The following is a 274,475-nucleotide window of genomic DNA, read 5'->3' on the forward strand; positions in this document are numbered from 1 at the left end:
CTGAGTGAACCTGCATGTATAAAAACCAGGGTGAGGGGGCTGTAGTAAATTGGGGGAGAGAAATGGGCAAGATTGAGTGAAGAAAAACTAGCTGGATCCAACCGATTATTATTCCATATAGACAGAGGCCTCTCATGCCCCTTAACTCCTATGTTTACCAAGATCATAAAGGTCAGCTGACACATGGAAGGGAAGAGGGGTAAGGATGTGACAGTTCTTTGTCTTTGTCATGTTTCACCAGGGAGAATGTGACTAAGATTAGATTTTTAGGATGGATTTTGCAATCTACTCTTGATACTCCCTCAGCATATTCTTTGGATTGAAATGTTATCTATAGGAGACTAGATGAGCAGTCCAAGAAGGGTTAGTTGGTTTTATTTTTCTTTAATGTACACACAGATTGCAAACACGAGGAGGAAAAGTTCTTTAAGTAGGTGCATGTACCAGTATCAGACCAGATCAATGAAAGCACACTCAGGTGTGGATAAAAAAGATAATGCAGTGATAGTTGCCCATCCTCCTCCCTTTTTAACTTCTCTTGTTCTGTCCCTTGTCACGGCAGTCCAACAACCCACATGATTATTACTCAACATAGGTCCCATTCTAAGGGGTTTTTTTTACAGAAAAGGGATTAGTTTTGAAGTACTTTCTATTATTGGCTTTATCCCCATGTACCAGTATAGAAGAGTGCAATTGTGCTTGGCTGCTGTTGATGCAAGAGAGAGAAATCCTTCAAAATTTGTGTACTGAAAGTTTAGCCCAAACATGTTGTTTGTCACCATAAGGGCACTTCTACCAGATGGACTAGAGTTTTGCTGATCTTCCCTTCCCATCAGTTCACTAAGCTCCTGGGGGATAAGGAGGCATTAAAGAACGGAAGGGGTGATGAAGAGGGAAGGAGGACTTGACAAAAAAATCCTCCCTTCATGGAACATTACTGCTGGATATAGTCACCTTTCGTTTCTTCATTTTTTAAAAAAAGATCTAGTTTTGAAAGGGCTTTTGGTAGTTTGCTTTTATATAGTGACACGTGGGTGTACTTTTCCTAGAATGTCTGTTTGTCAGAATTGTGTAAGTATGTTCCCGTAAGACTTAAATCTCCCCTTCCCTCCACTGTCAGCCAAGAATTAGAGGAGCATTCTGTGGAGAAACGCCATTCTGTTGGTGAATTTAACTTTCTAGGTGCTACAGGAGGGAGGGGCCAGTTCTGGAATGGAATTTGATTGGAGGGAGAGCGAGTCAGTTGGTGGAGGGGAGTTGAAAAGTTGGCGGCTGAGGGGAGAGGGATGGCTCTGAGGGGAGTGATAGGGTTGAGTTAAAACCCCAGTAACAAAGTATCATGCCTGCCCTATACAACATCCAGCTAGGGCATGAGTATAGAGAACGGACCTTTGGACACTTACCGTGAAGGGTCCTTCTTCTCTGAGGACAGGAGGACATCTTGGGTGTTTCCCACCGTCCAATCGGGGAAGCAGGAAGTTGAACCTTTCTTCCTCTTCCTCTCGTAGGTGGGACCACCCTCTCACTCCTCAGTTCGGGTGAATCCCCTCAGCAGTTCCAGAGCCTACACCTGAAACTAGTCTATACTTAAAAAACTCAAACCTCCTAAGAGAAAGGACAAAACAGCATGCAAGAAAAAACATGGTATTAACAGACACGTGTAATAGAACGTGTTAGGCAAATATACAGTAAATACAAGAAGAATGTAATCGGAAAAGATTGAAGGAGAGAGAGAGAGACGAAGATCATGGGAGGGCAAGATGTCCTCCTGTCCTCAGAGGAGAAGGACCCTTCACGGTAAGTGTCCAAAGGTCCGTTCTCCCTCTGAGGCGGAGGACATCTTGGGTGCTCCCAAAGCAGTCCTCTATTGTCTGGGTGGGATTGCATCTTCGTCTCCTACAACATGTTGCAGCACTCTCCTTCCGAAGGCCGCATCCGCTGAAGCATATGTATGCAAGCGATAGTGTTTGATAAAAGTGGATGTGGAGGACCAAGTGGCTGCCTTGCATATATCCTCAATTGACGTGTTCCTTCTGAGAGCTGCATTAGTAGCTGCACTCCTCGCCAAGTGCGCTGTGATTCCTGATGGCACTTCTAGCTTGAGAATCTTATATGCCTCTCGAATGCATGACTTGATGCTGTAGGCAATAGCTGACGAGGACATGCGGTGGCCCCTCTTAGGTTGAGAGATGTTGATGAAGAGAGAGTCTGTTTGACGCAACGTCTCTGTCCGGATTAAGTACGTCTTGAGTGTTCTTCTCATGTCCAGACTGTGCCATTCGCGTTCCTTAGGATGCTTGGGCTCTGTACAGAAGGATGGAAGGTTGATCTCTTGAGATCGATGAAAAGTGGAATATGCCTTAGGCAAGAATGTAGGGTCCGTTCTCAATACCACCTTGTCTCTGTGAAAAATGCACAGGTCGGGTCGAATCGACAAGGCGCTCAGTTCCGAAATTCTACGTGCTGATGTTATTGCCATGAGAAATATTGTCTTAAGCTTCAGCCATCTAAGAGAGATGGTCTTAATCAGTTCGAAAGATGGTTTTGTTAGTGCTGAAAGCACCACATTCAATCACCACGTCGGAAAACGATGTAGGTGGATTGAGCAAGGTAGCCCCTCTGAGAAACCTCCGCACATGTGGATGAGACGCGAGACCGGTGCCTTCCACCTCGGGCATAACTGAACTAATTGCCGCAACCTGTTTCTTCAAGGTCGCCGGCTTCAGTCCTCTGTCTAGGCCCTCTTGCAAAAAATCTAGGATGGAATTTAGGGATGGTTCAAAGGAAGTCACTCTCTTGCACCTGCACCATCTATGAAAGGCCTTCCAGGCACAGTTATAGATCCTAATGGTAGTTTTCTTTCTGGAAGCCTGCAGGGTATTTATGATGTCCGGAGGGTAGCCCTTGCGTTGGAGATGGCTCCGCTCAATGTCCACCCTGTCAGAGACCACCATTCCGGACGAGGATGCCATATGGGGCCCTGTTGTAAGAGGTCTGGCTGCACCAGCAGTTGAAGGGGAAGTGCCACTGACAGTAGCTGAAGAGTAGAAAACCATGGCCTCCTTGGCCACCACAGTGCGATCAGTATTATGTTCGCTCTCTGCTCCCTGACCCTTCTCAGCAGCTTGGGGATCACTGGTAATGGAGGGAAGGCGTATAAGAGAACGTTCGGCCACGAAGAAGTGAGCGCGTCCGTGCCCTCGGCTCGTGGATAGAAGAACCTGGAGAAGAAGCTTGGAACTTGATTGTTTTGATGAGATGCGAAGAGGTCCACCTCCGGCGTCCCAAAGTGCGCCATCACCAGCAGAAACGTTTCTCTCTTGATGGACTTTTCCCCTGGGTGAAGGGACTCCCCCTGCTTAGCCAATCGGCGTCGATATTGTGAATCCCTCTGATGTGCTCCGCCTGAATTGATGTGAGGTTGCTTTCTGCCCAGAGTATGATTTTGTTGGCTTCTCTCTGCAGTCAAGATGACCTAGATCCCCCTTGCTTGTTTATGTACGTTTCGGCTGTGATGTTGTCCGTACGAATCAGAATATGGCTGTGTACAGTCAGTCTGCTGAAGTGCTTTAGGGCTAGGAGAACAGCTCGCATCTCCAGAACGTTGATAGGGAGATCCCTCTCTCCAACTATTCCCCCTGGGCGGGAATGCCCTCCAGAGTCGCTCCCCAGCCCTTCAGGCTAGCGTCTGTAAATATCTGAGTGAAGTGAGGGGGAAGGAAACTCTTGCCTTGACGTCAGTTGGAGTCGACTGTCCACCATCTCAAACTCTCCTTGACTGGACGAGGAACTTGAACTTTGATGTTCAGCTTCTGAGCGATTTGCCATTGAACAGGTCGCAGGAGAGACTGCAGAGGTCTGGTGTGAAATCTTCCCCAGTAAATGGCCTCTGAGTCGGCTACCAGAAGGCCCATCAGCTTTGAGAGGTCCATTAGGAGGGATGACTGTTGTTTGGTTATCTTGGTTACTAGAGCTTTGGTCTTGGTCCTTTTTTCCTCGGGAAGGAAGAAGCAGCCCTCCCTGGTGTCTATCGTCAGGCCCAGATATTCCAGCCTCTGAGACAGATGTAAGGAGCATTTTGACCGGTTTATCAGGAATCCATGTTTCTCTAAGAACTGGATTGTGAAGGCCGTCTCCCTGACTGAGGTGTCTTTGGACGCAGATCTTAAGGTATCATCCAAGTAAGGGTGTATGTGAATACCCCTTTCTCTCAGCTTGACTATCGGGACCACCAGCAGCTTGGTAAAAACTCTCGGAGCCATCGCAAGTCCAAAAGGCAGTGCCCTGAACTGAAGATGAATGTCCCTTACGCAAAATTTGAGGAATCTCCGACGTGCGGGAGCAATGGGTACGTACAGATACGCTTCCGCTAAATCTATTGAAGTCAGGAACTCTCCCTGCTGCAGGGCCTCCGCAATGGAGCGAAGCGTTTCCATTCGGAAATGTTTCAGTCTTATGTGTCTGTTTACGTATTTTAAGTCCACTATGGAGCGCCAGTCTCCGTTCCTCTTGGGAACTGTAAAAAATATTGAATAAACGCCCTGACCCCTTTCTGCGGTAGGGACAGGTTCGACAGCCTTTATTTCTATCAGATGTTGAATGGCTTGGATAGTTATAGCTCTTCTGTGAGGATCTTTCTTGAGGGGGGAAATCAGAAAGCGCTCCAGTGGAAAGGAGGCGAACTCTGTTGAGTAGCCATTGGATACTACTTCTGTTGACCAGGCATCCGCTTTGGAGTCTGTCCATATGTGATGAAATAGGCACAGTCTTCCCCCCACCGGAGCGTCTTGCAAGTCAGGGCTTCTGCCCTTTGTCCTCCGCATCTAGCCTGTTGCCTTGGTGTCCCTGCAGTCTGTTAAATTTAGAATGGAAATTTCCTCATCTTGGCTGTGATCTGGAAGGGTTCCAGCTACGTTTGTGATCTTGTCTGTTTCTGGCCAACATGTGCTGAGACCTGAAGGGTTGGTACCCGTATGATCGTCTTTGTGGGTTCTTCAGGGATCTTGGAAGGGCTTTCTTCTTATCCCTTGTTTCTACCAGGATCTTTTCTAGGTGGTCACCAAACAATTTTCCCCCTTGAAATGGGTAAGACGTCAGGATTAGCTTGGCTTGAAGGTCAGCTGGCCAGGCCCTGAGCCAGAGTAAGCGTCTAGCAGCTGCAGTGGATGCCATGGCTCTTGAGGTAAGGGAAAGCACGTCCAGGGTAGCATCAGCCGTAAAGGTGCAGGCCTTAAGCACCCTGTTAGCTCCCTCTAGTAGTCGCTTGTTGTTTTTGGGGAGCAGCTGAAGAAGTCTCCTCACCCACACCACTGAGGCTCTTGATACCATGGATGCAATAGCAGAGGCCTTGATGGAGACTGCCAATGCCTCGTGGGCTCTCTTCAGGATGGCTTCTCCATTCTTATCCAGTCCATCTCTGATGGTGCCCTGTCCATCCTCTGAAAGGAGACCCTGGGACTGTAGTGCCGCTACAGGAGCATCGATGATGGGTACCTGTAATAGCTCATTAGCAAAATTAGGCAACACATACAGTTTTCTAAGGTAATTGGGCACTTGTTTGGAGGCCGCTGGCATAGACCACTCTGCCTTGAGCTGGCGCTCAAAATATTCAGGGAACGGGAACACTCTGGCCCTATTCTCTGATTTGGGGAAGAATTCCCTGTTTCCCTTGGGCCTAGTCTTAGGACCCTCAGGCTTGGTCTCTTCCTCCTCCTCCCCATTTTCAGTGTCTTTCAATTCCAAAGCTGAGTCTTTGACAATAAATACTGGAAGTCCTCTATTTGGAAGAGTCTATTGTTCAGGGATGCTGGAGTCTAGATCCTGGTCATCCTCTGATAGAAACTCTCCCTCTTCCGATTCATCACTGGGTGACTGTTCCTCATCTAGCCATCTGGGTGGCTTGTTAGGAACTGTGTTCTGGGGCTGTTTTCTGGCTGCCTTGGTGGGCCAGGCACCCCTTTGATGACAGCTCCTGTTAGGGTTTTCAGTTGATGGAGTAACTGTGGGAGAGGAAGGCCCCGGTACCTTAGATTGACTTAAGGACCATAATTCCTCCCTTAGGGATTTCCTAATTCCCACCAATATCTCCGGGGATAAGGTGGATGGAGCATCAATTACTTGGGACTTCTGGAGTACCTGCGCTGGGGCCCTGTGCCGTGGTAGTTGTTTTTTGCCCAAACTCTCCCGCTGGGAGGTTGGCAAGCACATCATTGCGATTTGGTGGGAAATCGCCGTCTGCGGCTTTCCCCTCCGAAAATGGGCCCCGTGTAGATGCGCTGCTTCCCTTCAGCTTGGAACGGCGTGTGGCTCTCTCTGGCTCCTTTGAAGGCAGATGGGGCCGTTTTTTGGCGGGCTGTTTTTCTTCCCTTGGCACTCCTTTGCCGGGGAACCGAACAAGCCTGCGCGGCAAGTCGGAGCCAGCTGGGCATGCTCCCACCGCCGGAAGGACGGCTCCTGGGAGGCAGCCCTCAGCCCTTTCCATAAATGATTCTTCGGATTCCGATGACTCCCTTGTGGCCATCCTATCTCCCTTCCAGGGAGAGGGTGTTCCTCTCCAAAGTTTAGGACAAGAGGGGAAGAAGGGAGCAGGAGAAGGCACAGTAGGGTAGAATAGAGATCAGAGGAAAGAAAGGATTTGAAAGCTTAGTAGATATAAAGGCAAAGGTAGCAGAGCTAACCTAAAGACTACTGCTCTCCCCTGAGGCAAGAAAAGAACTGAAGAGTGAGAGGGTGGTCCCACCTACCAGAGGAAGAGGAAGAAAGGTTCAACTTCCTGCCTCCCCGATTGGACAGTGGGAAACACCCAAGATGTCCTCCGCCTCAGTGGGAGAAGGAGGAAGAAATATTAGGGGGTTTGGTTTTTTCCCCTTATGTTATATATTGTCTTCCGTTCACTGCATACCTGTCTGGGTGGAGTTACGATCTTAAATAAATTTTGTTGATTAATGAAGGAATGAAGTCCCTCCACGTAGATCCCCAACTGCTTGGGTCCGCTAGGAGGAGAGAGGTCGGTCACAGAATACAAAGGGACGTAGCTAGAGGGGGGTTAGGAGGCTGTCCCGCCTAACCGGAAACCCATACAGGGACAGTGGTGGCAGCAACTACCCAGAGACAGGAAAGTGAGACAGCCCCTTCAGGTGCCTGGCTAGGCAAAAAGGGATGAGTAGGCAGAGCGGGTTCTACCAGTGGGAGGAAAGGCCCAGATTTGCCACACTCTTCAATCACTGGGCTTCACTACTCAGTTCTATGAAATTCAGTGGAAGATCAGAGTGCAAATCACAGATTAAAGATGTAACTAATCCTGATTGGGTTGAAGCTGGAGGAATCTACTTGGCTAAAATACACAAATCGTTGGGTATCTGTAGGACGGTCAGCTATGCTAGGAATTAGACAGAGTCCCAGATTGCTTGCCCTTAGCCTAAACTGAGTTTTCTGCTTTCACTTCAGTTACAACAGAAAACAGCAGGTCTAGCCTGTAATTAAAATTTATTTTTATCATGTTTTTTTAAAAAAACAATACTGTTATGATTAAGACTTTTTATACAGCAGAAGTTAGAAAAACACATTGAGATTAAATTACAGTTTTCTACTTAATCATAATTTTAGCTGAAAAAATTCACAAGTTGTGACATGTGTATCTTAAGTACTACAATCATTAAGAAAACAAAAACATTACCCTATACAGCTATCTTTTTACATTTATTAGCCACACAATTTCAGTCACTGGCAGCAACAACTGTACCATATCTTATGTAAATTTACATAGTATTTTGAAGATTGCAAATTTACATATTTTTCCTTTAAAGGCATAGTTTCTTGTATATTAAAGTAAAAAAAAATACGTTGTTACAGTACTATATAATCCCCTGATATTTTTGTTCTGCAATGTGCTTTGCAAGAAGTTCATTAGCTAGAACTTGGTCTCTTTAATTCAGAAGGTAGAAAGACTCTCTGTTCATCCATTCGCTTTCCCTGGGATCTCAAAATAAGGCTGAAGAAATCTTCATCAGGTACAGTTGGTCCTTTTGTAACAGTTGGTGGTGGTGCACATCTCTGATCATCCAGTCTAGAACCCTAAAAAATTGTAAAGCTTAGTTCACTGCTGTATTATTCAATAGTTCAATCTATACACTCTTCCCAACACCTACATTAATCAGATAACTGAATTGTTTACATTCATGGAAATCCATGGGCTCATTCAACTCTTGAATGTATTCAGCCTATGGGTTCTATTCCACACAATAAATTCAAGAAAGGGATTTTTGTTGCCTCTTTTTCCTGCAGTTCTGGCTGCACAGAATTTCAGTCTAAACCACAATTCCAAACACAGGATTATACATGCCTGGATCTCCAATATTTTGCTTTCATGAACACTATATAGCTGTCTAGTACATATATTTAAGATATAACGAAAGACAAGCATTACCTCTTTGTAATGGTAGCCAATTAGGAATTTTTTATAAGTTAACTAACATAAGGTTTGATCATCTGTACATGGCAGGCAGTTTTCTGAAATGTTACATAGTGTTTAACCAATTTTCAATTGCTACCTGGAAATCCTATACATACATTAGGGTACCAGGCAGATATTCTCCTCACCCCAGTATTTAATGTGAGGCATACAGATCAGATAGGAGTAAGAATGCACAAATGAGGTTGTGAACTCTTAATCAGTTTATGTAAGAAGACAAATTATCTCCCAAAGAATTCAACAATTCCAGAAAATACCCTGCGGTTTCTTTGAGTAGTCTGTTTCTTTAAGTTTCAATAGACAAAAGGAGTATCATACCTCAAAAAACTGATTAGGGATGTGTGCTTTGATATTCTGGTTTGAAAATATAACTGAAAAATACCTTATCAATATTTTCAGGGTTTATTCAGAAATCTGGATTGCTATTTTAGATCTCCTAGATTCTCCAATATTCTGATCCTGATTATTCTAGGAAATATCCAGGAAGAACAATGGCTAGCATTTTAAGGGTTGAAGCAGCTTGTTTTTCTTGCTTTTGCAGGTTTCCCAGGGAAAAAAAAGAGAAGGGAGGCAAATCTTGCATGTGAATAGCACTGCACGTTAGGGGGAGCTCAACTGTCTGTCCAATCACAACTATTCTCTCTCATAGTCCACCGAAAAGCTGGCCTCCTGGCTGCAGCTTCAGGGCAAGATTTTTTGAAGTGCATGATTTTGGCTGCTCTGGTCTGTCTGTACTTCTGTTGCTAGATTGGTTCTTCTGAGATTCTCTGGGTTTGCACTGGATCTGTCAGTTCTTTTTTGCATTGAGAGGCCTTTGGTCGGTGGTTGCTCTTGTGTGTTTGGCTAAAGCTTCTTTACCTTGCAAACAGCATTGGATTTTTCCCCATAGAAAACAATGGTAAGTAGCTGGGGGAACTTTGTTCAGGGGCCCACAGAATTGGACCCCTTGACCCAATCTACTTGACCTTGGGGGGAATAGTGGACAGGCAGCAGCCTCTGCAGCCCAAAAGATTCCCCCATATCAAAGCAGTATGGGAGGACCTAAATGTAGAATATCGATATTTATGGCCTTCTCAATTCTTGGATCTGAATATCTTTTTTTAGTGCATAACCCTGTAACTGATACTGCTAAAATACAGATTATAAATATTAGAGTTCAGTTTGCACAGCTCCACATTAAAAAACACTCAGACATAAGTTTAATTAACACTCTCCCCAGTAGTTGGTGTAATCATAATCTATATTAAAAAATAATCTGCTTGATGCTCAATCCAGCATGTGAAAGTTATTAAAAACATTTCTAATACTACAGAAGTAATGTGTACAAGGACCATAGCATCGTTTTCAGGAAAAAGCATGTACTGCCTACATTTTTTAAATTTTAAAACTCGATTGAACAGACTGAATAACAAAGTTTCAAATTGCATTTTCTGCCAGTGCTCTTGTATCCTATTGCCATGCCATGAGGTAACTCCTTTTAACAGGTATCTTCTCAGTTTTCCTCTCTACTGTAGAATAAGATGTAACTTATTTTCCACTCTCCCCTTTTCTGGCATTCAGCTTATTGAAAGTGATTTAACAAAGCACGCATATCATTCAGACTGTACTAACACACAAAAGTTAAATGATTTCTGCCGTTTCAGAGATTTAAACATCTTACTAAATTAACCACAACAACTCGGTGTGCATTACAAAAACACTGTTGAACTTCAATTGCTCACATATGATATGCAGTTTCATTTTCCATTATATTTTATAACATCCCTGTTCCAAAAATATGGCACAAGAATATATGTGGCAGAAAAACTCTTTAGTTTTAAGTACTTGAAATATAAATTCAGAAAGTTGTCCTGGCTATTTTTTAAATGTCTTCTCCCTGCTCTAGTTTTATCATAGGAATTTTGGGCTTGGGATTAATAATGTTGCCTAAGCCATGGAAAGATTCTTTAGCTTCCCTTGCATTTTGTCCTTGGAGAATCCAAGTTCTTTATTTAGATAAAGCCTGATTTACACCAACAGCACTATGAGCAGCCTATAATCCGCAAGGCCCTCCAATCCACCTTCACTACTACATTTATAAACTTGTTAGAAAACATGCACTATTTTCTGCAAAAAAAACAACCCTATGTACTTCTTAGATAATTAACTATACCAATTCTTAATAAACAAACATCCTTCCCTACAGTCAAATCTCTTTGTATGTTTTTTTTCTTCAAACTGGTAAGAACTACCGTGTATGGAAAAATATATAAATATGTATATTGTATTATATGATGAGTAGAAAGTAGCTGATTTTATGATGTCAACAAGTAAAAGTGAGCAGCTATGTCAATAAAATGAATCCATAACATCTATGGTTCAGAAATCCAGAATAATAAAATATAATCTAGGAGCAAAGAGGTGTGGAAATTTGTCCCTTAGCAAAAATATAAGGGGCCAGAGTGTCATAGTTTCTGGTAACTTCCCAGTCAGCCAGCATCATCTCAATGTTTCCAGTTCTTTACCATTACCTTTAATGGTCTTAGAAGAGCATAATTCTGTTTAGGATGGCACTGAGAGCCTCTGCTGCTTATTTATCAGCCGTTCCTTAGACAGAACTCTTAGTCCTAAATAGTATGTCAGTTGCCCTCAGTTTTTAAGGGGCTACCCTTCTGAAGCCAGATACCACAGTGTACCACCATACATCTATTTTCTTGCGCTCCCTTCTTCAGGCAGAGCTACCTTCTTCAGGTGTCTCAAGAAAGGAGCTCTGACTGTCGAAAGCTTACACTCTGAAAATCTTGTTGGTCTCTAAGGTGCCACTGGATTCAAATCCTGCTGTTCTGCAGACCAAAGCGGCTACCTGCCTAAAACTACTCTTAACAAGCAGTATCCCACAGAAAAAAAACCTACCTGACATTTTATTAAGATGTCAAAGAAGTCATCATCTGGCTCGCTGTTACCACTGGCCATCAAGTGGCCAAGGACTGACTGACTATTATGCTGATTAAGACGAAGTCCTGGTAAATTGCTGGCACTGGCTCGCTGATCATCTAGACGTCTGCTCTGAGAGCTAGCAAGTAAATCTAGAAATTCATCTGTGTGGGGTGAGACCATGGAAGCAGAAAAGGCTGCAGAGTGACAAGAAAAAAATATTGTTTAAATGCATTTAGACAAATGGATTGTACTTTCAATGGTTTCATACTTCATTCTAATCATCCAGAACATAGTTTACTTACATTTTTTCATTGTTCTTGATGGAGTAGAAGATGCTGTAGCTGTCAGTCTATTTCTGTCCTGGAAACAGTACCGCTGATCATCCATTCTATTGCTTTGAAATCTGCTTAGCAAATCAAAGAACCCTTCATCTCCAGGCATGTCAGTGTTTTTCTAAAAAGTCAAAATAGTCAAGACAGATGTTCTTACACTGGCCATTTATTTACAAAATACAAAGCTCATTTGGGCAAAATAAACAGCATTACAGGAGCAAGTAGAGAAGAGCCATACAGACAGACAAACACACAGAAAATGTGTGATGGGAATTTCCTTCTGATCAGTATGCTTAGAAGCTAGCTAGCTGTAGATAGTCTTCCCATTAATCATTATGTTATTGACTTTTTAAAATAAATTCTGGCTTGTGCAATTTGGTCAAATCAGTAAAACCAAAAAGATGTAGACAAAACAATATGCTAAAAAATTCAAATCTCTAACATGAACCAATACTTCTCTACAAATACCTTCTGAGAATTCAGAAGCCGATGGTCAATAGAATTACTAGCATCCTGGAGAACTTTGGAAGAAGTGATGTTTTTATATTTTTTGCCTTTTAATCTATTTACAAAGTGTAGTTTTGCTGAAGGCTTGGGAAGTAGCGGTTTTTGTTTGGCCAGAATTTCACTGTTCCAGTCCTGAACCTAGGAAGCAAGGAACAATACACATCAAGATATCCAAAGACATTTTTCTTTTCTGCAGAACTTCATAGTTTATATTTTGTACTACAAATTGACTACATTTATCCAGATCAGTTTCTTCACATCGTTGAGGAAAGTTATGGTAATGAAGTCTCCTGTACCGAGATCAGCAATATAGCAGAAAGCTTGCCAGGGGAACAAATCCTAACCTAGACCAACATGGCTACTGTTTTAGAAATCCTAAACTGTCTTCAAAGTTAGGGCATCACATCCAATGCAACCATATTCCACACAGAACTCTCTCACTTTTGACATGCCTTAAATTATCTGTACTGCCACAGAATGTCTAAGTTATAGTGACAACATTTGTGAAATTAATTTCTAGCAAAGCTACTTCTCAGAGATTCTGTGAGTGATACAAGAAGGGCAGCTCAATGCTACACTACAAACAAGACATTCATCATTCCAACTTGCTTTGGATACACTTCATAAATAGCCTTCATTTCCAGGAGTAATTACATACCTAGATTTCAATGGTAGGGCCCAACTCTGCCCTTATTAGATTCAGATTCATTTTCTTGTATATGGCCATTGGCCTTCACAATATCAGAACACATTATCAAAATAATCAGGTAATCAAACACTTCAAAACCACCTAAAATGCCCTACTAAAAAACTTTAAAATTAATAAAACCATCTAAAAGCAATCACAACAAATCAATGGCTCGTTCCTTTACTCTGCCCTTACTACACTTTTCTTTCTCTGCAGAGTTAATTTTGGTATTACAATATACCATCCAGCAGCTACAGGAAAAAGGGGCAATTAGTAAACCATGCAATTGCCCCATTTTTGAAGATGCTCTGTTAACACAGGAGTGGGGGAGGGGAATTTCTATAGTTCCTTCCTGTCTGCAGCCACCTGTGCTACCTGTCATACTGTTCCAGAGGGTATCACAACTCTCAGCAGCTCAGGAAGCTGAAGAAGGGGAAAGAAGATGGTAAAAGTCACTTCGCAAACTTGCTCCATGTGTAGAATCATTTGATCCTACCCAGAGACACAAAAGAAAAATATGCTAGCACCACTCAGGTAGAAAGAACAAAATCACTATCGGAGTAACTAGCATAAAATATTCTAAAATCACAGCAGTTACTGCTGGAACAATGTAGGTACTATGACTGCCATTTGAGGTGGCCATGACATATTTGATTCAAGAGATGAAAGCTCAAGACTGAAGGCAGTATAAAAGAGAGAAGTCTTAACTCTTTAGTAGTTAGCTTGCAAAAAGTTTCTTGTGCGGTTCAGACTTTTCCTACTAATGCAGTTTTGAATGATTTCTTCATCTTCGTATCAGAACACAGAATTATTGCCACATTCTTATAGCTGATTTGTGTTCCCATTGACTAAATGAAGATTTATTTATGCCCCTTTGTCTTCAAGAGCTAACCAAACATACTAATTCGTAAGGCAGTGGTCTACTGTTCAAATGACTTTTAGAAAGTGGCTAATGTATTATTAATATGCCACTTTAGATTAGATTTACGATTCACCAACCTTTTCTGGGGTTAGTTTCATAAGTTCCATGTTTTCCATACTATGGCGACGTCCAACCCGAGGTCTAGGGCCTTTGGAAACAAATCATGTCACTAGTTAATCTGGTGGAGGATATCACTACCAGAAGTGTTTTAATTCCAAAACATACAAGTATATCGAAGGCAGTTAACAGGCTTATTAAAACCTTGTATCATCAAAGTTCACCCTGCACTGAGACTAATCCTTAAACGACAACATAAACTATTGACAAAATTACATTTTTCTTTTCTATCAAAATCTCGTTTTAATATTTTCAGCTCTGAGTACCTGTTATGACATTGTGCATCCAAGGCAAATAGCTTCAAAATGCAGACCAATCAGTTTCCCATGTTTTGATTTCAATTAATAGATGAAGTACTCCTACAAATCTGTCCCAATATCATAAAATGGGGGGTATTATGCTCAGAATCTAGGAGCTGCTTCTCATCAAGAACAGAATGCTAAACTTTTTATTCACAGTAATATTCCACTGAATTCAAGAGTACTTACTTTCCCATGCTATAATTTAATCAAAGGAATGGCTTATGGGAGTGGCTCTGAGAGAGCCAGTTTTCTGAAGGAAGTAACAGAGAAAGCAATCCCAGAGATGAAGTACAGAGTAGGGGTAGTGCATACATAATCATTACCACCTGGATAATCATTGTCCTGAATCTGTATGACTGACAGTGCAACCCTGACTGACAGAGTTTGGGCCTAAACAGTTTGGGCTTAGGATATTTGAAGGACTGCCTACTCCTTTATGAGCTTGCCAGTCAGGTAAAATGGGCTTCTGAAGCCTGCTATGTACCCTCGCCTGCCAAAGCAAAGTGGGTGAACAGCAGAAGAGAGGCCTTTTTGGTTGTGGCTCCACAAATGTGGAACTTCTTCCCCACACTGATTTGTCTGGTATCAAGTTTGTTAAAGCCAGACACTAGGCAAAAACATTCGTGTTTCCGAGCATTTTGATGATTTTTCCTGGCCTTTATCACTGACCCATTTTAAAATTTTGAACTGTTGTCGTCATCCTAATTCAAAATTGCCTGCATGTTTTAATTATTTATGCTTGGTCTTAATGATATTTATTATATTTTCATTGTTCTTATGTTACGTTGATGGAAGCTGCCTTGAAAATTATTGTTTTTAGGGTAAGGAATACAAATGTCTTTTAAAAACAAACAGGACATGAGAGTTTACTAATGTTGAGGTTCTATTTCAAAACACACACATCTTGCCTCCACGGGCTTTTTTTCTCCCAGTGCATGTTACTGTCTGAATCAAAAATTAAAATTTTCAGCTATAAAGGTGAATATTCCCTCACAAAACACTGATCCACCAATACCAGAAAACTTACTTCTACTAAAGGAACAAATCCACTGTTCAAAATCATCATAGAAGCATTCCATACCATTTAAGCTGTTATCCAAGATGTGATTTTCAGCCATCATTGAGCTGTTTGTGCTGTAACTTAAACCGAGCACCATCTGAAGATCTGAGAGATTAAGTTGAGCTGTTAGTTCTCCAGTTTTGTCTCCCACCTGCAACCAAAAACATTTGTTAATTTCATAGGCGTAGGCAATTATCTGATGGCTGAATAATTCACACATCCACTATCCATAAACATCCAAGTCTCAGCCCAGAGAGAGAAGTTACAGAAACAAATAGTATGTTCAGCATTTTTTAGTGTCTAAAACCATAACATGACCATAAGTCCAACTGATCCTGAAGAAAATGGAAAGTAAAACAATCTCTACAATAATTGCTTGCTTTCAGTTTCTTACTGCTGGATCTGATAAGCTTGTAATGCTGTTCCATCAGTCTGTGAATCAATAGCAGATATCAGTCACATCTAGAAGACTGCTTTCAATTTAGATTTGTTTTTGTACTATGTGCAAATACAGATCACAGTCTATTACATGCTTCTCGCTGAAATGAGAATATATCAGGAAACCCTTGTGTTCTTGTCCATTTCTAATTCAGCTGCAATTATATTAAAACCTTTTAAACATTATTTATGGCCAACATTTCAAAGACATACATACATTCTTTTCCAATGAAAGGTCCTACAGAAAAAGTCAGTAATTCAGAATATGTTCACATACTTCTCTTGAAATGTCCAAATGTTTTTCTGCGTAATGCATTGCTTGGTCATGGTTTCCCAGTGCTGTAAATGCATTCCCTAAACTCCAGCATGCTCTTCCTTCACCAATTCTGAAACAGTTCAAGAGTGTAACATTTACTAATATGTTCCACAGGTTGGCTTTCTAACTTTGCATAAACAGGAAGCATGGGAGATTATGTTATATGTCTGTTTCTCATGCCACACTAGTAATCAGGCAACCACAAGGTCACTTGAGAGGGTTCAGTGACATGGCTACTTTATGACAGCTGTACCCCAGCTCCTAGAAAGGGCAGCCTTGCAAGCAACCTCAAGGCTCCTAAGTTACCAGAGCCTCGTGGGAAGCAGCCCTGCTACAGTGACTCCCCTGTCACTGAAGTGATGCAGAAATGAGTCTTTTATGGTAAAAAATGCTCATTTGCAGCATTAGATGTAGAAGTTAAAATGTAGAGGATAAAACAGTTTAGTAAGACCAACTCCACAGACAAGATCTGCAAGTTTAACTCCAAATGTTATTTTTAAATTGTGGGAAAGCAGATTTACAAGCTGTATAATTAAAGTAACATGAACTGGCTCTCATTAACAGTGCAATCCTATGCAAAATTACTCCAGTCTAAGCCGACTGAAATCAATGGGCTTAAGCTTGAATAACTCTACATAGGATTGCACTGTACAGGAAGTAATTGGTGTTTTTTGGAAGATAAGATTGTATTCCACTTAAATATATACAAAAATCATTCATTTAAAATTCAAAATAAAACTTAAATCCTAGCACCAACAAATTTGGCTATCATAATACAATCTTGCAGAATTTTTAGCTTGTATTCAAAGAGCTGCACAAATAGTTAAGCTCAGAGCCCATGTGGTCATCCATGTCTTTTTCACACAGCAAGCCCAAGATCACATGCCAAGCCATTTCTGAAACTTAAGGGACTTTCAAAACTGTTCAAAGAAAAAAAATCGATTCTATATAAGTTTCTATTACTAGATCTCAATTTTATCTACAAAAAAGGTAGTCATCTTATTTTAATACACAGTGATGTACGTTAAAAAGTGTTACCTGTCATTAAGTTCTTCAGCAATTGCCAGGTGTTTCAGGTGATAATCTATAGCCTTTTCATAATCCTGAAGTAAGGTATATGTATTTCCAAGGCTGTAACAAGCTTGTGCTTCTACAGCCCTGTCTGTAAGCTGCCGAGCAAGCTGTAATGTCTTCCTAAGAGAAAAATAAAATAGCTATAATCTCCACTCAAACCATATAGTCATCAATATATCTGTACTCTGATGATCCTAAAAGATTATTTTCTCCATTTCCAATATTCTCAAGTTCTTTTTTGTTTTGATGTTTATAATATTGGGCTAGTCCTCTTATGGTTTAAAAAGCAACATGAGAATGGGAATGGAGAGTTCTCACAATGGAAGAAGTAAGCAATTGGTTCCCACAAGGACTGATATTTATTCATAACTCATTTGAAATTGGGGGAAGCAGTATAGCGGCCAACTTTGCAGGTGGCACCAAGTTATTCAGGATGGTGAAAACCAAAGTGAATTGTGAAGAGTTCCAAGAGGAGCCCTCCAAATTGGGTGAGTGAGCAACAAGATGTCAAAAAAGTTCAATATAAGTGCAAGGTGCTGCACACTGGAGTAAAATATTTTAACATTAAATACGTGCTGATGGGGTCTGACCTGGCAGTTACAGACAGGGAAATAATATCTTGGTAGCTCAATTAAAATATTGATTCAGTGTGTGGAATCAATGAAAAAGGCATTGTGTAGGGGAGTAGCAGGAAACCAAAATGATTGCATGGATGAAGCATTTTTCCTATGAAAAAAAACTAAATGATCTAGAGTTTTTCAATTTAGAAAAATCACAACTAAGAAGGGACAAGATAGAGGTTTATAAAAAGTGTGCACGATGTAGACAAGAAGACAGAGAAAACTTTTTCTCCCTCTCCCCCAATACTATAACTCAAGGGAACCCATTGAAGTTCATGGGCAATAGATTTAGGATGGACAAAAGGCAGTAGGTTATCACTCCATGAGTAATTAAACTGTGGCATTTATTGCCAGTGGATGTACTGATACATCGACTGGCAGTAAATTCCACAGTTTAATCAAACTGATTCATAGAGGGTAGGTCTCTGATTACCAGTGCTAGGAGGCAACAATGAGGCCTTGACCTCTATACCTTGTTTGTTGGCTTTTGAGGGTAACTGGCTGTCCAATGTGTGAAACAGGATGACGGGACTATATGGACTATCGGTCTGATCCAGCAGGATAGCTCTTATGTTCTCATGGCCTCTAAATTTTGCATATATATGGAAAACCCCAGAGTATGTCTTTAAACAACCTTTATGAAAAGATGAAACAGCTGCGGTCTATGTTTATCTAGAGAATTCTGTGTTGATAGATCTGTTTATTACATGATAACATTAATGGCTTAACAAATGCATCAGGAGCCTTGTGTTATACGCAGGAATAATAAAGCCTAACATCTCAACTGTAATCTTACACCCCTCTGCACCTTGTTTCTTTTGAACACACTGAAGGAACGACTCAACAAGAAGTTACTGGGTGCTGAAGTGTTTCACTAGCGTAGCTCTCTTCTTATACCATGTGCCTCTATACATCAGAAAGAGAGATTTCCCCTGGTCACACTAGATGTTTATTGCCTTGCTTCAAGTATGAGCCATGGAAACAAGGCTTACCATCACACTGTATCTTACAAAATATTCTTCTTTATCCTACAAATGAGCATCAATGCAACTATCACCTGCATTCTCTCATAAATGCATTTTGGTATTTAACAGGATATTCAGGATTTTATTTTCTGTAACACAGTTGCTTTCAAGGTGTCACAAGCAAACCACCATTTGTTTATGATATGAACAACTTCAAATCCTCCACTCACATACTGAGCTTCAAAAGTCCAAACTGATGCAACAGCTAAATCTGGACACCTTTACAAGCCATCTAATATTTAGCAAACCCTAATTTGTTAAGGCAAAGCAGTTTGGTTAGATTTCTAGCCAAACTGTATTGAGCAATATGATGACTAACTTGTAGTATTCAGCAGCAGTTTCAAACTCTCCAAGGAAAATATAAGCATTTCCTAGATTGCTGTACGCTCTTCTTTCTGCAGCTCTATCACCAAATTCTTTTGCAATTAAGAGACGCTGAAAGAAAGAAAGTCCTATGATTAAACCATTGATTTCTTTTTAAACAACTAAAGTTATCAATCTGTAGGCCCGCTACTATGTCCAGAAAGAGGGAATATAGCCTCCCATGATGGCTCCTGCACCATGATGTCATGCTAACTTCTTACCAGGCAAGTTTCCAGCCCCTTATATAGCAAACACTAGCTGTATTCTTTTCTTTTTTTAAACCATGGAATATTTTATTCCAGTCTAAGCCCACAGACTTCCATGGACTTGGACTGAAACAATTCTGCTTATGACTGAACTGTAAGCATCCCAGGTTTCTGATTTTTTTTCCAAAAAATGTAACTCAGAATTCAACACAGTGAAGAATGGTGGTATTTATGCAGGCCAAAAACACCCAGCTGTATTTGCACCCAGCTGTATTATGGCTTGGCATTTTAAATAACAGGCACACAATGCAGCATACTGAAGACTCTGAAATGTGTATATCCATCCATCCCATTATCCTGCTTTCTAAGGAGCTCAGGGTAGTTTACAGAAAGACTCTGTCTCAATCCCCACAACAACCCTGTAATGGAGAGATTATCTGCCCTGATGTCACCAGTAAACTTCAGAGCTGAACAAGGATTCTCATTCTAATATGGCACTCTAACCACTATACAACACTGGCTCTCTTGTACCTGTTCATGGGCCATAACAGCACTCCTGAAGTTGCCCAGAAGATAATGAGTATTGCCCAGGTTTCCATAGGCACGGCCCTGGGCTGCTCTGTCACTCAACTCTGTCACAATAGTCAAGTTCTTCCTATTTAACACAAACAAACAAAAGATTCAGAAACATGAAGTTAATGCTGAGAATTGCCTACCTAACAATAAAGAAAATCTCTGGCCCTTCTTTTGTTAGAAGGAAATCTTGTGTATTTATTTGCTTCTTTTAAACCCTGCCTATCTCCTATGAAGACCCAAAGCAGCTTTCATCATTCTCCTCCCCTTATCATCACAAAATCCCTTTGAAGTAGCCTAGACTGATATATAACTGTTCAAAGAATGGAGTACCCTGAAAAGATAAAGAAATTGTGCTTAAATATATTGTTATAAAATGTTTTATGTTCACATCATGGCCTAATTCATCATGAACTGATGACAGAGCTAACATTTGCTTCAATTTTGGCTTTGTGAAATAGTACAGGGTTTTCTTTCCCCTTGCCCTTCATAAATACCGTGGTGAATGGAAATGGAATGCAATTGACTAGGTTATCAAACCAATGAAATTATTTGGAAATACGAAAGAATTCTGATAATTGATGGGGTTCAAGAATCTCACTTGTAATCTTAGATTTATGGCTGAACCTAGAATACGGATATCCGCTATGATCATAAGCATTTTTCCATCAGCTCCATCTGAGGAAAAGGCCCTTTCAACCAAGGTTAGAGGTGGTGGCAGCGCCTTTCTAACCTAAAAGCTAGTCTCCAACAATTAATACACTGGATTTTAACTTTTGTGCTCTATTTTTGGAATTAATTTTTATGTTCTGGTTTTAACTAAATCATACCCATCTGAGCTTTTCAGACAGAGGAGAGAAAAATCTATGGATTTTTTAAAAATTCTCAAATAAGGCTGCTTTCTCATGCAGATAATTTTTTGTAAAATTCTTGGTGTGCAATAAAACACATGGATCTCAATAGGTGAAATTTCTCCCACCCTACCAGGCTTTTAAAATAAACTATAATAGCTATAATAGTGTACGCATTCCCATTTTCATTTTTTAAAAGCAAGTCCATAGTCCTTTTCATCACAGATTTATAAGGGGGAAATACTGGTTTTGGATCTGACCAGCAGTGTGCAAGCAGAAACATCAACGGACTCCATACAGTTCTGCTTGTGCAAAGATCTTGTGCAACACCTAGTTCTTTCCTCCCCTATATACTATGGTGCCCAGAAACTGGTTGCCCAAGACTACAAGATGCTCATCATGTGGATGCTCTCAAAAACAGAGTGGCAGTAAGGAAGCCAAGGCAGAGTAAAACATCAGCATCGAGACAACTTGTTTCCAAAGGGATACTAGAAATTAAACTGTATTAGTTGTTTAGAAATATTATTTCATTTTAAAAATTGGTACTTACTCATAATAATCTGCAGCTTTCCTCAATGCAGCTTTAACATCATCTGGAAATTCTCCTGGATCATGGGTGCCTGCACAGGCTACACTTTTACCCTTAGAGTGATACACATTTCCAAGATTATAAAGTGCTCTTGCTTCACCAACCTACAACACAAACAGAAACACTTTGGAATTTAATATAAATGAATATAAAACTACTGCCATATTAACATTTCCCAGCTATTCAAAGAAAGGTGTCAATACATTTAAACAATCATTCTGGTACTGTATTTCTGATGTATCTTTGTATTTCTGATGCATCTTTTAACTAGAGTATTGCACAAAGAGAATCATTCTATTTTAAAAAAAATTTACAGTAATAATCGTAATAGATATTTTAAATTTTGGCAGAAGTAGCAGGGTAGCTAATACTATTACCGATTTAAGGAGGAGTCTTCCAACTTGGAATAACTGATTGACAAAACTGAAGGGATTGACACTTGTGCTAAATGAAGAACCATCCCCTATTGATTTCTAGAACCTCACTCAGAACTCATTTAGTTCTGTGCAAACAGACCAAATACATGCCACCTGTGGTTGCAGAACTAGCCATGTGTGCACAAGATTAACCTCTTAAGCCTTCAAAATTAGAATTCTTAGGAACTTGCAAATATCATATAAGAAGCCATACTCTGATGGTCCAGAACTGAGATACTATTTTGTCCTCTGCACAGTATACACAAAGTACTGGACATAAGCCAAGAAATGTCAATTGAAGTACAGGACCTCAGCATACTGTCAGTTGCATTTTTAGCTAAAGCTGCTTTCTTCCGTATCTTCAATTATACTTGCTATCTAAAGATAGACATGGAAGTTTGGGTGTGTTAAGAGGGCTGATGTCAGTGCCAAAGTGCTGCCGCATTTTCCACCTCAACTTTTGCTCAGGAATTCCCATGAGTTTGTAAATTAGTGGGACTATTTGAACCTCTCTGTCCTGGCAAATATCAAACTACTACCCACAAATATAACACAGCTAGAGTGGTACAGTGGATAGAATGTTAGGCTGACTCAGTGGATTCAAGTCTTCACTGAGTACATCGCCCTCCCCACACAAAAAAGAACCAAGAGAAAATATGTACATGTGTTACCAATAATGAATGCAATAATATGGAATCTAGGGAATAAATATCATGTACACAAAACATTGATATATTAAACAATACTGATTTGAACAACACTGGACTATTTATACAAATCCAAGACAGATTTGAAATGCATGTATTATCCAGAATGTCATCATGAGAGACTGAACTGAAGACCTACTCCTCTTTTTCTCTGTTCAAATCTTCATTCAGCCACGAAGCTCACTGGGTGACTCATTCTAACCTACCTCACAAGGTCATTGCAGGGAGAATCATACATGCATCCCTAAGCTTCTTGAAGGAATGGCAGAATAAAATGTAACAAATAAGTAACTGGGTATAGGATAGTTTCTATCAGGCTCAGTGAATGTCACTGCAACTAAGTGTCTGTCAACCCCCCACCTTTACAGATTGACAAAGACAGTCTAGATGAAAGCTTTTCACTTTCTTAACAGAAAGCTTTCTGAATAGGAGAAAGTTCATTGCAGAAGGATATTATGAAGCCAAGAAACTCTTCAAAGCATAAAATCTGATAGTGTAGTGGTTAAGTGGTTGGGCTGTGAGTCAACACTCTGCTGATTTAACCCCCACTGCTGCCATGAGCTCAGCAAGTGGCCTTGGGTAAACCACTCCTTTTTGCCCCAGCTCCCCAGCTATATTGTGGGAACAATGATAACACTAAGTTTGTTCACCACTCTAAGTGGGGCACTAATCTGTTTAGGAGAGAAGTAGATAGCACACTGTTGTTGTTATTTTCAAAATGTCACGTTTAATAAAAATTGCAGATACTCTGTCTACACAAATGCTGAGAAACAGAACATGCTGGCAGAAAACAGTTTGCACTTAAGCAGACAAGCATCAGAAGCAGGGACTGGGACTGCTCTGCAACCTAAGCAGCCTACTGCTCCTCCCTCTGTTCCCTAAATTCTGTTTCCTTAGTGACCCTCAAGTCCAAGTTTCCTCTTCAACACCCATCCTTTGCCAAAAAGTCTACACTTATTTTTTAAAACCCTCTTTTAAAATATTTATATCTTGCGTTCTCAGTTGGGTTAGTTACCAAGAAAACAATATGTAACTGAAAGGAACTATTTACATCCACATATGCTAGGGAATCTAATGATCTGTTGGCTGTCCGCAGTTCTCCCTCTGAGGCGGAAGACATCTTGGGTGATTCCCACCATCCAATCAGCGAGGCAGGAACTAATTTTCTTCCTCTTCCTGTCTGTCATGTGGGACACTCTCTTCAGTTCTGTTCCTGCCTCCAGGGAGAGCAATTCTTCAGCCAACTAGCTCTGCTACTTTCTTATTAAGACTTCAGTTTCACTTTCACTTTCCCATTCCTACTCCTTTGCTCTTCCTTTAATCTTTCCTTTGTCTTTCAAACTCTGTTGACTTAAAGCTTTCATAGTTCCTCCCTATCTTTTTGCTGTCCTCTCCTGTCTCTTACTACTCTCCCTGGCTGACTGAGAGGATCACGGCAGCCATTTGGGGCAGCTGCCTACAAAATGGACGCCAGGGATAATGAGGACAGCTTCCTACACAACAGAGAGGAATGCTCCACAGTATTTGCATCGAACACGGTGGGGATTGATGAATCTGGGGTCGACATGCCTCCCAGCTTGTACGTGCTCCCAGCAACGAGTCGGCACCGACATGCCTCTGCGGCTTCTGCGGTCTCCCGGCTACAAGTCAGCCTTAGAGCTGCAGAAGAGTTTCAAAGGGCTCATCCCACTGATCAGAAGATGGATGCAACTGTGCGCTCCTGCTCTGCTGGAGTTAGCATGTTAGCTCAGGCTTTTGGCAGGACAAGACACCAGGAATCTCCTCAGCTCTGGCGCCACAGTGAATGTGCCCATGCCCTTCCTTTACAACAGGACTCCTCCCGTCAGATGGGTAACGTATGAAGGGCACAAACTTGCCTGCGTCTTTGAACCTTTTAACTTCCTAAGACTAACCATGAGGGAAGAAATATATAATCTTTGCTGGGCTGAAACCTCTGTTAATAGTGGTGTGGTGTCTACCTCCTCCTCTTCCTTCCTCCATGGGCGAGGCTGAGGCTCAGTGAAAGAACTTCTGCTTTGCCTGCAGAAGGATCCAGGTTTGTTCCCCATTAACTCCAGTTAAAAAGATCAGGTAGATGATGGAAAAAACTTCTTCCTGAGACCCTGGAGACCAGCTGCCAGTCTGAGTAGACAACACTGACCTTGATGGACTGATGGTCTGAGTCAGAATAAGGCAGCTTGTAATATTTAATAGACAGGGATCCCCACTGAGTAGGGGGATCAGCCTCAGAGAGCATCTATAATGGCAAGGAGAAGGAAGAATTCCTTCAGATGTGGAGGAGGAAATATCCCTGCCAGAACAGTCAGCCCAGCTGTCTGAATCTGAGGTCTACCAGTATTTACTACCTAGACATTCTCAGCCTTAGGGCTGCAGAAATTACCCTCGGAGGAGGAGGACACTTACAGGGAATACTAATCCTGACCCCAGGAAAACAAGAGTCTCTTCCTAGGGAAGGTTCCCCAGAAAAGGTCCTCCCATTTTCAGAATATTTTAGGAGACAGCTCAAGGCTGAGTGGTCTAAACCATCAGCCAATAAGCAATTCCCTAATGTGGTAAAAAAAACCCCAAACTGTACTCACTAACTTTCTTTGCTATGAGATGTTGCAGGTACCTGCGATCGACACTCCAGTGGCTACACTTCAGTCATCTGGGCTCTTGTCAGAGGATGAGCAAGGATCAGTCAGAGACATCTTAGACAAGGAGAGAGAGATCATGCTGAGGAGAGCTCACGAGGCTATGGCTATGACTATAAAGGCTACTGCCATTGCCTCCATTGCCTCCAGAGCATCAGGAGTATGGATCAGAAAACTGATCCTACTTCTCCCATTCAACAATAGATGCCCCCCTTGAAGGGGCAAACAGAATTTTAAAGGCCAGTACCTTCAAGGCAGACACCATCCTGGATGCAGTTACCTTTTGTTCCAGGACTATGGTCTCAGCAGCAGTAACAAGTAGGCACGCTTGACTAAGAGCTTGGCCAGCAGTTTTACACTCTAAAAATATCATCCTGGCTTACCACTTTCAGAGAGACAAGTTATTTGGGGATGCCCTAGAAAAGATCTGGGTTGAGACCCAGGACAAAAGAAAGTGTTGCCAAAAAACAAACAATCTGAGAGGTGATCCCTTGGCCCTCAGCTATTTTATTCACAACACACTCTACTAAGGTCCAGACAGGATTCCAAGCAACCATCCTGTAGTTAATCTAGATATCCCTTTAATAAGGGGGGGGGGTTCCTTTCAAGAACCCACTTGTAGTATAGTGGTTAAGTAACTGAACTGTGTTACAGTACTCTGCTGGTTCAAATTTCACTACTGCCATGAACTTACCACATGGCCTTGGGTAAACCATTCCTCCTCAGGCCCAGCTCCCCAGCTGTATTGTGAGGATAATGCTTACTTTGTCCCAAGATCAGACAGTCCTTCACATGTGGAAAGAGATCCGACCTTGATACCAAGCTCTCTAAGACAGGACTCACAAGCCATCCCTGTGAGAGGCCAAGTACTCCTTACCATCAAGCCTGAGTCGACACGCAGGCAGACAGCTGGACCTTAGAAATCGTCTCAAAAAGCTATTCCATACCCATTCGAAAGCTACCCACCAGAATGTTTTGTCATCTCTCCCCTATGCAAAATCTTAACTCAAACTGTAATCCAACACCTGGGCATTGAAGCTGTGGAGCATATTCCCCACAACAAAAGAGGACAGGGGAGTCTACTCAACCTTCTTCATAGTCCCTAAAAAGAATGGGGACTGGAGGGCATTGTTAGACCTCAACTTTTTGAACAAGTTTATCAAGTTGCATCACTTCTGAATGGAAACTCTGCGCTCAGTCACAGAGGCCATTCAACCAGAAGAATACATGACATCTACAGATCTCACAGAAGCATACCTCCATGTACCGATTCTGACAGTCCATCAACAATACCTAGGATTTTGCACAGGAAAAAAAAAACCAATTGGCAGTTCTGAGCCATCCCTTTCAGCCTATCCACTGTGCCAATAGTGTTCACAAAGCTCCTGATCAACCCCATCATATGTCTCAGAGAGAGTGGTATTCATGTTCATTTGCACCTAGACGATCTCCTGATCAGATCACATTCAAAAGAAAAATCTCACCGCGACACTCAGTTCATCATTCAGTTCCCACAAGCTGGAACACCTGGATATGATCATCAAGAGTGTTGTCTATCCCTCACCAAAGAGGTCAGAAAGACCAAACAGCTGGCCGAGACTGTCATCAGAGTGAAAATCACTTCTCACCACACTACCCAAACTGATGGGTTTGCTAGTGGCCAGCAACAAGGTGATACCTTGAGGTCGTCTACATGCAAGACTGCTTCAGACCATTCTCAGATCTTATTAACAACAGATCATGGAGAAGACAGATCTTCCCATTCAGGTACCACTTCAGATCAAAAGATCCATGACCCCTTGAGAACAACAAATACAGATGCAAGCATCACAGGTTAGGCACATCTTCCTATTAGTGTCTTGGAAATGGGAGCAATTTGTCTGGCCTTGTTCCAGTTCAGAGATCAGATAGTGAACTCACACAGCCTGATCTGTATGGACAAGGTCGCAGACAAGACATATGTAAACAAGCAGGGGGGATACAAGACCTTGAGGAGGCACAAGGAGGCGACAAGGATACTTACCTGGGAGGAAGGTCACCTAGTCTCGATCAAAGGCTTATCCAATGGCCAGGCAGACTGGCTGAGCAGGTAGACCATTCAGCAAGTGGAACAGTCCCTTAAGAAAGATCTCATCTAATGGATAACATCGCACTTTGCAACACCTTTCACGGACCTGTTTGCATCCCAATACAACCATCAACTACCAAGGTACATGACAAAGTTTGTTCCACGCACAAGTAGATGCCCTGACATCATAGTGGCCATTAGGCCTCCTCTACACATTATCATCCTTACCAGTAATACCCAAACTCCTGAGAAGGATCAAGTAACAGGGTGCGAAGTGCTAGTGATCGCCTCTTGGTTGCCCCGGAGACTGTGCTTTTCCACACTCCAACAGATGGTGATATCTCCACCCCGCATCTCACCAACCTCTCCGGTCACATTACAGCAGGGAATGATTTGGCACTCTCATTTAGACCCGCTCTGCTTAATTGTGTGGAAATAGAAAGGAAAATCTTCCTAAGATAGGGATATTCCGGAGAGGTGGCCAACACTCTCCTAGCATCCAGAAAACAGTTCACGGTCAGAATTTTCAGTTCCTCTTGGAAAGCCCTCACTCAGTGGGGCAGGAGGAAAGCACTGGACATTTTACACTGCCCTGACCAAACATCCATTTGGAGTGGTCAAAGATGTTCCCTTGAGAAGGCTGAGAATGAAGACCATCTTCCTTATTGTGGTCACATCTGCCAGAAGAATCTCAGACCTAAGAGCACTGTCAGTCAGACCTGAACTCTGTATCTTTCACAACAATAAGGTGATACTTCATATTGTCCCCACCTTTCTTCCAAAAGTCTATTCCAAATTCCGTAAGTTGCAAGAGATAAGGCTACCATATTTCTACCTGTACCCTAAATGTATTAGGGAGAGGCTCTGACACAACCTAGACGTCAGGAGGAAGCTCAAGGCCTATCTGCCCCAAACAGTACAAATCAGAAAGTTGGACTTCCTGTTCATCAGTATATCTCCCCTCAATTTGGGGAAGAAAATGCCTTCAGCAGCCGTAGGTGCCAATAACAAAACATACACTATCAAAGCTCATATCATAGAGGTTCCTAATGGAATAACAGCTCACTCTGTGAGGAGTGCTGCTACCAATGCAACACTACAAAGGAACACTTCTGTAAAAGAAGTCTGCAAGGCAGCAAGATAGTCATCGATCTTGACCTTGGTGAGACGCTAGAAATTAAATCTATATTATTCTGCGTACACCACATGCAGTAGAAAATTACTGCAGTGTATGATCTCGGACAAAGACCACATCCCACCCAAAAAGTAGAAACTGCTTTGGAAGCACCCAAGATGTCCTCCGCCTCAGAGGGAGAACTGACCTTTGGACACTTACCGTGAAGGGTCCTTCTCCTCGGAGGAAAGGAGGACATCTTGCCCTCCCTGGGTCTTTGTCCTCCTCTACCCTGCTGCCTCATTCTTCTACCTCCTCCGGGTTATGCTTTATTTACAGTACATGTTAACACAACAGGTGTTTTTTCTCAGTATTAACAGTTGCTGAATGATAAATTCAATGTTACTATTTTGTGGAGTCACCTAAACTGAAGAGAGAGAGTGTCCCACATGCCAGACAGGAAGAGGAAGAAAGTTAGTTCCTGCCTTCCTGATTGGATGGTGAGAATCACCCAAGATGTCCTCCTTTCCTCAGAGGAGAAGGACCCTTCATAGTAAGTGCCCAAAAGTCTGTTTTCAACATGAAATTCTGGTTCAGTTTGATTTAGCAAATAAAGCAGCTCCATTTTTTCTTCTATGGGATCAGGCCTTTTTATGACCAAATCCTAGCCCTTATCACATCCATGACCGCAAATGTCTTGAGTTTGGCAGATGCCTGGAACAATTCTTCAGATCATATTGTGTTTCTAGAATGAACTTTATGGATTCTGAGGACTCACTTGATCTGCTGAGGATCAAGGGCTCAAGGACTTTCCACCCCAGACAGATGCTTGTTGGGCCCAACAATGCTACTGCAATCTGCAAGTTGGTGCAAAAAGAACGGACCTTTGAACACTTACTGTGAAGGGTCCTTCTCCTCTGAGGAAAGGAGGACATCTTGGGTGTTTCCCTTTGCCCAATCAGGGAAGTAGGAAGTTAATTTTTCTTCCTATTCCTGCTGGTACTTGGCATACCCCTTCTTCTAGTTAGAATGACTCCAAATCTCTCTTGCATTGGTATAACCTATGTTGTACGTGCCACAGATCAGTCTGAAAAACAGGTAAGTAAGACTAGGAGCTGAAGGAGTTAGTAGTGGGAGAAAGAACAACATGGTATAAGAAGAAAGGAGAAGAGAATGGAGGACGAGGGACCTGGGAGGGCAAGATGTCCTCCTTTCCTCAGAGGAGAAGGTTCTTTCAAGTTAAGTGTCCAAAGGTCTGTTCTCCCTCTGAGGCAGAGGACATCTTGGGTGCTCCTAAAGCAGTTACTCCTTTTCAGGTGGATTGTATTCCTCATCCTGGAACACGTGTTGCAACACTCTCCTTCCAAAGGCGGTGTCAGGCAAGTCATACAGGTTCAGCTTGTATTGTCTAACTAAGGTGGAGACAGAGGACCGTGTAGCAGCTTTGCAGATTTCCTCCACTGACATATTCTTTATAAAGGCCACATTTGGTGCTGCACTTCTGATGGAATGTGCTATAATTCCTGCAGGAACGTCTCTGTTGTTTGCCTTGTATGCTTCTGCGATACAGGCTTTAATGTTGTTGCCGATTGTTGCTGCCGACAGCTTCTTTTCCTTATTCGGGGGTGACGTGCTGATGAAGAGAGTCTGACCTAATCGCTTCTGTTCTTTTCAGGTATGCCTGAAGATTGGCTGGCCAAGCCCTTAGCCACAGTAGCCTCCTGGTGACCGTCGCTGATGCCATGGCCCTGGAGCATCTAGTGTGGTGTCTGCCGCAAAGGTGCTGGCTTTGAGGATCCTGTTGGCCCCTTTTAGGAGGCGTCTGTGATTGCCTGGAAGCAGCTGGATGAGCTTGTGAGCCCACACTTCTGAGGTTCTGGACGCAATAGAAGCAGTGGTGCCCTGATGGCCATGGCCAAGGCTTCGTGGGCCCTCCTGAGTGCTACTTCTGCCTTTCTGTCCAGATTGTCCTTCACGGATCCTTGCCCGTCCGTTGCTGGTAGGCCTGTGGTCTGTACAGCTGCCACTACAGTATCAACCTTGGGCACCTGCAATTGCTTATTAACAAAGGTAGGTAAGGCATACAATTTTTTGACATAGCTTGGACACTTTTTATTTGCCGTGGAAGTGGCCCATTTGGCCTTGTCACCTCTTGAAATATTCAGGGAATGGAAAGACACTCTCATGGGTGTCTGCCCTGGGGAACAACTCACTGCAGCCTTTTGAGTCTGGAGGAGGCTTTTCTCGCCTTAGGGTCCTCCTCCTTCCCTTTTGGGCCTTCCTGAAGGCCTAAGGCTGCTAAGGCTTTGGCCAACAAGTATTGATAGTCTTCTGCCTTGACAGTCAGATTGTACAGGTATGGTAACCTCCTCTTCCTCTTTCTCCGGGAGGAACTCGCCCTCTTCTATGTCTTTGCTATCAGAAGACATCTCTCCCTCCCAGCGGGGCCTCATGCCCTTATTTCTACTTAGAGCAGACTTCTGGGTGGCCTTGGTGGACCACTGGCCTTCAGCCCAGTGTTGTTTGTCCCCGGCATGGAGTGGGGGAGGGAGGATTGGAGGTCTCTTCACTAGTGGCCCTGGATCGGGCTGGCAGAACTTGAAGATCTCTTCTTTCATCGTTTGTCTTAAGAGAAAGTAGCCTTGGAAAGAGGCACTGAGGTCACCTGATACAATACCTGCCCTTGAAAGTTCAGTCTCTGAGGCTTGCAGATTCTGATGCGTGGAGAGGAAGGGCCTGTTGAACTGTCTCCCGGTGAGAGGTTGGCTAGCACTTCTTTTGAAGTGCTTGATGTGAGAGCCGCTGCTGATTCCCGCCTTTTCTGTGGCCCGTGCAAAAGCTCTGTACTCATGTGGTGGTGTGCAGCGTATCTCAGCTCCTTCTACTGGTGTCATGGTCTTTTAGTGGGCATACACAGCTCAGCGGCCAGAAAAGTGCCGGGAGCCCATTCCAGTCTCAGAGGGAGGATGGCACCAGGTGGATTGGTGTTCCCTGCTGTGGCTGTGGCCATTGAAGGGGCTTCCTCCTCTTCATCCATGAAGCTCCTGTCGGAGTCCCTAGACTCCATGGTGCTGATGGGCTCTCCGTGAAGGGAGAGCAGAGTCCAGAGGCAAAAAGGGAGGGAGCCAGGAAGATCAAGCAGAAGAGGAAAGAAGAGAGAGAGAAGAAAATGAGATTAAGAGTAAATGAGAAAAGGGAAAATGAGATAAGAGAGCACTCTAGGAGAAAAAGAGTGATCAGGATTCCTCAGAAGTGGCAGAGAACTATGCCGCTATGCATGCTCTCCCTGGAGGCAGGAAAGAACTGAAAGAAGGGGTGCTCCAAGCACCAACAGGAGGAGGAAGAAAAATTAACTTCCTGCCTCCCTGATTGAGCAAAGGGAAACACCCAAGATGTCCTCTGCCTCAGAGGGAGAAAGTACATCTCCTCTCCAGTCTGCTTTATTTAGGGAGACACCATCAATAGAAACATATGAAGAGTTGCTGGATGAATTGTTTAGGGTAAGCTATCCTTGAGGAGTAGACCAAAATTGTGGGGGGTTTTTTCACTAGCTTTACAAGATTCACTGTTAAACTGTAATATTGTTTACACTTTTACAACCTATTATTTATTTCTGAGTGTTCACTTACCTTGTCTTCAAGCTCTCTGGAAATGTCAAGATGCCTCTGACAGCAGACAATTGCCTCTTCATAATTCCCAAGAACCTTTAAGGTGTTCCCCAAGTTGCCACTTGCTTTAGCTTCCCCTAGCTTATCTCCAATGGTTCTAAAAGTGTCAAAAGGGGGTTGGAGAGAAAAGGAGAACGGTAAACCACTTTTCCAGCAATCTTTATAAAATATGCATGCTCAGTCTACCATAAACAGGTTTCTATTAAAGATCATACAATTTAGCAATATATCTTAGTTTCCAGTGCATATGTATCTCACTTTTCAGCAACTTTATTCTGAAGCATTATTTCTTTCTAGTTAATCTGTGTAAATACATTGATTTTATTGAATAGCTTAATAAACACTGTCTAGAGGCCTTTAATATTGTATGAACTGCTATATATTTATGCAGTGTATTCTAGGAGTCAACTGGTCAGATAGTAATTTTTTATCATATAACTTTACAGTGCAGTCTGAGGGGAATTTACTGACTAGGAATTACACCAGCATATCCTGGATTTATGCTGGTGTAACCCCCCTATACTGGCGCAGCAGCCCAGAGCCACTCCACCCGGAACCTCTGCTGTTGCCCAGACACAGCACCCAAGTATGGGGCGGAAGGCCATTAGTCCCATGGGGACTGCTGCCGTATACGGCCATAAAGGAGGAGCTCCGCACCCCGGGGTGTATGTGTGTCTAATCTTCACCAAAGAAAGTGGGAGTCCAGACAGGTGACTGCCAGTCCTTTCCTCATTCCAACCGGGACTGTTAGTCCAGGAAGTACTGAAGGAAAGAAACTGACGGCCTTCCCAGATTGGTGCTTCCATGTGGAATGCCAGTCCGGGGTGGAGGAAGCACTCATGTGGTGCTGCAGGCATGCACCAACTCTGTAGTGGTACTCTCAGAGTTAACAGTCCCAATTGGACTGGACCAGGAAGTATGAAGGCCATCCGAGCTGGATGAGCCCCCTGATCATGACCTCCCCACCCACCATCTCTGGGGTGGGGGGTTCTCCTGGGTTGTAGAAGTGGCCCATTCGCCCCAGTGCAGGGACGCTGGCCAGAAGCTGTGGGGGATCCCAAGATGGCCACGGCAGCCACCAGAGCATGTTTCCTTTGGTCACCTCCCTGGCGGGGCATAACTGAGATCAGTTCTTACTAGGATGGCCATTTCATCTGTGGCAGAAGGCAGACCATCCCCCTTGCACCCATGTGAGCATCGCCAGGCAGAGATGGCCAGGCCTATCTAGTGGGCCGCATGTTGCCAGCACAGGAGTGTGTCACCAGACTGCAGGCACCATGGCCGGGTTGGGATGGAGGTGTTGACAGGCAGCAAGGATTGCAGCTCATGCATTGGCTGTGTCTTTGCTTGCCACTCGCGCACCTGACATGGGGGAGGCGCAGCCATTGGGGAATGCAGGCAGGGTTGTTGGGATTGGCGGGCTGGGCGCTCCCGGCAGTAGCCTTGCCATGCCTTGCCAGGTACAGCCACCGGCATAGCTCTCCCACTAAAGTCCTCAGGGAGTGGACAACCAATGCTGCAGGCACGCCTGTGCACAGGTGCCGGTGGGCGTCAGGATTGCGCTGTTTGTGTGGGTATGTACTTTCCATATCAGATCATTTGTATCAAAGTCTACATAAGAAAGCTTGCACAGATTTTGGGGTGAGAGTGAAGAGATGAGAGTTAAACACCACTAAAACAAATTAAGACACACCCTATCATACTGAGGAGAAATGGGCAGCTAATTCCCCCCTTATACAGCCTACCTAGCTGCTGCCAGCCTCATGGCTGCTCTCAACATCTACATCCTCCTAAATAGGGTGAATTTTATGGAGATACCCCGGTAGCAGCATCTGTACACATTTTTTATTTTATCAGAGCCACCCGTTAATCACTTCATTATCATTTTTTTCAAGCTGTGGTCAAACAGATTAGGTCAATAAAAAAAGACAAAAGTTTCTTCATCTTGAGAAGAAGAAAAATGAATATTTGGGTGATCCAAAAAGAACTGCGTGAACTAAAATTACCTTGCAAGGGTTAAATCATGGTGGTGATATTCCAAAGCTTTTGCATATTCATGCAAGTAGAAATAAGCATTGCCCAGCTGACTGTAAATTGCACTGAGTGTTTTCAAATCTTCTGTTCCAACCTGAACTGCTGCTTCAAAGAAAGACACACCAGCTTGACAGTCTCCTGCTTTACACAACCGCTCCCCTTCCAAGGCAAGCTCAAGACAAGAAGCTTCCATTCTGCAGGCACAGAATTCAAAAGAAGTCACTAGTTTCATTATCCATCTATTCTCCATGACATTAATTGAAAAACAAATTGCTGCTACACTTTTCTTATGTTAGACTGCTTCTGAGCACACACCAAAGTACTGGAGCTGTGTCTCCATTACAAGCTCAGTGTTCAGCTCTAGTTCATTATGTTACATCCGCCAAGGCAAATATATACATTAAGACATACATCAGAAGCATGATGTCTCACTGTTTATTACTTCGGTCGTGAAAACAGTAATTAAGAAGACACCAGAAGAATGAGGTTGTGGTAGCAAACCTAAGCGCTTAATAGCTTAAAACAGTATCCTGCAGCCAGCCTACCGATGTATTTTATGACACAGATTACCTTTCAATATACAAGATATTCCTTCTCATAGAAATTCTCAGCACCTGCAGCCAGTGACCTGTCTGTTTTGATGTTTGTTAGTTAAGGAAAGTAACACAATCTACTCCATACAAGGGGAGCAGCGATGGCGCCACCCTAAAAAAAACCAATTTTAAGCTGAATTTCAGACCAATTAACAGGACTGTTAGCTACAGATCTCTGTGCCCATACTATGTAGGAGGTAGTACTTATTTCAAGAAACCAACAGATTTTCCCAAGATATAACAGGCTTTAGGGAGTGCAAGGAAAAACGTCATTAGAACACAAAGTTATATCTTCCCTAGCCTCCATTCTATACAGCTCAGATACTTGGAACGTCATTGGTATTGATATACCCACTGAATATGCCTAATTGCGGAGGAAATAGTTACACAGAATCCAAAGATATAGTACAATGTCTCTTCTCTTACTAGAGTTTCCAGCAGTTTCACTGGAATGCTGCACTGTATGCTTTATCCACACTTATACTTACTGTTATGTCAGTAATTCACACCAAAAACAAGAACAGAGAAGGGACCCTGAATCTTCTAGCTGCCAAACCCAGTGTACACATGTGATTAAGAAGCCTTGTGGCACCTTAGAAACTAACAGATTTATTGTAGCTGAAGCTTTTATGGACAAGTGCCCACTTTGTCAGAAGCATGATTAAGAAGAAATGTATTGCACCAAAAGGATACCATCTGTTTAGTTAATTCCTGTTGCCTGAGTATGCTATTGTTCTTTCACACATTTACGCTAATTTTATCTTGTCATGTATATAAGCCATTATAACTAGGCACAGTCTTGTATTGATATGCCAAGGCATGAGAGAATGACCAGCAAAATCTGCATAACCAGAAGAGCAAGGGTAATTTGAAGCCAATTCTGCAACATTAACTTCAGAGCCTAGATCACGGCCTTGGTGTCCAGAAAATACTTGTCAGACAAACCGTTACTGTGAGCCAAGAATCTAGCAACAAACCATTTATTTTTTCACAAAATATATACAATTTAATAAAATAAACAACAAAAGGCCCCTTAGAATTTAGCAGTCTTGTATTTAGGCTAGCTAAAGGCCACTTTTAAATGTCAGGGATCCAAGGGACTTCAACCAGCTTCCCATCTCTCCACCCTAAATACCTGGTCTTAATCCTAGCTTCAGCACTGATGTGGGGGCAGAGACAAAGGAATGTGGTCCCTACCAGCTAAACTGACATTCTCTTGGGCACAGTTCCACCAACAGGAATAGTTTCCCTGTTTCCTGCCTGAACTGTTTATGAGGAAAACTCTTCAAATGGGATCTTGGACAGATGAGGGATAGAAAATCACAGCGCAAAACAGACTTTATTTCAAGCTACGCTAAAGGAAATATATGTGATCTTTAAGAAACAGGTATATTAATAATTTCAGTAAGAGGATGTCACATTAAGTAAGGGGGCACATAACCATCTTGGAAAATATTCTCAATAAACAAACTGCCTAGTATTGTCTCATACTAATTACATTATGTTTAAGGTTCCAACTCCGGATGAGCTTCTATATCTAAAAGGATATTTCAGAAAACAGCTATTCATTCTCAGCATTAGTTTTCTCCTTAATATCTTTTTATACTTGGTCCATATTTATTTACTTATGAAATTTTTTTCAATCTAAGTACCACAATGACAAAAATCTGTTATCTTTTTGAAACTATTTCATCTATTGTATAATGTGGTAGATTGAGAAATTAAATTTAGAGCTAAAGAGATTACCAGAAGAACTGAGAAAATCATCTAATGGCTTTTTATCTTCAGAGAACTAAAAAAGGCACATAAAACATTTAGTTCAAAGTATCTTATAACAGAACATTTAAAATTTCCTGGCAAAAAAACACTGTAAGAGAATTAGCTTAGAATGCAAAACAAAACTTAAAGTATACTATACCTGTTAGCTTTTGACATTCCACAACCTAAACACAAGGACATGATAGACATTCTTAGGTTTTGTAATAAAAACCTGTGCACACCTAGTAGCCAGGAACCATGTAGAATAAAAACAAAATTTCATACATGGAGTTCTGCCAAAGCTTTGTGTCGCAGGTTGGTCAGCCATACCACATATGGGGTAAGTTGTCCGGGATATCTTAAAGGGGCTATTGGTTAAAAACAGCCACCTCTTTCATTTTATTACAATATAAGTGTGCACCATGACTTGGAGAAAAACAAAACTGACCGCTATGGTATTTTATACCATTAACAACAGTAGATTTAACACACTCTATTGGGTAATCTTAACTAATCTTATCCCCTCCAATGAGGTTCTCTCCGGGCACCTCATGTTAAGTGTCACATTTAATTATCCTGATGTTTAGAAATTATGGCATTCATTACCATGGGTGTTTTCACATATTTCAACTTGATTTATAGTGATTGTTTTCCAAACTTGAAGTTTTTTTAAAGAAATGAATATACAGGAATTTAAAATCAAATTAGACATTTTTAGAAGATTTTAAGTGCACTGAACCAACTAAGGCGCAACTATACAGACAGATGAAGCAGGGAACTGAGCAACATGGAGGCAATACCTCATTTTTAAAATTAGGGCATATTTTACTGGTATACAGAGATGCAACAGTTTACACTAGTTGTAAATGGGAAACTGCATCTCCAGCCAAACGTCTGGAGGCAACATTTTCATATGCTGTATTTGACAGTATGATCAAAGCGGCTTTGAGAAGACAAGCTGTTTAAAGATCTCACTGGATCTAAAAGCTGAGCCTTAAAAGCAAATTACATATAACCTTAGTTAATTACAGGAACAGCATTAGGAACTGTGCAGGGTGCTACACAAATGTGTCATACCTATTTTAAAACCCTTTTAAAAGTTCTTTCAACACATCCAAAGCAAAGATAAATAGCAAGTGGGAGACAACGTCAACATACAACATTTTTAGGAATTCATTAAATAGTCTCAGGGAAAGAACTCTTCCACTGGCTGACCTGAATTAATCCATTATTCACTAACCAAGTACCCAACAAAGAATACATTGACTGAAGAAAGAACAAGCGTCATTCATTTGCGTACTCCAAGACAAGTAATGTCCTGGCTTACTATGAAACTGCTTTTTTAGACTGTGTGTAAATATTTCTACAACAGTGATGCCTAATTTTTTGGGTTCTACATGTAGTTAACTGACTCATTCCTCTGTTAACAGGATGATTCTCTGATATAATCTAGAGTTTCCCAGTGCCTGTTTTATCTTTCTTAACACTGACAACTTCTTCAAATCTCAAATCTAGTAAAGCTAATTTAGTTTTGACTGCTGGCCTCCTTACCTTTAAATAAAAAAGCCAGTAATAAAAATACAAAAAATACAAAAATACAAGTAACAATTTCTGATGCTACTGAAAAACCTGAATCAGATATCAGAATATTAAAAAGGAAAAGGAACTTGTGTCACTGAATAGCAATAGTGAAAGATCCTGGTTTCCCCTAAGTTCTTTGGAGGAAGGGAAGGATACAAGCATCATTAATAATAAATGCATCTATTTTCTTCTCTTGCATATTAAGCTACTTACAACCTGAACTATGTCAGGCCCTAAAACAGCTTCTGATGGGATAAGAATACAGAGACAACAGGCTATGAAAGTGCTTTGTACTTCCCATCTTGGTAGTTCTCCATTATGTCCAAAACAGAGCTTTTGGGCTCTGTTGTAAATAGGGATGCAAATAGGATTCTCCATGGGAAGAGCATAAGTTCCTGATCTGATGACAGCTCACAGAAACTCAAGATAAGGAAATAAGTCCAAAGTTATTTTTTGGAGAACAAAAATAATCAGTGTATGACCCTTGCTCTGTTACTCCCACATATAATGTAATGCTCTTCCAAGGGTCAAATTCACTCCCTCAATAACTCTATCTAAGCTGTTTTCTCCATGTCCTTCAAAAGTCCCTCAAAAGGGGGGGATTAATTATTCTCCAAACAATTTTAGAGGAAACTTTGGTCTGTCTTCTCTCTTCTTCTTTATGTCCCTCCTCTGGTATTGTACATACTTTAAATTCAACTATTTGAATCTCACTGTTTTATGTAAAACCCTTTAAGAAGGTGTGAAATGTATGCAAGGACACACTACTGAAGACTCAGCTAAGCTTTATCTACAGTACTATTATTGCATGAATGAAAGAAAAAGGTTTGGTGGCAATCAAAGGTTTGGTGGCAAAACAAATCTGACACTATTTTCCAGGTTGTTTCCAACTCACAAAGGTAGGTCTTGTGACTGATCACTAGTGCCATTTGGTAAGAAAAGGGGAAGGAAGGGAAATTGTAGGGGTAAAACTATTTATCAGCAGCACATGGTAAGAAATATCTGTATCCTGCTCCATTTTCAAGGTCCAGAAACAAGCTTCCAGAGTGAAGTATGCTTGGGTAGTCAAAGCCACTCTTGAGCTGGTACTAAACATCTGTTTTCACAATCAAATTTCAGGTGAGAAACCATACTGGACTGCAGTAGAATAGAAAGATTCAAGTCCAGTAGCACCTTGAAGACCAACAGGATTTCCAAGGTATAAGCTTTCAAGAGTCTAGTATATGACAAAGGGAGCTTGGTTATTGAAAGCGTATACCATGGAAATCTTGTTGGTCTTTAAGGTACGATTGGACTCAGATCTTGCTGTTTCACAATCAAGATTCAGATATTTTTATTCTAAGCATTGTTATACTAAAGTAATCAAGAAATCCTACATTGATTTGGACATAACCATGCAATATTACCTGAGGAAGGCAATGGCAAACCACCCCATAATAAAAGTCTGCCAAAACATTGTGATGCGACGTCCCCCCATGGGTCAGTAATGACTCAGTACTTGCACACTTTACCTTTATGCAATGTTACATTATATAAATGAACATTAAATTATTCAGTGTTATGGTTTACCCACTCAACTACATAAATCTTAAATATTTTTTAATCCAAGGGGTTATGTTTAACACATGCCCTCAGACATGAATATCATACTTTGTAACAGCAACCATGGCACAGACCTACTAAGGTATAAAAATCTGTGTAGCCTAACTTTCTACCCTTCATCCCAGTCCACTTTTTAAAAATCAATAGGTTCAGGAACTTACAAGAAGTCCTTTCCACTGTACCACCTGGCATTTCATCAGGCAACCCGAATGCCCTATTAAATCCTATCATAGAAAGAATCACTGGGTGACAGTGCATCCAGAAAGAGAATATAAAAGAAGTATTCAGGGTTGGAGAGCAGAACCCCCTCCTCTTTCTCACTGGGAGGAAGTGTTCTGAACACACACACACCACCTATGAAACACCTGCTGTGTCCAAAGCAGGGACAGAGCAGCAGATTATAAGTGCTAGAACCATGGACTTCAGTCATACCCCTTACAGACTGCATGTTGTACACCACAGCTCTAGAACAATGTAGTTCATTCTTAGCAGAGAGGACCCAGTGAACAATAAAGGGCAGTGACTTCTCTGCCCAGCGTCTGCAGCTTCATAGCTATTTCTCAGCCTTGTCTTCACCTTGAGTTTGAGGAGGTAAGGTGATACAGAAATGTTAAAATAAGTAAATTTAGATAATTTTTAGCACTAATAACGGGCAACCTCAGCACTATGGCAGAAGCCCACAGCAACCCAGTGTTATGGTGCCTTTTTTACTCTTTTTTTAGCCAGAAGAGGGCAAGTTCATGCACGCAACAGCACCACTAGCAGCAGATATCAGATAGCAAGACAAGGAGCAAGCAATTATAGCATGTGGTGTCTACAAGTATTAGGAAGAGAAGTCAGCTGGGTTGGGATTTCAAACATGAATCAAGTGAGTGCCCATGCAGAAAAAACAAAATCAACCAACTAGAGAGAACAGGACTATGGGTTGGATTCCAGTTGAACCATCCTGCTAACCACGGTACTTTCCTCCAGTACAAGGAGCCTTCTTCTCACAAAACAGGCTCATCCGCCAGCGGGGGAGCTGCTTGCATCTGGAGAAGGCTTTAGCACCTTTCTAACAGAAGAGATCTATGGGATTCAACCCTATGATTTTTAGAAATTGTCTGTTATTAAACTGTTAGTAACACAAAAACATTAAGAATGCAACTCTCTGAAATCCCTTTAAAATGTGAATGCTTAACCTTGTTTTATATTTGAAAGCCTTTTTGTACTCATCTTTTCAAAGCATGTATCAAAAATAAGTTTTTTAAAAAGGAACTACACGGGCTTACCTGTAACGAACATGAAATGAACGACCTTCACACATGTTTAATAAGATATTTTCTTCCATTGAGGTGCATTATGAATAAGAAAAAATTAGTAGATTTTTGCATGCAGCAGAAGGATATGAAGTTCGTTTTTTAGAACTGCGTCCCAGTTAGTGTATTAACAACTTGAAGTTAATAAATTTTAAGTTCCTGTGGCAGTACTCTTTTTTATTAGCACCTCTTTAATGTTCAGAAATAGGTTCAAAGTCTGTATCTGTGACTTATTCAGTTGCGTTTCTGCAAAGAGAACACAAGGGAAGTATTTAAATATAGACTGATTTAACATGAAATCTGAACATTTTAAATAAATAACACTTTAAATAAAACACATTAAATCTAAAACCAAATCAACAAGTCTCTGTACCATACAGCACAACAAAGAAATGGAGATCTGTATGTAGAAAGAGTCTACTCTGCACACAGCTGAGAGTCTGCTCTGCACATCCACAGCTTTGGCTCTGAATGAATCACCACAACAAAAACAACTCTCAGGTTATAACACAGTTGAATAGCAGACTGTTATAATAAGGAAATGCAGAACACCTTGTTTTACACACAACAGACACTGACCCTCTTTCCTGGAAATAAGGCAATAAACTCTTTGGATTTCAGGCTGACAGCAGATGGTTTCCCTTTACGGAGACAAACCAACAGGATGGAGATGACCATTTGCTCACCTGTCAGGAAGAAGCAAGACAGATACTTGTTTTGATATCCTGATTTACAGCCATAAAAGTTGAGGACATGACTGTTGTTATGACTGAGTAAAGGTGCAGGGCAGCACACATGGGAACTCAAATCCAGTCTCAGCAGGGGTCATTTCGTAGAAAAAGAGCCGGAGGAACTCATTAGCATAACTCATTAGCATATGCCACGCCTCTCGCCATCACCAGAAATGTGTCATTGGTATAGCTGATTTGCATAAGCCACACCCCCAGACATCATCTATTCTGGCTGTTTTGGACCCAATCTTGGCCATTCAGGGCCAAAATTGGGCCCAAAATGGCAAAAAGGGGCTGAAAATGGGCCCAAAATGGTCAGGATCGGGCCGCTGCTGAGTGGGAGAGTGATCCACCACCTATCAGAGGCCCGATCCAGGCTGTTTCGGCCCCAATCCAGGCTGAAAAGAGCCCAAAATGGACAAGAGTCAGGTGGGTGGGGCCACATGACATGTGACCTCTTTGGGGAACTGCCGGAACTGCATTCCTGTGCGTTCCCCCTCAAACTGAGCCCTGAGTTTCAGAAAGAAAAATCCTCCCAACATTCACTCTGTGTAAGGCGCACAAGCCAAGAATGTGAAACGGAGAAATGGTGTGAATTCTACATTCAACATTCCAGCTTGACTTGTGTCTGTCCCTTGGAAAGGAATGTAAACGCAGTGACTTATACTTAGTTAGCCCTTACTTTTGCCTTTTATATTCTATAACATTCCTGCAAATGTTCTGATATTAGATAAGACTCTATTCCCTCTCTTGTCCAAAATGGAACTCTTTAATATTACTTTCTCCCCCAAGCAATACGCCCAAAACAATGTTTACTGGATGCAGCCAAAGGCCATCACAATTAAGCAAATAAAACGTGTAAGTAAATCATAAATAGAAGGCAGTAGGAAACGATGACCTAAAACAAGATGGCTTGACTCAAAGGAAGCCACTTCCACCAGTTTGCAAGATCTGATCAAGTCCACTAATAGTAAGATTTTTGGAGGTCTCTCATTCATAGGGTCGTCATAGGTCAGAGGCGACTTTATGGCACATAACGCACACACAAACCATGAACAATAAACAATAAAACTATAACGTTAAAACCCACAAAATTACATTAAAACACACTAGCACCTTCACTATACACAAATGAAGGAGTCTCAACCATTAAGCACAGCTCGAGCCCAGATATTCTTAGCTGCCAGGGTAAACTGTGCTACTCAAACAAAATATAGCATGGAAGGTCTTCAGGGACCGAAGCTCCACAAATACAGGAATGGGCATCAATTGGTATTTGTGTATAATGACCATCTAGAATGGCTGAGGTCATGGTTTGAAATCTCAGAGAAATTAAAGTCCAAGCAATATGCATCATGAAATGCAGACGTTTCAAACTGCAGACGGTAGTTTAGAACTCATTAACCAAACCATTTTGCTATTAGTAGTATGAACATATAATCTATGGCACTGTGACAGATGAAACATCACTTGTTTAATACAGTCATACACTATAGCACAAAAACAGAATTATAGAAGAATCTGTGTTTAGTTCTCAAAAGACTGGGACAGAAATCCAAACAGGTTCAAGAGAGTTGTACTAGCTTTCTGGAACTTTCTTCCTTTGAACAGATGATTCCCTTGCTATATTACAACCTGTTTTTAGTGTTGGAAATTGCAATGTCTGGTATACAGCAGCAGCAAGGAAGTAAGAAGGGAAGAAGAGCCTTCTACACAGGAGGCAGCAAGGATAACTTAGTTAGGACAGTAAGACAGCATCTCTCTTGTTTCCTGGGGGGTCATTTCCTTGACGTGTCTCCTACTGGGCTAAACAGGGCAATATCCTGCTTCTTCTCTCTTCTGATCCTCTCTAAGATATAGTCAGATAGTGAGCACCTATTTCTATCTCTCTCCTTTACTCTCAAGTATGTAGTTCCTAAATAAACTTTTTAACCTCTCTAATCAGCACAGCGTGACTTCACTGCACTTTATTTACCTACTCTGCCAACATTTAGAACTCCACTCAGTTTCAAAAGTGCTTTGCCACGCTGCACCGGAACCCCTGTTCCAGAAAACAAGTCTAAAGCTCCCTTAATATGACATATCTAGTTCCATGGTTCTCTGAAACATTACATAAATCCTTACCTAAATGTTCTTGTAGGTGTGCATTTCTTAATGAACAAGCTAGTGCAGGCAACTGGGTGTGTAGCTAAAAGCAACTTCAACATATAAATTATAATAATTATATTCAAAGCACCTAACTATGGTAGCCTCCTTACCACAAAATACAAACAAGAAGTGTCAGGACTAAGATACCAATTTATGTACCCAGTAATAATCTCACGTTACTTCTAAAATATCCTTATATATTACATTGTCAGAACACTGGGAACAAATTCCAAATAAACTCACAGTATTTCTTATTTTTATTTTAACAACAGAAGTATTAAAATAGTGAAGGATGAAAAGTAATGCCTACTTAGAAGTTCCAACTCTCAAACCACTTAAATCTTTTTTTCCATTTAGCCAAAACAGATTACCAAATGTATTTCAAAAATCAGAACCCAATATATTATATACAACTTCACAAAAACATCCTTTGGGATGTCAGAATTGCAGCTTATATTCAGGCAGATGAGACTGAATGAATTGTTTTACATTTGTTGAGGAGAAAGAAAAGTTTATATATGTTTTTAAATAAAATATATTCAAATGAATTAAATTATTCATATAAAATCATGACGGGAGGCAAGCATTTTATGTACTTTGTTCTCAATACAGACAAAATTAAGGATCTTAAAATCCCTTCAGGATCAAAGGGGTAGAGTTTGTATCCCTCATATTTTAATCAATGGGACTTTAAAAAGCTTTTCTTTACTATTAAAAGAGCTACTAAAATGTTGATGTTGGTAGGAAGGCAGATTAGTTTTGATGGCAGAGTATCCATACCCATATTGTGCCAAACACTGATTTTGCTAAAGCAGCCATCTCTAGACTTCAGATTTTTAGATTATCTCATCCAAAATCTGTTAATGCAATTCAACCTACTTACACCATAGGAAAGCTAATCAATGCCTTTTTAAAGAGCAGCACCTTAAACCCACTACTGTTAATCCCGCTAAAACCAATGCAAAAATATGGTATATGAAAGTACTACTGATATATTTCTCCCATTCTAAACTGCTATATTTCTCCGATATATTTCTCCCATTCTAAACAGACTGAAAATGTCTATTACATTTACTTTTCCTCAAGGAAAAAAACCCCAAATTCACACACACACAACTAACCCCCATTGATTTCAATGGGACTCCTTAAGCATATATTTTGAAACCTACTATTGGACTCGTTGAAATGTAGTCCTACAACAAAGCATTACAATGCATTCTGAAATGTCACTAACAGATGATTGTGTCTCCCCAGTATCCCCCATCATAAATTACTTACACGTACTCCCTTTCTTTAATACTGGTTGCACAATAAACCCTGAATTTTCCTATTTAGCACACAGTGTTTATAGGGTTTAAACCTTCTATACTTGCATGTACTTGTCAGTTAGCAACCTGCTAGGTAGTAGGAAGTTTTGTCATTTGACCCATCAACGTAAGATGTGGTCAACTAATCAATCAAATATTAGAGAAGTATTACAAAGTATTAATTCTAATCTGAACATCAAAGATACTTGATTTTCAACAGTTTGGGCACTTATGCTAATTATAAAATCAAATTAGTTAACTGTTGTGAAACAATAGCATTACATTTTTAAAATGTAATAAATTATTATATCTTTTAACAATGTTAGGCAAGTGTTGAATAAATGTAAATGATTCTGTGAACAGTTCTCTTTGGCATTTACCCTTGGACACCAGGGTCAATCTATTTTAAAATGTTTACAAGATGAAAGTAAAAGAGAAATAAAGGAAAATAACAACAACTATTTAAAAACAAGTCAGCCTTTAAAGGGTAGTTGTGCTATGCAGGCCGCAGGATAGCTCTTCCTGTCTGGGCAGATCTGCAGTTATTTTTATATGTATGTGTGTGTGTGCACCCATATACACAATACATACTGTAGCCAGTAGTAGAAGTTTTGCTATGCTGCTTGGTTTACCCAGCATAACTAGGAGCCAAGCAACTGTTATACCTGCCCTTACTAACAACTGACAATATAATGAGATAAAACCATTAGATGCCATACACAGTATTACTCTTGGTTCATGGAATATTTGATGATATTTGAAAACTAAATAATACACAGTCAACTCCCCCTCTGTGCTGTACAAGAGAGTTGAGGGAGAAACTGGGATCAAGTGATGCGCACTAAGGTGTTTTCCACATGCAGACAAACTGGTGTAGTTTCCCCACTGCTGCTTCCAATAAAACACAACAGCAACAGAGCTTCCACTTGGCATAATTTCCCTGCTCTAGTCCCCTGACAGTATTCACTGTTCCCTCAGGGCATTTAAAGTACTTTTTAATCAATATGATATCATTGTAACAATCTGTGTATCAAAATCAGAGAACCTGTTACACTTATTGCTATACAGGTGTATTGTATATTGTGACACTCAGAGATCTCTGTCTTTTGGTGCTACACCTCTGAAGGTGCCAGTCACAGCTGCTGGCGAAATGTCAGGAACTACAATGCCAAGACCATGGCTATACAGCCCGGAAAATCCACAACAACCAACGTTCTCCGGCTGTGAAAGCCTTTGACAATATACAGGTATATTGATATGATAAGAAATTGCCAATTAAAAATAAAAAGCCCACCAATGGTAGGGGGGAGGAATAGCTGTAACAGGGAAAGATTATGTGTGTGCGTGTGTGTATGCAGGGGTTAATTTTCCTGGTCCTAAGGCCATTTTCCCCACCCCATCCCTGAAGAAGCTATTTCATCCTGCCACAAGGAGCTTTTTTGGTTTTTTAGTGAACAATTTAATATCGCTACATTATAACAACAATCTGTGTATTAGAATTCTCTAATCTCTTCCACTGTGGAAATATAAGGGGAAAGGCATAGTTTTGCAAAGGAATGAGCTAGGGGATTATTTGTTAAATAGAAGTTGGATAGAACCTGTTACACTTATTATTACAATGGTCTATTGAGATAACAAATGTGAAACTGCTGAATTTCAAAAAATGTGAAAAAGTCCCAATGCCCCAGGAGAATGAGGCTGGCCACTGCTGGAGAACTGGGGCAGGGAAACCTGCCATGTTGAAGCCTTCTTGCCACTGCATTGTAATTGCAGCTGCACAAGGAATGAGGAAACCACACAAGACTCTTTCTGTGTGGAAACCACCCTCACTAGGCCATGGGATAGAGTATCTTTTTAAATTTACAAAATGAGCATTTTCTTGCATAATTCACCTAGGTATGGGAAAATGTCTGTGAGTGGCCCTGTCTTGCTGTGCTACTGATCAGCATGACTCTGCTCCTAGCATGGGAAATAATTTCAAACAGATTTATTTTGCCTAGATTGTGACCATAATTTGTAAATATGCCTTAGCTCAATATATTCACTTCAGGCTTACAAAGAGACTTTCTTTTCATCATTTTAAGGGTTTCCAAGATCAACAGATGTAACAGGAAGCAGTCTGCACAAGAAAAACTGTCAAGCATGCACAGCAAAACTGAGAAAGGCACCAAAATATGTTTCATAATCTTGAAATGAACAAATCTTTTTGTATCTAAAAATGTACACTAAATTTTCAGACTGAACTGCAATTTTGATAAATCTGTTTACTATATTTGTAAACTTGCCAAGTTAAGCAGAATTTTGAGCCCCCAATAATTCAATCATGAACACATTGTCACCACTGAATACAGGGAATACAACAGCAAACAAGCATGCCAAGTATGTAATCATACACACAAACACATATCTATATTATAAACAAACACAGATGTAACTGACTACTACCAGTCATGCCATTATATTAATTCATCCACTGTAACGTATCATTAATACAAAAATTTTAATTACCTGTTTGCCTATGAAAATACATCTGTACATTAAACAAACAGAGATGGGAAGGTCTTCCCATCTCCTAGTCTTACACCACCTATTTTCCATCTGAGAAAGATAAGGATCCTGATGAGGACACTCCTTTCCTATTTTATGAACCTAATTCATAGGAATTCAACATCCAGCTAACCCCACATACAGTCTTCCCCACTAATTCACTTAGAAACAGAAAACTCAAATTCAGAGTTTTTACAGGAATGTAAACATTTCTATAGCATCACAGCAAAATCCCAACAGTTGCACGCTGAGTGAAATGAACCTAGTTCAATGGAATTAATTAGCTAGTTTTTTCTTGATGATTACTCCTGAATTTGAAATGCTTCTCCCCTGGGTGTGGTATACACATACACTGCACTGTTCTATTTTAGTATTGGATGAATTCCAAGTTAACAATAGACCTCTTCAGAGTACCTCTGTACTAAGACAATGTAAACAGTACCACAGAAGGGATTGATTAACGCTGTCAGAAATTGGCAAGAAATGCATAGCTAGTGTCCTCATACCAAAGTAACATGCAAAGGAATGTAGGGTATCTTTCCGACACAGTGAATGAAGTAGACTGGAGGAAAGGGTTGAACTTATAACATTTAGAGGTGTTACAGTCATAAAGCTAGAAGAGGGTAGGCTGCTTGTTTGGCAATGAAAAGACATTAGAAATTGTCACCAGCACATATTTTAAAAATCCTTGCAATGTGAAGAACAGAGCTACATTTCCTATAACACTGGCATTCTTAGATATCAAAACAAAAATGATGGTGTACAATGTAAAGCGTGATACATAGTCATAGATCAATTCACTAGACTTTTAGTAAATTCTTAATCAACCACAATTCTAGTGGTTACCTTAATGCAAAACATTGTTTCTAAATGGCAGGTCCCAATGAACAAAATGGGAACAATGTCTCATATTATATATTAAAACCCTTGCTTTGCTCTCTAAAAGTGATTCAAAGCAGCTTGCAATATTGTTCTTCTCTCCTTTGCTTTATCCTCACAACCACCATGCTGTGAGTTAGGTTAGGCCGAGAGAGAATGACTGGCCCAAGGTCCCCCAGTGAAATTCCATGGGAGAGTGGGATTTGAACCTGATTCTGGCATTCTAACTACTACATCAGATAAGACTAAACAATACTTAAACCCCACAGGTTGGATTCATCCCTTCCATGAACACTCTGGGGGGACTCACACCACCTTGCCCTTCTCAAATGATCCCCATGAAGCTGATGATAATCTGGGGACCTTTGGGAACAGTGTGCAGATATTACTCGTGACTCTATAGCAATAAAGGGGAATTGAGAGAAAGGGGAAGTCAGAGAAATTCCCAGTGCTCATACACGCACCCAGCATAAGCTTTTGGCCCATTCATTTGCTTATTTACTTCATTTATACCCTGCCTTTCTCCCCAATGGGGACTCTGAGCAGCTGGCATCATTTCCCCCTCCTCCATTTTATCCTTACAACAACCAGTCTGTGAGGTAGGTTCGGTTCGGTTAGTAACCTTTCATGGTAGAGTTGGGATTCCAACCTGGATTTCCATATACCAGTCCAACACTCTAACCACTGCACCCAACAGATCATACAAGAAGTATATATGCATTTCTGCTGATTCCTTCTTCTAGCTGCAGACCCACGCACTGCATCCCATATAGTTCATTGACCCTCAAGAACAACTTTTCAGGGAGCAAAGGAGAGTGCACAACAAAAGCAAAACAGTGGTAACAGCCTCTTCTATGAATGCAGCATGTTTGTGGAAGGGTCCAATATATTGACTGCAATGGTCTGAAGCTTAACTGTATATGGACAAAGACTGATAAACAAGAAGAAATAGTAAAAGACCTAGATAGCCCACATGAGCCTGATCTCATCAGATCTCAGAAGCTAAGCAGGATAGGCCTTGGTTGGCCTCCAATGAAGACCAGGGTTGCAGAGGCAGGCAATGGCAAACCACCTCTGTTAGTCTCTTGTCATGAGAACCCCGCTAGGAGTCGTTATAAGTCAACTATGACTTGAGGGTACTCTCCACCACAGTAAAAGACTAGCTCCTCATAAGCAGCTGCCTAATTATTTAAACCAAAACAATCTAGGATTTGTTTTTTTATTTATTAATGCAAAACAAACAAAATCAAACAAGCAAAACCAAAAACCACTCTAGGATTCAGCTACTGAATTTGCACCACAATTTAAAAGGCATCTTATCTCTAGCAAGCAAGACAGAACTGCTCACCTCCATTCTACCTACCTCTCAACTTCCCTGTAAAATCTTGAGAAAACTTTTTAGCAGCGCAATCTGGCACCTGTACAAATAGAACATGGGGCCATAGCAAATCTTTTAGGATGCTGTGCCATGGACTGCAAAAGTGTTGTACTTGAAGTTAAATATTGTATTTTGTACAAACTGATTTTGGACTTTCCTTGATTTTATGGTATTGAATAAAACATCTTTAAACAAGTAAACATTATAATTAACAAATAGATTTTTTAAAATTCCATTCTGACAGACAGCACTTTAAAGCCAAAAGGAATTTGTTCATATTAAACTGTTGCTTCCCAAACATCACCTTTCCCATTAATTATTCCACATCATCCTTAAAGTTTGTTTAGAAGATACACACATAAAAATAAACACTGTATCTTTTAAGCACAGGCAATAAATGAAATCTGGATATACTGTGAGATAATTTATGGCAGTAATGCATACTGAAAGTGCATCCGTGGGAGGGGGAGAGAAGTACTGCAGATTTTCTTTTCCCATAGTAGCCCTTTGCTTTGCAATTAATTCAGAAGGGTCCCACAATATTCAAAATCAGCTTGTTAGAAGTAGAGTGGGGCCGTCGTCACACGGGCTTTTATTTAGCGCTAAAATGGCGCTATTTCCCGGCAAACACCCACCTTATTCCAACACTGTAGCAATTTTCTCTCTTCTGCTTTGTGCTTGATAGTCGCGCTATTTTGTGAATGCCTCACATCGATGTATTTCACCTCGCAACGTCCTATGCCCTCCCTTCAATCCCAGAATCCATTTCTTCCTGCGACTCCCCTTTTTTTATTTTATTATGTCCTTATAACGCCATAACGACATAACACAATGCAAACTTTCTGCTGAAGTAAAAATGACTCAATCGCCATGGCAGAGTCGTCAGCGATGGGGATCACGTCAGACAGGGAGTTTTCTGTGGGCAAAGGGCTATTTATATAATTTCAAAGTTGGAAAAACAAAAGGGTCGTAATGTTTTGCTCTAACGGAATGTTTATATGCTGTTATTCCATTATAGCGGAATTAAACGCCAGAATAATAAAAAAAAGGGGGAGGAGCTGCTTCTGTGCGGTTAGAGAGAACAGAACAGAGTGCTTCGGTGTGGACAGCTGGTGGCGCAAAGAGCTGTTAGGTGACCCAAAGAAACGTTACTGTGCCGATAACAGGTAGGACGCTATATGCTGTAAATTTAACGGAAGAGATGCCCATGTGACGACGGCCTGGGTTGCAATGGAAAGGGGTATGATGAGAAATGTCTAATCGCGCAAAACGATCTTTTGAATCAGAGTTAATATTTATCACATAAAGTGGTACAAATTCTCAGGAACTGAAGTCAGCATCCCTTTTTTTAGTTCTTCAACAGACAGCAAACCAGTTTAGCTTACTGAACTTCTTCCAGAAATTTTGAAATGGGGCGGGGGGGGGGAGTTCTGTTATTTTCTAGATAAGAGTTTCAGGTGAGAAGCTGTGTTGGTCTGCAATAGAACAGTGAGTCCAGTGGCACCTTAAAAACCAACAAGATTTTCAGGACATATCAAAGGGAGTTCTGACTCCTGAAAGCTTATATCCTGAAAATCGTTTTGGTCTTTTAAGATGCCACTGGGCTCAAATATAAAGACAGAATTTTTAAGGAAAAAGTGAAATGTTTATCTATATTTTAAAAGTGAAGTATATAATCTACATTTAATTTATGTTTCTACTTTCAAGCTACAAAAGATATTAATAACTGTGTTATTTAAAATTGTACCATGTGGCATATTGAAAAAATATAAAAGAAACAGACCTGCAAATTAACCAGGTTCAGAGAGTGATGCAAACTGGCACAGCCTTTGCTATCTAAACACACATATTTTTGCCATCTGAGCAGGAAAAAATAAAAAGGTCTATCATATGGACTTAATTTTTATACAGTCACATGCTTAAGGACTACAAGAAGATTTGGATATTGAGTTAAACATTTCCAATTTTTCCACTGGAAAAATTAGGAAAGTCCTTGGCAAACAACCCCTTCCCAAGTTTTCCCAATGTTTTTCTGAGCCCTGATTCTTCAACTATTCTTATATGCTGAATAACATGCCACCTCTGTGAAGTACAGTACTTTAAAATATTATTCAAATATGCTATATACAATTAAAATGACATTTAACAACTGTATAAACATACAACTGGATACTAGAAGAGAGCAGTGTCATATAACTCAGTATGGAACATTCATGTCAACTTTTGACATACTACACATCCTTCATCTGGACAGAATTAATGTACCTATTACATCACGTCACGGCAATAAAAATGAAGGATGTGGCACCTAAAAAGAGCACGCCTCCCAATTCTGTTCAGGAGCAATTTCTCTGAACCCTGAAAAAGAGCGAACTTCTATCCCATCCGTGCGAGGACGCTCTAAACAGGCAACCCCTTGAAAAGAAGGAAACAGAGGTAGCAAGCCTGCTGCAAAGGACTATTGCAAGCAGAGGCAAGATACGCCGACAAAACACAAGGGTCCTCCGAAACAGCTACTACAATGGAGGGAAGCCTATACCGCGTTTAAAAAAAAAACAAACTGCTAAGGCCTTCTTTTGTTTTCGGTGCTTAGTGCTCCCAGTTTCTTCCTCCATCAGACAATGCAAGGTGCCCCGATATGGGAAACTCTGCGTATTTGTACGTGCATTGCTTAGGAAAACAAAGCGATCGCAGCTCGGCGCTTCTGAAAAGAACCGATGGCCTAGCATCCATCGTTACGCGCCCCCATATCGATTTCCTCAAAATGGCTCCCCATTAAAAAAAATCTCTCCTCGGACCGCTTCCCATCCTGGGAAAGGGCCAGCCTATAGAGCTCCCCTTCTCCATTCCCGACCGACGCCTCCTCCCTCCTGCAGTCCGCTCCCCCACCCCCGTCAGACAACGGCCATTAGCAGACCTCTCCCCATCTTAATTTACCAGGCTCAGTGGTGGCCCCTTGGGCGGCCGTCCCCTCAGCGCCTCAGTTCAGCCACCCTGGACAGCTCGCGCTCCACTCCTCCCCCTCGCGGCACGGACCTGAAGTCCCTCAGCAACTCAACGGCTGCATCTCCTACCCAAGCCGCTGCTTTCTCACCCCGCCCTCCCCGACGAACGTTGAGCGGGCGAGACGCTCTACCTCGCTCGAGCCCTTCCCAGCCAATAGCATCGAGCTATCCGAACTCGGCAAAGGGGCACGCCCCCCTCCCGCCGTGAGTGACTAGTGCAACGGCCGTCGACAAGCTTGGGCTGGTCGGCGCAGGCGCCTTGCGTTAATGCCCTTTCCCCAACTTCTGTGGTTCCCCACGCTCCGGAGCGTTGTTTCACCTACTAGCGTTTTTCGCATAGTCCAATTAAATAAGAGAGGAGAGGTGGAGTTAATTTGTACTCCCCCTCCTTGCGGACTAGCGGGTGGGTGGTCACATGGGCATCCGCTGGGCTCAGGATTGGCTTGCGGAGGGATGGAGGGGCAGAGGGTTTTATGTCCGTCTCCTCCTTTGTTAGCCTGAGTGGAGGTTTGCGTGGGAGCTTTTGATGTGGTTGTGGTGGCAGAGAACGGGCTCGATTAGGACGTATGTAGAAGGCTGTGTAACGGGTCAGCCCATATTTTGAAAAAAGTTAGCCGTCTCTTTCAAAGTTGACTATGGACCGGGTGTGCCAGTATCTGACGAGCGGGAACTGTGAATCGTGTCGATAGTTCCAACGACAGGTGGAATAACAAGGGGTTTATTCACAGACTGCGCGATGTTGAGCAGATGTTCGTGAAACATGGCACACGAGTGGTTGTCCTGGACTAGAAGCTTGCCAGGGCTGGACCAGGCTAGTGCAAAGTTGAAATGCCTTTTTTTTATATAAATTGGATTATGTAGCAGTAGAATGCCCCAATCTATGTACACCAAGATGACTAAGAGGAACCTCCAAGTGCCGAGGCAGTAACCCTTTGCATACCAGAAGACAACATCAGGGGAAGACCTTGGTGTTTGTTGGTGCCAAAGGATAACTGGTTGGCCACCCTATGGAAGACGATGGTGGACTAGATAAGCTACTTGTCTGATCCCCCAGGGTATCTGTTACATTTTTATAATGTACTCTCCTTTACGCTCCAAGAGTGTGTTATGTGCCATCAAGTCGCTTCCAACTTATGGCGACCCTATACATGACCTCTAAAACATCCTATCAATGACAGCTTCCCTCAGGTCCTGCAAACTGAAGGCCATGGCCTTCTTTTATCAAGTCAATCCATCTTACGTGAGGTCTTCATCTTTTCCTACTGCCTTCCACCTTTCCTAGCATTATTGTCTTTTCCAGTGAGTCTTATCTTCTCAGGATGTGACCGAAGTACGATAGCTTCAGTTTAGTTGTGTTGGCTCATGAGAAGAATTCAGGCTTGATCTTATGTAGAACCCATGTATTTATCTTTTGGTGGTCTAGGGTATCTGTAAAACTCTCCTCCAACACCAAGATATGCTTCGGGATACCTGTTATCTGTGAAGTCCATATGAGTCTGTTCTGCACCCTTGCCTTTGATATGTGAGTTACCACTTTGGAGATTATTAGATCCAGCCCCCCGCCCCCGCAAGTTTTCCAAAGTGTTCTCTGCCTTTAAATCAATAAAATCCCTATGGGCAGTAAAGCAAGGGACAATTCATAATAATTATAGCTGTTTTTAAATTTATGTTTTACCTCCGGATTTGGTCCTGACCTGGATAGCCCTGGTGAGCCTGATCTCATCACATCTCAGAAACCAAGTAGAGTCAATCTTGGGTGGTGGTGGAGGTGGTGGTGGTAGTAGTAGTAGTAGTAATAAATCAATGAAAATCCAAAATGTCGACTGCCAGGAAAAAGATGAAACTGTCCCACCTTATTTGTGAATGCAGCAAAATTGCACAGACGGACTACAAAGCTAGACATGACAGGGTTGCAAAGCTGATTCATTGGTCATTGAGTAAAAAGTCTAATCTGCAAGTATCAAAGAATTCATGGAAACAGCAGGTGGAAAAGGTGTTAGAAAATGATCAAGTCAAGATCTTGTGAGATTTTAGAATACAAACTGATTGATACCTTGAACACAATACACCAGACATAACAGCTGTGGAAAATCGAAACATTTGGATAATAGACATTGCAATTCTGGGGGACGCCAGAGTCGAAGAAAAAGAACAAGAAAAAATTGTTAAATTTAGAGATCTGGTGATAGAAACCACCGGACTATGGAAGAAGAATGCAACAGTAGTCCCCATTTTCATCAGGGCACCAGCACTAGGAACTACTTCAAAAATGTTGAAACTTATATGGAAAAACTGCAGTTTCTGACATAACACCTACAGAATTGCAAAGGACGGCATTACTTGGAACAGCTTACATATTGTGCCAATACCTTGCTGCTACTTAGATCTCTAGCAGAAACTTGTATCAGCTCAGCAAGGCCAATCAATGATAATATGTGATCTTTATTTATTATTGATTGTGGTGCATGTAATTTGAATAATAATAATAACTGTGCTTATATACCGCTCTTCTAGACAGATTAGTGCCTCACCCAGAGTGGTGAACAAGTTAGTGTTATTATTATCCCCACAATACACCTGGGGAGCAGGGGCTGAGAGGAGTGGCTTACCCAGGGCCACCTACTGAGCTCATGGCAGTAGTGGAATTTGAACCAGAAGAGTGCTGATTTGCAGCTGAGCCACTTAACCACTGTGTGGGAGATCTCGAATGAAGACCAGAGTGAAGACTAGGGTTGCAGAGCCAGGCAGTGGCAAACCACCTCTGTTAGTCTCTTACTATGAAAACCCTGCTATGGGTCATCATAAGTCAGCTATGACTTGAGGGCATTCTCACCACCATTTCTGGATTTATTGATGCTGGAGAAACTGTCAACCACTTAAAATTTCAGGTTTTGCTTTGGCATACTTGGTTTAATGTAAACATTTTACAAGAGGTCAGGAATCCTGCTGCTGGCACATGAGGACTGTTATTTCAGCAGAGGAATGCTTAGGAGCACCATCAAAGAAGCTTTTGTAGGCAAGAGAACATGTGAAATGTAGGCAGTGTCTGCACCTCATTCTTAAGTCCACTATTTTGGTTCACATCTTCAAAAGCTAGTTCAGTCTTGCCCTAAATAGGAGCTGTAGAAAAGAATTCTTCGTTTTAAAGTCAAAAGGAGTGGAACAATCCAGATCTTTGCTTGCCTTACACAGGTTGCTTCAGTAAATGTTGCAAAGCAAGCTTCTGTTGGTGCCTGTGCAGCTGCACAAGAAACAATAAGATCAAGCATGTACATGTTCCTTCATTGAATGTTCCTACATTTTGTCATTGGGTAGAGCTGTGCTTTTGTATTCAACAAGGTTCCTTGCAAAAAGGATTCTAATGAAGATAAGAATTTGCAAAGAGATCATTATGAGAAATTCCTTTGGGAGGTTCTCAGTGTTGGCAGTAATGTATAATAATCTATCCTTTTGAAATTCACCCTTAACCTAAGCAACATGGAAATTACTTTTCTAGATAAATGCAAATATTTTCTCTTGATCTTAGAAAGCAATCCCAAACGGTGACCATGAATAAATAATTGACTTACATGTACTTTCTCATATAGATAATTAAAAGTTTCCACAATGTGGGCAGTATAAACATATTTATGACATTAAAGGCATCAAATGTTAAGAAACTCAAGACCCAATTATAAATACTTCTTTATGGGTACAGAATAAACAAAAGTTAAGTGAGACTAGGCTCAATTTAACATTTGCACCAGGATCTGGAAAATGTTGGTTTGTTACTTTATATTCCCTTTGTGATCTCCCTGAACAATACAGAGTGAAGGAAGAATAATAAATACCAAGGTGTAAGGTTGCAGTTAAAAAGATACTGTGCTCTGTAGGTTTGCTGTGTTCAATATAGGGTTACATCTAATGTAAGTGAATCTATCTAGGATCTTGTTTAGCATCTAAACTCTTGCGTAGAAGATGACAAAATGCCTTGTAAGAATTTTTAGTTTGGTTGCCGTAACTGTACTGGTTGCCTAGGAAATTAGCCAAAATTGCCTGTGGTGTGTAAGTATAAGGGAGCATTGTCTATTTAATTATTTCTGTTTTCTGTACATGTATTATATTAATGAAAAACAAGGACGATTTTTGTGTGAGCAAAATTATATACTGAAAGATGTGCTTCAGAAGAAAGTTGTTGAATTCAGTATTTAATTTGGGGTTGCCTGTTGTTTATGTCCAATTACTAGAAGATGTATAAGGAGTTTAAACATGTGCACAAAGCTGTCCAGACTTTATTTGTATGTATAACTAAGAAAGCATTAAATGTTTCTGATAAGTTTATATGAACTAAATATAAAATTTTCAGCTGAATTCTTAACATGGTTACAGACTTTGATGCTCTTATATATGAATAAAATATGAATAATGCTGCGTAAAGCAAATAGTATATGTGTAATTTATCTAGAAAGCATAATTTATACTAGAGAAATGTCATATTAAGATCCCTACTTGTTTTAGAGATATTAGATTGGATCAAGCCACCTTTTCCACTCAATCTTATCTAATTCTCCTGCTTCTTGTAGTTTGGTAAGCTTTATAAATATGTGAACAGTTCTTTATACAGTTCGCCTTAGCTTTGATCCTGGAGTATCAGGATCAGCCTGCAGTTTCATCTTTTAAAGCAAGTAAAAAAGAAATAAAGTAACAGCAACACTTTTTAAAAGACAGTTTAAAAGATAGTTGTGCTAAGTAGGCAGTATGCCAGTTTTTCCTATTCAGAGATGTCAGCAAGCTAGTAGAAGACATTTTAAACCATCATGTTTGCCCCTCTCTCACAGGGCTAGAAGGCAAGCAGCTCTTACTCCCTTTGATAATAAAAGCATTATAATGAATTAAAAAATGAGCTACCCTCTACCCAGTTGCATTTTTGACTTCATGGACGATATTACTGTGGTCAAATGAGAGATGGTCAACTGACCAATTCTTAAAGTTAAAAAAAATGGTAATTGAACTGGAAGATATATTCACACTCCATTTTGAATATACACACTATGTATACTTTTCTGTCAATATAAGGTCACTCTTACATTATGCAATCTGCAAACATGCCTTGAAAATAAGGGAATTTTACTATTGTACAAATGGGAAAGCATAGAATCTCTTAATAAATGTTAGCATATTTTATGACAATTATCAAGTCCATCCACTTAAAAAATATAGTTCTGTTGCAACTCCTCTGTGCTACTATAGGCATAATTTTCCTTCACTCCATCTTGGATCTTTAAGTAGTCTCATAGGCATTTATTGCATTTGGAAGCTATGAACTGAATCTCCCTGTGCATATCTCAGTATAAAACATTGGCAATGGGAAATATTAGGTTTATAGGTTTTAAGAATCTTGAAGGTACTCTTTTACATAGATACAAATATATTTAAAATGTGCATGTTCTCTCAAATCTTGCAGAATTTGAAAACTGATATTCTGGATCAGGATGTAATGAGTATGTATTGTAGACAAAAATATGACAGTGTGAAAACTAAGTGAATAAAACATTTCTTGATATGCTTGACTACTCTGAGGACAATACTGATGATGAACAAGAAGAACTGCCATATGATGATGATCTACAAAATATATATCAACATAAATGCAATTCACAAAATTTAAAGAATTTCACTTCTACAGAAAATGTCTCTCAAACTTTGTTCACCTCGACATCTCCACAAATTAGCAGCCATTCAGAAGAACAATCAAATCGTTACACACAACTGCCTCAGAGAATAAAGATACATCTAGCATCATCTGCAAGGAATAATGAAATTGAAATTGCTATGGCAACAGAGAAGGAATTACCAGCTGGAGATTTTAGCAATTCAGGAAGAAATCCACATTTTTCCAACTCAAACATTTCAGATGTCCTTTCACGTCATTTTTCCAAAGAAGAATTATCAAGTTCATGCCAATTAATTGACTGTGAGACTATTCCAGAGATATCATATACTGAAAGTTTTGATGAAACTATCCTAAATAAAATGAAGATTTCAGAAAGTACAATGATTTCTTCTTTAAAAGAAAAAAATTACCTTGAAGAGATACAAAGAAAAGAAAAATGTGGATCCATTGATAAAAATTGGGATTTGATCGAAGGAAAACCGTTTGTTGTAGATGAGAGAGTGAATTTCAGCTGTGAGAGAAAAGACTGCAAAGAGGACAATCCACAATTTGTAACTCGGAAAGAAGATACAATCGATGAAGAGTTAAGTTATTCTCCAAAGCCAGAAGAAGACCAAGAGCAAAAATGTTTTCTGGAAATGTCTTGTTCATCTCATAAATTCAGATATGGTCAACATCAGGTTCATTATCAACTTCCTGATTTCTCTAAAGTTGCTCCAAAGGTCAAAATACCCAAAGGAAATAGTAATAAATCTAAACCTATAATTCAGAGAACCAAATCTTCACCAAATTTGCTTGGTAAATCAATAGTTGTGAACGGCATTCTAGAAGCAATGAATTCTTTGGATTGTATTGCAATAAAGAATCAAGATGAGGAAATGAACGTTCCTGAATTTGACCAGCAGCTAGAGGTAGATAAGAGATGATTTTGACTTCATGTAATGTCAATAGTCATTAAAGTGCCAAGTGCAGTTCTTTTTTTCTTTTTTTAAATGTAGTTGAAGCTCAGCTAACCACTGATCTTTGTAGAGACAGGTTTCATGTCATAGACTGTAGAGGTAGTCTAATGGAAGTCATCAGAAGGTTAAATGTCAGTGGCAACTTTTGGAATAAGTGGCTGAAGAATGCCTACTGAAGGTATGATGAAAAATCTGCATAATCTTTAATATAATACTCTATGATATTAGAATAACAGGAGGATTTGTGGTGTTGTGCTAGCTTCAGGCCTCTTCACACATTTGTCATGCATGTACACATATTGGAAATAGGTATAGTAACCTCAGGAAAACTGCTACCAGCCTCAGCTTTCCACTATCAAGAAAAATAGAAACATGTATTTTCCCAGTATATCTGTGCATACATGTACAGGGAAAGCATCATGTGTGGGGTGGCCTCTACTGAAGACACTCCTCAGTAGAAAAACAGTTTTCTAGCATAGAATATAAATTCTAGCTAGGTGCTGCTATGCTCTTCTTAAGCCATATCAGAAAATTTCTTCAAAATAAATGTAATTGACTTACCAAATTCAAACATTTCTGTCGAAATTGTGTCTTAACACAAGTTTGTGGCTAAATTTCAAAGAGGTATTTAGGCACGGCCAAAAGTTTGCATTATTTTTATTTTATTTTTTATTTTGACAAGACCCTTCTGCTATATCACAATTGCCTTATGAAATTCCCCCCGCCCCCCATTTTGAACATGTTCTTGAACACAAAGAACATGTTTGTATCCTTTTCTATAAAGGTTATTTTGGAGAACCAAATTATTGGTTAAAATATTTACCCCATTATTTCAGAATTTCTATATAGAACTTCTGTCTTGGAATTCATTTTACTTGTTTTAAAGTTTGAAGTTTACTAAGTTTTAGAGTTTTGAACAAGAAGTTCTAGATTAATATTTGGATCATTTATTTGCATGCTTAGGCCTTAGCAGCATCTATTGTTTAATTCTTGAAGATTTCTTAAGTACCTATTAATATAACATATTAATTTGAATAGTATCAGGTGGGTAGCCATGTGGGCCTGCAGCACAACAGCAAGATTTGAGTCCAATGGCACTTTAAAGACCAACAAGTTTTCTAGGATATAAGCTTCCAAGAGCCAAAGTGCCCTTCATCAGATAAAAGGAGCTTTTACTCTCAAAAGCTTTGACTCCTGAAATCTTATACTCTGAAAATCTTGTAGGTCTTAAAGGTGCTGCTGGACTCTAAATCTTGCTGTTGTGCGGCAGACCAACATAGCTACCCACCTGATACTATTCAGATTAATATATTGAGCCCTCTGGAGTCGTTTGGGTTTCATTGCCCTATTTGTTTTGTGGTGCAGCCTTCAAAACTCCCTTGGCTCCCCCCATTCATGGTCTTTCTGTTTGGAAAATATTTCCTCTCATTTCTTTGGCTCTTACTAGCATCACTTTCTAGCTCTCTGCCTTTCTTCTCCTTTTGTATTAATTCTTTGGCTAGGGATCTAAAGAAATTAGTTGTATGAATCTTCAGTTGTGAGGAGGAAGGATTTTTTTTTTTTAAGAGCAGACCCTCCCCATTCCTCATAGCAAATTGCTTTTAAAACTGAGTGGGGTTTTTGAAAAGTAATCTGAGAGAAGGGAACTAGTCAGCTACTTAAAGGGAAAAATGTGATTAATACCTAATTAAAGTAGGTGATCTAGAAATTAGCGAGTAAGGGAAAACAAAATTTCCCTCTGTATTAGCCTAAGCCACTTCCATGTTCCAAAGCAGCAGTTTAGATCCCATCTTGTGTTTCTTCTATCCACCCTATCCTCATCCCCCATTCTTCTGCTTTCAACCACATTATGACTATCTTTTCCCAGATTGTTCATCCTGCCCATCATTTATCCCCCTGTGCTGCTCCTTCCAGAGGGACTAATCTTAGTCCCTCAGTAAGTTTTTTACTAGCCAGATCTTTTTTCTACAAACTTACATTTGCATATAATTCTACTAAACATATATTTCTCCTGAACAGTTAGAATAAGAATACATTCTGTGTAGTAGCTCAGCAAGTGTTTGGGGGTGTGAGGAAAATGTGGTTCAAACACTCAGTTTTTATTATTTTCTGTATATGTTGATCATTATATCTTTATTATATCAAAATAACAGTTGCTGACCAAACAAGCTGAGGCTCAGAATCATATTGATCATCTACGGTTTAATGCTAAGGTAAATCTTACAGTATATGAAATCTGATATTTTTCTTAGGATACTCCTTTTTAAAAAACACATTTTTCTTTGAAGCTGAGGTGTGAATTATATTGTGTACAGCGTTTGTAGAATTATCTGCTTGCTGAATACAGGGCTTCTTAAAGTACATGTTTTGAAACAAAGTGTTACTGGTTTCAAATTGTTGTGATATAAGTAGCTCCTTTATTCTGTGACCATCTATGAAAATTCCTAATATTTCTTAATTTGACTAAGTTTTTATTTATAACTACTGACACTGGAATAGTGAGTGGGACAGGAAGAAAAAGGCAAGTGATTGATTATTGATTTTGTACTTTCCAATGCGTATTTTAACAGATGATTCCTAGCCCAAATTCTTGTAGTCCAAAACTTGGCATTAAAGCAAGAGGTACTGGAATAACTTCTGAACTTTCTACAGTTCCACCTGTAACAGTTCCTGTGAAGCCCATGGTTGGCTTCTCTCAAACTTCTATTTCAGGTAACTCGATCTAACTATCCAAATAAAAGTATTATTGTTTTAGGTTTTTGTTCTTGCACACTGCATTATTCAAAGAGCAACGTGTGCAGATATTCCAGTTCTATTTTATCTCTTTTTTCATTCTGTTATATAGAACAGCCCTCTAAAAGAATGGTCTCACCATTACCATCAGCTGGTGCATCAGCTGTGAGTCCTCTTTTATTGCAAAAAGCAACAGAAGGAGAAAAGTTCTCTCACATGCTGAAGGAACAGACAGAAGAGCTGAAAACAAAAGTAATATGAAGTACTTTTGTATTTCATACCTATGTGCAAATCAGCATCACTTTTAATGAAGCATCTAAATCCTGCAATGAAACTCATTCCTTTTTCTTAAAGGTGGAAACATTTTCCAAATATATGGCACAAGATATGCTTCCCGTTGAAGAACGCCATCAGGTAAATGCACTTTGTGGATGTTTTATAGAAATGAATTCATTTGAATTAATTATTCAGTTGGAAGAAATTGTATTGTATTGAATAAAAAACACTTTTCATCATGTACAATGATCGCATTTTTCTGTAACTCCAACTTAACCTAAGCAATATGCCTGGAAATTACTGGTCTAGATAGTTCAAGATGTAACTGTTTCCACTTGATCTTAAAAGTACTCCTTAAACCAAAGACATGCTGCTGGTTGGAAACCTCCTTTGTACCTAATGAGATCCCTTATCCACAAGATCCACCTTGTTCACTTTAGACGTGAACAGTTCCGTTCATGGTTGTTGTGGGTTTTCCGGGCTGTATTGCCGTGATCTTGGCATTGTCGTTCCTGACGTTTCGCCAGCAGCTGTGGCTGGCATCTTCAGAGGTGTAGCACCTCTGAAGGTGCTACACCTCTGAAGATGCCAGCCACAGCTGCTGGCGAAACGTCAGGAACGACAATGCCAAGACCACGGCAATACAACCCGGAAAATCCACAACAACCATCGTTCTCCGGCTGTGAAAGCCTTCGACAGTTCCGTTCATGCTTTCCTTTGTTTCATACTTTCTCCTCTACTTAAGTGAATAGGTCAATCTGTATACAGGAATTTCGTCTGCACAGAGAAAGTGAACATGGCACTCTGGACTGGGCACTATTATATAAATGTAATGTGTTATCAAGGCAGGTAGTTCAGTTAAATATGAAATCTGTTTATCTGCTAATAACTAGAAAAAATAGAATTGACTTTACAGAATGAGTTTAGATCCATTATATGCTGAAGTAACCATTGCTTTGGCAGCATCTAACACCATGGCTCAGTTTTAACAGTTTACGGTAATCTCATTTAGTTATTAGGATTGCATTTATATTGTCTTGTTCCAATAGAAGGCACTGCTGTTACTTATGGTTAAAAAAAATTCCAGTCAGTAGCCATGCTACAGTGCAGAGTTACTTCAGTTCAAGACTATTTGAATGAGTTTTGACTGGAGTAACTACATAGGATTGTACAATTGATTTATAGCAGCTAAACAATAAAAAGTCTTGTGGCACTGTTGTGACTCCTTCATACTGCCTCCCCACACAAAACATCTCTTCACAGGTACAGGGTTACAGATAGGCGATGACAGTCACAATTTGCCACCCATCTTGTCTGTCTTTACTAGGCAGAGAGACCTGACCCTTTCACACGCATAGGATCCCCTCTCTTCTCCTCTCAAAGATGTCACCAGATGGGATAACCAGTTTCCTATACTAACCACTCCTCACCCAGCTACTGCCCAGGACTGTTGGGGTCAAGGAACTTCACACTGCTTTACTTTTCTGCTGCCACCCATTTCCACAGATCTGTATTTGTAGAGAGAATGAGGCTTTATAGGTGGGTGAGCACAAGTATGTTTTTCTTTACCCTAACACAGACTTTCAGTCAATAGGGATTGGCTATAAACAAGGAATGAAAAGTTGATTAAAAGTTTAACAACATAGAAGTGGTTCATAAAGATAGATATAACTATGATATATTTGAAGTATTGACCTTAAGAGTTATTCACACTTTCAGTTTCTTTATTAGCTGCGACAGACTCAGCTGCTGTCTCTATTTCAGGCTTTAAAACTGTCCTCTGCTCTACACACTGCTTTCCCTCAACTCTCTTAACGCCTCCCATTGGCTGTTCTTAGGGAGAGGTAGAACTGAAGCTATGTCACAGGTATCTTAATCGTTAATAAATGTATTTGTGGACTAAGCTTAGTAAATGTAGGGAGCAGTCCTGAGTAGGTCTACTTGAAGTAAATCTCTGTTATTCAGTTGGGCTTATTCCCAGAAAAGCATCCCTAGGATTGCAGATGTAAAGAGCAAACTTAAACAGGTTTATTCAGTAGTGCTTACTCCTAGGTAAGTGTTCTTAGGATTGCACTGGTAAGCACTCTAAAAAGTAATAAGAATAAGGAAAATGTATATAGGAAGTTCTTAACTGAGATATGCCAAATATATCTATGTAACTCCAGAGTATTACTATTACCACTGTTATTAGTGTTATTTATAGACTATCTCATTGAGATTCAAGGTGGATTACACAGTGTAAGGCAGATAGGCTTAGCAATTGGGATATTCAATTAACAATGCAATAGGGTTTGGATATCAGAAATTTGACAACAGGCAGAAGTCTGAAAATAGAGCTAAGAATAACATTATAACATTCAAACCAAGCATAAACATATTTAAACATGATAACATTTAACGATGCAGAAGTTACATAGGAAGAGAATACTTACAAACCAGACAGTACACAGTATAGTCTACAGGCTCTATCCCTTTACCAGAGCATCTTTCTCAACCATTTCCATTTCCTTCCTGTGCAGAAGGCCCTGTTCAGATAAGCAAAGCTGTTGTGGTAGAACATAGGGAGTCCTGCAAATATAAGGGACCAATTGAGGGTGATAACTGATGGACAGTCAGTGAAGTGACTGCAGAGTAATATGCTTGCTCCCAGTACTAACCAAACTCTGGCATTCTGCATCAACTAGAGTCGCCAAGTTGACTTTGAAGGGGGGTCCAATGCAGAGTGCATTGCAGTAGTCTAGTCTGAATGTTACTGTGGCATGAATCCAGAATCAGCCCTGTCAAGCTAGGGGGCCATCTTCTGGGCTAGACTAATTTGGTAGAAAGCCCTTTTTGCACAGCATTAACTTGTCCAACTACAGTGCTGGTTCTAGTTTAACCCCTAGGCTGCTGAGTCAGTCAGTCAGTGAATGCTCAAAACAGCACTGTGGTTTATGGCTACTATATTTATACTTATAATATAAATTATTAAGTATACATATAATAGCCATAAATCACAGTGATTATTTGTCATTGGGTTCGTACACTGTGATCTCGGTTGTTTTTCTACTCAAAACAGCAGTCATAAATGATAGTACATACAATCTTGGTAGACAATTTAAGAGCTCTGTGATTAAGGATTATAATTATCTGTAGTAATATCAATTAATAGGAAACTCATCTATGTTATTTTGTTTATAAAGCTTTTAAAGATTTTAAAAGAGCATCTTGACCAACTGGAATGGAATTATTTAGACACAAAAGAGAAATATTGTGCCTTACACCTCCAAAATTACAGGCACTCATCAACAAACATTGGAGAGTTTGATCCTGACAGGTCAGGTATTTATTTGTTTAATAATACAGTCATTAGTAAAATTAAATTTACAATATTCCAAAGTTAAGAAAATATTCTAAAACACAACAAAAAGATAAATATATTTTCAGTCATTCATCTATAAAAATACTTTCATGTGCTTTGTCCTGTGTAAATCTCTGAAGTAAAAGTGGCTTGTAGAACATAACTAAGGCTTTTTTTAGTGTTGAAACTATTATAAACATAGAAGAGCTATAGTGTACAGAGCCCTTAAAATGGAACTGCCTTGTGAGGTAATTTATGGTAGCAATGTAATTAAATATAGGTTTCCAAAATCCAGTCCTACTCCATAGCCTTAGAACAATTATCTTGTAACGCATGTTGGAGCAATACATTATGAGAAAAACATGGGGTTTCCAATGCTAATGCAGTAGTCAGGGAAGCATTTGTGCAAAACTATCAGTAGGTTAGAATGATGATTAACTCTTTTCCCCACTTACTAGTTCTTATTTGTCCTGGGGACTGGAGGATCGGTAGGAAGAAATAGATGAGTGCAGAGAGAGTTAAGTGCTTTCTCCCCATCAATTCTCCCATGAAAATGTTTACCACCACCCCACAAATAAATGTTTTGGAACATTAATTTGCTGAGGTAATATGTAGATATGGGATAAGAGAATACGTCCTCTTATGGATTAAAAATAGGTTAAATGGCAGGAAGCAGAGAGAGAAGGAGTAGACAATTCTAACAGTGGAGAAGGGAGCAGACCACTGGTCTAATCCTGCAGGCTCTACTTATGTTCTTATGTGCTCAGTATTTCTCTTACAATCATGAAAAGAACCTTGTACATGTGGCACAGAATCACTTCACACAAACTGACATTAGATGCTTGTATGGCGTGGGTACAGGAAGGGAATATCCATTAGTTCACCCACCATACACTTAGATTGATGTTATAGATGCCATATATGCCATGGGGTGAGTGGGTGTGGAATAAACAACTGATGCATGGGGATGGAGAGACAGATTTTGCATGTGTATGTGTAGGAGTTGTGACCTTTTAGTTGGAAATATAACCCTAGAAACAAGAAGAATGAGAGTCTCTGCATGGCAAGGTGAATGTATATGTATACTATGTGTGTGCCATTGTATGGAGTTGCCCCATGCACACTTTTACACATTCAGCCGTTTTGTTATTTGATCTTAATTACAGACGATTGCTTTGTTGGATAGCCTCCAGAATAATTTTCTGCTCTGTGACTACTGTTAATTTTATAATTCATCAATGCTTGATATTACACTGAAATGTAGAAAACATCATACATTATTTATAACTTGTATTTGTATTTTATAACTTTTATCTTGTATTCGCGTTTAGAAGAGTAGAGGGAGAAATATTTAAACTTGGAATGCTGCTTGAAGATATCAAAGAGAAAATAGATAAGACAGGAAGTCCAAATTCTTCAACTTTTGCAACCTATCCCTCACTTACACCATGTGAATCTCGGTGTTCCTTTTATTCTGATGGAGCTGAGGTAAATTGTTAAGCTCTATTAAGGACCAAATTATTGTCTTCAGTGAAATTGTATCATTGGCCTATTGTTGTGACATATGTTGGAGTGCCTCGCCATTTAGCTGTATTGATACGTCTCTTCCTGAATGCTTAGGGCTTTGCTTGCTTAAAAAAATAGACTTCTAACCCTTTCTCTTATGATAGAAGGGAAAACCATGCAATATGATGATGGGGCAGGTGTGTGCGCTTGGATTTGGTTCTGAGCAGTGCTCAAAATCTGGTACAAGTTGTGGCTGGTCCCTACCCTGTGAAACAGCCTGCCTGAGGAGGTCAGGAAAGCCCCCACTCTCCTGGCTTTCCGCAAACAATGCAAAACTGAATTATTCAAAAAGGCTTTTTACTCTGATAGGTGGGCTGTATTGTAGGGAGGGGGTCTCAGATGAGTCACTAATGCATTAGAGACCATAGACTTCACCACTATGTTGCCTTATGTACTTTCCATTTACTTTAAATATGTGCCCCTGTGCTTCATGTTGTCTAATGTCAGTCCCAGAATTGTTTATGTTCTGTTTCAGCATTTCTTCAACTCTGTATCAGATTCTTGCTAATGCTATGTCTTTGTAAACTTGTATTTATTTATCATATGGCATTGTTTATGGAAATGTCCTTGATATAGACTATACTAATCTCACACTGTGTAATCCGCCTTGAGTCTCGGGGAGAAAGGCGGACTATAAATGACATACATGCATACATACATACCAGCTAGGAACAGTAACATAGGACTTCAAAAGAAGAAACATTACAAAAATGAGAGGACTAGTCAGAAGGAAGTTAAAAGGGAGAATTAAGAAAGTCACATCTCTCCAAGATACCTGAGACTATATAAATCTACACAAATTGAGACCTGGATAGAATGCGTACCTCAGTTGAGGGAAAGTAGCACCAAGAATGCCTGTGTGGTTAACAGCCCCTGAAGGAAGCCTAAAAGGCAAAAATGGAAGATTTTCCCAAATAAGGTGAATCAACAGGAGCACACATTCCAGTGAAATAAATGTAATTTGACAATAAGGGGAGAAAAAAGAGAATTTGAGGAATGGCTTACTAAAAACATCAAGCATTTAGGATTTTGCGGTTTCTCATTGACTTATGATGGCTTAGGCTCCCTTTTACAAAATTACAAATCTATATATTGATATATTATTATCATCTGATTAAAGACAAAATACAAGAGGAATGCACAAGACCCTTCAGTCCAAAGAAGGAGAAGGAAGAGAATCTTGGTTTTCTGATGTTTGCTATAACATTGAAAGTTTTCAACTAAACTTTCATTTCAGTGTGGAAATTCTTTGTAAAATTATAACTTTCTCCTTAAATAAACACAAGGATCATAACAATCACACTTCACAGTAGTCCAGTTTGGCCACGCAGTCACTTTTGCAAATAAAAATGGAGACTTCATAACCTTGGCCTGTTTTATACAGTAAAAAAATGTGGCATCCTCTAGCATCATTTAACAAGTTCTAAAGTAGACCATATTCTGTATCCCCATATGATTATTTTGTACAGAGTCCAGTGATTTCAAGCATTAGTGAACCTCCATCAAAGACTGCTACTGGACTGAATATTTTAACGAATGAAAAATATGGAGAGAATAGAAACCATTCTGTAGAAGTGATTCCCCAGAGAAAATACCAGCAACCTACTCAGAGTGGCAGATGTCATCCCATTCTTCAGGAGTAAGTGTAAAAAGTTGTGACATTAAAGAGTTATAATGACTTGTTAGACATTGATTTATTAAAGAGAGGCTAATCTAGTATCCAAAACTTAAATACTTTGGCTAGGAGACAAAGAGCAATCTTAGGGACAACTAAAGGTTTGCACATACCTATTGATTTTTTTTTTTTACTGTTTTCTGAGTGGCTGATCTGGCATATCGCAAACTGTCACTGGAACTCCTCAGTTTCACAAATGATTTGTTACATGGCCTTGGAAATTGCCATTTGAGAAACACAAGCCCATCTTCCCTTGGGCTTACAGATCTGGTTGCTCTGTTCTTGGATCCCAACTTACAGAGATACAAGTACAGTTGTGTAGGATTATAGTAAACCATAATAAGCCAGCATCTGTTAAAACCCCTGACTGTTGATTCAGTATTGTAAAAATGAAGGGATGTTGGTTGGAGGAAATACACCACAGTCACACAATGTGAGTGTATTCTCTTGCTTTGTACCAGCCGTGTCTTCAGATCTGCACAATATTTATTATAAAAATACATTTTAAAAAGAATATTTTGTTTCCCCTTAGCCAGTTAGATCTACAAAAGAGAACTGTCTATGAACAAAGAATAGTGGAGCCTCTGCAGAAATCAAGACTGCCAGAAAACAAGCAATCTACCCATGCAAGTCAATTTTATGCTTCATTTAATCTTTATAAATTTGGTTTCACAGACATGAGTGGTCAAGTTCCTATCATTCAGAAAAAAGAGTGGTACTTTTTGCTATTTGAACAGGTGTTGGAAATATAAATATTATTTCCCTTTGTAAACATTGTGTTTTGTAATGCAGTATTGCTACTTTTCATCTGACAAAGAAACTGGAGCATTGCAATCCCACAGGCAGTTTCCAATGAATCAGAATGGTAACACTGACAGAGAAAACACAGATGGGTAAGTTTTCAGTGTCAGAGGTTATAAAATATATTACAGTATATATGTTTTGATGAAGGTGTAGATGTCATATTCACAACTGGCCATGGCCTACAACATTATTCTATCCTCTTATGAGCCTCACAACTACAGATGGCCACGAACCGGGAAAAAACTGAACCATGCGGTTCATGATTCATCACATTTTACAAACCACGAACCATGAACTTTCACGAACCTGCCCTGGTTCGCAAACTGGTTTGTTTGGTTCGTGAAAACATACCCAGATCAGCAAATCGTTACTTCTGGGTCAGCAGAAGGCCACTTCCGGGTCAGCAGAAGGTCTGCAGGAAGTCCATCTCCTGTTGCCTAGGAAATTGATAGATCGGCGTCAGGCTGTCTGCAGTGACGAACCAAAAAACGAACCAGCCTAAAGTTTGTGGTGGTTCGTCAGAATTGGGCTCTGACGAACCACCAGTTCGTGAAGCACGAACCAACCTGGTTCATCACGAAGTTTGGTTCATATTTCGGTTTGTGCCCATCTCTACTCACAACTACTACTCTGTGAGGTAGGTTAGGCTGGGAGTGTGTGACTAATCCAGGGTCATCCAGTGAGCTTCCATGGCAAAGTGGGGATATCATCCAAGATCTTTCAGATGCTAGTCTGATACTCTAACCACTACACCAAGAGTTGCAGTTTTTGCATTTCAGTTGAGTGCAAGCATACTTTGTTTTAGCCCAAGTTAGTACATGCATCTTATATTGAGGGGAGATGGAGAATACATTTGGTCTCCACTGGGGAGAAAGGTGAGGTATAAATGATTTTGCCTGCTTCTCCCTTTCCCATATGTGCCAGTTCAGTTGATGCAAGAGGCAGGAGGGTATTTATACCCCCTTTTCCTTCCTCGATGCAACCTTCATCACCTGTATGCATATTTAATCCACATTGGTCCTATAACAGCTTTCCACAGGTTGGAAGGGGTTCTAGGGGAGGGGTGGATAGGAAAGATCCATGTCCATCAGTCCCTTTCTCTGACAGATTGCTGGATCCAACCCAAGGTTTTGATTCTTGCATAAATTTGACACCATATTTACCCAGTATGCCAACTGGTGATCCTGATCCTGCATTTAATTAATTAATGATCAGCCAGCTGTATGTTACATTTTCTTGTAATGATCCAAACTCTCATTAAAAATACTTAATTTACCTTTGGATATTTGCTAGAGAGCATTAGTAATTGCTATTTTGCTGTCCTTTACCTAAGATCAGATGGTCTGATTGACATGCATTGTGCCTCGCTTTTTAAATTTTTCTTCCCTTTTCAGGAATTTAAGCTATTGGGAAATGAAATCTCCACCTCCTGCCAATCCCTACAGTACAATCAATCAGGAATCTAACACAACTAGTACAGCATTATTGAAAGAACAAGGTGGGTATAAGATAAAATAATCATATGTGTATGCTTTAATCAATAAATGAAATAATTGATACAAGACATTACTAATCAACTTTTTTGTATTTTGAACTTTTTCATAGAAAGCTTAACTTATCCTACAGATCACTGTTTTCTTGAGGGGCTGGAAAATTCTGCAAAGGAACTTAATATATTTATACATCCTAGACTAAAAATACAATTATCAAGTAAATCAAACAAACAAATTTCTTCCTGTTCTTCCAGTAGGTTAGTATTTATACTTTTATAATTAAATTTGAAATACAAATTAAATGAACATTCTTGCAGGGAAGTATTAGGACAAGCAAGCATTCCCGGTATACCTAATAGACTTTTATCTTGCTGTTAACATTTGAATAGACGTTTTGCTGTATTTTCCCATTTTCAACATAGAAATAAAAAGACAGAGTGCAAAAAAGCAAACAGTGTGACTACAGAGTGTGAAAAATTCTCTGTCTTCTTAGAAGGAACAACAGTGGATCCAGATGTATCAGGTATTTAAGCTTTAATAATATTGACAAGAGTCTACATTGTTTAAAATTTTGTTTACTATATGATTCTAGTAAATAGTCTGTTATCATTTCAACAAAATTTAAAAGTTTAAATTGTCCCATTGTTTGTTAACCACAGTGTTTCCAAATCCCCCAGGGGCCAAACTTGAGAAATGGGGGCATGAGGCGCAGTGTGTACTTACCCTCATACACACTCCCACGCTTCCCAGTCATGCCAGAAAATGCCAGAAAATTCCAGCACAATGTGGAAACACGGTGTCATGTGCAGGGCCAAATCGCTAAAAATCATCCCCAAACTTAGCATTTGGGGCCAATTTTTAGTGAATTTGCCTGTGACCCTTCAGTTCCACGTTTTACTGAAAAATGATGTCATTTTCTGGCGTAACAGGGAAACATGCACATTTTGGGTGCATGCCTCCCCCATGGAGGTGCCTTTTCCTCATGCTGGCCAGGTGAGTGGGGTGGGGTGTAGCAGCTGGGGTAAGGGATCTCCACTCCTGGTGGGGGGCTGGCAATCCTAGTTTACCATGCCAGGGTTCAAACCTGAAATATATGAACACAGAGCCAGAGAAGAACACATTTCCTTTATCAATGAACAATTGTGTATCCGGACTGACTTTAGTTTCCAGATTTTTGTATTAAAAAACCATAAATACTACATTTAATTGCATACTAAGCAAGCTTCATAGGTTGGGTTTTCCCCCTATAAGAAGACATATAGTCTTCTTATATAGTCTATAGTTTAACAGCCAATAGTTAGCATTTTATAATAAGTACAAACTGTATTTCCACATGTTTATTAGGTCAACCTAGGCACTTGATCATCTCAGTCAAAAGCAGCAATTTATATGCAGATTAGGAAACCACACATGCAGTGGGAGCTTGCTCTAGTTTTAAACTTCAATAACAAGTTATCCTTCCATCCATTGGAGGTAGAACAGCAAAATGTATGCTAGAATGTTACTACTGAAACAATTAATTAATATATAGCAATTAATATACTTATGTTACCATTTCCATTGTTCAATGAGACTAAAAAACTAACCTGTCAATAAACATTTTAACATTAAGGATTGTAAAAGTCATGTAAGAATTAAGAATGTATTAAGAAATCACACACTGATACATTTATCACGTCTAATATCTTTATGCGACTTTGGTGTGGCAGATTTAGATAGTGATACAGAAGATACTTCATTTGGGGAATTTAAAAACAATTCAAGAAGTGAATTATTTCTTGAATCAAAGGCTAAACATCATGGATTATGGAGAGTGGATCCAAGAGAACAAAGCAAAGGTGAATTGTTTTGTAAGACATTATTCACTGTTTCATGTGAAAAACCTTGAATATGATTAACGGTTTGTCTCAACATAAGAAACGATACAGAAGTAGGCTGTTCAGTTTATACAAATGAAGCAGAGAAGAACCAGATACATGAACAGGATTTCAGGATGAGAATGGCCAAGCGTACGTTGATTGCATATTCAGATGTACATCTGAACTCACATCCCCATCAGTGAGGCAGTTTATCCACACATTCAGAACCTGAGTAAATTAATTAGACAAGGGTAGCCTGATTTTCATCTAGCTAACGCACAGGTTAGTTTTAACTGATTGCAGAGAAGCACCTTGAAAAACTTTGATTTTCACTGTTTTTCAAAATAATATCTCATTCTCAGTTACTGCAGACATGAACAGTTTCCATGTAAGAGAGAAAATAGTTATTTAATGGCTTCTACAGGTATCTTAAGAATGCTTAAACTATGTTCAAAGTCAGAAAAAGTTTAGATTGCCATAGGACTAAATGGCTGTAACATTCTCCTTTCTGCTTTTCATTTCCACAGCTTTACCACAAAGGGATAGGAAAACCCATTTTCCCACCATAAGAAACAACTATTTTGAGAAGAACAGCGCGTGTGGTATTGTTAAATCTTTCCAAATGTTTAATAATTTACGCCATCATTGAGCAAAATATAATGTAATTTTTTCAAGTGTTCTGTTCAATCTCTACTAAGGGGATCAATGTTATCCTCTTAAAATACACTATATATCTGACACAATTTTTTTAAAAAGGAAATGTGAATGGGTCCAACTTTAATATGCAGGCAGTAGGCTACTGAGGGATTCTGCACAAGAATGTATTGCAAAAGAAAGCAAGCCATCTACAGCTCAGAACTCATAACCCTGAAGAAACAAAAAGACACAAAACTGTCCAGCCTCATACATGCTGCGGGTCCTAACAGGAACAACTCCTCCAGCAATATTGCCAACCTTTTGCTGCTCACTCTCAGCTATCAGAGGAATCTGTTCTTGCACAAGGACTATCTGGCCCACTAAATCAACACAGACAATACATTTCTATGGTGACTTGGAGGCCTTTTTTTGCTATCTGTGTCTGAAGGAGTACTTTCATCAAGCCTCAGAAGAGAACTTGGATAGACAGGCAGCATCTTCACAATGCAACAATTCACAGTCTATTGCAGACCAACTGCCATCTCTTCAACCCTTCCATGGGCAACACATTGACCACCAGCTGCCACCCACCCAATGCTACAAGAAGAAAGACTCTGTGTGGACATTCCCTGGTGTGGATTGGGAGAGGGGTTATTTCCTTTTCTCCCTCTGATCCTTAGTTCCCCAGTAGTGTGCTACCATCCCAACTGGAACAGGCTTTACCCTACACCAGCCACTGAGGAACACTGGTTAGCCTCTGAACATACACAAAATTCTGGCAGATGACTAGTGAGTGAGACATGTGAGTGAGAACTTTATCTTACAACTTTATCTTAACCAAGACAGGTTAAAAACTACAGAATATAGAGTACACAAAGTAGGGAAAATAAAGTTTGCTCCAAGGTTTTGCAGCTACCAAAAGCTAAGAAAAGAAAAAAGAAAAGAAGTTGCTGTTGTCTAACTTTCACAGTAAGAGTTACCACAGTATATTATATTCAATCTCCTTCTTGAGATGGGCGGCCAGTATCTAGGTGGGAAAGTAAGTCTGACATCCAGGACCCTTGGTCCACCATTCTAGGTTTCACCAGAGCTGCACAGCTAAATGGCTGCAGGGGCTTTTTGTACCTTTTCTTCCAAGTGGTAGTGATGGGGGAAGAAAGACCAGCCTTCTCCCTAGCTAGCCATTGCTAGATGGTTCTCTCTCGGAAAGAGAGGTGCGGACCTTATGCTCCTATCTAACTAGCCTTTGCTGCCTCTTGTAGGGTCTTCTTTTTTTTCTCTTTGTATACCAGATATTGCTTCTTCCAACACTCCTTTTCAAGAACAAGTGTACAAAGTCCAAAAGATTCATCTTTTTCTGTAGAGTTTCCAACTTTTCTTGAGAAAGTGGCTTCATGAAAACATCTGCAATCATTTCTTCTGTAGGACACACAGGTCTCTGTTTTTTATGGCAGCACCAAAAGGCTAGAACAACACACATTTATTTACTACAAGCCGTCAGTTTCTCCAAACATCTGAAGAGAGGTGTCCAGGGAAACAAATGACCAATTGCCCTCTCTCTTCCTGGCTCTCCAAGCTACAAGTGACGCCTTACACAGGTTGGACACTTGTCACAGCTTACCTCAAGTTTTGATGGGAAATGTAGGTGTCCTGGTTTTACAGCTTGGTTCTCCATTACAGCTGCAAGACCAGGATGCCTACATTTCCCATCAAAACTTGAGGGAAGCTGACAAGTGTCCAACCTGTGTCAGGCATCACTTGTAGCTTAGCTCTCAGAGCTTTATTATGAAAAAGTGAATCAGAGACTAGTTTGATAGTAAAAAGGCTCTAGGCTTGAACATAGCACCCCCAATGGTCACAGTGCCACATTAAATATCTACACAGAATGCTTTTGCGGCAAAGCCCAAACTGATGTGATCAAGAAACATCACCTCCCACAACACAACTTCCCTCATGCTCAAAGAATTACAATAAATAGCCTCAGAAACAATCCAGACATTGTAATTAAAGAAGCTGATGAAGGAGAAGCAGTCATTATCATGAACATATCTGGCTACATTCTGGAGGCCAAAAGACAACTCTGCAATAATACTGTTTATAAACAACTAACTTCAGACCCCACTCAAGAATACCAAAGAGAACTAAGGAGAATTTAAAGGAATTATCTACACACATACAGGAACAAATCTATATGGACACACCACAGAAACCTCAACTAGGAACTTTCTGTCTTCTGCCCAAAATACATAAGTCTGGAAACCCCAGTTGTCCTATTGTCTCAGGTATAGGCACCACCACTGTTGGGGTGTCTGGATAGAGGGACTCCATTCTCAGACTCTGTCATCAATGCCCCCAGTTAAGTGCAAGACCCTACAGCCTTCCTATGAAAAATAAAATCTGTCGGCAATCTTCCAGGTAACACTGTTTTGGCCACCATGGATGCTGAGTCTCTATACGCCAACATCCCCCACAAAAATGGACTACAAACCATTAGGAACACCATCACGGACAACACCACAGCTGACCTCGCTACCAAGCTCTGCCAGTTCATTCTCACCTGCAAATACTTCCAATTTGGTGAAGATTTATTCCTTCAGATCAACAGCACAGCCATGGGCACTTGGCATGGCACTATAATATGCCAACATTTTCTGTCTGACTTGGAATAGCACTTTCTTAGCTCCCACCTCCTTATACCCCTCCTGTACTTGAGATTTATTGATGACACATGAGAAAGAAGCACTGGAAGAATTTCAGTAGGCTTTCAGTAACTTCCACCCCACTATCAACCTGACCATGAATCAGTCCACACAGGAAATACATGTTCTAGATACCACTATACAATTACAGGATGGAAGCTAAAGAACCACCTTTTAAAAAAAATCAGTAAAAATTCAGGATACCGGACTTTTGATTTGGAATACCCAGAATACATGAAGCCAGTTGGGTGTAGTGGTTAAGAGTATGGGACTCTAATCTGGAGAACCAGGTTTGATTCTCCACTCCTCTGCTTGAAGCCAGCTGGGTGACCTTGGGTCAGTCACAGCTTCTAGGAGCTCTCAGCCTCGCCCGCCTCACAGGGTGTTTGTTGTGGGGATAATAATAACATACTTAGTAAACTGCTCTGAGTGGGCATTAGGTTGTCCTGAAGGACAGTATATAAATCGAATGTTATTATTTATTACCAAATCAGCCAAAATTTAGTATTTTAATCCGAATTCCGAACCAAACTGCACACCCCTATTTCCTAACACAGACTCTTGGACTAGGGGCTGCAACAAACCAAAGTTCCAACTCTGTCCCCATATTCACTCTAACAACACAATTGCTGGACCTAACAATCCCAGTTACACCATCTCAGGTTCATTCAGTTGTTCATCTTCCAGTATTATATTTGCTATCAAGTGTCAGCAAACATGTCAGCAAAGTGTCTACTTTGGACAAACAGGTCAGTTTGTACGCAAAATAATAAATGGATGTAAATCTGACATTAAGAATCACAACATCGCAAAACCAGTAGGGGAACATTTTATTCTTCCAGGAGATTCCATTACTGAAGTAAAAATGGCTGTCCTCAAACAAAGAAGCTTCAAGGGGAGATTACAACCTGGGATTGCTGAACTTGAGTTCTTTTACAAGTTTAGAACAATGGTACCTCGGGCTGGAATAGAGACATAGGAGTACATCACTACAGATGCTAATTTCTCTCTAATCAAGCTGCATTGTACCTTTGCATCTCAACTTCTTTCTTTGCCTCACCCCAGCCACCTCCTGACTGGAATATAAAGACTCAGGGATCTCCACTCCTCCCTGTACCTGAAGAAGGGAGCATTGACTCTCGAAAGCTTATACTCTGAAAATCTTGTTGGTTTCTAAGGTGCCACTAGACTCAAATCCTGCTGTTCTAGTCCAGACCCACAGCGCTACCTATCTGAAACAGCCATCTTTCTTCTCTGACATGTCTGCAACAGAAATAAGAATGGCTGGGATATGCAGTGCTTCTTCCCTCTTCTGCTCTTCCGTCTTTTGAGGACCATGTCCTCATTTCTCTATTTGATACACTGTCTAAGCCTTAGATGCAGAGGAGTTAGCCGTGTCAGTCTGTAGTAGCAAAATCAAAAAGAGTCCAGTAGCACCTTTAAGACTAACCAACTTTTTTGTAGCATAAGCTTTCGAGAATCAGTTCTCTTCGTCAGATGTCTAAGCCTTAAAAAGCCCTGACCTGGATAGCCCAAGCAAGCCCAATCTCGTCAGATCTTAGAAGCTAAGCAGAGTCAGTTTTGGTAATTGGATGGAAGATCTCCAGAAAAGACCAGGGTTGCTATGCAGAGGCAGGCAATGGCAAATCACCTCTGTTAATCTCTTACCTTGAAAACCCCAGCAGGAGTCACCATAAATCAGCTATGACATGACAGCACTCTCCACCACCAGCAAGCCTTAAAAGGGTCCTTAAAGTTGAGGCAATAAGATTTTAATTTTTAATGAACAAAATATAGAAGAATAACAGTTATGACTGCATTGTAGGTGGAAAGCATGTTAGTTGCATCTAGACTGGACTACTGCAATGTGCTCTACTTGGAGCTACCCTTGAAGAGTTCAGAAGCTGTTGTTAGTGCAGAATGTGGCCAAACTACTGGTTGGGAACAGTAACTAGGAGCATGTGACCTTTATACCACAGGAATTACACAGACTACCAATCCGCTCCTGAGCCCAGCTCAAGGTGTTGGTTTTGTTCTTTAAAGTCCCACATGACTTAAGATCAGGATATCTGAAAGACACTTTTCTTTCATATGTTCCTGCCTGGAAGTTAAAATCAAAGGGAAAGGCCCTTGTGACTGTCCCATCAACCAAAGAAACACATCTGGTGGGTATACAGGGAGAAGGCTTTTTCAGCAGCAGGCAGCCCCACAATTAAGGAACAATCTCCCCATGGAGATGGCGCCTGGCCCCCTCTCTTTCAGTCTTTAGAAGGCAACTGAAGACTTTTATTTAGAACAGTATTTAATTAGTTGTTTAATTATTTGTTCGATTATTGGTAATTTTAAATTGTGATTGTAAATGTTTTTATGCTTTTGTACCACCTCGTAAAAAGTCTGCCAAGAAAAGGTCGTGATGCGACGTCCCCCCATGGGTCAGTAATCACTCGGTGCTTGCTTACCGTTCCCTTTTATGTTTGTTATAAGCGGCCTTGTGTGCTGTTAAGGTAAAAAGGTGACTAATAAAAATATTTTAAATAACTAAATAATATAACTTGAATAAGGGGAAAAGAAAATTTTCTTCAATAAGATAAAGCAAAAATCAAGTTTATATAAAACATAAAACAGCTGAAAGGAGTTCTTTAGGGTTTCTTTCTCGTTTGCCTTTTAAATGTTGTTTTGAGCCAGAGGAGATGAAAGGAAAATATATGAACCTTCTATTGTCTAATATCAAGATGGGTAGCCATTTTAGTCTGTCTGTAGAAGTAAAGAGTCCAGTATCACCTATAAGACTAAAAAATTGTGGTAGGTCATGAGCTTTCGTGAGCCACAGCTCACTTGACTCACAAAACCTCATACCCTGCCACAAATTTTGTTATAGGTTCTACTGGACTCTTGCTCTTTTCTACTTCTATTGTCTGTTATACTTATTTTTCTCTATATCTGGCTATGTTCTTAGGGCTGTGTGCACTTTTTCAATTTCCTTTTGTTTTTGTATGCTGTCCTTGTGTCACTCATTTTTGTTAGTAGTAATTCCAAATTGTTTCTCCTGAGCCATGCAAAATGAATGGTAGTGGTAATAATTCTGTCAAGTTTTGTTCCTGTTATTGTTAAGAGAAAGCTAGAGTTCTATTCTTAATAGAGAAAACTCAAGACAGAAACAGGGATTTTTGAATTAAAACAGCATGTTCATGAAATATATAACAGATCTACATACTACCTACTTGGAAGAAGGAACAAGTTTAAGAGAATCACTCTCGTCATTTGAGCTTTTAGTACTTGTTGCAAATGGGTCTGGAATTAGCTCAGTGAATGTGATTATATGAAAGTTATATTTTGCTAATTGTGGCCTTCAAAATTTCAGCTTGTTTGCATAAGAAAAGCACTGCCCTCAACCAACAACCAGAAGAGTTTATATATAAACTTTCTGACAGGTAAATTACTTCAGCAGGCTTTATAAATAATGTGAGCCAAATCTTATTTTCATAACTAGTCATGCAGCCTCATTCTTTTCTGAAATTTCAAACCTTTGTACCCATCTGTGCTGTAATTAATCATTACCACTCCTTTGCTGCATTTGCAATCGGAATATGCGCCAGCCACACACAATGCAGAGGGCTCTGTCTTGTCGATTCTACAAGTATACAGAAAAAATACTTTGAAAGGGGAGGGAATTTCAGGTCCCTTTCCCCCACCCACTTGGAATTTTTCACAAGTGTCTCCTCTAATTTCATATTTATTAGTTGCATACCTGTAAGTAGAAAAGTAAAACAAAGCCATATGCAAAGTAGTTTTTTCTGAACTGACCATACCCAGTTTGGAAATAATAACAACATTTGATTTATATACCATCCTTCAGGACAACTTAACGCCCACTAAGAGTAGTTTACAAAGTGTATTATCATCATCTGGGCTTGGAGCAGGGGTCACTGGGACAGTCAGGAAGGATGGTAGTTGGGAATTTCCTGCATTGTGCAGGGAGTTGGACTAAATGACCCTAGAGGTACCTTCCAACCCTATGATTGTATTATTCTATCCTCAGGACAGTCACCCTGTGAGGTGGGTGGGCCTGAGACAGCTGTGACTGACCCAAGGTCACCCAGCTGACTTCAAGCGGAGGAGTGGGGAATCAAATCTGGCTCTCCAGATCAGAGTTTTGCTACTCTTAACCATGATATCAAACTGGAACACTGATAATTGAGCATCAAGAAGAAAACAAAGGAAGATGGGGAGAAACTGATATCCTGGTTACCCTGACTCTTAACTTGCCTGTTGGAATTCTAAGGTCTTAAACTTTTAAAAATGTTGTAGTAAAACTTTTGTATTGATGTTTAACATTTTAAAAGATAATATGACATAATGCAACCTTATCCTGGGCAGGAGGATTGTGTGTGCTCTTAGACTAAAAGTTAAAAATTTCAAGTGGATTCCAGTCTCCTACCCTTTGCATTGAACATGAGGAAATTTGTACTGCTCAGTATGAAATGCTTTTTTTTTGCTTTCTAGACAAAACCTACATATTCCCAAAACTCACTACTCAAGAACATATGATACTATTATCCTTTCACCTCAGTACCTTGCCAGTAGGAATCCCCATGCAAGATCAAGGAGTGATCTGAGAAACAAGCATATTGAAGACACAGAATCAAAGGTAGGGGGGGCAGTTGCCCCATCCTTAAGTATTTGTTAGTTAATTTAAACTGTTTTAATTTTGTTATTAAATTCTAAGCCTTAATATAGTGTTCTAAAATACAGAAGTGGGTGTGGTGGTGGAGAGTGCTCTCAAGTCATAGCTGACTTATGGTGACCCCCCTGGTGGGGTTTTCATGGCAAGAGACTAACAGAGGTGGTTTGCCATTGCCTGCCTCTGGTCTTCAATGGAGGTCTCCCATCCAATTACTAACCAAAGCTGACCCTGCTTAGCTTCTGAGATCTGATGAGATCAGGCTCACCTGGGCTATCCAGGTAAGGGCACAGAAGTGGGTGGTGGTGGTGGTGGTGATAATCAGATAAAAGTTATTCATTACAAACTATTTTTTTGACTTTATCAGATCTTAAACTCCACTTTGGATCATGTTATACAGACTGCAAAGAACCTAAAGAAAACCACAGAACACATGATGAAAGTAGTTTCAGAAGATTTAGCCAGGGCTCAAACTCAGACATTGCCCAGTGTTACAGCAAACCAGTACTATATCTGAACAAGTGTTACAAGAAACTGACAGCATCTAAAACAACTGGCTTCAGAAGCAAAAACTAAATACAGTATTTTCTGTTCTGTGTTAAAAAAATTAAACTATCAGTAAATAAAACAGCAGAAAATAATTGTTACCTCCTGCTGAAATTCAAGCAACATGACTTAATAAAGCAAGTTTTGCAAAATTATCCATTGTTCACATGGGCATGTTTCTTTATAGAACATTTCCCAGTGCTGGTGCGGTAAAATTCTCTATTCCTGAATAATCTGGTTAGTTCTTTGTTGACCACAAGTTTTGGTATGTTTTTGTCCAATGAGGAATGCTGTTTACTATAGAATAGAATAAAATGTGCTAATTACACTTTTTGAACATCTTCTGTCTTGAATGCTTTTTAATAATTGAGTTTTTCTCAGAACAATTGTTAAGATACTGGGTACTATAGGACAGTGGGAATCTGAGCCCAGTGGCACCTTAGAGACCAACAAGATTTTCAGGATATAAGCTTTCAAGAGCCAAAGCTCCCTTCTTCAGAATTTCAGATACAAATAGGAATAAAGCCTTTATATCCCAGCCAGAAGGTGGGGGAGGTGTTACAAAGAAAGTTACTATCTAGATTGTCTTTATTATCGAAGTCTACAGGTCATGATTTTAAATGTCTATCAAGGACAGCTGGATTGAAGCGGATCGGCGCTGCCGATATTATTAGATCTCTCAGCAGCGTTTAATACGGTCAATTATGATCTTCTGACCCACTGCCTTGCCAATGTCGGGATACAAGGGACAGCATTACAGTGGTTTGTCTCCTTTCTCCATGGTCGGGGACAGAGGGTGGCACAGGGGGAGAAGTTGTTGTCCCGCAGTCCACTGGTGCATAGAGTACCGCAGGAAGCAATACTCTTCCCCACTGCTGTTTAATACCTACATGCATCCCCTCGCCCAGCTGGTGCAAAGTTTCGGACTTGAGTGTCATCACTATGCGGATGACACCCAGTTATACCTGATGATGGATGTCTGACCTGGCTTGGCCCCAGATGTCCTGGAGCATGCTTTTAATGCCATGGCTGGATGGTTGAGACAGTCGGCTGAAATTAAATCCCACAAAGATGGAGGCCCTGTACTTGAGTCACAGGTGTGTGGATTCAGGGCTCCAGCTACCCGGCCCTCGATGGGGCACCACTTACGCCAGCTTCGAGAGTCAGGAGCCTGGGGGTGGTCCTGGATGCCTCCTTGAATATGGAGGCCCAGGTTGCAGCAGTTGCCAGGTCCTTGTTTTTCTATCTTTGGCAGACCAGACAGCTTGCCTCTTATCTTTTGACCCGCGATTTAACTACAGTGGTCCAAGCAATGGTCACCTCTAGGTTAGACTACTGTAACGCACTCTACGCAGGGCCTCCCCCGAGTCTGATCTGGCGGTTACAACTGATCCAAAATGCAGCGGCGTGTGTCATCACCAGAGTGTCTGGTGGTGCACATATAACACCGGTATTATGCCAGCTGCACTGGTTACCCGAATCAGATTCAAGGTCTTGGTACTTACCTATAAAGCCCTATGCGGACTGTGACCTGCATATCTGCGAGACCGCCTCTCCCCATATGTGCCCCAGAGGACACTCCGATCAGGAGATAAGCAACTACTAATGATCCCTGGTCCCAGGGAGGCTCGCCTGGCCTCCACCAGAGCCAGGGCCTTTTCGGTCCTGGCTCCAGCCTGGCAGAACACTCTGTCAAATGAGACCAGGGCCCGGCAGGATCTGCTATCCTTCCGCTGGGCCTGTAAGACGGAGCTGTTCCGCCAGGCATATGGTCGGGGCTGAGTCGGGCCCCCATTGGCCAAATAGAAGACATTGAGTGCCTCCCTGTATAGAACCATCCACCGCCTAATGGCAATTCTGCTGAATGTGAATTATTGATTGATAGGTAACACCGATTGATTGTTTTGGTGCTGCCTTATATAGATTTTTTAAATAATTAAATATTGTATTATTGTTTTAAGTGATTTTAACTGTATCTTATGTAAATTATTATTGTGTGTTTTAGATGTATGTGATCCGCCCTGAGCCTGCAGGCTGTGGGAAGGGCAGAATACAAACTGAATTAAATAAAATAAATAAAAGACAGTTTCAAAAATGGGATCTGGCCAAATTAGATAAACATTTCTGCTAGCACTGGGTTTATCTGGAAGGATGTACAAAAGGCTGCTGCTTATATATATATTTTTGGAGGGACCAGTGAAGAGAAGACAAGTGGAAGACAAGTCTCTTTTCCCTGCAATCCAGGGCATTTTCCAAGTCATGATCCTCTGGCAAAAATTATCTAACAAATCAAGTAATTAAGACAGCATATTCTTCAAAAGTTCTTTATTGATAAAACATTTATTACTTCCATGATTAATATCACCCAAATACCACATAGAGATCCATGCGAAGCCACACACACCAATATTTTATCTCAGACTTCTCAAGACGACAATCTTACCTTATACTTTGTACCTTACTTCAAGCTGCTTTCAGTGAATTCTGACAAGTTACATGGGGTTTTGATACATTGCACTTGTGAAATTGTAATATACATTTCTATTTACAGCTTCTCTTAATATTTTCAGTTAATGGCCCTTTTTGCTATAGTATCTTTAGAAATAGACATGTTTCTAGTGTAGAAAGTTTACATTATTACCGAAAAGTCATTAGTATATATATATACAAAAGTTTTCCAATCCCTGGCATAGCATAATGCAGTGGTGAACACACTCTACGTCAAACATTTCACAGTGAAATGCCATCTATAACTAAGTACATTAATTCTTCATTCTTATTCATGACCTTCCAACCCCCCACCCTCCAAAACAAAGCAGCAGGTTTTAAATTATAAAAAGATATCTCATTACACTGGGACCTTAGGAGCCCCAAACACAGCACTGAGAGCTAATTCATAAAATATGTACATAGGGCCCAATCCACATCAAGTTAAGCACTTCTGACTCCCACTGAAATCAAAAAGAAAATTAAGAACATGCTTAAAGTTACTTCCATTGCAATCAGTGGGAACATGATTGGATTGTGCTCATAATATCATTAAGTTAAACATAACTGATTTTTTAACATTATGAACTCCCTATTCATCCTTAAAGTAGACTGTATCCTTTGATTTTGTCACAGTAAGTGCTTTTATGTCATCCAGTAATCTTCTAGGTGTCACAATATGGGTGGAACCTGGCAAAACAAAATGTAATCTTGAGAAGACAATAACCAATATTATCTTACTGAAATGTAAAGAGACAGTGTAGATTCTCCTTTCCTTTGAAACTGCTTGAAACCGACCTTTCTACTTCTGCGTCTCCTTGTTCAAAGGAACTAACTAAATGCTCTCCCCATCTGTGAGAGGATTGTTTGTTTAGAATTTGTTCTGGAGGCCACAATGAGGAGGGGGAAGGGGGTAAAATCACCTCCTGCCCCTTCTATACTATGCTGACAGAAGAGGGAGGAGGGGCAATTTCACCCTCTTCCCCCCTCCTCAATGCAGTTCCTAGATGTACATGGCTGTTAGCGCAGATCTTCTGACTGTGGCAATCTACCTTCCCAGGATTTGATAGAACTGCTTAGTTGGAGATAGCAGGAAAGACCCCTTGTCCTTGCACAAGCAGACTGCAGGATTCACCCCACAGCAGCACAGAGGTCAAATGGTGATTAAAAAAAAAAATCAAACATTTCACTTGGACTCTAGCTAGTAATATCAACACAGGACCTCAATGGTTAGAAGCAACCTTGAAGTACCAGATGCTGAGGACACAAAAACAGAAATGCTTATCAATATATCTAATTCTTAACATGGCTAAATCTGTGGATACTTAAATCCAGAGGCTGGAGCCATGAACAGACGGAGACAGATCTTTTACAAACCTGAAAAAGCCCCAGGTTTGCAAAAAATCTGAAACAGAAAAAAAAAAAGGATGGGCATATCTAAGGGACCACTAGTCTCCCTATGCTCCTCCACGGCAGCTTTGCTCATCTGAACAGGGTCTTCTGCAGTTACTACCCTTTTAATGGGCAAAATTAACATCTGCCTGTACACATGCATTCCCTGTGATAGGCCCCACCTGATGGAATGGCCTGCCAGAAGATGTCAGAAAACACCCCACTCTTCAACTATGCAAGCTGAACTATTCAGGAGGGCTTTTTACAAAGGTAATATGGCTATGCTGTAAGAAATGTTTCTGAGAGATGCTTTGGTAAAGGAATAGGAACTGTAGATCATACTACTGCATACTGTCTGTACTGCGCCTACTGGATAGTTTGTGACATTTAATAAGTCAAATTGCTTATGCACTCTTTAGCATTGTTTCATGTCTATTCGCATTTCTGCCTGCTTTCAAATTTCTGCAATCCATACCCTATTGTATTGTTTATTGAATATAATTCGATTTATATATAAATATATGCTTATATATATATATATATTATATACATTTACTGAATATCCCAGCCACTGATCATATTGACTTGCACTATGTAATCAACCTTGAGTCTCAGCGAGAAAAGCAGACTATGCAAATAAATAATAGAAGTGCCTGTAGTTTGAGAAACAAATGCTCTCAAATGGTCATTGCTAGGCAATTATAATAGTACTGCTAGCCTTCCAGACTTAGCTTTTGTCATAAAAGGTGGGGGAAGCAGCATGACCCTTTCCAGGGATATTTGGGCGTTTGAGGGAAGAGCCACAGGGGCCAAGCCTGGCAGTAACCACCAGGGGACCACCAAGCTCAACAGCAGCCACACTACAAAAGTCAATGTGATGTATTGGTTAGAGTTTCAGACTAGTATGTGGGAGACCCAGGTTTGAATCCCCACTCTGTCACGGAAGCTCACTGGGTAACAAACCAGTCACACACCCTCAGCCTAATCTAGGGCATAGGAAAATAAAATGTAGGAGAGTATGTGAGAATAAAATGTAAGAGAGAAGAATGATGTCATCTGCTTTGGATCCCCATTGTGGAAAATGGTGGTGTATAAATGAATAAATAATGTAGGTTGGTGGGTCAGGAAAATAGGAAGCAAGGAAAGGTAATGATATCAGAACTGCCAGGAGAGGAAAAGAAGAAATAGTGTGGGAAAGGGGATACAGGAGAAAATGAGATGCTTCCCGCAGGTTCTCATAGGTTCTCTACTGCAACTGAGTCTGGCACCACACAACTGCATAACTGAGTCTGGCACCACACAACTGGGCCACAGAGTTCCCAGACAGAGGCAGCCAAGGAGAGACAAGGAGGGAAAGCTGAAGATGTAAGGGGTAAATAAAGGTACGCTGGCTGGTGAACGGGAAGGAGAGAAGGAAGCAGGAAAAGGAGAGGCTACGGGGGCTTTCAAGGAAGGGAAAGAAGAAAGTGTGGGAGGGGGAAATGAGATGCCATACCACAAGTCCTTGTGGGTCCATTTGCACTTTTATATTTCACGGGTCTGCTCTACAACATTAGCCCCTTTTAAAATCAGGAAATGAAACATCAGATGCCAGAAGCATAGACTAGTTCCCTTTGTCTATATATCATGTCTTTGTTAATGGGAATTTTGAATTAATTTGAAGCTTGAAGAAACAGAACAACAAGAAAAAATTCTCAAAATAATTGGTTCATTCTCTTCTTGGATCCCATTAACTTCACCAATTCTATATAGTTATTGTATTATTAATTCGCTTAACTACACATTACATGTAAACAGACAGAAATGAGCCACATTTTTCCTTTTTAAAGATCTTGTTCTGTTTTAAAGGAAGAGTAATCGTGAGGTTGTGGAGAAGCAGCTGGCATACCCACCATTTTTCTATTCCAAATAACATCCCTTAAAGATCCCTTTTTTTAAAAAAAACCCCAAACTGTGTTCTGTTACATGTTATTTGCATGTACAACCAAAAACTGTCTAAAAGTAGCACAGGGGATGGCTTGATTGCAAAATTTGAATGGATGTAACTGAGAAATGAGGTACAAGAGAATTCAACGATAATGCCTTGTTTACTGGAGATGGTACATTAATTTTAATTAATAATGTGGCTCAAATATATGACTGAGGTATAGCAGAACAGGGTAGACTCAGGATTCTATTCCCCGCTCAGCCATGAATCTGCCTAAGCAAGACTGGGTCAATCACCAATAAAGCAGAGAAAGGGAAAATTTTATACACTGCCCTGAGACCCGTAGAGTGGGATAAAAATGTGAAAAGACTATTATTTCAGTATCATGCTTTCTTAAATTTATGTGGATTAAATATTAAGCAATTTGAAACAGTTGCCATAAAGGTTTTCGTTCACTGACTAACAGTCTTGTCCTAAGTCCCTTGTAAGTCCATTGACTTCAATGGGCTTAACAGAGTATTACTGTGCTTGGGATCCACTGTAAGATAATAGTTTTTAAGATCCAAGAAAAAAGAACCAGGAAGACCAATCCAGAAATTAGGACTTCTGCTTACCGTAGCCCTGATAAAATAAATTAACCAAGTAGTTGTAGTGAGGACAGATGTTAAGTTGAGAAAGTGAAGTAAAGTAAAGGCAATACACCTAAGCAAGAAGAGAAACTTCAGAAAAATACAGCTTTATGCTGCAATCCTGTATGCACTTTCCCCCGTTTAAAGTCAGACTTACCAATAATAACTTCACAAGACTTGAAGGCTTGAGAAACTTCATATGCAGAGCGCATTTCCGAATATGTAATGCCTCCAATGACAAACACAATAAGCTTTGAGCCACTCTTCCGATCTTCCGAGTAATTAGTTTTGGGCTTATGTCGAGCACTGCAAAACAGACCATTTCAAACACTACTCTGCAAGTAGTTCATACTTATGTGGCAGAAATAAGCCTACTGCTAGGAATACTATCAGAAGAGAAAAAGAGACTAAGAGAACTTACCTCACTGCTCCAGTACCATTCCAGGGTGCAGGGCACTGAGAACAATAAGGCCACTCTTTTGAGTCTAGTTTATTTTCTATAGCATCCTGGAAGACAAACCAATCATTTCCATTAAAGGGACTTATGGCAGTTATTTAAGGCCCTCATATTTCCCACTAATAGCAAGCAGGCAAGAAAGCTGAATTACAGCTCCTAACATTCTTAGGATAATCACTGTATATAGTCACTATTAATTATTCCATCACCCCAAACCACTGTTTTCCTGTTGAATGAACCAAGGGGGCAATGATGGAAGTGGGCTTGTAAACAACTTAATATTAGTAAAAATAAGTCTCACTCCATCCCAAGTACTTGTTTTTCAATGAATGGATGTAATAATTTACACTTTTCCTCTAGATTCTGTGAGCCTTGTAGGAAAATTGCTACTTGAACTCCAATGAGGAGTATAAACATTTTCAAAACACAATAGAACTCTTTTTAAAAAAAATTACTGTTAATAAAAAAACTATTTTACAACTACTTTTCAAACATCTATTGGCACATGCTTTGGTCATTACATTGCCTTTTATGAATGGTGATGGGAGCAAAGGGGAAGCATGTAAGCTGCTCCCGATAGTGTATTATACTCACACACACTCCAGAAAACAAGATGTGTGGGAGTAAAATTCCTGTGATACGAAGAGGAGCTCATAATATTAATGTTTCTAAATACAGGTTATGAAGGCCTAAAATATTCTACTTAAGACTAAGAGCAAATTTCTTTAGAAATTTTACCTCCATAATGTCCTTAACAACCGGAGTCCATCTAGAAAGCTGAAATGTTTCTTCTGAAGAACGATCTTTCCTTGATGGTCGGCGCTGTTGGGATGCAGACTAAAAAAAATGTAAAAATGTGTCATTTAAAAAAGAACTAAAATCTTATTACTACAGAAAAAGAATAAATGTCTATGAAAATCTCATGTGCATACATGAGTCCATAAGCATACTGAAGGCTATTAAAAGGTATCATACACTGAAGGCCCTGTTGAGACTGTCTGGTTTGCTGAGTACAAATCTAAACCAGGTATCAGAGCCTGGAGCTTAAGAGATAAGCTCACACATGAAAAACAATGGGCGATCAGGAACCCTGAGCTTGTGTGTTACCTCCTCTTGCAATAGCTCAGAATTATTTTATGCTTTTAGGGAAAGCATACTTTTGTTTTTATGCCGAAACCACAGCCTTTGGTGTATTCTCTTCCCTCTAAACCAGGATTCCAAAATGTAGTTTAATCTTAGCTTGGAATCTTAGCTAGGGTTGTAGTTTGGATATAACTACGGTTTTTGCAAGCTGTTAATTACTGAGCCATGCGCAAGTGCAACATTTATGAGCCCACGCTTGTTCTTGTAACAGCAAACCATATTAACTATGTCAATATATTCTAAGTTTCATTTTCACATTCAACTCCTTTTGTCTATTTAAGAATTCTATTAGCAATGCAGATTCAAATTCAACTTTCTAAAAAATGCACATAGTTTTTAATGCTTGTATTGGACATATTTCATAAGATGATGATATTATTAATAATAAAAATAATAATGCCCAAAGACTTAATCGCGGGAGAAGGCTTTCTGTGGCATAAAGAACATATTTTCATTTCCACAACAAAAAGGAAGCATAAAAAAATAGTTTTATCAAGAACTTGTTATGCGCAGGGTTCATGTATTTTAACTGGCCATTTTATATGGCGTATTATGGATTCATTCTTGACATCAGCTTGGACCCACCAGTGAAGGGTAAATCCTGGGAGGAATAGCATGGGGGTGGGGGGAGAGTTTTGGACTGTGGCAAGAGAAAGGAGACTAGATAGTTGTCCTCTGCAGGCAGAAATTTTTCTCTCCACAGAAATGCTCCACAGAATACAAGCGATCTACTGAGCTTCAGATTATTTTAACAAGAATTTTACCAAGGAGGAGCAATGGACAAGTGGGAGAAAAACAAGCAGCATAATTATCCTTAAAACACAGAGCTGACAGAATAGATGCCATATTTTCTTACTGTAGTGACGATAGGGACACCAAGGTACTTCCAATTTTTTATCATGTCACTGTCATTTTCTATCTGCACATTCTGGATTAGCTTGTCCAAGTTTTCTTGCGTAGTTCCTTTTTCCACATTAAAGAAAATGATATTCTGAATGAGTAATTTACCAATACATCCAAAGAGTGAAATTCAAACAAAATGTTTACATAAGTATTGACCTATGTCAGGGTTCCCAAACTGTTTTGAGCCTGTGGAACCCTTTGGAATTCGGACACAGGGTAGTGGGTGCAACCACAGAATGGTTGTCTCAGGAACTGAAGCCATTCACAAAATATTGGGAGTGAAGCTATGGATAACTCTAACAGCACAACTTTAACATTAAACAGGCAAAAACTGTTTAAAAGGATGCCTTTTAAAATGAACACATTGTCAAACTCTGAAGATCCTTGTGCTGTACTGGCAGCTGCTGCCAAAGCAATGTTTTTAAAAATCTGCACAGGCAATCACATCGCCAATGGCCAATCAGAAGCCTCCCTGGGCAAATGCCCCATTCTCCCCTCCCCCCACTTTCTAAGAACCCTTGGAGGGCACCATGTTGGGGAAGCATGAGCTCCATCAAAGCTGTACCATTATGAGTAGTTCTGCATGACACCAAGCAAACCTTTACCTTATTCTCCCTATCCACCACAGCAGTCCAGGGCATATATATCTGTGAAATTCTAGAATCTGAGGATTTCCCACATTATATTTTGGACTGCCCCTCTATTCTAAAAGTAGATTTCTCAGAGGTATTTTTAGCCCTCTTAAACCAGAGCTCAGATTCTGAGAAAATAACTTACACAGGCCCTCATGTAATTCACATGGTTTCTTTTTATGCATTGGCAGCTAAGAAAATTCAGGCCAAAGCTGTGTCTGTTTAAGTGGTAAATTCCTCAAACTCACTGTAGTGTGTTTTATGAGAAGGAACATTATTATTATCCATTTTTACGTTTGCTTAGTTTTTGCTTTTTTAAATACTGTATGGTCCTTTAGCACCTATAAGACTAACAACATTTGTGGTAGGATATGAGCTTTCGTGAGTCACCACTTCTTTCTACTGCTACAGATAGACCAACATGGCTACCCATACTGATCTGTATTGTCCTTATATTTTTTTCTTTCAATGTCTTTTATTTATTATTAAGAGTGTGCACAATTTTTTTTGGTAAATCTGAATTTTTTTTTTTACCAAATCTGAGAAAAAATGCAGAATCCCCCATATTCTGAATTGATTCTCTAATTTGGGTATTTCTGAAAAATTTGGCCATTGTTTTCTATGGGAAAATCACTCTGGGAAATATCTGATGAGCTGGAGCAAACTTCACCAAATTTGGAGGGACCCTACTTCTGCCTGTCCTCTAAGGATCCCCCAAGTTTCATGAAGATTGGACCCTGGAGGCCAATTTTATGGGCCCCCAAAGAAGATACCCCCACCCAATCTCCATTATTCCCTATGGGGAAAAATATCTGGGTGCTATCTAGGGGGGCAGAAGGTGGCATTTTTCATGCAAACTCATGCAACTTAGCCCAAAAGTATCAGTGTCTTTCACAGCAGCCAGATGCTGGGTTCAGCCAGTGGGGAAACACCACAGAACAAAACCGAGCAGTACCCAATCACAAGCTCAAAGCATTCCCTTGCTTCAGATTGCTTATGTTGGGATAAGCTGCAAGTGTCCCTTGCTTCAGTTTGGTTTGGGGGGGGGGGTGGATATGATTCTCTGATGTGGTGTTTGTCCCCTTCCTTCACTTTGGCTCTGAGGTGATTCCATTCTTGTGCTTCAGTTTCTACATACAATGACATTTACATTTATCTAGTACAAACATTCAGTATAAACTACATAGCTAAACTATGTATTGAAGCTCCTGTGTACAGTACATATCAGATTAAAATCTTACCATTTGTGCTGAAGATATAGAGGAGAATGGCTCTTATTTTATCATAGCTATCATGATTTTTATTGAGCAATACTGGAAGGAGGACTCGCATTGAGTCTTTCACTTTCTGTCCCTCTGCGTCTGTTCCAAGAGCCAAATCCTAAATTACAAAAACAAGAGATGTTATCTCAAATCATGGCAAAACAATTATCTGAGTGTCACTCCAGTGTTGCTGCTGATCTATGCTTTGTAGGTGGCAAATTTTAGGGGCAATTCATACCGTACTTGTCTTTTCAGATGAACTATCCCCTTTACCTTCCATCTAACATTAAGATTGCTAATGTCAGGTTAACAGTCCCACAGACTACCACCCATTTAGCCATTCTCTGTTACATGGTTATTAAAGGCAGGATGTAAAAAGCTTCATTATTAGAAACGAGTGGAGAATCTCACAGATGCAACTGTTACCTATTTTGCAAAGATCTTAAAAGAATTAAGTTCACAATGTTGGAAATAAACTAAAATTCTTCTGTGTAACTACTTTCTCCCTTCTCTGCTTCTCCCCTTTTTTTTACCCCTGCTCAGTCATCTATCATGTTCCCCAAAAGAACACTGAGGCATCAACTGATCTGTTCTCTGGTGGGGGTTTTTTAGTGCCTGATAAGGCAGAAATGACAGAACAGCAATGGGACAAAGAAAGCAAAAAGACACGGACCATTTCCACATGGCTACCTACCCTGTTTGACCTTTTCTAGAGCTGGATGTCTTCCGCATGCCTGCACAGCATTTGATGTCTTTGGCACTTGGCCCAATTGTACCCCTGGCTTTGTCTAACTTTTGTGGGTGTTGTGATGCCATGACTCTCCTCCCCAATGCAATTTAATGCTGGCTTTGACTCCAGTGCACGTTTTCATTTGCCCTTTTTTTGTCCCGCCTGCCACACAATGATTGGTCTTTTTGTCCCCCGCTCCTTTACTCCTATTTTTTCTCTCTTCTTTTCCCTCCTCTATCCCCAATGTGGTGTAAGAAAAAAATATTTTCTTGAACAAAACATTTCCCCATGATTTCTCCCAGCCAATAACAAAGCGACATGCATTACTATTGCAACCCAAGACACCAGGATTTTCTTTAACAATCACATCTCCTTTTTTTTTTTTTAATTCCTCTGGCTGTCAATTCTAGACTCAGCTGGAAGAAAAGGGCGACTTGAGCAACAGCAGCAGCCACAGTGGTGTCATCTGTCTGTCAGAGGCTGCAAGAAGAGGACAGATGGCAGCGATGAGGCAGGCTGAGGAAATGGAGCAGAAAAGGCTGGCTCAGAGCGAGGTGCCATGGTGGGGCTGAGGCGGAGGTGCATAGTGCAACAAGCAATACAGGGCCAAAAAAAATAAGCTTTCAATTCCAAAAAAGTCAGGAGTAAGGCCAGAGTGCAAAAGAGGCCATGACTGCAACTAGGGCTGCTTTCACACACACTGAAGAATGTACTTTCAATTCCTCTTTGCAACTGGATTTTACTCGGCAAAATGGTAAAATCTATTCTGAAATTATTGCAAAAATGTATTGAAAGTGCCTAATTCATGTGTGTGAAAGCTGTTTTAGTCTTGAAAAGCAAGCCGTTACAGCCGAATGAGTATTCTGGAAGCAAGTGTTAATGCAGTTACACACATTACGTTTCCCTATTAGTGACAGCTTTGCACTGATATCTCTGAGCTGGAAAGACAACCACTTTTTTTTTTTAACGAAGTCCAAGAGGTGTTGCTGCTGCGTGTGTCTGCTCACCTGAGGAAAATGGCCAATTGCGTCTCTGACATAATTCCACAAATATTCACTTAGGCCAAATAACACTGTTTGCACACGTGAGTCACATACCTGTTCAACTTTGCACAGCTTCTCAATATTACTCTTGAACTTATTCATGCAATCTTCAGCTATGTTAAGATGGACCACTTGCTGAAAAACAGAAGCAAAACTATATTACTTGTAAATAGTTTGTTGTGATTAAAAGATACAAAGAGATCTTTAACTGCAACCCAGGAAATCAAATCTTAAGGAAGACGCTTTCCCAAGATGGGGGGAGCTCTCAACTAGCTAAGTAAGCAAAGATGTGCGTCTAACCATTTGCTTAATTGTCAAAGTGTGCCAGAAGTATGACTATTTGTGTAACCCATGTGAGGCAATAAAGCCAGAGGCTACATGCAACTTGCATACCCCACACCATTGGAGGGATGCTTGCCTAGAGGCCCCTGAGGGATGCAATTCCAAACTCAGGCTTGGGAGTTGAGAAATCTGCCCAAATGGAAAGAAGAGTTTAAAAAAAACTCTGAACATCCTTTGTTCTGTGTACAGTGTGTTGTGTGTGTGCGGGTGTGTGCAAGCTGTGTCCCATCGGGACATGGAGGAATCGAGGGGCGTTTTGCCTCAATTGATAATACCCTGGAGAAGATCTGCACCCATCTCAATGAAGGTGATGTGAGATAACATCTGTAACTCACAAACAACCTAACAGAATGTTTTTATATTCTTTTCCTTAGCATAACACAAAGTCTGTTGCAAAGCTATTACTTTCCCTGTGTTTCTGTACTCTGTAGTATAATAAAGATCGTTCTCTGTTTAAGAAAGCAGACTGTGTCAAAGTTCCTCACCATGTGCCTAGACATTTGTTCACACTCAGTACTCTGCACGTGCTCAGAGACTCACCCGGGAAACTGTTGGTGAACGGAAAGTCTGAAAATCAGTTTGGTGGTGGCAGAACTGAAGGACAGCTAACTGAAAGGAGGGGGAGTGTGGAGTTTGGGCTCTTAAGACACCTGCATGAACCCACAGACCTCCCATGGGCTTTAACAACCTTTATGCCATGTTTTTGAGCTTGAAGTTACAAGGCATCTGGTGTCACTATTGAGGAAAGAAGGCTGACTAGGTGTACCTGATGCATAGCATAGCTATACTTACATTCTTTGCCCCACAGAACTTGACACAGCATCTATTCAATTCAGGATGTTGCTTACCTGTGTTTTAACTCCATTCCAGTTATTCTTTGATACGGCATCTATTCAATTCAGGATGTTGCTTACCTGTGTATTAACTCTGTTCCTGTGTTTTAACTCCATTCCAGTTATTCTTTGATATATTTACATTTATATTTTACTTTGTAAGCCACCTCTGAAGGAAAGGCAACTAATAAATGCTTTAAATAAATAAATAAGCTAAATTTTGGTACACTGAAGCACCAACATATCATTCAAGTCCCGTGAAAATTTTTGCTCCACATCTTGCTTCTATTCCAGCAAAGCTATCCATAGAATCAAACTCTTAAAGATCCACATACTATAAACGGTTGATATCCCAAAATATACTGAATAGGTCCCATCTAATTTTGCTTACCTTAGTAATCTGTTTACGAAAATAGGGCATCTTTTTCATAAGCTGAGCCAGATTATTTAAAGATAGCTGGAAAATAATTTTAGAAGTTCAGTTCCAATTATTTCATTCAACATGTCTTCCAATTTTTGGTATTTTGGGAAGCTGGAAAATACTACAGCCAAGTGATTCAACAAGTCTAACAGTTCAACATCACTACACCTGTTTAATCAGAAGTTATTTGTGTGGTGTAGTGGTTAAAAGTGCTGGACTAGAACCAGGGAGATCTGGGTTCAAATCTTCACTTGCCATGAAGCTTCCTGGGCAAACTTGGGCCAGTCACTCTCTCTAAGCTTATGCAAACTCATAGGGTTGTTCTGAGGATAAAGTGGAGGAAGGGAGAGCCATGTATGTCACCTGAATCTCCTTGCAGGACGGGTGGGATAGAAATACACTGAACAGGTCCTACTATGTTCAATGGCACTTATTTTCCAGTAAGCTTGCACAGGACTGTAGCCTAATTATATACCAACTAAGCAGGACATTAGCTAACTAGGGGAAGTGATACTAAGTTGACAACTTCTTAAAAGAACATTTAACGCTCCTTAAAGTCAGTATTTAAATTGCTTACTTTCCCTTCTGTTGCCTTCCTTTTTGAAGAAACTTCTTTCATGAGTTTTGGTATTTCCCTGTAAGCAGAGAAGGAAAAGACTGAATATTTCAGAATTCAAATGAGACTAAATACCAAAGCTGTCAGTGTTGTCTACTACAAAGTAGTACTTTACTAAGTATATTGTTTTAGAAAGAGGTTTGAAGATACCACCTAGAATTCTCAAGCACACAAGGAGAATGGGCAATTTTCACTGGTTCTTCCCTCCTGCTGCACCTCAAAACATCATCCAAAATGCTGGTCGTGGGGAATAGGAGATCTCCAGGAACAGCTGGGAGAATTGGAGGTCTCCATAGGAAGGGGGAAATCAGTGAAAGGCACCCCTCCCTTGTGCCCACAGAAATTCTAGGTGGATCCTGGCCAGATAAAATCCCCCCATATATATATATCTAGCTAGCTAGAGCTCATGGACAGAAATAAAAGTTGAGCAGACTGACAAGAAAACTAAAAACACAAACAACCATTTACTCAGGGAACAAGGGCATCGCCACAAGATTGGGGTAAACAGAAGGAGGAGAGTCAGATCACGGAAACAAGAGCAACAAGAACCCTGGATTTAGGACTGCAAGTCTGTATAGAGTGTCACTGAAGAAAGGCAAATGGTTAAAGGGGGAAAAGATCACTTCATTGACTTCCCCCAAATGGATGGAGATTCTTTGTCTACAAGTATGCCACCGGCAGACAACCACTAGAGCCTATCCATGTGTGTGGTTACATGTACAGTGTTCTGGGGAGAACACAGAGAAGATAGAAATGCTTAAAACTGGAATACTAATTCAAGGGATCAGAAAGGATATGCACTGTGTTGAATTGAGAGTTAAAGACCATGGGACTTTTGACTGAAATGACTCAATGGGGGGAGCTTCAGCAAGAGGTCTAAACTAAAAAATGGAAGGTGGTAGTAAAACTAGCTGAGACAGTATGGGTAGAGGCACGGCAAGGGGAAGTATAGAGAGTTTCCCTGTGGGAGGAAGGGGAAGAGAAGCAGAGAGAAATAAACAGGAGGAGGGGAGTGGATCATACAGTGCCTAAATCTGCCCAAAGATAACTGCGTGGTGATGGGGGATGCTTTTGAGTAGAACCTAAACTGCTAATCTAAAAGCTCCTAGATTTGCGCACTTTCTGGCCATGCATTTTTTGAAAAGAGGTGCTTCCCCAGGAGGCCCTGTGATTTATGATAGGGTGGTTCTGTCTTTGCTAACTGCAACGTCTAAGTGAACCTCCTATCTTGTGTTCTGGTAAGGCAGGGAGATGTCTATGATGGTTATCCTGTTTACATAGGTATGGACTGGAGACTTATCCTGGAGTCATGCAACAAGCTTTCAGAGGGTTTACACAGTTTCTTAATTATGAGTCAGCATTCCTTTTGATTTTATTTCCTTAAAGGGCCTCACAGTGTGAGTAAAATGTAATTGTTCTGCTATACCAGCATCTTCTCGGGACTCTGCATTACAAGGTTTCAGGGTAACACTATGCTGTCCATAGAAATCTATGATGTTCTATGATTCTATTATTTTAAATATTTATAGATATTGCAACTAAGCAGTGGCAGTACAAATATTTTATTCCCATTGTACACAGGGGGAACTGAAATAGGCAATAATTTTTCCAGGCTGCAGGTCAGCAGCTTCAAAGCACACACAGATCTCCCTTTGCAAGGAACATACCTTCTAAAGAGAGCAGCTGCCAGTCAGAGTAGACAATACTGGCCTAGATGGACCAATGGTCTGACTCGGTATAAAGCAGCTTCATATGTTCAAAAGGGCGCAGGACTCCCCCATACATCTCACCAAAAGAAGACTTTATTGTCAAGTCAAATGACCATGACCAATTTTTCTCAGCTAGTACCAACCAAGAACAGGAAAAGATTTAGAGTGCACATAGCTGGCCAGACCCCTCCAAAGTCCTTGTCTGCATTTTTAGGCTACAACTGAAATACATCCAAGCAACAGTAATAAAATATGGTTGTTGTGGATTTTCCAGGCTGTATAGCTGTGGTCTTGGCATTGTAGTTCCTGACGTTTCGCCAGGAGCTGTGGCTGGCATCTTCAGAGATGTAGCACCAAAAGACAGAGATCTCTCAGTGTCACAGTGAGAGATCTCTGTGACACTGAGAGATCTCTGTCTTTTGGTGCTACACCTCTGAAGATGCCAGCCACAGCTGCTGGCGAAACGTCAGGAACTACAATGCCAAGACCATGGCTATACAGCCCGGAAAATCCACAACAACCATCGTTCTCCGGCCGTGAAAGCTTTCGACAATATATAGTAATAAAATACTCAGCAAGGAAGGGGGAATCAAAACTGGAGTGGTTCTAAGACACTTCATTGTGCTTGTAGCTGAATAAAAATTTTGATATAGATCTTCCAGACTCAATCCTTGAATTTTACCATATTTACTGGGCAGCACTGATTGTTAGTAAGGACAACAATAATGAGAATTTATTGTATATGGCCATAGCCCTTCACAATCCAAAACCTTTCATAATAAAACATGCATACAAATATAATTACAGTAAAATGCATTTTACCTAAAATATAAACAACTTTAAAATCAAATGGTTTCTAACTGACTAAAAGGCAACAATCCGTATCAGTTGTTTACTTTCCTAGCTGCCACATTCACTCTTATTTTCCTGGCAGCCAGGGCACAGAATGCCATCCTACTGGAAATAAAAGGATCTATATCCGAGAGTATGAAATTTAATTTATCAAAATCAGACAGAAGATTGAGACCAGATAAAATATTGGCAAGAAATTTTCTCCTTGGTTCCTGGTATAAGGAACAGTTTAAAACATAGTGTGATAAATCCTCAGTTGAGGTTCCACAGATACACATATGCTGATTGATGGATTTTTTTTAAAAATCGTCCAAGCAGCATCTCAGTTGGCATAGACTAGAAGCGTAATGCTGTAAATGCTACCCTGTACTTATATAAGTTATAATTTCAGTCAAATAACGTGCTCTAATGTGATCTTTTTTTGATGGTTTTGTACCATGGACATAATATGTCAAGTACTTGTTAGTACTTGACATATTTAGAAGTCTGTTTAGCAGTTATACAATATGTATTACAGGGAAAGGATATTAAGTCACACGTACTCCAAAACATCTGCAATATGCTTATGTCGGATTTTCACCCAGAGGTCATCATCTTCCTCTAGAATAGCTTCCCTTTCTTTTCCACTTGCACCATCGGTTTTATACCTGCACATTGGGGGGAAAGGAGGTTACTGTACTATATATGTAGCTGAACCTGCAGAATGCATTTCCTAGACTAATTGTGAATATGTATTATACATCTGATGTACAATATTATGCAGAAGCCACAGTTACGTTATTTGAGAAACAAAAGCTTCCATACACAATGCTAAACACATTTTTACTAGGAAACAAGTCCTTCTAAAGTCAATGAGACATACTTTCAAGTAAATATGCACAGGATATGCTAAAAGTCATTATGTTTAGTAATAGCATCATGCATGAAAACAGCATCAATTGAGGTGCAGAAGTATTTATCCTAACAATTGTCAGTTGACCATTACATTTAGTTCCTTCTCCAGTTAACAGAACCACTTTGGGATAAAAAAAACCCTAAATGACTTTGAGGTTTAACACTGGAAAACAATCAAAACACTTACTTTACATGCAATCACAGAACAGACTCTGATATAGTGATTAATTTTTTTACATATATCTATAAAGCATGCTAAGCATTATATACTTCCAATTATTAAACAGACGCCTATGAAAAAAAGAAATACTATAGAGCATCCTAGAGGCTATGTCACAAAACACTGCTGATAAGTAGAGAAACTCACATAAACTGATTCAACCAGCAAGCAGTCAAAATATGAGGGGAAAATGTAAAGTTAGTTTATTTAAAAAGTTTGCAACTACTGATTTAGGAGCTATTACGGTGAGGTGCCTTTAAACTTGCTCTTAAATATACTGGTTACTCCTCTTATCCCTAGACTACTTAGATTTCGCTGTGGATATTTCTGTGTGATTTACAGAAGTCGAAAGAAGACCCTTAGCTCTTGAAAATGGATCTTGAGGACTGCCTATATATATCTGAATGGCAAAATCATAGTTTGCATGTAAGTGGAGAAATGCAGCAATAAATGGGTAACTCCTCATTTTCAAGTATAGAAAAGAACTTTTTTCATAAACCCCAAACCAGGGGCCTTCATATTTTTATGTTAGCTTCTATAACCAAGTCTTGATTAACTGCTATTTCTATGTATGCCATAGACACAAAATCTCCAGCCAGATCTGCACCCTGTAACCATTTAAATGAAAAAAAATCCTCTACAGAGAATGGATCCATCCTAGTCCACATGCTGGGTGCTTTTTAACAGCAAAAATATGGTGGTGTTCAGAAGTTGGCCATTGTACTAGAAGCATAAGATATAAACTTTGTATTCCGACTGTTGTTAAAAACTCAAGAAAAACCACTCTGGCTGATCTCTTTATTTTAGGATATGTATATTCCAAGCTCAGTTTAAATTCTGATAGCCGGTCTGTTGTGACAAGACTGGCCCTTCAAGCATGGAATAAGGAGCACAAGATATTGTTACTTCTCTGTAGACACGAAGCCAAGTAAGAGAGGAAGAGTTATATATGCAACATATTTTAAACAGAAAAAATATGACAGGCAACTGTGGGTATTATACAAGACAGGGCCAAACCCTGTATAGTAACATTTATGGGCAGCTCTGAATTAATGATGTTGAGCTTCTAAGCATTCATAATTTATGGACATTTCCTGATCAGAAGAGAAACAACAATGGCAAGAAATGCTATTGTAACCAGCACAGAAGGTACCACAAATATGTATTCCATATATGTTTAAACCAGTTCCTTACTGTGTAAAGGTATATGTAAGGGGGTTTTCTGTACAGAGCACTTAAACAGAAGATGTTATTATGACATGCAACATGCCTGAATCCTGAAAATACTTTTGAAAGCAGAGAGAAATTTAGATTGCATTCTAAAATCATGCCCACTAGGAATTAATTTCCATTACAGTCAGTGGAAAGGTAAAGTAAAAATAAGATTATTAGATAACAAAATGTACCATTAATAGTTCACTCTGAAGTTACTGTACAATTTTACCAACTTCTGGTAAGTATAAGAAGTCTACAGAAAGTTATACTTGCTTGTATGTATCATTTTCAATTGGTAGTAGGTCATAAGCCATTGCCTGAAAAGTGAGTTCATGAAGCACAGTTGATACAGGATCAAATCCACGGTCGATTATTAACAGCTGGGAGTGGGTTTTGCCCTGAAGATCAAAAAACACGTATGTGTATATAGAACAGAAAAATGCAGTACTAAATAGCCCACTAAATATAAATTTGCTGCCAAAATATTTAGGGGGCACACTCTTTTTTAAAAAGAAAAGTACTAGGAAACTGAAACTACAAAAATTGGTGCAAGATAGAAAACATTCCAGCAGAATAATTCCAGATTATAAAAGCTCCAGTAAAAATTTCCTCAGGGCAATGGAGCCTGGCATTCCTTTCCTTCAGCAAGGAACCTTGTGGGCTCCTATAATGAAATCCCAATGAAGGAGTATCAGTCAGATGTCATTAGTACCCCCACCCCTCAGTCACAACCATATTTTACCATATTACGTTGGGCCTTTCATGATTTTGCTAGAATAGGTTTCCTATCCAGCATCAGCTTGCTTCTCTTTTTTAATGTTTTGCAATTCTATCCCTTTGTAACAACAGTGAATCAGTACTTCATTTTCAAAGAGTATATTCCAAAGTTCTTTGTAAGAACTTCTATAATGATGATATTTATCCTTCCCGATGATGTTATCCACAAAAACAGTCAAACTGTGAAACTGGGAAGTATTCCATAGGGTCCCCTCTATTCCATACGGTTCCCCCTGTCCCCCTGTGTCCCCCTGTCCCCCCCCTACACTCCTGGGAAAAAACAGAACTTTACCTTTATTTGGCTGCGTTCATCAATTTTATAGAAGTTTTCAAGCTTTTTTTCAACTAGCTGTGCTAGTTTGCTAGCATTGTCCAAAGGCTTACTGAAAAAGGAAAAATGCATATTTTGCTGAACTGTTAGACTATTTAGCAACCTCTGAAGTATGTGTTCGTGAGCTAGTATGGGTTATTTGCCCTTTGCAAACTCTAACGGTTTAATCATCTGAGGGGCAGCAAAGTTACCAGTCACCATCATTCCAGTATTTTGTGCAGTCATTTTTTAATATGGAATTGACAGGATGAACCTTTCTATTCTTCAGCCATTTTAACTAATTTTGCTCATTTTTCCCCGACCCCTCTTCTCAGACAGAGTTAAAATTTGAGACAATATTAGACTAGGATACTCTCTTGTGAATAAGACAGTCCTAGCCATGTGTTTATTTGGCGGTCAGCTCCTTTTGGAATTTGTACCAAGGTAGTTCCTTCAATACATAAGATAAGCACAAAAACTTTTCCCTACCACACACTGGCTCCTTCCACTTCTCAATGGACAACAAAGTAAATGCTTAAATGCTCAGAGCACAGAACTCTCTCTTACTAGGCAGTTACCATAACACTCATAGTGCCTGCAATAGCTTAAAATAAATGTTCTGACCTACCTTTTGTACCTTACACCTGGATTTTCCTCTAGAGTAGCACACAAGGTAACAATCTGTTCAGCTATTTGCTCCAGTACAGCATCATTTGTCTTCTCTGTGTTGGGACTGTAACAGTGATAGAACGCATTTGGGACATCAAGAGTAAACACCTAAGTCAAGCATAGTCAAGAAACAATTTCATTAGACTGCGTTTGGAACTAATATGTCAGAGTCATTTAGGCAGAACGTAACTTGATAACTATGGTTTACCAAAATACATGCAACAGGACTATCTAATCTGACATGACCCAATGCTACCTAAAAAAAACCCTCACCTCTCCCATCCTTTAAGCTTTAGAATTTGTTGATCTAATTGTATATAACATATTTAAGAGGCAAGGAAACCTCTATAAAGAATATATTATTTAGAAACATGTATGTTAGTATGACCTTTAAAAAATGCACTCACCTCTTCCCATTTACTAATGAAGAAAACTATTGACGGAAATTCACAGCTTCCTGCAGTTAAAATAACTTCCACCTCCTATCAAAACTATTCTGGCAAATTCCAAACAGGAATTTCCTTTTCAGACTGAATTTTAATAGTGCTTTATAAAAGTGAGGCTACACAAACATGCTCTTTCACAAAGGATGAGGCCTTTTGCTTTTCTTCATGAAAATGGCCTCAATGGTGGGAAAGCTATTAAAAACAGGAATGCACCACAATGGAACTAGGCAATGGGGTTACCTAGATGATCAATTCAGACCATTCGTCTAATGCATTAGGATAATCCCACATATTCAAATGTCATGTACATGTCATGTACATACATAATGAATGGGAGAGGTAGACTTAAGATGGATGTTGTGTGCACCGAAAGAGAATTCGGTATGCAAGGAAGCATTTATAGAGTTGAAAAAGGTTAAGTTTCAAGACAAGGAACAGACACACCTCTTGTGGCCAAGATGAAACAAACAAGACACAAGCCTGAAGACTTCCTCGCAAAATGAAACTGACACTTGTCAGATGTACACACAGGGTGTGGGGAAGAACAACTACCTATTCCATCTCTCTCTCTCTCACACACACACACACACACACACACACACACACACACACTTTAATAAGAACCAGGTTTAGGGTTCAAAACTTTAGGTAGAAACTCCTCAGAGAACACCTATTTCTCACTATTACCTGTGATTCATAGGGGAGAAAGTTTATGTTTATTTCTTTGCACCGTCTTATAGCCTTTGAACAAGATGACTTCATCTTATTGAAAAGTTTGTCATCACAAACTAAGAGAAAAACAAATTAAAAGGTGTTAAAATTAATGCATGAAGTAGTATATGAAGCCTTACCCATCATGTTAAAAATGCAACTAGGAAGTTCAACGAAGAAAAGGCCAGGGTTCAATCCAAACCTCATTTTCCACAGGCAGAAAAGCACTTCCAGTGGTGGAAGAGAAAGGGAGGCTATTTTTGTCAATTACTGCCTTCATGTACTGACTTCATCATTGCACCGTCCTAGATATATGATGAGTCCCCTGGGCCACAGGGACAGTGTTTCAGGACACTGGTGGGTTGCAGTAGAAAAAGGAAGATAGGAAAGTTCCTTCTATAAATGGAGTTGTGCTCATAGAACTTTGGGGCCAGTCCCTTGACTTTCCTCCCACACTTATTCTGAGTTGCATACAACACTGCCTAAAGGGGCAAGTTTTTTTCTTAAACACTGAAGCAAAACTTGGCAATCAGAATTAAAACAATTTACCAACCATTTTCAAGCTAGCGCTTCATGACTATCTCATTATAAAAAAGAACTTGACTTTGAACCCATCTGGTCAGTTTGATGGATATGAGAATCTGTGTCTTTTCAATGTTCATGCTATTGCTGCAGAATTCTCCCTAAATCAGTTAATATTTTCACTTTTAAGAAAATCATAAAAACCTTTCTATTCTAGAATGTGTCGTGGCAGCACTATAAGTAGTGTGCTGCTTTTCAGTCTGTTTTAACAGGTGAAAGGTTATGTCTATGTTGGCATGGATTTAGGGATTCTGTTTTTATCATAATTTGACCTTGATACATCTGAAGCAGTGGCCTCTAGTCCACAAAAGCTTATGCTGGAATAAAATGTTAGTCTTCAAAACGCCACAAGACTCCTATTTATTTTTGCTGCAACAGATTAGCATGGTTAGCCCTTTGGAACTACATTTTCATTACATTTATGTTGTGAGTGGTCCTGAGGTCTCTGTGCAGCCATATCGGTTCATACATTTTAAAATGAATCCAGGATGAAACAAAGCAAAGTTGAGAATAAACTGTGCATCAGCTCCCTTTGCCAATCTGTTCTTGGCTTGCTTATGATGTTCCAGTTCTTTTCAAGACGGAACCCATGTTACATCCATATCGGCCAACTCACTGAGCCAGTTTGGTATTACTTGAGCAAGTCTTGGACTCGTGCACTCCATTCCTTCTCCCCTCTCAAATGCTCCAAGTTCTTCTGCTAGCGTGATGTGCAGCAAATTCAAGTTTACTATTAAATCCAAATCTGGAGACATGGTGCAAGCCAAACATGAAAACCTCAATCAGACAGTAGCTTCCAAATCCAGATTGCAGGTAAACTCTGTTTTGTGCACACTTTTTTTGCTCAGTTCAAATATAAAAACCAACTACAACTTGGAATAATGCAGGGAGGGAGGGAACCAGAGCGTGTGAGGAGGCAGGGGAGTGCCCAAGACTTGTTCAAGTAATTTCAAGCCAGGCATAAGCATTACACTGAAGAGTGTCACAGTCAGGTGAAGTTCTAATAATCTGTTCACATTCATAAAATAGTCAATAAGCAGCTGAAAAGTTCCTTGTATCAGAATCTACCCAAGCCCATGTAAGAACACTGAATTCCCAGTGAATACCTTCCAGTATCACAAGATAGTTCAATATCCTAGCCACAAAAAAGAGAAAGAAATCAGGATTACATTTATTTGCATCAATCAATACTTACAGTCTGTGAAGTAAACATAGGCAGCTTTGTACTTGCTGGATGATTTACTTGCAAAGTCATTTATAAGCCCTTCTACAGACTGAAAATTAACACAGTATTTTGTAGTTAGTTACAAATATCAGTACCAACCGCTATTTTGCTTGTTCTTAGAACAGGCTTTACCCTTTTCAAGACACTGTGAAATCATTTAAAAATATTCACCTATTTCTAAACAATATCACTCTAGCAGCGACTAGTTGATAGATAGTCAAAATGAGTCTAAAATCTATATAAAAGGCAAGCCATATTGGCAACGATGCACTTTTAATCCTGGTGTGCCTGCGCAGGAGCACCAGGATAAAATCTGAGTCGTCGCCAATATGGCCTCCAGAGGGCACTGCCGTGGAAGGACAGCCAGGCGAGCCAGCCCGTCCCTCTGGAGGGCGCCACCGCTGCAGCAGGAAGTCCAAGAAAGCCAGCCTGTCCCTCTGCCTTGGCAGTAAGGCTAGCACTTCTGCACTCCACTTTTTAGGCCCTTTAAAAAAAAAACAGGCTCTGTTGCTAGTCTGAACATATTTACAGCACCTGAGACCTGGATTACTAATGAGGTGATCATGAGATGATAGATCTGAGATGGTTTCACCGCTTGAGAATAGAGGTAGTGGATTCCAGCCTTGAATGCTCCCTTATATTAAAAAACCCTAAACAGAAACCCAGCATATCAAGGAGATAAATTATATCCCCTCTTTGCTTCCTGTGCTGGCTTGCTATCTGGCAAGGAACTTTTAACACAATTGAGTATACTAAAGTGTGTTCCTCCACCCACAATCTGAAGCAGCAAGCCCATACTACCATTTAAGCATTCTATCACTTCACTGCCTCTTCAGTCCATTGCCCGTGTGACCCAGGTCTTAGACAACACAAAGGTGAATAAGTGGACACAGCCTTTGGCATATAGACAAATTCTTTGCACAACAAAAGGAAAAACAAAAAGCGTATTTTTAAAAAAACCAAAGACAAGGAAGAGGCCTCTTGAGTTCTGAATACATCCCTCAAAATAAGTTTGATTGCAGATTAGTTCAGTTCTCTCTTGAGCTTTTCTGCATTGCCACTTACTGCTCTGAAAGGCAGTTGAGTTGGGGAAAGTAAACAAAGCATAATGAATTGGATCTCACTATTTCCCACCTCTCTGTTCCCACTGCAGTTCTCCTGTACTTGTCAAAAATTAGCTACTGAAAGTCAGAAGATCTTCAGTATGAAATGTAGTACCTACTGATCCTTTTTTTTTGAGCAGAAGTACCCTTCTGCTTTGTGGAAGGGGTGGATCTAACCAAGTTCTGTGGGTTGGATCAATAACCCAAGCAAGAATTTACCATATGAGATGTTTATTTTTTTATTATATAAACTTCTACTCAAGAAACAAAAATACATGAAGATAAACTAGACAACCTAGAGCATTATTTACTTTAGAAAACTAACCTTTACCGTAGGTGTGATGAGATAAATAGCTTTCATGTGTGGGACTGGTTCACGATTTTTGTAAACATTCTCCACAACTATAAGATAAGAGATCAATTATGGAAAAAAGTACTCTACATATTTACAAAAGTTAAATTATAGATATTTTATAAAGTCTTGCTAAAATGCAAGCTACATTTTTCTATGCTGACTCATATTCAAAGTCCATAACACCAAACAACTGCACCTAATAATACAACTTACAGTGTTTTGTAGAGATCATGGAATCACTATGCGGTATGGTATATTTTTAAAATAGCTGACCCTACCATGAGAGCAGCAAAACCAAGCCACCCACAGACAAGGTATGGGAAGATTCCCCCAGGTCAGCAAAACCCCTACCCCAGAAACTGGTCTAGTGGGGACTGAATATATTCCAGGAGTTATGGAATATGGAGAGAAACTAGGAGCCAGTTAAAGGAAAATGGGGGCATTGAAACAAAAATTACCTTGTTCAAGCCTCCTAAATATTGGAGCGGGGGAGAGAAAAGATTTGAGTAGGATTTCCAAGTTGTCTCCCCCACCTTATCAGTCCTTGTTGTTCTCTAGACTGTAGTAATATAATGTCAGACTGGTTAGAATTCCTACCCAGGTTAGAATTCCTACACTGTCACGGAAATTCAGTGGGTAGCCTTGGGATAATCATTCATTCTCAGCCTAACCTATCTCACAAGGTTGTCATTGTGAGGATAAAATTGAGAAGGGGAGAACAATGTCGTAAGCAGCTGTGGGATCTTGGAAGAAATCAGGGCATAAATATCTAAAATATACTGTTAGCTAGAATAAGATTTCACTGATCGTAGATGTTATGATTCCCAAAGTGAGGGAATCATGTGTTTCACTGATCACAGTAATGTGTTCAATACAAACCCAGCCCACACAGACTCCAAAGAAACCAACCCCAGTAATTAACTGCTGCCACTACTTGGTGATTTTAATATTTAAAATTAGTATTTGTCAGACTGTTCCAAGGACAGCCTATAGATTCCCTACTGGATGTATGTCTGTGAAGGTGCATGTTAGAAAATATTTGGAGCCCCTCCCTGCCTTTCCCCACCCCACCAGGATTATATGGTAGAGTGCTTCACACTGACAGGCTCATGGTAAGTTCATTGAGGAATTCTCTCCAGTCTGATCTACAGATTTTATTACTGAAGACATGCAAACACAGATATTTGGGACGAATCTATAGACAGAAGACCACAGACACAGGAAAACAAGAGTAAATTAGATGCTCACTATTTATTATTTATGTCATATAAGCACCTGAGGAATGGACCACATTTATGTCCCAGCCAGGGCATCTGGTTTAAGCGAAATGAGATAAAGGCTTATTACATACTTTAGGACCGTATTTCAGGAGTTCCTCATGATTGTGGAGTTACCAATTTGGAAATATCAGAAAGTGGGGTGTTAGATTAAAAACCTCACCACTGGTTAGAGTTTCCTTAGGACTTTTGTTGATGATCCAAGGCTTTTGCACACAGTTCCAAAAATTGAGAAGTATGCCTAAAAAGCATGATGTGGGGCCACTATTACTATTGTTTCATAGGTATTCCAATGGGCTCAACAGCATACTCTATCAGATTCAGTGCAAGTTTCCCGGCAGCATTTTTAATGCTTCTTCCAGCCCTCTTTTTTTTTTTTTATAAAAATTTTTATTGGATTAGACACATATAGAATTTATTACAATCATTCCCTTAAATTTTCCAATTCTAACCCCCTCCCTTTTGTTGACTTCCAACAGTTTTCCAACCCCTTGTCTATTCTCCCTCTACTCATTTCAAACTTATTGTACTTATTATAATATACTTTCAAACTCTTCTAAGCTTATCTATAGTAACATAGTGCTATCTCTATTTTCTTCCCAAATGGGTAAAAATATGACAATCTTAACTTATCTTTTTCAATAATAATAATAATAATAATTTTGGTATTCTGTACTCTATCTTACTCTTTCTAAGTACTTCAAAATGGGGCAAACAATTTGTCCCTCTTTATGCATAACTTCAAATACTTCTATAAACATTGCATACATTTATTATAAATCAATCAATTTGACTTATACTCTATATGATACTCTTTACTTTCTTTTACATGTCTTGTCCTTTTTGATTAACTAATTTCTCCATTATAAAACTATCCAACAAACAATTCATGTACAGATTCAGCAAAAGTCTATCAATTAGACCTATATTATGTATGCTAATGTTTATTCTCCATTGTACAGTTATCTGCTGACATAAAAAAAAAATTAATTAAATTCTATCCTTATAATCCTTATGATAGTAACACTATTGATACCCAACTATTCATACTAATCAAGTAAAATAATTGCTTAGAATTTTTTCACTTTACTCTCTCCCCCCGGTATAGTCACTCCCCTCTCCTTTTGTTATATTTCAGTAATTATCAAACTGCCACAGTCCTCCCACCTCCCATTTTTTCACCAAGTATCGTTTCAGCCTCTCCCAGTCCGTGTTAAACTGTCCCGGGTCAAGGTCTCTCAATTTTCTTGTCATTTTATCCATCTCCGCCATGTACAGCAATTTGTAAATCCAGTCCTCAATAGTTGGCACTTCTTGTACTTTCCATTTCTGCGCATATAAGAGTCTAGCTGCTGCTGTCATGTAGAATAACAATGTCCTGTGTTGTGCTGGAATATCTTCCATTCCCAAGTTCAGTAGCAGGAGTTCTGGGTTCTTATTAACTTGAAATTGTAAAATCTCACTCATTACTCTTATTATTTCCCCCCAGTACTGCCTAGCTACCTCACAAGTCCACCACATGTGATACAGAGATCCCTCATGCTTTTTACATTTCCAGCATTTATTAGATGTATTCAAGTTCCCTAGCGCAATTTTCTTTGGTGTCAGATACCAACGATAAATCATTTTGTAAAGATTCTCTTTGATACTGGTGCATGTCGTAATCTTCAATGTATTTTTCCACAAATATTCCCACGCCTCCATTGTTATTTCTTTATTAAAATTTATAGCCCACTTCACCATTTGCACTTTAACTACTTCATCTTCCGTATACCATTTTAACAGTACTTTGTATATCTTAGAGATTTCCTTTTTTTCTTCTTGTAGAATTGCTTTCTCTAAATCTGAGTTCTCCATTCTTATCCCTCCCTTCACACAGTCCGAGTAATAAAGATCTCTAACTTGTCTATATTGAAACCAGTCATAATTTGGAGACAACTCTTGTTGCGTCCTTATTCTTATTTTAGAAAGTTCTATTCGCGTTATCTCCTTGTACGTTAAGCACTGTTGTTCATTATCAACCGTTCTCGGATCTATTACTTCATATGGAACCACCCAGGAGGGGATTCCTTCTTGCAGGTAGTCTTTGTACTTCTTCCAAGTTGAGAAGAGGCTTCTCCGAATGTAATGGTGCAAAAACATAGAATCTGCTTTTACTTTATCGTACCATAAGTATGCATGCCATCCAAATAATTTTTTATATCCCTCTAAGGCCAGCAGTTTGCGATTTTTCAGCTTCATCCAATCTTTCAACCATACCAAACAAATTGCATCGTAATAAAGTCTCAAATTGGGCAATTGCATTCCACCTCTTTCCTTTGCATCCTGTAATACTTTCATTTTCACTCAAGGCTTCCTGCCTGCCCACACAAACTCCGATATTTTCCTCTGCCATTTGTCAAACTGCTTAGAGTCCCTAATGATTGGTATTGTCTGTAACAGAAACATCACTCTTGGCAACACATTCATCTTAACTACTGCAATTCTTCCCAACCATGACAAGTTCAATCTATTCCATTTAATCAAATCCTGCTCTATTTGAGTCCATAATTTCTCATAATTATTCTTGAATAGATCTATATTTTTTGCAGTCAGTTCAACTCCCAGATATTTCACCTTATTTGTTACTTCACAGTCTATTAGTTCCATCAATTGCTGCTGTTTTAACTTGGTCATATTTTTGCATAATATCTTTGATTTCTTTTTGTTTACATAAAAACCTGCCAAGTCTCCAAATTCTTTAATTTTTTCTATTACCTTAGGCATGTTTTCAATTGGATCTTCCACAATTAACATTATATCATCTGCAAATGCTCTGACCTTGTAGGAAAAGTCTTTTATCTTTATTCCACGGATTGCATTGTCTTCTCGAATCTGTATCATTAAAATTTCCAAAACCAAAATAAACAACAGTGGAGACAACGGGCAACCTTGTCTAGTACCTTTGCCAATAATCAGTTTTTTAGTCAACTCGTCATTCACCGCAATTGCTGCACTCTGGTCTCTGTAAATTTCTTTCACTGCTCTTATGAATCTTTCTCCCATTTGTAGCTGTTCCATAGTGGCAAACATAAAGTCCCAGTTCAAATTGTCAAATGCTTTTTCAGCATCTACAAAGAAGAAACCAACCTCCTTATCACAACGCCTATCGTAGTATTCAATAGCATTTATAACTGTCCTTAGATTGTCTCTAATTTGTCTGTTTGGTAAAAAACCTGCTTGTTCTTCCCCAATAACTTCGGATAGCCATCCCTTTAGTCTCTCTGCCAAGACCTTCGCAAAGATCTTGTAGTCATTGTTAAGTAAGGAAATAGGTCTATAGTTTTTAACATTAGTCAAGTCCTGTCCTTCTTTAGGGATCAATGATATATTAGCTTCACTCCAGGTATCTGGAATTCTTTGATCTCTCAGAACACCATTGATCACTTCTTTTAAATAGTGATGCCAGCTCATTGACCATTACCTTGTAAAATTTAGCTGTAAGTCCGTCAGGTCCCGGCGCCTTCCCCAAATTTGTTGACTGTATTGCTTTCCTTATCTCTTCCTCTGTTACTTCACTGTTCAATTTAGCTCTCCAATCGTCCGAGATTACTGGAAGCTTAATTTTCCCCAAATATGTCGCTATTGAATCTTTATTCACTTCTTTTTTGTCATACAATTTAGCATAAAATTTATAGAAAGCTCTACTTATAGCAGTCTGTTCCAGATGCACTTTATTGTCCTCACATATTTTATTAATTGTCTTTTTCTCCTTTCTCTTCTTCAATTGCCATGCCAAGTATTTCCCAGGTTTATTTGCACCTTCAAACAACTTTTGATTCATTCTTTTAAGATTCCATTCCAATTCTTTATTATTCATTGCCGTCAACTGCTCTTGAAGGATTTTAATATCTTGATAGATTTTCTTTTTCCCTGGTCTTTTCTTTAATTGTATTTCTTTTGCTTTTATTTTTTCCATAATCTCCTGTCTCTTCTCCTCTCTTTTCTTTCGAGCTCTTCCATTTAATTCCATTAGTATGCCTCTAATTACTGCTTTATATGTATCCCATACCTTGTTGGTTGGTACTTCTCGATTCATGTTATGCTGTATGAAGAATTTAGTTTCCCTTCTCAACATCTCCATATTTTCTCCCTCTTGTAACAAGTCCTCATTTATTCTCCATCCTTTCCTCTTAATTCTTTTTCCAAACTTCCACATTACTGGGTTATGGTCTGAGCCTACCATGGGCATTATTTCTACATCCTTAGTCCAAAGCACTAAGTCGTTTGAGGCCCAGATCATATCGATTCGTGATAGGGTAGAATGCCTTGCGGAGAAAAATGTATAATGTCTACCTGTGGGATTCTGCATTCTCCACACATCTTCCAAAGTTTCCTGTTGCATTAATGCAAAAAAAGTCTTTGGTAATAGTCCTCTTTTCTTTTGTGCAGTTACTGATTTTTTATCTTGTTCTAAATTTGTAACTCCATTGAAGTCTCCTGCAAGGATTATCTGGTCATAAGAGAGTTCATCTAATTGCTTCCTTAAATCCTCAAAGAAGCTCTCTTTTGCTCCATTTGGTGCATAGATTCCAATCACCAACACTTTCTTTAAATTCCATGTACATTCCACTGCTATAAATCTGGCTTCCGCATCTCTAATCATTAGCTTTGGCTGTAGCTCCTCTCTTATGTATAGTACCACTCCCCTTTTTTTCTTTTTTGAGGCCGCTACAAACTCATTGCCCAACTTGCCCAATTTAAGATATTTTACATCCTGATTTCTAATATGGGTCTCTTGCAAGCACACAATATCACATTTTTGTTTTAATAGCCAGTGGAAAATACTTTTTCTCTTATTAGGTGAATTAAGTCCATTTACATTCCAAGATAATAGTTTACACTCCATATTCATAGCCTTGTTGTTGGTAAGTCTTTTTCATTGTCTCTCATAAACTTTTCCATCTCAAATTCCAGCCCTCTTTAGATCACCTAGCTCTGTGGTAAACCACAAGGCTAGCTTCCACCCCAAGGATGGGAAAGGTTGACAAGGAGCAATCTTGTCAATGACTTCAAGGAGCTTCACATTCCAGGCTCCCACTCCAGCCTTAACAGAGTATGTGTTTGGAATTCTAACTCCTAGAGCATTTTGGAATCTAGAAGTGTCCATGAGCCTCTGTGGGCTAACCCTTTTTCTGGGGTATCAGGATCCTATTCAATTTTGTCTTCAGAAGATAATGGCCAGATCACAGTTCAGGCCAATACTCCAGTCTTGAAATAATACCCCCCCTCAAAGGTGAGTGCAGGTCAGAATTAGGCCAGGAAGGCTGCCACATTTCTGTCACTTTGCAGAAGGTACAAAACCCAAATGTTTAAGACAGCATTTTTATAAAGAGATTAGAACTGCCGTATAATGGAACAGCTCTAGAGGTCATTTCTGTAAAGTACAGGATTATAGTGTATTGCAACGTTTATCCTATGTATCACCCTCCTTTTACTGGATTGTCTTCTACCTTTATAACCCACTTTCTGCATTATGGTTTGTCATGCCACAGACAGTTTTTTATTGCCTTAGACAGTTTTTTGGGGTTTGCATTGTTTTCCCAACTCTGTAATCCTAGTCCTACTGCATTGTTTATTGGAAGTTTTTGCTGTTCGTTTAAATTGATTTTTTTTGTAATCTGCCTTAACTCTCAGTGAGAAAGGTAGACTACAAATGAAATAAGTAAATTAAAATTAAATTTTTGTAACTCTCAAACGACACTTTCCACACTATGTCTGAATTCAGCAGGTGTCTTTTTGGCTAAAAGAAAGGAGGTGGGAGAGAACAAAGAACAGTGCTGATAACAGTAGTGGGTTTTTATGCTGTGGGCCCTATGATCCTTTGCCTTACACTAGCTTGTCCACTGCCAGCTGCAGAGAAATTTGTGAAATGCTAAGAACTACACCTGCTCTGAAGCTTTTCTACACATATTTTCCAAGTATGTGCAGAGGAGTCAGAAAGTGATTACAGACACACACACACACACACACAACTTCTTTAATGCCAGAATGGCCAAATGTAATTCTAAGAGATACAAACTGCAATGAAGGGCCTGCACATTTTGCAAAAATGTTCCTCTCTGGCTAATTAAGCAATTAAAATCTACAAGTTCATTTCATTAAAGAGGAGAAAGTGTTTCAGGGGTCATTAACCAGCTTTTGCTTGCCAAGGTTTCAGACATAAAGGTAGAGATCTGCTCAGCAGGCACTTACCAGTGATTCCCTCTGCCAGTAAGTCTGTCATTTTACCACATGACGACAGAAGCTTTGTGGTGAAGTCATCAAGAAGAATTATCTTTTTCAAAAACAAATCAAAGTGGTAATTTAGGCAACTAAATGTTATCACGGGGATGTTTATTTAAACCCACTTTTGGTACCCAAATACAGGTGAGAGCTTAATGGCTGTAAATCACAAAGTTACAATTATATATTCATTACTATCTTGCAGACACAATTGTCAGACCCCGAGTCAGTTACAACACACCATACAGATGGACTGAAATATCACTGTTTTGCTTTTTAATCTGTCTGAAGAGACTTCAGATTTTAAGAGAGACAAATTATTTCATTCATTTGGCTAGCAGAAGCCTATACACAACATAGAACAAATTTTTGGTCAGAATATATTTGAAGAAGGGGTTATAATATTTGCAGGAGGAGAAGTTACCTTTTGTTGTTTGAGAGGCTTTTAATAGTACAGACCATTATGTGGGTTTTCCAGGAAGGTATGAATTGGAAAACTTAAATAAATAATTTAAATAATGTTAACAAAATTTAAATGTAAAATATGCCATGTATAAGCACTGGGGTTTTTCCATGCTTCATATTCTGCATTTAGCCCAACCATTATGATTGATTTACTGCAAAACAGCCCTAACTACTACAGATAAAAAGACTATATTTACATGCGTGAGGTGGAAATTTTTCCACAGAAAAATGTAGCATTGGATTTTTCCCCACATTGCTGTGTGCAGACATGCCTTAAATAAATGCATGAGGAGCACATGGTCTGACTGATAGATGAGTTGCCACCTAATTTTGATACTGTCAAGTCACATATTAGTCTTACCTTCCATTCTTCTTCTTTCCAACAATCATCGAACACCGATGTCTTTAGCTCTGAAAAGGAAAACTGCCAGTTAAGAAAACACCACTAGTATTATATCACAGTATCCTAGCTCTGGAATCAAACACGCAACAGTGCAAATAAATACATTTCATTAAAAAGTTACACTTTCATTTTCTTTGTTTTTTATTTTATTTTTTCAAAACAAAAGGGGTACAGGAAAAAGAAGGGGGGATAATGGGGTCCAAGGAACAGTGGGATTTTGCACTACAAGAGTTGTTAAAATACAGAGTACACACAACATATCTTAATCAAAGTTAATCAATATTTAAATGAGGATTACATATACTATTCCAGCTTCTGTGTACCTTACTAACTAAATACATTCTTTTCTCTACAGAGTGTTCAATTTTAGATCAACTAAAGGTCAAAACAAGCAGTCTCCATGTACATTCTTACTGCTATATCTTAACATGGTCTAATGCTTCTATACAGATCAATTCTATTTATCTTAACTATTATGCCAAAGTTTCCATATCTTGCATTCTACCTCATCAATAATATTTAACCATTTTCCATCTTATCAGATCCTAACCTTATATTCAATTTATAACAATATATCAGTATACTATCTTATTCAGATTTCTGAAACTAAAACGTTTTATGCATTTTATCCTTTGTGAGTAAAATAATTCCCCCATTTCTCTTTCAATTCTCTCATTGGTCTCCTGTTTAAATAGCTTGTCAGTTTTGCCATCACTGCATATTCTGCCATCTTGTCTTTCCAGATTTCCCTAGTTGGGCATTCTTCTTCCTTCCATCTGGTTGCAAATACCACCCTTGCCGCCGTCAGTAAACATCTAAATAGTTAGTGTAATTTTCTGTCTACATTTTCTGGTAGTATTCCCAACAGCATAGTTTGTGGATTCATGGCGAACGGAAATTTTAAAATCTTTTGCATCTCAGCATGTATTTCTTTCCAGAAACTTTTGCTTTTGTGGCAAGTCCACCACATGTGATAAAAGGAACCGTCTGCTTCTTTACAAAAAGTTACACTTTCATTAATTGGTACCAGTTAACAAATGTTGGGGAGGGGGGAGAAGCAGAGCTGTAAAAAAAAAAAGACCCTGTAAACACTTTAGTTCTTTAATCCAGGTAGCCTGGTGTCAAGTCTGCCTTCTTTGAATTTCTCACTGCAGTGCAGGAGGTCATTGTTCCATCTTTCATCCCATCACCCAGCATTCAGTTTAAAATTTCAATCTACAGACTAAAGTCAGGCACCTCACCCCCAGTATAAGTCCAAACTTAAAATGCCAGGCTCCTCAAATGTGACAGCCCAGTCCCTCTTAACCACAAATCTTTAGCACATGGTCATTTGCCCAGACCCCCTCCCCTTGGCAGAGTACCTTGTACACAGCAGAGAACGCCAGGGTAAATGGATTCTTTCAACTCCCCCCCAAGTCCTTCAGAAAACTAGGGGGAAGGAAAGCCTGTCACTTGGCAAAATGAGAGACTGCTGCTCCCTCTCCCAAATTCTCTACAAGTGCCAGAAGACTCTGAAAAAAGGCAGGTCACAGATGATCCTAAATTATCTTGTTTCAAAGACCTTGTTGCCCATCATATCTCAACCACTTTCTTCCAAGTCAAGACACAGTCAAGAAGCGTCTTCATCCCACAGCTACAAACAAAAGCTCTAAGATATATCGTGAAACAATAAATCAATTTTCCAATATAAATGTCTTATTATTACACACACCCTTTGTGCTGTACCTGGCATTTCTCCTATGAACTTTATGCTTTGAATTGCTGCTGAATATGCCTTATCTTGCCTTATTAGCACTTTAATGATTGTTCATCGGACTTTGTTTATGTATGCACTAGCACTTTTTGTACAGCCATTGTGGTGGGAAGTTTGCGTGTAATAATATATATTGAAGGCAGTTTGTGTGTATAAGAAAATATTTATTACAAATAATAAGACATTTATATTGGAAAATTGATTTATTGTTTAGTTAGTACATTCTCTCTGTACTGGTAAAAACCAAAGAACTCTGGCAAAGTTCTTTCCTTCTACTGTCGTGAGTGAGTTAATACACAGCAATCAGAAGTGAGCACTGGAGCACCCTCCACCAAAGCCACTGTTGCTGCCCACTCTGGAAAACAGTACGTTAAAGGAGCCCTTCATTTACGTTTACTTTGTACGCTGCAAGCAAACATGGGTGGCCTTTCTCTCTCTCTTGCTCAATGCAAAACAGCCCTTGTTTAAAGTTAACTGCATATATAGAAATACAATGTTCTTGATCCCTCTTTGCTAGAGTCCTGATGCATATTTGTATGTTGCAACTTCTTTCCTTCGCACTCCCACTATCAATTCTAGGCTTGGCCCAGGAGTTGACCACCGATGCATCTGGGTCCAAATCCAGCCCTCTTGAGAACTGCCAATTGTTTCCCTGTTTTCAGCTACTCTCTTCCACACCTTTGTTCTTCTCAGTTTGATTCTTCAATTATCTTTTTTGAATAATAGTTCTTTCCCCACCAGCTGTTACGCATAACATCGAGGGACACTTGAAGCAGACAACGTGTTCATAACTAGCACAATACAGGATTTTAAAACTGAAATACAAAATCAAACAAAACCCAGTGCTACCAAAATAGTTGTTAATAACGTGCTTATATACCACTCTTCTAGACAGATTAGTGCCCCACTCAGAGCAGTGAACAAAAGCAGGGTTATTAATATCCCCACAATACAGCTGGGGAGCTGGGACTGAGAGCAGTGGCTTACCCAAGACCACTTATTGAACTCATGGCAATGGTCAGATTCAAACCAGCAGAGTGCTGACTTGCAGCCCAACCAATTTACCACTATGCTAAATCCACAACCTGCTCTTAAACATTTCAGCTAGACTCTCAACTAAAGCACCATGCATTTAAAATTAATAGGATCAGAAAGCATATCCACAAATGACACTACATACACTAGACAAGCTCAACAGGCATTGCATTTATACCAATACACTCTTATATGGATCTCTAGTAATTATTATATAATAATGTTTCAAGAGAACCTCTTCCTTAGACTAGGATGGACCTCTCTCAGCACCCTTCCTCCTTTACTCAAGGTACCTCCCTCTACAACAATCTGGTGAAATAGGTTAGGCTGACGTTATGCAGCTTGCATAAGGTCAAGGAGGTTTCCTTGATGGAATTCAAACTGAGTCTCCTCACTCTAGTATAATGCTGTAACTACTACACAACACTTGGCACATATTTGTATCTATGCTCAAGTCCATTCAGCTCAAAAATACATACTACTATTTTTATTGATGCAACTCTGAACTTCAAGAGAAGTTACCCAAAAAAACCCAAAGCACTTCATGAAATTCCGCCTGACTGCTTCCGTTTCTTACTTCTCCATTTCAAACAAGTTTTGTTTCACATTTTAAAAGGTATCATAGGAAAAACTGCAATATTCATAAGGAAATTTACTTTCAACTTTTCTGCCAAATGAACTTGACTTTTGCTGCACTTTGTTCACTGTAGGACTGATTCACTCCTGTGCAGGGCTTTTTTTCAGAGGGAACGTGGTGGAACAAAGTTCCGGCACCTCTTGAAAATGGTTGCATGGCCGGTGGCCCTGCCCCCTGATCTCCAGACAGAGGGGAGTTTAGATTACCCTCCACGTCACTGGAGTGGCATGGAGGGCAATCTAAACTCCCCTCTGTCTGGAGATCAGAGGGTGGGGCCACCAGCCATGTGACCATTTTCACCGAGGGCGATTTAAACTTTAAAAATCTCCCCCCTTGTTCCAGCTGACCCAAAGTGACGTCATTGTGCGGTCCTGAGTTCCACCATTGAGTTCCACCACCTCTTTTCCCAGAAAAAAAACCCTGCTCCTGTGCATTGAACTCCTCTGGCACTAGATACTTCTTGGCTCATTGAAAGAAAGGCACTGGTGTTCCATGAGCAAAAGATCCTAGAAGAATATGATCCACAAAAGAGGACTGTCACTGCAACAGAAAAGGGCACAGCTCAAACAGAAGCAAGACTCAGAATCTAAACTTCTGTGTTCACTAGGCTTCCACCTTTGCTGTCAATGAGGAAGGAAAGTTCTGTACAATGTTTCTTATGTAGTCATCTTAATATTTTATACAAAAAGGTAATTGCACTTCCTGATGTTTTCCCTATGAACAGATTTTCCTGTTTTTCACGGCCTCATAGCTGTTGCCAGAGATAATAGAGCCTGGCTTTAACAATTATACTACCTCAATATGCATGTATAACTCCTACTCTTGTTGAAAATGACAATTCCTGCTTGTAGGAATACCACTTCTTCAGGTAGTACTTTTGTTCAAGCAATTATTATAATACAGTGCTATCAGTTTATCACTGCACTTCAAGAATTAAGCAACCAAACCAAAAAAGCAGGTCCTTTTCCCTAGTCTAAGCCTACACCATACTCTTAAATAGGTTAACAATATGTAAAGGAATTTGTCTTGGCTGTAAGATACCACTATACTTATATTAAAAAAAAAAGAATTATACCATCTTTCAGGATGCATTCAAAGTAGCATAGAAACCTCTTAAAAACAAAACTTAAAAACTAAACTATCATAAGACTATAAAAGCCAGGAAATATATTAAAAAGCAGCTAATAAAGGCTAAAATTCTTAATTCTGGCATTCAACATATAGCCAGGATAAAAAGATAAAATTAACAACAACAACGTTTGATTTATATACCGCCCTTCAGGACAACTTAATGCCCACTCAGAGCGGTTTACGAAGTATGTTATTATTATTACCCCCACAACAAAACATCCTGTGAGGTGGATGGGGCTGAGAGAGCTCCAGAGAACTGTGACTAGCCCAGGTCACCCAACTGGCTTCAAGTGAAGGAGTGGGGAATCAAACCCGGCTCTCCAGATTAGAATCCCACGCTCTTAACCACCACACCAAACTACCATACCAGCAGACTGACTCTTAACATCTGCTATATGATTTCCAAATTTTTAATAGAAAAGGCAATAGGCATCCAAATTGGGAAAGGTAGCTCCAGAACCCTGGTACCATCCAAGATGGACCCATCACAAGGGCCTGCTCCTCAGACCTCTGAAAGCTGTGGGAAAAGCAACAGAGCCTTTTTAGTCAACTTAAGAGCACAAGTAGTTCAAACTGAAGGAGTCAGTCCTTGAGGCACCCTAGTACCAAGCCACTTAGGGTTAATAAAGATCAAACATAGCACTTCATCAACTAAGATGACCAAGAGAATTTCAGCACCAACACCATACTCATCCGTTTTATCTAAAAAGCATTGGAATTGAGAAGCCACAGCCTGCTTGAGCACATATCCCAAAAAGAATTTATTGGAGATGGACCTGGTAAGATTGGAAGCATCAATGAAAGGTTTTTCTGGAGCAGTGACCCCTCAGCCTCTTTAAGTGGCGCTAGACCATTTACTGTCTTCACCATCCAAATGGCCAGTCCCTCTCTTGCTTGCTTTATAATGCAATCTTCTTTGCAGAATCAACCAAGAAAGGCAATTTTGGGTCAAACACCTGGGGCTGGCCTCACATTGTCAAGAACTGTGCCCATACGCTCAGGTTCCATGAACTCAAACTGGACAAACCACAGATGAGAAGTCAACTAGCTGATCTACTGCTTCTAACGATACATCCAAATCAGACCAGAAAAAAAAAGATTTTATCTCCCAAGTGTTTTTGGAATTATGACAGTAAGCTATCAAGATCTGTCATCTCTTGGGGGTCAATATGAAGAAGACCTCTAAATATTAAAATAAAAATATGACTTGACTTTCCTAGACAGCAGTAGGCAGATACAGTGGCACAAGCATCATTGGCTAGCCACTATAATGGCCTCTATAGTCAAATTCAGATAAATTTTTTATTGCTGTCATTCTAGACATAGAGCTTGGTGTTTTAATACCCCCAGTCCAGAGAACCGTGGAGCCAAAGGATTTTACATGGCAGGACAAGGTGTTTAGAACTGCATGCCAGCCCTGCCCCTCTCAGTAGTCAGACAGAGAGGACAGTTGGGGTGCGGCTCATGAGTTCTCCTCCTCTCCCATGCAGCCTGGAGTAGCAAGCCAGACAACTCCTCACTGGCACCCTACCTTGTCTCTTTTAAAGGCAATGCTGAAGCTCATGTGTGCTACACTGCCGCTTCCAAGCTTTTGCAGGGATACTGATCCTCCTCGTGAGAGACAGGGACTGAACAGGATTGTTTGAATGGCTGGGCCTCCCACTCTCCATGAAGCTACTGCTGAACATTTTTAGTTTTGGCAGTGGCTCCATAGGGGAAACTGGGTGTGATTGGGGTCTGGTCCACTCTCCAACACTGAGATCAGTCAGAGCTTTGCTAGGGGCACCAGCCATATCCTTAGAAAATCCCACATAGCAAACCATCAGTCTTCAGGGGCCATCTTAATAAGCCCCACTGCTACCACTGAAGACTCCTGAGATCACAAGTCTAAACCTAACTGATTACTTTTACTTACGTACCACCATCTCATTTATTTGGACCTGCCTTCACTAGATCTTTTCCTATCCCATATGTTGTTGCAACAGAAAAGGATGCCTTGAAAAACAAAACTGAAAAACAAAAAGGCCAAAAGTTCTCCCATCTCACGCTCCCAAATGCAGTTTGGTGACTGGAAAATTGTATGCATGCCCAGAGAAACAAAGCAGCAGTTCTGGTACAGAAATAATGCTAGATCTCTGGTTTACTAATTGGGTCCCAAACTCCAAAGAATGTATACTCCCTCCAGCCTCCTTCTGGCCCTTTCCAGAATAGACTGTCTCCTCTCCTCATAAGTCTCAACCATGGTTTAGGTTGACGCCTAGATTATGCTAATCAGGGTTCCAATTTTAAATAGGATCTGAAACCAAGGATTGAACTGTGCTTAAAAACTCTTTTGGGGATAAATGGAAGACTAAACAAGGGTGCAGAAGTTTCTGCAAACATTTTAGGAAGATTTGACTACACCAATGACAAAACAGCTCCTACTTTTATACTGCATTCTGATCGTCTTGAGAAATACACCAAAATGATGATAATGATAACAACAATGTGTTTATATAGCACTCTTCTAGACAGATTAGTGCCCCACTCAGAGCGATGAACAAAGGCAGGGTTATTATTATCCCCACAATACAGCAGGGCTGAGAGCAGTGGCTTACCTAAGGCCACCTGCTGAGCTCATGGCAGTAGTCAGATTCAAACCAGCAGAGTGCTGACTCACAGCCCAACTGCTTAACCACTATGCTACAGCAGCAGAAACACACAACCAATCAAAGCAAAAAGCTTTTTGCCCTAGAACTCCACAAGCTCTTCCTAGAAATGTATATATGCCCAGTGAGTTGTTCCTAGTCATGCATATGCAGCAGGAAAAGGACACAAGCTATCAATCGACCCTGAGAACCAAAAGGACCTATTACTATATGGACTACCTCACCTACTCATACTGAAGCTAGTTATTTATTTATTGACTTCATTTACACCCCACCTTCCTCCCCAATGGGGATCCAAAGTGCTGTATATTATTGCCTCCATTTTATCCTCACAACAGCCCTGTGAAGTAGGTCAGGTTGAGAATGTATGACTGGCCCAATGTCACCCAGTGAGCTTCCATGTCAGAGTGGGGATTCAAACTTGGGTCACCCAGGTCCTAGCCTAACACTCCAAGCACTACACCTCACAGTCTTTCCTACAGGACCGTATGAGAGACAGTGTGGTATAGAGCTTAGAGTGGAAGCATAAGGTATCACACTGAGGAGAATGCAAGCAGCAAAAATTTCTCCCCCAAATGCATCAGCCTATATGACACTTAAAATTCTTTAGTTTTAGATTATTTTTTAAAAACTTATGTTTGATGTAGACACATACATGTCTGTTCCCTAATGGAAGCTACTGCATTCCATTCTCCAAGATTTTCCCTTCCACAACATTCACTATTAAATAATTTGACCTTGATCAGTAATAGTTATCTCCAACAGGAACCAACTGCAACTTTTTGTCATTTGCAGTTCTCCCAAGTCTTTTGTAATCAATAAGTAAGGACTTCCTTAAGATCACACTGAATGAAACATTTTAAGCAAAATGCATCAAAACAATGTCACAGCAGCAATGAAGACAGCAGTTCCCAACTCTTCGCAATTCAAAATCTACATTTTCCCTAAGACACTGAGGCAACAGCACAGGACTCAAATCATCACATTTGCCATCTGTTCCAAGGGAAGCAAGATTCTCTGTAATTTAACAAAAGGGTCTCAGTAACTGGGAGAATGGTTGACAACTGAAAAAATTGTCTCTTTACACTGAAACACCCACTCTGACCCTCAATTTCACTTTTCAAAACACAGGGGGAAAGGGGGGAGGGGGAATGAGCATGGAAGTCAGTGGTTTCTATTGCCTTACCAGCTTTATTTTGTGTCAAAAGGCAGACCGTAAATCATAATACACTGATGGTGTTTTCTGATTGGGGGAAGGGTGTAGCAGAAGTTATTTTAAACATATCTGAGGCTATGTGATTGCTAAAGAGAGATTCTTAAACACATTTTGTCAATGGCATGCAAACCACGGTAGTTGTCTTCACCACCTCCTGTTTGGGGAGCACTACAGTTTACTGCATCCCATCTGCACAGAGCTAGGAATGCTAAACCCATTTAAATCAATGGTTTTGGGATTGTAGTCTTAAGCACCAAACTAGACATGGCAACAGGAGATCCTATAGCTTTTAGCTTAAAGGAAGGGGGGGCGGGCTGCAGATTGGAGCTACACTGCTGGGAGAGGAGAAATTCGTTCCTTCTTCCCACCCACCAATCACTAATTCAGATTCCACATCTCTCAACTACCTTAGAACGTTTCTCAGATCAACCTGCAGCCCAATGTTGTTATGAAAATAAGGGCATTTTATATTTTTATCCTGCTTCAACCCAGACACCGTCCTAAGATCTTTGGAGGGAGGGCAGGATAAAAACATAACGACATAGGGTTGCCACTTTTCCGTCTCCTGTCACTAGTTCTATTCCTATGCCTTTCAAGAACAGGTGGAGCTTTTCCTGGCACAAATATAAGCCCGAGGAAGAAAAGTTTCACTTCCTTGCACTGTTTCTTTTTTCAGAGGCAACAGGAAAAATAAAAGCGCGGCGGCCACTATTCTGCTCCCAAAGCCGCCGCCGCCGCCGCACCACAAGCAAGCAGCTACCCATCCCCTCCCGCTCTGTGACAGCCAAGCGGAGGACGCCAGAGGCCTCCAGCAACCACCCCTCCTGCAAACAGAGAGAGAGAGGAGGTGGCTGCCGTGCCGGCTTTCCCAAAAGGAACCTTTTCCGAGCAGGGCAGGAACACAACACGACGAGGGCACCGACAGGCCCGGCACTCACTCTGCCACACCAGGCTCTTCAGTCCCCGTTCCCCGCTCGCAGCTACCGCCGGCGCCATCTTGCTTCAGCGCCTGCACCTCCCTTGACGTGACGGGAAAATTCCGTTCTCCCCGCGACAGCCATTCACCCCCGTCCTTGGAGACCAGGCCTCGCCCACTCCTGAGTAGGCCGCGCCCCTTGCTCTGCGGCTTCGCCGCCTTTCTTCAGACTCTGCAAAGGGCGGGGAGGGGGTTTGAGTTGTGTGAACGTCGTCGTGTTTCTCGCAGGCGGACCTCCCAATTTTGAGGAGAATTAACACGTGCTGTTACCAGACAACGCTTGACTCTAGGCAGGAGCTTATGTAGTTCTTGTATTTAAAATATTTGTATTCTGGTTTTAGACCGACTGTGTCCACCTTAGTTTACACAAGTTACGCATTTAAAATCCAAACAAGATTAAAAGGAACAATTCTCTTAAAAGAAGAACATCAGCTGCAGTTATAAAACAAGTGAGCTCGCTAAAAGAAGCAAACAAATATACTAGTCAGCAAAAGTAAAGTTTCAGAACTCAGTTTACAACTATGGGTTGCAAAAGCCGTATGAAATAGAGCATTTTTTATTTGAAGGAGAGGAGAGGAGATGGAACTCCCTGGGGAAGAAACCACAACTCAGATGCTACCACAAAAAATGCCCTGTCACAGGGGAGAATAGTGTGAGAACACAGACTAGAATCTCTGTAGATGTATTCAGATAGACATACATGGAAGAAAGTGGTCCTTGAGGCACTTTGAGTTGACATAATTTGGGGTTTTAAATCTCAAAACCAACATTTAAAAACTCAGTCCAGAAATCAAATGGAAACCAGTAAAGTTGTTTCAGCACTGGTTCAATGTATTCTATGCCACCAAAACCTATTACCAACATTGCAGCAGCATTTTGAACAAGGTGTTCTTTAATCTTTTTAGAGAGAGACTCACAAAGACCTAGACTCACCAGGGCATATACAACTGAAGCCACATCCTTCCTTTCCAGGAAAGAGTGTAGTTTGGTGTGCCAGCCTGAAATGATAAAAGGTGGGTATATGTGGGACATGCATATAGTCTGAATACAATAATTTTTTTTTAAAGTTTTTACAGAGAGGCAAGGAAACTAAGCATTGCAAGGAACAGTGGTGTGTGCACATACACGTAGTGGCTCCCAAATGAACTTTGATCAAAAGGATATTCTCCAGTCACAATGCATTATGTTTCCCTTCTTTCTCTCATAAACATATACTGTCATGTGCATAGGTTCTACTCCCCTGATGGTCAGACAATTACATAGGACATCAGTGGTCAGGCCATCTCCCCTGAATGTTTTATTTTAAACTTAAAGCACCCGTGGTGGAAAAAAGAAGGGAGGCCAGTTTGATCAGGGAAGCGGCATGACTATGTTTTGCTTGGGTATGCTTGTGAGGGATCCTGAAAATATGTTTTGGATTGAACTCCTCTATATAGCAGTGAGGTACTTATTCTGAATATATTAAAATATCTCTAATTCTGTTCCGCTTCAGACTTACTTTTTAAATTGGCTGCCTGGACATTTGTGTCCCAGCCTTTAGAATAGTCCTCTGTCTGGAACCTGTACATATACATAACTATAGCCCCTATTCTACCTTCTCACTCTGCTTCTGTGGCCTTCCCCCCCCCCCCCGCTGCCCGCCTCCCCCTTTGAGTGGAATACATTGCAACAGTCTGGCTACTATTGCTGTATGTTTCATATTGTTTTCCTTGAATTTGCTAAGTCTCCAGACCATCTCCTTTTGAATATGTAACTGAATGTATGAGATACAAAAAGGATAATTTATCAGACTGTTTAAGAATTTGTAAAACATGTTCCACTGAAAGAGGGAATAAAATATAATTTGAAAGGAGAAGGAAGAGGTCAAAGAGTAACAAGAACAGAAAGAGTAACAAAAGTAACAAGAAATATCTCCAGCTCAGAACTCAGATAACGCACCAGTCAGTATATCTATGAACAATAGAGAGAAGGAGGAATGGAAGAATGACTTCCATGTTCTGTTGGACATCATAAATACTTTCATTCATTTAGTAAAGTAAATTATCTTGGTAAACTTAACAGAACTACACTCCAGCCTTTCTAGGCAAGACTAGAGGAGGAGCTAAAGATAAGCTTAAGTTCTCAGTGCCTCAAAAACATAACTGATAACATTCATAAGAAGGTGGTTTCAGCTGATTTCTGTTGATGGTAATCTCATTACATCCATAAGTGAAGGAGAAACTAAAAGACCAGCTTGTAGAATGATAGCTGCAAGATGCAGACATTTCATACTATCTGGATTCATTCTCATCAGCTGGAAAATGGTGAGTCAAAGCAGTTTCTTTCCTCATTTCCAGGACAGGAGTAACTTGTTTGAGCAAATAGGAGTCTACAATGTGTTGTTTACTCTTGATTCCATTTTTTAAATATCCTTTTGCTGTAAAGTATGTTGGTTTTGCTGGTGAAATATGTAAAAGAAAAATGTCTTAATATATTGGTCTTAATCTAAAATATTTAACATCAGTCTTTAATCTTAAATAAAATTAAAAATAGTCCAGTAGCACCTTTAAGACTAACCTTCTTTATTGTAGCATAAATCTTAAATAGCAGTCTTAAACAGAGCTACACTCTTCTAAGTCTGTTGAAGTAAATGGGCTTAGAAGGATATAACTCTGTTTAGGATTACAGTGTAAGGCTACACTCCGAAGCACAGTTACTAGAGCGTAAGCTCCATTCAGCTCAGTAGGATTTACCTCTGAATAAACATGCTTAGGCTTGTAATGTAAGATTGTTTTATCTCTTGTAATAAGACTTATGTGCAACTCAAAACACTGATGTAATATTTTACACTAAATTGAACATGGCAGCTTATTACTATATTATTTATTTGCTCTACATTGTTTAGAGGCATTACCCTCTTATAGGAGAACACATGGGGAAAATGAATCGGTTTTGTAATTTTAGAACACGGCCATTATTCATTTAAAAGCCTTCTGGAACAAAAAATCATTGATTTCCTTCAGAAGATCTTGTACAAATACCACCAGTTCCTGAGAAAGGGAGTTCCATCACTTCAGAGCAGCCAACAAAAAGCCCTCCCAGGAATTCCTGCCAGTCTAACCTCAGATAATGCAGGTTCCCATGGAAAGGCCTGTACTAGGTGATAAATAAATAATATTGTGCCCTCAGAAATCTAATTAAAGGAGTTCATGTTTGGGCCATTAGCAGAGTGTATCGTTTAGCAGTGAAAGCATTATCATAGGTGGTTGTGAGCTGGTTCTGCTGGCTGGCGTGTGTGCAGGAAAGAAAATAACAAAGCATACACTTGTTTATATTTAGAAAGGAAATAAGAGTTCTTTATTGTAGGAATGCCATACTCTGATAGGAAAGGAGGAGAGACAGATCCTATCTACTTACCTAATCTAAGGATGCACATGGATGCTAGGACAAGTCTTGCATCCATGGTTGCAAGGTGGAGGGGGAGGAGAAGGAGAGAGATGGTGCCTGGAACAAAGCCAGAAGGAGAAGAGTGAGAAGGAGGATGTCATGAAGAGGAAGTCCTGAGTATAGCAATCTACATATCAAGGGGATAGTCAGAGCAGTAAACAGTAAACAGGATGCCCTAACTTCTCTGTCTTTCTAACTCTTTGGTTTGTCCTCCTCTGAAACCTGAGGAAAGGGACTGCACTGAGTCCTCCTCTTCCAACACTAGGGATCTTGAAGTTTGGACAGGCTGATTAAGATCCAGCTGTAGTTGTAGGCATCTGGTGACTTATGTCAATGAGTAGTTCTGTCGTGCATGCTCATTTTCCTTCACATCAGAAGACATTTATTCAGTGGGGCTCAGATGAGCGTTATGTAGGGTTGCCATCCTTAGGCTGTTTCAACTAATGTCTAGACCATAAAAATCGACTTTCTTGGCGAAAATGGCAGATTCTATAGCATCACATCTTTGCTGAGCTCCCCCCCACCCAAACTCCCCCCACAAATCTCCAGGAATTTCCCAAGACGGAGGTAGCAACCCTAGCATCATGGTAACAGATAGGAATATGCATACAGATGTTCATCTACATCAATGTGGCAATGGCTGCTTGTATATGTGGATTTCATTTTCCAGATAGGAGATATTGGAAGAAACTTCCCTTGCAAATAATGGTTCTTGTGTTCATATAATGTGTTTGGGATCAGTGTACTGGCCTGTCAGCACCTGGAAAATTTCCCTGCAGGATCAATAGTCAGATCCTGGAAGGGAAGGTGAACTTGTAATGTGATCTGCATTCCAATGCCAAAACTCATGAATGGCTTTGTAGAGGCTGTGCTATGCATGTTTAAACAAGATGTCAAAATTATGCATCATTGTGCTTGTTATTTGTACTTTCTTTTTAAAAAAAAGAGATGTCCTGGTTTGTACTAGAAACATAACATTTTAAATTACTTTGGAAAAGGATTTCTCCCAGTATTTGTTTCAGTGTTCTCAATCTTCTTTTACAGGTTATCTCAGCTAACACAGGTAAAATGGAAAAGGTATTTTCCTCTTGCAGTTATTTAAAAAAATTAACTTCAGAAAAAAAATTAAACTTTCATGTTTTTTGATCTTCATAATTTTAGAAACTTTTACATAAATATTGCTCTTAACTATATGGCAAACCCTGTAATACCAACTCACACATTTTCAAAAAATCCTTGTTACTTCAGGGGGGGCATGGACGTTATAGGATCTAAGACATTTAAAATGAAATCTAATGGGTTGAATCCAATCTATATTAGTCATTCCCACCTATTCCCTCTTCCTACTGCATGCACTCCCCATGTCAATTCTCAAGATCTGTGTCCCCTCCCCCCCCACAGCTGCATTTCATGGAGATCAGTGGGCTCCAGTGGGAGGGGGAGGGGGAAGCAGGAAACGTCCATTCTGCCAGTAGAACATGTAACAGTGCAATCCTAAGCAGTTACTCTAGTCCATTGATTTCAGAGGGCTTAGACTGGAGTAACTCTGCTTAGGATTCCATTGTTAGTCTGGATCCAGCCCAATTTTAGAAACTATTATACATTATGAATTATATAAATAATACTACTTAATATTTCTGTGCTTTTCGAAAATGCTCTATATTCATTACCTTATAGAACACAATGGGACACTATCAGCCCATTTCAGTGATTTTACGTTTGTAGGTATGCTAGCCTCCCTGGCCCCCCAACACTGTTTACACTGTAAAAGTAGACGCTGTTGACAAGGATTGGTTCACATGTCATGTTCCAATCTTCCAAATTACAGTTTGGATGAGAGTGAGCCTTGCTCTCATTAAATCCTTTCTTCCCCCCTTTACACACGCAGCGGTAATTAACACATCTACATTTCGCATACCTTATACTTTGACATTACATCTAACTTGATGAACTATAGTTTGTGCTGGCCCTGGAGGTGATGTTGGTCCTCTCTAGGAATTACTGGAAATACTATGGTTTTGCCATAGAGTTTCCAGCAATTCCTAGAGAGGCATGATGACCGTTTTTTACATTGTTCTCCTATTATCGCTCAGAAAAGTGGTGGGAAACAGGAGCTGAGAATGGGGGATCCTCCACCCCCACTGGGGGGCTGATGACCCTACCTCCAAACCACAATTGAAAATTACAGTTTGAGGTTGATTTCCAGTTTACACTGTTTTACACTAATCAGGAAGTAATTCAAGGTCTTTGAGGATATGAGAAGAGAAAGCACAGACAAGCATAACACTAGGGGTTTCCAGCCTTGTTGAGCCTGCAGGCACCTTTGAATTTTGAAAACAGCTGTCTTGTATGTCAAGTTAAAGAGACTAGATGTGAGAGTGTATCTGTTTTATAGGTTTCTCTATATCTGTTTATGATGTGACATCAAGAAGCATTTATCTCCAATGGACCAAATTTCCAGGAGCTGTTTCTTACAGAGTCATGACATCCCCTATGAACACATTGGGACACTCTCTATCAGCCCATTTCAGTGATTTCTCATTTGTAGGTGTACTAGCCTCCCTAGCCCCCAACACTGTTTATAGTGTACAAGTAGATGCTGTTGACAAGAATGGAATGAAGTTGGCTGAAGCACAGATCATGCAGTTAACAGGTCAGTATAGGACTCTTTTGTAAGTAAGTTGGTTTATTCTTCTTGTAATCCCTTTCGTATACTTTCTCCTTTGAACAGAACTGAGAAACTGTGCATAGATATCTCATTTTATGCCTCAGTTTGCCTTCTCAGATTGCCAATTTGAGACCTACATTGGATTTTGCAACCCACTAACAATCCTAGAATTTGTTTGTTTGTTTGTTTCTTCTTGTTGCTATATATTAATACATCTAGCCTTTTGGAAGTTAACAGGAAGAATCTAATCATCTAAGGCAGCAGGTTACAAACTTTTATCCAAACTGCCTTGTTTCCTTCTTGATATTCAAAGAGAGGAAATACATATGAAACTTTGAAGTGCACTCTACTCAGTGAAGCCTCCTTCCTTCTATCTGTTATAGGCTCTCACTGCCAGTCCTATTAATCTGCATTCTGCACATTTATAGGCTTGCACAAAAACTGAAGCTGTTGCATTCTCCTACCTTCCTTCCAGGTTTTCTGCACAATGTGAGAGATTCAAGTGCCCCAGTCTGAGAAACTCAGTTCTAGATAATTCAGTTACCTTTGGTATCAACAAGGGCATGTTGAGCAGTGATTCCTGTAGAGCATTCCTGCAAAACTGGAATACATGTAATTTGGAATGTAATTTTTTAGTGAAATAAAATTTTATATATTTAATCTGAATACTGATTAAATTTGCAGATTATTTTGATTGGGAAAAGCAAGGGGCAACATTTTAGTGGAAAAGAAAAGATGAGAGATCAATGTATTTTATCCACTTATTTGTGGATAACTGTGGGCAAGACTCCTTTGTTAAACAACGCTTACGAGAATGACAAATAGTGCAAATGGGGGGCATATCTGGCTTGCTGGCTAGCAGTGAATGAAATAAGTCTTGGCAGAACACAATGAGAATATTGTTCAAGAAGAGCTTGTCCTGTTTGTGGAAGTACAGCTCCTGTAATGCAGCCAAGATCTCTGAAATCCTATTTTGTTATGAAATTTTGATGAAGTTTCAATGTGAAAACTAATATAACATTTTACTTTATTTTTTTAAGTTTAGCAGAGTGTATTTTAAGCCACATATATCCATTTTGTGATTTTTTTTTCTCACTGCACCACAGTGTAACCCAAATTTGTATGTTTTTCAAGAATTAAACTGGAGAACTCTTTAGTTGCTTCACATTTATACCCAAGCAGGTTACAGTGAGTACATGAAATAACTACCTACCCATAGAGAAGTCATCTTGCTGCATTGTTCTGATGCCAACATAGAGCCCACTAAAGGTTGATTGAAGGAAGCAGCCCAGAGCAATGAAGCATTCAGAGATGCAGTAGGCAGCCTCCATGGTGGCTGAACCTTGATTGATTTCTTGCAGCAGAATAGCACTGATTTGTCTATCTTCTATTAGGTGCTTAATTTGTAGGTATTCAAGTCAAGGAATTGTAGATTGGGAATCTTTTTCTATTTGCTTTCCCCCCAAAATTCTGCCTTTACAAGTTATATCAATTAATCTTATTTTGTTTTGTTTCCACTATTTAAATGAGTGTTTGTTCTCTGCTGGTTTGAACCAGGTAAAGATGCTAGTAGATATTGTAGCACTGGTGACTCACTCCCTCTCATCTGATCAACTGCTCAACAGGCTTAATATAATTCTAGAACTACCAGTGCCCCAAAGTCTAATTCTATGTACTTTAAATGGGATTAAACCATTTAGTATGACTCTCAAAGGCGCATACCTTGGAAATCTAGTTGATCTTTAAGGTGCTATTGGACCCAGATCTTGCTCTTTGACTGCAGACCTACATGACTACCCCCTGAAACTATCTTATATCTGCTCCTGATTTACAAACACATGAAACTGCCTTATATTGAGTCTGTCAAGACCAGTATTGTTTACTCTGACTGGCAGTGGCTCACCTACTGTCTAAGCCTTTTTAACTGTTGGCGCTGAGGATAGAACTTAGTACAGTCTACATGCAAAGTAGCTACTCTACCACTGAGCCACAGCCTCTTTCATCAGGATAGGAATGATTAATACATCATTTATAGCTTTTATAGTGAGTCATATACTTCTATCATTTTTCATGCATAGCAATGCTGCTTAAAAGGAAATTCATCAATCTTTTCTGAGATCATGCATAAAATAACCATGCTTATATTTTATAATGCTTATATAATAATCAGCAATGAAAAAAATTATGTCCTTGAATGTCAGCCTTTCTGTTGATTTTGAAATGACCCTGGCTCTAGATCTTTTTTTTTTTTAAAAGCTCCTGAGATCCCTGTTATTGAACAAGCTTATTCAAAACTGAGTAACAGTATCACAGTGGAATGGGCAGCAGTTGCAGGGGCATCCAGTTACTTGCTGACAGCACAGGATGGAGAGTCATTCATTGAAACAATCATCACAAATTCTCCAGGCACTGTGACAGGGTTGAAGGCTGCTACAATGTACAAAATCTCCATCCGATCTATAAATGCTGGAGGGAGAAGTCAACCTTCACCAACAAAAAAGGCAATGACAGGTACTTTTACATCTCATTTAGAAATGAAGGCTTTATTGGTACTATTGCAAGCCAGCTGTTTTAACATTCTTCCTCAGTCCATTTCAGTCTGATCTTCTAACTTGGGTTTGGAAGGAAGATTATACTGTTAGCCTGACCCATTAAACCAGCGTTTATTGAAGCAAAAAAAGGACTTAAATGCTGGTCTGCAAACTGAATTGTGGTTTCACAAAATCATTTGTAGTTCAAATAAATCCTTCCTTTTGTTCCCTTAGAAGCTTATTGATTGACAAACCTTGAGCAGCAGAAAGTTCTTGTTCATTGTTTTTTGGACTCCTGGGATAGAAGGACTGAAATAAATGTTACTACTGCCAAAGTAATTTTAGGATCGTTATCTCTAAGCAGATAAAACAATGTTTCTGAGGTGTAGGGGGCTGAATAATCAGTAATAAGTGGTTTAATATAATAGTCTCTGGTATTCTTATATAAATGGCTTTCAAGCAGGACATGTAAAGAAGTATGAGTCCTATTAAGACTGCAAGGATAGATTCTATCTATTTTAAAAATCTTCCTTCTAAAACCATAGAAGGTATAATTTTCCATCTTGCAAATAAAAAAGCTGTACAATAGCGTGGAATAGTCAAATAATACATATAGGGAGGTAAAGATTTAAGAGGAGTAATGCCAAAGGATGGGGAGAACAGACATGATGAGCTCTATATGTTAAACTTCCACGGTTGACTTCTAGAACACACTTTTTAATCAAAGAGAGAGCTTTAGATATACCCATCTCAGAGATAAGATTAGTCATCATACCAACTAGTGGCAGCTTCTCATCCAAAGTTTTCATCCAAACTGATTTGAAAGTATCCTGTTTCAAGGCAGCCAATAGGTCATCCTCATCAAAAAACCATTTTATTCTCAATTTGATGGTGATTCAATTTGATTCTTAGAAATTGAGCAAGAGGCTGCTCAACATTTTTAGATGCGGCTTTAATCCAGATAGCTGAACCATAAGGAATCAGGGAAATCCCCTTGAAGTTAAAAGCCTGCACATCTCTGGGAATATACTTCCCCCACTTATTATAGAAGAACCTGTTTATAGAGATTGCACAGAGTTTTGCTTTGTGAAATGCCATTCTAAGTGGGGGCTTCCTAGATAAGTCTGCCAAAAACAGACTCACCAAATAAGAGAAGGTCCTAACTTGCTCAATATTAAAGCCATTGGTTGACCATTGTAATAGGGGCCATCTCCTACTTTTGGTGACGACTAGGACCTTAATTTTCTGGTAGTTAATCATGAGACTCTCACAGAGGCAATAGCTGGAAAAGATTTGTAAGGCCTTTTGCAGACCAACCCTGGTGCAAGACAAAATGGCGGCATCATGGGCATAAAGTAAGGCAGGGACACTAGTCTCAGCTAATTTAAGTGGATGGCATCACTTGTGAAAACTAGATGCTAAATAGATTAAATATAGACTAGATGCTAAATAGTTTAAATATAGATTAAACAGAAAGTAAACAGCACTGTCTTACCACTTTTTCCAGGTTAAATTAGTTTGTTAAAAGTCCTTCATACCTGCAGCAAACTTGAGCAGTTGAGCCACAATACAGTCATTTTATAAGCCCTAGAAGCCTTTTGCCAGTGGTGGTTTGGGCAAATGTACTCCACAATTTGGAGTGATTTATAGAGTCGAAGGCCCCTTTAAGATCAATAAAGCCCATATATAATTTCCCCCTTTTAAAGGATGAATATTTCTCAGCCAGATTGTAGAGGACTAGGGAGTGGTCATAAGTCAAGCCCCATTTGAAACCAATCTGCTCATGATCCAGCACAGCCTCTGATTCCATCCAATCCAAAAGTTTCCTAAGTAAGTAAGAGAAATACAGCTTTCCCAATGAAGAAAGAAGACTAATTGGCCAATAGCAGCATGGATCCAATCTGGACCCCTTTTTAAATATTGGAACTATAATCAGACCTCTCCATGAGTTGGGCATCTGGCCAGATGAATTAATTAAAATGAACACTGGGGCCAGGACCATACCCCACCATTGAGAATCAACCATAAAAAGCTCATTAGGAATTAAATTGAGGCCAGGAGCTTTTCCTAATCTTAGCCCCCTAATAAGACATATGATCTCCCTGATTAACAGCTCAGGCCAGGAAGCCATAGAGTTAAGAGAAATAATATATGAGGATGAGTTGGAAGCACCAGCATCATAGAATAACTCATTGAAATGATTTACCCATAGTAAAGGGGCAATGCAGCAAGGAATTTCAAAATATGAATTAGTGAATTCATATTCACTAAATATGAGTTAGTGAATATGAATCAGCAGAATTGGTGATAAATCAAAAGGCCTTATTATTCTTTTGTTGATAGCTGAGATGAGACATCCTCAGTTCAAATAAGCCAATGATTTCTTGTTAGGTCAGAAACAGATACAGATTATGGATTATTCTGTGATTAGCAGATTTTCTCTTAGGAATGTTCTTGATCCTGGCTTTGCCCCTAGCACTTCAGGTGATGGTTGGGATTATGAAGGAAAAGGCAGCTAAGCATCTCCTGATGCATTCTCTTTTGATTAATTTCCTTTCCTGGAAAATGGGGTTTATAGTGCATTCAGAATCTCAAGGACTTACTGATGCAATGGAACTATCTTTGAAGTGTGTTTCATAAGATTAATTTGGTACAGTATCACTATTTGCCTAGAGGAGCTAATAGACTTATTTTGCAGTAACTCCACTGTTCTCTTCTGGACACATCAAGACGTTGGTTTTGAGGTTAAAGCGCTATGCAAGTTCTACTTCTCTATAAATCTTCTCCATCATCCACTGCAATCTTCAGGGAGACAACAAATGGGAAAGAAAATGACCCTTACTTCTGTGTACTTTCAAAGATATTGTAGCATTCTATCTTTACCCTTTACAACTGAGTGCTATTTATGGTGGCTTTTTACTCAGGCATGTATATAAGTACGAAATGTAGGTGAGAGGCTGCTCTAACTTTGCCCACATAGAATGAAATTTTGTTTCTCGTGCATGCACGTACAAAATCCTATAAATTTGCCCTATGTTTGTTCATTTACAGTCTTAGCTGCACTGATCCTGATGGCAAGTTCCCCAAGCTATGACACTATAGTAGTGAGCTGGAGAGCTGTATATACGGCTGTGGGATTCTTTGTGTCCATCATGAGATCAGATGGTTTGGGCAGCATGCTGAAAGAGAACACCACCAACACCTCCCTGGTATTTTCTAGTCTAGATCCAGGAACTCTCTATACCATCAAGGCACATGCTTGGGATGCCAGTGGGATACCTGGAGATGACATCACCTACAACCAAAGAACACGTAAGCGTTAAATATCAGTCAGTAAATCTGGATTCGCCATTGGTGGAAACAATGACAGAGGAGTGAAAGTATCACCCTTTTATGTAATCACTAGCAACAGCCCGTTGTGTGGAAAAATACAACGGGCTCTAGAAAACTGATCTGGTGGGCCCCCACTGCAGGGCCTTGAGAGGGCCACACAGCTGCCTCCTTGGCTGCTGTGGGGACTTTGGAGGATTGCGCTGCCACACTGGACTGCTGCAGTGCCTTAGGAGGGCTACGTCAGCACACCAGGCCTCCCTGCCACCTTTGCAGCCCCTCAGAGGCCTGATGCAGGCAGCAAGGAGGCCCGGCGTGGCGGCATGGACCTTCCAAGGCCCTGCTGTGGCCACACTGCCATGCCAGGCCTTCCCACCGCCACTGCCATAGCCTCCTCAGGGCTTCCAAAGGGCCGCAATGCTGTGCCAGGCCTTCCTGCCACCACTGGGGCCTCTGAAGGGCCATACCATCACTCTGTGTCTTCTCGTTGTGGCCTCCTTGGGGCCTCCGAGGCAAGCTGTGTTGCCAATGATTCACTTTTTATCCTCACGGAGGGACCTGTTAGTGCGCCTGCATGGGGATAAAAAGTGAGTTGTCGCCAATACGACTTGCCTTTTACATAGTAGGATGGTTACAAAGTACAGATAGGAGAAATATAGGGATGGATCCCAATTACTTCCACTAAGTAAGGACAAATGAGTCTTGTTCCAAAGGAAAGACTAGCTCCCATGAAAGATGAACCCTCCATTAGAGCAAAGTTTTGTCCACTGGCACAAGACTTCTTATTTAGCAGAAGGGATCCATCAGACCCAACCTATGCTGTTTGAATTAAAAATGGCTATCTAGTCCTTTCTGGCAAGAGACAGTGTGGCATAGCAATTCCAGTATTGGAGAAGCAGTGCAAAGTCCTAAATTCAAACAGCTTCAAAATGCACTGATTAAACGGGTCAGTTATTCGCTCTCATCCTAACCTACCTCAAAGGTTTGCTGTGAGGACCAAATGGAGCAGGGGAGTGTTATGTATGCTGCTCTGAGTTTGTTGAAGAAAAGACAAGATGGAAATGTGATTGATAGATAGACAGGCAAGGTATGGGACTAGGGCTAGGTTCAAATTCCATTTCTGTTATGAAGAATGTTAGGTGACCTTGGACCAATCACTCTTTCTCAGCCTAACCTATCCCACAAGTCACAGGGTTATTGTAGGTGGTAGGAGAGAATGTTGTATGCTGCCTTGAGTTCCTTGGAGGAAGGACAAATAAAATGTGATAGATCCATTCAGCATAAAGGAATTATTTCTTATTAATTTTGACCTCTTACAGGGCCCCGCACACCAGCAGATGTTCAGGTGGCTTTTGACAGTGGAGATTTGAGAGCTATTATTTTTTGCACGCCAGCAGAAGGAACTTCTAGTTATTTCATGGCAGTTCACAGTGGTACTTCTGAGCTAAACTGTAGCACAACTACCAGTTCCTGCATTATACCATCACTCGAGTGTGGGTCTAAGTATTCCCTGTCTGTTGTAGCAACCAATGAGGCTGGTGCAAGCATTCCTACAGAGGATGTGACTTTCAAAACTGGTATGTGATTTAAAGGAATCCCTGTAGAGTTCTTAGTGTGCAGCAATATGTATGGTGTAGAGAAAGATAGGCTTGTCACATTTGTCGACTGATAATAGCTGTCAATGTTGTTACTTAGGAAAGAGGTGGTTATGATATTAGGAATGGTGCAGAAAGGTTAGACAGGCATTTTTCTACCACCCCACATAACATTAAAATTTGGGCTTGCTCAATTAAATTGATTGGTGTAGGCTTAGGAAGAACCCCATTCAGATTATAATAATTATGGAGTTTACCGTCTCTGGATGTGGCAGTGCCCACTAGCCATTGGTATTTTAAAAAGGATTACAAAATGTGTGGTCAATAGATCTAGCAGTGACTATTAACCATAATATCTAACTGGAATCTCTGTGTTCAGAAGCAACGAGGTGATGCTCTGCTCAGCAGCATTTGAAGCCCTCCTTCAGTGGAAGAGCCTTTCTTCAATGGAAGAGCCTCTTAATGTAAGGTTGCTTAGGCTGGAGAAAGGTTTCCAACTCTGCTGAGCAGAGTGGCTGAATTCACCTCAGCATACCTCTAAATACCAGATACATGGGGAAAATGGCACTGGGAGGGCTATTGATTAGGAGTTTTGAGAGGGATCACATCCAACTCTTGCATTCTACACATGCCCCAGGAGCTTTTGGGGTCAAGAAAATTATTCAGGGGGGATAGTCTGAAGACCTTCCTCCCAATGCCATGGACTCAATCTGAATCAGACCCCAATGGTACTTCAGAATACAATTCCACAGCAAATTCATATCTGCTGTTTGGCTTAAGTCCCAGTGGCAATTATATCTTATAGGTAATGTCTAGTTTGGGCCCCAATTAGTACTATATAACCTGCACAGCAGAACTCAGAATTTAGGTGTCAGATGCACCCTGCTTATCTGCCACGTGAGCCTATTATACTCTGTATTGTATTCTGGGCCTCTGAGAATGTGTAAAGAAATATCTGTGTAGCTGTCTAACTGTGTAGCTGTGAATCGCTTATCTTGCAGGTGGCTACTTTCACTTTCTCGACTGGCATGGGAAAGTGTCCTTGAAGTGCTGGTCGGAGCTGTATCTCCCTGAGACATGAAATGAGCTCATCCTTGTCTTCCCCTCCCCTACCCCATCCAATCTTTTAGGCCCTGCGTGCCTAAATTCTAAAGGTCCTTATCTCAGGGCAGGAACCTTGCCCTATAACTAACATTGCTTTCCCCCTTTACGTCACTTCTGCGAATGTGTTGTCTGAGTGCACTGATACTGATGGATCTCTAAAAAAGAAACTTTAACTGGACTCTTGAAGTGCCTGCAGTGAAGTAACTGGAGATCTAAGTGGCAGAGCCTGACATTAGGTATGGAAGGAAAGGCACTAGCTTCTTTTTTCACACTTCATATTTAGTGCTATAACATCAAAACTTCAGATAGTGCCAAAGTTTCTGTGCCTATGGGATAACAACTAATGACACTGATTCAAAAGATTGTATTTGCATTTTAATCATAACTTCTGTGATTGCACAAATTATGTATTTTCCAACTTTGCCTCCTAGGTAGGAATTTTATGAAATACAAATAAGTGAAATTATGCTGCATAAATTTCAAGACATTAAAAACATACACACACACAATTAAAAACAAGATCCAGGATGTAAACGTACAAGCCTGCCATCTTTCACCATTAAAAAACCATAGTTAATCATTGGCATTTTAGGTTGCTTCCAAAGCACACAGCTTTGTCTGAAGACACTCTGCTGATAACATGGCATCTGGTGTGCAAAATGTTCCATGTTGATTGATGCTACAGTCTCATTACCTCTATTGTTGGGTATGGGAACAAATGTGGACTTCGGGTTTAAGATATGCGCATCCAAGCACTGAATAATTGAAAACTAGCAGCCCATAAATTCTTCTTAGGGACTTGAGTTTTAAATTGTATTTTGGCATTACATTAAGGAACATGCTTTAACATTTTGTTGAAAATTTGATTTTGCAGTCCCTTGTGCTCCAGAAAGTGTAACAATTGAAGAAGTTGAGCCTGGCAATTTGTCAGTATCATGGTCCAATGTCAACCTAAGTGATTATTATGTAGTCTTTGTGAAAAGTGATGATGGCTTAGAGGTGCATTGTAACACCTCCCAGACCCAGTGCTACTTTCAGTCAGACTGTGGCTTTACCTATTTCATCAGTGTCTTTGCCTATAACAAGGCAGGGCAGAGCCCCTTGGGCGACATATTTAACCATACCACAGGTAAGTACCACTTTACTTTCTCATATATATTTAGCAAATCTGTAGATACTATAAACCAGTTAGGCATAATCTTTGACTGGTAGAATGGTATCTAGCATATAGGCTACATATTTATTTTTGTCTAGAAGAAATGGCATATATGGAATTTATTTCAAATCATTAGATAAAAGGTGACCATCCGAGCTTGCAGTAAAGAAGGTAGTCCATATAGGATGGGAAATCAGAGAGCAGCTTAATCAATACCTATGTATGGAGCCAGGCCCAAGCTAGATTATGGAACTAGTTGTAAAGCTACTGGATCCTGAACAGCTCAGTCCTTCTGGGTTAGTAACTGCAATACCCCCTTCTGGCCACCTGCAGTGGTAGAGCTGAAATGCAGCAGAAAACATACAGTTCCTTTGTCTATCCCTAAACTGGTTAACCCAGGATAGCCTGATCTTGTCAGATCTCAGATGTTAAGCAAGGTCAGCCCTGATTAGTATTTGGATGGGAGACCACCAAGGAACACCAGGGTTGCAATGCAGAGGCAAGCAATAGTAAACCATCTCTGAACATCTATAGCCTTGAAACCCTACAGGGTTGCTGTAAGTTGGCTGTGTCTTGATGGTACTTTCCACCACAGTTCCATTGTCTAGTAAAAAGCCATGGTAGTGCTGTGAGAAAAGTGCTAGGGCTACACTGCTAGAATCCTTACTTCCTTTACTTGAAAGGAGCATGCATGAAAAACAGGGTTTCTCACCTGTAACTGTTGATCGTCGAGTCTCTTCTGTGCAGACACACATTGGGACTGCGCAGGCGCAGGCCAGCCGCGGAAAAGATTTTTCTAGCTCTAAGAGATGTGAGGGGGACGTTCGGATCCACCGCGCATGCGCGCCGGTGTTCCCGCCAATTTTGAATGCATATATATCCGAACGTCCCCGGCATTCCCTCAGTTCACCTGAGCCGCCGGAGAAACAATGGAAGAAACCAAGCACTCACAGCGGGGCAGGCGGGAGGGAATGTGTGTCTGCACAGAAGAGACTCGACGATCAACAGTTACAGGTGAGAAACCCTGTTTATCGTCTTCGTCCTTCTGTGCAGCCCCACATTGGGAGAGTAACTAGCATCTCACCAATGGGGGCGGGTGTGAGTGTCTACTTGAACAAGGACTGCAGGACAGCTGTGCCCACAGCCGAGTCACGTCGTGCATGCACATCCACAGAATAGTGCTTGATGAAAGTGTCTGCAGTGGACCATGTCGCAGCTTGGCAGACGTCCCGGAGCGGCACTCCTCGTAGGAAGGCAGCAGAAGCAGCTTGCGCTCGAGTGGAATGAGCGGTAACCAACAAGGGACACTGGACTCCAGCATGCTGATAGCAAAGTTTAATCGTAGACACAATCCAGCGAGAGATGGACTGGGCAGAAGCAGGTGAGCCCTTGCGAGGGCCAGAGTAACACACAAACAGGGCAGGAGACTTCCTGAAACATTTGGTGCGGTGCAAATAAAACAATAAAGCACGCTTTACATCCAATGTGTGTAGTGCTCGTTCCCCTGGGGATGAAGGTGTTGGAAAAAAGGAAGGGAGGAACACCTTTTGCTGTAGGTGAAACCTTGAGACTACCTTGGGCAGAAACTCCATGCTAGTGTGGAGCATGACAGTACCAGGGAAAAACTGCAGGAAGGGAGGGTCACACCGCAGGGCAGACAGCTCCCCAACACGCCTAGAGGACGTGATTGCTACCAGGAAAGCCACCTTCTGAGTGAGCAAAGGTAGGGGACAAGAAGATAGAGGCTCAAAGGGCTGGAGCATCAGCCGGGAGAGAACCAGGGAGAGACTCCATTGCGGAATGGGATGGGCCCTAGGAGGGAAGGTCTTGAACAGGCCCTTCAGGAACTGCTTGGAAAGCCAGTGAGTAAAAACTGTCTTCCCATCAATCTGCTCATGGAAGGCAGAGATTGCAGCCATGTGGACCTTAATACTGGAAAACGCAAGGCCCTGGGAGCAGAGATCCAGGAGGTAGTCCAGGATGACAGGGAGCGGGCAACTAAAGGGAGAAACCCCCTTTGGGGCCAACCACCAGGAAAAACGTGACCACTTCCTCTGGTAGGACAACCTGGTGGACGGTTTCCGGGCATTCAAGATCACCCCAAGCACCCCAGAAGAGAGGTTCATTCCCGGTTGCCCAGAAGCCAGGCAGCCAGATTCAGTACAGCCACATCGTGATGCCACACCCCGTCCCTGGTTAAGAGGTCCGGGGCGTGAGGCAGGGGGAGGCATCGCCCCTGGGACAGGGAGAGCAAAAGGGGGAACCAATCCTGGCGAGGCCACCGAGGGGCAACGAGGATACAGCGGGTTCGGTAGGCCCTGACCCTGGAAAGAACCTTGTACAGGAGCGGAAAGGGCGGGAAGGCATAAAAGAGCCCTGGGGACCAAGGTATTTGGAAGGCATCCCCTAGGGAGTGGCGGCCAATGCCGGCCCGGGAGCAGAACAGCGGGGCCTGTTTGTTGCGGGCAGTGGCGAAGAGGTCGACCAACGGCGTGCCCCACGTGCGGAAAACCTGGTCGAGGTAAACCCTGTTTAGGGACCACTCGTGCTGAGGCAGAAACACCCTGCTCAGCGCATCCGCCGAGGTGTTGAGATCCCCGGCAATGTGCACGGCTCTGGGAAGGACGTTGTTGACCATGGCCCAATTCCATAGAGTCGTTGCCTCCTTGCAGAGCTTGAGCGAGACCGTTCCCCCCTGCTTGTTGAGGTAGTAGCAGGCCGTGGTATTGTCCGACAGGACCTGAACCCTCCTGTTCCGAATGGCATCTGCAAAAGAAGCGAGGGAGTAACGGATCGCCCTAAGCTCAAGAAGGTTGATATGCATGGATGCCTCAGATGGGGACCAGATGCCCTGAGCCGAAAGCTGTCCACAGCGCCCTCCCCATCCCAAGTTGGAGGCATCGGTATAAACCGTGACCTCGGCTAGGAAGGGGCCGAAAGGACAACCTTCAGACAGGTTTCCAGGGACAGTCCACCAGGCCAGAGAGCGCAGCACCACCCTGGGGATGGAAAACCTCTGGTGCTGACCCATGGTGAGGGGGTTGTACCTCCGGACAAACCAGTTTTGCAGAGGCCTCATACGCAGGCGCGCAAAGAAAACCACCCCTGCGGTGGAGGCCATAAGGCCCAACAGAGTCTGAACCAAAAGGGCAGTCTGATACCGGCAATGCATAAAATGCCGGGCCAAAGCGGAAAGCCTGGCCAACCGGTCAGGGGGCAGGTAGGCTCTACCCAGCAGGGAATTGAAATGGACCCCAATAAACCTAATGGCCATGCCTGGGGTCAGGATAGACTTATCCCCATTAACCACCAAGCCCAGCCTAGCCAGCACGGACAAAGTGAGGGCAATATGGGCCTGGAGAGAGCCAGGCGAGGGTCCCACCAGGAGCCAGTCATCCAGGTACGGGTAGATAAAGCAACCCTGGGACCGCAGGTATGCCACTACGGTGGCCATGCACTTTGTGAACACTCTGGGTGCAGAGGCTAGTCCGAAGGGCAACACTGTATATTCATACACAGAATTCCCATACACAAACCGCAGGTATTTCCTGTGGCCCTCAAATATAGAAATGTGGAAGTAGGCATCCTTCAGGTCTAGAATGGCCAGCCAGACGCCCACTTCCAGGAGTTCCATGACTCGCGCCAGGGTCAGCATGCGAAACTTCTCAGCCTTCAAATAACCATTGAGGCCTCGAAGGTCTAAGATGGGCCGGGAACCTCCACCCTTTTTATCCACAAGGAAGTATCTGGAGTAAAAGCCCCATGGGGAAGTAGAGACATTGACCACCCGGACAGCACCCTTGGTAACCAACTCCATAACATTATTGTGTAACACAACATCACAACATGGAGAACAACGGGGAGGGAGAGAGAGAGGGGGTGCATCCGTAAACATTAACTTGTAACCATGGGCCACAATGGACAGGACCCAAGCGTCAGAAGTAACACGTTGCCAACAGGGCAAAAAAGGTCGAAGCCTGTCCAGAAACTGGGCAGCAGAGGAAGCACCCTCGGAGGCCAACGGGGGAGCGTTCAGGCGCAGTCAGAAGACCGAGGGCTTCTGCGCCGAGGTCGAAGGCTTGGGCGAAGAGGGCTGTTGCCTGCCCTTGGACCGGCCGGAGCGCCTGGAAGGGTGACGCTGCTGGGCAGAGTAGGATCGGTGACCGTAGGACTGGCCCGAGAAGAAGCGCCCTTGACGCTGCTGGTAAGGCTGGTAAGGGGTCTGGTAGGATCGGAACCGACCATAGCGATACCTCGGACCCGACGACTGGGCTGAGGGGGCGACCCCGAGGGACTTGGCCGTCTGCTGATTCTTCTTCATCAGGGAGAGGGACTCATCCGTCTTCTCCGAGAAGAGCTGGGGCCCCTCGAACGGGAAGTCCTCCACCTTCGCCTTCTTCTCTGGAGGCAGGGCCGTGGACCGGAGCCAGGCGTGCCGACGCAGGACCACCGAAGTTGCCATCGCTCGCGCTGCAGAGTCGGCGGCGTCCTTGCCAGCCGTCATTTGCTGTTTTGACAGCTTCACGGCCTCGGCTTGGAGGGCCTTAACCAGGTGGCGGCGATCCTCCGGGAGGTCGGAGAGGTAAGAAGACAGCCTCTTCCACAGGAAGAGATTATAGGATCCCATTATGGCCTGGAAGTTGGCAATACGGAATCCCAGAGACGCGGATGAGTAGAGTTTCCTGCCCACGCCATCCAGCTTCCTGCCTTCTCGGTCCGCCGGGGCCGACGAGGAATCGGAACGGAACCGAGCCTGACCCTCCTCAGCTACGATCGACGAGGGTTTCGGGTGATTGAAGAGGTACGGGCAATCATCTTGCTTTAAACGGTAGTACCGTTCCACCTTCTTTGCCGTCGCGGACAGGGACGCCGGCGCCTGCCAGAGCGCGAGAGCGTTATCAACAAAATCCTCCACAGGGGGAAACGCCACCGACGCGGGGGACCCGGAATACAGCGCCTCCAGCAGCTTACTCTTGGGCTTGGAGGTCGTGGAGGAGACGTCTATCTCCAGCGCGGCGGCCATCCGCACCATTTGTTCGGAGAATAGCCTGTAATCGTCATTCGGGGACGATGAGCGGGGCCCACCCACGGTGTCATCCGGGGAAGGATCCGAGGCCGCGTCTGAAGAGCACTCCGACGGTGACGCCAGACCTTCATCATCCTCGGAATCCGAAAACTCCGGCGAGGTTTGCGTCGGAACCGAAGACCGGTGAGCGGTCGGGGCCGACGGATAAGTTGCAGGAACCGGCGGTCGCAGAGGTAAGCCCGGAGGTGGAGGAGCGGGTGCTGGGAGCCCGACTGGCTGAGCCGGAACGGAGACCATCGGAACCGACGGATGTTGCAGGAAGGGCAGCGACTGCTGGAACCACGCCACAAAATCCTGCCAGGAGGTCATGTTCCCAACCCCCGCGACCGGCTGGCAAGGGGGCAGAGGAGCAGGCACCGGGGCAGGCCAGCGAAGAGGCATCGGAACCGACGAGGTAGACGGCAGTGGAACGGAGGCCTCTGAAGGCGCCGGGGCGGACGGCAGGGAGCGCTCAAAAGATTGGAACGGTTCCGGGAAAGGCGGAAACGGCATAAACTCCTCGGGAACCGACGGAGGAGGCGTGCAAGGAGGCGACGGGGTGTGGAGACTCACCACATCGTCGGGTATCAGGACTGGTTCGGCCGGAGAACCAGGCAGCACAGTCGGAGCTGGGGACAATGCACGGCCCTTGGCCCTCGACTTCGCCTTGGCCTTCTTGGACGGGGGCTCCGAAACAGCCTCCCGAACCGAAGGCTTGGAGGAGGACTTCGGCTTGGGCGCGGAACGCTTCTTGGCCTTCCGGCTCGAAGGACGATCCCCGGAACCGGAATCAGGACGGGCCTCCGGAACGGGTTGCCCCGTCGGTTCCGAGGGGAGCGGCTCTGGCGACTTACGAGACGGCGCCGGTGACGGAGCGGCGGAGCGCGGCCTATCTCCCGAAGAGCCTGACGGCTTGGGGGGGAGAAGGTTGGCATCCCACAAGAAGGCACGGAGCCTGGCCTTCCGATCACTCCTTGCCTTCGGAGTGAAGGACATACAAATGGAGCAGCGCTCGACAACATGCCCCTCGCCCAGGCAGATGAGGCAGAGCTCATGGCCGTCCGAATGGGTCATCTTAGTGCCGCATTTATGACACTTTTTAAACAAAGATGTCTGCGACATAATGAACGGTATCTCCCGACAGATGTCAAGGGGAAAATACCGACCAGCAGAAGAAACGATCCAAAACTCCGAAGAGACGCTTGAAACGAACGCTAGACAATAAGAACCTTTTCGACGGCGGCGAAAAAGGAACTGAGGGAATGCCGGGGACGTTCGGATATATATGCATTCAAAATTGGCGGGAACACCGGCGCGCATGCGCGGTGGATCCGAACGTCCCCCTCACATCTCTTAGAGCTAGAAAAATCTTTTCCGCGGCTGGCCTGCGCCTGCGCAGTCCCAATGTGGGGCTGCACAGAAGGACGAAGACGATCTAGTATTTATTCTGATAAATCTTGAGCATTATACCATTAAAAACAAAAGTTGTCTTTTTTATTGTTTTAGCACCATGTTGTCCCAATGACTTTAACCCAGTGTTTGTGTCCAGTGACACAGTTCAGATTGTCTGGTCTCCTGTCCGTGGTGCTGAAATGTATGAAACCAAAGCTGTTGACTGGTCCAATGAGCTGCTATGCAATGATACTGCCACCATTTGTATCCTGTCTGCACTGCAATGTAACACCCAGTACAATATCACCGTCTATTCATTCAGTGAAATTCGAGGCCGCAATACATCATGTGCATCTAAACATGTGGCGACAGGTAGTATTCTAGCTTACACTTCTGTTAATACAAGACAGCAGCTAAGAGCAAAGAAGATACTGTGCAAGCTGAAAAAGCTAATTGCTGAAAAGGATAATATTATAATTTATAGAATGGCAGTATTAAAACCAAACTAAACTATATTCCACCCTGCAGTCAATGTAGTGAGAGGAAATATTAGATGGAGTAGCCATGTTCAAATGCTCAATGTTTCTTTCTTTTGAAAATCTTGTCCAAAAGCTGATTGACATAAGGGCTGCAATTCTGTTCAAGCTCCTTTCAACAACATAAGACTTTCTTACAAGTAGGTCTGCTTAGGGCTGCTGCTGTAACCAGCTGTCCCATGTTATGTAGCAGACTGCAGCTGGGGAAGTCAAATACTGGAATGCTGACCTACACGAAACATTTATTGCACCTATAAAACTAATATAGCTCGGAAGAAATTCTAACCAAATCTTCTTTCCACCTTGCTAGTTCTCGATATACCGCAAGGTTTTTATTTTAACTTGAAGGAACATACAGACATCCTGTTTCCCCACTGAAACTACATTACAGCAACAGATATGCATAATAAAGTTATGCTTTTATCCTTAGATTAAAATTTCCAAGAGTTTTCTTTTTTGGACAATTTATGGCCATCATCTTGTGGGGGGAGATACCTTTAAGTATGGCACCCTGTGCATACTTATTTTCAAACAGGACTTAATGGGAAAACATGCATTGTATCAGGTTGCCAATGTCAATACCAAGAGCTTGCATGGTGTAGCGATTAGAGTATTATACTAGGAACTGGAACAACTGGGTTTGAAACCCTGTTCTGCCATGGAAGATTGTAACAATCTCTCAGCCTAACCTACCTCACAAAGTTGTTGTGAGGATAAGGTGGAGGAGGGATGTAATAAGCCATTGAGTCCCAGTAAAATAGAAAAGTGGGATATAAATAATAAATAAGCAATAGTGTTCCAAATCGGTTACACTGGTGGATTGGTAATTTCCATGGATTTCCATCTGCAGAACATGACTTGCTCACTTCCCCCTTTCCTCTGTAGCTCAAACTGCCCTAAAATGCGACTCTGGGGAAAAGAGAATCTGCCCTGGAACTGCATGAGGGGCGTGTTGGAGAAAATCGCCACCCTTCTATCCATGAAATTGTCCTTTGTATCCAAACTTTGTTATTGAATGGGAGGTTTCTGAACCAAAGACCTTTCTGGTTAAACACTTGGCTCTCTGGAAAACCCATATATACTAGCATAACACTACAAACTGTTGAACTGCACCATTTTTCTAATGCTAGCCACAACCAGGGCATCAACCTCTATCAGACAGCAAAGCAGATTTGCTTATGGACACTTGTATAACACGCCTCAAAACAGAACCCCTGGTAGCCTCTCAGATGTGGCCTATGAGGCCCAATGAAATGGATTACGATTAATGTATTTTTTAAAAAGCAAGTGAACTCATGCACTCTTTCCTAAAAGATGTTTGAACTGAGGAACTCTCTGGCATAAAGCAGTTCTTAAACAAAGAGAATGCCATAAGAGATGCAATTGACAATAGTTCTAACAGCATTAAAGCCGCACATAAAAATGCAGCTCAAATTTATTCCATCTAAAATCTTTTCAGCTCCATGCAGCCCAGAAATAATTAATGTCTCAAAGGATGCACCCTCTGTAATTAGTGTGCATTGGCTTGCCAGTAATAATAAAGCAACATACACGGTCACTGCCAAAGGAGATGCAGGAATGTGGGACTGCACAAGCTCTGGAAATTCATGCACCCTCCATAACCTCCCATGTGGGTCATTGTTCTCTATCAGTGCTGTTGCAAGCACAGAAGCAGGACGCAGCTTGCCTAGTTACAGCATCCCTTTGGAGACAGGTAAGTTACCACTGACCAGAGATGTTATTTATTATTTACCATGTATGCACCACTTCCATCATATGACAGGCAAATGGAAGTAGAGAGATGAGGATGTACCTGAGGGCACCTGCTGGACTCAGCTGAAGTTTGAACTGGTCTCTTATATGTAATACTGCAGAGATGACCAGCATTATCCTACTATATAAAAGGCAAGCTGTTTCAGACAACTCACTTCCTGCCTTGGTGCGCCTTCAGAGGGCGCTGCTGCAGAAGTAAGCCCAGGCAGGGATCAGGCAGGGATCAGGAGGCAATGCCCTGCCCTCCCTTTACCCAGCTGGGATCGGAAGTTGAGCAGGTGGTCATGTTTGCCCCCCACCTTCACCCAGCTGGGATCAGGAGCGGAGCACGTAGCAATGCTCGCCCTCTGCCTTCACCCAGCTGGGATCAGGAACAGAGCAGGTGACAATGCCCACCCCCCCTTCACCCCACCAGGATCAGCCAAGGAGCAGGTGGCAATGTCTGCCCCCTCCCGCCTTCATCTGGCCGGGACCAGTCACGGAGGAGGAGGCAATACCTGCCTGCCCGCCCTCTCCTTTCTAGAGCCCCTTGTATTTTTCCCCACAATGGGCTTTGTTGCTAGTGACAACAAATAACTAGATTCTAAGGAAAGCTAACGTTTTTTTCCTTTCTTTCAAGCTCCTTGCTGCCCTGCTGATCTTACAATAACTCAAGTTACACAGTCTATAACAAACATCAGCTGGTCTACTGGGACTGGGGCAAAGACATACATAACAATTTTGGAATCACGCAAAGGACAGGCCAGATGTCACACACTCCAAAACAGTTGCCTCCTAGGATGCATTATGTGTGCAACCAACTACACTTTGTCTGTTAAAGCAATAAGTGAAACAGGCTTAAGATCAGATTGTATATACAGAGGATTTTCTTCAAGTAAGTAGGTGGTAAATGCAATTTTTAAAAATGCACAGATTATATGAATTATGTTCTGATTCAATTCAACGCACTTTAGACAAGTGATTCAACAATTATGTCTGTAAACTGTTCTTTTAAACCTGTGATTCTTTAATCTTTTACCAAGTGCTTAACATTTCAATATCTGCATTTAGCAAAGTGCCAGTCTGTCAGTACTACTGGCTGACCCAGTTGTTCCCTTCTACCAATTAGTTTGGAAGACTAATACTGTTTTTATATTGTTGTTACCTGCCTTGGTTACCTTCCACCACTACCACCACTACGATTGCACTGTAGGTTTCCAAGACAGTTGGCTCATGTTTTACAAGTGAACTTAATATGCTGTCTGAAAACTTACTGCAGCCAATAAAAATCAGTTACGTAGTTCTGTCTAAAAATTAACCACTATTCCATTTTTTTCCCCCTGAGGTGCCTGCTGCCCATCTGGAGTTAAGCTATATAGACTGAACAATAACAGTATACGAATATACTGGCAAACTTCAGAAGGGTCAATAAATTATACTACAGATCTGTATGGTTCAAAGGGAGATTTCACTTGTATACCAAGTGAAGGCCTGAATTACTGTGATGTCACTGAGATACCCTGTGGAGATGTCTATACAGTCATGGTATCACCAGTAACTGATAAAGGATCAAAACTTACATTTTGCCCTAAGAAAATATATTCAGGTAAGGTGCTTGCATTGCCATCGGGTGGAGAAAGGAGTTTTCAAATTGAATGAGTCAAATTACAAACATGGAACATTTAGCATTCTATTCTAGTATTGCTTTCCACAAAGGATGAGTTCAGGAATAACAATTGCTATATGAAACAGCTTCCACTCATTGGGTGCTCTGCGTAGCAGCTCTTGCACATAAAGTGTTACCTCATATTGAATTTCCAACCAACCACCAGCTATTCTTGCTAATGGTTGACAATAGCATATCAGCTTTCCAAACAAGACATGATCCATCATTAGTTATTGCATGGATTCAATTTCCTCATTGCAATTGTACCACAGACATGTAATATCTCTTGGCCTGGTAATGGAAATGGACGCAGATGGATCAGTACCTGGTCTGCTAACTGCAAAAAAGTTTGATGAGTTAAGGAAAGGCTGTGAAGATAGAGAAAAATTCGATAGATGCAAGGATTGTGGATCTTTCAAATGCTCTTCTCCCTTCAACAGTCCTTTCTGACCCTAAGGAGGTTTACCCTTGGGCTTGACCAATGTGGATTGACAGCTGCATAGGATGGGAGAATGTAGTGAGGAGGCAGCAAAATTGTCTTCTCCCTTTTTTGGCAGCAGAGCTCTACTGACAGAAGAGGAAGAATGGACCATTGGATACTCACCATGAAGGGTCCTTCTCCTCTGAGGAAAGGAGGACATATTGATGGGTGATTCCCAACCTCCATTCAGGAAGGCAAAAACAAGTCTTCTACTTCCTGTCTTCCTAGTGGGAGTCACTCTTTCAGTTCTGGCAACTCCAAAAGCAGTTAAAATGTCATAATTATAAATACGACATTCTAGAAGTGAATAACAAGGAGAAAGGTGAGTAACAACATATTAAGGGGAACCAACAGAACAGGAAGTGAATTTGTCAGGCAGAAGAGAGTGAAATGACAATGATTTCAGGAGGGACAAAATGTCCTCCTTTCCTGAGGAGGAGGACCCTTCACGGTATCCAGTGGTCTGTTCTCCCTCTGAGACAGAGGACATCTTGATGGGACCTCCCAGAGCAATGTCCTTATTTTCTGGCTGAGTCATTGTCATCTGGTTATCAGCTGCATCAGCTGAGTCGTAAGTGTTCAACTTACAGTGTTTAACAAAGGCAGATACAGACAACCAAATAGCTGCCTTGCAAATCTCTTAGCTGTAGCATGTCTGGCAAATGCTGTGCTGGTTGCAGCACTTCCTATTAAGTGAGCAGTAATCCTAGCTGGTATGTCTAGTTTTTGAATTTTGTGTGCTTCAATGATGCATGCCATGAGGTTAGTGCTAATGGCTGATTTAGACATCCTCATTCCTTTATTTGGTGAGGATATAAATAAGGAAGTAGTTTTCCAGATTTGCTCTGTTCTATAAATGCTTTTATAGTAAGTCTTATGTCCACAGTATGCCCCGTTTCTTCTTTGGGATGAAAAGTATTTGGCCAACTGATAGTAGAAATAATTCCAGTGATCTGTGGAAGGGCAAGATCACTTTTGGTATGAAAGTAGGATGTTGCCAGGACCACTTTGTCCTTGTATAAGATACATAGCTCTAGCTAATTAACTGGGTACCCGGTTCCGATACCCTTCTTGCAGATGTAACTGTGGTGAGGAACAAAGTCCTCAGTCACTTAAGAGGAATTTCCTTGATGGGCTCAAAGGGGTGTCTAGTAAGGGCAGAATTGTATGCAATTTCCAAGTCAGAAATTGGTGAACCTGTGACAGATCCTTCAGAGTATCACACTAGGAGCTATGTATGTGAGGTGTCTGGACAGACTCAGACCCAGGTAGCATGGCAGCACTGTTGTTGGCATCTTAAGGTTGAGGCTCTGAGACTGCATGACCAACTTGTAGGAAGGATAGAATGGATCTGATTTTGGGTTTCATGACATTAACCCCCTTATCTTCTGCATCTTCTGTGAAGGCTTTCCATGATGCATTATATATCCTATTAATGGACTGTCTCCTAGGGGCCAGTAGCATGTAGGTTACTTCTTGAGAATAGCCTAGCCGAGAGGTAGTCCCACTCACTTTCCATGTGGTAAATGTAGCCATTCCAGGTGTGGATGCTGAACCGGGCATTGCAGGAGCATATCAGGAGGTATTGGAAGAAAGAGAATAGCGAGGAGATAAAGGAGTAAACAAGAATCAGGTTCTGGAAAGAAATGAAGAAAAATAGTTGAAAGGCAAGACAGTGCTCAGACGAAACTGCTCTCCCTGTTGAAGCAGGAAGGATGGATGACTCCCACTAGGAAGACAGGAAGTAGAAAACTTGTTCCTGCCTCCCTGAATCAAGGGTGGGAATCACCCATCAAGATGTCCTCCGCCTCAGAGGGAGAAGAGCAATCCCCCCCCTTGCAGCCTTCCAATACACACGGCCCATGTGGCTTTCATTACCCTGCAAATGAACTTTCCAAGGTTGGAAAGAACTGCTGAGGGAAGGGGAACAAGGCAAAGTGCCTTCTATTCACAGACTGCAGGATGCAACCTACTAAACTGAAATTCACAAAAATGCTGTTGCAGCACTATCCATTTAGGATCTCTTTGATGCTAATAGGACACAATCTGCTTTCAACATGCTAATGTTTTCCATGTTTGTACACTGAAATCCAAACATCCAGCAGTCCAAAGCTATCCTTTTTAATTTAACCACTATGCATCTTTTATAAAGTAATTTTTACAAAATTGTTTGGAAGTATTACAAGACAATGGCGTTGTATTGATGCTTAATTTATCACACTATCAGTGTTTTCATCTTCATATATTTCTTATATTTTCTAGTGACTTGCTCTGGAAGTTCAGTAGGAATGGGTAAGTAGGAAATCCAGGTTTTGATGGATATTGAATGAGAGATTTACCTATCTTGAAATTACTTAGCTGTCAAACCCCCAATTTCACCAGTATATAATCCATCTTTTTAAAAAGAATCTTTAATTTCACATAAAATTCCATGTAAAATCTTATACATTGCATACAATGTCTGTTCTGAAGCCTTTCCGTTTCTAGCTCTCATGATATAGATTTGGGTTTGGAAGAGCCCAGGGCTTTGATCACTTGGGCTCATATATATTAGATGCTTGCACCTGGGATCGCAAATGTTTTTTCCTGTGCTGGTCTGGCACCTCAAAATCCGATTTGCTCCAAACATAAAAAAAATCAACTTACAACAAAGTAAAACTCATTCATTAGTGTCACCTCCTGTGTAGATGTAATCTTGCCAATGAATTTGGGGATTCAAGGTAGCTAACAAATATTAGTATTTTGAAGGGGCATGTGCCAGGGCTCAATCAAACCTATTTTTTCAACTCCAGGGCTATCCCTCCCACAACTTCACACTTTGGACTTCTTCCTCTTACACTTTCAGGCTGGCCATTACCACATGCTAAAGCCAGCTCCCCATATATATATAAGGTGGGGAAAGTCATGCCTTTCAAAGTGACTGTCCCAAACAATCCCAACACAGGGAAACAAGGCAGGGTAAAAATAGGCTGCACATCTATTTAACCTAATCTGCTGGATCAAAAAAAAATTTTTTTTGCAGTAATCTACAGAGGAAAGAGGAATGCAGATCACCACCAGGTTTTACATGGAACAATAAACTGAGACAACCAGGTAAGAAACCATCAGAACAAGACAATTTTGCTTGGACTGGAATATAATGATTTTATTCATTTCCTATTCTGTAGTCACGGCACCATGTTCACCTTGGCAACCTTGCCTCTTCTCTGGTGTTGTCTGCCACTCTGCTATGGTAGAAACAATTGAGCATATCCTCTTATACTGCCAGTTTTACCAGAACATCTGGAATGTATATATTACTCCATTTATCCCAGTAGATCAAATCAATTATATATTTCTTGGTGATCATTGTAATGAAGTCTTTTAAAGCAGCTAGATTTAACGCTCTGGCAGAAGAACATGGCTTGTTTTAGCAAATTAATTAAGAACTGTATTTTATGCTTAGTACATTTTATATATTAATATGTATTAAAATGACTGTTGATTTTGATTCTGATTTTTGATCTTGGATCATAACAACTAACCATCAATCACTGCTGTTGTAGTCTAAGCAGTGACATGTCAGATCAAAATGGCTCTATTCCTAGTAATCAAGGCTGAGCCTTTTATCCATTTGATACAACATCTTGTCTCCATATTGCACTCACTGCTAGAAAACCTAAAGCTGAGGTCTCCTCCATGCATTTTTAGAATTTTCTAGCAATGTAATATGTATGCCAAATCCCAGTTTTCTAGCTGCCATAAACCACACACATGATTCTGATACTTCTCCTTCCATCTAGTGAGTAAATACCAAGTGCCCTTTTCATATTATATAATGCATGAAACATATGTGTACATTGTAAAACAAAGCCTCTGGAATTAACGTGGTATGGGTATAGCAGTTAACCATGACAACATAGCCTTTTCTGCATTTCTTCCAGGTAGACAAAGTGAAGCAAAGAGATAAATGTGGCGTTTTTCATTCTGAACTTTGTTTTTAAAGCTATTAAATGATGTTATCAAATCACCCCCATTCCACTCATTTGCTAGGAAGTCTATTCTTTAAACTTAATCAATCTTCCTTTTTAAATGTGTCAGAGAAAACCAAAATGACTTTGCAGCTGGCAATGAACAATTGGGGGAAAGCCACAAATAAATTAATCCAGTCTTTATTCCAGAGAATTTATATTTCTTTTACAAGTCACTAGAACAAGTCTACCAAACAGAAATGAGCTTTTGTGATATGATTTCTTTTCAATACTGCATTTTGACATTATCTCACAAGTAATCAGTATTTAAAAATTTACCTATTTTTTCCTGTTGCTAGAGAGAAAATTCTTCAGCTCAAGCAATGTTCCCAAGTCTTTGTAAAAAAATTATGCATTAAAAAAGAACACTATGAAGAGAATTTACTTTAAATGTGTCTTTCTTTTATAAAAAAATGATTTGGAAGCCATAAACTAAAGTTTGCTGCTTGACCTTATTTCACTTTCCTGCCTCCCTCCTTCAATCTTATTTAGTTTTGTTACAATGGGTTGCTTTATATGTGATAGGGTGGTGGTGCCAATTTTGTTTTTAACAACAAAAAACTTAAGAGATATTGTACTGAATCTTTACATAAACAGTAAAAGAGAGCCAGAAAGTCTATGTAGATATGGTATAGGCTTATCAATGTCCCTATGAGGTAGCATGAACTACTACATAAAGCCTCAGCAATGCCTAAGTCCCTGCCTTAAAAACTGCTACTCTCTTGAACAGCCTACCTTAAATGCAATGCCTTTTTGAATGTCACAAATAAAAACACATTTCAAATGCTTTCCCAAGACAAGAAGCACAAATGGACACACAAGTTCTAGAACTTTAGCTTTCATGGATGTTGAATGCACATAAATATTTTAGTTATAATACATGTTCAAGACCCATCCTTAAAAGCTTCTGCCAGACTATTATGCAAAGCACAGCCATGCTAATTCAGAGAGAGAAACCGTAATTCCACATCTATAAAACAAAGTAGAATTAGTGGCACTTTTATTGCCTTATACAAATGTAACCAACATGGCAAACCATGCCAAAAGGATTAGAACAGTTTCAGGACATATGTACAGATTGTACATTTCAGAAACATTTGAATAAGTTTAAAAAATGCACAAAACAGATTTGTATCATGAATTCAAACTAAACAAATGGGCTGGAATAGTCAATGCTTTTAATGGGATTACGAAGGCACTTCCCTACTGAAAAGAGGAAATGACAATCTGTAGCCTAGAGGGAGATTGAAGAAGAGTGCTCATCAACTACTGCACAATCTCAACTTTAAGAAAAAATAAGCAAGATTTCAAACATTTACAGGATTCAATATGATCCACTTCTGAACATTCATACAGTCTCATCTTTGTTTTTAGATTGTTTTTCTTGATTTTCTCGTTCTGTACTTTGGCTCCTCTGATGATCGTGTTTGTCCGAGTGGTCCTTATCACTGGAGTCATGCTTATGAGAACGTTCTTTGCTTTTACTACGTTTCCGTGATCTCTCTTTACTGGGACTAAGCTCACGTTTCCGGGACTTTTCAGCACTATCAGTTCTTCCTCTGCTCCTACTCCTACTCCGCTTATTTGATTTCTCTTTGCTTTCACTTTTGTGTTTACTTGATTTCTCTTTGCTCCTGCTTCTACTGTGCTTGCCAGCATTCCTACTCACACTTCTACTCCTATGCTTTCGATCCCTACTTCTACTCCGACTATGTCTCCTCTCTTTCTTGGCATCTCTTTTCTCATCCCTATGCTTCCTTTCATCTTTTTCATCTTTGTGCCTTTTCTCTTCTATTTCACTCTTATTTTTTCTGTCTTTTGATTTTTCCCTAGAGCGCTCTCTCTCCCTAGAGCGCTCTCTTTCCCTTTCATTGCCTCTTTCTTTGTCATAGTCCCGTTCTTTCCTCCTACTTCGTTCATTTTCTTTCTCCCTTTCCCTTTCCCTGTCCCTTCTGTCTCCTTTTCGATCACGGCTTCGACTTCTGTGCCTCTCCCTGCTTCTACTTCGCCTCCGTTCCAAAGCCCGATCAGAACTTCGGGATCTTCGCCTCTCCCTCTCTCTCTCCTTTGCTTCACGCTCTAGTCTTTGTCGTTCTCGCTCTCTCTCCAGTTCTCTGTCAAAGCTGGATGACCCACGACCTTCCCGATGACGACTTCTGCTTCTTGATCTTCTAGGTGACCTCCGGGGACTCAAGGACCTTCTTGGAGACCTATACAAAAAGAACTGCTTAAGAAATTGAATTTTTCCAAGGAGCATTTTGGCAAAGAAGCTTTTGTACTGTCTTTTACACATTTTCCATTCAATTTTACTGTAATGTTTATACTTTCTAAATTCTTCAAATTTCTTACAGTTCTGAGTAAGTATCAATCAACATCACTACAGCTATTGTAACACGCAGCAACGTTGGACTGAAGGATAGATCTTGGTCAAACTGGCAAATTTCTGTTGGAACATCTGCCAACTATTGGGATGCAAAAAGACTGGACGTAGGTTGTGAAGCAGTGAAGTACTTCAATGGTGCACATTCAGGATTCCTCACGACTGGGTTAATAATATTTTACCTGTTTCGAGATCCTGAGTATGCATTCTTATTTTTTAAATTGAGACAATGGTTGATCATGGGGATTCTAGATTTTTTTAAATAGACTGTATAAAACTGGAGGTAGTTCTCCCTGATAGAAAAGCAGAGAGAAAGGAACTCACTTGTTTATCTATTACTTCAGCCACACGCAGACATCCTCAAATGTTGGCTGGGTATGATAACCAATAGTTATTTTCCAAACCCATAATGTTAATTTTAACAATAACAAATTCCTTGTCTAAGCAGACCTTGTATTAACTTTTCTAATAAAAGGAAAATTCTTTATGTTTAAAATATGAAATACACCAAAGTTCACTATCTTCAACCTTATCTAAAATAATGGATACATTTTCGCAATCTTTTACCTGTTTACCTTTTCAAATTTTTATGGATTTTTTGTCAGCAAATATGTAACTTTTTACAGCAAGCTCAAAGGATATTTATGTGAAGAATGTGAAGAAATTTGGGCCAATTCATAACCAATTTTCATCTGGAATTTTGTTAGTGCTGTAAAATATACATGCTATATAAAATCTGAGTTTTTTATAACATTGTCTATTTGTCGTTAAAAGGGCTTGTACAAGGTTTAGTTTTAATTACTTTCCAAAAGAATTTACTACAAAAGCAAAGACTTCTGTGGCATCTTAAAGATAACTTCTAGTGGCAAGAGTTCAAAGTAAAGTCTACCTTTCCAGATACACAGCATCTGTTTAGATGAGTCCACTTTTTAAGATACATTTTTCATAAATAAAAAGAGGGGACACAGTTTAGCCTACAGCACTTTAGCATAGATAAAAAGGATCTGCTGTTGTTCAGCTGGAATAATCTGTATTTCGGACCAGAATCCCACTGTTCTTCAGAGGAGGCTGAACTAAATGGCCCAAAGCTCTGAATCAATATAAGAGGATTTGATATACTCCAGGCTGCAAATTCTATGCATACTTACCTGGAGTAAGTCGTATTAAAACCCAAAGTGATTCACTTTTTAGTAAATACTTGCTAGGATTTTTTAAAAAAAACTTTTGTGGAATACTGGGAAGACTTAAATCTATCCCTTCACCACCATGGGAATCAAACAGATATAAACGAATTATCCAACTAGTGAATATGAATTGCTCTGTATACTCTAAAGCACAAAATAAACACCACTATCTTTTAGAAGACCATATTGTAACAAGAAACATGGCAATTATATCAATTTAAATGACAACAAAATCTGAACACAACAGTTATTGGTGAAATTAATATATAACCTTGAACGTCTACGTTCTGCATGTCTTTCCACTTCTTCTACTCCCTCCTTGCCATCTTTCTTGATTTTTCTAGGTCTGGCTTTAATTTGCTGATCAATGTTTTTCTGGACTGGTACTGGAATCCTCGGAAATAACGTAGTAAACCATTCAAGTTTAGTTAGGAAAGAGCGCAGCATCTCTCCAATGGTCATGACACAGCCACCACCTGCTTTCACATCAAGGTCCTTAAAAAACAAAACACAAAACAGAACACAGATTCTGATTGTGAGAAACCACCTAAGATTCGGTTTAAAATAAATGCAACAATGCTGACTGCCATCTTCCCTGTTTCAAATATGATGGCTTAGCACTTCAAGTCCTGTTCCTTTGTATTTGGCCAAATATGTTACAGGCTGGGATTTTGATTTAGCGCATATGCAGACAGGTATTTACCAGTCCTGCAGTCAGACAGTAAAGGGTCCATTTCTCAACAAATTGGCGTGAAATTCTTTTACACAGCTGGTCTATATGCTGTCATCTTGAATCTTTATGCCACCAAATAGAAGATAATTAGTTCTAAATTACATTTTTGAGGATAGTGATCACACTCAACACTGTGGCCTAATCAGATTTATGACTTCATTTCCTATCTAAAAATGATCAGAAAAAGCTGTAGGTACAAAATGGACCCTACCTAAATTGGAAGCAATAGCAAACCAACTGCCATGAAGCAGTGAGGTTTCTAATTTAGAGTTATGCAAAAAAATAAATAAAGGAACAAATAATTGGTAACGCATAATCCATGATGACCATTGTCTCGGAAAAGGGTCATTACCGCATGAAGGCCTTCTTGCTATGCCCTCTCACAGCTCAGGACATGTTAGTCAGCTATTGTCAGGCCCAAACCTATAGTGCAAGCACACAAGGAAAGTGAGATTTGTTATCTAAAACAGGAAGACAAAATCTAAATGTAAAACTGCTTGCACTCACACACATTTAAGTGTTCATATACAGTATTTCCAAATAAAATCGTTGCACAGAGATCTAAAGAAGAAAACAATACATTAGCTTAATGAAGTACCTGCAAGGTGCACACAAAAATAGAGTATCAACAAAGCAGCCAAAGTATTAACATTTAGGTGAGAACACGTAACAGAGATTCTACACTGACCAACTTCCACATCTTTAACAAAAGCAAACTTGGGGAAACTATAACTAATGAAAGTGATCTCTGTGCATTACTGTATTTATTACTAATATGAAAGACACAAGGCAAAAGAGATCATGACTGTGAAGGGCAGCAACAAACATCTTTCCTTATTACCAGATGAAGGGTGGACAAAAAAATTCCAATATATCATACACTACAGCAAAAACTGGAAGCATGAAAAATCTCATCTAAAAAAGGAATGTCGTATTCTACACCAAAAATGAGGCTGAATGTCATAAAGTGCTCATTTCCTTGCTAAACCCCAAATTAATCTCTTTAAAATATTGTCCATTTACTTGTACTTAAAAACAATTTCCCATGAAATATGAAACCACCAATATTTCTCCAAACACTGGGCATCATATTGAGGATGCGTTCCATTTTTTACCCTCTTCAGCAAGTGATAAACTTAATTCATTTCTGATTTATCTGGATATAATTAGCATGGCCCTAAATCCTTATCCCTAAAAAGTTTGCATAAGGTTAAAGATGAGAATGATTTTAGTGCTTGACACATGTGGTCAAAAATATAATTTCAGTTCATTTGGGCTTTCAAACATATAACAATTTTCTTAAAGTAGCTTTATCTAAGTTTTTGGAAAGAAAACAAAAGGGAAAAAAAATAAATTATTACCCTTGTTGACATACCTCCTCATCATCAAGAAAGGATTCAAACCAGTCCCATAAATCTGTTGGAGGCTGTGTGTACCTTGAAGCATAAAGAGACTGTGTAAATTTAATAATGTTTCTTGAGCATTAAATTAGCTGGCAACTATATGTGTTACAACTTACCTAATATACATGAATCCAAGGGCTCTTATATATGGGGAGTCTGTATGAGTTATTAGTCCCATCACTTGCTTACGGGTAAGCTTCAAGGTAAATAATTTGTACAGCAGGCAAAAAGCTGTGGACACTATGCCACCAGTCCCAACACCACGCACCTTGAGAGATTAGGAAGAAAATAAATGCAACTGACTGAATACCTGAAAACACAGACTCCTTTTTCGCTTTACTTCCTTCTATAAATGTCAATGCATCTTTTTCTGAACAAGGAGGCACTGAATTTTAAAAGGAAGGTCTGAACCAGCTTCATATTGCATAGCTGAGGCTGGCTAAAGTAGTATTTTGTGAAGCTGAAACCATCCATTCAAGATTTAGGTCTGGGATCACCAGGGGGGAAGGTAAGAACTAGATTTATCCTCCTTCCCAACCAACCAACCATCAATACCGCCTACCATTCAACTGGGTCTGTGCGCACAGGCAGCAAGTGACATGTGCAGCAGCAATCTGTAAATGTAGTCCTACCTGCAGCTGAGAAGGTGGACTTTCAGTGCAATCCTATGCAGAGTTACTCCACTGACTACAAAGGGCTAAGACTGGAGTGACACTGCATAGGACTGCACAGTCAGACATGTAAATGGCCTAAGTACAGGTGTTGCAAACACACAGAAGTATTGCTCAGAGAAAAACTAAATTTCTTTCTAAGACTGCCAATTGATGAACCATACTTTCTAATCAATTAAAATTTATTTGCTTCATTATAGGCTGCCTTTTTGAATTACAAAAATTACAATTTTGAAAGTCTCCCACTCGTTTGAGGAAGAAACATCGTATTTAATATTTTCCATTTTCAATTGTGATTCAATAGCAAACTGGAATCAACTTTTGAAAGTCAGTTTTAACAGGAAATCTTCCATCTCATTTCTATCTCACTGGTTAACTGACACTTTAGTAGAGTAATACAACAACTAAACTGATTAAAGCCAGCAATCCTAGATTTACCATATGTTCAGAGTTCACTTTACAAAAGACAGCTACCATATAAAAAACTACAATAATTCAGAAGGCACGTACTTCTACTTACCCCTCCGCACATCCCTGTCTGGCCTGCTGTTTTTCTGCTCCCTTTCTCCCAAGGCTCAACATGCGTGACCTGCAAACAGGAATGATCAAACTCACTATAATGTCAGGTTACCTTTTACAATCTTCTGTTTATTTTCTGGGAAGCGTAATGCTATGTGCATTTTAACTTGAACGAGATTGTGATACTAATAGAAATGAAGAATGCCAATTAGAAACACTAAATATATAAAGTTTAAATATGCACAATCATTCGGCTTACTGTAACAGCAAGCAACAACTCTGATGAGAACAGTAGACATCGCTAGGATGCTGGCTATGGATAGCTAACTATCTTGCTGAAAGATGTGCCAATGACCATTGGTTTGAATGGCCTCTTCCACATTCCTAACTGGACCTACACTACTAAAAAACTGGGTCTTTGGCTGGAATGGTCTCCTTGTACTACCAGCTCTCCCTGCCACTATTAGTACGTCTCTCAAACTAGGCTAAACACCAGAGCCCTGGAAATGGCATTTTCCCAGGATTCCTGGTGCCTTGAATGCTGCTGCAGGGGAAGCAGGCTATTGGAGGCTTTGTCACAAGGCTCTCTAGTGGTAGGTTTATTTATGCAGCTGTTTTCTATGTCTTTATATAACCGAAGCTCTTGTTGGTGAAGACATTACCAGTTGGACAGTGGGCACTACCAGAAAAAGTTAAGTCGATATATGGATTCATATAAGGAGAAGGTGACCGTATGTTTTGGGGGAAGCAGCTGGTGATGGGGTCTTGAAGTACTCAGCCTTCTGAGAATATCATCAAGAGTATAACTGGCTCAAGCTCTGGAAGTAAGCTCAGAAACACCCAGATTTTGGAAAAAGTACCAGAGTCTATTCCAAGATGAGAGGGGGGGGGGACACTTACCCATAAAACTAAGGCTGCAGCTCTATGTATCCTTAGCTGTGAATAATCCCAATTTAATACACTAGTAGGGATTTCCAAGTTAACATACGTAAGATCAGACTGTAAAGCTCCTAGTGATCCTCATCATAAATATAGCATATATTTACTATTAAGGGCTTTGCATGGGAACCCATCAATTGGCAAGTTATCACTAAGTCTGCCATCTAAGTCTAAGCACCTCTAAAATTTAGCATGAGGTCAAAGAGAAAGTCTCACTTCCTCAAATGAAAGGGGCAAGATTAGCAGATAGCACACATTTGATTGGTTTTGGAATATCCCTGGCTAACAGAAGTAGATTCATAGTTACTTGACACCTGGCAAACATACACTACTTTCTAGATGCACAGGATGAACAGTTACCAGTTAATCAATGTTCTTTTTTCATTGACTGAGTCTTTCTTGTGATCTTTGGAGCCTGGGAGATACTGAAGCATCTTCTCAAGTTAATCCAGGACTATGCTAAAGGAGCCAAAGTTGTGGACTTCTTATCACATGTCTTGCTCTAGTTTCCGGAAAGAATACATAGTGAAGAAGTCTCTGACTGTAATATCATGGATGTCATGTAAGGAGTTCATAATCTTCAGGCACATAATCTTAAAAATGAAGTTCATATTTGTTTCTCTTGTCGTTCACATTTTTTTAATCTGATTCCTGGCCTTTCTCCAAATAGTTCAAAATGCTGATCTCCAGGTGCCTCTACATTTTATCCTTGTATGCCTATAAGGTAGGTTAAACCAAGAGATCATTACTTGCCCAAGGTCCATGAGTGAGGCTATGAGCAAGGCTGTGGCAAAGATTTAAACCCAGACCTAATCAGTATTAGGAAAGGTTCAACTCCACATGGGAAGATCAAAATCTGGTGCTGCAGGGAACCACTGTTTTCCCTGGACTTGGAACTGTTCCTATAAACAGGGAACGGGGCAGAGCAATGGGGGAACTGGGGAGAAGAACTGAATATCACTCTCTGCTAAGATGGGAGAACTGGGCTACATAGGACAAGGTTCCGAAGGAACTGTGAAGTAAATGATACAATGTTGGGATTAGATCTGGAAAGTGTGGGCCCCACACCAGAGAATCTTTATCTAGTTGCTTTATCTTTATCATGGTTGCTTGACAGCCCTTTCACATCTCCAAAACATCAAACAAAACCTGAGTCACGTTGTCATTAGCAACCAGACAAGTAGTGACTGCACCCTCTTGGGAAGATTAACACCTGATGCTTCATGATTTTGCCCTGCATCATCGTTACACAGAAAAGGGGGGGGGGGTGTTACCTTTCCTGGCTTTGCCACTGATTTGCTGAAGAAAGAAAATCAGGAACTAGAACACCTTGGGCTGAGGAGATGGAGTCAATCATCACACATACCTGTGTTTCATTCATTCACTACAACAGATTTATTTTATCATATTAACATTTTTAGTTTGTTTTTGCTATAAACCACCTTAGGAGCTTTTGTAGCTGGAAAGTAATCTATAAATACTGCAAATAAATAAAAATCCAAATAGAATATTAAATGCAAAATCCATGCAGGGCTACCTAAGCAACAGTATTTGCTTACCCTCCTAGGTTGCAAAAGACTAGTTATAAATCATATTTTAATTACAAAAATCATGCCACTCTGCTTCAATTTAAAATAAAAATTACAAAAAAGTGGCAGAAAATAATCTCAAATAGTAAGGTGGTGTTCTGCTGCTGTGAAAGGAATTACAATTTGCCTGAGCAGCAGACCTGCCAGCCCAATTACATTATCTTTAAGTTGCTCAGATCAAAACCTTCATCTGCCATGAAACCAAAGACCGTAAGGCAGCTAAAGGAGGGTATGCTTAGTGATCTTCTTTGGAAATGTATTCTTAATTATTAACACATGACATGAAGACATAGTAAAAGTAATCTCAATGGAAGACAAAAATGTGTAACTGTCTTTACGTTTCAGTCCCTGAAATACAGGTATGTATCCAACCATCTGTGGAGTTTACGGATTGAGATTTTCCTACTGAGGCCCACTGAACCATGGGTAAAGACTTTTTTCTGTGGCAGAGGTGTCAGCAGACCCTCAGAACAGTATTGGGGTGGGTTTGCAGTACAAGGAGAAAATCACCACTCCTTCCACAAATGGAAATGCCATTCTGTCAGAGGAATACCTAGATTGGATAATTTATTAACATTATTTATAATCTGCCGTTCCCACCAAAACTCAAGGCGGATAACACAGTGTAAATCAATGCAATCAATAGAATGGGACATCCAATAAACAGTGTAATAGGATTAGGATGGCACAAAAACAAGCAAAAATCTAAAATAAAGCAGGAACAAAGCAAAAATATTACCATGACATGTTAAACAAGGCAGAAGTTACATAGCAGGATAATGCATACAACCACATATAATACTTTTCTATAAAGAGTAGTATAGGTCAGAGTCCTTATATTAAAGCATCTTCCTGAACCAACCTGTATAAAATGCCCTTCTGAATAATTTCTGCATGGTTTGTGGAATGCCAGGAGAGCAGGAGCCTTCACAGCCTCAGATAGACCATGCCATGAGTTGGGGTCAACAATAAGAGAATGTGTGTGTACAGGCATTAAGTACAATGCTATACCCATTTACAAGAAACCAAGTCTCAATATAGGCTTACCTCTCTCCGAGTGAATATACTTGCACTGCACATCATTTAAAAATTCAAACACAGAAGTGAAAAAAGCTAACAAAGGTCACAGTTCAGCATAGCTAAATATATTGAACGATTTCAGCCTGTGTTACCGAAAGAACCTGACAGCATATCAAATTCTGCTAAAACCATGTTTTGGTATGGAAAATAAAATACACAGACTTCAGATCTCTACTCATGTATTCACTCATTCTGGTCTCTTAAAAGGTCCAAAAACTTCAGAAGGACTCAAAGCTCATAGGTTAATTTGACACATCTAGTGTGGGACCAGCTGCAAGGTGTTTTGGTAGCTTCATACTAGGCTTCATATTTTCCAATCCAGCACAAAAGAATCAACTTTAAACTTCTAAAGTTGGAATGCGCTTTCAGAAAAATGAGTAACTCCTGATCAATTTCAAGACTGCAGAATTTCCATTTGCTTGACAAGAGGACCTGCCAAATGGACACAATAAGCATGACTGAAGGCAGGGACCACGTAAGTCAAGCTAAAGAGAGCCTACTCTCCAGAACAGAACAATACAACTCATTTTAGAATCAGAAGTATATCACTGAGAATCAGTGTGCTGTAGTGGTTACAGTGTTGGTCTAGGCTCTGGGAGACCGAGATTCGAATCCCCACGCTCCATGGAAGCTCATTGGGTGACCTTGGGCCAGTCAGACTGTCTCAGTCTAAATTACCTCACAGGGTTTTTGAGAGGATAAAATAGAGGACTTACTTACACTACCTTGCGTCCCCATTGGGGAGAAAGGTGGGGCATAAATGAAGTAAAATAAAACAAACATTCACACACCTAAATATTTAAATTGTTATCCTTAATAAAGATTGAGATAGAAAGGCAAGAGTTCCATACCAGTATGTGAGCATAATAATAAAAAAGCACTAGCTTAACAGTAGCAACAGCAAGAGTGATGAGCGATGTAGTGGTTAGAGCGTTATGACTATGACTTGGGAGGCAGATTCAAACTCCACTCTGACATGGAACCTCGCTGGCCAGTCACATACTCTCAGTCTAATCTACTTCATAAGGTTGTTCAAAGGATAAAACAGGACAGCACAATGTAAGTTGATTTGGGTCCCTACTGTGCAGAAAAATCAGGCTCAAATGATTTAAACAAACAGCAACTTTAACCTGAACTCTTCGAAAAAACTTTTAAATGCTAAATAATAGTGTTTGTTTTACTTGAAATAGTGATTTTTTAAAAAGTCCATCATGGGTCCCAGTTGTTGAGAGAAAGACAGCTTTATTTAAAGGAAATAAAACTGAAAATGGCAAGGTACAGGTTTTCTTCCTTCTTACACACACACTGGTGCTAGCAACTGGTGCTAGCTACAACTGGTGCTAGCAACACATTTCCATGTTTGATCAGCCTAAACCTCGACAGCATGGAAGAATTACACAATTTGTCACCCCCTCCATGCACAGAATATGCCGAAATATCCTCAACCAGAACAGCACTGTTTGGATGATGCCACAGAAGCTTTCAGCCATTCCTCATAAAATAAAATACGCAACTTCTTTCTACAGACACGCCAGCCCCTCTGAGATCAATGCAGCTCAGGCCTTGGTGATTAATCCGAGGATCATAAATTGATATTGTCTTACAAAAAGCTGGGAAAGGAGAATACGAAGCAGAAAGAGATTCTCGAGGAATCGTAACAGGATGGCGGAGAAGGGGAAAAGACCGAGGCAAGAGCTGCCGACCACCTGACCCCCTTCCTGGCTCGCTCACCTTGAAGTAGATCTCATCGACCACCTCGTGGTACGTCTTGAGCTCGTAGAGCTGCACCTTGAAGTAAGGCGAGGAGAGGATGTTGGTGAGGATCATGGGGTTCAGGTTCATGGTTTTCTCGTTCCCCCATAGAGGCAAGACGTTGCCTTGCTTGCCCGAGGCCGCCGGCTTAGGGCCCGCGCTCTGGAGCGGCAACGGGGGCGACAAGACGGCGCCGGCCTGCGGATGCTGCGGCTGGACCCCCTGGTGCTGCGGCGGCAGCGGGTGGCAATTCCCGGCGCCCAGCATAGGGCAGTTGTTGGCCATGACGGCACCAGAGACCGGCGAGGGGGCGGTTCCGCTGGCTGAGACCGAACGAGCGGGCGAGCAGGCCGGCAGCGAACAGACCCAGTTTGAGCCGCGTCGAGCTCCGCCAACCGCCGACAAGATGGCGGCCTCCGCGGAAATGACGCGCGGGCCTTCCGGGACTGAGGCGACCAATCCTGGAGGGAGAGCAAAGGGAGGCGGCTAGGCGCGGCTCCCTCCAATAGGCCTTAGAAGAGCGACAGAGGCGGGGCGATGGGGTGGTTTGAGGCGAGCTGAGGGGAAAGTCGGGTCAATTAGGCCTTCATCCTTTTCAGCCCTTTCGCTCACGCTGCCTGCGGGCTGGGGGGAAACAGCCGTCAGAGATGGGACTAAAGAACGACGGGTCGGCGTGGAGACTCGTATAAGCAGGACGAGTGTTGATGGAAAGAAAGCTCCTTTGGTGTAGAGAAGTTGTGTTGGAATTAAAGGATGAGGGTATTTTTTAAAAGAAATTTGAACAAGCAGGCAGCAGCTTTTGTTTACCTCTTGCAAAAAAGCTGAATGACAGAGCCTGCCTTGATGAAGACGAGAGAATATTTATTCTTGAAAGTGTAAAGCGTTGTCTTGCAAAGTCATTCGTGTTTTATAGCCCCGTGAAAGTTTATGCTACAGTAAATCTCTTACAGTATAATCCTAAACATGTATACTGCGAAGTAAATCCTGCTGACTTTAGTGGAATTAACTCCCTACTAAGTGTGTTCAGTCTTAATCTTTAAACCGTCTCAATAATCTTTGCGGTATTTGTGTTTGGCGAAGCCGGTAATGTGTTTTGTTTTCTTTCTGTCACATGCACCCCAATCCTGTATGTACTGATTTTGAAATAATTTCCACAATATTTAATGAAACTTGCACCTTGCACATATCCATACTTACTTGGAAGTAAATCCCACTTTGTTTAATTGGACTTCCTTCCAAGTAAACATAAATAGAATTGGGCTGCAAGAACCATTTCCCTTAGAAAGGTGAACTGATGCACTTAGTTGATCTATGATGAGGTCTGTACTCAATGACACATTCTTATTTATGGTGTAGTGCTCTTCAGGATAAAAATTGTTTCAACATCAGTGTACATGCATGTGAAAAACCTTCTTTAATATTTTAATAGCTTTGAACTAGTACCATTGCTGGAAAACAAGAAGAGTTAATTACTTGTCTGTTTTTTTTTTTTTTTTTTTAAATTTTTATTGGGTTAGAACATTAATATTTTTACATTACATTACATTCAATTTTCCCCTAATTTTTCGTTTCTAACCCCCTCCCTTTCCCCCCTTTTGTTGACTTCCAACAGCTTTCCCACCCTCTGTCCCTTTTCCCTTACTTCTATTAACTTCCTCTGTCTAAAACAAATATATATTCTCCATTATATTAAGCAGTACATCTTTAACTCTTTTACTTATTATACATCCAAACTATACTTCTTTAGATAAACAATTTATCCCATTTTCCAGTTTTGAATATTTCTATATATATCATAAACCATAAAAATTTCCCACATTTAAATCAAACAATTTGATTTGTTCTCTATATATTAATCATTTCTTCTTTTTATAGTATTTCTATATAACTCATCACATAGTCAGTTGTTTTAACTCTTCTATACATTCAGTTTGGTGCATATAAGTCTTATCAAGTAAAAAAAAAAAAATATTGTTAATTACTCAATCCTCATGTTTAAACCGTTAATTATTCTCTATCAATATTCTATCAATTAACCTTTACATATCTATATATATCTCAATCAATTAATTAATCTAACTGCTTATAAATTCACATTTCTCTTCCTCCCCCGGTAAAGTCACCCCTCTCTTTTATACTTTTATTGTACTTCAGTAGTTCTCAAACTGCCACAGTTTTCCTCCCACCTCCCACTTCTTCTCCAGATATTGTTTCAGCTTCTCCCAGTCTGTGTTAAACTGCCCTGAGTCCAGATCTCTCAGTTTTCTTGTCATCTTATCCATTTCAGCCATATACAGCAATTTGTAGATCCAATCTTCAATAGTTGGCACTTCTTGTACTTTCCATTTCTGCGCATACAAAAGTCTAGCTGCTGCAGTCATATAAAATATCAACGTCCTATGATGGGCTGGAATTCCCTCCATTCCCAAGTTTAGCAGCAGGAGTTCTGGGTTCTTATTTATTTGAAACTGTAAAATTTCACTCATTTCTCTTATTATTTCCCCCCAGAACTGCCTAGCTACCTCACACGACCACCACATATGATAGAGGGAGCCCTCATGCTTCCTACATTTCCAGCATTTATTAGAAGTGTTCAAGTTCCCTAGCGCAATCTTCTTTGGTGTCATGTACCAACGATAAATCATTTTGAAAATGTTCTCTTTAATATTAATACATGTCGTTGTCTTCATTGTAGTTTTCCACAAGTATTCCCATGCCTCCATTGTTATTTCTTTATTAAAGTTTATAGCCCATTTCACCATTTGTGTTTTAACTATCTCATCCTCGGTATACCATTTCAACAGTACTTGGTATACCTTGGATATTCTTTTCTTGTCTTCTTTAAGAAGGGTCTGCTCTAGTTCCGAGTTCTCTGTTCGTATGCCCCCTTTTGCAGAGTCCGAATTGTATAAGTCTCTAATCTGTCTGTACTGGAACCAATCATAGTTAGGTGATAGTTCCTCTTGCGTCTTTATTCTAAGTTTAGATGCTTCAGTTTTGGTTATTTCTTTGTACGTTAAACATTGTTGTTCATTATCAACAGCTCTCGGATCTATCACCTCGTATGGAACCACCCACCAGGGGGTTCCTTCTTGTAGGTAAATTCTGTACTTCTTCCAGATTGTATATAAACTTCTCCTTACAAAATGATGCAGGAACATCGAGTTGACCTTTACTTTGTCATGCCATAGGTATGCGTGCCATCCAAAAAATTTTTTATATCCCTCTAGGGCTAATAGTTTCTTATTCTTTAATGTCATCCACTCTTTTAACCAAACTAGGCAGATTGCATCATGATAAAGTCTCAGGTTGGGCAGTTGCATTCCGCCTCTTTCCTTTGCATCTTGTAGAACTTTTACTTTCACTCGAGGCTTCTTGCCTGCCCAAACAAAATCTGATATTTTCCTCTGCCATTTTTCAAATTGTTTAGAGTCTCTGATGATTGGTATTGTCTGTAGCAAAAACATTACTCTTGGTAACACATTCATCTTAACTGCTGCAATCCTGCCCAACCATGACAAATTCAGTCTATTCCATTTGATCAAGTCTCTCTCTATCTGAGTCCATAATTTTTCATAATTGTTCTTGAACAAATCTATATTTTTTGCAGTCAGCTCAACTCCCAAATATTTCACCTTACTAGTTACTTCACAGTCCGTTATTTCCATTAACAATTGTTGTTTCTGCTTAGTCATGTTTTTGCATAATATCTTTGACTTCTTTTTGTTAATGAAGAAACCTGCCAAGTCACCAAACTCCTTGATCTTATCTATCACTTTTGGCATGTTCTCCAATGGATCTTCTACAATTAACATTATGTCATCTGCAAATGCTCTAACCTTGTATGAATAGTCCTTTATTTTTATTCCTCGTATTTCCTCATCTTGTCGTATTTGTATCATCAGAATCTCCAATACTAAAATGAACAACAATGGAGATAACGGGCAACCTTGTCTTGTTCCTTTACTAATCGTCAATTTCTTGGTCAGTTCATCATTCACTACAATTGCTGCAGTCTGGTCTCTATAAATTTCTTTAATTGCTCTGATGAATCTTTCTCCCAGTTGTAGCTTTTCCATAGTGGCAAACAAAAAATCCCAGTTTAAATTGTCAAACGCTTTTTCAGCGTCTACAAAGAAGAAACCAACCTCTTTATCACAACGCTTGTCATAGTATTCAATAGCATTGATCACTGTCCTTAAATTGTCTCTTATTTGTCTGTCCGGCAAAAAGCCTGCTTGTTCTTCCTCTATGACTTCCGAGAGCCACCCCTTCAGTCTCTCCGCCAATATCTTCGCAAAAATTTTATAATCATTGTTAAGTAATGATATAGGCCTGTAATTTTTCACGTTAGTCAGATCTTGGCCCTCTTTTGGGATCAATGATATATTCGCTTCGCTCCAAGTGTCTGGAATTCTTTGATCCCTGAAAACTCCGTTCATCACCTCTTTTAGGAATGGTGCCAGTTCGTTGGCCATTGTCTTATAAAATTTAGCCGTAAGTCCATCTGGCCCTGGCGCCTTTCCTAGATTTGCGGATTGTATTGCCTTACTTATTTCCTCATCAGTTACTTCACTGTTCAACTTATTTCTCCAAGCTTCCGAGATCTCTGGAAGTTTGGTTTTCTCCAAATATGATGCTATTGATTCTTTGGTTACTTCTTTTTTATTATACAGCTTAGCATAGAATTTATAAAAGGCTCTACTAATGGTAGTCTGCTCCAGGTACGTTTTATTTTCTTCACAGATTTTATTTATTATTTTCTTTTCCCTTTTCTTCTTCAATTGCCATGCCAAATATTTCCCAGGTTTATTAGCACCCTCAAAAGCTTTTTGATTCAGTCTTTTAAGGTTCCACTCCAATTCTTTATTACTCATTGCTGTTAACTGTTCTTGAAGAATTTTGATTTCCTGATGTATTTTCTTTTTCCCTGGTCTCTTTTTTAACTGTGCTTCTTTGGCCTTTATTTTCTCCTCAATCTCTTGTCTTTTCTCCTCTTTCTTTTTCCTTGCTCTGCCATTTAAGTCCATTAGTATGCCCCTTACAACCGCCTTGTACGCGTCCCAAACTTTACTGGTTGGTACTTCTTTATTCACGTTGTATTGTATAAAAAACTTTGTCTCTCTTCTCAATATTTCCATATTCTCACTTTCCTGTAACAAGTCCTCATTTATTCTCCAGGCTTTCCTTTTTCTCCTTTTTCCAAATTTCCACATAATTGGATTGTGATCTGAGCCTACCATCGGCATTATTTCTACCTCCTTAGTCCATAACGCTAAGTCCTTTGAGGCCCAGATCATATCAATTCTTGATAATGTAAGATGCCTTGCAGAATAAAAAGTAAACTGTTTGGTTTTAGGATATTCTCTCCTCCATACGTCTTCGAGAGTCTCTTGTTGAATCAACTCAAATAAAAGCTTTGGCAATAGTCCTCTTTTCTTTTGTGCTGTTGTAGTCTTTTTGTCTAGTTCCAAATCTGTCACTCCATTGAAGTCTCCAGCAAGAATTATCTGGTCATATACAAGATCGTCTAAATGCTTCCTTAAATCCTCAAAGAAGCTTTCCTTTGCACCGTTAGGTGCATAAAGTCCGACTACCAACACTCTCTTTAAATTCCAATTACATTCCACTGCTACAAATCTAGCTTCAACATCTCTCATAACAAATTTTGGCTGCAGCTCCTCTTTTATGTACAACACCACTCCTCTTTTTTTCGTGTTTGAGGCCGCTACAAATTCTTTGCCCAATTTTCCAGATTTTAAATATTTTACATCCTGTTTTCTAATATGGGTCTCCTGCAAACAAACAATATCACATTTTTGTTTTAGTAGCCAATGAAAAATATTTTTCCTCTTATTCGGTGAGTTTAGTCCATTTACATTCCAAGATAATACTTTACGCTCCATATTCATGGTTTTGTTGGTAAGTCTTTTTCATTGTCCTTGATAAATCTCTCCATCTCCCGCTCAGATCTGATGCGTTTTTTTGCCCCTCCAAACTCAAAGGACACTCCTTCCGGTAACTCCCATCTGTATCTAATATTCATGTCCTTCAAAGTCTGAATTAGCACTCTATATTTTTTCCTGTCCAGTAACACTGATCTGGGCAGTTCCTTCATTATGATAATCGTCTTGCCATCAATCTCCAATGGATCTTGAAATTGTTTTGTCACAATCCTCTCTTTCATGTTTCTAGTTGTAAACTGCACAATCACATCCCTTGGCAGTTTCCTCTGGGTTGCAATTCTCGAGTTCACACGGTACGCCACATCTAGGATAGCCACAATTTCCTCCTCCTCCTTCCCCAGGTAATCAGCCAACACCTCAGTCATCTGTTCTTGCGCTGACTTCCCTTCCACCTCTGGCAGACCACGAAAACGAAGCTGCTTCTCCATGTGTTTAGTTTCTGCAACTGACATCCTCCCCTTCACCAGTCTCATCTCTGTTTGTTGCGTGTCTATTAAGTTCTCCATCGCGTCTTCTACTGTTTTAACTCTCTGCTGCGTTCCTTGTAATTCACTACTAATCGTTTCCACGCCTTTTTTCACTTCTGACAGCTCCGACTTTACTGTCTGTGTAACTTCTTTGACCTCTTTAATAAGCTCCAATTTCGTGTCCTTAAGTTCTTTCATCATGTCTATAAGTTTTTTGTCCAAATTTTCTATTGCCGATTGCCACTCTTTTTTCGACATCGTGGGGCTTGCTTTAGCTCGCTCCCACGAATCTGCTCTCTTCCTTAGCTCCGTGGCGTATATTTAAACGTTTTCCTTTTTTTCAAATGTCCCAATCTTTGCCAAAATTAATTTTTTTGTATCCAAAATGTCGGGCGTCTTTTCTCTATGGTTTCTCTATGTTATTGTAATCCAAGATGGCCTACTTCCTCTTCCGCTGAAGCCGCGACCCTTCCCCTTTCAAAAATGACGATTCCCTACTTCCTGTCCGTCGGCAAGGGCCGCTTCCCTCCAGCCACTCTATTGTTGTTACGCACTTCCTGTCTCCCGTCTTCCCACAGCAGGTCTCGCGATGGTGTCTTTTTCCCACAGCTCCAAAACCACAGGTATTCAAAACAATAGTCCGATTCTTGCAATAACTTCTTTAAATTTAGTCTCTTTTAAAATACAACTCCTGCCGAGTCTTCACCTCCTTTTCACTAGTCTGTTGCAGTTTAAAAATCTACTTTCTTTCCTCTCTGTTTTTATCAATCTGTCCCGTTTCAAGAGATAGCGATCTTTACCTTCTCTTCAACTTTCTCGGGTTGTAATCGCTGTTTCGATCTTAAATTCTCCTCTCGACTTCCCTCCCCGATCGAAGCTTGGGTATGTAGGTCTTATGCCAGCCGAATTGGCCCCAAAACTGCCGCAGAGATTATAGCCGACCCGTCGCAAGGTGGGACCTCAAGGATCGGGGGGGAGACTCCTTGAGTAGAGCCCCCCCTCGTCCGAGATCTAGCTCACCCTAGGGTCTTGAGCGTTCTTTGCCTGCTCCCCGCCTGAGAGCAGTCGGCCGCGGGTTATTTTCACCCCTCCGGCCGGTTAAAACGGCAGTCCGGTCAGCTCCGCAAATGGAGCTGCGTTAGACCTCCATGAATCCCAAACCGGAAGTCAGTTAATTACTTGTCTGTTGATGTTATGACATACTGGGAATGCAGGCTGACCATCTGTGGTGAGTAGGTGACAACAGTTGGAAAGAAGGAATTAACAGATTTATGCTTTTTCTTCTGGCTGGAGAAAAGTCTGGGTTTTCTTTATCCATTATATTGTTATCATCTAACAAGCTTAAGACAGTATACATGATTCTCACTACCTCAATTTTATCCTTGTGACAACTCATGAAGTAGGTTAGGAGAGGGAGGAAAGACTGAGGTCAAAAATCACCAAGTAAGCTTTATGGCAGAGTGGGGATTTGAACCCAGGTGTCCTCTGTCCTAGTTCAACTTATTACAGTGCAAGCTGTCTTTTGGAGGGCAGGGTGAAGCAAAAAAAGGCAATGAACGGGGAGAAGAAAATTTGAACTAGGGGGAACATCAGGTATCTAGAGAACTCTGGAAGTTCTTAAACAAAATGTAAAGATGTTTGTCTTTCCAAGTTGTTTTGCTTCCGACAATGTGTAATTTAGACTGAACACCCCAGTTCCACTTATCTATAATCGTGGTGATAGACTGATCTTTCATGAATATGTGTTCCTTTTGAAAGCCATCTGAATGAGTGGCTGTCACCATACCTGCAGCAATGGATTCAATAAGTTTAGTGCTTTGTGTATAGTAATGTGAGCAGCAGTGCTTCGTGGAGCCGTCAAGAAAGGAAGAAAACCAATTCAGAGCATTGTGTACTGTTATATTGCAGCAAGTGTTAGGTCAGAAATGATACTTTGGGGGAGAAAGAAGTTCTGTTTGGGACTGTTCGTTGGGACTCCAGACTCCATCTCTGCCTTGTACTCACTTGTAATCTTGTCTCCATCTAATCCAGCATCTGTTTGCAACAATAACCAGTTGGATACCTCTGGGAAGCTAATAAATATGAGGAGGGCTACAGCATTCCCCTGTTATGTATCTCCAGCATTTGGTATATAGAATCGATATGTCTCTGGACGTGGCGGTCCTTTTTGGTACCATGGCTAATAGAGAGGCTTCCATAGGCAGAGTTCACATACAGCAGAAAGGAAGTGTGTATGGGCCCAAGAAAATAGGCTGCTTAAACCTTTTGCTTTTTGTTTCAAAGAGCTCTTGACTCTACCATGTTAAATATGAGTTGGCATGTGTTTCATCTGATATTTTTTGACTCTGAATATCTCTGTCAGAAAAACCCATAATTAATAAGATTGTTTCTGGAATGTAAAGAAGCTTGTAATGCTGCTCTTAGCTGTGCACTGAGTGTGATTTGACTTTCTGTCCCTTCTGAAGTAGAAACAACACAATTCCCTGCCCTCAGAAGAGGTTGCCTATTTGTACTTATATGAGTGCGAGGACTCTTGAGGGTTGATAACTGTTCGTCTTACGCATTCTAAACATAAATGTTTTGGTATGCAGTTTTAATTCAGAAACAATACGCCTTTCCTATGAAAAGTTTAAGAAACAACTACAGTAATTTCAGATGGGTAGCTATGTTAGTCTGTAGTAGTAGATGAAGTACCAGGTATTTGACAAAGTGAGCTTTTACTTATGGAAACTTATACGCTGGAAAATTTTGTTGGTTTTTAAGGTTCCACTGAACTTGAATTTTTTAAATTACAGGTAGTTTAATCACTTTAGTATAATGATTATATTAGTTTTTTCGAACTGTACTCTACAGAAGGATGTACGTTTTGAAATGTATTTGGACTGACTACTGTTTAGGCTTAATAAATTTTGTAGGCAAGATTTAAACTTCCAGCCCTTCTCTTTAAAATCTGTGGTTAACAAATTCTCCAGAGTAGGACTATTTCTCTCATTTATACTTAATAATTGAAATTCATCTATCAAGTCAATTAAAGGCTCACTATTCACTCATATATATATTGTACATTTATAGGTCTCCTTTCCCACCCATAAAATAAATTAGAAATGTTTTAATATTAAGACCTCTGTCCCTTAAACGCAACTTAAGTTACTGCTCGTTGTATGCTATTCTGTTGTGTGAATTTTGCTTTTCTTTCGTCTTCTAAATAGCTTACTTGGTTGGAATTCAAGTGATATAAATATGGCAAACAAAACCAGGACTCCTCTGACAACATAAAGGCTAGCAAAATTTATCCCAGCGTAAGTTTTGCTGAGTTATTATTAAGTCCTTAAGTCCTTATTAAGTCTTTGGAGGGAGTGGTATACAGTCTTGAATAAGAATTCAGTAATTTTACATTCTATTCTATTTATTTCGTTTGCGCCTCCCAGAAGAGGAGGTGAAGAGGAAATAAACAAACACTCTGAGGAGTGATCTTTGTGGCTTTGTAAAGAGGGGAAATTGACAGAGCTTTCCGATCTGTCTTTGAAAACTCAGCTTCCCGGCTAACATTGCGGCTCCCTTCACTTGAGCATCCTTGTGTAAGAGGTCTCATGTAAAGAGACTCTTAGTCTGCTAGGGTCAGAAGAATTCCATCAAAAGTGGGGAGTACAATGTCCTTCAAGATGTTTGCCTTCCCATCCAGCATCACTTCCGTCTTGTCTGGGTTCAGTTTCAGTTTGTTTGCTTTCAGCCATTTGACCACAGCTGTCAATCAGTGACCCAAGATCTCTACTGCATCCTGCAGTGATTTGGCTAGTGCAATATAGAGCTGAGGGTCATCTGCATATTGATGGCATCCGCTTCCATAGTTACAAATGAGTTCTCTTAAAGGCTTTACATTGAGGATGAATAACTTGGGAAATAAGATTGTACCTTGTGGAACCCTGCAAGACAATTCCCGCTCTGGAGATAGCTGGTCGCCAACAGTAACCCTTTGAGTCAGTTCCATGAGAAATGATGATACTCACTTCGGCCTCCAAATGCCTCAGCTAGATGGCACGGTCTGCTGTATCAAAGGCTGCAGCTGGATCCAGGAGGAGCTACAAAGAAGCATGGCTTTTGTAAACATTCAGGCACAGAGCATCAACTAAATCCACCAAAGCCATCTTGTCCCATTGCCTGGCCTGAATCTAGACTGGAAAGGGTCCATAGTACTAGTTATCCAGGAAGACATGGAGTTGGTCAGCTACTGCTCTCTCCATCACTTTGCCCAGTAGGACAGATTGGAGACTGGGTGATAATTGGCCACATTATTTTTGTTTAGAGATGGTTTTGTAATTAGGGGATGGGCAACTGCCTGTCTGAGTGGTTGAGGCACATGCTCTGAGTTAATGACTGATTTATGATAGACCTCAAGGATTCATTTCTATGGTCCTTACATGATTTTAACAGCCAAGGTAGACAAGGATTCAGAACACAGTAGTGGCCTTCACAGATGTCAAGATCCTGTCAGCCTTCTGTCAAAGTGGTCAATATATGAGCGAGAAAGTGTATGAAACATTTCTTCCACCTCACCTATGTTATAGCTGGCATCCAGATCAGAGCGTATTTGTGCTATTTTATCGTCAATTAACTTTTTAAAGGCATCACCACTAATTGTCCTTGAGACGGTAAAGATTTAGGAGTTAGAAGGGCTGTATATCTCAGCCCCTCACATGAGTCATAGTGTGATCAAGATGGCTGTTCCTCCCTCTTCCCTTCCCCCCTGTGCATCATTGGCAGGGGTGGATGGTATGGGCTGCTATCTCAAGAACTGTATTTTATTGTAATGTACGATTGTGATGATGATGTGGTTTTATTCTGGTTTTAAATGTATTTTATACCATGTTGTAACCTGCCTTGAGCCCGCTTGCGGGGAGGGCAGGCTAAAAATTAAATAAATAAATAAGATGTCGAGATACCTTGAACGATTGAGATGGTTGTAAACTAGCTGATGCGATGTTATTTAACATTTCTTTGCTGCTCTTATTGCTGCTTCATAGGTCTTCCAATGGGCTCTGCAGCATGCTCTATATCAGTTTCAGTGCAAGTTTTCCACCAGTGTCTTTCTAGACATCTTCCAGCCCTCTTTATATCACAGGGCTGATTTTCTCCCCAAAGGCAGGAGAGAAGCAATCTTGCAATGACTTCAAGGAGCTTCACATTCCAGGCTCCCAGTGCAGCCTTAACCGACTATTTGTTTGGAATTCTAAAATCTCCCAGACATTTTTGAATTTAGAAGAGTCCATGAGCCTCTATTGGCAAGTGATTTTAATGCTCTGTGGGCAAATTATTGTAATGGAGCCTCCCTTTTGGGAGGGTGTTGGGGCCATTTTCACTTTTGCCTGCAGTAGATAATGGTCAGACCACAATTCAGGCCGAATCTGCAACCCTGTGACAAGGCCGTCAAAGATTCAACGCAAAATTTTAAGTCTAAGCTGTGGCCTCTTTCATGTATGAGGCCTGTCGCTATTTGAGAGAGGCACATGGCTGCTAGGGAAGCTATAAATTCCTGGGCTGGCCCTGATGTGGAGCACATAATATTACTAGCCATCAAACCTTGGTTTCCGTCAGTAAAAGGTGGGGGGAGGGGACAAGGGCCCTTTCAGGGCTGTTTAGGCCTTTGAGATCAGACTATTTGGGACCTGACCCACCAGCAACCACAGACTGATTTGCTACCATGGAGCCTTCAGATCTGGCTGCTTGCTACTGTTCAACAGCAGCCCTACCCTGCCCTCCGAAAAAACTAGTTTAGTGTATTGGTTAGAATGTAAGAGTAGGACCTGAGGGACTCACATTTGAATTCCCACTTTGCCATATTATTATTTACGTCTTCCTTTTTCACTGAGACTCAAGGTGGATTACACAGTGTGAGAGTAGTATAGTCAGTATCAAGGACAATTTCATAAACAATGCTGTAGGGTAAATAAATGCAAGTTTACAAAGACATATTAGCAAGAATCCAATACAGAGTTGAAAAAATGCTGAAACAGAACATAAGCAGTTCTAGGGCTGACATAGGAGCACATATTTAAAGCAGCAGATAGTACGTAAGGCAACATAGTCTATGGTCCCTAACTCATTAGTGGAGCATCTGAGACCCCTCCCTACAATACAAAAGCCCTTTTGAATAATTGGTTTTGCATTGTTTGCAGAAAGCTAGGAGTGTGGGAGCTCTCCTGACCTCCTCAGGCAGACTGTTCTACCGGGTAGGAGCCATCACAGAGAAAGCCCATGTATGGGCTGCTGTTGATTTTGCTCGTGTGTAGGGTGGCACCTGCAGGAGACCCTGTTCAGATGAGCGAAGCTGCCACAGAGGAACTTAGAGAGGGAGGCGGTCCCGTAAGTATGCTAGACCAAGACCATGAAGAGCTTTGTATGTGATAACCAATACCTTGAACTGAGCACGGTAACTGATAGGTAGCCAATAGAGTGGTTGCAGAATGGGGGTGATGTTCATGCTCCTGATGAATTTTGGCCAATCGCTCACTCTCAGTGTAATCTACCTCACAGGGTTGTTGTGCTGATTAAATGGAAGAGACAAGAATTACGAGAATGATATTTTGGGTCTCCATTGTGATGAATGGCAGAGTATAAGTGAAATAATAAATATAGGTGAAGATGGGGGGGCAGATAAAAGATAGGATGGTGGCTGGGAAGGAGGGAAAGAAGCAGAGTTGCTAGGAGGATAGAAAGAGGAAATAATGTGGGGAAGAGAAAATGCAATGTCCTTTGCAAGTGTAATGACAGCAGCCATGTAAGCGGTTGGCCTGGCCTCTGCCATTTTCATAGCCATTTTCAATATGGCTGCTTGTGATATTAAAACACCCCAAGGCCTCTGGATTTAAAATGGCAGCTGTATTGCCACTAGAGGACATCCAACAGTTGCTGAATCCCACCCGGGAGAACATGGCATTCATGGAATGCCACAAAGGAATGTGGAGTGATTAAGAGGTGATTGGATTTGCAGTACCTCCAGCCCCAAAGTAATCCAGCGCAACAAAGGCCTTGCAGAGTCATCTCCACTTAACTAATTCCTTTCTTCCGTGACGAGATCTCCCGTCCATGATTGAGGAGCTAATCAAATGACATTCATAAGTACATGTAGTTGTTCCTGGGAAAGTACAGTCCCCACCTAAAATCCATCAACTTAGCTCCACTGGAATTTACTAACAAACTATCCCTTTTGTGCCGCACTAGAACATGTTTTGCATTTGCTTTCACACAGCCCGGCAGCCACCGATCAAGGTAATCAAACCTTTTGTCAAACCCAGGAACTGACCATTGGAGCCTTTGTTCTAACGGCTGGGTGGGCTATTCCACCTCAGGGCACATTTTACCTCTAAAGGTAGAGCCCTGGCCTCATTCAAATCGTGCACGCTTCTTGAGTCCAAGCGCTTTGTTATGACCTTTACTTTTGGGGGGTAGATTTTTCTTTTAATCTTCCCCTTACACCCTCTGGGTAGTTAGCTGCCACCAGGAATATTATATTCCAATATGTTTTAATTAAGTTTTCCCTTTGGTAACATTCCTAAGCGTCAGGCTTCTTCGTGGTTCTATGTGGCCCTGAGGATAGGAATGGGATATAACAAAACAAAATAAATGTTTATTTTTCAAGAAGCGTATTGGTTTCATAAAAGTAGTTCTTAGTTCTTAATGTTACTTCATTTAAACTCATTCACACAGATCTCTTGTAAGGCTTCACACACAGCCTCTTTCTCTAGGCTCTATATTTCTCTCACAGAAAACTCCTCAGGCAGCACACAGCTAGCCTCTCTTTCTCTTATTCACAGAAATATGAAACCTGCTCAGGCAGCACACAGCTGGCCTCCCTTTCCCTGACTGAGTGTCCTTTCACAAACATGCTCAGTTCAGGTTCCACACAGGTTATATTTCTCTCATAAACACTTCAACATATTCAGGCAGCACACAGCTAGCCTGCTTTCTTCTGACTCCAAACTTTTCTCTCTGCACTGTCAGTCTAAACTGCATTCACTCTGCCCACACTCTCAGTCATCAACCAATCACATCACTCACTCTTCCCTCTCTCACCCCCACTCTTCACCTAGCTCAAACCAAGCATTTAAAGACACATGCACCCATTTCTTGAAATCATTACACGCTTCCTTAGGGTCACTTCCCTAAGCCTCTCTCTCTCATTATACATGCTTCTAGATCCACAAGCGCTGTTCCCTTGAGGTTTGCCCTAAGTCTCTTGCTCTCTTGTCTGAGGATGCTGGACATTCGAAGCTGCTCTCTTCTCCCGCGGACTAGACTACTCTTCAGGATAGGTAGATGTACTTATTCCCCCTCTTTTCCTGATTTCTGGCTAACTTTCCTAGGACTCGTGTGTTGTGTCTGTGTGTGTGTGATCATCTTGCCCCCGTAATTGCGAGTGTATGTGCATGCCATTTTGTTCTTAATAAAAGTTATTGTTTGATTTTAAGAACCAGCCTCGGTTGCTATTTTGGGAAGGGACTCCATAGAAGTTGGTGATAGATCCCAGCAGTTACCGGCCTCTTGCATAGCCATTCTCCTTGCTTGCTAATTCCCCCACAAATCATTTTATTGCAAGATCAGTTCCGGTAACAGCCAGACAGATGCTTCAGGAAGGTTCGCAAGAAATGTCAGATAGTGAAATCCTTCTTCTTAAGACTACTTAGGACTACCCTTTATAGCCATACAAAGGAAAATGGAGGCTGAATTTTTGCCTTTCATGGAGACCCTCTATAAATCTATCCTCCCTGTATTGATCTACTTCCTTTTAAAAAGTTGGCCGTAGCAGCAAGGTCATATGAAAATTAGTTCCAGATGCTTAATTTTTAATTGTAATTTTTAAAAAATTGTATCGTACACTTCTACCAAACATTGTCTTCAAGTAGCTGATGTTGTACTGTTAGAAATCTGTTTTGTTTCTCATAATTTCATTTGTCCATCAATTTCGAGAGTTGCACTTTTTTTTTGAGGGAGCAGATATACAGTCTATTTACTTAGATTGTTATGCATCTTTGCCGCTTCTGTGGTACTCTATTTCTCCCCACCCACCTTCATAAATATAATTACAATAAAGCCCTAGTGTACTGTTACCACAGAGATAATCGTCTGGGACAATGTACTGTTTTGAGATTGTTGTTCAGGAACAGGTCTGTCTGCTGTCCATCATTGGAGCCAGAGTTTGTGACAAAATAGTGTTAATGTTTCTTAATGACTGTAGAAGTTTCCTCAATGGGAACTAATTTTCAGGAGATGGATATATACAATATTAGAACTTAATTTTTGTAATATATGCTAACTCATTCTAAGGGCTAATCAAACTGAAGGGAGCTTAATACACCCACTTCGACTGGCTTGATCCCAGTTTACTTAAAAATTGCAGATGCAATTGGGACTTGAACATAGTCAAAATTAAGGTTGTCAGTTACAGGTTGGGAAATTCCAGATTTTGGAAGTGACACCTGGGAAGGATGTGGTTTAGAGGGGAGGGGCCTCACCTGGGTTAAAAGCCATAGACTTCACCTTCAAAGGCAGCCATTTCTCCAGCCACCACCTGGAGGTTGGCAATCATAGTTGGCAATAGAATAAGGCTTGGGTTACCCAGAGACGACGCTGCAAGGTACTAGACCAGAGCAACATCCAGCACCAAGCTTCACGGCTCTCATTTTTTCCTCATAACAACCCTCTGAAGTAATTAGGCGGAGAGAAAATGTGACCAGCCCAGGGTCAACACAGAGTGCTTTGTGGAAGATAAAAGGATTTGGTTAGGGAATTCTGAAACTCTAGTCCGACATCCCAACCGATATACCATATCGGAGCTCCAAAATACTCTAAAGCAACTTGAGCTAAAGCAAATCAGTCCCAGAAGTAACTGTTTTACTGACGCCACTTTCAAAGGGAAAAAGGTGGGTATCAGCAGGTGCGCACGTGTAGCTAGCACAACAAGGCGCATCTCCCCCCCCCCCCCCCCAAATCTAGGCGAATAGGCGGTTGGGAGAGTGGAAAGTGGGGAAATTGCTGCAGTTCGGGAGTGGTTCCGCTAAAGAGCGTTCTTTCTCGCGAGTGGGCTCCATAGAACTCTAGGGGTGGGTGGCGTGGTTTCCGGGTGAGCTCTCAGCAGCTCAGTTTGGTGCCTCCTTCGTACTGGTAGGAGAAAGGCGAGCCTCTTACTCCTTTGGCTTGGAGGCGACGGGCGAGCAACGCAGGTGGTGTAGCGATAGCGGCAGAATAAATTTTTGCTGCCAGGACCTTGGCGGCGGAGGAGAAGCGAACGGCCTACGGCTTCAGCGCTCAATGGTCGCGGGCAGGCGGCAGGGCGGAACTGGGGAAGACGGACAATAGCTACAGCTTTGTCGGAGGTGGAGGGACGCTCCCACCCAGCGTCAGGATATAGGTGAGAGAAAGAGAGAAATAAGCAAAGGCCCAAGGTGCGAGTGTGAGGAAGTAAAAGCTTCGGGTGGGAGGAAAGAGGTCAACAGTTAAGAGGGGTGGGGGTGGGAAAGCAAATTCCTGAGTTAGCAGGGGTTAGAAGATTAAATAATGCGGGGGGGGGGGGAGGTCTTTAAAATGTATATATATTAGGGCATCAGTACGTGATTCTATGGATTTTTAAAAATGGTTTATGCTAGTACAATGAAGCTACGCCACAACTCTTTTAAGAAGTACAACGTACGCAGTTTATTCTAACTGTTCTCATATGCTTGAAAATTGCTACAAATCAATTAGGTTAAAAATAAGTCAAATTTAAAGAGTAATTGGAAAAGCTTGTTGATGCTGTTTTAAAAAGCCTTCTGTACCTCGAAGGATATCTGACAAACTGCTTAGGGTAGTGAGGGGGCGCGTCCCTGCGGGAAAAGCACTCCTGTCCTCTGTATAGTGGCTTGGAGCTCCGGGTTGCCAGCTCCATGTTGGGAATTCCTGGAGATTGGGGGGGGGGGGTGCATCCTGGAGAGGGAGGGGAGGGACCTCAGTAGAGTAGAGTCTGCCCTCCAAAGCAGCCACTTTCTCCAAGGAAACTGATTTCTATGGCCTGGAGATCAGTTGTAGTTCTGGGAGACCTCCAGAAATCTTTTGGCAGGCCCTGCATAGTGATTTTGGATTCTATGGGTCGGGGAGCCCAGGGAGGGGGTGTCTGAAGATGAAGGAGGAAGAGTTCTAATTTTATGGCTGGGGAGAAGAAGAAGAGGGAGAGCTCTTAATGTGGTGAGCATGACATGTGGCATGAATTGGTTCACTGGTCTCTTGTACCCCCAGTGTAGATATGTATAGCATTTTCGCTGCAGCTGAGTAGGAAGCACTGTTTTTCTAAGCTTGTGCAACAAATCAAGGCCAATGCAGGGTAGTGAATAGACAGTTGATCCAGCCATGATGCACACTTGGGAGGGGTCACTTATTTCTGTCTTACTGGGTTGCTGTGATTTTAAAAGGAGGTGGAGGAGGGCAAATATGCTGCTTGAGCTTGCTGAGAAAGTAGGATTAAAATCAGAGAGGGAACAAAAAATCTTTCTGTTAATATAGAACAGAAATTGAATAAACTGAATGTAATAAATTTCTTTTTTATGTAGCTCAAAGAGATCATCTTAATGAAACAGTTTCCTTAAGCTTCTGTTATCAGTAAGCCAGTCAAAATGCTTTTGGGGGGTGGGTAATTTTATAGTTCATGCTACTTAAACCTGCCTACAGTCTTTGTAGCAGCCTGGTGGAAAGCCTCCATTCTGTTTTAAAAAGTGCTTATCTGGTGCACGTGGAGTCTATTTAGAATTAAGGGTCCTAATAAAAGATAAATTTATGTTTATATCTAACTCTTAAATGTCTATTGGTTTTAGAGTAGCTTACTTCCAAGTAAGTCTTGCCTTGGAACATGCAGGGATATACCTTTCTAATAGTATTCCTATTATGTATACAAATGTTTCAAGATTATTGTAGTAATCTTTCTTGGGTCTAAAATGTACTACTACTAATACAATACAAACAGCTTCGGTGTATATAGTCATAATAAGATGACAATATTGCATACCACTTCAGCGAAGGAGAGAGAAAAGTCAACAAAATATGCTAATAAGTACTAAATGTTAGTTTGTCCACGTGGCTGCTGTAGTTGCTTGAACTTCTCACTTGTTTCAAATCTTGCTTCTTGCAAAGTTTGCATTACAAGTAAGCGTAAGAAATGGCAATCTGAAGAGCATTTGCTGTGAGCATAGCATTTAAGAAACATTACTATTCTATATGATTTTAGCACTGACTATGGATGAAAAGCTGAAAAAGGATGAACTTGCAGGAACAGTTAAATTCACGCCATCATTGTGCAAGCAACGCTACGAGTTCATTAAACAGTTAGTGAGTAAACATAAACCTAAAAAGGTCAGTATGTGTTTCTTTGAAAAATACTTGTTTATAGTTCAACAACTTCAAGATCCTCATTCCTTAGAAGCACAGCCTTGCTGCTGTTTTTATAGGTATTGTATAATGAGGAACAACACGACAGCCTGTAAAGAACTTAAGCAGTGTGTGTGTAATTTGCTTAAACAAAAAAACAATTTTTGCACATCAGCAAGCTTGAGAGAGATTTCTGGTCACTCATCCGCTTAAAGATTGTATGTTGCTTTAAAATACCTGAGATGTGAATTAAGTACTGTTGCTGTTGAGGCCCAGTGGCTGTCTTTGGAACCATGCAAAAACCATGTTCTTTGTAGCAGTTACGCAGCTAATGAGAAATTCCAATAGCAAAAGTCATGTAATGCTTTTTATTAAGACCAACCAAAAGGTTCTGAAGTAGTGAGCAAACTTCTGGGTTCTCCAGAACTCTTAATCAGACTGTATGGTCAATACAAACAGAAGTGGAGGGGGGAATTCTTTTAGGCCCTAGTGGGAAGGGGAACCAAGTCTCCAACTTATCTTAAAATAGAGTGGAGATGTTTTGTGCACTTAGTGTGCTTTGCACACTTAATTGGATTTGATGGTGCTGGATATTCAGTTTGCGCTAAAGGCATTTCTTTTGTAAATACAGTGTCACTTCAGGACTAAAGGAAACATGGCCCATGGTAAGAGAGCAAACGAAAAATGTGTCCTTAAGTTAATAAATATAAATTACACATTTTTTTTAGGGTCAGTGAAAGATGAATTCGGTAATACTACCTGGTAGCTAGAGTGCAAACAGCTCCCATAAGCAAAGTCTCATGTGAAGATCAGATGTGAAGATTGGTGGTGAAATTCAGTATTTCCCCAATTAGACAAAAATAAATAGGTAGATCATAGGCTGGCTGCCTATGATCTAAGTAATAAGTCCCATATCTGAGATAAATATCTGATTTTCCCAGATTGTGCTTAGCAATTACAACATCCTTACCACAAAAGCACTGCCATGGGATGATGCAGATGGTGTACAACAGATGTTGCACAGAAACGGGTGGAATGGAAAGGCCTTGATTCTAGAAACATCAGCTTAACAATGTAATGATCTTGTGCTGATGTTCTGTCAGCAGAAGCTAAGCTGCAGCCTAGACATTTTTGTTACCACATGTGCTCCTTTTCATGTGTTTCCTTAAGACGTGAACTTTCTAACTTGGGTTTGGAACAATTACCCAGAACTGCAACCAATTTGAAGGAATTAAACTTGGAGCCAAGCTACGCCTGACGCAGGTTGGGCACTTGTCAGCTTCCCTCAAGTTTTGATGGGAAATGTAGGCATCCTGGTCTTCCAGCTGTAATGGAGAGCCAGCGTCAAAACAGGCTTGACATCCAGTATACAGTCAGTATCAACAATGTGGAAACCACCCGGACATCACACACCAATTAATGAACCAATCTCTAAACCACTCTTAAACAATTTGTGAAAGAGTCAATGCAAGGATTTTGTACCAATAATACAATTACTATATTAATTTCATTTACAAGCATTTACAACCAATCATGTGTATCATACAGACCCCTAAAATAGATGATGCTAAAGGCAACTTTAAATGCGGGCATTGTACTCTCTGCCTGCTGATGGTTGAAGGCAGGGAACTAGAAATACCAGGCAAACAGAGGAAGATCTATATTAATCACTTTGCTACTTGCCAAACTCCGGCGGTTGTGTATCTTTTAATTTGCCCATGTAAAAAGCTATGTCGGCAACACAATAAGACCTTTAAAAGTGAGGATTTTGGAGCACATCTCAAGGATAAGAAATGAGGTTATGGAAGCACCCTTGACAGGACATTTTCTGGAAGCGCATCACTCAGTAATGGACATCAGAGTAGCTGTGCTTTTTGTGGCACGGTCAGCCGCTTCTATTAACACTAATAGAGAGCTTCTGAAACGAGAGGCAGAGTGGATTTTTTCTTTGAAATCTCTAAAACCTGATGGTTTAAACACTGAACTGTCATTTCAATGCTTTTTGGAATAAATGTGAAGAAATGTGTGTCACTGCTCTTTAAATTGTTTGGTTTGCTTAAATGAAGTGTCTATATATAGAAATTAACCACACTTGGGGGGACATGTGGGCTTCTCCACGGCGTCACTCCGTGGGTTTACCAGTATGAATTAGCACCAGGGTAAGTTATTTGAGCTTGCTATCTGTTATGCACAATGAGACAAGGTTGTTTATAAATAATTTTATTGTAAATTTTTGTTATGATGTGCTCTTTGTTAATTTCATTTAGCCACCGGTCCCTGAGGAAGTTGTCCTGACGTAAGCTGCCGCTTAGCCGGCTGCAGTTAGGACTCTCACTGGCTTATCTCCTTGCAGAAAGGGTCCAAGACATCTGCATTTAAAGAGAAAACGGAGTATCTAGTTACTGGAACGTGTTTACCATCTTTCCAGCCCATGGAGTATAAGCCTTGTCCAAAGAATAAACATTAAAGAAGATAACACGTCGGGGTCTAGGATTTCCTAGTGTCGTTGATTTCAAGAGAGATTTCTGGTCATTGCATGACCATTAAATCGTCGAGAGGCATATTGTGGAAGTCTTGCTCGGCCTTAGGACAAAACAGAATACCCTGTAGAACCTTCACCTAATGAACAGGGTGTGGTGTTCTCTATTGTTCGTGTGTTCATGAGAGGTTTCAAGAGTATAAATTGTACAAAGAATGGGAAATGTCTGTCTGTATGATACACATGATTGGTTGTAAATGCTTGTAAATGAAATTAATATCTTAATGGAGAGCCAAGCTGTAAAACCCGGACACCTACATTTCCCATCAAAACTTGAGGTAAACTGACAAGTGTCCAACCTTTGTAAGGCATCACTTGTAGCTTGGCTCTCAGTGTCAGGGGGAAACTTCTTCCCATTTCCACAGCCTGGCTAGCTTGGAAAACTGACACCCTTGCCAATTAAGGGGAGCAGAACATGCGATTTAGGGATCTTTTACTTGTATAGTGGGCCAGCAAACTCAAAGTGCCTCTAACAGGGTACCAGTAACCACAAAACAACCAGATCTTTTCTAAAGCAAGGCTCAGAATTTAATGAGGGAAATATAGGGGTACAGGAATTGAAAAGTACTCAGAGGGACATGCATATGAAGAGTTACATGAGATGAAAGAAAGTAAAAGAAAACCAGGCTGAGAGGGAATTCTGCACCTGGTAATGGCCACAAGAGAGAGAGAGAGAGAGAGAGAGAGAGAGAGAGAGAGAGAGAGAGAGAGAGAGAGAGAGAGAGTTTTAAAGAAGGGAGAAAGGAGAATTTCTAGAGGAGAGTTGTTAATAGAGAAGTTTACCTGTCCTCTGCTGAGGTGGGTGAAGGACGTTGTGTGCTTTGATGGTCCAGAGATCAAGCGATGAGGTCCTCAGGCAGGGCTTCCGAAGGTCCCAAGGAAAAGGCTGGCTGGTTTCAGAAGAGAAGAGTGGAGTGGGCAGCCTCTGAGCCAGCAGAGGGGATTAGGCTGCCTGCCTTTGGCTCGCTGAACAGCAATAGGTATAGGAGAATATATAAAAAAATAATTGTAACGTCCAGGAATTCAGGTTGAGCCCCGGATGTGATTGGTATATTCCCTGAATTTGAATGAGCTAGAAAGGGGATTTCCCAGAAAGGTAACAAAAAGTGATTGCCTCTAGGCAGTGCGGACAAAAAGAGTTGGCAGGGTGCAAAAAGGGCTGGAAGGGTGCAGGCTTCACCCATGCCTGTAACAGGTTAATTGGAGACATCCAGACAGGGTCAGCACAAGTAAGCAAGCCCAGCTTGAGTAATCAGTTTTGATGCTCAGGAAGACTTGTCCTTGCAGATGAGATTACATTGATAGGTCTAAGTGGGTGCAAACTCCTGTGACAATGGGTAGGCATCCAGCTGTCCCATAAGTGAATCAGTCTCCCGCTCAGAGTTATGGCCACTCATTAGCACAGCCCGAGGAGAGCTTTGGCCTTACCTTCTCTAAAGTATAGCACTGCTAGCTCCTGAAATGGCTGCCACAATGAATCTAACCAATATGGAGTTGGAGAAGACATCATACAACTGGGAAGGGAGTCCCAGGTAATACATTCTTTTTCTTCATGCATTCTGCTGATGTATGTCACCTGCCTTGTCTGCACCCTGTAGGTTGTCCTTTAAAAAAAAGATGGAGAAATGTATTATTGTGAATTCTTCTATATTAATCTGTATAGAACCATTAATTTATCTCTCTGCTTCCTTTAGGGGAGAGTGTTACTTGGTAAATAGGCTTACCTAGGTATATGTAATGTTGTATATCAGAGGGAATGGGCAAAGAAGGCAGGTGGCCAGTACAGTGATGTACCAATAGTGGCCTAGTTGGATAGCTATGAACTATAGTGAGAAGTGCTTCTCTTTAGAGTGCTAAAGCTAGAACAACAGCAACCCAGGTTTTTATTGTATTAGTACAAGTCTCTAGGTGTATTTTTAGAGTGGGAGGAGCAGCCATGCATTTATTGGTTTTCATCTTGGCACCTTTGCACATTAGACAAGCCCTGAGTTAAGATATTGTTTGATTGCTACTTTATAAAACTGTTATCTCAAAATATAATGACCTGCAGTTCACACCAGTTTTAAATATAACACTAGTAAGCACCGCCTCAAATTCTAATTTACAGGTGGCAGACTTGGGATGTGCGGACTGTAGGCTGTTGTGGATATTGAAATTCTGCAACTGCATTGAAATGCTTGTTGGATTAGATATCAGTGAGGATGTGATGAAGGAAAAAATGTAAGGAGGAATTTTTTTTTTTTTGTAAAATTAGTGCTTTATATCCAAGTAACTTAATTTCTTTCCAGTTGAACCAGGAAGCATTCCTAAAGTTTCATGATAGTACAATTCTAAAAGTTGAGAAGTTGGCTGAAGTCTGTGTGTATGGAAGGGGGGCGGTCAACAGGATTTGTTGTTATTCACTTCTTCTCAATCTGTATTTTTATAGCCATTTTAAGCCTTTGTTTTAAATTATGAAAATCCTTGTTCAACTAACCCAGCTGATAAATTTTAAATAGTCCATTGTTGACTCTTGTCTTGACTATCTGCTAGGGTTAATCGCTCAGAATATAGCACCATGTGCTAAAGTATTTTGTTACTAAGACATTGTTAACTTCCATTGAGAGTGGGTGCTCCTTGGCATTTTGGCTAAGATCGTTTTGCATTTTGGCTAAGATCCTTTCGCATCCTAATGTTTTGTTCTATTTTTGCTTCTGTTTCACTTAAAGATGCTGTAAGCAGCTGTTAGAACTGTTTAGGTATTTTGGAAAGATTTGTTCAATACTTGTGTTCTGGGCAATTGAACAGTCTATTGTAGGACCCAGCGTGGTGTAGTTGTTAGAGTTTCAGCCTTGGATCTGGGAGACCCACATTCGAATCCTCACTCTGCCACAGAAGTTTGCTGGGTGACCATGGGCCAATCACCCACTTTCAGGCTAACCTATCTCACAGGGTTGTTGTGAGGATAAAATGGAGGAAAGCAATATAAGTTGCTTTGGGTCCCCTTTGAGAAGAAAGGTGCAATATAAATCAAGGTGATAATGATATTCTAGAGACTCTATACACCCAGGAGACTAAATTGTTTGTCAGTGCTAGTGGAAGCTGCTTTAACTTCTTGTAAGTGAAAGCTTCAGTGCAGAGTTTTTTAGGACTCTGACATTCTTTAGACAATTGAACTTAATATAAGCTACGAAATATGTATACCTCTCTTCTGTAGAGCTCTGAATTTTGTGAGAGCCCAGAGTATTGCACCTTTATGTAATTTTAAATTTAAAAAACTCTTAATCTAAAGATAATGAATTTTTTTGTTTAATATCACTATGTTGTCATCAAAAATCACTTGGTTATTCCTTATCAAGTCTATATAATGGCCAGACTCCCTTTCTTCCAAGTTCTTTACTCTTAATCAGAATTTAGGTGGGTAGCCATGTTGGTCTGCAGTAGAATAGCAGGATTTTTGAGACCAGTGGTACCTTAGAAACCAACAAGAGTGTAAGCTTTCAAGAGTTAGAGCTCCCTTCTTCAGACATGTGTAGGAATAGAGATCCCTGAGCCTTTATATCCCAACTATGGGATGTGCAAGGGAGGGCATCAGGATCTAAAGGTAAAATGCAGCTTGAAGATATAAGAAAAAAGGCATATCTCTGCAATGGAAGGGGATAGAGAATTACATTTTAAACAAGCTGGAAATTCAGAGAATCTGCTGCACCTATTATTATAATGTTAGGTCGACCTCTCAATATAACATTTGCAAATTTAAAAAAGTAAATCTTTAGGCCCTTCCCTTTTCCTTCTGTCTTCTCAAGGGAAGGGGCCACAGACTTTTTTTAAAAATGAAAGCTGGGAATTTGGATAATCTGCTACAATTATTATTACAACAGTAAATCGATCTACCAATATAAAATTTAAATAGATGAAAACTAAACTAGGAAAAGGGGGTAAAGGGAAGAAAAGCGAGTAGTAGTTCAATAATGATGAATGTCCATGTCCAAAAAATAGGCTCAAAATGAGCTCCCTGAAAAAGATCAGGGTAAAAGTAGCCTAAAAAGCCCTGTCTGTCTGTCTGTCTGTGTCTGTCTGTCTGTCTGTCTGTCTGTCTGTCTGTCTGTCTCTCTCAAAAAATGTGAAATGAAAACGGAAGGCAAAAAAACGCATACAGAACTTGGGGGGTAAATCAGAGCATTGTGGGGCCAGAACTGATGGAAAAAACCTGTGTGGAAAACCACTAGTGTTTTTTTAAAAAATAATTTTATTTTTATTAAAGAATTTAAAAACATACAGATTAAGAAAATAAAAAGAGAAGATAAAAGCTAAAAACATATAAAAAGGGGAAAAAGAAAAAAAATTTGGAGTGGAAACCCCTAGTAAGTGTTAAGGGTGTGTAGTACATGCATATCTGACTCATGTAAGTATTATTTAACAAGGTAAAGGTAGTCCCCTGTGCAAACACCGACTCATTACTGATGCATGGGGGGATGTTGCATCACGACGTTTTCTTGATCATTGAATTGGTAAAAGTTATTGTCTCAGACATCCTTCCATTTTATACATTTGTGGTTTGTTTTTAGGCATGTGCTATATCCCCTTCCTGGTGACTATCTTCAGCCAACTGAAAGACCACTGACTGTTATCCTTCACCAGGGTTCAGTTGCTCAGAAAGATCCCTGTATGCTGGGCTTTGACATGGTAACATGTATTGAATTGTGAGTATTCTACTGAAAAAGATGCTAACCCCAGGTTTTAAACACTCCATGCCATTAAAAAGGGCTTTTCGTAACCTATATCGAGAACCTCTTTCTCTTGACTCTAAGCTTCTGCTCTTAAATAATGAACATTATAACTTCTTAGGGTATATTTTACAACATTGTAGATGTAGATAGGTGGGTTAGATTCTACCAACCTGATTCACATTTTTGCTGTTTAGTGAAGGCAGTATCCATAATGGCAAAGAATACAGAGATGTGGATTGTGAAAAGTAGATTACAGCAAGATGGACGGTTTATAGTTCAAGGAGAATATGGGTAGAAGAAGCTGAGTGCATGCTGATGCTAAGGGGCTGAGTATCTGCTCTGTATGCAAAAACTTGGCATCTCAAATTAAAAGGCGCAGATAGTAGGTGATGTCTAAGAGCTGCTGCCCATCAGAGTGCAGTACTGACCTTTAAAAACACAGTATAAACTCACTCATCAGCACTCCAGTGAAAGGATCTAAGCTGCAGGGCTGAGCAGATCCTTGGCTAACGTGTGCCATTGGTTGGAGTAGACGTTACTCTGTATATAGATCATGTTTTAAGTAGTTTCATACACTTAGAAAGTTTTTTACTCCAGCTCAAAATAGCTACTGCTGTGTGGTTTCATTGCATTAGTAAAGATGTACTTAGTTGGTCAGGAAGGTGAAAAGGTCTGGTTGGATCTCAAAATTGTTTGTAAACTTATACTTTCAGAATAGAACACCTGGAAGCAAAAGAGTTGGAGAAATTTCCAGAGGTGGTGTTTGGTTTTATGTCTCCAGCCATGATTGTAATTAGCACACCAAACTCAGAATTTAATCCTTTGCTTCCAACTGTAACATTATTCAGACATCCAGACCATAAATTTGAATGGGATCAAGCACAATTTCAGAAATGGTGAGTTTATTATACAAGATTTGATAAGGTTTCTGGCTTCCAAAAACTGGGGCTGATGCATTGTTCAATTGACCAGTTAAAATATGTCAAGTAATGCCTGATTTGACCGGAGGCAAAATAATTCCTCAAGCCAGTAAAGCTTTTTGTAGGTGGCAACATCTTTTTCACGATAGTGTCATTTGTTACCAAGGGCAGGAGTGGTGGCTGCTGACCTCCTGCCTGAACAAAGCAAAACTTCTCTGAGCTACCAGCTATTCTTGCACTCCCCTCTTCCTTGCTCTGGTTCTTTGGCTCTTGCCAGCCCCCATTTGTCCATGTGTCTAGCATAAGTCTCGCTCTCATATTCCCAAGCTTCCTTGCACCTTTATTCGCTTTCTCTCCCTCAACTAGTGTCTCTTTCATGTTTGTTTCAGAGAGAGAGAGAGAGAGGGGCGCACGCACGCACACGCACATACACAAAAAACTCTTGGGCATGAATGAAACATAATTTGGGTATCAATTATAAAAGCTTTTAGTAATTGTTTAATTAGAACTTGCCAAAATTGTTATTTGTAGTATTACATCTGCTGATTAAGTTTCTTTTGGCTTTCCTTCATTATGGTCATTTGTAGTTAAAAAGTTAACATTTTTAGAAGAAAGTTCTCATTCTTTTACAGGGCAGATGCCACATCAGTCTGCAATCTGTATATACAAAAGACTGGGGTCCTAGAAGGCTTAGAGAAGAGCTCTTAATATTTAATAAAGTGAATACTTTAAAAATACTTGGCCAGTCCACTGATCAAATGTTTTTTGACCACTCAAGTAGCCAACCCTAGTAAAAAGCAGTAACAGGTTTTTTAGAAATTGCTGTGACTGATTAATATGAGGTGTTGCCCTACATTTTGATAGTGTGATAAATTCTGATTCACTACAGATATTGTAATGCAGCACAGACCTTATAAGATGTCATTCCATAGTTGATCTTGTCTTACTCTCCCTAGTTGACTTCCCAAAGCCTTGCCTTTTTCTTGACCGCTCTGGCTGACAATAACAAATCAGTCATGCAGCATTGTGCAGGTCTTAGAGATCTCAGGCAGCTTCCTGCTCTTGGATTTCTTGTGGGGTGGGTTTCAGGTAGGTGGGGACTGTGTGCTCTGGAGGCCTGCATAGCTCTGGCTCGCTCTCATAATTCTTAACAGTGCAATCCTAAGCAGAGTCCATTGATGTCAGTAGGCATAGAGAGGTGTAACTCTGTTTAGGATTGCATTGTACAAATATTACTACCCTTGTAGTCAAAAGAAGGGAGCTGCCTCCAGTTTCCAGGAAGCCTGAGGGCTGGGGATATTTTGTTGCACTTTCCTTTTCCAGACATGGGGGCTCAGAATCAGGAGTGGAAGCTTTGCCTCCTAACATTGGACCAGTCACACACACTCAGCCTAACCTGCATCACCGAGTGGTTGTGAGGATAAAATGGAAGAGAGGAGAACGATGTAAACCTGTTTGGGTCCCCATTGCAGGGAAAGGCAGGATATAAATGAAGTAAATAAATTCCTAACTGCAGTAATGCATGGAAATTGGTCCCTTGGTGCTTTCTCAGTTGCCCTGCCTATATAGATGATGAGGCAGTATTTTTTTCCAGCTGACTGCTGCCACCCTGCCCTCAACTGTTTCATCAATACAGGCAACGTTGGGAAGGAAGGTCTTTATTATTTTGATTCTTCAATGTTTTCTCAAAAACATAGGGCTCTTGCTGCTGCTGCTCGCTACGATTATACCGTAGAGTTCACTGGATTAGGAGCCCCACCACCTGGAAAAGATGTTGGATTTTGTACACAAATAGGTGTATTTGTGAGAAAGTATCAAAAGAATGGAGAACCTGAGGCAGTTGAGAAATGCAGTGAACATGTTTATAAAACTGTAAGTGTATTTTCTGCATAACGTAATGAGGAATGAATTCAGTAGGATTGCTATAAAATACTAGAAATAAAAACCTTGCGAATATGCCTTTTTGATATCAGAGGACCTTATGGCTGACTGGCAACTTGGTGTTAAAAAAAATTACCAGGAAGTTTCTATTGATTTCAGTTGGACATTACTTCTAAATAAATGCATTTACGGTAGATAAACCAATGGCATTGAGAGGTATTTAGGGATTTAAAATGACAGCCAGTGTTTAAGAATAATTTGTACATTTTATTTTGGTCATCTAAAATATTGGCCACAGGGTGGATTGATTTGAATTCTCTCCCCCGAGGTGGATATAAATCAGTGATTTAAATGTTCTATCTATTTTTTGCTTCTTAAATAAAAACTGAACACTAATGTATTGCTATAACCATAAAATACTGATTTAAAATTCAGTAGAACCGTTATACAATCTGAAAGGTTATATTAGAAATGTCTTTAAATATTTATATTTTTCACAATTTTAGAAGATATATCCATATCTATAATACATTGCTTATTTTTAGGCAACTTAATTTTCATAACTCCAAATAGGATCTCTTTTCTAAATTGTACAGAAACTCTGGCACATGTCTATTAAAAAATCCTTTCTTCTTGCCTTATCTTCTTGCCACAAATGTAAAAAATCTCCACAGGAAGCAAGGGCTGGTAATAGTTACTGGGCAAATAGTGTTCTCCCTAAGTATGAAGGCAAACTTGCTTGACTCCATGGTTCTAACCATTACACCACACTGGCTCTCATAACTGTAACTATGGCTCTAATAACTGTTACATCTACTACTAAATGTTCGAGGCATTGCATGAAGTCTTGGTCACATTACTCTTAAGCATTAGCTTAATACCTGGGACATTCAGATTTGGAAGTTTGCTTGGTGACCTTTTGCCAATGGCCCTCTCTCATCCTAACATACCTCACAGTGTGGTGGTTGTGGGAATAAAATGAAGGTGAGAATGTTGTAAGTCACTGGATCCCCATTGGGGTGAAAAGTAGGATACAAGTATCTGAATAAGGCTGGTTTCTGATTCCCCCCTCCAATCAAAATTGGCAGCAAGATGATAAATAGTGGCGTTCCTTTGGTCAGAAAACTATAGGCTTATAGACCATACTCTGCAGGGGCCAGAAAGGTGAATTCTTTGATTTGTGTTTTTTGTTAAAAAGCAGTTGGCTCTCTTAACTTGATAGTGGTATTCTGAAAGCTTGTAATAAACTTGATTTGAAACTATCCGATCTGTAGTTCTGTACTGCAAAATATTGTACACAAATGTAATTTCTCTGTACGTGAAGAGTTTTGGCTCTTTGAAGTACTATGTATATGTAATTTTTTTTTCATGAAAAAGATTTTCAAAGCAGTATATCCAAGCCTTAAAGATGAGAAGTATTTACAGACTGCAGTGGTCAATGAAGTTGTGCGGACATCAGAAACAATTGCAAGAAGATTACTGGAAAATAGAAAATCTAAATCCAAAAAAGTGTGCGATAGCGTTGAAACAGACCATCCATGTCTGAGATCTTGTTTCTTGAGATGTGTAGCAAGTCCTGCATTAGCTGAAGCTGACAATCCAGATACAGAACCATTCCTTAATGGACAGACTGTCTATATACCTCTGGCAAAAATCTTTTCTTTTCCCAAAGTGAAACAACTTTGTGGCACTGTTGAAACACTAAGCAAACTCATCACTGGTAAAGTTGCACTGAGCAGTGATGCATCTGCGCTGCTGATTGACATAGAGTGTGAAAATGAAGAGTGGGAGAATGAGCAACTGCTTCCTGCGAGTGAACAGTGAAGAAATCAGGCACTGATTATGCGCCTAAACTGAATTAATACCTGAAACATGTTTTGTGACTACTTTACCATGGGCTAGAATTTCAAATAGCCTCCTAATTTAGTGTGAATAATGGAACATCTTGTGGTGTGTTAACGCTCTCCCCTGCCCCAGTCTAAAAGCTGTACAAGCTTTCAGTGTAAATGTCTGGTAACAGCAGAATAAGATATTTGCTGTGAATAAGATGTTGTGCAGCACTTTAAATAATACAACAGGAGTGTGTTTTGATAGTACCTTCCTGTGGTTTACTACTACCCAATAGAATAATTTGTTTAGAAAAGGTATTGAGTGAGGCTCATTTCTCACACACAAACCTATGAGGAACATGACCTCCATCAAACTAAGACCAACCCTCCTGTGTACATTCGCAGTTACAAAACTTGGTCATATAGTCTATTCTGTTGAGGGCTATTACTTTCTGTTGAAACTATGAACCAAACTGTTGCTTATCCTGCATATGCAGAGGGTGGTTTCCTTCATGCTGACTATAGTTAAAGGCACATTCTGTTTTGTGCAAGGGCTCATATTCTGCTCTCATATATAAGTATACGTGGCAAATAACAATGATCATGTCCTTTCTTTGTACCAGTGAAGTTTTCTTTACACATGGATTTTTCTGTGTTGGAAAAACATTTGTCTGAAACAGGAGATAAAAGTTTTTAAAAATACAGAAGTAAAACCTAATCCTGTGCTATCATTTTCTACCAGGAGGTGGCATTCTTCCCTGTAGAACATGTATGTATACTTTCATCCCAGTTTAAGGGAGGGAGTACTGGTGTTTATTATTGGGGGATAATTTAAGGAGTTAAAGGTTCTAGCATCAGAGAGGAAGTAGTATTGGGAAGGGGATACGGGGGAAATGAAGTCCCCCATGCAACAGGGCCCAGCTCAGTTGGCACAACACAAATGGGCTGTAGGGGAGAAAGAGAAGATGGGCAGACAAAGGTGGGAGGGAGAGAAGCAATGGGGAAACAGGGAAAGATGACAGTGTGGGGGAGAGGAAAATTAGTTTGTTCCCTTGAAGTCCTTGCCAGTCCCCGACTCATAGAATTTATTTTTTAAACTTACAGGCCTTTCCTAGCTTAGCATGAGAAATCATGGGATTTAATTCTGTAACCCCACATGGCACACTTCTGGTCAAAAGCATTAGACCCAAAGAACAGAGGCACACTATCTTGGGGCTTCTTAATGTTTCAGTTCTGCAAAACAACAAACAACTGAAAATGGGCAGTTCAACTACCTAAACAGCCATCTCCTTGGCTTTTTTCATGCTGTGCTTATACTTGGGTGAGAAGTGGAGAAATTACTGTTCTTACATGTTCAGAGATTTTAAAAGAAATACAATATGTATTCCTCTTTCTGTTTCATAAAAGGACATGACACTACCATTTGTAAAGCCTGAAAGATTTTGAAAAGTAGCACACATGACTAGCAGTTAAAGTTTTTTATTGAGTTTTTAAGATCATTTCTTTTACATCAAGTATATTATGGTAAAAAAAATTGGGCTTAAAGAATTAGCAATTTAGGATATTACTGTACAGAAGGAAATGCCATTTAAAATATGAAGGTCATTTTCCATGTTGTAGAGGGACACAAACGGAATCACTTCATGAAAATGGTTAAGTTGACAAAAGTACATGATAATCATTCGGACATTTCATTGACTTTTTGAACTTGCATGTGGACTTTGGAAAAAAAACTAATAACGTGATGGGTACAAGACGCCAATTATCTTCCTACAATTCAACTATCTGGCAATGTGTATTTTCACAGGAAATAACCATCATTGCATTTGAATGCACAACCATAAACATTGGAACATCTAGCTGATTGTATTACAACACTACAGACTGTAAACACGCTTTTCTTTAAAAGTAACATGACCATTTCTTATACTGAGTTAAGTGACCTAAAATCAGTTTTAGTTTTTCTCCCCTCATGCCAACTTGTCTCCCTAAATCAGACATCTTGTATTGACATTTTTCAGAAACCGGCAACTTTCCTTAAATTCTAACATTATCCCTTAGCGATCTTTTAAAAAGCTAAATACGCTGATGGTAAGTTCAGTTTTGCTCAACAATTTGTTTCAAAACTAATCTGCATTCCTTCTACATTATTTTAACAGCAGAATCTAAAAATGACTTTTCTTGTGCTGAAACTTAACATTTCAATAAAATGCTTATAAAGCAGTAAGTTATTTGTGGATACCATAATAAAGAAGGAAAGGTTCTAATTTTAATAGCTCACATGTATGATTTAAATTAAAAACAGTTCACCAATATGCACATTTATAAAACTAAATCACAAATGTAAAACAATTTTCTTCATTTAGCTTAAGACTTCCATTATATTCTTCAAAAAGAAATGGACCACTGACTGATTTCAGGAAACCACTAAAAACATCAGCTGTTCCATTCACTGTATGTAAAAATAAGTGTAGTTTAATTTAACATACCCCAACTTGTTTTGAAACATACTGATCAATTCCAGTAACCAACCGTAATGACATCAAAGGCAAATTACTAACAGCTAATAACCCTCCTGAGTTGTTGGCAGTTTTCTGCCCAGAAAATTCCTTCACAAAAATAATACGGGTTGTACAGTATTAGAAAATAAGTTTGCTAGAGGGAAAAATTCTGAATAAATGCAGAGATATACTGCACTATTTCATTTGTGCAAATCTTTAAATACTGGACACAAATCCCAGCATAAGTTCCACTGAAACCAGCAAAAGCTGTTCAAGAAGAACTCAGTGAAATAACGGACATAAATGAAGTCCTTTTTCAGTGTGAGCCAGTAGTATGCAGCTAAGCTTCTTCCACATTTAAGAGGTGGCTTGCTGCATGTGCTGGCCTGTACATGCGCATGTACAACCCTGAATAAGGCAAATGCCTTTTGAATGTGATGCAAATTGCAGGGTGCAACTTCACAAGTAAATTAATATGCCTATGGTTGCACCTCATTCATACTGGGCCCAAGTCAGCAATCTTCTAACAAAGAGAAAAAGTTTGATTTTCAGATTTGATGAAAAAAATTGCTGCATAAAGTGCTTTTCTTGGATGTAGAAAAGTGGACGTAGTTTTCAGTCAGCTGTTCACTGGTTGTTCTTAGCTTCATAAAAATAGTTTAGCGCACTTCCCCACCCCCTCAGGAACAAGGCACTCTTTTGATTGTTAAACAATTCATTTTAATACTCTATGAGCTAAACATCATACTGCTACATGCTCCCAGATTTTCACCACAGAATAGCCTATGAAGTCAAATGTTCTTAATAAGCTCCTAAAGATGTAGCTTATTTTTTGTATGGACCAAGCATCAGTCAATGCAACCTTATAATATTGAAAAATAGTTTTAAGGTCACAAAGTATCCCTGTTGGCACTGAATGCTTTACTGTAACCAGTAATCAGTGTATGCATATCTTAATAAATCTTGCCAGAGTCCGTCGTGCCTTTAAAACAATAGACTACCCCCTTCTCCCGTGCAACTTGGCCTTAAAGTTATGATCATCTGTAACAGTATTTAATCTTACTTCCCATAAGTTCAACTGGCTTGCATTTTCTTGAACCAGCAGTTCCCATATTACGTTGTGTTCTGACAGAAACAATCAGCGAATACAAAAAAGGTAAGATTAACTCTAGGAAAAAACCCAGGCTGAAACAGATGCTTCGTGACCAAGACTTACTTTCAAGGCTTAAAAAAACCCGAGTAGCAAACAGAGCACACTGTTGAATGCAATTTCACACATACGAGTAATTTCAACATACTATGTTCAATTATGTATCATTTGCCCCATTTCCAAAAAGGGAAATTTGATTAACACAGAACAAAGCAATAAATTCACCAACATCAGGTAACTCTCACATTGGTTCACAAATTATCAGAAGGTGATAAAAATTGTCACTGCAGACACAGAAGAAGGCATTTTCAATACGGCAAACTCAAAACTCTAGGCAACTGCAAACTAGCATTTCAGGAGAGCCCATCTTCAACAATATTTGGAATGAAGCAAATTCTGCAACTCCCAAGAATTAGTGTGTCATTTCAGTCCAGTTCTTCTAGCGTTTAATAACTACTTGTTCATATGCTCCAGATCCCACTCTGAAAGATCAATTTAAAAAGTTATTACCAGAAAGCAGACAGCACAGACTGGAACAGGATTTTAATACATACAGCAGAACTAAATTTTACAAGATACAAAAGCATGGTATCCTGTCACACTGAATAAAATGTGAAGTTTTCCGGCAATCCTCTCTGTTCCTGCAGACCTTTCTGACCCCAGAAAAATCATTCCCAGAACTGCAACGCCCACAGCTGTGTGGGCTGTGGAAAGCTGAAGTGAAGGACAAGGGGATGAAATTGACAGGACTTTTCATTCATCTGAGGTGACCCATACAGCCTTCTATAAGTTTGGGAACTAGGTTTGTTTTCCAATGTAAATTTCCTCAGTTGCTTGATGTTCTTACAAGTAGTGAGCTTTGGGTTTGCTGTTGTGAGGTAATTTTTGTATTGTTCTTGGAAATTATGGCGATCATGGAGTCAGGAGGCTGAACAAAACAACGAAGATTTATTTATGTGCAGGTGGTTTTTGAAGAACAGAACAGCTGCCCAGGTCTCCAGTCACAGGACAAGCCTGGCTGAGGCACTTAAACTTGCACATGCTGTTCTAGATGACTCTAGTCAGACCTGATTCAGATACAGGTATGCAGTTAAGAAGCCCTGAGTGTTTAATTAGTTTTCCTATATGAAATCATTTAACTCCTGGCCAAAGGTGTGCCACAGATAACGCCTTTGGTTCGTTACTGGGTATAGTACAGAAGTAATACAATTATGGAGTCTCTGCTTCCTTTTTATTCTTTTAGTATTACAATATGCCTACTTATCATACTTCATAACAACTCAGTCAACAGAAAATCATACCATCCATTATAACAAATATCATCATCATTAAGGAGAGCAATTACGTGAGTCCAAAGGGTATCTTACCCAAAGGTAAGAAGATTACAGGCAAGGAGCCATTTCAAAGAAGAAGCTTGCTATCAGTTTAGCTTGTCATATTCATAAGGTTTCAGAACCTTTTCTTAACAATAGCTGTTTCAAAGACTCAAATTCTTGGGTAACTTATGTTTTCACACCCAAACAAGATTGTCCATATTAGAAACATCATCTTGAAATGTATAACAATAGCTAGGTTCATGGTTGCTACTTTTTGTATTCACAAAGTCTATGTAGAATTAGTGATTACAAGTTTCTCATACATCTGAATATCTTTTGGCCCACCACCAGTACATAATATTGCCAGCTTCATTGAAGTTAGACATTCCTATCATTCTAATCTACACATGGCAATACAACTGTGTAACTCTACTGTTTATGCCTCTCGCCAAGGTTGTTTTATTCATGGCCTATCTATACCTGTTTCTATATGTACAGGTGTCTTGAATAACTTTCTTGTTCCCCTATAATTCTAGCCATATCCATGACAAAGCTATGTCTTCATGTGATTCAAATTCCTTTTAATTCTTGAAGTTACAAACAGGCTTTCACTGCCTGACTACCAGGTTGAATCCTCTCACACACACGATTCCACCCACACCAGCCTGCCCTTTCCCAAGAGTCACACTAAATGGTACCACGTCTGCTCATCTCCAGAGATGAGTCTCACTCTGGGTACTCTGTCCTCTCCCAGAGGTAGAGCTAAATCATTGACTGCTGTCCCTGATGCAGCGACAAATTGAACTGCTGCTGCAACATTCCCTCCCCGCTCAGAAAGGTTATTGGCACTCCCATAGGCTCAGGGATGAAACAGTTGAGTAGCTGTTTTTCATTTTGAGGGCAGGGCGGCCTCCTGTCCATCACACTCCCTCCTCTTCTGCATACTCTGCTGGGCTGTGAACGGTCAGTTTCATTCCCTTGTCCCTCCTGGCTCCAGCCCACTGACCTGTAATGTTCCTCTTTATGGATCTTGCAATCACAGGTTTCATCTTTCTGGGGGTCAGAAGGGGCTGCAGGAATGTCACATGCAGAGTGTGTCATGATAGTGGATTTGAGTTTTCTTACCCAATGAAATGGAGCAGGGCAAGAAAAACTGAAATTAAGATTACAACAGTGTGGCAGTATGGCCTAGGGAGTGGCTTTTTTGGCACTGCAGCATACTCATTTTTTCCCCCCAGTGCTTACTCTATCATAGATAGAACTTGATATTATCTTCCCTAGGTAGCATTAAAAGACATACCTATTAGGTAAATGATGGCTTCCAAAGGCAGTACTTCCTCCAGGACCAACAAAGAGTCTTAACCCTTCCTCTGAAAAGGGCAACAAAACAAAGTTAAAATGCAGAATATTGTTTGTATTGTTTCGGGTAGATGTTGACTCTAGAATTTTATTTACAGTCTCTAGCACTAAAAATAATTTGTACACAGACAACAAATGTTGGGAATGGGCCTGAGGATTCCTCATCAGAGGATGAGGACACCAGGGTGGTAGATCCCATGGGAGGACAAAACCATGGTGGACCCTTAGCTGCTTGGGCCCTGGAACCCCCAATGTCAGGGAATTTGTGGCCAGCTATGGCTACTGGACCAGAAGCCTGGGAGGCTCAGAGCTGAACAAGAGAAGACAAATTACAAGAGGTTGTGCAAGTGTCTAGAATCAAGTCTGTTTCTACCTGCCCGTGTCCATTTTACCCCAGATGAACATGTGTCCTGTAGCCTTAGTCCGTGCATGTGTTGGCATAGTCACGGTTGCAAGTGTTCATAGTCATAATCAGTGAGTCGCCATTGCAGAGCATCGATTTTGGGCGGCTTCCACTTCCCTCTCCCCTCTTTTTGCCCTTAGTTCTGGCTTACACCCAAATTGTTTTGCTTTTAATCTTGCATGTTTTAAATTCTCCCATTTTCGAGTTGATGCTGCCGCCTCCCTACTTCTACTTCTTGCACCTTCCTCCCCCCTTAACTTCTTCCTCCTCCTCCCCATGCCATGTCTTTGGTCGAGATGAGGAGGTGGGAAGAAAGATTGTGGCAACATGAAGCATCTGAGTAAAGCTCAGAAACACGCCAGATACATGAACCTGAAAAGGACAGGGCATGGAAGGGTATTCATTCTCCAATTTGGCTTGACAATACAGAGCAAATTAGGTAAAATTTGGCCATTGTTTCCAAATAGGAAATGCAATTTGGGACTTTCTGGGGGTCTGTGGGGGGCATTTTAGGACCAAATTTTACCAAATTTGCTAGGGACCAACCACCAGCTGTTTTCTAAAGACCCCCATGTTTCATGAAGATTAGACTTCGGGAGGCCATTTTATGGCCCCCCAAAGAAGGTGCCCCCAGCCAAGTCCAATCTCCATTATTCCCTATGGGAAAACTAGGGAGCTATCTAGGGGGTTGGGGTTTGTATGGGACCTACTCCTAACCCCCCCTCCCAGTTTCATGAAGATCAGACCCTGGGGAAGGCATGATCTATGTGTTTCTCCAGTTGCTGTCAGTTTTTTCATGCAATAGGGCACCTGGGGGGGTATAAAATGGCTCCCAAAGGTCAAATCTCCCTGAAACTTTAGGAGTCTTTAGAGGGCAGTTAGCTGTAGGTCCGCTGAAAATTTGGTAGATTTATTTTGCAAAATGCCACCCCCATCCCCCAGGATAGCCCCCATAGTTTTCTCCATAGGGAATAATGGAGATTGGAGGTGGTTGGGGCACCTCCAGGCAGGAAAGAGTTGATTCTGGCTGACAGCAAGAAACCCCACCCTGGCTCCCGAAGTGGGGATTGCCCACCCCCCTTTGCACAGATGCCCCCCTCCTTCCTGGCAGGCCGAGCTGCAAGATCTCAGCAGAGGTGTGGAACCCCCGTTTTTTAGCCCCCCCCCCCCCCGAAACCTGGCAGGGTTTTTTCCCCCTGATGTGTCCAACTGAGTAAACAAGTCTGTCAGAAAAGCTACAGAGAAAGGTTTGAGCATGTGCAAAGAGAAGGTGCATCATGGGATACCATCTTTCGTCTGGGAGGTATGGGGCAGAAATACATCTCAGTCCAAGCACGGGATTGAGTGCAGATCGAGTGCAGTGTGACCGCGGTGTGCAAGTGAACAGGAAAGCAATGGAGAAACATATGTAAGTGCATTCACGTGTTGTATGTCTGTAATTCATCTCATGCAGTTTTGTTCTCAGAAGGAGGAGCCCACCATCAGAACCTGAGATTGCTGAGGGACCCATGAAGGAGTGGCTGAGTGTCAAGGACCCCATGGTCACCCCCAGGTCTCTGAGAGCAGGGAAGACAGAAAGCCCAAACAGAAATACAGCCCAGAGAAAGGAGTGTGCAACTAGCTATCCCAGGTGCCTCTGCTGACCATGAGGCATCTGGAGACCTAGATCCACCATAAGGTTTTGCAGGATTCTGGACAAGTTCCAGATGTGAGTGTATGCAAACTCCAGGCCACTGCTACAGCTGCAGGCACTCCTATAAATACTCTCACTGCTTGCTCTCTCTCTGCCTTGATTCTTGCCTGCCTCAGGCAAACAGGACAACAGATTTTCTACACAATTTTGAGCTTTTCATTAAGCATTTTTTCTGGACTGCTCAACGTGTATTAAGCACCTAGTGATTTCCCCTAGAACTGTTATGGGGATCCAGACCTAAATAGTTAAGAAGGGAGAGGCTTGTAGCTGTCAAGCAAGAACCTGTCACCAATTTTAAGAACACAAGAGTAGCCCTGTTGGATTTTGGTTGCCCTTTTCTGCACTTTCCTCAGTTCTTTAATATCCTTTTTGAGATGTAGTGGCCTCAACTGTATACAGTATGCTAGAAGTGGCCTCGCCAAAGACTTAAATAAGAGACTTGTAACCTGTCATTTTATTCTAATTCCCTTTCCTGCTGATTCCTAGCATGGAATACATCTTATTTCTTGGTCTGTCCCTGTCACTTCATACTTTATCAAAATATACATTAAATTATTATTTTTTTGCCCTAATGATTATCTCTGCACTTATAGTTCAGGTTCACTTGCACATTACGAACCTTCTGCACTTGAGTCCAAACTGAAGTCTTGACTCTGCAATATTTTTTCAACAACATCATCTGCATCAACTCTGGTAGCATCAACCCTCTTCAGCTGTGACTCTACAGAATCCTGTTTCACTGGATGTCTGAAACATTTTAAAGTTTTAGATTACAGCATAATTCTGTACATTTATTTAAAAATACTTAAGCAAAAATGGAAAAATTATGTTATACCTGTTGAATTTTTCTGAGGCTGCATCTTTCAGGGGCACCTCTAAATCATCATCATCATTTTTTTTGGACTCAGTCTCTTCACATGGTTCTAGAATACTGCCTATACCTGTTGATGTACTTCCTGCAGAGGTATTTCTCTTATGGCAGAGATCAGAGATGCTGGATGATCTGGAATGGCAGGTGCTGTAACCTAGAAAACAATTCAGAACCACATTAATTTGGTGTCAATCAATTGTACCTCTGTGAAGAGCAGGATTCCCATTTCTATCCTATCTTGAACATACAACTTTTATTCATATAACTATACCCTAAATAGCTGAGATTCATTTAGAGACTTCATCTCATCTACTAATGACTCACCACATCTTCCATGCTTCTTGATGACTCAGCAGCATTGGCTGACCTTAGGATTTGCTCTTTTAAATGCTGACATTTCATTTCATGAATGGATATTGCCTTATTTCACTTCCTAGTATACATTTCCCTTCTGGTAAGTTGCTACTTGTTCTTTTAAAAAACGTTTTTATACTGCTCCTGTGCCTTTGAATATCAGTTTGAGACACAGAAATTCAGAATATTATTTTTTTTCCCAGCATAGAGATGTGGTAAAAAAAGTCTCATCTAATTAAATTCTATGAACCAAAATTCTGTTAAAGGTACAGATGGGAAGACAACTTTACCTAATATTCTCATAATTCATAAACATTTTTTTAAAAAGATTTTCACATAATATTATTACCAAACACATTCCAGAGATATGCAAAAAATCAAGATATTCGCCCTTTTAATTTTTCGCTATTATTGCTTACGTTTGCAGATCCATGAGAACTAGTGTACATAGTCAATCACATCTATAATATCTCCTACCTGACACTTTTGACTGCTGGCTTGCATAGCTGGATGTCCTAGAATGTCCACATGCTCCAAGTTCATCTGGGATAGAAGCACTTTTTGATGCAAGATCTGCAAAAAAGGAAGTCAAGCAACACAGTTGCAGAGTTATTCCTTCAAATGAATGCGCTCCACTATACCCAATAATGACAGTGTACACATTCGCTTATTGAGAGCAAGTTTGGTGTAGTGGTTAAGAACGTGGGACTCTAATCTGGAGAGCCGGGTTTGATTCCCCACTCTTCCACTTGAAGCCAGCTGGGTGACCTTGGAGCTCTCTCAGCCCCACCCACCTCACAGGGTGTTTTGTTGTGGGGATAATAACAACTTTGTAAACTGCTCTGAGTGGGCATTAAGTTGTCCTGAAGGGCGGTATATAAATCGGTTGTTGTTGTTGTTACTATTATTATTACTATTACTACTATTATTATTTTATCTCTTCAGCAGGTAACTCAATATTCTAACGCATTACACTGTATCTCAACAAAGCATATGAGTGGACTGGTGAAAACTGACAGTTTTTTCCAAATATTTGTGTGTGCAGTTGATGGTTTTATTTTCCTGATGTGTTTTTTTAGAATGATCAAGAGCTGGAATGGAGACAGAATGCTTCACTGAAGAAACACAAATTATTACAACAGGGGAACAAAGATAATTTCTCTTGATAGTTATCTGTATTTTTACATGTGTCTTGGTTAGGTGAATAGATAGCACCAACCACATCTTTTATCAGTGCCATGCAGATGGCTAAAGTCAACTGTGCTCTGTACATGTAAAGCTGATAAGGTGCAAGTTATTTTTACAGGTGATTTCAGGCACATGATTTTGGCCTCTTATGTGACCCTGCAGGCTTTTCACATGCATATTCTTGTACTGCTTTGCCATGGCTGTCCCCCTCCCTCATATGCATGCCCAATGTATCTCACAAAAAAAATTACTTAAAAAGGCATGCTTTAATTATCTTGATCCTTCTGGGATAGGGGCAACCTGCATGCCTTCTCTCTCTGTTTCCAGCCTCTCCCTGCCTGACTCCCAAGTACAGCATGATTAAATAATTCTGACCACGGGGCCATGCACTGAATGCTGTCCCCTATGCAAATGCCAATGTATGGCATGCCCATGATGACCCTGGGACATATAATGATCAAGCAAGTCAGTAAGTTGTGAGCATGCATCAACAGCAGCTACCCAGCCACCTGCCATGGTGAATACTGCCAGTGGGCACACACAAAACTACTCAGCATTCTGTTTATTTTGAATGTATTTAGTTAATTTCTATCTCATCTCTGCAAGACCTTCTTGAAGCAGCTGACTGCAAACCAAACACACTGAACAAATCATCAACATGAACACATGAGCTGCTCAACTGGACAGAAAATGTGAGGAAAAAAAGAGTAAAAACCTCCCAATCAACACAGCAGCCAATGAGAGAGGAGCTCCAACATACGTTAAGAAATGAATGCTGTGAAGCAAGATTCAGTTAAGACTGACAGCTGAGGTTTTCAGTGGGAAGCTGTCAGTCAGAGATTAGAGGTAGCTTTACAGAAGAGAGGCATAGGGACCTGTACAGGGAGCAGATTTTTCATAATGTCCCCTTCAAATTAACATAGAAGGCATTACTAAGCTGGCAGCAGGGTGCTTGTTTGTTTGTAACAAACTTCTTATAGCCTACTATGAAAGGGTTTTCTTGGCATTTAGAAATTAAAAACTGAAACCTGTTATCTCTGTCTTAGTGGTTAATAAACTCTGTTTAATAATAACTGTGCTTATCAAGTAAATTTGTTTGCATTCATTTTTTAAAAGAAAAACCACCTTGTCTCTCTGTCAAGTTTGCCTCATTCCACAATTACCAGCTACAGGCTGTCATATCCAAATCAAATGCTATCCTAGAACATTCTTCCTTCTGGCCTCCTCAGTGCAGTGTGGAGGACTCACCTCAGAAAATGTCACAAGGGTCTTTGCAAAGAAGAGGAGTTCAATTTTCAAATACTTCTTCAAACATCAAACTGCCTCAATTCTGAAGTGGTAGTAGCTTTCTCTGCTTGCACAAATCGACATTAATGTATACCTCTTCATCCTTCCTTTTTCTCCCCAGGGAATGTTAATCATGAAAACTTTTGTTTTTTGCCATACAGCTTAATATCAAGAGAGGCCAGCATCGCTGATTTATCCAGTCTATTTATCAAGACTTTCAATTTTCGGTAAGACCGCTAAGGAAAGGCAGAATCATACAACATGGTTCCCAACCTGATACATTCAGATGTGATGCTTTTATGTTCTCTCCACCTTTCCTGTCTTCATGTAGGGATTCTGGTTCTCCAGCAACCGATATAGACATGGCTGTGGACGGAGGCCTGCAAACAAGACAAATTAATGCTGGCTCTGTTTGTACTGGAGAGGGGCAAGGATTTCACACATGTGTGCGCGTCTAGAAAACAAATTTATAATAGTAGCCATGTAATATCTTTCCCCATGTTTAGGAAATCCATTTTGGATTTGCAGATTATCAACCACTGAATGTCCAATTATTAACTGTCTTGGGAGACAACTGGGCCATATATTAGTCTTTACAGAAGAGTGGTTATTTTAGTTAGACTGCACTTCAAATATAAATTGTAACACAATGATTTTTCCATTTTAACCTTCACAGTTAATCATTTTATGTCCCTGCTTTAAACATAAGGTGGAGACATGAAATGTCTAGAAAGATAAAATATTAAAACTAGTATCAATCAACAGAAAATGTGTCATCTCTCTAACACTGTGCTGATTAGATCAAGATGGATAGCCGTGTTAGCCGTAGAAAAGAGCAAGAGTCCAGTAGCACCTACAAGACTAACAAAATTTGTGGTAGGGTGTGAGCTTTCATGAGCCACAGCTTACATACAAAACTGGGGATTAAATAATAGCATTTTCTATACTAAGTGAACAGAATACCTGCTTTTTCTACTTTAAGATTTTTTAAATTAAAAAACTATATTTCATTTAGGACAACACACTCACCCAAATGAAGCTACGGGCAGTGGCTGTTTCTTTTTTTGAATTTTATTTGTTGTCTTTATAAAAAAACGATTTAAAAAATCTTTTAAAAGAACTTTACATCTATGTCCCCCTGCTTTATTTGCTTTACTGTTTAAAACTTTTCATTGTTTTATGCCAATAAAAAATCTAAACTTTTCATATGACACAAAACATACTCCAATTATCTTTTCCATATAAATGATCTCTGAACAGTCTTAACAGTTATTCAGGAGAAAATCATTAAGCATTGTGAATTTATAAGGCAAGGCACAATTTAAACACACACTCATTCATAAACTAATCACATAGTGGATGAGTTGCTATTCCAGGCCTGTACAACTTGTGACCCTCCAAACCAAATACAGACTTTCAGCTACGTGTTGGGTAGTTCTGAGGCAAGCAAGCAAAAATGGGGCTTTAGGGGGGCTTGATTCGCAAGCGCTACATATTTGTTCTACGTGTTCATATTTGTCTCAATGGGACCAGCACATAAACACACATGCTACTGAATGAATGGAGGTATGTACAGCTGTAGCGTTTGCTGCCTTGTTAGGCATCGGGGATGAGGTGCTCTCATTACACAGAGAAGCTGATATTTAAATAAATCTACAAAACACTGATTACTATGAGAAATTAGAAGCAAATGCCATCTGGCTCTTCTAAAAATGTGTGCTGTACTTGTGAAACAGTTCTTTTGTACTGTTGGTTATTTCTACTAGCTAAATAAGATCACATGGTACTTTTGAAACACATTTTAACAGCAGCACAGAGGGAACTAGAGATCTGGGACCTATACCCAACTGCTATCTGGCCCCCAACCCAAAGACATCTCTACATAGATAGTATAACACATTTTGCAAACAACCTCTTCCCATAAAAGCCCTAAAAATGCACACTTCTGTGTGCAAGGCATTGCCACCAGCAACTGGCATAGAGTTCCTTCAGTAACCAAAAGAAAATCTCTGCCTCCAGTTGATTCTACACATTAAGGGGGTGGAGAGAAGAGTGGACTGTATGTGAAATACTGGGATACTTTGCCTGTATCTTAGCTTGCAGGTGAGTGAGTCATTAGGCAAAGGCTCATGCTTCTGACTCTCTAGTCCTTTGCTCAGCCCCTGTTATTGAACCAGGCAGTAGAGGAAAGAATGCCACACCCAACAGAAACTTCATAGTAATATTTGGAAAAGAACAGTGAAGACTGGGTTGGTAACAAATAGCCTTTGTGCTTATAAAGTTAACTAGTTAACATCAGATTTTGAGCTCAGAGTTATCAAAAGGTGTACATACTCACTTCCACATTTAAAAACAGCTAAGATGGAATTAAGATGTCCAATTAAGATAAAAAAGGTATTTGTTCTCTTTTAACATGTTGTTTACCAAAACAGAATTTATGGAGGAAAGGCAAGGCTGAGGAAAGGCTGATAACTATGAATAATGATGCTGCCCAATGATGTGCTAATATATTGGACTCAAAATAAAGGTAGGCCTTTTTCAACAAGTAATTCTATAAGAGAGTAGCTTTCAGATTGAACAAAACTAAGATTTCAGTTCTGAACTTAATTATTTGTATTGTAAATTAGAAATATTGTTTTTAAAGAAGGGGGAAGAGTGGTTGACTGAATAACAGCTAAGATTAAGATGTAGTATATAAACACTGATCGTCGTGAGAGCTCGCTGTCTACCACTACAAAATCACAAGTCACAAAATGGCTTACACAATGCTAAGAGAAGCAAGAACAAGAAGATGAGTGCAACAATTATGTTATTTCTACCAAACTATAGTTTTTATAGGAATGTAAATATACTTTATCAGCACCAGGCAAAAAGTCCTCCAATGGCTGCTCTTGCTAAGCATATGTCCACCCTCCTCCACCACTTGCTCCGTCAAGTAACATGCATGTGTGTAATATACTCTCTTTCTCCTTTCCTTGTGGGGTCAGCAGGGCAGGGCTAAGAGTGCCAGAGGGTTGCTACTTCACTCCCTCCAGCACCTGTCCTACCAGGAATTAGGAGGTTGCCCCAAAATCCTCTCTCGTATCTCAGGGCCTCTGGGAAATCAATCTACCATTTCTGGGTGGGAGAGTTGTCTGGGGGAGACAGAGGTTGGCACTTGCTCACTGTCTTACTGCCTTCCTCCAACATCTCTTCCATCAGGAAACGGAAGAATGTCCTATAAGACCCTGTGACAATTGTACTAGTGTGAGAAACTAGTATTACCAAATGTATGCCATTTTGACGTTATCAACATTTGATTTAAATATGCTTTTAGAAAGTCAACATGCAATGTTTGCGTTCTTAGCTGATCTTTGTTTTATGGAATGCTTGGTTGAAGGTACAAACGCATGAGTGAGTGTGGCTGAGTTTGATTGTGTCCACTTGAAAGCTGTGCAAACACAAGCTACAAGAAGCAGAAGAGTGTTCCACTGTGTGCAGGGAACACAAGCTGCTAAAGCAAGAAGTTGCTTTCCCATTTTGTAAGGAACTCAAAGGGACATTGTGTGCATGACTGCCTCCCCCTCCTCAGCCCTTCTACAGTGGTATCTTGACTATTGTGCTAAGTAATCTCTGGCCAAATACTGAAGAACAGCCTGGATCAGGCCCCACCAAATCTCTGGAATTGGCCCACCACAACCTTCTGATGAGGGAAAGGGTATGTTTTCACCAGGCTGTCTGAAACAGGCCATTTTTCCAGGAAAGCTGTGACACCATCTGTGTGGATCTGGCAGATTCCCACCCCATTTCTAGAAAAGAGGAGGGTGGAAATCATGTAGAAACTGAGACATAAAAGGAACGTAAAACCAAGCAAAGGGCAAGGGAGAGGCAGAATCTCCTTTACTACCACTGGGGATTCTCCAATTTGAATTATATCAGCTGTATCTAAAGCTGGCCTAGGTTTATATGGAGGCATGCCTGAGTATGAGTTTGTATTAGGGGTACCAGGTCTCCAGGCAACCAGTAGGCGCCCCCCCCCCAGTACTTACTGGGCTTTTTCCGCTTCATGTATGTGCATGTGATGATGTCACTTCCATAAGTGATGTCATCACACTGGCCATGGGAGTACTGCACTTTGTGCAGGGCCAATTCATTAAGAATTGGTTTGTTTGGGACTAAAATCAGCCCTGCACAAAGCGTAAGAGCACTCCCGCAGCTAGCACAATGGCATCCGCCCTGAGCCTGCTTGCGCGGAGGGCAGAATATAAATATGATAAAATAAAAAAATAAAAAAAAATAAATAAATCACTTCCGGAGGTAATTGCCAGGCGGTTTGCCACCTCCTCCCAATTGCAAGCAATCACCTGGGGACCCTATTTTGTATGGATGGGTATGTGTGGAATAAATTAAGTGCTTTTAGATTTCTTTGGTGTGAGCTTAATAAACATTACTTTTGTATTTAATAACTTATGGACTGGCTTTCTCTCTGTCTCCCACCCTCACCTATGGGTCAAAGTGGATTTGGGTGGAGGTTTGATCACCCCTTTAGCTCATTTGCACTCGACCAAGGCTCATTTTGCTCCCTAGGATAACTCGCCATTTCTTGATGGGAGGAGTGCCTGGCGGAAAACAATGGAGCATGGTTGTCTCATATAAGAAGTTCACTCTGCTTCTTCCAGGTGACTCTCCCACTGGGAAATAGGGAATTGGAATGTTGAAGGGGCTTTGCTCCTGCTCCTTGGTGAGAGTGGATGGGCCAAGCACCTCTGGTTAATGGCAGGCTCTCTGCTCGACTTTGGACCCCAACCCTCCATGTCAGACCTGTTCTTGATCAGTTTAGGGACTCCCCACACATTGTATTTTTAGACACAGGTTGAAAATATTTTCAAGTGTGCATCTTAAAATATGACAAATACATGTCTACATATATAGATAAACTGATTACGGAGCCAGAACTTGCTACAAGACCCTGGGAAGTGTGTCTTCAGTGGCACTAACTTAAAAGAAACACATTAGAAAAACAGCATTATTTATGATGAAGAATGTATGCACGGCTGCAATATAACACTGTTTTGTTTTGTGCTGCCTACATTTAACTTTTGCAGCATGGCTGATGATAATAAAAGCCTTCCAGCTGCACTGCTACAATTAAAGTGCTTGCCAAGCCACATGACTCATTGCAAAATACCTCATTAGTCTAGAAATTCAGCCTAACCACATTTTTCCTTTTGGTACAGCATACAGAGTAACAAACATGTACAGCTATTACACTCCCATAGCTAAAGGCCAAACACTGAAAGACAACAGCATCTTTCCCAACCTGCTGTTTTTATGTCCCTGTGCATTTATTTTGCTAATGCTTTGCTGCTAAGAAAGCCTAACTGGAAACTGTTTTAAGACGTATTGATATGCTAGATGTCAGTTCAACAAGCAAGCTACATTTTCACCCATCACATATCCACAACTGAGATCAGACTCTGTCCCAGCATGCTTGATTTTTCTTCATTAAAGACATTTTATCCAAACAAATATGTAAGACAACTCTCATAACCTTACATATACATATGCAAATTCCTAGTTTTGTTCAAATTACAGACACACAAAACCAATCTAGACTGCACACTGAACTCTTCTGAGCTAAAAACATTTCAAGATTCAGACAGGAGAGGACTTGTTACTTCTGCTGAAGCTGGGAAAGGAGAACACATACAAATGACACAGCAACCAAGAAGTGTGCACATAATATCTTGAATATATGTTAACAGCTCTAATAACTGCCAGTGCCAAAAAGTGGGTTAGTGATCATAAGGCGGGGGGGGGGCACAATAAAAAAGGAGCAGCTAGTCTACTGGGACCTGCTGAAATAACAGAATCGAGAAAAGAAAAATGTACTTATTGGAAGTTATTCTTTATAGTGTCTTAAAAGAGCATGTAAAAGATTCTTATTTAAATTACCAAACTCGCAGAAAAAAAAAGTTGGAGAACTGCCTTTGTAGGAAGAAATAAATTACAAATAACACCTCTGTTCAATTGCATTTCCTCCTGTCCGATTTTTTCATTAAGAGTCAAACCATATAGAGCAGCTGTTCCCTTTTTATTAAGGTCACCTCCAACAGATCACCACAATTAACTTTAATCTAAAATCATGCCTCCGTGATAAGAGAACATGTGCAATTATTGGTATTAAATTAGTTTCACGAACGAACAAGATTACTGTTACCATCTACTGCTGCTATTGTGAAAGGTCACCATGCTTACCCTGTATACGCTTCAGCATTGTTTAGAAATGTCACAGGCCGTACACCTACCATTTCATTGTTTTTTGATGCCACTATTTTACTGTTTGTTTTCCTTTATGTTCATATGTATGGGTGCGGCAGCTATATATATACACACTAGTACTACTAAAAGGAGGGATGCCGTGGAGTACCAACCAGGATGATAAGAACACAAAACTCCTGCAGTAAGAATTAAGGTATTTAAAGTGCACCGCGCAAATAAGCAATTTCAATGTATGATGTAAACACTACTTAAAACTCAGTCCAGTACAAAATAGACAACGCAATAAATCTTACATAAAGTGTAAATGCAAGATGCATATACAATTCTTACAAAGTGCAACAATGCAATGAAAAGTTCCTTCCACAATATTGAAATTCCAAAATTTCAAGAGAGTACGGAGTGTCCTTCCACTACTCTACTGGGGTGTGGCACAGTCCTCAGAGCCTCTGCAGGATGGTTTTTAATCCTCTGTTCTTCTCGATAAGAACTGATGAGGCAACGCTGTAGAGGAGGGCCACCAACGTAGGTGCAGACAGGGTCCAAAAGCTGCTGAGAACCACTCAACAGGCGCTAGCAATTCTCCTGTTTCGCAGGGCTTTATCAAGAGGGTTCAAATCCAGCCAATTTGCCCTAAAATATACAATCCTCATAAGTATTATGATTATCATACTGCCAGTTAATGCCAGTTAATAAATACTCACATGTCTGGCCTTCCAGTGTATTCCTTTCTCCACAATCAACATCCACAATGGGTTCCCCGATACAACATCGGTAGTGAGGGAGGACACTCCCTTATCTTTTATAATAAGCCCTGCAGATTACCTCGTTTAACCACATGCATTTTAAAGGTACATTGCTGGGGATGAACATCCTTCAAAGATAACAAGAGAGATCTAATGCTTGATTTAAGCCTCTGGGGGTAACAGTATTTAAATGGTAAATCCAGTATGATTCTCTCCTCAGCAGCTCCCGAGAGGCATCACAAGTTTCACTTTATGTAAGATTTATTGCATTGTCTATTTTGTACTGGATTGAGATGTAAGTAGTGTTTACATCATACATTGAAATTGCTTATTTGCACGGTGCACTTTAAATACCTTAATTCTTACCGCAGGAGTTTTGTGTTCTTATCATCATATATATACACTAGATCCAGAGCAGTTAGCCGTGTTAGTCTGTAGTAGCAAAATCAAAAAGAGTCCAGTAGCACCTTTAAGACTAACCAATTTTATTGTAGCATAAGCTTTCGAGAATCACAGTTCTCTTCGTCAGATGCATGGAGGGCAAAAAGAAACTGCTCAGATATAGAGGAGGAGAGGGGAGGGCGGAGTAGATGCAAACAGTTCCTTCTGATATGGAGATGCAAACAGCTCCTTCTGATATGGAGATCAGTTTGCTTCTGTAGAGGAAATCAGTTACTTTTGATAATGAGATAACCATTCATAGTCCCTATTCAGTCCCAGCTTGACAGAGTCAAATTTACATATTCATGGAGGACTTGGAGCAACGCTTCCTCAGCTCCCATCCACTGGAACCACTACTAAAGATTCTTGGATGACATTTTCATCATTTGGACCCATGGGAAGGAAGCCCTTGAGAGATTTCATCAGGACTTCAACAACTTTCACCCTACTACCAACCTGAGCCTGGACCACTACACAACAGGTACACTTCCTGGACACCACTGTACAACTACATAATGGATGAATAAATACCACCTTATACTGGAAACCCACAGACCGATACTCATATCTACATGCCTCCAGCTACCACCCTAAACATACCACTCGGTCTATTGTCTACAGCCAAGCCTTACATTACAACCGTATCTGCTCCAATGCTCTTGATCAGGACTCCCACTTAAAGAGATTTACAACAAGCATTTTGGGGGCTACAGTACCCACCAAATGAAGTGAGGAAACAAATCAACAGGGCCAGACTAGTACCCAGAAACAGCCTGCTCCAGGACAAACCTAAAGGAACTAACAGCAGAACACCACTGGTTGTCACCTATAGTTCCCAGCTCAAACCCATCCAACGTATCATCAGTGAGCTACACCCATCCTGGAAAATGATACCTCTCTCTCAGAAGCCCTGGGTGGAAGACCTCTCCTTGCCTACAGACAGCCCCCCAACCTTAAACGACTTCTCACTTACAATCATGAATCGGCTAGCAGAGTCACCAGCACAGGTACCAGGCCCTGCAACAGACCCAGATGCCAGCTCTGCCCTTATATCTACCCAGGAAATACAATTACAGGACCCAATGGCATCAACTACACTGTCTCTGGCTCTTACAGCTGCTCATCCTCCAATGTGATATATGCCCTCATGTGCCAACAATGTCCATCTGCTCTGTACATTGGACAAACCAGCCAACCTCTACGCAAAAGAATACATGGACACAAATCTGACATTAGAAATGGCAACGTCCAGAAACCAGTGGGAGAACACTTCAATCTACCAGGACATTCCATCAAAGACTTAAAGGTCGCTGTAGTTCAACAGAAACCTTTCAAAAACAAAATCCAACGGGAAGCTGCTGAATTGGAATTCATATGTAAATTTGACTCTGTCAAGCTGGGACTGAATAGGGACTATGAATGGTTATCTCATTATCAAAAGTAACTGATTTCCTCTACAGAAGCAAACTGATCTCCATATCAGAAGGAGCTGTTTGCATCTCCATATCAGAAGGAACTGTTTGCATCTACTCCGCCCTCCCCTCTCCTCCTCTGTATCTGACCAGTTTCTTTTTGCCCTCCATGCATCTGACGAAGAATACTGTGATTCTCGAAAGCTTATGCTACAATAAAATTGGTTAGTCTTAAAGGTGCTACTGGACTCTTTTTGATTTTGATATATAAACTAGGCAACTGACACACATCATACATCTGATGCATGACAAAAGTTTATGCCACAATAAATCTACTTTCTGGGCAGGAAACAGCTTCTTTGAATTACACAGACCACCAAAGTGGTGTCCAAATGTGTCCATATGTCCAAATGAGTTCAGAATTTGCTATACTGGGAACAAATCCAGCAATTCAAGGATAACCCTGTCCTTTAGTTCAAAGGAATCCCCATGCGGCAGCTAAAAATATATATTTGTGCACTAGGACCATTAAATTTACAGCACTGTGTGTATGTCCTACTGGCCCTGAAGTTTCATGGACTGGGGTGATACGCTAGCATCCATCAAGGATGACACTTCCCCAAATCTCCATTCCTGCCTGCACTCAAATTATACTTTAATAGTAAATGTTTCACAAAGAGTACAGCTGTCTGCAAAGAGTTGACCTATATGAAAGGAACCAAAATGGCACCTAACTGTCTGTTCATATTCAACAATCATAGAAATTTGATAAAAATACAATTTCTTTTCACAACATGTATCAAAGAATTCCAGCAACAATTTATTAACGTGGGAACTGAAATCTCACTTGCATATGTAAACTTACGTTTTAAAACATGGGTCTCCAGACATCAGCTGCATACTGATCAACATCTGAGAATTAAGGGAAAAAATCAGAATTAAAATCCCAGAAAGTATGAAATGGGGAAATGCACAAGTCAGATTATTTGCATGCTAATGGCTGATTTCACAGGACTGATGAGATGATGGACAAGGTAACTGCCAGGAAAGCACATCAGGGGTCTGCAGTTCGGTTGGGAATTTGGATTAAATACTGAATTTTGGCCGATTTGGTAAAATCTGGGTATTTTGAATAAAAAACACAAGTATCCCAAATTTTTACTGAATTTTTAGTAAAAAATCAGCCATTGTTTTCTATCAGAAAATCACTCTAGGAGCTATCCAGTAGGTTGGGGGGAGTCATTTTTCAACCAAACTCCACCAAATTTGCAGACCTATGCCTTCCTGTCCTTTAAAGACCCCCCCCCCCAAGTTTCAGGAAGATTGGACCCTGGAGACCAAGTCTATGGGCCTCTGAAGCCACTCCATTACTTCTTATAGGAAGTCAAAGCTGACTCCCATTGCAGAAACACACTGGGGCAAGGCTGCCACAGCCAAGGCACACTCTCAAATGCAAACTGAGCTAATCCCAGAGAAAGCCCAACAGAACCAAACTGAAGCTCAGGAATCGAATCCCTCCAGAACCAAAGTGAAGCAAGACAACCAACATCACATCAGAGAATCATGTCCATTCCACTCAAACTAAGTAGAAGCAAGGGGCTCTGTTGCAACTTAGCCCAATAAAAGCAAACTGAAGCAAGGGAATGGAATCCCACCTCCCAGGATAAAAATGAAGCAAGGTGGCCAATATCACAGTAGAGAATCACACCCATTCCACCCAAACCAAGCAACACTGTTGCAATTTACCTCAACTGAACAAGTGTCATTCATAGCAGCCAGTCACAGGTTTCAGCCAGTGGGGAAACACCACAGAACAGAACAAAGCAGTACTCAGCCACAAGCACAAGCAATTCTCTTGCTTCAGTTTGCTTCTGTTGGGCTAAGATGCAACAGTTTTGCTGTTTCTATGACTTTTAAAAAATCTATCTATCAAAACAATCACCAGTTTAACAAAGATCAAATTATACAAGCTTTTTCAGATAGAATGGGACTTGGAATAAGCAAATATTATTGCTCCAAAATGCAATGTAGTGTGGATTTCTCTGGCACAATTCAGAAGGCAGAAGATTAACACGTGCTCCCTGTTTCCTTTATCACAATCCATGACTGATGGCAAAGCTGGCAAAATTCTCCTTAACAATAAACTAAAGAGCTACCCTAGAAATTAATTAATTTTCTCATCAGTTTACTTTCATCCTATTTGCATGAATACATTTACATAAAGCTCTTTCAATAACTTTCCGCTGTCACGATTTTCTCTGCATTATGCCTGAACATCTAGTTCTGAATTCCTACTGGAATACTCATATTTTGGCAATCTAATATTTGAGCTCTCTTGTCAATGTTTAGAAAAGATGTACAGCCTTGTTAAATGGGTGCCATGCTTTGTTCTTCTGCTCAAAATTTAAAAGAAATGCTCTTCTGGTTTTAAACACTGAAACATTTAAAAAAAGAAACAACACCCAAAAAAATTACTTTGAGAATCGAATTATCCTGCCTTGTGTTTTTGGTATCATAACCTTCCAGTAAACAGCGACGAGTGGTATTTCCTGATCCAGCAAACTCTGCCAGGTTGAGGTCTGCAAAACCCAGCTATTGACAAAGAGACAGAACAATCAGAAGATGCAAGAGATGCAACAGTTTAGACTCTTAGTATTTAATTACATGCTTTGCAGATCTGGTTGCAATCTTAAGGATGCTTTCCAGGGAGTAAGCTCCACTGAAAAAACATGGGAACTACTTTTGAGTAGACCTCCTTAAGATCACTCCCTCAGAGTAGTTTCTCATAAGAAGAGTAGAAAATAAATATTCTGCTAAATGGGCAAAGCTGGGCACAGTGTCAAGGTGCTAGCTGAAGGGACTAGACAAAAGATACTCAACATGAAGCAATTCTATACAATTAGTATGTCTACAGGCAATTGTGATTAGTCATTATCCCTTTTTATAACAACAAATCAAACTTGACTTCCAAAGTAAGGAAAGAAAAATATTTAGCTGGTGGGATTACTTCTTACCTTTGCATAAGCCTTCCCGCCTTTTAGTTCCTGAAAGAACAAACAGTCTTGGCTTTATCATTCCTCCTTTCCTAATAACATGGTGTGCCACATGTACATTACTAGCTATACATATGGAATACTACTGACTTTTGAGAAAATCTTATAAAATCTTATTAAAAAATCTTATAGAAAGTGCTCTTACCCCAAGTCATCAAACAATACATTTTTTGTCCCTTTTTTATTATCAGTATTATCAAATGGAGTTAAAACACATAATTATTAATTCTCTCTAGTCTGGTTAAGGCTACAACAGAAGGAACAGAACCCTCCACCCTCAGGAGGTAAGGACTTGGGACCCTGTAACAAAGTCATTAATTCTCTCCCTTTAAGAGAGTCTGAACCACTTAATTTTGCAAGATTTTTCTTCCAACCAAGCAGCTTCAGAGGCCTCATAAGGATCTGTTATAGATAAGACTCGATGAGAGAGCAAATTCTTTCAGTACAAAATTTTACATGAGTTCTGTGTCTAAACCCTTTTCAGCAAGCACACAGAGACTTCATAGAGTTATTTGACTTTATTGAAATAAAGATTAATTATTTTATTCTGGCAAGCAATCTAAACATATAAAGATACAAATTTAGCCCTATGGATGATATTATGCATGCAAGAAAAATGAGACTTTTAAGCATTTCCCAAGCATAAATGAATACATGTGACATAAGGGAATCAGATTTCAACTAATCAGAATACCACGAAATGCTTTGAAAGCTGTCATATACACAGACATACAGAAATCTCACTAAAATCCTCTTCTGGAGAATTCTGTCAACAAAAGCCCAATTAGCTATTTATAGTCTTTTCTGCATGGATGATTTTTGCTGGTTCTGGCCCCATACCGCTTTGGGGTTTTCCCCCTGAATTCCACATGCTTAACTCCCTCTTCAGATTTCAGTGTGGCAATTTCATGGCTTCTCTTGAAATTTTCTGCCTGTGCTTATTTCCCAATGTTTTTCTCAATGCGGTTTTGAGTTGGCTTTTTCAATTGTGCGAAATTTTCCTTTCATTCACCCCCCCCCCCGCTGCCTTCTATTTTGCCCCTGCCCCCCCGCAGGTCACTTCAAGGTGATTGGTTTCTCCATCCTCCTCTCAGCTCCTTCCTTCCCCCCTAGCATTCCCCTCCTTTCCGAAGACACACCCTTTTTTGTGAAGAAAACTTAATGATGTTATAACATAGTAATGTTGTTTTTATTGCATTGTGTCAGTTTGCCCTCTGGTGCCGACCTTTGTCTCCCAGTTCTGAGTCCTAGTGCGGGGGGTGGGGGGTTACAAATACTAGATAAAAATGTCTACTCGGTGCATGGCTGTCTTTTATTTGGGATTTTTTTAAAAAACCAAGCAAAATAACGTTATAACATTATGACGCTATAAATGTGATTATGTTCGGTTATAAAAGATGCCCAATACATGATAGCCATGCTCCAACTAGACGTTTTTGTTTAGGATTTATGACTCCCCTCTCTCTAGTGGTCCAAACTGGAGACCATCACCCAGGCTGACCCAGAGCTGGGAGGCAGAGGCTGGTACTGGGTGGCAAATTGAAACAATGCAATAACGACATTGTGATGTTATGTCAACACATTTTCTTCAAAAAAAGGCACATAACAATATAATGACAGGGTTAATTTGTTTTGTGGTTACGTGGTCCACATAACCCTCTTTATTTTATTGTGGTGTGGACTCACAATGGGATTAAAACTAGCTTGTGGAAATGCAGGTGCATCTGACAAAGAGAACTGTGGTTCTCGAAAGCTTATGCTACAGTAAAGTTGGTTAGTCTTAAAGGGGCTACTGGTCGTCTTTACTATTTTGCTACTACAGACTAACATGGCTAACTCCTCTGGATCTATTAAATTATAGGTCACTTAAATGAACTATGAAATTAACGATGGTTGTTGTGGATTTTCCGGGCTGTATAGCACTCTGTCTTTTGGTGCTACACCTCTGAAGATGCCAGCCACAGCTGCTGGCAAAACGTCAGGAACTACAATGCCAAGACCACGGCTATACAGCCCGGAAAATCCCCAACAACCATCGTTAATTTCATAGTTCATTTAAGTGACCTATAATTTAATAGATCCAGAGGAGTTAGCCATGTTAGTCTGTAGTAGCAAAATAGTAAAGACAACCAGTAGCACTTTTAAGACTAACCAACTTTACTGTAGCATAAGCTTTCGAGAACCACAGTTCTCTTTGTCAGATGCACCTGACGAAGAGAACTGTGGTTCTTGAAAGCTTATGCTACAGTAAAGTTGGTTAGTCTTAAAAATGCTACTGGATACTTTACTATAATTTAATGTTTTTATGCATTTAAAAATACAAAGACATCTTTTTCAGAGATCATTCAACTACACTTCCCTTTGCTATTTGGAAAACTGTATTTGTAAAAGAAAATTATATTGATTCCTTTAATTATTCAGACATTCTTCGAAACTATTCTGCCTCCTGGAAACATGCTAGAAAGTTGGAGCATCTTTTGGGGAGTGTTAGCACATACTTGGGTTGGTGAGGGGTATTAAAGGAATGTAATGTTCCTTGTTTTCAAAGTTAGGGAGGTTATTAATATTGTCCCAAGCTACCATTTTCTGAAAAAATATGTTTAAAACAGACTAAAAGAGAATATTACATGCTATTTGGAGCAGAATAATGTTTCTTAAGAAATACTATTAATTATACATTTGACAAGATCAGTAGAAAAGTACACCTGGTCATATTATAAGTAAGAAATCAGACTCCAGATATCTAATCAATGAACATTGTCTATATTTTTAAGTTGATCACAGCATAATAGTACAATGCAGATATCAAATTCTCCCTCTACCTTCCGAACAGACACTCTGCAGATGCAGGGATCCAAAATTCCTGTACTGGCACTTGCACTCATTTTGCACATAAATAGGAATCTCTTCTTCCAATGAACACAGTTTGCTTGCACTACTTCCCTGTAAAGCAAAGAAATTTCAGAAGGTTACACATTTGCGGCAGAAACACAAGAAACCTTATTTTTCTAATGGCAAAATCAACCATTACATTTCTTGTTATGTTCCTAGTAGAGATTATTTTGGTGCACATTCAGAAAAATGTACTGTTACATACCTGTAAGCTACAAAATGATTACAAAGAATTAAAATGGGGAAAAGCAAACAGAAAATGCAGAGCTTACAATTCTGCTTTTTACAAAGCTGCTTTTTACAAAGCAGAATAAGGCAGACTTTTCTTTTTAATCTCAGTACTCCTGTGTAATGTATACTAGAGTGCCTATTAAGTTACCATTAAGTTATTAAGTTTTAATAAACACCACTATTTTAACATAACAGACAAAACAGTCTCCATGAAATTCAGTATCAGAAATGCAGATATCTTGCGTAGCTGCAAATGAATTAATCTTTGCCATTTTAAGCAGGCCACCTCTTCCCAATAAACACAGATTTTTTAAGGGCCCAAACTACAGGGTGAGGCAGATGAGCCAGTAGCTTCTCATAAACTGTATACTGAAAGGCAGCTGCACAGGCAGAAGGGTGCTTAACCCTTTCTTTGTGCATTTTATAGCTGAGGCAGAGGGCATCATTTTTATTACATTTGTTTATCTACTCGCTTCATTTATCTAGCCTCTCCCCCCAACCCCAAAGTGGCTTACATTGTTCTCCTCTCCTCCATGTTATTCTCACAACAACTCTGTGAGGTAGGTTAGGCTGAAAGTGTGTGACTGGACCAAGGTCACCCAGTGAGCTTCCATGGCAAAATGTGGCTTTGAACCTGGGTCTCCCAGATTCTAGTAGCCCAACCATTACACACCACACTGGCTCTCAGATGCTTTCTCAGCTATGGAAGATACTGGGCTTCACAGGCCCAAATCCAGGACAAGCAACGTGATCATTTGTATCCAGGTAACAAATGGCTCTTGCTACGGTGGGATAATTGCATTCCAGTCCATTAAAAGGAAGCAGCAGCAGCGACATGGCTACTTCCCTGGTTGAATGGAATAGAGAAAGATAACATTCAGCTTCTAACCACACTCAATGGCATACACAGGAAAGGAGGGACTGTGAGACTTGTCCCTAGTGATTTCAAAGAGCCAATGCAGAAGTGCCCATTAACACCCTTGCAAGCACACTCTACAGTGCAATAACAACCATAATGGATGTGGCAGGCGGGGAAGGGGAGAAATATATCCCCACCCGCACACAAATAATTATAAGTTCTGGGGAATTATAAGTGCTGGGGAAATATGTTATTAGAATGTGTCTCCCTGATGAAAATAATCTGGACTCCCTTGCAACAAATAGTTAAGAATTCTGTGAAAAAAATTACCTGGGAAAGGCCCTCTGAGTATGCCTCTGCATTTTAAAAGAAAAAACTTCTCATTAACTTTCGCAGATTCTGAAGGACATTCATCTTAATGAACATGCTCAAATAGCTTTCTGTTATCAAGTTGTAAACCACAGAGCAGCCCTTTCACATAGTACACAGAACAAAACCAGGGTCTGTCACAAAGTATGTATAATTTCACAGGGAGCTGCAGCCAATCACACCTCCGCACAACTCTGTGTGTGTGAAGTGCTATCAAGTCATAGCCAACCTGTTAGGATTTTTAAGACAAGAAACTCTCAGAGGCGGTTTGCCGTTGCCTGCCTCTGCATGGCAGTCCTGGTCTTCTGTGGTGGTCTCCCATCAAAGTACTACTAACCAGTGCCTACTTAGCTTCCAAGATCTGATGAGACCATCCAGGTCAGGGCCCACACAACTGTACCAGCATGATAAAGGTTATAATGTAAAATGTTATCTGGTGGATCATTGCCTGCCACAGGACTAAAGCTAACTGTAGCACTTGAAGAGTTTGTATTGACTTTAAGATGGCTCCAGGCTGACACAATGTCATTGCACACATAGCAGATGAAGAAACAGTTTAATGTGTGAAGTCAGCAGTCCAGAAAGACACGCAAGTTCTTTTATGCACCCAGTCACATTTAAATTGGACTACATGCTTACCATGTACCTGAAAGTTCACAGCTTTGCAAAGAAGAGAATCTCAATTCATTCAATCACAGGATTTCCAGATTTCCTCTAGAAAAAAAAATTAGAACTGCCATGGTAAGATACGCCCAGTTTTTCAGTTTGGGACTTTGGTTTTTTTCTTAGACTTTTTGAAAGTCTGAATACATTATTTTGACTTGAATTTGCTGGTAGTCACATAATACAATGACATGACTGCCAGACACATCAATAACCATTCACCCTTGGACCATGATCTTTCTCTGCGGAGGGAGATCTCTAGACTGAAAAATTTAGAACTTCAAAGAATTGGAAAAAACTGTTAGCTTAGGGGGGGAAAATGGCAACAGCAAGATGACTGGCTTTCTGTACTGGCAGCTAGTCACTAACAAATTGATATAATGAGGCTACTGAAATCTAGGTTATAACAAGCCACTGTTTCAGAGTTGGCAGCTTCCAAGTGCGACAGCTAGTATTGAGGCTGAAATAAAAACAGCAGAGCTTTGCGTGTGTACAGAATGCTTTGGTGGATTCTTTTGCTCCATCAGAAGCTCCTGAGCACGGCCTGGCAGAAACATTATTTTGCAGCATTTGTTTGAAATTTCCTTGATAGCCTGAAGGCAGCAATGAAGTGGAGATGACCAGATTGCCACTTGAAAATTATGACTACCTAGGTAAATCCTCCCTCTTCACGCCCTACAAAAAGACAGAATTAAATTTAGAACTAGATAGCTATTAGGAAGGCAGTAAGAATATTTTGCAGATTGCAGCCCCTTTGCAAGCATTATAGCTATAGCCATTTGAGGCAGCACTATACGCTATGACGGTTACAAGTAATACATTGGCATTTTACTCATAGAATGCATAAAGTGTGGAAGTAGTGTACACTGGTGTTTAAAAGCCATGCATATGTATATGTTACTTCACCACACTCTGCGTTCAAAACTGTAATATGTAGCACAAGTAAGAATTGGAGAATTTGGAAGGTATAGGTTACTTTATTGTAGAGCCAGTTTGGGGGTGATTCAAGAAGAGATATAAAGAACAAGAGCAATTTTATCCATGTCCTTAGAGACAGTGCGTTTTCACAACCACTTCTGGCTTGATGCCCACCACACTTTAGCTTAGATTTGTGAAACAGGATATCAGATATTCCACACAAGAAGATCTATATAAATGCATCAGGCTATTAACATTTAATTTTGTTACATGGCACTTTTGCAAGTTGTAATGGCTTCAAGAAAAGGTATTCTGAAAGCACCATTTATTTCACCAAAGCACTGAAAGGATCCCATTGCAGTCTAATAATGAAGAATCAAAATATATGCAATCTCACTACAGCTCTTTTTTAAAAAGTCCCTTGATATAAACTGAGTCATACTTTTCCCTGTCTTGATAACTTGCTAAAACTGAAAAGTAAGCTTTACATTCCTTAACGCATGAAACTTGAACATTAACAATTTGATCCTTAAGATTTACTTGCAGCAGATAACCATTCACCGCAAACAAATGAACAGTTTATTATACCTAGAAGTATTGATGTTTTTACAATCTAGGATTTTTTTGAACCTTTCCCCCCCAAAAAACTGTTTTGACCCCCATATTGATTGGTTACCATGGAAGTGAAGGGAAACAGCTGTCTACTTGGCAACTGTGCTAAAGGACGCTTTGATGAAAGCTTTCCATTGTGAGTCAACTTCCTATGAGCCTTCAGCTCCTGATTTATGATGCCCTATGAAAATACACTTAAACGCTTGACTAATCAAGATGATTGGGAAATGAGAATCCAGTCTATGCTATGCTGTGATGCAGCAGTGTAGTGACCGTGATGAAGAGCCCTTTCAATATGCCTACTTAACCCAAGATATTAGCCCTGAACCAAACTGTCCCCCTCATCAGTGGCTGCTCTTTGAGCTTAAATCGCCCACCAGGAAATCTGAGTAAGAATATCCAACAGCGCCTTCACTTTCAATTTCCCTCAGCACATCATCGCACTGAACTGGAGAGTTTCTAAAAATGATTCCAAATTCCTCCCCCCCACCTATTTCCAATATATTGGGGGGGAAATTTAAAACAACAATAAAAGGACATCAATAGATGTTCATGACACTCTGCATAAGCACTTTCTAAGTATCAATCGGATCAGCAAATATACTGCTAGACAAAATTGTAGAAAGCCTATCTTTTCAAACTTGGAACCTTCCTGTCAGTAACAGACACCCACCAAAATCTATTTAAGATAACTTAAGTCTCTTGTCTAGACCAACAAAAACAAACAACAACACACCTGAATGGATAGTGGCAGTAATCTCATTTTGTTTACTTAAGGTTGGGCTGCTCAGTTTTGTAACCTACATCAAATACCCAAGAGTCTATGCATCTGCGGTGACCTTAGCAACCAACCAGAATCTGAGCTTGCCACCACACCTGCCCCCATCCAAAAAGAGAGGAGTACAGAATCCTGTGTATGATGTTAACATTGAACTCTGGAGTTCCTTGGAGAGCCTCCAAGAGCCAACGTAACTGCACAGGCTCGGCCCTGTCGAAGTCAGACTTGGAGATACATAGAAAGCAATTACTTTCTAATCGCCCCAGAGACTCAGTGTGATGTCAGAAAAGTGCCAACTTTTCTCTAGGTTCAGGAGAAAAAAAGGGACTCTTGCTGATACCAAAATGAACTCTTAACAGATTAACAAGGCAATCCTGTGGGGAGTTACTTCAGTTTAAGCGCATTGAAGTCAATGGACTTAGACTGAAGTAATTCTCCAGAGGATTGCACTATAAAAAAAATGTGCTTGCCAGCAGCAAATCAATTTGTTTGACCCTTGCAAATGTTGTACATCATCTATGTACTGCAGCCGCTCAGACAATAGCTGGTGGGCTGTGTTCACTTAAAGGCCCATAAATCATGCAGGTGAGACAAGATATATTCAGTTTATAATTTTAAAAAACCCAGAAAGCTAAATTCCAGGAGTTAGGTATTGAGCATGGGCAAACAGAACTTTGCGATGAGGTACACCCATGGCACAGACTCCACATACAGTTCACTTTACTTAAGTGCATCCAAACTATTTAGCCTGTTCCATTATTATAGTTGAAAGATAACAGAATACGGACTGTCTCCTACAAAAAGGAAAACCACATGCATAGGAGATAGTCACCTAAGTAGCAAAGAATGTTCCTGAACTTTCTGCATATAAAGCAGGCTTGCAAAACACAACTTGTCTGGTCTGTTAGGGTAAATATAAATCTCTGCTAGGACTAATCCAGAGATTGCCCTTGCACCTTATCTTCAGCAGAATCTGACGTTTTAAATAAGACATCTATGGCACATACAGCACTGAATTCAGCACTGAATTCAGAACTTATACAGAAATGACTGGAGCCTGCTGCTTTGTTTTACAAATAGCTTGGTGATGCCCTTGTATTGGATTTCTATCCCTAACTGGCAAAACAACTTCATTATTTGCACTAGTTTACTAGTGAAGATTTATTTTGTTTACCGTCCTATTTATCTTACAAATTCTTATACTGAAAAATGCTTTTGGTGTGCAGTTTATTCCCAGGCTCACGGTTTCAATGGATGCTTAGATGGAAGTAAACCTCACTGCAAACAGTAGGACAATACCATGGGACTGTGAATAATACTGGGGTGCATCAGCCAGTCTGGGAAAAATAAGGGATTTCCCTACCCCTACTTTTGGGTTTTCATGGTAAGAAGAGGGTAAGGTTGTCAACTGCTTGGAGGAAAATGCCCTGTCCCTTTAATGTGTGGGAATGGGCTGCTGAAGCTTTTGATGGCATGGAGATAAATAATATCACCTGCAAAATAGTATCTCATGAAGCCTGCTGGCAACCATAGAAAAGGGAGAATTGCTTCTCAGAAGTTAGTCAGGACAGATATACTATTTTTTGCTTTCCTTTCAATATTTTTGTATTCTTCCTTGCCCAGAATACTTGTTTTTATATTGTTATTTTTAAGAGTATCAGACTAAATGCATTTAAATTTTTTAAAAAATAAATCCCCATGTATAAGCAGGCTGGTAACAAATTGTGTGGGCCATTAACTTTTGGGGACCTATTTTAAGACTGTTGTAAAACCACAATAGATTAACTACTTAACACACCTTTAATTTCTATGGAAAAGATGTTCCAACCAATGGAACATGTGTTGAAGACAGCAATTCTAAGCAGGTCTACTCAGATCTATTCCATGGTATTTACTCCCCAATAGCATTCTTAAGATTGCACTGTAACTTTGGCAGGATCATGGTCCAGATGTGTACCACCCTGAGAAAGACCAATATATTTCAAAAGGATCTTTAAGAACAGGATTCAATCATCAACAGTCAACAGTGGCATTAAGTGATAAACTAGCATAGCAAGAAAAGTAAAGAAGGTGCTCCAACCAATATTTACAGACCCAACAGTGCAATCCGAAGCAGAATTACTCCAGCTGAAGCCCATTGATTTCAATGGGCTTAGACTGGAGTAGCTCTCCTTAGAATTGCACTGCAAATCTCTAACAGAAATACTATTTTGGAAATTTTGTGCTGGAGCTGTATCATTTCGATACCAACTTTTTGATCATCCATCACTCTAGTTATACCTTTATCTATCACTTTAGCTATACCTGTCATTTAAAAACAATTTTAATTCATCCTTACGCTTAAGAAGAGCTGGTAAACTCAGAAAGCATTTTGTCTTTTATAATAAATCACCCCCTAAAACAATAAACAGCCCAATTAAATAGCATGTTAAAACCTAAAATTTTGGATTAATGCCACATCAATTTTTTGATGACCAGCTATTAAAGTTTAAAGGCAACAAAACTTGAATTTGCATTACCTACGATTGCCAGCGGGCCTGGAGAAAAGTGCCCTGCCCCTTTATTAGAGGCTTCATGAGATATGCTTTAGCAGAAATTGTTTACCTCCATGCCATCAAAAGCTTCAGCAGCCCATTTCCACACATTAAAATGAAAGGACGTTTCTCTCCAGGCAGTTGACAAGGGACGGCAGTTTCAGGTGGGTAGCTGTGTTAGTCTGCAGTAGAAGAGCAAGACTCAAGTCCATTAGTACCGTAAAGTCCAACAAGATTCTAGAATCAAAGCCCTTGTGCATTAATAAAGAAGTTTCCCACTCTGACAGTGAAATCCAAAGCAGAGTTACTCCAGCCGAAGCCCACTGAAATCAATGGGCTTCGGCTGGAGTAACTCTGCTTTGGATTTCACTGTATATCTTGCTTCTACCATGAATTTACCAGGTGCCCCTAACCCCAAGGTAATATGGGAATAATGCTTAACAGGGTTGCTGCAAGGGTAACCACAAGATTGTGTATGCAAAGCAGTTAGAACACACACACAAGCATGCCAAGGATTCTTGTATTGATATTTTCTCAGGCACTGAGGTAAACAGAGGAGGGGGAATTCAAATTTTAAAAAGTGATTTTATTTCTACCACGATGCATTGTTATGAGGATATGTGCCTCCTAAATTAATTGCAAGATAAAAAGGACTACAGAGAAAGGCTTTCTTATCTATGGTACTAAGAACGAAACAGCTACCATAACACCTCTCTGGAATTTTTGGAAGGTAGGAATTCAGCTTTAGTAAGAGGGTACCCACCTATGATGCACTGCAGAACTGGAACATATTTATATATGGAAATATTTATATCCCACCTTTCCTTCCATTCATGGAGTGTCAGAGCATCCTTTGATCCTACCAAATACTTGAAATGAACTCTATAATTTTGGGGGCACAATTAAATACTAATTATACAATTATGTCCTGCACACAACTGGCATACCATTTTCTATGACCTAACAAAATAATATAAAAGAACTGCAATGAGTTGGGCTATGTTCAAATGGCCCAACAAAACTCTGGATGAATGTGCAGTACATACAGAGGAACAGACAGATTAGAAGTGACCATAGAAATCTACTTGGCTGTGGTTATTTTGAAAAGAAAACAGGAAGCTGTCCAACAGATAGAATTTGGCCAGGGATGGCAAGGGCAACAGTCTCTAAGAGCAAAAAGATGCTAAATGCTTCAATCAGCAGTATGCAAAATCCATCATCTGTCATTGTTAGTTCATCAATCATTCAGAGGGGTGTTAAATATATAGGAAAGGCCTATAGCTCTTTTCTGTTTTCCAGAACAATATTAAATTTTCATTTCAGAGTATAACGTTCAACATGTTTCATCAGAGTCAAATGCAAATAATTCAGTCAAACTTTTTATAAATTCAGAAACATAGACCTGAAACTTCTCTCTCGGTACTATTTATACTTTGAAAATAAAAGTTCACCAGGTAAAAATATTCTTTGACTTGATGGTCTCAAAAACCCTTTCTTTCTAATATTTGCATAACTTTAGAAGCCAAAAACATTTTCCAAACTACCAACCCCCAAATAATTACCTTTTCTGAATATTAAACTTTGTTCAGCTTTATATATCCAATAGTATACTGCAAAGAGAATCAAGCTGACAGTTTCAGTTCTGTTGTATATGTTGATGAATTCAACCAAGTCCTCCACAGCTGGATTTACTCTGTTATGCTAAACAAATCAAAGCATTTGCCAGTAAAATGTGCCTCTGACACAGGAAATAGCATGCATTTTCATATTTTTTAAAATAAAAAGTGCACTGAAGTTCCAAACAGAACTGTATCCTTTAAAACAAGGAACATGGTGGTGTATAATGAAAACATCATTGAAAATGAAGTATATACACATTTTGACTTAGGAAAGATGGCAAGCAGAAGCTAATAGACTAGATATTTCAAAATAATTTCCTGGACTACTGTCACACTGCTTGTTCTTCCCTATTTAATATGGGAGGAAATTCAGTACAATGCTATAGCTAAAAAGTATGTAAAGGATTACAACCCAAGCCATATAACACTAATACTTATTTTCTCAGTTTTATTCTGGTAGAACACTTGGGAAGAATTTGGCTTTTTTACTTTCCAGTTCTGCTCAACAACACTCATCACAGATTACCTCTTTCATCCTTCCATATTCACATATTAGAGCAATAAAACAATGAACTGTTCTAATCTTGCAGTGTATATTATAGCTGTGTGGCACATTTGAAATTAGGAGTTTGAAACTAGCAGGCGGAAATCTGCATCCCAGATTAATCAATCTGGAATACAATTTATACTTTTGTTCAATATTTATTGTGGCAGAAAGTGAGTACTTAAACATGGACCTAAGCAAGTAATAAAATGTGATGCCATGCCAACACTGCAGAACACCCTGGGCTGACTGCTTCTGACATTATCTTTTCTTTATTTGCATGGTGAATCCACATGGAGAAGAGCAACCTGAAAATGGCAAAAGATAAATATTCTCAATCTGCAAATGGTCAAATGAGAATCTGAAATCTATGAATGGCAGAGAAGTTTCCACAGAGTTTTGCCAGTTGTGCATTTCAGACTTAGCTTCTCACTATTTACATACATATTTCCTGCGTTAGTGGCACACGTATACCATGGCGGCAAAGATAGGTTTGCCACCAAATATACGTCAGAACATACAGAGACATGTGTCTACCTTAAAACCATAGGGCTTATCTATAAATTTGTGTTGCCTTCTTTTCCACCAGCAGCTTCCTGTATCACTTGAAATATCACTGCTGAGGGACTCTTGAGAACAAGATACAATATGGGACGGGGGAGATGTAACAAGAAGGGGGAATCAGCAAGAATCACTCTTCTTTGCATGAGTAGAATGAACCCATTACATTTATGTCAGAAGAAGGGAGAACAATTCCGCTTCTCCCTCTGAGGCGGAGGACATGGTGGGTGTTTCCCACCGTCCAATCGGGAAGGCAGGAAGTAGATTTTTCTTCCTCTTCCTCTTACGTGTGGGACCACCCTCTCCTCTTCAGTTCTTTTCCTGCCTCATGGGAGAGCAGTACTCTTTAGGATAGCTCTGCTACCTTCGATTTTCTCCTACCTACAACTCATTCTCTTTTTCACATCCTCTCATCTATTCTGTATACCTTTTCTCCTCCTTCACCTCTCTGCCTTGTACTCTAAAAAGGACAAGCAGATGGCATCAAAGGAGTCATCGGACTCCGAGGATTCCTTTATGGAAAGGGCTGAGGGCTGCCTCCCAGGAGCTGTCCTTCCGGCGGCGGAGGCAGGCCCTGCCGCCCCAACTTGCCTCACAGGCTTGTTCGGCCCCCGGCAAAGTAGAACCGACAGGAGAGAGACAGCCCACACACAAACAGCCCCGTCTACAGCAGAAGGAGCCGAGGAAAGCCGCGCGTAGGCAGCAGCCGACTGGAAGCAGTGCGGCTCCACAAGGCTCAATTTCGTCGGGAAACGCCATGACGGACGGTTTCCCGCCAAATGACGAAGATGCGCTTGCCAGTCTCCCAGCGGGAGAAGCACAACTCGGGCAAGGAATCTCACTGCAGAGCCTCGGCGGACACACTCCCTCAGACAATGTAAGTGCCTCCTCCAGTGTTTTGTCCCCCGAAATACTAGCGGCAATTAGGAAGTTCTTAAGGGAGGAACTTTGGGCCCTTTGCCAGCCAGAGGACGCTGAACCTCCCTCCCTTCCATGCCCCAGTTTGCCTGGAACAAGCAGCAGACAAGGTAGCTCTTGGCCCACCAAGGCAGCCAGAAAACAAATTCAGGACAAGAGGCTTAGTAAATCTCCTGGATGGATGGAAGAGGATCCCTCACCTAGTGAGGAATCGGAGGAAGGGGAGTTTCTGTCAGAGGACGAACAGGAGATAGAATCCAGTTCTGAGCAATCCCATAGGCTCTTTTAGACAGAGGACTATCAATATTTGCTGGCAAAGACTCTCTCTGCTCTGGATCTGAAAGAGACTGAAATTGGGGAGGAGGAGGAGGCCAAAGCCCAGGGTCATAAACTAAGACCTAAAGGGAACAGGGAATTTTTTCCAAGATCAGAGAACAAGATCAGGGCTTTTCCGTTCCCAGAATACTTTGAGCACTGGCTTAAAGCAGAATGGTCTATGCCAGCAGCATGTAAACAGGTTCCTAATGCTATTAAGAAACTGTATGTCTTGCCTAACTTTGCCAATGAGCTAATACAGGTTCCAGTAATTGATGCACTGTTGGAAGCCCTCCAATCCCAGGGCCTCCTCTCGGAAGATGGACAAGGCACAATCAGAGGCAGCCTGGACAAAAAGGGCGAGGCAGTTCTCAAGAGAGCACATGAGGCTATGGCCATCTCCATCAAGGCCTCTGCAATTGCCTCCATGGTGTCAAGAGCATCGGTGGTATGGATTAGGAGATTGATCCAACTACTCCCCGAGAACAACAAGAGACTGTTGGAAGGAGCCAACAGGATCCTTAAAGCCTGTAAATTTGCTGATGATGCGACGCTGGATTCCCTATCCTTCACATCCAGAGCAATGGCCACCACAGCGATGGCAAGGCACCTTTTATGGCTCAGGGCCTGGCCAGCCGATCTGCAGGCAAAAATTATCCTGATGTCCTACCCTTTCCAAGGAGGGAAGCTCTTCGGTGACCAACTGGATAAGATTTTGGTGTAGACCAAGCACAAAAAGAAGGCACTCCCTAAGTCCTTGAAGTGACCAGAGAGGCGATCATTCGGCTATCAGCCATTTCAAACTCACCATACGCTCCCCAGAAGCCGACAGGACTCTAAACGTGGCTGGACTGGCCCCCAGGGGCGTTCAAGGAGGGGCACCTTCCAATCAAAATTCATCAGACAACAAGGACATCGGGGCATCAGGCAAGAGTCTGAGGACAAGGGGCAGAAGCCCTGACTTGCAAAGCCCTCCGGTGGGGGGAAGACTGCTCCAATTTCAACAAGCATGGAAGGAGTCCAAGGCAGATGCCTGGGCATCAGAAGTAGTCTCCAATGGATACATCATAGAATTCGAGACCTTCCCACCGGAGCGATTTATAGTCTCCCCTCTCAAGAAAGACCCTCACAGACAGGCCATCACTATAAGGCAGTTCAGCATCTTTTAGATATTGGAGCAGTTGAACCTGTCCCTATCTACGAAAGGGGACAAGGTGTGTATTCGATTTTCTTTACAGTCCCCAAAAAGAATGGGGACTGGAGGTCAATACTGGGCTTAAAGTACGTCAACCAGTTTATCCGAGTGAGACACTTCAGAATGGAAACTCTCCGTTCCATCATGGAGGCCTTGCAACAAGGAGAGTTCCTAACCTCCATAGACCTGACAGAGGCGTATCTTCACATCCTCATCGCACCTGCTCACCAGAAGTTTCTAAGATTCTGCGTAATGGGCACTCATCTACAGTTCTGAGCAATGCCTTTCAGACTAGCAGCAGCCCCACGGGTATTTACCAAACTACTGGTTGTAACAATTATCCGGCTCAGGGAAAGGGGTATCCACTTGCACCCTTACTTAGACGACATCTTAATAAGATCAGCTTCCAGAGAATCATCTCTCAAAGAGACGACAGTTGCAATCCAGTTCTTGGAGAAATATGGATTCCTGATCAATCGATCCAAATGCTCCCTCCAGCCATCGCAAAGCCTGGAACATCTGGGCATGATATTGGACACCAGGGAAGGCTACATAATTCTTCCCGAGGAGAAGAGAATCAAGACCAAGTGCCTGGACTCAAGCATGATTGGCCAGCAGTCGTCCTTACTGATGGAACTAGCCAAGCTCATGGGGCTACTAGTTGTGACCTCAGAAGCCATCTACTGGGGACGCTTTCACACCAGACCGCTACAGTCTCTATTGCGACCTTTCCAGCTACAGTTTGCACAGAGGGCAAAGATCAAAATTCAAGTCCCGAGAACTGTCAAGGAAAGTTTAAAGTGGTGGCTGGACGACGCCAATCTGGGTCAGGGCAAGAGTTTCCTTTCCCCACATCTCATTCAGCTCTTCACAGATGCCAGCCTGGTAGGCTGGAGAGCCAGTCTCGAGGGCAGCCCAGCCCAGGGCGAATAGTCAGACAGGGAGAGGAAACTTCCCATCAACGTGCTGGAAATGAGAGCTGTTTTCCTAGCCTTATCACATTTCAGAAGTCAGATCAAGTTCAGCCACGTCCTGGTGCGCACGGACAATGTGGCGGCAAAGACTTACATAAACAAGCAAGGGGGAACCAGATCCTCCCGTCTACAACGAGAAGCCCACAAGATTGTTGGGCGGAATGCAATCTCAAGTCACTTCAAGCGGAACATATCAGGGGGATACACAACGTCCACGCAGATTGGCTGAGCAAGGAGTTCCTTCACCCAGGAGAACAGTCCCTCAAAAGGGACGTTTTTCTGCTTGTGACAACACACTTCGGAACACCGACAGTGGATCTCTTTGCTTCCCATCGCAACAATCAGCTCCCGAGGTTCTTCTCTTGGTGCTTTCACCCTCGAGCAGAGGGCACGGATGCGCTGACATCCCGGTGGCCGAAAGGTCTCCTATATGCCTTTCCTCCTCTTCCAAGTTACTGAGGAAGATAAGGGAACAGAGGGCGAACGTAATTCTGATCGCTCCTTGGTGGCCACGAAGACCATGGTTTTCAACTCTTCAGCTAATGTCACTAGCACCTCCATTCAGACTACCAGTACATCCAGACCTGCTGCAACAAGGCCCCATATGGCATCCTTGTCCGGAATGGTGGTCCTTGACCGGATGGAAATTGAACGGGGCCGTTTCCAACATGAAGGATTCTCTCCACAGATCATAAACACTCTACTGGCCTCTAGGAAAGGGTCTACTATTAGACTCTACAATTCCTCTTGGAAGGCTTTTACCAGGTGGTGGAGACGAAAGAAAATAGATGCGCTCGAACCATCCCTACAATCCATCCTGGGATTCCTGCAGGAGGGCCTGGACAGAAGTCTGAGGGCCCGCGACACTGAAGAAGCAGATAGCAGCCATTAGTTCGGTCATCCTGACAATCGATGGGGTATCCCTGGCCTCTCACCCTCATGTTAAAAGGTTCGTAAGAGGGGCAACCCTGCTGAATCCTCCCTCAGTGCACCGATTCCCAACTTGGCGCTTGAATGTGGTCCTTTCGACCTTAACAAAAGCCCCCTTTGAGCCAGTTAGAGACATTCCTCTAAGATGGCTAAGGCTCAAGACCATCTTCCTTGTGGCAATTACGTCTGCGCGTAGAATCTCAGAAATGAGCACCCTATCCATACAGCTGGACCTATGCATTTTTCATAAGGACAAGGTGGTCTTAAGAACCGACCCAGTGTTCTTACCCAAGGCATATTCTACCTTTCATAGATCCCAAGAGATCATCTTGCCATCCTTTTGTCCATGGTCGGAACATCCAAGAGAACACGAATGGGCACAATTTGGATTTCCAAAGGGCCCTGAAGACGTATATAATCAGGACAGAAAAAATCCGACAGATTCCCTTTTCATCAACATCTCTCAACCTAGAATGGGGCATTGCATGTCTTCCTCGGCTATTGCCTATAGCAGGGGTGGGCAAATTGCGGCCCGCGGGCCACATGCGGCCCGCTACAGAGTTTTTTGTGGCCCGCCAAGACAGTCAGAAAAATCCACCTTGAACCGAGCTATAGATGATATGAAATTAGCACAATAAATAAATTGAATAAAACTACCACTATTTTATTTAATTTATATTTATTGATTTTTATGATACAATTTATACCTTTTCTGAAATGCAAAGTTAACTAATGAATGCAATCATTTTAAAAGGTGCGCCCCTCCGCTAATCTCCGCTCCCACAAAGTGGCCCCCGAGCCAAAACAATTGCCCACCCCTGGCCTATAGCATTAAAACGTGTATTGGGGAAGCTTATAAGGCTCTCAAAATGGACATTCCAGCTGGAATTACGGCACATTCAACCAGAAGTGCAGCTACAAATGCAGCCTTGAGGAGAAATGCTTTCATCTCGGATATTTGCAAGGCGGCCACCTGGTCATCAACGTCCACATTTATCAAGCATTACCATCTACATACTTATGCTTCAGCCGATGCAGCCTTCAGACGAAGAGTGCTTCAGCATGTAGTAGGAACTGAAGACTCCATCCCACCCAGATGATAGAGAACTGCTTTGGGAGCACCCACGATGTCCTCCGCCTCAGAGGGAGAACGGACCTTTGGACACTTATCATGAAGGGTCCTTCTCCTCTGAGGACAAGAGGACATCGGGCCCTCCCAGGATCTTCGTCTACTGTTGGGACTGAACTGCAGGGTTCAATAATCCTTTTTCCTACTACACCTTGTTACGCTCTCTCACTTTTCCTAAATCATTCTCTTCTGAATGTTGGTTACTTGTTGATGTTTTTTGCACGTTGTTGCTGTCTTTTTTTAAGGTTACAGTTAATTTTAGACTAGTGGTACTAAGGAGTTGGAACTGCTGAGGGAAGTCACCCGAACTGAAGAGGAGAGGGTGGTCCCACATGGAAGAGGAAGAAAAATCTACTTCCTGCCTCCCTGATTGGACGGTGGGAAACACCCATGATGTCCTCCTGTCCTCAGAGGAGGACCTTTCACGAAAAGTGTCCAAAGGTCCATTCTTGCTGCAACCGCCTGTGCCACACAGTATCCCATACTGAAGGGACCCCTGAAACTTAGTAGTGGCATTTGGAGGGTTACAGGGAGCTGCTGGGGGAAACAGGAACCTGATGAAAATCACTTCCATGACCTCGCAGTGATCCATCCCTTAATGTGCCTTAATTGGACCAAGCAAGCAGTTTCCCACTTTATACTAATGATCTTCACACAATCACTAAAGAAAAGCAGGCATCATGCTGCAAGATGGCTTTGAATTTGGACAGTCAGTTTCCAGTGAGACTCAAGTCTCACTTGCTCACTGTTCAGCCTCGAGCAAGTCATTATCTCTTAACCTAGCTCATATTTTATAGGGTGAATGAGATATACATTATGAAAACTGAAATGTGATATAAATGGTACTATTAAAATGGTGCCTTATTGTTCACCAGGCAAGAAACACACTGCATTATGGCTCTTAAATACTTTCATAATCATTACTCCAAAACACTATTCAATTAAAAATGCTTAAAGCTGACTTCTATGTGCCCTCCAAGCTGTTACACCATAATGAATTCCAAGTCTATACAAATTCACAAGAGATATTGCCACTGATACTGATTTGCATACTATATTTAAAACACACCAGAGTTCTCTACTCACTCTCATAATGCATCCATATTCAGGGGCATAAAGAAGCCATTTTACAGACAGCAACACAAAGAATCTATGGTGGGGATTTTAACCCAAGTTTCCCAGGACCAAAACCAACATATAAAGTACTACACACCTCAAAGACGCACTGGAAATCTAAACCAAATGATATAATTTTTAATTACTGCATTAACTAAGAGTCTAGCAATTTGCTACCTCGTTTTTACAAAATCCACCCATATTCACATTTACTAATGAAAATTACAAGCAAGACCATCCATCTAAAGCAGATGGCCATTTATATTCAGAAGTCTCGTTGCGGCCTCCACACAAGAGAAAACCATAATAAATTGAGATTCAGCAGCACATAGTTATAGTATATTCCCCCACAGCTTGTCCAACAGTTGTGTATGCTAAAGCAAGAAAGTCATTAGCTAGATGCAAGAATACTGTAATTGTTCTTGCAACTGTATAATCTATAGTAGCGAGATGTAAGAACAGCAGGATAGCAGCTGAGAAGTCTGAGGCAAAAAGTTTCTAGCAATATATACAATAGTCTTCCTCACAGTAGCTAACTAGCTAGAAGTGGTACAAGTGGAAGATTTGGATCTCTATTTGGAGAATAAATGTGGCTTTCCAGGGAGACATGGTCAGGACACTTTTGTAGAGGTGCTTGAAGACACAACTACATGCACTTGTCTGAACATGGAAGGGAATGTTGCAGGATGGGGGGTAGTCAGGGAATGCATCCCAACATTATAGGGAGAAATTCGTTGCACAGGTATAGTTTTAAAGGAAGGGTTTTAGGAACAGAGAACAAATACCTGCGAACTCAGAGAGGTTTTCAGTTCTAATGGGGAATGAGATGTGTCTTACAGAGTCTGGGTAAACTGAGTAGCAGGAACAGAGGTATCCTGGGAAATTAGAGTTGCTGGAGGGGGGAACCTGGCACTTACTGGGTGTTCTTTTCCCATGTGTGTGCTTTGTGCAAGCACTCTCTCGGCACAATGATGTCGCTTCTGGGAAGCGATATCATTAAACCTGCAGCAGGCATACTCCTGTGCTTTGAGCGGGGCCAGTTCATCCCATTATGGGCCAAAATTGGTTCCTGTGAACATAGGAACATGCTTATTTTTATTTATTTATTTATTTCAAATTTGTATTCTGCCCTCCCCGCAAGCGGGCTCAGGGCGGATAACAACATATTAAAAATACAATTAAAATACATTTAAAAATTCATATTCATTAAAAACAACACATTTAAAACAAAATGGTGGACAGCCTTCACAGGGAGGGTTTTATACACCCCTTTTTTCCAGGCCAGCGGAGGCCCAGCCTCAGCCATATGCCTGGCGGAACAACTCTGTCTTTCAGGCCCGGCAAAAAGATAGTAGGTCCTGCTGGGCCCTGATTTCAGCAGATAGAGCATTCCACCAGGAGGGAGCCAGGACCGAAAAGGCCCTGGCTCTAGTCGAGGCTAGGCAGGCCTCCTTGGGGCCAGGGACCACCAACAGCTGTTTGTCCCCTGATCGGAGTGTCCTCTGGGGAATTATATGGGGAGAGACGGTCCCATAGATACACTGGTCCCAGTCCGCACAGGGCCTTATAGGTCAATACCAGAACTTTGAATCTGATCTGGTACTCCACTGGCAACCAATGCAGCTCATGTAAGAATGGTGTTATATGCGCCTTATTTGGCACTCTCGTAATAACACGCGCCGCTGCATTTTGTACCAGCTGTAATCTCTGGGTCAGGCTCAAAGGCAGCCTTGTGTAGAGCGAGTTACAGTAATCTAGCCTAGAGTTAAAGTATTTAGCCTAGAGTTACAGTAATCTAGCCTAGAGCTTGCCACCAGGCACGATGACATCACTTGCAGAAGTGACATTCCTTGCCTCCTGTGTCCATTCCCTGTGTCTTTTCCCCCACTGGCCATGTTAGCAGTATTGGGGGGTACAGACTAAGAGTAGGGGATCCCCCACCCCCACCAAGGTACTGGCAGCACTATGTGGAATATCTGTACCCAGATTTCTAGTTATGGAGGTTTGGCCCTGAGGATGGACACAAGCACGATTCGTTTTCGTTTTCTCGGCCATGTCGGACGCTCCTCTCCGCAGGTCCGGGAGGAAGCGCCCGAGCACCCTGACCGGGCGGCTGATCTGCGAAGATTAGCCCCCAGGACTCCCAGTGAGGGAGGCAGGGTCCGGGACGCTGCGGGAAGAGCCCCCCGAAAATTAATGCGGGGGGTAAATTGCCCGTTTGTCCCTATGGAGGCCGGCAGACGTGCGCGGCGCCTCGAGTGCTGCCGGGCCATGGAAAACGGCAAAGAGCAGAACTAGGCGGAAGCCTGTAAGTAAGCGAATCCCTTCTGTTATTACAAGCGCACGTGAAGGAGTGGTGGGATCTGAAGTGAAGAAGACTAGTTCTTCCCCCTCGCTGAGTTTCAGAATCCAGCTGGCGGTCCCCCCCCCTAAAATGGCAGCGAAAAAACAGAGTCCCGCTCTGGGCAAGTCAATTTCGGCTGCCCTGCAGGGGAAAGGAGAGTCGCTCGAGGAATTGGTGAAGCGGTCGGTTATCGAAGCCATAAAACCCTTTGTTGACAAGCTGAACGAAACAGATCAAAGGGTGGGCTTAATTGAGAGCGAAGTGAAAACCATTAAGGAAGTAGCGGGGGGGGCAGAGAAGTCTGCTCAGGAAAGTGCGTCACTCGTGAAGGCTACGAATAAAGAGTTAAAGCTGGTGGAGAACCAGCTGATCGGGCTACAAGGGGAACGAACACAGACAATTTTGCGCCTCCAGAACGTGAAAGAGGAGGAAAATGAGGATTTATGGGGTCTGGTCTCGGAACTATTGGCGACACCCGCGAAGGCAACTAAAGAAGAGGTTAAAAGCGCCATTTTGGAAGTCCGCCAGGTGTCATGGGCTGGGCCCGCCCAAGCTGGTAGTCCAGGTATTAGCACGAAGCCAAGGGGTGTTCAAAAGTCACAAGCCAGGTCCAGTCCGTAGTCAGAGCACAAGGTTAATGCCAGGGTTGCCTCCAGGATCCAAAAAGCCAAGCCAAGTCCAGTCCGTAAGTCAGAACACGAGGGTATCAAGTCAAGGTGCGGGCAAGAGCAAGACACAAGGTACCAGGGAGTGGTTGCAGGTAGTTGACACGTTGCTTCCACGCCTGGCAGTTGCTCCTGACTGGCTTTTATAGTCAGGCGTGATTTTCAGCCAGCTGCTGGGGCTCCATCCTGATGCTACTCATCATCACTCTCCAGCAGCTGGCGTTGGCTCAGGAGGCGAGCACTGCACCGTCTCTCCTGCAGTTCCAGTCTCTGGCGCTGCCTGCGGCGCTCTCTAGGTGTGGGTGAGCCTGGGGGGGTGGAAGCCCCTGGCTGGGCTTCCCCTGTGGTGCTGGCAGTCCCTGACTGAGCCTCCCCTGTGGAAGTTCCTGGCTGAGCTTCCCCTGTGGTATTGGGGCTAGAGGGTGCTGGTGTCTCAGCAGCTAGCTGTGAGCCTTGATCAGCCAGCAGCTGCTGCTCATGATTGCTGGCTTCTGCTGAGTCAGGGCTAGGGCTGGCTACACAGAACTCTTCTTCTCCTGAGGAGTCCTGGCTGGCTACACGAGGCTCCTCTCCTCCAGAGGAGACCTCACTCTCAGACTGGGCTATGACACCGGGCTTCTTCAAAATATGCAACGAAGCGTCAGCTGCCTCGCGAGATCATCATCGATTTTTCATCTAAAAGGATCCGAGACACTATCCTATATAACTCATACAACGCGGATCTGGACTTTTTGGGTAATAAAGTCAAGGTACTGAAAGACGTTCCATTTTTAGTTCGGAAAAGACGATTTAAGTATAAAAAGCTCGCAGCTCTTCTGAGGGAACGTGGAATAAAGTACAAATGGCTATTTCCGGAAGGTATTTGGTTCAGTTACAAAGATCAAGCTTACAAGATATTATCAGAAGATCAACTAAGGGATTTTGAGGACAAAAATCCGGAATTTCAGCGCGACACCAAGCAAGAAGAAAAGGAGAAGTCTGAGGGGGGGGGGGAGGAAACAAGCACTGCGGCTGCAGTTGCTCAGAGAGAATTGCGTCCGGGACCCAGGAGGGGGAGGAAAACTTAATTTGAATTTGAATTGTAATTTGCATTTTGTAAGGTCAACCACTCCATCAATATTATACAAAGCTTTAATTTTTTTTTTAATAATGGCAGTATGAAGGGAAAGCATTCTGTGTAGTGTAGTTGTTATATGTTGTTGTTGGTTTTTTTTGTCTTTCCTTCCCTTGTTCCCCTTCTTTTCCTTTGTATTGTTAGTTAATGTAGTTAATAAAAAAAAAAGGATGGACAGAAGCACACATCCACACACACATCCACACTTTTATGATAATATTTGGAGAGACTATGGTACAAATTACACAAAGCATGGATTCAAAGAAGCTATAAACACTGTTAGAATTATTGAGAAAATAAGCAGAAATTGGTTTTGCCGAGCTAGCAAAAGGGCAAGAAAGGATATGGTTGGGCTTGATAGAAGTAATACAGAAAGGAGGGGAAAGAGAACTTAAACACTGGTTAAAGAAGAGTGTATCTACTTGAAGTGAGCCCACTGAGAACACTCAGTAGGAACACTGCCTCTTTATGTTTGAACAACAGAACACCACACCCTTTGAGTGTATAGTGCTGACATGTCACAGCCAACTTATGGCAACCCCTCATGGTGTTTTTAAGGCAAGAGATGAACAGAGGTGGTTTGCCATTGCCTGCTTCTGCATAGCAACCATAGACTTCCTTGGTGGTCTCCCATCTAAGTACTAACCAGGATTGACTTTGCTTAGCTTCCAAGAGCCAACAGGATAGAGCTAAATCACACAGGGCAAGCCTCCCCAGATAGAAAAGCTGAAACAACAAGTGGAAAACCACAATCCAGGGAACAGAATACTCACTGAAAATTAACAAATTAATTAATGCCTTCTATTAATTATATTAGTGTAAAGTGTACAAGTGCAGAATCAATATAAACAATATTAATGCCTTATTCCAACTACTATACAAAAATACATTCATACACAAATACTTTTTTACAAAAATACATGCTATAAATAGTACTCTGTTCCACTATTGGCAACGGCCAGGCAAGAGATAACCAAAAGTCCAACAACAGCATGGGTTGTATGTTCTACGTATTCTCTTATCGGTGTGTGGATCCGTGGTGCTCCAAGTAAAAGTCCAACAGGTAAGTGAGGGACAGGTCAAAGACCAAAGACCTGACGTCTGACACACAGGAAAGAGTTATGTGTGTTGGCTGATCTGGGGTGACATGGATTGAGGACCCCTGATGAAATTGTAACACATGAAACAAGCGAACTTCAGCCTAGCCGCTTGTCGGGTTCTCAGAAGGATTGAGTCCTGACACCTCTGGATCCATGTACAGAAGGAAAAAGATTCAGTGGAAGTTCAGTTTGGTCTTTGACCTGTCCCTCACTTGTTGGACTTTTACTTGGAGCACCACGGATCCACACACCGATAAGAGAACAGAACATACAACCCATGGTGTTGTTGGACTTTTGGTTATCTCTTGCCTGGCTGTTGCCAATAGTGGAACACAGTACTATTTATAGCATGTATTTTTGTATTTGCATATGAATGCATTTTATATTGATTCTGCACTTGTACACTTTACACTAATATAATTAATAGAAGGCATTAATTAATTCATTAATTTTCAGTGAGTATTCTATTCCCTGGATTGTGGTTTTCCACTTGTTGTTTCAACAGGATAGAGCTAGCATGGGCCATCCAGGTCAGGGCTTATACTCTTTCACCAACCGTTTTTGAAAGGTTTGAAAGATTCAAAAGAAGTCTGCGGTATAAAATGGGCAAGAGGAAGCTGTTGGTCAAGAAACACAAGACTGACATCCCTTTAAGAAAACAAAATTAATCATGAAGTCTGCGGGTACTGGTGTTTAGGTATAATAACTAGTACATACAAGCTTTAGATTAGAAATAGGAAGAAATTACCTCAAAGTCTCCACAGAACCATAACGACTACAGTTTTACAACATTGGTTATTTAGAAGAGCTGGGGAAAATTATGAATAAGAATTTATTATTTTATGTCGTGCTGAACTTGTGATGCATTACGCTGAATAGTAATTTCTTCCCTAAATCACAGGGGTATTTTTACCCCCTCCTCCAAAGGAAGTCCCAATTATTAAGATTCTTCTATCACATTCAATTTGGGGGAACAGGTTGTAAGTTTTGCAGTCATGCTAGGCCCTTGCTCATGTTGAGAAATACACAAAAATAAGCAGGGGGCTGCAAAGACTTGTGGGGGACCTCTCATTTCTTCTCCTCCATTATTTCTTCTTTCCTTTCCCTGAAAACCCCATAACCTCTTATCTTTTCTGCCTCCTCCTCTCCTTCCCACCCACCCACCAAACTATCTTTATCTGCCCCCCCTGAATTCAGTTTTCTCTCTTTCCCTACCTCTTCCTCTCCCTGGGAAGTCTAGCTGAGTTTTGCAGAGCTGGCTGCTAGGCCAGGCCCAGTTGTGCATTGGGAAATCCACAAGGGCTTGTGAGGGCCACCTCTGTTTCCCCTGTATCCCTCTGCCCACACTCTTTCCTCTTTACCTTCTCCTGGCAGCCCCATATCCTCACCTTTTCCTTCTTGTTCCTCTCCTTCCTACACACCAACCAGTCTGCATGTTATCTGTCCCCGACCTTGGCCTATATTTATTATTTATTTGCTACACTAATACCCTGCCTTTCTCCCCAATGGGGGCCAAAGCTTGAATCTCTTCCGTTTTATCTTCACAACAATCCTGTGAGATAGTTAGGATGAGAGTGTGTAACTGGCCCAAAGTCATTCCAGCAAGACTCCATAGCAGAGTGGGGATTTGAACCTTATCTCCCAGATACTAGATTGAAACTCTAACCCCTATACCACACAGGCTTTTGTGGCATGGCTGCTCTTGAACAGTGGCAAGCAGCCAGCCCTGGGCAAGTCATGGAACTCTCCTGATATCAAGTTGGCTGATGGCTACTGCCAGGCCCAGCCCTGATTCTCCTTCAAGAGCCAAAACAACTCTGGAAAGAGTTGCCCACCCCTTTGTCTTTTACTGACAGAAACCAAGGCTTCAACTGACAATACTGTTGTAGTTGCCTAGCTACTATACTGAGGGCATTCATTTCTTAAAGCTACAGGTGCTGCTTCTGTTAATGGGGTGGAGTTAATCCCCCATTTTTTTGAATTTCAGATTTTTCTGCAAACCTGAGGTTTTTCTCAAATTTGTAGAAAGATTTATCTAGTCTGTTCATGGCTCACGTCTCTGGAATTCAGTATCCACAGCTCTGGTCATGTTGAGAATTAGATACTAGATTGGAATGTTTAAAAACTGGATCACAAAAAACAGTCAATCTCATAGCTCCAGTTTGCATTTAGCTGTTTCTACACAATCACTGCAGTACAGAGGATTTGGAAGGCATGGATAACACTGCTGGAGCTATCATGCAAAGTGACTCCCACCTTGTTATGCATCAAGCCACCACTCCTGGTGGCATTTTGCATGTGTGAACTGGATTTATATCTGTAGTTCACTGGTTTAAATATTACCTTTCTCCATGAGGACACTTATATGGGAAGGTTAGGCAGATTGCTCTGCAGATTGGTTGTTGAATGTGGGATTTTATTTTGTTGTTTATCTCTGCCTGTCGGGTATGGCTTGCTACACTAGCAAGAACTGTCTATTCTGCTGGCACATCACACATGCTAATTATTCCTACTCTCTGCCAATATGTAATATATGGGGCTGCTATGACTAAGAATCCAGCCTCCAGAGTCGGCTCTTCCAACCCTAATTTTTTTGTCATACCTAAGGGGGGGGGGTGTTATATTTTGCAACAGATTTACTGGAGGACTATTGTGTATATAAGGTTATATAAATTGGACTCCCTAATATCTAAACATACGTAGGGGAGGCTTTCAACTTTGTGGTGCAGACAGATGAGTGTTGGGCAACAACAGAAGAGCCAAAAACAGAAATTGAGGCAGAAATTGGGGAGTTCCGTTCTAGATATATCGTGCATGCCTTTATATTAGGTAATAAATTGAGAAGTGAAACGAGAAAATATGCGAAGCGGCACAGTTCTAGACTGCCTAGGAGCCACTGATCCGGAAAACCACAACGCCGAATCCTACAGGTCTGGACTTGGGTAAGGAATAGTCCTGGTTACTTGGTGGCCTTAAAGACATACGGTGAGAATGCCACAGCGATGTATCTGAGCATGTGCAGAGTTCCCTCTCCGTTTGCACTGAGAGCTCCGGGTCTAGCGGTGAGTAGCAGATTCCCCCCAGTTTTTCGTGCTGAGAGGAGGTATGTTTTGCAAGGGGAAGTGGGGACGCGGAACGATAAGGTAAGTCGTTCACACCAAAATTATATGCTACAGGGCTCTCAATACATATGTATGGGGCGGGTACCTACCGGGAAGACTCCCCGTTGAAGCTGCCGCCGTCCAGCAGCCGCACCTTGCAGAAGAGGATCCCGTTGACGAAGGGCACCGAGGAGAGCTCGTCCAGCTCCAGCTCCACGCGGAATTTGAACTTCTTTTTCTTCATCATCATGAAGGCCATAGGAAGGGAGCAGTCAACAGGCAAGCGAGGGGGGGAAACCCACGGGCAGCGCCTGCGGCTCAGGCTAACCCCCTCTTGGCTCCTCCATTACCGCAGCCGCTCTGGGCCCCCGCTGAGAGCGAGTCAGAGGAGAAGAAGCCGAAAGCAGAAAAAAACCAGCGGGGGGGGGGGGAGAGGATAAAACTGCCCGCCCGCGCGCGCGCTGTCTCTACCTCAGGCAGGCGGCGCTAGGCGGTGGCAGCCCAACACTCGTCTTACTGCGCCCGCCCGAATGGTTGACTTGGCCGCTGCTGCCTGCCTTTCAAATCAGCCCGCCTCCTCCGCGGCTCCCCAAAGGGAGGGAGAAATCGCCGTGGTAGTTCCTCTCTTCTTCCTGCTCCCTCCTTGAACTGAACGCCTTTTGCTGGTTTGTGTTTGGTGAATGAGGTCCGACTGACTGAAGGATAATATTTGATAGTTGTAAAGTGCACTGGAGCCCTGTTTGATTTTGCCACATCAGGCGAACAGTATGGATAGCTTGCGGGGTACAGGAAAAAGACAAGGAGTCTGGTTAGGGAAAAAGAGGTCAGTCCTCGGTATTCATCCTCTTGTACCTTACATTCAGTCCAAACAATGGAGTGCATGGTCTACAAATGGAGAAACTGAGGTGGTGTGGTAGTACAGTCCATAGCATAGCGTTGCCAGTCTTCAGGTGGGGCCTGGAGATCTGGAACCACAACGGGCATGCAGACGGTAGAGATCAGTTCCCCTGGAGAAAGTGGCTGTTTTGCTCGGTGGACTTTATGGTATTATACAACACTGAGGTCCCTCCCCTCCCCAAATCTCACCTTTCCTAAACTCCAACTCCCCCGAATCTCCAGAAATTTTCCAACTGGCAATCCTACAGAAGTTTCATACTGCACTTGAGAGATTACGTTTTATCCAGAGACCCTTTCTACAAACAAACACATCTCTGCTATGTAGATTAGGCTATGTGGATTAAAATAGTAAAGAGTCCAGTAGCACCTTTAAGGCAAACCAACTTTATTGTAGCATAAGCTTTCGAGATCCACAGCTCTCTTCCAGTCTACTGGGCTCTACTATTTTGTTACTACAGACTAACACTGCTAACTCCTCTGGAGCTATGTGGATTAGAACTCATACACCCATGTTTTAAAAGGGTGGTCACTCGTTTAACACTTTTTAGCCATTTTGATTGCGAGTATAACAGGATAGTCAAAGGTTAAATATTCAAGGAATGTAAGACTATCTTTCCTTGGTATATCACTTTTTTTACAGCAGAAATACTTTCCCATTATCAGATCAGTGACATGGAGAAATTTCTCTCACACTCATCTTATGACCTTCTTGGCTACAAACCGTGGTAGAAGTATAGATTTCTTAATGTGTTAAGGACCTTCAGTCAAGGAGAAATACCTTAAAATAGCCGGAGCACACTATTTCAGGCTGTGCTCAGCAAATATATAGGACAATTAAGGCACCATCAGTATGAAAATTTTATTTAACAAATGCCTCAGAGGAGTCAAACCTTAGTCCCCAATTCATACATGCAAGAGAAAGTGATGGCTGCACTACTTTAGACTGCAAGTAAAAGATCACATTTTGGGATACTCTTATGTTTAAAAACCACTCATAAATAAAAAATCAACACATTTCCCACTAATGTGCTAGTTTTCTACTTGCCTAGAATAGAAAGCAGCATTCTAGCCCCTTGTTTTGTATGTGTGGCCCACTGTGTAATAAACTGGGTACTAATCACGTGTTCCTGTCCAATCAAATTGTAATAATTCCAGAAGCATAGTTATTTTCAAGATAATTATTATGCTTTCTAGAGTGTAAATACCAGCTCTATCAGCCTGTTTCCAGCATTCTACCATGTTATAACATGACCAAAAAGCAGAACCCAGAATGGGGCTATACAAGCTGTGACAGGCTGCTGCTAATATGTTACTAGAACTCCCATGATGTTCTCAAATGACCCTCCTTTACTTTTCCCATATTAGCTCAGGATGGTCATTCGCTGCTATAAAAACAAAAATTGCACTACACTTCATGGTACTTCTGCAGCAAGGGTGGAAACTGTGTTCCACACTGATAATAAGTAGCTCAGCCTGCACTGCCAAGAGTTCTATGAGGGGCTGCATTCTGCCCTAGGGGCCCTTGATAATATACGTACTCTCTTTCTGCACCAACTCACAACCATAATAGTTATGGGCATTTTGCTAGTTCCACAATAATTATCTACTATGAGCAGACTTACCAGAGAGATTACAGAGATGGCATCTGTTGGCTGCAGCTGTGAAAGATTGCAGCCATGGCTTTTACAGCCATTCCCCATCCCTCCTTTCCCATCTGAGGCAACACAGGAATCTTGTTTGCTTTACTATAGTAGGTGGGAGGAAAGGATGGGCAAAGTAGAAGGGTGGGTGAAGCCCTTGCATCCTCCTGCAGCTACAGATTTGTTGAAAAGAAAAAGAACTCCCACCCCTCTGCCCCCAAGACTAAAAGGTCTGGTGTATCGTAAGTTTCTTGGAAGATGAAGTGAACTCTAATGCACAAACAGCTTATGCCACAATAAATTTGTTAGTTTTTTAAGGTGCCACAAACTTCCTCTGGAAGAGGAAAGAGAGACAGCAAGCAAAGTCAGCAATATGTTACTGAGAATCTTCACAAACAGTAGATCAGATGGTAAAATTATTCCTGGACTGTACCACATCAGATTGTAGGTGTTGTGTATTGCTGGAGCTTGAGTCTGAACAAAGGCTCCTGAGGCCTACATGGCTATTGGGTGTTTTTGCACTGGTAACGGCCAATCATAACTGTTGCCTTATAATCCTATCGTTGTGCTGTAAATAGTTACTTTGTATATAGTTCATGCAAACGAAGGATTCTGACTACTTGCTTTGTATTGGTTGTTGCTAAAAAGGGGTGCGGTTTTCTTAAGTATAAATTGGCTCCTGTTGAGCCTAGTTTCAGTCTGTCTTCTTCCAGTCTTCAATAAAGTTGTTTTTATGAGCTGTTAATCACAATACTTAATACTGGCAACAATGATGGGATTGAAGGCGGGTAGGCAGCTCCGCAACGCCTAGAGCTGAATCACACCAGTTGCTGAGGAACTGTCGCTTTGGCTGACCCAGAACTAATACACATCTGCTCTGTTGCAACTCACTGACAGTGAGCCATGGCCGCCAAGGGCCCCTTTGAGCCTTTTGACTCAACCACCGAGGACTGGGAGTCATACATCACGAGGTTCGAGTTCTACCTTGAGTTGAACAAAGTCACTCATGCAGACTTTCAGAAAGCGACATTTTTCAGCATCTGTAGGTGGTCCACTTTCGACATAGCCCGGGCACTCATGGCACTGGCACAGCTCCAAGCAATGGCATTCACCATCATCAAAGACCAGTTCCGAGACCACTTCTTGCCACAGATTGCCAGCTGGCATGCCTTCTACAAGTGGGACCAAGCCCAGGGCGAGTTGGTGACTGTTTTTGTTACAGCTCTCCACCAAGCGGCATGACACTGCAACTTCACTGACCTAGAGATTGTGCTCCAAGATCGACTGGTATGTGGTCTGCGGGATGAGAAACTGCAACATTGTCTATTCGCTAAGAAGAAGCTTATATTCAAGGAGGCCCTCAAGGAGGCCCTCACAGTGGAAGCAGCTGACCAGTCAACAAGAGAGGTGCACCAATTGCAGAGTCCAGCTCTAGTAAAGAGGATGGAACAGGTCCATCACAAGAGCATTGAGAGCGAATGGGGGGACGATGATGAGGTCCACAGGATTCAAGTGGTGCAGCCCAAGTGTTCCAAACCGCAAACCACTAATGGGTTGCCCTGTGCCAGCTGTGAAGGAAGCCACAACCGAAAATCCTGCAGATTCCGTGATGCCGAATGCCGGTCTTGCAGAAAGAGGGGGCACACTGCATGTGCGTGCAGGGCAACCAGGAGTAGAGGCTCCCTGACACAGACTCTGTGCCGATGGTGGCCGGAACAGAAGGGTTCTTTCCAGCCTGAAGAATGCCACTCCGTGACTAAGTGTTCCAGCTGTTCCACAGTCCTGAACACCCAAATGCCCACCAGGGAAAAGATCAGGGTAATGGTACACATTGAAGGAACGCCATGCAAGATGAAGGTCGACACTGGGTTGGTGCTCTCAATCATCTCAATGGACACCTTCCACTGAGTGTGTCCCGGGGAAGTAGACCAACAGCTCGAACCATGCGACATACACTTGACTGACTTCCAGGGTCTTCAGATCCCGGTGGCAGGTGTTGGCAAGTTCAAGGTCAGTTTCAAGGACTTTCATGGCCCCCTCTGCCTGGTCGTCGAGGGCCACCGCTCAAGTTTGCTGGGACTGAATTGGTTTGAGGCGTTGGGAATCCATGTCACCGGCGTCCAACAAACCAGCCAATTGGACATCAAGGCTGTCTGCTCTGAGTTTCCATCCATGTTTGACGGCTTGTTGGGATGGTACACAGGACCACCGGTCTCCTTCAACCTGGACCCTACAGTGCTGCCGATCCACTTGAAAGCTTAACATGTTCCCTTTGCTCTCAAGCTGCACATCGACGAGGAGCTGGAGTTGCTGATTACACAAGGGGTTCTTGAGCCTGTGTCACATGCCCGTTGGGAGACTCCCATCGTCATGCCAATCAAGGCCAATAGGACAATACACATGTGCATGGACTATAAGTGCACCCTAAATAAGGCACTGCAGCAGCACGCTTATCCGGTACCAGTAGTGAGCCACCTCCTGGCATCACTAGCCGGGGGCAAGATCTTTGCGAAGATTGACCTGGCACAAGCATACCAGCAGGTTCCAGTAGATGAAGCCACTGAGGAAGCACAAACCATTGTGACTCATCAAGGCACATTCAAAGTAAAGGGGCTCCAGTTCAGGGTCATTGTGGCACCTAGAATTTTTCAAGGACATATGAAGGGACTGCTGAGGGGCATCCCTGGTCTCATCCCATATTTTGATGACGTTCTGAACGTGGGAACATCCTCTACAGAACTCGTTGACCGCCTTCGATAAGTACTCCGTCATCTCCAGGACACCAGACTCAAGGTTAATAAGGAAAAGTGCCAGTTTGGCGTGCCTCAAGTAGAGTTCATGGGATTCCTGATTGAGGCCGACAGCATCCACCTACAGCCAGCAAGGTGTGGGCCATTCACAGTGCACCACCACCTCACTCCAAGAAAGAACTTCAATAGTTTCTCAGGCTCCTGAACTTTTACCATTCCTTCTTGCCGCACAAGGCATCACTGGCCAAGCCATTCCATCAACTGCTAGAGAAAAACGCACCCTGGGTCTGGGGTTGGATGCACGACCAGGCATTCTCCGCAGTCAAGAAGCTCTTTTCGTCAGACAGCGTGCTTACCCATTATGACGAACTCAAGCTGCTCATACTCACCTGCGATGCCTCACCTTATGGAATCAGCACAGTCCTAAGCCATCGAATGCCTGATGGGTGGGAGGCCCCTATCACTTACTTCTCCAGGACCTTGTCACCGGCGGAATAGAACTATGCCCAGATCAACAAAGAGGCTCTTGCTCTGGTCGTAGATGTAAAAAAGTTCCACGACTATGTCTACAGATGGCACTTCGAGATTGCCACTGATCACAAGCCACTACTAGGCCTCTTCGCCCCAGATCGACAGCCCCTGCAGGTCATGTCTCCAAGAATGTTGCACTGGTCACTTTTCCTATTCGCTTATGACTACGGATTTTCCCTGGGGCATGCTGATGCCTTCAGTTGTCTGCCGCTGCCGAGCTCTACCACTGACCCATCTCCTGCTTATGGGGTCATGCAGCTAGAAGACCTACCCCAACCGCCTCTCCTTGCTTCAGACATCGCTGCCCACTCTGCTAAGGACCTCACGTTCTCCCGGGTCTTCAACTGGGCGTGGAGGGGGTGGCTTGCCGGCCGGCTGGACACTAAGTTCTAGCCCTTCAGTTCCCACCAGCACGAGTTGTCAGTCCATAAGGGATGCCTGCTGTGGGGGAACAAACTTGTCATCCCGCCCAGGCTGCATCAGCGTGTGCTGGAGGTACTTCACGTGGGGCACCTGGGGATCGTCAGGATGAAGGCTCTGGCCCGCAGCTACGTGTGGTGGCCAGGGATGGACCAAGCTGTGGAAAGATGGGTCCGGACCTGTCAGCCTTGCCAGAAGTTTTGTCCTGACATGCCACAGGTCCCTGTGCACCCATGGGAGACAATGTGCACACCGTGGTCACAGCTCCACATTGACTTCACCGGGCCTTTTCAAGGGCACGTATTCCTCATTGTGATGGACTCATTTTCAAAGTGGCTGGAAGTGATTCTCGTGTCAGCCATGATGTCCACAGTAGTCATCTGCTCTTTAAGGTGCCTGTTTGCGACCCACAGACTGCCAGACACAATTGTCTCGGACAACAGTGCACAGTTCACCTCCCAGGAATTCCAGAGGTTCCTCGAGAACAATGCCATCTGACACATCACATCTGCGCCTCTCCACCCATCAACTAATGGACAGGCGGAAAGAATGGTGAGGTCCACCAAACACTCCCTCCGCAGATTAGGCCAGGGGGATTTGAGCCAGCGATTGGCCGATTTCTTATTGTGGCAGTACATCACCCTGCACTCCACTACGGGATGGAGCTCAGCGGAACTCTTGATGGGGCGACGGCTTCCCATACTGCTTGATCGGCTCCACCCAGATTGAGTTCCAGATGCCCAGCAGGAGCCAGAGGTTTCAGGGCCGCCCAGGCGGTTCCAGCAGGGCGACTTAGTTTATGCCAAGACATTTGGGGATGGGCCAATCTGGGTTCCGGCATCAGTGCTCAGGGCAACTGGGCCGGTCTCCTACAAGGTGGCCGATGCCACCGGCAGAACACTCTGGAGACACATTGACCAGCTATGGCAGCGTTGGCCAGAGCGGGCGCAGGGCCTAGACAGACACTATTCACCCTGCACCGCTGACACAAGAGCTGATTAGGCAGTGGCGACCAAGGAGAGTGGAGATATTCCATCAGCACCAAGCTGTCCAGAAACTCCACTGAGTTCGAGAGACTCCTCCTTTTCTCCTAGTGGGGCAGAGCCTGTTGCCAATGCTGGGCCACCAGTCGGTGGACCATCTATTACAGAGGGGTTGCGTAGGTCTCAGAGGGCTCGCCATCCCCCATCATACCTTGGAGACTTCATTTGCAATGGGGTGTCCCGAATTTAGGGGGGAGGGGTGTCGTGAATTGCTGGAGCTTGAGTCTGAACAAAGGCTCCTGAGGCTTACATGGCTATTGGGTGTTTTTGCACTGGTAACGACCAATCATAACTGTTGCCTTATAATCCAATCGCTGTGCTGTAAATAGTTACTTTATATATAGTTCATGCAAATGAAGGATTCTGACTACTTGCTTTGTATTGGTTGTTGCTAAAAAGGGGTGTGGTTTTCTTAAGTATAAATTGGCTCCTTTTGAGCCTGGTTTCAGTCTGTCTGCTTCTAGTCTTCAATAAAGTTGTTTTTATGAGCTGTTAATCACAATATTTAATAGTAGCAGAACTTATAGAGTTAATTAAAAGATATATATGTGAACTGATCAGTTTAGCACAATCAGTATTGATACATTAAATATGATCTAATAATTTATATTTATTCAGTTATAGATGTAAAACAACACTATCATACCATCTGAAAATATTTTAAAGATAACACTGGGTTTTTTTGAACCAGTAATCATAAAGTTTAGTAATGTCACTGCTGTAGTAACATTTCAATATATAACGTTAAATACTTTATAATTTGTAGTAGTTGATGATAAATAATTTTTTAATTTTAATTTAACCTGATTATATAGGTCGATAATATTGGCAGATTTGAGACTGAGACAATTAGGATGGATAGAGAGGAAGTATTTTTGATTTTGTTTGTATTGTATACCTGAAAAATGTAATATAGTTGTAGTATTTTAATAATCCTTGTGATGTGTATATTTAATTTTCCTGTAAACCTAAACCTTTTTGTTCCTTTTCCCTTTTTTCTTCTTTACTCCCCCATTGCTTAAATATAAAAATATCTCTTTAAAAAAATATTGTAGGGGAACTCTTCTGCATACAAAAAAATTCTCCACATCTGGAAAACTAAGTGTCAGAAAGTTTTACCTTAGCCTTCTCCTTGACGTGCAAGATTTTAATGTGTGTGTATGGGGGGGGGGGTTCCATAGTGCATCATATAGTGTCATGTAAGACTCAACCTGCTGTTGGAAGTGGTTCATGGACCCATCAAGAAACAGTATCATGGCTTGATGTCCATGAAAATAGACTGAACTCTTGTTCAGAACAAATCATGATGACCAAGACGGAAGATGTTTGTTCAGGCAGGCATTTCAGATTGATAGGTCAAAGAAAGCCTAGGGGCACAGGGAGGAGATGATGGTTCTCTCAGCAAAGGAGTACATAAGGTGTGCTGTTATACAGGCACACTTTGCAAGAAAGGGATGTTGTGTAAGGGCAATAGTAGTAAATCATGCAGTACAGATGGAGCAATAAAGGAATGAGGATCTGGGCCTCAGATATAGTGGACCTGGGCCTAGTACTCATACAGCCTGAAACTGAGAGGTAATAGTGGTTGAGAGGAAAAACATTAAGCCCATTTTTGAAAAACGCAGACTCGAGGCTCTTCCTCAGCTTTGATACAAGCCTTCAGAATACACTCAAAAACAACCGATCTTCTGAACAGTCCATAGGCTACTCAGAATAAATTAAAAATGTACTTTATTACCATGCATAAAATAGCTCTGTGACTCTTTTTTAAAAACCCTCTATATTGCTGCTTAGTTTATAGCCTAAAGTTATGTCTCCCTCTACTGTGTTCACAGAATCACTGCAAATAAGTTCATACCACATAACTTAAAAGATATTCAGGGCCTTCCAGAGCCCCCCAAAGTCCCCAGAGATTCACTGAGTTCTGCCTCACAATATCCATACCTCACCAAAATCAAAACTATTCACATGATTATTAGCCTAGAAGATTAATAATTGCTTTTCTTTGTGCACCATATTTTTTCCACACATTCAATTTCTTACATTAATATCCCACTCTTTCTGCAAGGAGGTCAGGTGGTCTACATGCCCCCTCCCATTTTCCTTTCACAATTATCCTTTGAAGTGGGTTAGCTGACTAGTGATTAGCCCAGAGACACAATTTTCTCTTTCCTAGCCCCTCAACAAAAGAGATACTGAATTTAAAGTAATAGAAGTAATTGAGTTAAAAGTAAAATAGTAAACACAATGGAACTATATAGAGTGCTCATTTAATTTCTTTGGAATCAATAGGATTAATTCAATGTATATGTAGACAGTTGGCTGCTGGAACAGAAAATGTGAGTAACATTTTGAAGTGAAACACCTGGTACACTGTAAAATGTGGTTGAGCACCTTCTGAAGCTGTTAATAAAATATATTCAACAGGTTGTACTCTCTGAGAAAAGGAGCTATAGTAGGGTGTGGCAGAACAGGCGCTGGCTCTCATTCCGGGCAACTGAGCCGTCAATGGCCTGCTAGCCCCGCTATCCGCCTCCCACCGTCCCTGGTGGGTGTGGTTCACACTCTTCGTTGCTGCTACCACTCATTGATTTGTACACCGCCTGACTGAGGGGCAGTGAGACCCCTCTGGCTGAATTTTCTTACTGGGAAATGAATTACCCAATCTTTGGTTGGGCCCTGGAGAATTGGCAACCCACCAAGGTCTGGCCTGATCAGTTTCTGGGCTCCCTCCCTTCCTGTAGCGTGCCAAGTGGGGGAGCTTATGTAGTCAGAGCACCACAAGGTTCTTTATATTCAAAAAAGTATAATTTAGCAAACTACACAGAGGGTGTAAGGGAAAGAAAAAAAAAAGAGTATAATTTAATAACTATATACAGAGCACTATATACAAGCAGGTAAAGGCACAACACATAGGGGTAGACCCCCCTGTTCAGAACTCATAGGGCAGAAAATCAAACTGAAGAGAACCGCTGTCTGCTTTCCCTACCACACTGTTCCCTACTCTACCTTAAGGGGGTGGTGGTCTGAGGGAAGGTTCACCCTTTATTTCCTTTCTGCTGCATCCCAGGCCTTCCACATTTAGGGCCTAGGCAACCTGGTTTCACCCAGCAGCAGGAGCCTCTCCTTCTTCAACCAAGAAGGTGACTGACTTTTTGTTTCCTTTCTGCTGCCTCCCAGGCCCTCCACATTTAGGGCCTAGGCAACCTGGTTTCACCCACCAGCAAGAGCCTCTCCTTCTTCAACCAAGAAGGTGACTGACTTTTTGTTTCCTTTCTGCTGCCTCCCAGGCCCTCCACATTTAGGGCCTAGGCAACCTGGTTTCACCCAGCAGCAGGAGCCTCTCCTTCTTCAACCAAGAAGGTGACTGACTTTTTGTTTCCTTTCTGCTGCCTCCCAGGCCCTCCACATTTAGGGCCTAGGCAACCTGGTTTCACCCAGCAGCAAGAGCCTCTCCTTCTTCAACCAAGAAAGCAACTGACTTTTTCTTCTCAGGATCTGCTGGGTATATCTATTCAGGCTCCACCCCTTATTTTTCCCCTGCACTTTCTTGGCCCCGGGGCAGCTGGGAGCTGTAGTCCAGGAAGAAGGGCACCCCCCCCCAAAACTCCTGCAGGCCCCTCCCTGGCCCTACAGCCCATCAAACCTCATGGGGAACATCCCCCCCCTAAGACAGATTAACTGCAACCAGCATTCATTTCACCCTTGGCAACCATTTCGTTACATAGGGTATAAGTGATCTCGATGTCCCAGGTTAGCCTGATCTCATAAGACCCCCCCCCCCAAAAAAAAACTAAGCAAGGTCAGCCCTGGTTAGTACTTGGATGGGAGACCACCAAGAAAGTCCAGAGTCGCTACACAGAGGCAGGAAATGACAAACTGTCTCTGAAGTCTAGTGCACTGAAAACCCTATAGGATTGCCATAAGTTAGCAACTTTACACACACAAGTGGGCAAAACCCTGGAAGACTAGAAAGTTGTCAAACACCCAGCTACCGCAGGAGGCACTGGAGAGACATACTTCTCACATGCCTGCTCTTTTTTTAAATATATATATATACTGGTTTTTTATAGAAACTGGGAGGGATTACAACAAGAAGTCAAATTTTAGCAGGTTCACCACAAGACAGATATACATCAATCCAAGTATAAAAAGCCACTAAATATATAGTTAACGCCCCATATACCTTCAAGTTTCCCTTTTATTTCCATAAACATTATTTAATTGTTACGCTTTTAAATCCACTTATCCTATTCCTTATGTCATTTCTAACATTCTTTTATATATATTATATATAAGTCATTCTAGGAACAGAAAGTGAGAATAGCAGAACAATAAATATCAATCAAACAATGATATACATCTATGTGAGGGAAATATTTTTGTGCTAGTTTTCCTCTTTTTTGCCTCTGTTCTGGCCACACCCTCCAAACTTGTGTACTTAGGTTTTCATAGTGGTAGAGGTAGGGAGGCCAGATCAGTATTTGATTCAAGAAAGGAAAAGTCACATGCCTGCTCTTGTGGTGTGCTAAGAAGCTTGTACATAGGACTGCCATTTAAGAAAGACAAACAACCCAGCTTGCCCTGCTCTTGTGCCTTTAGCATCAGCTTATCTTCATTTTACTGTGTTTAGACATAGGATAACTGGAGTGTAATTTGCGTCCAGTAGCACCATTAAGACTAACCAATTTTATTTTATCGTAGCATAAGCTTTCGAGAATCAAGTTCTCTTCATCAGATGCCTGATCCGAACTGGTCAAATACAGAAGAGGAGGGGAGGGGAAAGAACGGGACATATATCACAAGAGGACAGGATGCAATTAGTGTGAAGGCAATCAAAACATTCCTTTGCTTGTAAATGTAAACATCTCCTTTTGGTGTGGAGTCAGTTTGCCGTGTTAGTTTGCCGCAGTGAAGGTATACAATTCCTATGTAGTATAAGCCCTCGATAACCACAGCTCTCCCTGCCAGCTGCATCTGACAAAGAGAACTGTGGTCCCCGAAAGCCCACACGCACTCAGGCTGAGATAATTGACAAACAAAGCCCACACCAGGTGTCTCTGGGCTCCCCCAGACCACGCCTCTGTAAAGGAAATCTGTTACCTGTGATAATGTGATAACCATTCATAGTCTCTATTCAGTCCCAGCTTGACAGAGTCAAATTTGCATATGAATTCCAATTCAGCAGCCTCCCGTTGGATTTTGTTTTTGAAGGGTTTCTGTTGAACCACAGCGACTTTTAAGTCTTTGGTGGAATGTCCTGGTAGATTGAAGTGTTCTCCCACTGGTTTTTGGACGTTTCCATTTCTAATGTCAGATTTGTGTCCATTTATTCTTTTGCGTAGAGGTTGGCTGGTTTGTCCAATGTACAGAGCAGAAGGACATTGTTGGCACATGAGGGCATATATCAGATTGGAGGATGAGCAGCTGTAAGAGCCAGAGACAGTGTAGTTGATGCCATTGGGTCCTGTAATTGTATTCCCTGGGTAGATATAGGGGCAGAGCTGGCATCTGGGTCTGTTGCAGGGCCTGGTACCTGTGCTGGTGACCCTGCTGGCCGATTCATGATTGTAAGTGAGAAGTCGTTTAAGATTGGGGGGCTGTCTGTAGGCAAGGAAAGGTCTTCCACCCAGGGCTTCTGAGAGAGAGGTATCATTTTCCAGGATGGGTTGTAGCTCCCTGATGATACGTTGGATGGGTTTGAGCTGGGAGCTATAGGTGACAACCAGTGGTGTTCTGTTGTTAGTTCCTTTAGGTATGTCCTGGAGCAGACTGTTTCTGGGTACTAGTCTGGCCCTGTTGATTTGTTTCTTCACTTCATTTGGTGGGTACTGTAGTCTCAAAAATGCTTGTTGTAAATCTCTTAAGTGTGAGTCTCGGTCGAGAGCATCGGAGCAGATACGGTTGTAACGTAAGGCTTGGCTGTAGACAATAGACCGAGTGGTATGTTTAGGGTGGAAGCTGGAGGCATGTAGATATGAGTATCGGTCTGTTCGTTTCCGGTATAAGGTGGTATTTATTCGTCCATTATGTAGTTGTACAGTGGTGTCCAGGAAGTGTACCTGTTGTGTAGAGTGGTCCAGGCTTAGGTTGATAGTAGGGTGAAAGTTATTGAAGTCCTGATGAAATCTCTCAAGGGCTTCCTTCCCATGGGTCCAAATGATGAAGATGTCATCCAGGAATCTTAAGTATAGTAGTGGTTCCAGTGGATGGGAGCTGAGGAAGCGTTGCTCCAAGTCCGCCATGAATATGTTAGCATATTGTGGTGCCATGCGTGTGCCCATGGCTGTGCCATTAACCTGTAGATATAAGTTGTCACCAAATTCGAAGTAATTGTGAGTGAGTACGAAGTGACAAAGTTCAGTGGCGAGGTGTGCTGTGGTTTTGTCCGTGATAATATTCCGTATGGCTTGCAGTCCATCTGCATGTGGGATATTGGTGTACAGGGCCTCCACATCCATGGTTGCTAGGATGGTGTCATCTGGTAGGTTGTCAATGGACTGTATTTTCCTGAGGAAGTCAGTGGTGTCCCGTAAGTAGCTGCGTGTGCTGGTGGCATAGGGCCTGAGGATAGAGTCCATGTATCCCGAGACTCCTACTGTGATGGTGCATTTTCCTGAAACAATTGGGCGTCCTGGGTTACCTGGTTTGTGGATTTTGGGTAGTAGGTAGAATCTTCCTGGTCGTGGTTCCTGGGGTGTGTCCATATGGATGCATTCTTGTATGTCCATGGGGAGTGTTTTTAATATTTTATTGAGTTCCCTTTTGTATTGCTCCGTGGGGTCAGAAGGTAGTATTTTATAGAATGTTGTGTTGGAGAGTTGTCTTTCTGCTTCTTGTATATAATTTTGTTTGTCCATGATGACAACTGCTCCCCCTTTGTCAGCTTCCTTGATTACGATGCCAGAATTATTTTGGAGGCTGTTTATGGCCTCTCTTTCTCCACGGCTGAGATTCTGCTTTAGGTGTTGTTGTTTGTCAATTATCTCAGCCTGAGCACGTCTACGGAAGCATTCAATGTAAAAGTCCAATGAGGAGTTACGGCCCTCAGGGGGTGTCCATGTGGAATTCTTTTTCCTGGAGTTTTGTAACGATGGTTGCGTATTGCTGGGGTGGGGGGGTGGGGGCTGCTGAGGCTGCTGTGATGGTGTCTGTTCAGTGCTTTGTTCATCGTTTTGTTCAGCAGAGTAGTTGAAGAATTCTTTCAGTCTTAGGCGTCTAAAATAGGCCTCCAGGTCTCCACAAAGTTGTATGGTTTGTGTGGGTCTGGCTGGGCAAAAAGATAGTCCACGTGAGAGGACTGATTCCTCTGCTGGGCTCAGCTTGTAACTGGAAAGATTGATGATGTTGCTTGGTGGATCCAAAGTGTTTTTGCTCTCTGTTGCAGGCAGGAGTTTTGAGAATTTCTTCTCCTTCTTGTTCTGTAATTCAGTGAATAGATTGGACAAAACCACAGCACACCTCGCCACTGAACTTTGTCACTTCGTACTCACTCACAATTACTTCGAATTTGGTGACAACTTATATCTACAGGTTAATGGCACAGCCATGGGCACACGCATGGCACCACAATATGCTAACATATTCATGGCGGACTTGGAGCAACGCTTCCTCAGCTCCCATCCACTGGAACCACTACTATACTTAAGATTCCTGGATGACATCTTCATCATTTGGACCCATGGGAAGGAAGCCCTTGAGAGATTTCATCAGGACTTCAATAACTTTCACCCTACTATCAACCTAAGCCTGGACCACTCTACACAACAGGTACACTTCCTGGACACCACTGTACAACTACATAATGGACGAATAAATACCACCTTATACCGGAAACGAACAGACCGATACTCATATCTACATGCCTCCAGCTTCCACCCTAAACATACCACTCGGTCTATTGTCTACAGCCAAGCCTTACGTTACAACCGTATCTGCTCCGATGCTCTCGACCGAGACTCACACTTAAGAGATTTACAACAAGCATTTTTGAGACTACAGTACCCACCAAATGAAGTGAAGAAACAAATCAACAGGGCCAGACTAGTACCCAGAAACAGTCTGCTCCAGGACATACCTAAAGGAACTAACAACAGAACACCACTGGTTGTCACCTATAGCTCCCAGCTCAAACCCATCCAACGTATCATCAGGGAGCTACAACCCATCCTGGAAAATGATACCTCTCTCTCAGAAGCCCTGGGTGGAAGACCTTTCCTTGCCTACAGACAGCCCCCCAATCTTAAACGACTTCTCACTTACAATCATGAATCGGCCAGCAGGGTCACCAGCACAGGTACCAGGCCCTGCAACAGACCCAGATGCCAGCTCTGCCCCTATATCTACCCAGGGAATACAATTACAGGACCCAATGGCATCAACTACACTGTCTCTGGCTCTTACAGCTGCTCATCCTCCAATCTGATATATGCCCTCATGTGCCAACAATGTCCTTCTGCTCTGTACATTGGACAAACCAGCCAACCTCTACGCAAAAGAATAAATGGACACAAATCTGACATTAGAAATGGAAACGTCCAAAAACCAGTGGGAGAACACTTCAATCTACCAGGACATTCCACCAAAGACTTAAAAGTCGCTGTGGTTCAACAGAAACCCTTCAAAAACAAAATCCAACGGGAGGCTGCTGAATTGGAATTCATATGCAAATTTGACTCTGTCAAGCTGGGACTGAATAGAGACTATGAATGGTTATCACATTATCACAGGTAACAGATTTCCTTTACAGAGGCGTGGTCTGGGGGAGCCCAGAGACACCTGGTGTGGGCTTTGTTTGTCAATTATCTCAGCCTGAGTGCATGTGGGCTTTCGGGGACCACAGTTCTCTTTGTCAGATGCAGCTGGCAGGGAGAGCTGTGGTTATCGAGGGCTTATACTACATAGGAATTGTATACCTTCACTGCGGCAAACTAACACGGCAAACTGACTCCACACCAAAAGGAGATGTTTACATTTACAAGCAAAGGAATGTTTTGATTGCCTTCACACTAATTGCATCCTGTCCTCTTGTGATATATGTCCCGTTCTTTCCCCTCCCCTCCTCTTCTGTATTTGACCAGTTCGGATCAGGCATCTGATGAAGAGAACTTGATTCTCGAAAGCTTATGCTACAATAAAATAAAATTGGTTAGTCTTAAAGGTGCTACTGGACTCTTTTTGATTTTGCTACTACAGACTAACACGGCTAAATCCTCTGGATCTATGACCATGGAAAGCACTGCATTCAGCCGAATGGAGAGGAAATCCATCAACCTCATGAAGAAACTGGCACAAATACAAACAGACATCATCTTTCTTTCTAAATGCAAAAGACTGGACATTCTACCCAAGGGACTTCGTGTGAGGAATCCATTGAAATCCACTTACTTGTTACCAGAACTGCTCTTATTAATGGGGGAAATTAGCTATAGCAGTCTGTAACTTAAAATAAGCGCGGATCTTAACCTATGTCTACGGAGGTCCCGATTCCAGACACTCTAGTGAATAAGAGGCAGACTACAAATAGGTTCAAACACGTGTATTGTCTAACAATGTGGCGTAAGCCTAAACTTGCACAAGCATACAAGAAACACACAAGATCTAGGAAGTACAGAGTATGAAATACAGAGACGTTCGCATTAGCTGGTTCCCAACGATGATAGGGGGAATACTCACTTATCCTGGAGCGAAGCAGAGACACAACAGTGAGGGTGGCCCAATGCCAGCACTGGGACCACAGACGGACAGCAAGGAAGTCTGGATAGGAATGGCCTAAGCACCGAGTGGTCTGAGAGACCAGCTTAAATACCCCAAAACGTACCCTGGTGCTGGTGCTGTACTTGGTGGTTCTCACAGTTTAAAACAAAGGGTCTAATGGGCTACTGAATGGCTTGGATGGGCCACTTTGGTAATCAGATTGTGATAAGTGACACCTCAGGAAGAGGGGACAAAAGAGGGAGGGGGAAATCCAAGTGGGCTGAAAGGATGTTCCAGCGGACAGGGCTTGTCCTGATGTCATCAGCTTCTGGAATGCGGAGGTTTCTTTGAGATGCATTCTCTAAGTGCTTGGGATGGTCGGCACTTAGTTCCTTCTCCGGGGCGGCTCCTAAGATATGCAGAGCGGGGCGAGGTACTCTCGCTGCGGACGTGGTGTGCCCGCTTCGCCGAAATGGCTTCTCAAAGCAGTCTCTTCCTCAGGGTCTTCTGGCTGCCTAGGAACATGGATGCCGGCTGGGCATGGCTGGGGCTGAATAGCAGGCTGCCCGGTAGCGAGGGCAAGCTTGGCGACCTACCCGCGGGAGGCTCCAGGCGGGAACTGACCAGGGAGCGCCTAGCCAGGCTCGCTGGAGGTTTCCCCGGCAGGCGCCCGGCTGCTAGCAGCGGCTTGGGCCCACATGAGGCAGGCTTCCATGGAGGCAGGGGGAACAGCACTTTAAAACACAGTCCAAGGCAGGGAACAGGCACGGTCCGTGGCAGATGGCAATGCAGGCACGGGGCACACTTGTAACACAGTCCAAACACACACACACTGGGAAGTCCAGATATAGGTCAGGGCAGGGCTGCCCAGAAAGAGAGTCCTTTGTGCAGTTATCCAAACATGGAGTCAGGGAACTACACAGTCTATTGCAGCAGTAAGGCAATTGACACGCAGGCAGGAAACTGACACGTGTATCAGAGCACACATGTGCAAAGCAATCTTTGTGCAGCAGTGAAACAGTAACGCAGGAAACTTTAACACAGTTCATGGCAGGCCTTAAAGCAGGGGAGGGGGCCTACTTGGCAACATACTACACAGACTACAGTGAGAAACTATGCAACACCTTATCCAGGAAACTCTTAATTCACCTCATTGGACTGATGTACAGCAAGCAACAATGGATCAAGCAAGAGATCTCTGAACTAGACTCTTCCATGAAGTACACCCCTTCTGCACAGACCGGGAACTGGCAGATGTTTACCACAACCAGAGAAACTATTTATTGCAATCTATTCACTGAATTACAGAACAAGAAGGAGAAGAAATTCTCAAAACTCCTGCCTGCAACAGAGAGCAAAAACACTTTGGATCCACCAAGCAACATCATCAATCTTTCCAGTTACAAGCTGAGCCCAGCAGAGGAATCAGTCCTCTCACGTGGACTATCTTTTTGCCCAGCCAGACCCACACAAACCATACAACTTTGTGGAGACCTGGAGGCCTATTTTAGACGCCTAAGACTGAAAGAATTCTTCAACTACTCTGCTGAACAAAACGATGAACAAAGCACTGAACAGACACCATCACAGCAGCCTCAGCAGCCCCCACCCCCCCAACCCAGCAATACGCAACCATCGTTACAAAACTCCAGGAAAAAGAATTCCACATGGACACCCCCTGAGGGCCGTAACTCCTCATTGGACTTTTACATTGAATGCTTCCGTAGACATGCTCAGGCTGAGATAATTGACAAACAACAACACCTAAAGCAGAATCTCAGCCGTGGAGAAAGAGAGGCCATAAACAGCCTCCAAAATAATTCTGGCATCGTAATCAAGGAAGCTGACAAAGGGGGAGCAGTTGTCATCATGGACAAACAAAATTATATACAAGAAGCAGAAAGACAACGCTCCAACACAACATTCTATAAAATACTACCTTCTGACCCCACGGAGCAATACAAAAGGGAACTCAATAAAATATTAAAAACACTCCCCATGGACATACAAGAATGCATCCATATGGACACACCCCAGGAACCACGACCAGGAAGATTCTACCTACTACCCAAAATCCACAAACCAGGTAACCCAGGACGCCCAATTGTTTCAGGAAAATGCACCATCACAGTAGGAGTCTCGGGATACATGGACTCTATCCTCAGGCCCTATGCCACCAGCACACGCAGCTACTTAAGGGACACCACTGACTTCCTCAGGAAAATACAGTCCATTGACAACCTACCAGATGACACCATCCTAGCAACCATGGATGTGGAGGCCCTGTACACCAATATCCCACATGCAGATGGACTGCAAGCCATACGGAATATTATCACGGACAAAACCACAGCACACCTCGCCACTGAACTTTGTCACTTCGTACTCACTCACAATTACTTCGAATTTGGTGACAACTTATATCTACAGGTTAATGGCACAGCCATGGGCACACGCATGGCACCACAATATGCTAACATATTCATGGCGGACTTGGAGCAACGCTTCCTCAGCTCCCATCCACTGGAACCACTACTATACTTAAGATTCCTGGATGACATCTTCATCATTTGGACCCATGGGAAGGAAGCCCTTGAGAGATTTCATCAGGACTTCAATAACTTTCACCCTACTATCAACCTAAGCCTGGACCACTCTACACAACAGGTACACTTCCTGGACACCACTGTACAACTACATAATGGACGAATAAATACCACCTTATACCGGAAACGAACAGACCGATACTCATATCTACATGCCTCCAGCTTCCACCCTAAACATACCACTCGGTCTATTGTCTACAGCCAAGCCTTACGTTACAACCGTATCTGCTCCGATGCTCTCGACCGAGACTCACACTTAAGAGATTTACAACAAGCATTTTTGAGACTACAGTACCCACCAAATGAAGTGAAGAAACAAATCAACAGGGCCAGACTAGTACCCAGAAACAGTCTGCTCCAGGACATACCTAAAGGAACTAACAACAGAACACCACTGGTTGTCACCTATAGCTCCCAGCTCAAACCCATCCAACGTATCATCAGGGAGCTACAACCCATCCTGGAAAATGATACCTCTCTCTCAGAAGCCCTGGGTGGAAGACCTTTCCTTGCCTACAGACAGCCCCCCAATCTTAAACGACTTCTCACTTACAATCATGAATCGGCCAGCAGGGTCACCAGCACAGGTACCAGGCCCTGCAACAGACCCAGATGCCAGCTCTGCCCCTATATCTACCCAGGGAATACAATTACAGGACCCAATGGCATCAACTACACTGTCTCTGGCTCTTACAGCTGCTCATCCTCCAATCTGATATATGCCCTCATGTGCCAACAATGTCCTTCTGCTCTGTACATTGGACAAACCAGCCAACCTCTACGCAAAAGAATAAATGGACACAAATCTGACATTAGAAATGGAAACGTCCAAAAACCAGTGGGAGAACACTTCAATCTACCAGGACATTCCACCAAAGACTTAAAAGTCGCTGTGGTTCAACAGAAACCCTTCAAAAACAAAATCCAACGGGAGGCTGCTGAATTGGAATTCATATGCAAATTTGACTCTGTCAAGCTGGGACTGAATAGAGACTATGAATGGTTATCACATTATCACAGGTAACAGATTTCCTTTACAGAGGCGTGGTCTGGGGGAGCCCAGAGACACCTGGTGTGGGCTTTGTTTGTCAATTATCTCAGCCTGAGTGCATGTGGGCTTTCGGGGACCACAGTTCTCTTTGTCAGATGCAGCTGGCAGGGAGAGCTGTGGTTATCGAGGGCTTATACTACATAGGAATTGTATACCTTCACTGCGGCAAACTAACACGGCAAACTGACTCCACACCAAAAGGAGATGTTTACATTTACAAGCAAAGGAATGTTTTGATTGCCTTCACACTAATTGCATCCTGTCCTCTTGTGATATATGTCCCGTTCTTTCCCCTCCCCTCCTCTTCTGTATTTGACCAGTTCGGATCAGGCATCTGATGAAGAGAACTTGATTCTCGAAAGCTTATGCTACGATAAAATAAAATTGGTTAGTCTTAAAGGTGCTACTGGACTCTTTTTGATTTTGCTACTACAGACTAACACGGCTAACTCCTCTGGATCTGTAATTTGCGTGACATACATGCAATACATTGACTTAGTAAATTGATGAAGTGAGCTTGTATAAAATATAATGAAATGTAATGAATATATATTAGTCACAAGACCTTTTTATCCATTTTCTGCTATAATTATGAAATTAGTATGACGTCCCTTTTACATGGGCATCACTCTTTTACCATCATCCGATTTCTCAGTACCACCCACACAGAGTTATATTTATAGTACTTTTCCTAAGAGCACCCCTGCTTAACATATTTTATTAATAGATTCAAAACTCTTTGTTGCCTACAAAATATATTTCTTGAACTAAACAGAATACAGACATGCAGCTTGGATGGCAGAGAGATGACATATCACCTCTCGTTCTCTTTGTTCAATGTATAAGCAGGATTGACATTTTTTCACCACCCTCTGTAGCTGTGCCTCTAACAAGAATTAATGCAGAATTAATGGGCATTAATGTTTATCTGTACGCTGCAAAAGCTTTTCCTGCTTTTTTGTGCACATTATACATCATATTTCTGCCTTATATTAAACAAGAGCTCTCATTCACTACCTGACCAAGAGGAAAGAAAGGACACAGGGTCTCCAGTAGGCAGCAAGGCCAGGACAAGTTAGAGCAGACCCTCAGTTAGGGTTACAAACAAGCCTGGAGAAAAGTGTCCTATCTCTTTCACAGAGATTTAATGTGTGGAAATAGGCAGCTGAAGCTTTCATGATACAGAAGCAAGTAACAGCCCACTAAGCCTCTATTAAAGGGACAGGACATCTTTTTTTCCAGCAGCCGACAGCTCTAAAATATGGTGGTAAGTAAGTAAGAGGACTCCAGCATATGTTTTTTCTAGAGTGAATGGATGCAAGGTTGAACTGTATCTTTAACAAATGTGTAGAAGAGGAAATTTCAGCAGGTTCAGCATGCCAAATCATTTCCCGCCAAAATTTCCTTTTCTGTGTATACATTAAAGGCACGGGAACTTTGCTGTCATATGCATATCGTAGCCCTAGATTTGTCTGCTGTTAGGAGGTGGGACAGTGCTAGTGGCACAAAGAGAAGGCTGCCCTTTGATCTATGGGTGGCAAGTCATTGAGTGAAGGTGCTGCACATCCACCTCCTCAGAGATGAGGCCACCAGAGAGCATACCAAGTTTACTCTCCACCCCTGCTGCAGAAGCATCAGACTTGGAGGGGATGAGGTTGAATCTTCATCCTGGTCCACTGCCTTCTATTGGGATTCTTGCTTCACTCTCCTGCCCTTTTCTCTGAGCGAGCTCTGTGGAGAGACAATTAGCCCCAACCACTGACTTGGTTCTGGGCTGGAGAAGCTGAAATAGCACTTCACAGTCCCTGCAAGTCCTTCCCCTTTCCTCTGGTGGGGGAGGGGGGACCAGCCAACCCAGGTGTTGCCTCCAATCCTTGGGAAAGGCTTGGGAATGGTCTGCACCCCCCTTGTGGTCAACTTTGCTCTGGTTTCTTAAGCCATAGGGCTGCAGAGGCATGGCTTTGGTTTCTGGCTTGCCAAGGCTTGAAGCCACGGCATTGGCAGCTTGTCACTTGCTTCTGCTGAAGGGGTGCCTCCCTCTGGCAGCTATCCTTGCCAGCTGCCACTCCAAGTGATGTTGGAAGAAAAAAAAATCAACTGCCTATATCCTGCTGTCACTTCTGGAGGAAAGCTGGAAATGATATAGGATAGCTCTAGGAATTGCTGAAAAATCTAGTTTTACCAGAGAACTTCCAGCGATTCCTAGACATACCCTACATCACTTCTGGCTTTTCTGGAGTACATATATTTCATACCCTCCTATATCCCTGCCCCTGAACCACCAGTCATGGCCTGGCAAGCCTACCCTGCTGCCCTGAGTAAGACTGGCCCCACAGCCACATCAATCACTAGCCTTGCCCCTGGAGCTATAAATAAGCCCTATGTCTCCTTCTCATCCCCAGCTAGAGGCTGTGGCCCTTCTCTCTGCCCCACCTTTGTGGTGATGATCACAGGACTGGTGTCAGAGCCGCTATCCAGCTCCAGCTCCAGCCATCAGGAAAGGAAAATATCCTAACTGTATGCTTGCTTAAATGTCATGATCAAAATGTAACCTTTTCTCTTATAGCAAAAGTATAGCCATGATTTCCCTGCTCATGTCAGCTCAAAAGGTAGTAAGAGGAAAGTATTGCAATGGAGAAAATGCATTTGAATATAATTAACATGGATACCTTCCATGCTTGGTAGGCCAAAACATCAGAAGGGAAAATAAAAATATTTTTCGCCTTCCCTCAGTGATCCTTCCTTCCTGCCCTATGTTTTAATTCGTGTGTTTATGTTTTTGTATGAGTATTTTAGTTTGGTTTTAATTTTTAATGATGTGCTTTTGTTTGGTTGTAATGGTTTTAAGGTGTGTTTTTATTATATAGGGTTTTAATCAGTTAGCTACATTGGTAACCTCATAAGGCCAGAAAAGTGGGTATATATTTTGCAAATAAATAAATAAATAAATAAATAAATAAATAAATAAATAAATAAATAAATAAATAAATAAATATGTGATATATTGAAATATATCTGCTGTACTTTCTCCTTACTCCTCTTTTTTTACTTTGAAATCCGTATCTTTTCCTTCCTACTATAGGCCCATACTTATGAACACTTATTTCTGACATAGTACTTGTATTTCTAGATAAAGTTTTGAAAAATTATATAAATAGAATTGTTTTCCAGTGGTTTGTCATCTTTGGGACAAATGACCTC

At 41.2% G+C, this 274,475-nt stretch overlaps 7 protein-coding genes across 12 annotated transcripts; 3 read left to right on the forward strand and 4 right to left on the reverse strand.

The window, feature by feature from the left end:
- Nucleotides 1–7,730: 7,730 nt before the first annotated feature.
- Nucleotides 7,731–52,925, reverse strand: GPSM2 (G protein signaling modulator 2). 4 transcript variants are annotated; one of them, XM_054979775.1, is made up of 16 exons: nucleotides 52,790–52,925; nucleotides 41,442–41,503; nucleotides 40,836–41,108; nucleotides 34,003–34,224; nucleotides 31,958–32,093; nucleotides 21,331–21,473; nucleotides 19,888–20,011; nucleotides 19,107–19,222; nucleotides 17,107–17,262; nucleotides 16,030–16,138; nucleotides 15,336–15,465; nucleotides 13,913–13,983; nucleotides 12,187–12,363; nucleotides 11,689–11,839; nucleotides 11,363–11,580; nucleotides 7,731–8,073 (listed from the first exon to the last, which is right to left on the reverse strand). In XM_054979775.1, exons 3-16 carry the CDS (start codon nucleotides 40,892–40,894, stop codon nucleotides 7,906–7,908), a joined length of 1,980 nt encoding a protein of 659 aa, XP_054835750.1. In that variant the 5' UTR covers nucleotides 40,895–41,108; nucleotides 41,442–41,503; nucleotides 52,790–52,925; the 3' UTR covers nucleotides 7,731–7,905. The 4 variants fall into 4 exon arrangements, with proteins under 4 accessions (XP_054835750.1, XP_054835749.1, XP_054835752.1 ...); XM_054979774.1 differs by having other exon boundaries at nucleotides 41,442–41,548; XM_054979777.1 differs by lacking the exons at nucleotides 40,836–41,108; nucleotides 41,442–41,503.
- A 5,473-nt stretch (nucleotides 52,926–58,398) lies between these two features.
- On the forward strand, nucleotides 58,399–82,018 carry AKNAD1 (AKNA domain containing 1). Its single transcript, XM_054981628.1, has 17 exons — nucleotides 58,399–59,421; nucleotides 61,623–61,682; nucleotides 62,040–62,181; nucleotides 62,315–62,454; nucleotides 62,557–62,616; nucleotides 65,661–65,799; nucleotides 67,155–67,306; nucleotides 68,854–69,023; nucleotides 69,592–69,685; nucleotides 69,852–69,952; nucleotides 71,267–71,365; nucleotides 71,473–71,613; nucleotides 71,779–71,879; nucleotides 73,743–73,817; nucleotides 79,912–79,981; nucleotides 81,054–81,198; nucleotides 81,599–82,018. Exons 1-17 carry the CDS (start codon nucleotides 58,399–58,401, stop codon nucleotides 81,746–81,748), a joined length of 2,862 nt encoding a protein of 953 aa, XP_054837603.1. The 3' UTR covers nucleotides 81,749–82,018.
- A 2,067-nt stretch (nucleotides 82,019–84,085) lies between these two features.
- STXBP3 (syntaxin binding protein 3) lies at nucleotides 84,086–125,543 on the reverse strand. 2 transcript variants are annotated; one of them, XM_054980786.1, is made up of 19 exons: nucleotides 125,430–125,543; nucleotides 116,030–116,079; nucleotides 115,174–115,255; nucleotides 107,639–107,709; nucleotides 106,175–106,253; nucleotides 104,374–104,474; nucleotides 103,200–103,348; nucleotides 102,554–102,644; nucleotides 101,758–101,882; nucleotides 99,698–99,802; nucleotides 96,556–96,613; nucleotides 95,949–96,014; nucleotides 94,437–94,517; nucleotides 92,589–92,727; nucleotides 90,669–90,775; nucleotides 89,408–89,506; nucleotides 88,634–88,719; nucleotides 88,370–88,518; nucleotides 84,086–84,954 (listed from the first exon to the last, which is right to left on the reverse strand). In XM_054980786.1, exons 1-19 carry the CDS (start codon nucleotides 125,485–125,487, stop codon nucleotides 84,857–84,859), a joined length of 1,794 nt encoding a protein of 597 aa, XP_054836761.1. In that variant the 5' UTR covers nucleotides 125,488–125,543; the 3' UTR covers nucleotides 84,086–84,856. The 2 variants fall into 2 exon arrangements, with proteins under 2 accessions (XP_054836761.1, XP_054836760.1); XM_054980785.1 differs by having other exon boundaries at nucleotides 107,633–107,709; nucleotides 125,430–125,542.
- Nucleotides 125,544–127,707: 2,164 nt separating this feature from the next.
- FNDC7 (fibronectin type III domain containing 7) lies at nucleotides 127,708–155,425 on the forward strand. The gene is made up of 13 exons (XM_054980381.1): nucleotides 127,708–127,770; nucleotides 129,938–129,956; nucleotides 131,289–131,546; nucleotides 133,818–134,072; nucleotides 137,144–137,404; nucleotides 138,742–138,999; nucleotides 140,996–141,250; nucleotides 147,849–148,106; nucleotides 149,730–149,984; nucleotides 150,663–150,917; nucleotides 151,368–151,628; nucleotides 154,432–154,461; nucleotides 155,192–155,425. Exons 1-13 carry the CDS (start codon nucleotides 127,708–127,710, stop codon nucleotides 155,251–155,253), a joined length of 2,490 nt encoding a protein of 829 aa, XP_054836356.1. The 3' UTR covers nucleotides 155,254–155,425.
- A 1,737-nt stretch (nucleotides 155,426–157,162) lies between these two features.
- Nucleotides 157,163–168,834, reverse strand: PRPF38B (pre-mRNA processing factor 38B). Its single transcript, XM_054980382.1, has 6 exons — nucleotides 168,409–168,834; nucleotides 163,071–163,139; nucleotides 161,996–162,147; nucleotides 161,852–161,912; nucleotides 160,015–160,238; nucleotides 157,163–158,389 (listed from the first exon to the last, which is right to left on the reverse strand). The coding sequence occupies exons 1-6, from the start codon at nucleotides 168,712–168,714 to the stop codon at nucleotides 157,528–157,530; spliced, it is 1,674 nt and encodes a 557-aa protein (XP_054836357.1). The 5' UTR covers nucleotides 168,715–168,834; the 3' UTR covers nucleotides 157,163–157,527.
- Nucleotides 168,835–184,974: 16,140 nt separating this feature from the next.
- Nucleotides 184,975–199,804, forward strand: HENMT1 (HEN methyltransferase 1). Its single transcript, XM_054981850.1, has 7 exons — nucleotides 184,975–185,267; nucleotides 187,110–187,234; nucleotides 191,896–192,008; nucleotides 194,336–194,470; nucleotides 195,211–195,393; nucleotides 197,115–197,289; nucleotides 198,676–199,804. Exons 2-7 carry the CDS (start codon nucleotides 187,118–187,120, stop codon nucleotides 199,120–199,122), a joined length of 1,170 nt encoding a protein of 389 aa, XP_054837825.1. The 5' UTR covers nucleotides 184,975–185,267; nucleotides 187,110–187,117; the 3' UTR covers nucleotides 199,123–199,804.
- A 792-nt stretch (nucleotides 199,805–200,596) lies between these two features.
- On the reverse strand, nucleotides 200,597–250,993 carry EEIG2 (EEIG family member 2). Of its 2 annotated transcripts, none has more exons than XM_054981902.1 (11): nucleotides 250,751–250,993; nucleotides 225,982–226,102; nucleotides 223,121–223,150; nucleotides 222,582–222,698; nucleotides 220,972–221,018; nucleotides 211,523–211,629; nucleotides 209,252–209,347; nucleotides 208,385–208,574; nucleotides 208,169–208,296; nucleotides 205,395–205,464; nucleotides 200,597–203,260 (listed from the first exon to the last, which is right to left on the reverse strand). In XM_054981902.1, the coding sequence occupies exons 1-11, from the start codon at nucleotides 250,897–250,899 to the stop codon at nucleotides 203,218–203,220; spliced, it is 1,098 nt and encodes a 365-aa protein (XP_054837877.1). In that variant the 5' UTR covers nucleotides 250,900–250,993; the 3' UTR covers nucleotides 200,597–203,217. The 2 variants fall into 2 exon arrangements, with proteins under 2 accessions (XP_054837877.1, XP_054837878.1); XM_054981903.1 differs by lacking the exon at nucleotides 250,751–250,993 and adding an exon at nucleotides 233,086–233,163.
- Between the last annotated feature and the right edge of the window lie 23,482 nt (nucleotides 250,994–274,475).

Source organism: Eublepharis macularius, chromosome 5 (genome assembly GCF_028583425.1).
Source record: "Eublepharis macularius isolate TG4126 chromosome 5, MPM_Emac_v1.0, whole genome shotgun sequence".
In the NCBI taxonomy this organism is placed as follows: Eukaryota; Metazoa; Chordata; class Lepidosauria; order Squamata; family Eublepharidae; genus Eublepharis; species Eublepharis macularius.

What these genes read in the sequence shown, in the direction of transcription:
- STXBP3 (XM_054980785.1), bottom strand. Translation starts at nt 125,487, where the DNA reads ATGGCGCCGGCGGTAGCTGCGAGCGGGGAACGGGGACTGAAGAGCCTG. An exon ending in GGAAAGAAGAAGAATGGAAG is followed by an intron (nt 115,256 to 116,029) that starts GTAAGACTAATA and finishes TTTTTGAAAAAG; the next exon opens with ATAATTCTTCTTGATGACTT. An exon ending in AATGGTACTGGAGCAGTGAG is followed by an intron (nt 88,519 to 88,633) that starts GTAAGTTCTCTT and finishes TCTGTTTTGCAG; the next exon opens with TGCTCGACATAAGCCCAAAA.
- AKNAD1 (XM_054981628.1), top strand. Translation starts at nt 58,399, where the DNA reads ATGCTTGACTACTCTGAGGACAATACTGATGATGAACAAGAAGAACTG. An exon ending in AATTTGACCAGCAGCTAGAG is followed by an intron (nt 59,422 to 61,622) that starts GTAGATAAGAGA and finishes TCAAAATAACAG; the next exon opens with TTGCTGACCAAACAAGCTGA. An exon ending in CAGAAGAGCTGAAAACAAAA is followed by an intron (nt 62,455 to 62,556) that starts GTAATATGAAGT and finishes TTTTTCTTAAAG; the next exon opens with GTGGAAACATTTTCCAAATA.
- HENMT1 (XM_054981850.1), top strand. Translation starts at nt 187,118, where the DNA reads ATGGATGAAAAGCTGAAAAAGGATGAACTTGCAGGAACAGTTAAATTC. An exon ending in CAAGCACAATTTCAGAAATG is followed by an intron (nt 195,394 to 197,114) that starts GTGAGTTTATTA and finishes TCAAAAACATAG; the next exon opens with GGCTCTTGCTGCTGCTGCTC. An exon ending in GTGAACATGTTTATAAAACT is followed by an intron (nt 197,290 to 198,675) that starts GTAAGTGTATTT and finishes TTCATGAAAAAG; the next exon opens with ATTTTCAAAGCAGTATATCC.
- GPSM2 (XM_054979775.1), bottom strand. Translation starts at nt 40,894, where the DNA reads ATGGAAGAAAATATCTTATTAAACATGTGTGAAGGTCGTTCATTTCAT. An exon ending in TCATTTCATGTTCGTTACAG is followed by an intron (nt 34,225 to 40,835) that starts GTAAGCCCGTGT and finishes CTGTGCCTGCAG; the next exon opens with AATGGAAGCTTCTTGTCTTG. An exon ending in ACTGCTGCTGAATACTACAA is followed by an intron (nt 17,263 to 19,106) that starts GTTAGTCATCAT and finishes TTTTTCTCTTAG; the next exon opens with GAAGACATTACAGCTTGCTC.
- EEIG2 (XM_054981902.1), bottom strand. Translation starts at nt 250,899, where the DNA reads ATGGCCTTCATGATGATGAAGAAAAAGAAGTTCAAATTCCGCGTGGAG. An exon ending in ATCACATCTGAATGTATCAG is followed by an intron (nt 209,348 to 211,522) that starts GTTGGGAACCAT and finishes CCTTTTTTGCAG; the next exon opens with ATCTTGCATCAAAAAGTGCT. An exon ending in CCAGCAGTCAAAAGTGTCAG is followed by an intron (nt 208,575 to 209,251) that starts GTAGGAGATATT and finishes ATTGTTTTCTAG; the next exon opens with GTTACAGCACCTGCCATTCC.
- FNDC7 (XM_054980381.1), top strand. Translation starts at nt 127,708, where the DNA reads ATGATAGCTGCAAGATGCAGACATTTCATACTATCTGGATTCATTCTC. An exon ending in ACAGATCATGCAGTTAACAG is followed by an intron (nt 131,547 to 133,817) that starts GTCAGTATAGGA and finishes TTTTTTTAAAAG; the next exon opens with CTCCTGAGATCCCTGTTATT. An exon ending in CATATTTAACCATACCACAG is followed by an intron (nt 141,251 to 147,848) that starts GTAAGTACCACT and finishes TTATTGTTTTAG; the next exon opens with CACCATGTTGTCCCAATGAC.
- PRPF38B (XM_054980382.1), bottom strand. Translation starts at nt 168,714, where the DNA reads ATGGCCAACAACTGCCCTATGCTGGGCGCCGGGAATTGCCACCCGCTG. An exon ending in TCGATGAGATCTACTTCAAG is followed by an intron (nt 163,140 to 168,408) that starts GTGAGCGAGCCA and finishes TCCTGTTTGCAG; the next exon opens with GTCACGCATGTTGAGCCTTG. An exon ending in GCAGAACGTAGACGTTCAAG is followed by an intron (nt 158,390 to 160,014) that starts GTTATATATTAA and finishes CTTTTTGTATAG; the next exon opens with GTCTCCAAGAAGGTCCTTGA.